The sequence below is a fragment of the Schistocerca gregaria genome, chromosome 5 (assembly GCF_023897955.1).
Source record: "Schistocerca gregaria isolate iqSchGreg1 chromosome 5, iqSchGreg1.2, whole genome shotgun sequence".
Classification (NCBI taxonomy): Eukaryota; Metazoa; Arthropoda; class Insecta; order Orthoptera; family Acrididae; genus Schistocerca; species Schistocerca gregaria.
In genome coordinates, this window is record NC_064924.1 from 608,207,302 (window position 1) to 608,495,659 (window position 288,358).

General features: G+C 42.9%; 1 protein-coding gene and 1 pseudogene across 1 annotated transcript; one reads left to right on the forward strand and one right to left on the reverse strand.

Annotated features, from left to right (window-relative positions):
- Positions 1–79,060: 79,060 nt before the first annotated feature.
- LOC126273043 (general odorant-binding protein 70) lies at positions 79,061–202,980 on the reverse strand. Its single transcript, XM_049976438.1, has 7 exons — positions 202,875–202,980; positions 128,545–128,632; positions 125,821–125,894; positions 116,305–116,352; positions 98,553–98,697; positions 88,198–88,262; positions 79,061–79,263 (listed from the first exon to the last, which is right to left on the reverse strand). Exons 1-7 carry the CDS (start codon positions 202,938–202,940, stop codon positions 79,240–79,242), a joined length of 510 nt encoding a protein of 169 aa, XP_049832395.1. The 5' UTR covers positions 202,941–202,980; the 3' UTR covers positions 79,061–79,239.
- LOC126274553 (5S ribosomal RNA) lies at positions 86,264–86,381 on the forward strand (annotated as a pseudogene).
- Positions 202,981–288,358: the final 85,378 nt, after the last annotated feature.

The following is a 288,358-nucleotide window of genomic DNA, read 5'->3' on the forward strand; positions in this document are numbered from 1 at the left end:
ATATTTTCGCATTCTAAGGAGAAAGTTGGTGATAAAAATTTCGTGATAACGTTCCACCGCAACGAAAAACACAGTTGTTTTAATAATGTCCACCCCCATTCCGGTATAACGTCGCGGACACTCTCCCCTATTTCACGATGATTCTTTGAACTTTCTTGATACACTGCGTTAATCCTCTGTGGTAAGGATCCCACACCACGGAGCAGTACTCGAAAAGAGGACGGACAAACGTAATGTAGGCAGCCTCTTTAGGAGGTCTGTTACATTTTCTAAGTGTTCTGCCACTGAAAAGCTGCCTTTGGTTTGCCTTCCCAACAACATTTTCTATGTGTTCTTTCCAATTTGAGTACTTCGTAATTATAATTTCTAAGTATTTAGTGGAACTTAAGACCTTAAAATTTAATTGATTTATCGTGTAACCGAAGTTTAACGGATTCGTTTCAGAACTCATGTGAACGACGTCACACTTTTTATCATTTAGGGTCAATTTCCAAATTTAGCGCCATACAGATGTTTTTCCTACATCGATTTTCAATTTGTTTTGACATTCTCATAATTTTACTAGACGATAAACGACAGCATAATCTGGAAACACCCTAAGACGGCTGCTCAGCTTGTGTGCTAAATCGTTTATATAGATAAGGAATGGCAGATGGCCTGTAACACTACCTTGGGGAACACCAGAAATTTTACTCGATGACTTTCCGTCAATTAATACGGACTGTGACCTCTCCGACAGGAAATCACAAATCCAGTAACGTAACTGAGACGATAATCCATAAGCCGACAATTTCGGTACAAGTCGCTTGCGTGATACAGTGTTCAAAGCCATCTACACTCCTGGAAATGGAAAAAAGAACTCATTGACACCGGTGTGTCAGACCCACCATACTTGCTCCGGACACTGCGAGAGGGCTGTACAAGCAATGATCACACGCACGGCACAGCGGACACACCAGGAACCGCGGTGTTGGCCGTCGAATGGCGCTAGCTGCACAGCATTTGTGCACCGCCACCGTCAGTGTCAGCCAGTTTGCCGTGGCATACGGAGCTCCATCGCAGTCTTTAACACTGGTAGCATGCCGCGACAGCGTGGACGTGAACCGTATGTGCAGTTGACGGACTTTGAGCGAGGGCGTATAGTGGGCATGCGGGAGGCCGGGTGGACGTACCACCGAATTGCTGAACACGTGGGGCGTGAGGTCTCCACAGTACATCGATGTTGTCGCCAGTGGTCGGCGGAAGGTGCACGTGCCCGTCGATCTGGAACCGGACCGCAACGACGCATGGATGCACGCCAAGACCGTAGGATCCTACGCAGTGCCGTAGGGGACCGCACGGCCACTTCCCAGCAAATTAGGGACACTGTTGCTCCTGGGGTATCGGCGAGGACCATTCGCAACCGTCTCCATGACGCTGGGCTACGGTCCCGCACACCGTTAGGCCGTTTTCCGCTCACGCCCCAACATCGTGCAGCCCGCCTCCAGTGGTGTCGCGACAGGCGTGAATGGAGGGACGAATGGAGACGTGTCGTCTTCAGCGATGAGAGTCGCTTCTGCCTTGGTGCTAATGATGGTCGTATGCGTGTTTGGCGCCGTGCAGGTGAGCGCCACAATCAGGACTGCATACGACCGAGGCACACAGGGCCAACACCCGGCATCATGGTGTGGGGAGCGATCTCCTACACTGGCCGTACACCTCTGGTGATCGTCGAGGGGACACTGAATAGTGCACGGTACATCCAAACCGTCATCGAACCCATCGTTCTACCATTCCTAGACCGGCAAGGGAACTTGCTGTTCCAACAGGACAATGCACGTCCGCATGTATCCCGTGCCACCCAACGTGCACTAGAAGGTGTAAGTCAACTACCCTGGCCAGCAAGATCTCCGGATCTGTCCCCCATTGAGCATGTTTGGGACTGGATGAAGCGTCGTCTCACGCGGTCTGCACGTCCATCACGAACGCTGGTCCAACTGAGGCGCCAGGTGGAAATGGCATGGCAAGCCGTTCCACAGGACTACATCCAGCATCTCTACGATCGTCTCCAAGGGAGAATAGCAGCCTGCATTGCTGCGAAAGGTGGATATACAATGTACTAGTGCCGACATTGTGCATGCTCTGTTGCCTGTGTCTATGTACCTGTGGTTCTGTCAGTGTGATCATTTGATGAATCAGACCCCAGGAATATGTCAATAAAGTTTCCCCTTCCTGGGACAATGAATTCACGGTGTTCTTATTTCAGTTTCCAGGAGTGTATATATACAGACACAATTTGAAATCGCTGGTCAATAGCGCGTGTAAGTAAAGAGATAGTTAAGCAGACGTTTTAAACCGACAGACAGTCGAGCGTTGCGGAGACTGTTTGTAAAAATCGCATGAAACCAGCGGAAGCAGTCACTCATTGAATTAAAAAGTGCTGCCATCAGTACGGCTAGCACAATGACCGTGCGTAGTAAACTAAAAGACTGGCTCTGATCGTCAATCAGCCCCTCACGCGCTCCACATCCCTCTATATCAAGCCAAGCTTGAGGTGGTATAAAGAGCGAAGCCACTGGACGGAGGATCACAGGAAACGAGTGATTTGTAATGATGAGTGACACCCTACCCCTTGGCAAACCGATGGATCGGTTCGGCTTTGGCGAATGCCTCGGGAACATTAGCTATAATGGAGGAAGTATGGAGGAGGTGGTGCTACGCTGTGAGAGTATTTTTCTTTGTTGGGTTGTGGTCCCCTTACAGCGCTTAAGGAAGCGCTAAATGCGGCAAGATACAAACACATTCTCCGGCTAGGTATTCTGCGTACAGTAGAAGAGTAGTTCTGAGACTGCTTGTACCAGCCTGACAACGAAGACTGCCGAAAAGCATGGTCTGTGGGCCAGTTGTTTGTGGAGAGTAATATTCGTGAAATGGATTGACCTGTCCATAGTATCGACCTGAAACCAATGGAACACCGTTGAGATTGGTTGGAAAGTCTGCTTCGCTCAAACCGCAGATACCAGCGCTCTTTATTGGGTTTGACTCTCGAAGGAGAACGGGCTACTAGTCCTTCATAGAGATTTAGACACCTCATCGATTGTGCCCCTACCACAGTTCAAACAGTCATAAAAGACAAGTGTGAACACACCCCACATTAATTTCCACTAATAAGCTTCTTGATACTTTGATCAGATTGTGTAGTGGAAGAAAGCCTCTCCGATTGGATGGCAGATCAACCCCTCGGGGTCTTCAAGCCTACAATGAAGTACGAAAATTTCTTTCGTTTATTGTTACATTTTTATCTGGTAACAATTTTTTAGCAAATGGCCATGTAACTTGTGAAGTATGAGATTAAAATTTTGAGGCGTTCTGAGCCGATATTCAGCGCTTTAGTTAGTAACTGAAACTTTATCGAACTGCAGTCGGCGAATTAAATGGGCTAAGGTAATTCACCATCCTTACCACGTACCAACCCAACGGGGTTGACGAGACTAGTACAAGACAGAGTACCTTGGAGAGCAGCATCAAAATAGCCTTTGGAATAAATCCCATAACAACAACAACAACAATTCAACTGAGAGCAGCGTCAAAATAGCCTTTCCGCTTATCAGTATCTTCTTATCCATAGTGAAGCCTTAGTTGTATTTTATGTGTGGCTTTACATCTTTATTTCGTAAAAGATCAGAGTATCAGCTCTCAGTATGTGTCCAGTGCTGCTGCAGCATTCGTGAGTAGGTAGTCACACAGTGACCCTATAACAGACTCGTAGTTCCGTGGTGCGTCCATTGAACAGACATAACGACGATATTTGCCCTGACATCACGGCGTCCTTTCCGCCTTTTTTCGTCAGCAACCGCTGTCACGCTAATGCCTGGTACGGCTGCTATAAATGTCTCGCTTTCCCTCTCTCGCGTGGAATTAACAGCTATAAAGAGACAAAAAACAAGAGTTTTCTGCAAAGCGTGGGAGGGTGGGAAGCAAAGCGGAGAGCAAAGCAGGCGGACGCCGGCCATTCATCAGGCACGCGCGAAGAACTTCCGAGGCGCGTGCAGCGCACGGAAACTGCGGTCCTCTCCACACGCAAGAACTGCCCTGCAGCAACTGCGTGGAGGGCGATACGAGAGCCATCTCTCAGCGGTCATCCAGGCATGGTACTGCATCGGTTAGCTCGGCTGACGCAACGTAAGACAATTACTCTCAGAGCAAGTGTAGGGCTGAAGAGACATTTAAAGTAGAGCAAGAGTACCTCTTCAGCTTCACATCTAGAGGAAATCGGTTTCTTAATGTTTTAATGTAGAGAGCAGTTTCACAAAACTGTATCTTCCACACGAACGATGATACAAGTTTACAGCAGATTTTAATTTATGGCTAGGACTACAAAAATATTATATTTTTAAAATAAACCACCAGACTTTACAGTTAGGTTACAAAAGCCATGGAACAGCGAAATGCACATATTCAGATGATGGTAGTATCGCGAACAGAAGGTATTATCATTCGTTATCAGGTGATTCACGTGAAGAAAGGTCCGATTTGACTATGGCCGCACGATGGGAATTAAGACTTCGGACGCGAAATGGTAGACACATGGGACATCCGATTTTGGAAATCGTTAGGGAATACAATACTCCGAGATCCACATTGTCAAAAGAATACTGACAACAACAAATTTCAGCCATTACCTGTAACTACAGACAACGCAGTGACCGGTGGTATTACACTACTAGCCATTAAGATGACTTGCTACAGACGTGAAATTTAACCGACAGGAAGAAGATGCTGTGATATTCTAATGATTAGCTTTTCAAAGCATTCACACAAGGTTGGCGCTGGTGGCGACACCTACAACGTTCTGACATGAGGAAAGTTTCCAACCGATTTCTCATACACAAACAGCAGTTGACCGGCGTTGACTGGTGAAACGTTGTGATGCCTCGTGTAAGGAGGAGAAATGCATACCATCACGTTTCCGACCACGTTTCCGACTTTGATAAACGTCGGATTGTAGCCTGTCGCGATTGCGTTTTATCGTATCGTGACATTGCTGCTCGCGTTGGTCGAGATTCAATGAATGTTAGCAGAATATTGAATCGGTGGGTTCAGGAGGGTAATACCGAACGCCATGCTGGATCCCAACGGCCTCGTATCACTAGCAGTCGAGATGACAGGCATCTTATCCGCATGGCTGTAACGGATTGTGCAGTCACGTTTCGATCCCTGAGTCAACAGATGGGGACGTTTGGAAGACAACAACCACCTGCACGAACATTTCGACGACGTTTGCACCAGCATGGACTATCAGCTCGGAGACCATGGCTGCGGTTACCCTTGACGCTGCATCACAGACAGGAGCACCTGCGATGGTGTACGAATGGCAAAACGTCATTTTTTCGGATGAATCCAGATTCTGTTTACAGCATCATGATGGTGGCATCCGTGTTTGGCGACATCGCAGTGAGCGCACATTGGAAGCGTGTATTCGTCGTCGCCATACTGGCGTATCACCCGGCGTGATGGTATGGGGTTCCATTGGTTACACGTCTCGGTCACCTCTTGTTCGCACTGACGACACTTTGAACAGTTGACGTTACGTTTCAGATGTGTTACAACCAGTGGCTCTACCCTTAATTCGATCCATGCGAAAACCTACATTTCAGCACGATAATGCACGACCGCATGTTGCAGGTCCTGTACGGGCCTTTCTGGATACAGAAAATGTTCGACTTCTGCCCTTGCCAGCACATTTTCCAGATCTCTCACCGATTGGAAACGTCTGTCAATCGTGGACGAGCAACTGGCTCGTAATAATACGCCAGTCACTACTCTTGATGAACTGTGGTATCGTGTTGAAGCTGCATGGGCATCTGTACCTGTATACGCCATCCAAGATCTGTTTGACTCAATTCCCAGGCGTATCAAGGCTGTTATTACGGGCAGAGGTGGTTGTTCTCGGTACTGATTTCTCAGGATCTATGCACCCAAATTGCGTGAAAATGTAATCAAATGTCATTTCTAGTATAATATATTTGTCCAATGAATACCCATTTATCATGTGCATTTCTTCTTGGTGTAGCAATTTTAATGGCCAGTAGTGTAGTTAACAACCGAAACCAGGGGCATTTGCGATGAGTTGTCAGTGAAAACAGACAAGCGACACTGTGTGAAATAACTGCAGAAATCAATGTGGGACGTACGATGAACGTATCCGTTAAGAATGTGCGGCAAAAATGGCAATAATATTCTATGGCTGGGGATGAGCGACGCGACTGCCTTTGCTAACAGCACGACGTGACCACACAGGCCGGACCCTAGACGGCTGGAAAACCGGAGCGCTGTCAGATGACTCCAGATTTCGTTTGGTAAGAGCTGACGGTAGTGTGAGAGCAGGGTGTAGATCCCACGAAGCCATAGACCGAATTAGTCAACAGAGTATTGTGGAAGCTGGTTGTGGCTTCGTAATGGTATGGACTGCGTTTGCATGGAATGGACTGTGTTCTCTGATCCAACTGAATGGATCTACATCTGCATCTACGTGATTACTCTGCTATTCACAACGAAGTGCCTGGAAGAGGTTTCAATGAACCATCTTCATGCTGTCTCTCTACCGTTCCACTCTCGAACGGCACGTGGGAAAAACGAGCATTTAAATTTTTCCATGCGAGTCCTGATTTCTCTTATTTTATCGTGATGATAATTTCTCCATACGTAGGTGGGTGCCAACAGAATGTTTTCGCAATCGCAGAAGAAAACTGGCAACTGAAATTTCATGAGAAGATCCCGTCACAACAAAAATGGCCTTTGTTTTAATGATTGCCACTTTAATTCACGTATCATGTCTGTGACACTATCTCCCCCATTTCGCGATAATACAAAACGAGCTGCCCTTCTTTGTATTTTTTCGATGTTATCCATCAGTCCCACCTGATGCGGATCCCACACCGCACAGCAATACTCCAGAATACAGCGGACAAGCGTAGTGTAAGCAGTCTCTTTGGTAGACCTGTTGCACCTTCTAAGTGTTCTGCCAATGAATCGCAGACTTTGGTTTGCTCTACCCACATTATTAACTATGTGATCGTTGCAGTTTAGGTTATTTGTAATCATAATCCCTAAGGATTTAGTTGAATTTACAGCCCTCATATTTCTGTGACTTATCGCGTAATCGAAATGTAGCTGATTTCTTTTAATACTCATGTGAATAACTTCACACTTTTCTTTATTCAGGGTAAACTGCCACTTTTCGCACCATACAGATATCTAAATCATTTTGCAAGTCGTTTTGATCATTTGATGACTTCACAAGACGGTAAATGACGGCATCATCTAAAAACAATCAAAGATGGCTACTCAGATTGTCTCCTATATCGTTAATATAGATCACGAACAACAGAGGGCCTATAACACTTCCTTGGGGTACGCCGGATATTACTTCTGTTTTACTCGATGAGTTTCCGCCTGTTAGTACGAACTGTGACCTTCCTTTAAAGAAATCACGAATCCAGTCGTCCAACTGAGGCGATATTCCATAGGCACGCAGTTTGGTTACAAGACGCTTGTGAGGAACGGTGTCGAAAGCATTGTGGAAATCACTGACTGGAAATCCTTATGTTCGGCGAGTGGGACACCATTTGCATCCATTTATGGACTTCATGTTGGCAAACACGACTGTTCGCGACTGATTTGAAGAACTCTCTGGACATTTCGGTCGAATGATTTGGCCGTCCAGATCGCCCTACGTGAATCTCATCGAACGTTTAGGTGACATAATCAAGAGGTCAGTTTGTGCACAAAACCCTGCACTGCCAACACTTTCGCAATTATGGACGGCTGTAGGGGCAGCATGGCTCAGTATTTTGGCAGGGGTCTCCCAACGTCCATGAAACGTGGAGTTGCTGCACTACGCCAGACAAAGGACCTCAGGCACGATATTAGGAGGTACTGACCTTCGACACATCAGTGTACAGGGGTATTTGTTTTGTACATGCGACCTTGCTCTGCTATTTTGAAGTTCGTTTAAGATCAATGTTTACATTCCCCTTAGGAAATGCTCAATGTTCCTTGTACCGGATGCGTGATGGACATCCAGACAGCAGCAAATTCGTCCCATGCATTTCCGAGCATCTGCCATTGGATATCGGTATGCCCCTTGCGGTGTAGATGTTGCAGCACATTACTCTCGGAAAAATTCACGGCTCACAGGTGCTGAAAAATCAGAACACAAAATGCCTTTACTTGCTGAACAACTCTAAGGGTAAGAACAGCAAGATCAGCACCAGTGCTTGCTCTTACACCAACAATATCATCTGCTGCAGATGCTACAGCACCGTCAGCTGCGCAGTATCACAGAGGCAGTGTTTATGTTAAACAGTCTTACGGGAATAAACTAACGGGAAATATTCCTGTTTTAAAAGAGCGGGGCTATTTGATAACAATGACCAGTAAGTGGAGGCAACGCAAAATATTGAGCAACAGCATCTCCTCAGTCCTCCTAAGTCCATTTCTAACACATTACACAAATTAACTAACTAGAGATATTTTTGCGTTTATGTCGAGAGTAGATGGAACAAAGCAGAATGACTTCTTCGGATATCAATTGGATAACAATAGCAAAAACTCAGTTCTAAATACGAAAAATGCTGTCATTAATATTCTTTCAGTTAACAGAATTCTTGTTAATGTAAAAGTGATGGGGCCTGAGGAGACGAACAAACTTGTGACGGAAAACAAATTTTCTACACAAAGATTTGGAAGCTTTCATAACTGGACAAGAGAGAAATAGTAGAGGTTACGAATAGCTACTAGGAAGTAACAGGAGTACAGCGATTTATGGCTCTGAGCACTATGGGCCTGAACTACTGTGGTCATCAGTCCCCTAGAACTTAGAACTACTTAAACCTAACCAACCTAAGGACATCACACACATCCATGCCCGAGGCAGGATTCGAACCTGCGACCGTAGCAGTCTCGCGGTTCCGGACTGCGCGCCTAGAACCGCTAGACCACCGCGGCCGGCCAGCGATTTATAACAACGACCATACTAGACGGTACTCGAAATTACACGGCACTATAAACCTGTCTGTTAATATTTGATTCACGACTGCTGCCTCCATTTGCATCCACCTATGGAATGCGATACGAAGTTCAGTCTTAGCCACCACCAGTAATATAAAGATACAGTACTGTTTATGTAAGCTCACACTACCAAGCAATACGACAGTCTTGTGTGTTGAAGAGTGTCGTCAGTCAGGAACTTGTGCAATGCAGTCACCGACAATTATCCATTGCCAAGGAAAACATTTATCTACCGACAAACAGTGTAGAACATTCATCAGAACACGTAAAGTGTGCTAATTTGCAATGTACAGTAACAAAATAATCACAAAGACGCAGTCACTAAAGGACTGTGGACGAGAATTAAACTCCTATTCTTAGTGTGATTCTGGAGACGTATCATGGATAGATCGCTTCCTAGATAAAATAGCTGTCACAATCCCTTCTCCGTAACTAGGATGTGGTAGATTAAAGATTACATTTCGTAATCCGGCTCCCATTCCGGCTGTCATTTAGTCAACATTTTTAAGAAATGCAATTTAAAACGATTACATTCATTTTGTTAAAACAGCGTACAACAGAGTCATAGATCCCTTGTTCGTGGAAAGTTATCTACTATAGGAGTTACATACGGCTTCAGTAATTTTCGCTTTCATAGAGCGATGTATTAACAACATCAAACATAACTAGAGCTGGGAGATACTTATATCCTACGTTCAGGTGGTCATCCCCTTCTTTCTTCACTTTTCAGAAATTAGTTTTAGGACAGCGTGTGTTACAGATAATTGAAATATTTAAGTGTTTATCTTAAGTGGAAGTTACTATAAATACAATACACTAATCAAAGAATTTCCTCATTTTGCGTGTGATGCTTAATTCAATTACCAAGCACTTGCTCTGTTGAGTAGTGTTAGCGCCTATGTCTCTGCAGAGTAGATACAGCATATGCACTAGTGTGGCAGCAGGGAAAAAATACCGTGCTCGAGTCACATCATAAGTTCACGAAATGCTAGGGTAGAAATTTATCTGGAATTAGTACATATCTTGTAATCGTCTCCTTGTCATTCTTGGGTGGAATTGCACGACGGTAACCATGAAATGTGTTCATTGTAGGCAGTGATGTGGGTTAAAATTATTCAAGGAACATCACCACATAACGGAAGAAAATTGTGTGTGCAGATGTGAATATGAACTTGGCGTCGGTTCCTGATGAGTTGGTATGCCACCGATCCAGGGTCCGATAAAGACTTCATGATCTGCTGAAAGATGTCCTTTACTTTCTATGCATCCCAGTAATTTAATTTAAATGTCTGGAAGTGGTGGGTGCAGACTTTTTTAAGTAACGGAAACATTTCACCCAGTTTTGTCACTATCATTTGTCATATGTCCTGAGGAGACCAATTCACAGTTAGCTGAGCAGTTGCTAACTGTATGACCGTAATTTTACTGTCCATAAATGTGTGTCATTGGTGCATGAATGTAGTTGATTCGGTTTGTAGGGTTGTTGAAAAGTAGTTAAAATTTTAGGTTGCGAGGACACAGTCATACCCTATCCCAGTCGATAGATTGATTTCAGAATTAAAAAAGAGAGACAACAGTTAATGTTAGGACTAAATAAATGATTATAATAAAGTTAGCTACATGTTTCTGATACGTCACAGACGTTTCACTTTGCGTGATATCTTAGTAAATCATATCGGAGCACTGGCGGGTCACGTAACTTGAGCTGAAGAAGCAGAACATGGAGTGTGAAGGTGTAATTAGGCCATCTGCCTCGCAGTACGCTTCTCCTGTCTTTTATGTGGCTAAAGTGAATGGGTCTTACTGTATGCTGGTGTGGGATTACTGTGCTTTACACGAGTATAATAAAATTATTTTAGAATCCTTTCCTCTCCCCAACTTGCATAGCTGTTTTCGGTGGTTCGCTGTGGCAGAGTACTTTACTGGGCCCGAGTTAAATCAGGCCTATTATCAGATACCTAAAACAAAAGAATCCAAAGCTATTACAGCATTTTTTACCAATTGGCACTTATATGAGTTTAATAGAGTGCCTTTTAGGATTACCTACCAGAGCCTTAGTTTTATTTAAGCTTCTGGATGCAGTGTTTGGGGACGTTAAATTCAAGTTTGTGCATAACTGCATTGGTGATGTAATAATTTACAGCAAGTCATTTTTTAAACACATCGAACATTTGAGGAAAGCCCTGATGAGACTGCCACACCGTCAAAAGTTAATTAGGTTCGCAAGCAGATTTCATTATTAGGCCATCTGGTCTCTGCCAGTAGCATCGAAGTTGATCGTTTATGTACCTGGGCTGTTCATAGTTTCCAACCACCTAGGACCAAGAAGGTTGTAGCTCATTTTGTCGGGATGATGAGCCTCTTTAGGAACTTTGTCTCTAAGTTTGCGGAACTTGCTGCTCCTCTAGAGTACGTGTGCAAGAAGGGCGAGCCATTTAGGTGGACGGACTGCCAACAAGCGCTTTTCGATGCCTTGAAGTCTGCGATGAGTAAAGCCCCTGTCTTCGCAGTTCCAGATTCTGAATGGCCATTTATTTTCCAAATGGATGCCTCCAATTTTGTTGCTACCGCCGTGCTGCGGCAGGGGCAGTACGGTAATCACCTCGTGGTGGCATGTGCAACGAGGTCCTGGAGTCCAGTGAATGCTTAGTATTTCGTTTATGAACTAGAGGTACTTGCTGTTCTCTGCGAGACTGAGAAGTTTAGGTTTTATTCAGAACACAGTCAGATTACGCTCTGAACCGACACTCAGGCACTTAGCTGGGTATTAACTCGTCCTCGCAAAGCCAGTCGGAGAGCCTGCTGGGTGGTGCGAATTTCGGAATACCACTTTTCTGTCAGGTACATTAGGGGTCACGAATATGTAGTGACGCTCTTGATAGAATGTTCGAAGAGGGAGGTAAAGAACCTGTACATTCTGGGGAGGCGGAGAAGGTTCGTGGAGTGTTTACCGAAATGGCTGAAATACCCTCTCTGTCCTGTGATTTGCATGAGCAGCATGATCCTGAATTAGGTCGTATTAAGCAGAGAGTGGTAGCAGGGGAGGAATTTCTGGGGTACGTTTTAAAATGGGATTGGTATGTTATCACACGTGAGGGGACTGAAGGACAATAATTTGTTTCCATTGAGACTTGGTTCCAGCTGTGTGTAAATACTTCCATGAGTCTGTAGTAGGGGCTATTTAGGGGTGAATAGAAATACTCATAATATTAAAGAGGTCTTTTCCAGGCTAGGTTTTGGTAAGGACGATTAGAGTTTGGTGAGGAAGAGCCAGGCTTTGCAATACAGCGAAACCTTATCCTAATTGGTGCAGCGTGTTTGTTCAATCCAACTGTGCTGAACACCCCACGGATAACTTATTTATTGATTACAGTTGACCACTGCCCAAGAGAGGCATCAGTACATTCTTGTGGCTGTGGACGACGTTACACATCTTATTTGATTGATGTACAATGGTGTGATAAAGGCAGGAGTATTCGTCCTTTAACTACAATTTTGCCCTTGTCTGGACCTTCCAAAGTGCTAATTAGCAATAACTCTCCGACGTTCCTGTTTCGGGAGTTCCACAAATTCTGCTTTCAGCGCGGCATCACTGATAGCACCACCGTGCCTTATTACCCTCAGCTGTCCTTCGCTGGGGGGTAATCGTGTCCTAATGGCCGTCTCGTTTATTTTTCACGCTGACACTCAGTCTATTTGGGACCGCTCGTCAACTTGATTTAAGTTAGCATTCAATAGCACGAATCACGAGACTCACTGGACAACTCCAGCTGCCCTAATGTTTTCTTACTGACATTCTATGAATTCGTCACTGTGCAATCTCTGGTCTCTCAACGATGTTCTGCTCTGCTGCTTGATCAGTGAATTTTATTGTTTTGCTCTACTAAAGTACATATTTTGGAGGTTATCTGTTGTGTAACTGCTTACAAATTCGGCTACTGCTCTGTTGGGTGACGTTTGGTTTTGTCAATGATTAAAATTGCTACATTAAGAGGTTTTACCTATGTGGCAGTTGTTTCTATTTTGGTGTTCCGTTTCCGCTATGCATAAATTCTTCAGGGGTTGTTATGTCTTTCTGATCTTGTTTTAGTATGTTATCTGAAAGGGGAGAGTTTAAAAACCTCGACGTCTTCAAAACATGTTACCTAGTGTTTAATTATGCTAATCTTATTTCTTGTTATTTACCTTGTGTTTAAGATCGTTAGATGTAATTGTCTTGGAGTAATTAACTTGTTCTTGATTGCTTATACCTCATTATTCCAAATGAAAATTTCGTTGTGCGAAAATTGTTTAGATGTTATCATTTCTAAAGGAACTGAACTTGCGCTTGAAGTGATAATTAACTGGCCGGGTAGACTCATGTTTCTGTGTTCATTTTAAAGTTTAATGTGTTGAGATTTGTTGTATTAGATACCAGTGTATATGTTTTAGAAGTATTCGGTGTTGGCGTTATCTTATCAGCGCTTGCTGTGTCACGTCCGTACTATTGGGAGACGATCAGGATTGAGTCCTGACCACGGCCGCTCTACCAGTCATGGGTGACAGCTTGATTATTTAGTATATGCTCTTGTACTATCAAACTTTTGCTTTTGTTGTTAATTCCACTCCAGCGAACAATAAATTATTTGAAACTTCCTGGCAGATTAAAACTGTGTGCCCGACCGAGACTCGAACTCGGGACCTTTGCTTTTCGCGGGCAAGTGCTCTACCAACTGAGCTACCGAAACACGACTCACGTCTAGTACTCACAGCTTTACTTCTGCCAGTACCTCGTCTCCTACCTTCCAAATTATTTGTCATGGTGACTGATTTTCAATTTTTTCTGGTCTAGCCTTTCCCTCTCCAAGCAACCACGAAAGGCTGGCTGCGTTTCTCTTACCCAGGCTGACTGTTGGTGATACGACTGCGAAATGGAAGTGCAAAGGAAAAATCACAGCTAAAACAAGATCAGGAAAACCTCATGTACACACGGACAGGGATAGTAGGATATTCAGGACGGTGGTGGTGAAACACTGCATGAAATCTGCGGAAGGAATCACTCAAGAACAGTGCCACCAGGAATCCAGCTGTTACAATCACAATGTGTATAGAGTTGAAAATAACGCGGCACAATGGTCGGGCGGCTCCTCATAAACCACACATACAGGGGATTGGTGAAATAATGTGAACAGTGGTAGTAACGGGATGATTGTGTTTGACTGTTAACAACGCAGGTAAGGCACGTGTCTCGCTGGTGGGCTGTGCGTGTTCAGTACGGACTAGACATCTGTGCAGGTTATTTACGAGTAGTACACACTTCGTATTTGCATTCAGAGGCTGAGGTCGACGTCCAATGAAAGACCTAACAGAATTCCAAAGAGGGCAGATTGTGGGGAGTCCGATTAGCTGGAGTATCAGTAACCAAGACGGACAACTTATTGAATGTTTCAACAGTAACTGTTTCAACAGTCATGACAGCCAACAGAGATCGTCGTACGCTAACACGAATTGTGTCAAAACAACACAAAACTACGGCTTCTAAAGTGACTGCAGAGCTCAACCGCCTGTTCGTGACCTCGTATCTATTGGCAATGTCCGCCGAGGTATCCATAAAGCGAATATTCATGGACGAGCTGCTTCACCGAAACCATTAGTGACGACAGCCAACGCAAAGAAATGTAAAACATGGCGTCAGGAGGATAAATCCTGGACGGCTGATCAGTGGAAACACAACATATGGTCTGACGAGTCAACGTTTTCGTTATTTCCAACATCGGGCAGGGTTTACATCTGGAGAACGCCAAAGGAAACCTACAATTCTCATTGCTTGATTCCAATGATTAAGCATGGGCTGGAAGGGTGATGGTCTGGATAGCCATACCATGGTGTACTGCTGGTCCGATCATTACTCTCAAAGTCCATGTTACATGTGAACACTTCAGATGATAGGTCCATCCCATGCTTCAAATGTTGTTCCCCAACAATGATGTCTTGTTTCAGGACGATAATGCACCCATTCACACAGCCAGGACGGTACGATACCCGTATGAGGAGCATGCAACTGAAATGCAGCGTCTTCCGTCGGCAACACAATACCCGACCTTTAACAGACTCCGGAATAGATTTCGGTCCACCTCGTCACTACAAGAGTCAGAATACTTTCTTATCGAAGAGTGGCATAACTTTCCAATCAAGGGTCTACAGTCATTTTATTCCAGTACTCCAAGAATTGTCGCAGCTGTATTACGGGCAAATGGGGATCCAACTGCTTGTTAATAAACCATTCCCAAGTACGTACAGATGTTCATATTATTTTGCTTATCCCCTGTATCTGTAGTCATTTATAAGCGGTGCCACTGGACAGTGAATCACTGGAACATAGTGATTTGTAGTGATTAATCACACTGCACACAGTGGATATTCGGTGGAAGGATTTAAAAACTTTTCATGCCATCATGGGTAATGCCAACACTAAAGTACGAAGTAGGTGGCGTAATGGTTTGAGAGTGGCTTTCATGGTTGGGGTGTGGTCCCTCTAATGCGATTAACAAACGCTAATGACGGAAGGAAATGAACACATTTTACAATATCGTGTAGTGCTGTAGAGTAGAAGTTCGGTTGGTTGGTTGTTTTGGGAAAGGAGACCAGACAGCGAGATCATCGGTCTCATCGGATTAGGAAAGGACGGGGAAGGAAGTCGGCCGTGCCCTACATCTACATCTACATGGCTACTCTGCAATTCACATTTAAGTGCTTGGCAGAGGGTTCATCGAACCACAATCATACTATCTCTCTACTATTCCACTCCCGAACAGCGAGCGGGAAAAACGAACACCTAAACCTTTCTGTTCGAGCTCTGATTTCTCTTATTTTATTTTGATGATCATTCCTACCTATGTAGGTTGGGCTCAACAAAATATTTTCGCATTCGGAAGAGAAAGTTGGTGACTGAAATTTCGTAAAAAGGTCTCGCCGCGACGAAAAACGTCTATGCTGTAATGACTTCCATCCCAACTCGTGTATCATATCTGCCACACTCTCTCCCCTATAACGCGATAATACAAAACGAGCTGCCCTTCTTTGCACCCTCTCGATGTCCTCCGTCAATCCCACCTGGTAAGGATCCCACACCGCGCAGCAATATTCTAACAGAGGACGAACGAGTGTAGTGTAAGCTGTCTCTTTAGTGGACTTGTTGCATCTTCTAAGTGTCCTGCCAATGAAACGCAACCTTTGGCTCGCCTTCCCGACAGTATTATCTATGTGGTCCTTCCAACTGAAGTTGTTTGTAATTTTAACACCCAGGTACTTAGTTGAATTGACAGCCTTGAGAATTGTACTATTTATCGAGTAATCGAATTCCAACGGATTTCTTTTGGAACTTATGTGGATCATCTCACACTTTTCGTTATTTAGCGTCAACTGCCACCTGACACACCATACAGCAATCTTTTCTAAATCGCTTTGCAGCTGATACTGGTCTTCGGATGACCTTACTAGACGGTAAATTACAGCATCATCTGCGAACAACCTAAGAGAACTGCTCAGATTGTCACCCAGGTCATTTATATAGATCAGGAACAGTAGAGGTCCCAGGACGCTTCCCTGGGGAACACCTGATATCACTTCAGTTTTACTCGATGATTTGCCGTCTATTACTACGAACTGCGACCTTCCTGACAGGAAATCACGAATCCAGTCGCACAACTGAGACGATACCCCATAGCTCCGCAGCTTGATTAGAAGTCGCTTGTGAGGAACGGTGTCAAAAGCTTTCCGGAAATCTAGAAATACGGAATCAACTTGAGATCCCCTGTCGATAGCGGCCATTACTTCGTGCGAATAAAGAGCTAGCTGCGTTGCACAAGAGCGATGTTTTCTGAAGCCATGCTGATTACGTGTCAATAGATCGTTCCCTTCGAGGTGATTCATAATGTTTGAATACAGTATATGCTCCAAAACCCTACTGCAAACCGACGTCAATGATATAGGTCTGTAGTTAAATGGATTACTCCTACCACCCTTCTTGAACACTGGTGCGACCTGCGCAATTTTCCAATCTGTAGGTACAGATCTATCGGTGAGCGAGCGGTTGTATATGAGTGCTAAGTAGGGAGCTATAGTATCAGCGTAATCTGAAAGGAACCTAATCGGTATACAATCTGGACCTGAAGACTTGCCCGTATCAAGCGATTTGAGTTGCTTCGCAACCCCTAAGGTATCTACTTCTAAGAAACTCATGCTAGCAGATGTTCGTGTTTCAAATTCTGGAATATTCCATTCGTCTTCCCTGGTGAAGGAATTTCGGAAAACTGCGTTCAATAACTCCGCTTTAGCGGCGCAGTCGTCGATAACAGTACCATCGGCACTGCGCAGCGAAGGTATTGACTGCGTCTTGCCGCTTGTGTACTTTACATACGACCAGAATTTCTTCGGATTTTCTACCAAATTTCGAGACAATGTTTCGTTGTGGAACCTATTAAAGGCATCTCGCATCGAAGTACGTGCCAAATTTCGCGCGTCTGTAAATTTTAGCCCATCTTCAGGATTTCGCGTTCTTCTGAACTTCGCATGCTTTTTCCGTTGCCTCTGCAACAGCGTTCGGACCTTTTTTGTGTACCACGGGGGATCCGTTCCATCTCTTACCAATTTATGAGGTATGAATATCTCAGTTGCTGTTGCTACTATATCTTTGAATTTGAGCCACATCTCGTCTACATTCGCATAGTCAGTTCGGAAGGAATGGAAATTGTCTTTTAGGAAGGCTTCTAGTGGTACTTTATCCGCTTTTTTAAATAAAATTATTTTGCGTTTGTTTCTGATGGATTTGGAAGAAATGGTATTGAGCCTAGCTACAATGACCTTGTGATCACTAATCCCTGTATCAGTCATGATGCTGTCTATCAGCTCTGGATTGTTTGTGGCCAAGAGGTCAAGTGTGTTTTCGCAACCATTTACAATTCGCGTGGGTTCGTGGACTAACTGCTCTAAATAATTTTCGGAGAATGCATTTAGGACAATCTCGGAAGACGTTTTGTGCCTACCACCGGTTTTGAACAAGTATTTTTGCCAACATACCGAGGGTAGGTTGAAGTCCCCACCAACTATAACCGTATGAGTGGGGTATTTATTTGTTACGAGACTCAAACTTTCTCTGAACTGTTCCGCAACTGTATCATCGGAGTCTGGGGGTCGGTAGAAGGAGCCAATTATTAACTTAATTCGGCTGTTAAGTATAACCTCCACCCACACCAATTCGCACAGAGTATCTACTTCGACTTCACTACAAGATAAACCACTACTGACAGACACCAACACTCCACCACCAATTCTGCCTAATCTATCTTTCCTGAACACCGTCTGAGACTTCGTAAAAATTTCTGCAGAACTTATTTCAGGCTTTAGCCAGCTTTCTGTACCTATAACGATATCAGCTTCTGTGCTTTCTATTAGCGCTTGAAGCTCAGGGACTTTTCCAGCGCAACTACAACAATTTACAACTATAATTCCGACTGTTCCTTGATCCAAGCACGTCCTGTAATTGCCAAGCACCCTTTGACATTGCAGCCCATCCCGCACTTTCCCGAGGCCTTCTAACCTAAAAAACCGCCCAGTCCACGCCACACAGCCTCCGCTACCCGTGTAGCCGCCAGCTGAGTGTAGTGAACTCCTGACCTATTCAGCGGAACCCGAAACCCCACCACCCTATGGCGCAAGTCAAGGAATCTGCAGCCAATACGGTCGCAAAACCGTCTGAGCCTCTGATTCAGACCCTCCACCCGGCTCTGCACCAAAGGTCCGCAGTCGGTTCTGTCAACGATGCTGCAGATGGTGAGCTCTGCCTTCATCTCGTAAGCAAGACCGGCAGCCTTCACCAAATCAGATAGCCGCTGGAATCCAGAGAGAATTTCCTCAGATCCAAAGCGACACACGTCATTAGTGCCGACATGTGCCACCACCTGCAGCTGGCTGCACCCTGTGCTCTTCATGGCATCCGGAAGGACCCTTTCGACATCAGGAATGACTCCTCCCGGAATGCACACGGAGTGCACACTGGATTTCTTCCCCTCCTTAGCCGCCATATCCCTAAGGGGCCCCATTACGCGCCTAACATTGGAGCTCCCAACTTTGATAGTAGAAGTTCGGAGATGATGACTATTTGTATCAGCAATGAAAATGAATACTATCATAAAGCATCATCTGGGAGGCAACGATCTGTGCTGAGTAACTTCCCGGAAATGGACTTTTTGATACTAGCGTCCGATATCACCACCTTCTCTGGTTTCGGCGCTTGAGGAAGAATGGACTGCCATTCCTCCACGGACATTCAGACACTTCATCAAACGTGCCCCCAGCCGATTTCAAGCCCTCCTAAAGGTAAAGGTAGACACACCCTATATTAATGCCCACTAAAAAGCTTCCAAATACAACATCAGATACTGCAGTGGATGTGAAGGGTTCTATCTTCGTCTGTTTGTCTTGCATCCGGTGGAGGGACCGTCGAACATTTGTGAAAGGTTAATGAGAACATAGACCCTAAACGTAAAATGAAGGACATTCCCTGAAGTGGTATGCGCATGCGTACAGAGAAGTACTCCTGTGACCTACGATGGTTGTTATGAAAACAAAAACTTGGTAACCCAAGTTGCTGTCTTCATCCACGTACAAGACAGATAGATATTCAGCGATCGCAGGCCCTGCAGACCACGCGCGGCTTCCACAGACTGCCTCCATTCCTCCCTGTTTTGTGCCCGGTTCCTCCAGGTGTCTTCAATTTCCAGAGCTGCTAGGTCATTCGCCAGGTCGTCCATCCAGCGGTGCCTTGGCCGTGCAATGGGGCGTTTGCTGTTTGCTTTCCGCGCTAGTGCCATCTTCGCCTGTCTTCCATCCGGCATACGGGCTACATGGCCAACCCATTGAATTCTTTTGCTCTTTATATCCTGTAGGATGGTTGGGTGTCGCATTAGAAGGTAGATTTCCTCCTCCATTCTCCGTTATCTAAAACATATCCCCATATCTTCCTCATTACTTTTCTTTCAAATATTAATAGTTTTGTCCTTTCTCGCTTAGTCATGCTCCATGTTTCTGAACCGTGCAAGATACAGACTTATAAAATCGGATGCACTTTTTTGATGCACTTTATAGCTAAAAAGCTAGAGTAGACAATATCTGGAATATTCAATATCTCAGCTCAGCGATCCGAACTTCGTCAGGACATGTTCGAGTACAATGACTTTTCTGAAGGTTAGAAATCTACTCTGTAGGAATCAGCATGGGTTTCGATAAGGACGATCGTGTGAAACCCAGCTCTCGCTATTCGTCCACGATAATCAGAGGGCCACAGTCGTTTAATGAACAAAGTAAGAGCATATCGACTATCAGACCAATTGTGTTCCTAGATAGCTTAACGCAGCATGTTATTCTCAATGGAGATACGCCTTGCGAAGTAAGAGTGATTTCAAGTGTGCCGCAGGGTAGTGTCATAGGACCGTTGCTATTCACAATATACATAAATGACCTGGTGGATGACAACGGAAGTTCGCTGACGCTTTTTGCAAATGATGCTGTAGTATATCGATAGGTTGTAACAACGGAAAATTGTACTGAAATGCAGGAGGCTTTGCAACGAATTGACTCATGATGCAGGGAATGGCAATTGAATCTCAATATAGACAAGATTAATGTGCTGCGAATACACAGGAAGAAAGATCCTTTATCATTTAGCTACAATATAGTAGGTCGGCAACAGGAATCAGTTAATTCCATAAATTACCTGGGAGTAGGCATTAGGAGTGATCTAAAATGTAATGACCATACAAAATTAATCGTCGGAATAGCAGATGTCAGACTGAGATTCATTTTCAGAATCCTAAGGAAATGCAATCCGAAAACACACTTGTTCGCCCACTGCCTGGATTCTGCTCACCGGTGTGGGATCCTTACCAGGTAGGGTTGATAGAAGAGATAGAGAAGATCCAACGGAGAGCAGCGCGCTTCGTTACAGGATCATTTAGTAATGTCTAAAGCGTTACGGAGATGATAGATAAACTCCAGTGGAAGACTCTGCAGGAAAGACGCTCAGTTGATCAGTACGGGCGTTTGTTGATGTTTCGAGAACATACCTTCACCGAAGAGTCAAGCAGTATATTGCTCCCACCTACGTATATCTCGCGAAGAGACCATGAGGATAAAATCAGAGAGATTAGAGCACACACAGAAGCATACCGACAATATTTCTTTCCTCGAACAATGCGAGACTGGAATAGAAGGGAGAACCCATAGAGGTACTCAGGGTACCCTCTGCCACACACCGTCAGGTGGCTTGCAGAGTATGGATGTAGATGTAGATGCCTTCAGTTCCCAGGGATGCTAGGTCCTTCGCCGGGTCGTCCATTCAGCGCTGCCTTGGTCGTTCAGTGGGGCGTTTGGTGTTTGGTTTCCCAACTAGTGTCATCTTTGCCTGTCTTCCTTCTGGCATACGGGCTACATGGCCCACCCATTGTATTATTTTGCTCTTTATCTTCTGTAGGGTAGTTGGTTGTCGCATCAGAAGGTAGATGTCTTGTTTTTTTCTCTTCCTCCATTCTCCGTTATTTAAAACTAGTCCATATCTTCCTCATTACTTTTCTTTCAAATATTAATAGTTTTCCCTTTCTCGCTTAGTCATGTTCCATATTTCTGAACCGTACAAGATACAGACTTATAAAATCGGAGCTAGAGAGCTAGAGTAGACAATATCTGGAATATTCAATATCTCAGCTCAGCGATCTGAACTTTGTCAGGACATGACTACTGTAGTGGAATAAAAGTTTGTACACGTCTTTTTGCAATGTCTGACAGCGGCTGTCAGTGGTCACAGCAAGCGTATTGTGTTTCGTCACTTGCTGCCGCGACTGAGAGATGCACTACCGCGCGATACGACCGTCATCAGATCAGAAGCGGCGCCGGGTGTCGGGTTCCGACAGCGATGCATCAGCGCCGCCGCCGCCAACGCAGGGGCGGGCCGCGCTTTCCGTGCTGCACGCAACCCTGCAAGGCGCGCACGCGTGGGGAGGCCGTGGGGATCGTCAGTCACGCGGAGGAACAAACTCCCCATATCACCTGCCGCCGACGATTCGTTGCTGGTCTCTGGTCTCACAACAGCCCTGTGCCGTAACGTCAGGCATAATAGCGCGGCGTTCCTAGACATCATTATCTCTATAGGAGACGAGAGATTCTTGAAGAAGTAGAGGAATTTTCCTAACTCGGATCTAGAATACAAAATAAAGCAAATGCGAATAAAACCACAAAGTAATTAGTCAATTATCTAAACCTATTTTATTTTCGACGCGTTTTCGATGCTTCCCTGCGTCATCATGAAACAATTACGACGTCAGGCTCAGGATCATTGTTTAGGCTGAGGAACATTGTTGAGGTAAACGTCAAATACTTTTAGGGTTTTCCATAAGGTTTGCAAACAGTGTATGTATAGAAATTTAGTGCAGCGCTCTCGAAGAAATTGCACAACAAAACTGCACAGAAGTGGATGTATATCCTTAATAGGTCGAAAAGCATTTCGTATTACTTCTTCACGTGAGGTAAACTCTAGAACTACCCCACGTCGGAGGAAATGCTCCGAAAAAAAGAAATAATAGTCGGTTACCACCGAGTTTCTTTCTTTACTTTTTAAAAGACAGTCACTGGAACAACCTACCAAACATGAGTATACGTGTAAAAATGAAATATGTGCAAAAATGCTAAGCGCTTTCTATAAAACTTAAAATGCTATAATGGTAAAAGATTACAGTCTGCTTGGTGGGAATCGTGGCAAAGGGACGCCAGATGAAAGATTACCGTTTTGTGGGAATCCAATAAACTTTCATACGCTACTGGATATTAAAATTGCTACGCAACGAAGATCACATGCTACAGACGCGAAACTTAACCGACTGGAAGAAGATGCTGTGATATGCAAATGATTAGTTTTTCAGAGCATTCACACAAGGTTGGCACCGGTGGCGACATCTACAACGCGCTCACATGAGGAAAGTTTCCAACCGAATTCTCATACGCAAACAGGAGTTAACCGGCTTTGCCTGGTGAAACATTGTTGTGATGCCTCGTGTAAGGAGGAGAAATGCGTACCATCACGTTTCCGACTTTGATAAAGGTCAGATTGTATCCGATCGCGATTGCGGTTTACCGTATCGCAACATTGCTGATTGCGTTGGTCGAGATCCAATGACTGTTAGCAAAATATGGAATCGGTGGGTTCATGATGGTAATACGGAACGCCGTGTTGGATCCCAACGGCCTCGTATCACTAGCAGTCGAGATGACCGGCATCTTATCCGCATGTCTGTAATGTATCGTGCAGCCACGTATCGATCCCTGAGTCAACAGATGGGGACGTTTGCAACACAACAACCACCTGCATGAACATTTCGACGACGTTTGCACCAGCATGGACTATCAGCTAGGAGACCATGCCTGCGGTTACCCTTGACGCTGCATCACAGATAGGAGCACTTGCGATGGTGTACGAATGGCAAAACATCATTTTTTCGGATGAATCCAGATTCTGTTTACAGCATCATGATCGTCGCATCGGTGTTTGGCGACATCGCGGTGAACGCACGTTGGAAGCGTGTATTCGTCATCGCCATACTGTCGTGTCACCCGGCGTGATGGTATAGGGTACCATTGGTTACACGTCTCGGTCACCTCTTGTTCGCGTTGACGGCACTTTGAACAGTGGACGTTACATTTCAGATGTGTTACCACCCGTGGCTCTACCCTTCATTCGATCCCTCCATAAACCTTCATTTCAGCAGGATAATGCACGACCGCATGTTGTAGGTCCTGTACGGGCCTTTCTGGATACAGAAAATTTTCGATTGCTGTCCTGGCCAGCAAATTCTCCAGATCTCTCACCAATTGGAAACGTTTGGTCAATGGTGACCGAGCAACTGGCTCGTCACAATACGCCAGTCACTCCTCTTGATGAACTGTGGTATCGTGTTGAAGCTACATGGGCAGTTGCACCTGTACACGCCATCCAAGCTCTGTTTGACTCAATGCCCAGGCGTATTGAGGCCGTTATTACGGCCAGAGGTGGTTGTTCTGGGTCTGATTTCTCAGGATCTATGCATCCAAACTGCGTGAAAATGTAATCACATGTCAGTTCTAGTATAATATATATGTCCAATGAGTACTCGTTTATCATCTGCATTTCTTCTTGGTGTAGCAGTTTTAATGGCGAGTAGTGTATTTTATTTACGACGCGTTTCGGATGCTTCTCTGCGTCATGATGGAACAATTATGACGTGAGGCTCAGGAACATTGTTCAGGCAACGTGACGCTGTGAAGCATTGCTGGGCCGAACGTCAAATACTTTTAGCGTCTTCGATAAGGTTTGCAAAAAGTGTATGTATAGAAATTTAGTGCGGCGCTCTCGAAGAAACTGCACAACGAAACCGCACAGAAGTGGATTAATCCCTTAATAGATCCAAAAGCATTTCGTATTACTTCTTTACGTGAGGTAAACTCTAGAACTGCCCCACATTGGACGACAGGCTCCGAAAAAAAAGAAATGATAGTCGGTTGCCACTGAATTTCTTTCTTTAGATTTTAATCACCCAGTCACAGAAACAATCTATCAAAGATGAGTATGCTTTTAAAAATGAAATATGTAGGAAAATACTAAGTGCTTTCTATAAAACTGCTATAATAATAATGAAATTTATATGAGGCAGGCTAAATACCCTCACACTTCAAGAAGAATACATTAATTCCAATCCCGAAGAAAGTGGGTGTTGACAGATGTGAAAATTATCCCTTTAAACTATCACTTTAACAAGCCATTGCTGCAAACTACTAACACGAATTCTTTATAGACGACTTGAAAAACTGGTAGAAGCCGACCTCGGCTAAGATCAGTTCGGATTTCGCAGAAATGTTGGAACACGTGAGGCAATAGTGACCCTAAGACTTATCTTAGAAAATAGATTAACGAAAGGCAAAGCTACATTTCTAGCATTTGTGGACTTAGGGAAAGCCTTTGACAATGTTTACTTGAATACTCTCTTTCAATTTCTGACGTTGGCAGCGGTAAAATACAGGGAGCGAAAGGCCATTTAAAATTTGTACAGAAAGCAAATGGCAGTTATAAGAGTCGAGGGACATGAAAGGGAGGCAGTGGTTGGGAAGGGAGCGAGACAGGGTTGCAGCCTATCTCCGATGTTACTCAATCTGTATATTGAGCAAGCAGTAAAGGAAACAAAAGAAAAACTTGGAGTAGGAATTAAAACCCACGGAGAAGAAGTAAAAACTTTGAGGTTCGCCGATGACATTGTGGTTCTGTCAGATACGGCAGGGGACCCGGAAGAGCACTTGAACGGAATGGACAGTGTCTTGAAAGGAGGATATAAGATGAACATCAACAAAAGCAAAACGAGAATAATGAAATGTAGTCGACTTAAATCGGGTGATGCTGAGGGAATTAGATTAGGAAATGAGACACTTAAAGTAGTAAATGAGTATTTGAGTATTGCTATTTGGGGAGCAAAATAGCTGATGATGGTCGAAGCAGAGAGGATATAATATGTAGACTGGCAATGGCAAGGAAAGCTTTTCTGAAGAAGAGACATTTCTTAACATCGAGTATAGATTTAAGTTCCAGGAAGTATTTTCTGAAAGTATTTGTATGGAGTGTAGCCATGTATGGAAGTGAAACGTGGACGATAAATAGTTTAGACAGGAAGAGAATAGAAGCTTTTGAAATGTCGTGCTACAGAATAATGCATAAGATTAGATGGGTAGATCACATAACTAATGAGGAGGTATTGAATAGAATTGGAGAGAAGAGAAATTTGTGGCACAACTTGACTAGAAGAAGGGATCGATTGGTAGCGCATCAAGGGATCACCAATTTAGTAATGGAGGACAGCGAGGGGGGTAAAAGTCAGAGATGGCGACCAAGAGATGAATGCACTAAACAGATTCAGAAGGATGTGTGTTGCAGTAGGTACTGGGAGATGAAGAAGCTTGCACAGGATAGAGTAGCATGGAGATCTGCATCAAACCAGTCTCTAGACTGAAGACACAACAACAACAACCGTCTGCTTCGTGGGAATCATGGCAAAAGGACGCCAGATGAAAGCTTACCGTTTTGTGGGAATCCAACAAACGTTCTTACAATAAACCTAGCAGAGGACGCCAGATGAAAGTTAACTGTGTTATTGTGGTGGAGAGAAGAGTATGCTTTTGCCTGTGCGTTCTTAAACCCCTCTGGTAACACTCGTATTTCTGCTTTACGCAGCCCTCGTGAGTTTTGTGGATTTTATTGATTCTATACTGGTTCACAACCAGGCGGTAACCGACACCTGACATCGTCATTAATAAAAGAGGTAGGCATTGCAACTAGCCCTGAATGGAAATGGCGTAACGGATAATTGGGGGAGCGTTACCTAGAGAACAGATGGTGTCCTATTTTGCACGTTACTAAACAACAGGCTGAAGGGCTCCACCCTGCGTGCTATATCTTTTTGTTATTTTCAAAAATCATTTCCTACTATAAATGAGTTGTCTTACATTGACTTCATGGTGATTTTAGTGTATGTTAAAGGTTAATGATGATTCATAACCTACTTATTTTAAACATAATCATTCGACTTCACAGCAATTTCATAAGTTATTCCACTTTACAGAGATTAAGTTTTTGCAACTTGGAGCTTGGCTATCTTGTATGCCGGTCTGCACGCACATTATTGTTTCACGGAGTATACGGAAGTGCGTTTGGCCAAATGTGTACCACCAAACTACCATTACTTTACATAGAACATCCACTATATGAGAGGAGGATAACGGACAATCTGGGGCCCAGACACATTGACACAGGGGTCGATGCAGTGTTTTGTCGCTATTTGAAACTCGTGCCCACCGGCAACGAACGATCGACCTCGTGGAACTATAGTACATCTAACTACAAAGGGAGTGGAAACGACATTTAATTTAACTATGCGATGAGGCGGCGAATTACGACGCAACCGTTCGATGTTATAATTTGGCTGTCCAACGATCACCCACGTTCACTATTACTAGCATGGGGCACACCACGTGTTCTAAGACCCCTTCGCACAAAGAATCATTTTTACAGTTCAATTTTTTTCAAAATATATCACTCGCGTTTGAATATACGCTACTGGTCATTAAAATTGCTACACCACCAAGATGACGTGCTACAGATGCGAAATTTAATCGACACGAAGAAGATGCTGTGATATGCAAATGAACAGCTTTTTCAGAGCATTCACACAAGGTTTGCACTGGTGGCGACACTTACAACGTGCTGACACGAGGAAAGTTTCCATCCGATTTCTTATAAGCAAACAGCAGTTCACCGACGTTGCCTGGTGAAACGTTCTTGTGATGCCTCCTATAAGGAGGAGAAATACGTACAATCACGCTTCCGACTTTGATAAAGATCGGATTGTAGCGTATCGCGACTACGGTTTATCGCATCGCGACATTGCTGCTTGCGTTGGTCGAGATCCAATTACTGTTAGCAGAATATGTAATCGGTGGGTTCTCGAGGGTAATACGGAACACCATGCTGGATCCCAATGGCTTCGGATCACTAGCAGTCGAGATGACAGGCATCTTATCCGCATGGCTGTAATGGATCGAGCAGAAACGTCTCGATCCCTGGGTCAACAGATGCGGACGTTTGCAAGACAACAATCATCTGCACGAACAGTTCGACGACGTTTCAAGCAGCATGGACTATCAGCTCGGAGACCATTGCTGCGGTTACCCCTGACGCTGCATCACAGACAGGAGCGCCTGCGATGGTGTACTCAACGACGAACCTGGGTGCACGAATGGCAAAATGTCATTTTTTTTCGGATGAATCCCGGTTCTGTTTAAAGCATCATGATAGTCGCATCGTGTTTGGCGACATCGCGGTGAACGCACTTTGGAAGCGTGTATTCGTCATCGCCATACTGGCGTATCACCCGAGGTGATGGTATGGTGTGCCATTGGTTACATGTTCGGTCACCTCTTGTTCGCATTGACGGCACTTTGAACAGTGGACGTTTCATTTCAGATGTGTTACCACCCGTGGCTCTGCCTTTCATTCGATCCCTGAGAAACCCTACGTTTCAGCAGGATAATGCACGACCGCATGTTGCAGGTCCTGTACAGGCCTTTCTGGATAAAGAAAATGTTCGACTGCCTCCCTGGCTAGCATACTCTCCAGACCTCCCACCAACTGAAAACGTCTGGTCAATGGTGGCCGAGCAACTGGCTCGTCACAATACGCCAGTCACTGCTCTTGATGAACTGTGGTGTCGTGTTGAAGCTGCATGGGCAGCTCTACCTGTACACGCCGTCCAAGCTGTTTTTGACTCAATGCCCAGGCGCATGAATGCCGTTATTACGGCAAGGGGTCGTTGTTCTGGGTACTGATTTCTGAGGATCTATGCTCCCAAATTGCGTGAAAATGTAATCACATGTCAGTTCTAGTACAATATATTCGCCCAATACCCGTAAATATCTTCATTTCTTCTTGGTGTAGCAATTTTAATGGCCAGTACTGTACTTCTTGGCACTCGATTTGCGCTATAGGATTTTTGCATTGGAACTATTCATGAGACTTTGTAGCTTACGACACCACGTGGCTTTGTACAAAGGAAGGGAGCCTACTCTGTTCCCACACAAAATTCCCGAAATAAATGGGAAAACAATCATTACGTATATTCATTCCCCTACATAATTTGAGGGTGAAAATAAAATAGAATTAGTTCAAATATTCAAATACCTTTTTTCCTGTAAAAACCGAGACAGACGGACTGAAGGCACATCTACCCACTTACCCGTCTTCTGTAGAGCTCCTAGAATATGGCGGGCATCCGGAGGTTTTCCTGGGCCCCGGTGGAGGGGATGGTCGAACCACATGACCGAGACCAACATCTCCACCCCATATCATATGATACTGGAACGTCTTTGACTTCGACCTGTCTGTGCTGTATCTCTGGCCCCTACCCAGGAGTAAGGTTGTCACTGCTATAGTACAGAACAACTTCTGCTGTTTCCAAACTAGTATTTGGCCACGCTTTATGGAAAGGTTGGGAGGAGGATTAGGAATGTTCACGTGGATGACTTGCAATCAAGTACTAGTAAATCATGATAGCAGACATTTTAAATATGTATAATGAAACATCACTAACTCTCCATCCGTCCACATGGGGTTCTTCTACACCCACAGCCGACGGGGTCGTGCAATAAATTGGCGGCGGAGCCGCCTCAGTTTGTATTCCTGGTGTGAGCGAGCAACGGAACCTGCTGCTTATGGAGCGGTAACTACTGTACCGTTTCATTAGGACGAGAAAATTGTGCAAAACAAGGAAAATGAGGAAGGTAAAAAGAAAATCATTAGAAGTCTCTGAAGGCCGTGGAAGGCATAATAAAAAAAATTATCAGGTCCTGTAACGAGACGACGAGAGAAAATACGTTTTAGCGAACGTAATGAATCGCGGAGCTACAACGGACGAAGAAATATTACTACAACAGTCTTTGCAGAATAATGTAACTCATTGGATGGTTGACGGAAATAATTGCTGGAGCAGGCCTGTACACCATTATTATTGGGGAACGTGAACTGTACTGACGAAACTTCAGAGGTTGTTCAGAGATATTTTCTCGGTGCTGTGATATAGCAGATCTGTGGTCTCTGCCGATTCGTTACAGAATAATAACCCAGTTATGATTTACTCCTTTTCGTTAGCTCATTTAATTCTGTTTCTGTGAAGATATGTTCATGACAGTGATGAATCGTATAGTACACAGTTACCACACTGTACCAAACAAAACACAGAGTAATGTAACAACATTGCCCGGAAAACAATCCGAGACGCAGAACCGAGCATTACTGATTGCAAGCTTGAGAACTAGACTTTGCTGTTACTAGCTGCAAGTGTCGTCAAGGAACAACTTTGTTACCAAGCAAAACACAGGCAATACCTTCTATATTTCTGCTGTTGTGTGGGCATTTTCAGTGCAATAGAGATGCAAAGATAACTCGGAGTAAGATATCATACGAAATACGATAACTCTAACAAGCCACAGGTGGCTATGGGTTCATTATCAATGTTAAGAAAGATACAGCTGAAAGCCCTTCCAGGTTGGTCTATAAAGATCCTTTTCAAGGACGAACTTCATGCGCTTATTAGCCATTGTTATCAGTACGTCCTTAAAAGAACCGAGTGCCTCGATCAATTTCCACTCATAGCTCATCGTCGTTTTCAGATGATACTGTACGATTGCCATGTGTTTGTTGCAGCGATGTTATCAGTCTTGCAGCCGTCAAGCACTTTGAAATACTGGGTGGTCACAGGTAAACTGACCTTCTTCCGAGTGTTGCAGTGCGCTCACGATACATCGCAGGACTCGAAAACCTCGTAGGTATATCCGTCAATCGGTGCAATCGTGAAGTTTGATGAACAATATAATTGTCCAGCTTTCAGCCACCAGGTGAAAATATGGTGCTGTAAACAGTAGGAACGTGAAATCATTCATGTTTTGATATCGGTGTGCTGTGTGTCGCTTAGCGACGCGTGCTGATTTCTTTTGTGAACTGACTGTTGGTGTATGATCTGCTTCGAGAATCCTTCGCTAACGGCTGCATCACCTCTATAAAATTTCAAAACGTGTTACCTACTAGATCCTCCAACAATCCTAGTGACTTCTGGTGGTGGGAATAGCTGAAATATCATGGTTGTGAGTGATGTATCCGGACTCTTCCTCATCTGAAGGATAGCATTGAAAGACATATCATACACCGGATGTGCTGGGAACATGTCGTGTTAGGGGTACAGCATATTGCTGATTTGGGAGACTGCACTGAACACATTAAATCTACTCGCAATCGCGAATATGGAGAATCATCAGCTGTAGAATTGAATGAGGACAATGGAAATTTGGTACCAGATTGGGACTCAGACCCGGATTTCCCTCTTAGCGCTATCCGTGCATTACTGATGGCCAGATCCAAGTTCCATACGTCCTGAAACATTAGTGTCGGCAACTTGTACAGCCAAAATGTATATTTCCGTACAGGCGAGACATTTTAAATGAAAGTATACTTATATGGATATGGTTTCTGTTCTTTCGGACATCCATATAAGTATATACTTCTCTCAGTACCGGTCATGACCTTCTTTTTCTGTGCGGATGCACACATATTACTCTAACTCTTATGGGACTTGGAAAGAATGTCTTCCAGAAGTAATGAGTGTGTGGGGCAGGGACACTACGAATGTAGGGTGTGGACATATAAGGTGAGAATGTGGGTCTCAAGGGAGGTGTGCGCGAGATAGTCCCTGCAGTCGCACTATCCTCTGCGTCCTCGGTGGCTCAGATGGATGGAGCGTTTGCCATGCAAGCAGGACATCCGGAGTTCAAGTGCCGGTTGGAGCACACATATTCACCTGTCCCCGTTGATATATATGAACGCTCGTCAGCGGATGAAGGTATTAATATATAATTCCAATTTCGTTTTAAATGAATGTCGTTCGTCCGAAGTCGGCTGATAAATACGATACTACATTTCCCAAGGAACTTTGCATCGTATTTGGAACAACACAGGCTCTGCACTACAACTGAACACGTCGTATAATTTGCGACCATATCCTAATAAACAAGGTAGACCTACCGTTATCGAATGTTTGATCGTTCTTTGCCTTTTCTAGCACCCACACCACATACTTACTGCTTACAGCACCATGTTGTCACCTTGTGGCGGAAAGTGGTTCTGTTACCTTCTTCAATATAATCCATCAGCGCTGCAATTAGTGGACATATCTAAGATTTTTCAGCGTCCTGTAATGTACACAGCTGTCAGTGCAACACTCAGAACACCGTCTGTTTAATTATAACCACCCGGTAGAAATCGAAAGACAAGCAGTTTCATTCCTTCGATGTTCTCTATAATGGACTGAATTTTGCAGGTACATATCGCTGAAAGGTTCTTCTTTCGTGCTGTTTGTAATATGCCTCACACGGATACTAGGCGGCAGAAACAATTTAGTACACCTGGAAGTATGACAATGATTTTGATCCGATGACGGCATGTGCACCTGCATGGGTGAGGGGGTGGGGGGGGGGGGGCGTATAGTAGATGTACTGGAAATAGCATGGAAATAGCACCAAGATCGTCCGGCAACAGATAGCGTAGTGGCATAGCTACCAGACCGCCATCTGTGTCTATCCTTGGGTAGGGAATGCTCACAGCCACAAGACTTACTGTGGTGCAAACGTACGAATCAAGCCGGCAACCATACCATGGAGAGATGAACTCGTGCGTCTTACAGCCAACTGAGCGAGTTTGACAGGTGTCAGATTGTGCCCTTCCGAGTGGCGGGATGGTACTTTCGGAAAATTGCCACACTAGTTGGAAGTGTTGCATCTATTGTGCATCAGTGCCGGTATCAGAGATCACTTGAACATTCTTACATCTGGAGACAAGCTTCTGGACGTCCATGCAGAACAGTCGCCCGCCAGGATTGTCGTCTGGTAATGGCAACAGTGCTAGACTCACAGCTATCACAGCTTAAATAGGAAGGCTTGTGAGGTCATATGTGTCAATACGAACTTTTGCGAAACTGTTATTATCAGTGGGTCCATGGGCACACACACATCTAGTCCGTCTTAAATTCACGCCACAGGGAGACATGCACAACTCGACTTGTGCCGTGAGAGGATGACTTTGAAGATCAAATGTCGCACGGCGGTCTTCAGCCATGAAAGCAGATTCTGCCTAAACGCAAGTGAAGGCAGTTTGCACGTTCGGCCTAGACCTCGCGAGCACTGTCTCGTAGAGTGCGTTTGTCCAAGACACAACGGCCACATCCAAGGCCTTATGGTCTATGGTGCAATAACCAACAACTCTCATTCACCTTTGGTGTTTCTGAAGAGGACACTAATCAGCCCTCGGTAGGTGCAGGATGTTGTTAGACTCGTTCTTTTGCCGTTCTTGAATAAGGAATGTGATGTGCTGTTCCATCAGAATAAAGCTTGCCCGCACAGTGCCCGTAAAACTCAATGTTTTCTGCAAGAATTGCTGCCACACTTCTGGCCAGCTCGATCTCAGGACGTGCCTCCACTCCATCACGTGTGGAATATGATGGGACGAGGAGTGACTGACGCAGCTCGTCAACCAAAAACTCTCACAGGACTATGTGAACATGTCGAGCAGGAGTGACGTATCTCAGGCCAGTATTCGCCATCTGTACGATCGACTAAATGCCAGAGTCAGAGCCTTCATTGCCGCCCGTGGAGGCTACATCTACATCTACACCTACATCCATACTCCGCAAGGCACCTCACCGTGTGTGGCAGAGGGTACCACGAGTACCTCTATCGGTTCTCCCTTCTATTCCAGTTTCATATTGTTCGTGGAAAGAAAGATTGTCGGTATGCCTCTGTGGGCTCCAATATCTCTCATTTTATCCTCATGGTGTTTTCGCGAGATATACGTAGGATGGAGCAATATACTGCTTCACTCCTCGGTGAAAGTATGTTCTCGAAACTTCAACAAAAGCCCGTACCGAGATACTGAGCGTCTCTCTTGCAGAGTCTTCCACTGGAGTTTGTCTGTCATCTCCGTAACGCTTTCGCGATTACCAAATTATCCTGTAACGAAGCGCGCTCCTCTCCGTTGCATCTTCTCCACCTCTTCTATCAACCCCATCTGGAACGAATCCCACACTGCTGAGCAGTTTTCAAGCAGTGGGGGAGCAAGTGTACTTTAACCTACTTCCTTTGTTTCGGACTGCATTTCCTTGGGATTCCCCCAATGAATATCAGTCTGGCATCTGCTTTACCGACGATTAATTTTATATGGTCATTCCATTTTAAATCACTCCTAATGCCTACTCCTTGATAATTTATGAAATTAAATTCTTCCAGTTGCTGACCTGTTATATTGTAGCTAAATAATAAAGGATCCTTCTTTCTATGTATTCACAGCACATTACACGTGTCTACATTGTGATTCAGTAGCCATTCCCTGCACCATGCGTCAATTCGTTGCAGATCTTCTTGCATTTCAGTACAATTTTCTACTGTTACAACCTATCGATATACTGCAGCATCATCCGCAAAAAACCTAATGAGCTTCCTATGTTATCCACAAGGTCAGTTATACATATTGCGAATAGCCCTGTGGCACACCTGAAATCACTCTTACTTCGGAAGACTTGTCTCCGTTGACAATGACATGCTGCTTTCTATTATCTAGGAACCCTTCAATCCAATCACTCAATTGGTCTGATAGTCTACATGCTCTTACTTTGTTCATTACATCACGTACTGATATGCCTGTTCCAGCATTGCTCGATACGCTGTACCTCCGAATCTGTTGTACTATTTATCTGTAAATTCATGTACTCTATATGCATTGTTGCAACAATAAATCTTGAGTGAAGATGGAAACCCCTGAAGGGGTATACTATTTTTTTCCGGCAGTGTATGTAATTCTGGGCACTGAAAAGCCAGAAATGTAACATGACAAAGAAATGTTACTCATTGTTAGTATTCAGTGTACTAGGCTAAAGCCATTGGAAAATCTGTAGACGTCTTCGGGGTGTACAGAGTACGAAATTTAGTACACAGTTTTCATCCCTGCAACAAAAATTACTCTAACCCAGATAACACATCGACCCTGAGTGTTAAAGTTTCCTGACCTGCCATAATGATGTGTAATTTACTTTTTGAAGTCGCGACAATACTAAATGTGGGAAAAACGTGAACAGTAACTGTTGGTAATGCTGCTTGCCGTTAATATGTTGTTGAATAGGCTCCTACAGTGGCAAAGTGAGGGAAGCAGATAATAGATTGGCTTTAGCATCGCAAAATCTAAGCATATGATAATCTTGAAAACATGAAGTTTATGGAGCTAATAGCTCGTCACTAACCTCTGTTATCTGATACAGACTCGACGAACTAGCAAAAACAGATGGGTATACAGTCATTAGGCTATCACGTTACCTGGTCCCACTACTGCTGATTTTGGCCCAAGTTATACGGTGGATTTCCCGGAATAATAAATAAACTACCCAGTGTGTAGGTGAAGAAGTCATCAACTAATCAGTTCGGGGAGTTGTCTCAGACATGGCTCTAACTCGAAGAGTAGGGTGCATGGTTTACAGGTGTTAGTAGCTGCCTAGGAAAATTATATTTGATTGAGTTTAGTCAGCTTAATAACGAGAACATCGCCAACAGCTGAACTCGGATGAAGTTATTGTCAGAAATTCATTCTTAACAAGAAAATGATACAAAAGAAATCTCTCTTACAGATTTATAACACAGTTGCTGCAGTAGTAAGGTTCTAGTTTGGTATTGCTATTCTTCTGACTCCCAATCCTATTGAAAGTATGAGTTTTCATTACCATTATCACGTATAAATATGATTGTTGTGTTTGAAATAAGATGGTTCATCATAAAACGTAATAAACGGTTCATTATATACCTACCGATTTGTTTCTCCATGAAGCGAAATGGGCGACATCTTAGCTCTTGTGTTTGAGATCTCTGATAGAGTTTTGCTTCGGAGCCTCAACTCAATATCAAAAACGTTTCCCGATTTTTCAGAATTTCGCGACTCGTTCAGAAAATGCATTTAAGTAAACTTTCAGCATTTCGCTTTAAAAATTTGCTGCCGTTAATAAAACTAACCTGAAACAGAATGCAGATCTTCTGGAATACGTTACTGCCGTTCCACAATCGCACAACAGAGTGTTTAAGAGTAAGACTCTGTTGAGAGAAATTTGAGATTTCGGACAAGTTCTGCCCAGGATGTGACAACTCTGTTCCACTCCTCCACCTGCCCTGCCCCCATGTCAGCCCTAATGTATTATTAAACAGAGTGAATACATACCTTACATTGAAAACCCCTGTAGCTCGGGCCTCCGAGGTGTTATCCAAGTCCGAAACAATGAAATGACGTAACTTTCTGAAATTTTATTGTATTAAAATGCTACTATTTATTACAGCATAACCTAAAATATTAATCTTAAAAGTTTAGGTGAAGATGATCCTCAACAGAGGAGAAACAGCTCCCAATCAGAAATTTATTCAATTCACTCCTTAATTCTCGCATTACCTCATTGACATATGGCAGGTTAAGTAAATGTACGCCAAAGCATATGACTCGTTTCTGAATTAATATTAAATATTTAATTTCTTTGTGGACGTTGGTTTTCGTCCTTGTATTATATATTTGTGCTCTGAAATACTGCAATGGCAATATACAAATACAATGTGAAATAGTAGAAAAGATTCTAGTTTCTGTAACGATTACCTACAAGATGCTCTCTAATACTACACTCCTGGAAATTGAAATAAGAACACCGTGAATTCATTGTCCTAGGAAGGGGAAACTTTATTGACACATTCCTGGGGTCTGATACATCACATGATCACACTGACAGAACCACAGGTACATAGACACAGGCAACAGAGCATGCACAATGTCGGCACTAGTACAGTGTATGTCCACCTTTCGCAGCAATGCAGGCTGCTGTTTTCCCATGGAGACGATCGTAGAGATGCTGGATGTAGTCCTGTGGAACGGCTTGCCATGCCATTTCCACCTGGCGCCTCAGTTGGACCAGCGTTCGTGCAGGACGTGCAGACCGCGTGAGACGACGCTTCATCCAGTCCCAAACATGCTCAATGGGGGACAGATCCGGAGATCTTGCTGGCCAGGATAGTTGATTTACACCTTCTAGAGCACGTTGGGTGGCACGGGATACATGAGGACGTGCATTGTCCTGTTGGAACAGCAAGTTCCCTTGCCGGTCTAGGAATGGTAGAACGATGGGTTCGATGACGGTTTGGATGTACCGTGCACTATTCAGTGTCCCCTCGACGATCACCAGAGGTGTACGGCCAGTGTAGGAGATCGCTCCCCACACCATGATGCCGGGTGATGGCCCTGTGTGCCTCGGTCGTATGCAGTCCTGATTGTGGCGCTCACCTGCACGGCGCCAAACACGCATACGACCATCATTGGCACCAAGGCAGAAGCGACTCTCATCGCTGAAGACGACACGTCTCCATTCGTCCCTCCATTCACGCCTGTCGCGACACCACTGGAGGCGGGCTGCACGATGTTGGGGCGTGAGCGGAAAACGGCCTAACGGTGTGCGGGACCGTAGCCCAGCTTCATGGAGACGGTTGCGAATGGTCCTCGCCGATACCCCAGGAGCAACAGTGTCCCTAATTTGCTGGGAAGTGGCGGTGCGGTCCCCTACGGCACTGCGTAGGATCCTACGGTCTTGGCGTGCATCCGTGCGTCGCTGCGGTCCGGTCCCAGGTCGACGGGCACGTGCACCTTCCGCCGACCACTGGCGACAACATCGATGTACTGTGGAACCTCACGCCCCACGTGTTGAGCAATTCGGCGGTACGTCCATCCGGCCTCCCGCATGCCCACTATACGCCCTCGCTCAAAGTCCGTCAGCTGCACATACGGTTCACGTCCACGCTATCGCGGCATGCTACCAGTGTTAAAGACTGCGATGGAGCTCAGTATACCACGGCAAACTGGCTGACACTGACGGCGGCGGTGCACAAATGCTGCGCAGCTAGCGCCATTCGACGGCCAACACCGCGGTTCCTGGTGTGTCCGCTGTGCCGTGCGTGTGATCATTGCTTGTACAGCCCTCTCGCAGTGTCCGGAGCAAGTATGGTGGGTCGGACACACCGGTGTCAATGTGTTCTTTTTTCCATTTCCAGGAGTGTAGATATAATTTCTACAATCCACTTCCGTATTTTGAATATACTATCACTGTAAACTGAGTTTTCACAAATAATTATACCATAAATTATACCATAACTCAATACTGTAGGAAAATATGGACATTAAACTAGTTTTTAAATTTTTTAAATCATGTATAGCAGTAAAAATTCACACTGGAAGTGTAGCTCAACCAGGTACTTCAATACTACCAAGATATCGTCTCCCAAATTCGTATTGTTATAGGCCACATGCATTCGAAGACGTTTAACAGCGGAAGAAATTTAAAAGTGCTTACTTCTCGGTTTCATTGTTCAAAGACGCTAGATTTATAGCTTATGGAGATCAATCATGAGAAGTGGAATGTATGTTCTGAGTCCCCTAAAAATTTAATGGTAACCAGTTTTACTTGAATCAAGTGTTAATGTTCCAGATTTTAACTGCCTTAACAGTAATCTTACAATGCAGTTATAGAAATGCAAGACGAAGCAGATGAAGAGGGGATGAGGGATGTGATACTACGAAAAGAATTTCACAGACCACTAAAAGACCTTGATCAAAACAAGAGTTGACAACATTCCGTCTTAACGGCTGGTAACCTATGGAGAGCCAGCCATGACAAAACTGTTCCATTTGGAGGGCGAGAAGTATGAGACAGGCGAAATATCCTTGGACTTCAAGAAGAACATAATAATTTCAAGTCCAAAGACTTGACAAGTAGCTGAAATATTTGAAAATTACCGAACTATGAGTTTAATAAGTGGTGGTAAGTTCATATGGGACCAAACTGCTGAGGTCATCGGTCCCTAGGCTTACACACTACTTAACCTAACATAAACGAACTTATGCTAAGGACAACACACACCCATGCCCGAGGGAGGACTCGAACCTCCGACGGCGAGAGCCGCGCAAACCGTGGAAAGGCGTCCTAAGCAGCGCGGTTACTCCGCGCGGCTGAGTTTAAGAGTTGGTCGCAAAATACTGATAGAAATTGCTTGCAGAAGGATGGAAAAAGTGGGAGAAGCCGACCTCGGGAAAGATCAGTTTGTATTTCAGTAAAATGTAGGAATACTCGAGGCAATACCGCCAATCTGACTTATCTTAAAAGATAGGTTTAGGAAAGGCAAACCTACGATTATAGCATTAGTAGACTAAAAGAAAGATTTTGACAATATTTAATGGAGCACACTCTTTCAAATTCTGAAGATAACGGCGCTGAAATGTAGGGAGCGAAAAGCTGTTTACAACTTGTACAGAAACCAGGCGCCAGTTATAAGACTCAAGGTGTATGGAAGAGAAGCTGTGGTTGAGAAAGTATAACACTACCATCTGCTACCGCTGTACCAGCTGGAAGCAGGTTGTGTGATAAAACTATTTTATTAAGCAATTATAGTACAACGCAACAGAGCAGTGTTACCGTCTGGGAGGAATTTTGTTATGTTCACCGCGTTGTACTTAACGGAGGTGGCTTATCGGAAATGAAAGTCAGAATTACGTAAATATTTGAGCAGTAACAAACAAAATTTTTGCCTATCTGCACTGTATGACGAATAAAGAAAACGGTAGGCAAGAAAATGATTAACATTCTCGTTCAAGAATATAGTTATTAGTAACTTTAATGGACAAACACAACCTATACTTTGTCACACGCGAGTGCAGTGAACTCTGACACATGTGTTTACGGTAAGATTGAAACTAACAGTTAGAGCAGCGCAAACTATTTGCAGAATTATAACAGGTACCGAAACACACTATTACTTTCAGGGCTTACACGAACTGAATGGTCTTTATAACGTTATTATTACTATTCACTACAGAATCATTAACTGGATATAGTTAAATACTTTACTATTTAAAATGGAAGGTAACTGGAATCCACTAACAGGTTGCTTCTCACTATCATTTGAATAAAGAAATAATGTTTTTCATAATTAGTGGTCTTCCCATTACTTGTTACCTAGCATTAACACAATCGGCAAACTGTGGACCCTGTTATATTATTAATATGCACTTCCAATACACAAGAGAGACAAACACTTAGCAAACATGAGTATATAACGTTACACACTGCAGTTTTCCACTTTTACTACATTGAGAGACAAAATTAACATGTATGTAAGATACTGACTCACCTTCTGCGATTTACAACAAGCAGTAATGTGATCATTTACTAAGCAAAACTTTATAAGCCTCAGTCTTAAGAACTCTTAATCTGAAGTTGGCAACAACACATTAATAAGCAGTTTTACTAGGAAAATTATTTTTAGCAAGCATCATTAACTTTATCTTTCTTTTTACTATGTTCAAGAGGCATTAATTAGCAAAAACACTGGTCTTTAATGTTATTTCTGTAGGGACTCTCGGTAATCACTTTAGGTCAAACGGAGAGGAACCTGAGAGGTGTTATGATAAGGAAAAAATCAAGATAGGTACACAAATTCAGTTATAACTTACCTTATATTTGTGCACACTAACACATCCGATGAGCTGATCCTTCACTGTACATTATTATAGCATTCCGATACAGTGATTGCGCAATGTGGTGGGAACTGCATGTTGGTAGATGGATTTGCAGGTAGAATTGCTGGACTCTTGTCATTTCTTGGTGGCGATGATAGATACAAATTCAAGAATAGTTCCAGCTATTTATCAATCCATCCGAGGCATTGGAAAGTAGCAGTAAAAGCCTCTCCCGGAACCAGCACAATATGCATCTTCTACATGTTTGGTAGCTCGTCCCCGACTGGTGGCTCGCCCCCGACTCGTTAGCTCGTCCCCGACTCGTAGCTCATCCCCGACTGTCTCTTGTTCCGCCTATTCTACCTAGGCCTACCACAATTTGCGCACGCTACACAGTTCCGTTCCCGAGGAGAACCACAACAACTTTTACGTACAGAATAACTAAGAACCCTAAGTGAGGATCAGCAGTTTACATAACAGTAAACAAATACATTAAATAAAACAGAGCATTTGCACATATTGACATTCCTACAAAAAATTATTCACACTAAAATTACAATTATATACAGTAAGTTTTGTTCCCTCCAAATGGGACAAAGAATTTAAATGACAGATACACTACATTGCATAGAATCATATCATGACATCGAAGTTCTTACAAAGAAAGGAGTATACAATTTTATGTTATCGATTCAAACAAACACATTTACAGAAGCTCAATGATGTAACATTAAATAAAACAAAAGCAAACTAAATCAGATTGCATTAGAGCTATGGTGCTACAAAAGGAGTGGGTCAGAGTTGTATTGTGTCACCGACTTTATTCAATATGTGCACTGAAAAAGCTGTAAGAGAAACCAAAGAAAACTTGGAGTAAAAATTAAAGCTCAGGGAGAATAAATAAAATCTCTGACGTTTTCCAATGACATTTTAATTCTGTCGAAGACAGCAAAGAAATTGGAAGAGCAGTTGGACGGATGGACAACATCAAGAAAGTAGGATGTAAGATGGACATCAATAAAGGCAAAAGAAGGATAATGGAATGTAGTCGAATTAAATGAGATGCTGCTGATAGAATTAGATTAGGAAACGGCACACTCAAAGCAGTATTTGAATTTTGCTATTTTGGCAGCAAAATAACTGGTAATGCCTGAAGTATGGAAAACAAAAATGTAGACGCACTGAAGGAGAGAAATTTTTAACGTCGAATATAGCTTTAATTATCAGGATATGTTTTCTGAAAGTACTTGTATGGAACGTAGCATGTATGGAATCGAAACATGGACGACAAACAGTTTAGGCAAGAAGGAAATAGAAGCTTTTGAAATGTAGTGCTACAGAAGAATGCTGAAGATTAGATGCGTAGATCACGCAACTAATGAGGCGGTACTGAATCGAACTGTGGTGAAAAAAAATGTCTATAAGATGGGACCGGTTCATACGACTCATTCTAAGACATCAATCGCTCGCCAGTTTAGTACTGGCAGGAAGTGTGGGGGGGGGGAGAGGGGGGGGGTACAAAACTTAGAGGGCGGCCAAGAAGTGAATACCATAAGTAGGTGTATGGATGTTAGTTGTTATAGTTACTGGGAGATGAAGAAACATGCGCAGAATATGGATTAGCACGGAGAGATGCATCAAACCAGTCTTTGGACAGAATAAAACAACAACAAGATACATGGAAGATAACTTTCGTACAACTAAACAACAAAAAATTGAAAATAGAACTTTGTGATACACCACAAATGATTTCTACGAATTATGAGTGCGTATTGGTATACGCTTGTTGTGGAACGTACATTTTGCTTTCAGTCATGCAGATCTACATCTACACGGGGATGTCAACCTCGTCCCGTCTGTCCCCAGATCGGTCTGCCGCTGTGGTTGCCCCGGTTGCTGCCCGCAGTGGGGCTGAGCCCTCGCCTGTGGTTGATTGGGAGGTCGTTCCAAGGCGTGGCAGGCAGCGAAAGGCATCCCCGGAGGCTGATCAGAAAGCCTCCCCCATGCGTCTGACAAACCGGTTTCAGGCACTGTCTCTGGCTGAGCCAGATGCAGCTGCCTGCCCTGTTTCAGAGGATCATTCTCAGCCTTCAAGGTCCGGGCAATCGCAGAGGGTGGGCTTACTGGTAGCTGGGAGCTCCAATGTTAGGCGCGTAATGGGGCCCCTTAGGGATACGGCGGCTAAGGAGGGGAAGAAATCCAGTGTGCACTCCGTGTGCATTCCGGGAGGAGTCATTCCTGATGTGGAAAGGGTCCTTCCGGATGCCATGAGGAGCACAGAGTGCAGCCAGCTGCAGGTGGTGGCACATGTCGGCACTAATGACGTGTGTCGCTTTGGATCTGAGGAAATTCTCTCTGGATTACAGCGGCTATCTGATTTGGTGAAGGCTGCCGGTCTTGCTTACGAGATGAAGGCAGAGCTCACTATCTGCAGCATCGTTGACAGAACCGACTGCGGACCTTTGGTGCAGAGCCGGGTGGAGGGTCTGAATCAGAGGCTCAGACGGTTTTGCGACCGTATTGGCTGCAGATTCCTTGACTTGCGCCATAGGGTGGTGGGGTTTCGGATTCCGCTGAATAGATCAGGAGTTCACTACACTCAGCTGGCGGCTACACGGGTAGCGGAGGCTGTGTGGCGTGGACTGGGCGGTTTTTTAGGTTAGAAGGCCTCGGGAAAGTGCGGGATAGGCTGCAATGTCAAAGGGTGCTTGGCAATTACAGGACGTGCTTGGATCAAGGAACAGTCGGAATTATAGTTGTAAATTGTTGTAGTTGCGCTGGAAATGTCCCTGAGCTTCAAGCGCTAATAGAAAGCACAGAATCTGATATCGTTATAGGTACAGAAAGCTGGCTAAAGCCTGAAATAAGTTCTGCAGAAATTTTTACGAAGTCTCAGACGGTGTTCAGGAAAGATAGATTAGGCAGAATTGGTGGTGGAGTGTTTGTGTCTGTCAGTAGTGGTTTATCTTGTAGTGAAGTCGAAGTAGATACTCCGTGCGAATTGGTGTGGGTGGAGGTTATACTTAACAGCCGAATTAAGTTAATAATTGGCTCCTTCTACCGACCCCCAGACTCCGATGATACAGTTGCGGAACAGTTCAGAGAAAGTTTGAGTCTCGTAACAAATAAATACCCCACTCATACGGTTATAGTTGGTGGGGACATCAACCAACCCTCGGTATGTTGGCAAAAATACTTGTTCAAAACCGTTGGTAGGCAGAAAACGTCTTCCGAAATTGTCCTAAATGCTTTCTCCGAAAATTATTTCGAGCTGTTAGTCCACGGACCCACGCGAATTGTAAATGGTTGCGAAAGCACACTTGACCTCTTAGCCACAAACAATCCAGAGCTGATAGACAGCATCATGACTGATACAGGGATTAGTGATCACAAGGCCATCAGAAACAAACGCAAAATAATTTTATTTAAAAAAGCGGATAAAGAGCCACTAGAAGCCTTCCTAAAAGACAATTTCCATTCCTTCCGAACTGACTATGCGAATGTACACGAGATGTGGCTCCAATTCAAAGATATAGTAGCAACAGCAATTGAGATATTCATACCTCATAAATTGGTAAGAGATGGAACGGACCCCCGTGGTACACAAAAAAGGTCCGAACGCTGTTGCAGAGGCAACGGAAAAAGCATGCGAAGTACAGAAGAACGCGAAATCCCGAAGATGGGCTAAAATTTACAGACGAGCGAAATTTGGCACGTACTTCGATGCGAGATGCCTTTAATAGGTTCCACAACGAAACATTGTCTCGAAATTTGGTAGAAAGTCCGGAGAAATTATGGTCGTATGTAAAGTACACAAGCGGCAAGACGCAGTCAATACCTTCGCTGCGCAGTGCCGATGGTACTGTTATCGACGACTGTGCCGCTAAAGCGGAGTTACTGAACGCAGTTTTCCGAAATTCCTTCACCAGGGAAGACGAATGGAATATTCCAGAATTTGAAACACGAACATCTGCTAGCATGAGTCTCTTAGAAGTAGATACCTTAGGGGTTGCGAAGCAACTCAAATCGCTTGATACGGGCAAGTCTTCAGGTCCAGGTTGTATACCGATTAGGTTCCTTTCAGATTACGCTGATACTATAGCTCCCTACTTAGCACTCATATACAACCGCTCGCTCACCGATAGATCTGTACCTACAGATTGGAAAATTGCGCAGGTCGCACCAGTGTTCAAGAAGGGTAGTAGGAGTAATCCATTTAACTACAGACCTATATCATTGACGTCGGTTTGCAGAAGGGTTTTAGAGCATATACTGTATTCAAACATTATGAATCACCTCGAAGGGAACGATCTATTGACACGTAATCAGCATGGCTTCAGAAAACATCGCTCTTGTGCAACGCAGCTAGCTCTTTATTCGCACGAAGTAATGGCCGCTATCGACAGGGGATCTCAAGTTGATTCCGTATTTCTAGATTTCCGGAAAGCTTTTGACACCGTTCCTCACAAGCGACTTCTAATCAATCTGCGGAGCTATGGGGTATCGTCTCAGTTGTGCGACTGGATTCGTGATTTCCTGTCAGGAAGGTCGCAGTTCGTAGTAATAGACGGCAAATCATCGAGTAAAACTGAACTGATATCAGGTGTTCCCCAGGGAAGCGTCCTGGGACCTCTACTGTTCCTGATCTATATAAATGACCTGGGTGACAATCTGAGCAGTTCTCTTAGACTGTTCGCAGATGATGCTGTAATTTACCGTCTAGTAAGGTCATCTGAAGACCAGTATCAGTTGCAAAGCGATTTAGAAAAGATTTCTGTATGGTGTGTCAGGTGGCAGTTGACGCTAAATAACGAAAAGTGTGAGATGATCCACATGAGTTCCAAAAGAAATCTGTTGGAATTCGATAACTCGATAAATAGTACAATTCTCAAGGCTGTCAATTCAACTAAGTACCTGGGTGTTAAAATTACGAACAACTTAAGTTGGAAGGACCACATAGATAATATTGTCGGGAAGGCGAGCCAAAGGTTGCGTTTCATTGGCAGGACACTTAGAAGATGCAACAAGTCCACTAAAGAGACAGCTTACACTACACTCGTTCGTCCTCTGTTAGAATATTGCTGCGCGGTGTGGGACCCTTACCAGGTGGGATTGACGGAGGACATCGAAAGGGTGCAAAAAAGGGCAACTCGTTTTCTATTATCACGTTATAGGGGAGAGAGTGTGGCAGATATGATACACGAGTTGGGATGGAAGTCATTACAGCATAGACGTTTTTCGTCGCGGCGAGACCTTTTTACGAAATTTCAGTCACCAACTTTCTCTTCCGAATGCGAAAATATTTTGTTGAGCCCAACCTACATAGGTAGGAATGATCATCAAAATAAAATAAGAGAAATCAGAGCTCGAACAGAAAGGTTTAGGTGTTCGTTTTTCCCGCTCGCTGTTCGGGAGTGGAATAGTAGAGAGATAGTATGATTGTGGTTCGATGAACCCTCTGCCAAGCACTTAAATGTGAATTGCAGAGTTGTCATGTAGATGTAGATGTACCGAGGAAACACTCTTGGTATCAACGGGAATCGAAGCTCTGTCTTCTACGTACTACTTACTCACGCTGACCACTTAGCTACGACGGGAACTTATTTCTGCTTGGTACATATAATATTACAAAGCGTCTTGTCCGCCTTTTTTTCCAACTTACTTTCTTTCGGGCCGTGTCCATTCAGACACCACAACAGCAATGTCAATTATGGCGATAAGAAAGTAAGGACAACACTACTTCCAGTCTCCGAGTGGAGAAAATCTCAGAGCCGGCCGGAAACCGCCGTGCTGACCGAGCAGCTATCGGGACGGACATTCGCGTATCTTAATGCATTATCACTATGTTCCTAAGGATGTCCACGCTTTCTTCCACTCTACACTGTGGGAGGTTTTCATTAGGTTTACAAATGATATGTACGTGTCCCCATTATTCTTTATTTTTCTCTAATTACTAATCGCAGGTCAAAATTAATTCTTCAGTACCTCTCTTCTCTCTTAACCCAAACTTAGGTTTATCCTGTATCCTTCGGCCTGACTTGCGTGCTTCATTTAACTCCACATTTGTACTCCGAAGCTATTTCAAGGGGTGTTGCAGAGGGTACATCATGCATCACAAATCATTTTCATCCCCTTAGTTTTCACATGAAACACATACGGAAGAATGTTTGTCGGTACACTTCCTTACAATGTAGGATTGGTTTGATTTTACCATAGAGATCATTTCTTGAAATCTGTGTGGCACGATGTGGTTTGCTGCTAGATGTAACAGTTGGTTTCTCCTCAGTATGCAGGGTGAATCACCTAAAACTTGCATCGCAAATATTTCTGAAATGTAAATTGCTGTTGAAGTGCGGTTTTCACAGAGTAGATTGTTAGTCAGGGACTCGTTTTTAGCCAATAAATATATTGTAATAATACTTAGAAAATTTATTCTTCGGGCAAACATGTACACTTTTCAATGGAACTATACCTATTGGCATTAATAAACTAAAAATACGGTAAATTAGAAGGGCAGTGTTGTTTTTTTTGGCAGGATTCTGGTGCTAGTCGTTTGACAGATATCGTATTTTCGTATTTTGGAATGTTTCCACTGTGACACTTGTTTGTGCCTTTCAACCTGCGCAGTTGCTTACGGTGTGCTTGTGTGTTCGTTGAGTGTACTGTGACTCCGACACTTGTTTGTGCCTTTCAACCTGCGCAGTTGCTTACGGTGTGCTTGTGTGTTCGTTGAGTGTACGGTGACTTGCTAGTCAACTAGTGTGGGACAGTCCAAGGAGCAGGCCGTGAGTGGACGATGAGATTTAGCACTGGGGAAAAACCCGACATACTCGTGGTGTATGGAGAGTGTAGCAACAACGCTGCTCACAATTGTACGGTGTACACAGCAGTGTATCCCATTGACGTCAAACATCGCCACAACTGTATGTCAATTTCTTCAACCAGTTACATCAAAATGATAGTGTAACACCAAGTGACGACAGAAGAGGGGGATATTAATGTTCCTGCTGCTGTTGCACCGTTTGCTACCGCTTATCGCATGAGGAATTGGCACGATTCAGGAAAGTCAAATGATAATCAAATCAAGACCCTACGCTGCCGACGGGCGTTGGCATACATCAACGAGGGCAATTGAAAAGTGTGTGCCCCGACCGGGACTCGAACCTGGGGTCTCCTGCTTACATGGGAGACGCTCTATCCATCTGAGCCACCGACTACAGGGACTTATCCCTTGCACGCTACCCGTGAGACCCATATTCCCAACTTAATGTCCACACACTACATTCGTAGTGCCCCTGCTCATTGCACTCATTACTTGCTGCATACAATCCCGTAAGAGTTCTGGCAATACGTGTGCATTCGCACAGAAGAAGGAGGTCAATGGCCGGTTAGCTTTAACAATATGAAGATGGTATCTGTTCTTTCGGACATGTCCTAAAGTATAGATACCATCTTCATATATTCAGGCAAGTGTACTATGCACTCTGCATCGGCGCGTATTCCATCCCTATCATATCTCTCTCGGACAAGATCTGCGTGGAAATTATCAGAATCGTGTTCACTACTGTACGTGGGCATTAAGACAAGATGCTTCAGATGTATCACGTATCTTGTTTAGTGACGAAGCTACATTTATCTATAGTGGCCACGTAAACCGCGGAAATGCATTATCGATCAGTTGACAGTCCTTGTACGCTTCGTCAAGTTAGACGCCAGGGCTCATGCGTTATAAACGTGTGGTGTGGCATAGTGAACCATCAGCTCATTAGCCCGATTTGCATAGCCGGAAAACTGAACGCGCACAAGTGTCGCAGCTCCTAACAGAGCATCTTCTACGGATGCTATAAGACGCTCTTCTGCAGACTAGGAGTAATCTGTTGTGCCAACATGCTGGCAGTCCAGCTCATAGTGCACCTGAAGTACGACAGCATGTCTTCACGAATTGTTTCCAAATCGTAGGACCGGACTCAGAGACCTGTACCTTGGCCAGCCTGTTTCCGAGATTTGCCTGTGGTCTTTTTTTCTGTGGTGAAGTGTGAAAGACACTGTCTGCAAGGGCATACCAACAACACACGATGATATGCAACGACATAGTACTGCATCCTGCTCGCTCATCTCCGCTGAAATGCTAGCACGTGTGCAGCAGTCGTTCCAGTCCAGACTGGAAGCGTGTATTCCTGCTGCCCGTGGTCATTTTGAACACAACCTATGTTGCTCAATTATCTCGTTAGTGGTGAGAATCCACATAACTACCGTATGCACTTGTCTTGTTCTGTAGTGTGGCCTACCATAGGTACTGTACAAGTGTCAATGTGGGTGACTACTATCCATTCTGCGAAAACCCCAAGTGAATAGCAATTTTCCATTGATGCAATATTTTCAGTTCAGATTATAGGTGATTCATCCCGTATAACATCTCTATTGTAGCGTCGGTCTCCGGAGTTAGTTAATAGACGGGCACATTCACAAGAGATGGAATAGCCGTCTACCCATTCGAAAAATTTTCTTAAAGTCAATAAAAATTATCATTGTCACAGAAAATGATGGCGTAGTGGAACATAGACGTATAAGAGTAATCTTATAATATCATGACTTAAAACTTCCGGGCTGATAGGCCGTGGTCGAAGTATGAAACCCTCCCCTGACGTTTCGTCTCCGATTGCGGGAGACATCCTTAGAGGTACAGCGGCGAACTGCTAAGAGAACTCGAGGAAGCACTGATTATATAGGCAGGGCAGAGGGCGCCACTGTCCATCACGTGGCGTCGGCTAGGAGATTATCTCTGGTAATGCCAAAATTCTCGATTGAAAGTAATCGATAGTCACGCTTGCGGTGCAACGCTGACACCCAAATTTTATCCAGTTTAACACCTCCGACTTTCCTCTTAAAATTATTACGGTGTTTATCAATCTCGATAGCCTCTCTATACATGCGTGCATAATAATGCAAGGTTTCTGATATGACGCTCGTCTCGCTGAATTTTATTTCATTATCACCTTCCTGGTAAACATATTCCGCTACAGCCGATTTATCCGTTTGTCCCAGGCGGCAATTCCTCTTAGTTCAACAAGACGGATGTTCACACTTCTCTTTGTGCTACCGATATAAACCTGTCCACAACTACAAGGAATTTTATATACCCCCGGTGTAGCCAAAGGGTGTCGTGCATCTTTTGCCGATCTTAAATATTCTTTTATTTTCCTGGTGGGTCTGAAAATAGTTTCCACTCCACACTTGCTTAAAACTTTCCCAATGCGATCTGTGACCTTACTAACGAACAGAAGAAAAACTTTGCCCTTGGGCTACTAATGTTCGTCGTTGCTCCTAATTCTCTGCTTAGAGCGAAGTGCTCGATCTACATCCTTGCTAGAGTAGCCATTCTTCACGAAAGTTGGCCGTAGACGTTCAATCTCATCTTTTAAACAAACAAGTCCACAATTTCAATCGAGAATATTGGCATTACCAGAGAGAATCTCATAGACGACGCCACGTGCTCGACAGTGGCGCCCTCTGTACTGCCTATATAATCAGCGCTTCCTCGAGTTCTCTTCGCAGTTCGCCGCTGTACCTCCGAGGATGTCTGCCGCAGTCGGAGACGAAACGTCAGGGGAGAGTTTTATACTTCGACCACGGCCTATCAGCCCGGAAGTTTTAAGTGAATACAATACCGGCCGTGAAAGCTTATATTGTATGATCAATCTTATAATATCAGTCCGAGAAGAGTAGGTTGCTACGAAATTGTTTAGCATTAGGTCTCTGTAAAGATCTGTTCTTACCTGTAGTGTATTGGACAAATGGTCTCGATGTGTTAAGTAGCTGGTGTATGGCACGATCTGTTATGGATTTATAATCCTGCACTATTATTTCTTAGTAACCACCTACAGCAATGTTCATACTACGGCCAGCACGTTCGGTATTCCTTCTACGTCTGACTCATGAGGCCTGATCCAATTCCTTCACGTACAAGACCGATAGGCAATTTTTCTGAGAAAGAGAGACGCATTGCCATCAATGCGTCACCAGGAAAACCACTTTGGTCAGACGTCGCCGCTCCCCCGTCCCTTCGTCAATCCTTTGAAACAAATAGCCGTCTGAAGAGGAAAATCCCGGTGTACAACGTTTCATGCCCTGATGAACTACAAGTAGATTGCTTTTCGCAGAAACCAACGATTCCAGGTTAGTAACTCAACAAATTATAAAACTCTTAACTAATCTAAATGAAACAAAAATGGTGTTGTTTACTTAGGCATTTTAATGATCTCGTCATATCTCTGTCTTTTCTTATAACATTATAACATACTGTGTCCTAATTTGTGTACTTTTTTAGACAGTGTACGCTGAAGAAGTGGAAGTTTGCTTCGAGGTAGTATGAGTTTAATACCCAAGTTTTCAATTAAATGTCGTATATTCCCTCCTGTTTTGAAACTGATACCTGTCTCCGTACTGCGTATCAGTGAACTATCTATGTTTTGAAGGTGTTTCGTAGTCAAAGATTATTTTAATAAATAACGGATATAATAATAATAAATAGTATGATAACATATAGAAGCTAAGGGCTATATTCAGACTGAGTTATGTTACCGAACAGTGGCAGTTAATTCTTTCATTTTTACCTCATTTTGTAGACTTGGCATTCATTTTAATATTTTATTTTTTAATTTTTTAATGTACACACACAAACAACACACGTGCAGCGCTTCCATACTTGTTGAGAAAATTTACCATAGGAAATCTTAGCATACAGTGACTTCGTTGATTGTTTCGTATTGTAAATCACTGTCCCTATACACAGCTTGGAAAAAACTATACGCACACAGTGGTTCTTCCTCGCTTACTGATCACATTTCCCTCTTAGGACGGCAGCTGTCCTGCCGCTGTGGCCGAGTGGTTCTAGGCGTTTCAGTTCGGAACCGCATTGCTGCTACAGTCGCAGGTTTGAATGCTGCCTTGGAAATGGATGTGTGTGATGTCCTTAGGTTAGTTAGTGTAAGTAGTTCTAAGTCCAGGGGACTGATGACCTCAGATGTTAAGTCCCATAGTGCTTAGAGCCATTTGAACCATTTTGATGGCAGCCGCAGTGGATAGGGTACTCCCACATTTACTTTATACAGTAATGGCTACCCGTCTTCTGACAGGCTGCACTGTCTTCATTTACATCAACGCCCATCCTCCGCAAACCAATCTGCCATGAGTGGTGGAGAGTGGGTACTTGTGGCACGATTATGATTATCTACGTTTCCAATCAGCCGAATCTAGTGGCAATTGTTGATGATAAATAGTGTACTTACATTTTCGCACTGATAGGGCTATTAATCAGAAGCGTTTATGTGGTGATCTTCAGTTACTTTCTGTTATTCATTAAGTAATGGCAAATTATTATGAAGAGTCATTTGATATACTTATGGAACTCGGGGAATTCTCTACTGGTAGAGCGGGTATTACGCAGATCGATGTTAAAATTGTCAGAAACGATGACGATATTTTTTTCAGCGATTGTAGGGAAGGGTTCGCAATAGCGACCAGGTGCAACCTATTCAAAACCCCAACAAGCAAGTGTGGCGTCGAGTTACACATTATAGAAGTGCGGGTAATGCTGCTCCAGTAATTGTTGTCTCCCATCTTTCTACTTGAGTGTCAGATTAGCAGAAACACAGTGTGAAGAATTCTACATGGTAGTTGTTAGCATCGGATTCATATCCGTATTTATTAGGGATTACCGCTGGGATTTCCTCACAAGAATCACATTCTGCAGCTGACTTCAAATAAAAATTGGACTTCACAGCTGTCATGCTATCACGCCATTAGGACGACAATCACGCTTGACGTGAGTTCATCCATTAGAAAGTTAGCGAAAATAATTTTTTTTATGAATAAGGAAATGGTGAGCGGTGTGCTTTATTTCTGCAACACGCACGCACGAGGTTGCCAGAAATGTTCCCCTAAAAACACTTCTTAATCTTGTTGCAGCAAGACGGGAACACAGCAGATTTGCCCTTCGAGGCCAGCCGTATCGTAAATCAAGAGGGTAAGTCATCATGGACATCAGGTTTAACTGCTCTCAATTATTTCTTTCGGGGACGCATCAAAGACACACTGCATGAACAGTGTTGCAAAATACGAGATTGCATGAAAAACAGAAAACGAAAATTAACAGTCGCGAATATATCAGTCTTTCCCAGATGGAGAATGTACACAAGTCGGAAACCCTTTAGACACTTATTGCAGGAAACCGAAACAGAGAGATTAATACAAGTCTTAAAACCCGCCAACAAAATTTATTCGAATTAAAACTATAAAGCCTGTCTTTCCTCACTGTAACACTGAAATCCACTTCATGAAAGCTGAATATATTTTTTTTTGTTCTTAAGAGTTATTCAGATCGTCAGCTTCAGGAAGAGTTTTAGATGATGTCGTCGGCGCAAAATAGAATTGATGTATACCTGACAAAAATTTTTTAGACAAAATTATTTTTTATGATAGCCATCTTAAGAGGCTGTTTCCGGCAGGTTGGACGTAATTCACCGAGCGATGTGGCGGAGTGGTCAGTGCACAGGATTTGCATTCGAGAGTGCGACGGTTCAAATCCGCTTCCGCTCATCCAGGTTTACATTTTCCGTGATTTCCCTCAATCACTGGAGCACACTGGACTCGCATTCGGGAGGACGACGGTTCAATCCCGTCTCCAGCCATCCTGATTTAGGTTTTCCGTGATTTCCCTAAATCGTTTCAGGCAAATGCCGGGATGGTTCCTTTGAAAGGGCACGGCCGATTTCCTTCTCAATCCTTCCCTAACCCGAGCTTGCGCTCCGTCTCTAATGACCTCGTTGTCGATGGGACGTTAAACACTAACCACCCCCACCACCACCACCACCACCACCACCACCTCAATCACTCCAGTCAAATGCCGGGATCGTTCCTTTGATGAGAGCAATACCGATCTCCTTCCCCATACCGCCCTAATACGAGCTCGTGCTCCGTCTGTCATGACCTCGACGTTGACGGGGACGTTGATTTATAATGTGCTTTCCTTTCTTCTTCTACGTAATTTAAAGTTCACCTTTCCGTATAGGATCGTCTAAAGCGCACTACACCAGAAGAAAGGAACGGACGTATCTCGCTTCAGGGTAAGAAACAGGGTCCATAAGGCACGTCTGAAACACCGTGTATAGTGAGTAGTACGTTCGTCGGAAGAGTGGATGCTTTGTGCGAGGCGACAAAGACACTTGTGGGAAGGGCGGTGAGGGCTGATACTGCCTAGAAGATACTATGGTAGCGCAGACAGGTGCGAGGAACAATCGGCGCCGGATGAAGTCCAGGCGCCGATGGGAAAACAAACAGGCTGTGTTGCAGAACGGCGGAACACCGGCGTATTTACTTCGCGTGTGGAAGGCAGTGTCTCTGGTCACAGACAGGTGGGGAGCGGCAGGAATGGAGGGCGATGCGGCGAAAATACTGGACTGCGCCTGGGGAGGCAGGAATAGATGCGGATGAGACGTAGACAGAGAGAGAGAGACAGAAAGAGAGAGAGAGAGAAAGGGGGGGTGGAGGGAAGAAGGGACGGAAAGAGAGAGTAAACGAGAGGGGGGAACGGGAGGGAAGGAGGGATAGAGGAGGTTGCGACACTGAGCCCCAGTCATAAACGGGGTTACATGTCGCCCGTTGGAACGATTCTGTTTCGGACTTACAGGGCCCTACCCTACTACACGCCGCAGAAAGCCATGTCGACGGGAAATCTAGTCTATGCAGAATATTGTTTAACAGAGTGGCAGTGATCCTGCGAAACTCGCTCCGCTCTATCCCATCGTCTTCCTGGCATGCATGCGGGTCAGCAGTTCTCCTCTTTACCATAATTCATCTCATAACGATACAGGTGTCTTGAAGCTGCGTCAGTGACTGAATTGAAACTACTTGACGCAATAATATACTGCGGTATAAATGCGTGCACGTCTGAGTAAGACACTCGGCCAATGATCTCAGTCATCTAAAACTAAAATATAACAAGCTGCAAGTCTCTAAATCTACGGTGCTTACGGATAATGTGGCAGTTATTAAGTTGAATCGCATGTATTGAAAATATAGACGTCAAAATTCGGTATTTTTGTGAGCACATCAAGGGAGTGTGACAGGGCCATTACTACGTGCTACATGCAGGGATTTCCATAGGTGTTAAAAGACATGGTGTAACCTTCAGCTGTCATTTATTATGCCCAATTCGCTACTAGTGAAAGACAATGTAATCTCAGAGATAAAAGGTACAGTACATGCTAGCCATTGCAGTATCAGTTTACTACAAGGCACGTTATAAACTTTGGTTCCAATTAACCCCTGTACATTAGTGAGCTAGATTTTGAAAGCCCATATTACAAACGAAATATATCAAGAAATGACGCATTACCTTTATATGTATGGGATCTCACGATCTACCTCACGTTCTAGCTCACTAATGTGCAGTGGTTACTTGAAACCAAATATTATAATGTACCTCGTAGTAAACTGATACTGAAATTGCTACTATGTGCTACATTTTTATCTTTGGCACGGCATTGCCTTTGACTGTACGCTTGACTGTTCGGCCTAGTTACATCCGTCACTGCGTTGCAAGGTGTCGATGTGGACTTCTTTCTTGACGAAAATTATCGTATACAGTCACTATTGTGAGAAACTGTTTACGTACTATGGTGGGCTTAAAAGAGCAAATTACTTTTGTTGAATTTATGGTATAACTTTCCTGCCGTTTATGGCAGTAAGTGAAATAATATTTTAACCTCATATTTGCCACTAAAGTGTATGAACTCTAATGGTTTGATTTAATCGTTAAAAGCTAAGCTTGATAACGGTCACTGACCGAAAGTAGTATCGAATTGTACATAATGAAAGACAGCTGAAGGTTTCACTATGAATTTTAACAATTATTTGGCTAACATACAAAGTTTTAATAAGTGGTTGCAGGATTTCAAGAAACTACTGCACGAAAACTAGAAGAGATAGAAGAAAATGACGCACACGAGTAGATAGGACTTCTCTAGTAGTTTCGATTCGTAATATGCCCCGTGGCGTGGTTGCAGAGCAAGCGCACCGCGAGAGGTTATGTGCGTCGGAATGTGCAAACAAATCATTGCCTCCATACTGCCGCACAGTATCGAAGTTGTCGAAGTGGACACTTAATGAACAGATGTCCAAAGTGGGCTGCTGTAATAACTGCGTCTTCGACTTGCATCAATTGGCACGCACTTGCTCTCCCACAAGTACTAAAGTTCGCAGCATAACAAACGATGTCCATATTGAGCGCCTTGTAACGTGAGTCAAAAGCTAGGAGATATGTTCCGCCCAGTGATGTGTGTCTATTCTGTGAACTTCATGCAGTTTCCATGCATGCGTCTCTCGATACACTAGAAGTAATCATGAGTAACTACGAATATTAACCATCTGATTTTGAAATCCCTTGTCAATGTGATACAGTTACACACCATAAACAATGCGAACTATAAAAGAAAAGTGCACCGAGACACATCTTCCTTCTGCAGCCCAACAAATATGCAGCCACTGAGCACAGCATATCTACAGGCCATTCGATGGATTATGGGAAAGTCGAGATACTGGCCACAGGGTCATCCTTTTGGGATCATTGGTCAATGAAGCAGTGACAACAGAATAATGAGAAAGAACTAGCCAAACGAGACGAGGGTTTTCAGTTCGAGAAACCGTGGAAACCCCTCAATTCACTTCTGTGTTGTCAGTAGAATAATTCTTGAAAGACATTGCTGCCTGGCACTCCAGTGCACGCCACCCATACATATTTTAATAATTAATTGAGTAATTCCTAGGTACTGTGGCTACTCTGACATGGTGCTTTCTATAGTTCATTTTTAGACATAAAGATTTAACTATGACTGACGCTCTCTAGTGCCGACTGTCTTCTCTCTGAAGCAGACACATTTCATCGACGGTATGTAATTTCGCCCAGTGGTTTCAGTTCAAGCACCAACTCATCTTGGAGATGACTATACGGTTATCAGCAAAAATATCGAATGAAAAAATTTTGCTATTCGGAACGCATCCCCGAGAGATGATGGAACACGCCATCTACCATGAAAACTTCAATAACCGCATTAGTTCGTCTGTTAGTCTAACAGGTCCAGATCTCCATATACAATGGCACAATGGCGCCCACGTTGATGCTGTGTCGCACCACTTCTCGAAAGCATTCGATACAGTTCCGTACTATTGTTTAGTGAACAAATTTTCAGTTTACCGAATACAGGATAAGAAATGTGATTGTGTTCAGAACATCCATGTTGATAGAACCAGACACATTTCCTAAAGGAACAAAATTGACAGATGTAAAAAAAAAAAATCTTTTAGAGTACACAAAATGTAAAAAAACTCCATATACAAAGTTTAACAGTGTCTTGCAGAGACAAAAAGAATCACTTTTATAAGTGACGAAAGCGTCACATGTGCACCTCTTCCCTGTTAGGGGCCCCATGAATCTTTAGACGTCAGGGATGTTCAGAGAGCGTGTTCAGCCAGCTTCGTGATATGTTGTTTTAGAAAAGATTCTGGAAATGTCGTTCCTTTGCATTAATGCATCTGTATGCTAATCACTGTCTAACACATTCGAAATAAACAGGTGTTTCTCAAATAATGACAGCACTTTTAGCCAAACGTTTCACCAGCTCCTCTGGAGTGTCTGTCGATGTCTCATGCATCAGTCGCTTCACTTCTCTGTTCCCCACACGCCACGCCACACATACATACACACACACTCACACACAATTCACAATAGTGAGAGCGGGAGAACGTGATGGCCATGGTACAGGCCCATCCTTCCCCATCCAACAAATGGAGAAACAATTTTCTTCGTGTCCTCTGACATTAACGACAATGAAACGTTCTGGCACATTAATATTGTGTGCCGAACGTATACTCTAACTCGGAATCTTTGCCTTTGGCGGGAAAGTGCTCTTGAGATGAGATACTGGTGGAGGTAAAACTGTGAGGAGAAAGAAAAATATAGTTTGAGTCTCAATACAGCACACAGTTGTAATCTGCCAGGAAGTTTCATATCGGTCCACACTCCACTGACAAGTGAAAAATCTCATTATATGGCAACGGAAATGTTTGGTTGGCCCCGTCATACGTCACAGAACGATATAATGATGCAGGTATATTCAGTGACACATTTAGATACTGTCTGCAAAGTGTGTTACAAACAAAGTTGGTAATAAAGAAGCAGTAAATGAAAACTACATGTATGATGCTCAAGCATGACTGCATGGACAGTGAAAATATAGAAACCGATAACTTTTTGCTTTCATTATTTTGTGTGTGTGTGTGTGTGTTGGGGAGGGTGGAATGTCAGCGACGAAATGTTTCATGAGTGTTTGGAAGTACTTGAAAAGCATGTTGAATGTCGCTAAATGATCTAATTCTCAAATACTGGGTGAGTATATTCCAATTATTTGCACACAATGAGCTACGGAAGTCAAGACAAACACTTTGTTTCTGTCTGTAATTCTTCTGCTATTGTATTAAACTTTAAGCGTAAGGTAGTACCTCGTAATGAGCATATTACGATGGAATTTTTTATTTTAAAACTTTGATGAATAATTACGCTAATTAAGCTAATTATGTAAGTGTAGACCAGATATGGCTCAAATTCAAAGATACAGTATCGAGAGCAATAGATAGATTCATACCGCATAAGTTAATAAGAGACGCGACTGATCCACCATGGTACACAAAACACGTCAGAACACTGTTGCAGAAGCAACGAAAAAAGCATGCCAAATTCAGAGGAAGGCAAAATCCCCAAGGCTGGCAAAGTTTCACGGAAGCTCGACATTTAGTGCGGACGTCAATGCGAGATCCTTTTAATAGTTTCCACAATGAAATATTATCTTAAAATATGGTAGAAAACCCAAAGAGAGTCTGGTCGTGTGTAAAGTACACCAGTGGCAAAAAAAGTCAATACTGTCACTGTGCGATAGCGATGGAAATGATACCGATGATGGTGCCACATTAGCGGAGTTACTAAATACAGTATTCCGTAATTCCTTCATGAGAGAAGCCGAAGTAAATATTCCAGAATTCGAAACCAGAACAGCTGTTAGCATGAGTGACATACAAGTAGATATCTTAGGTGTTTCGAAACAACTCAAATCACTTAAGAAAGGCAAGTCTTCCGGTCAAGATGGTATAGCAGTTAGGTTCCTCTCATAGTATGCAGACACAATAGCGCCTTTCTTAGCAGTCATATAGAACCCCTCACTTGACGAAAGGTCTGTTCCTAAAGACTTGAAAGTAGCACCGGACACACCAATATTCAAGAAGAGAAATACGAGTGTCCCACTGAATTACAGACCCATACCACTGACCTCAATTTGCAGTAGGTGTTTGGAGCATATACTGTACTCGAACATTATGAATCACCTAGAAGAAAATGACTTGTTGATACATGACCAACACAGATTCATGAAATATCATTCTTGTGCTACACAGCCAGCTCTATATTCCCATGAAGCAGTGAGTGCTGTCAGCAAGGCATCTCAGATCGATTCCATATTCCTAGATTTCCTGAATGCTTTTGATATGGTTCCTCACAAGTGAATACTATTCAAACTGCGTGCGTGTGGAGCATCGTCTCAGTTGTGTGACTGGCTTCGTGATTTTCTCTCAGAGAGGACACAGTTCGTAGTAATAGACGGTAAATCATCGATTAGAACAGAATGGTATCTGGCGTTCCGCAAGGTAGTGTCATGGGCCCTCTGCTGTTCCTGATTTATGTAAATGATCTAGGTGATAATCTGAGCAACCCCCTAGATTGTTTGCAGATGACACTGTAATTTACCGTCTAGTAAAATCAACAGGCGATCAATTCCAATTACAAAATGATCTAAAGAGAATTTCTATTTGGTGTGAAAAGTGGCAATTAGCACTAAACAAAGAAAAGTGCGAAGTCATCCACATGAGTACTAAAACAAATCCGATAAATTTTGAGTATACGATAAATCGCACAAATCTAAGGGTATCAATTCGACTAAATACATAGGAATTACAATTATGAGCAACTTAAATTGGGAAGACCACATAGATAATATTGTGGGGAAGGCGAAACAAAGACAGTCTACATTACACTTGTCCGTCCTCTACTGGAATATCGTTGCGCGTGGGGGGTCCTTACCAGGTAGGATTAGCGGAGGACATCGAAAAAGCGCAAAGAAGAGCAGCTCGTTTCGTGTTATCGCGCAGTACGGGTGAGAGGATCACTGATATGATACGCTAGTTGGGGTGGCAGTCACTGAAACAAAGGCGGTTTTCTTTGCGCCGAGATTTACTTACGAAATTTCAATCACCAACTTTCTCTTGCGATTGCGTAAATATTTTGTGGACACACACCTACGTAGGGAGAAATGATCATCATAATAAAATAAGAGAAATCAGAGCTCGAACGGAAAGATTTAGATGTTCCTTTTTCCAACGTGCCATTCGAGAGTGGAATGGTAGAACAGTGGTATGAAAATGGTTCGACTAACCCTCTGCCAGGCACTTAAGCGTGAATTGCAAAGTAACCATGTATATGTAGATGTTGAAAAGCAAATTTTCGTTCCCCTTCGCAGCCGTAGGATAGGCACTAGCAGCTGATAACTAGTTCCAGGATATCAGTTTAGGTAATATATTTGTACATAAGGAACACACGAACCATACCCAAGTTACGCTTATGCTCTCTTTTGGTGTGGCAATGCAGAAGTTTGAGGATATGTCTTCTCCTGATAGGTTTGCAACACTGTTATCATGTTATTGTTGAATCACATTTCACAAATGTTCTGTCACTGAAGTCCTCTTTGGTGGCTCTTTCCAGTGTCACAGAGAAATGCATAGAGTTCCATTCACAAAAATGTCGGTGTTATAAATAGGCAGACATAAATGTTAAAAATTACTTCCATACTTAAAGTCACCTTCATTTTCCTTCCTTTCTTTTTGAGTCCCAACCTTCTGACTGGTTCGATGCAGCCCGCCACAAATTCTTCTCCACTGCCAACCCTTTCATCTCAGAGTAGCTCTTGCAGACTACTTCCTGAATTACTTGCTGTATTCCATTCTCCGTCTTCCGACATAGTTTTTATCCTGTACAACTTAATGAGATTCGCAGATGGATATATACTTTAAGACAAAAACGAAAGACGCACCACGGAGGATTACCCGAATGGGAGGATATAGATAGATGTGACATACATTTACAGACAAACAAATCATTACAGTCTCACAAAAACTTGATGATTTACTTAAGATAAAAAGCTTCACAAATTAAGCAAATCAATAACTCGTTGATTCACCCTGCCCCTATGGAACCAGTTATATGGCTTGGTATTAATCGATAGAGTTTTCGTATGACCTCCACAGGGATATGGTGCAAAATTCTGTCCATCAGGCTCGTTACATCATAAAAAATTCCGAGCTGGTAGGAGGGCCCTGCCCACTATCCTCCGACGTTTCTCAGATAGTGAGAGATCCACCGAATTTGCTGGCCAAGGTGTAAGTAGGCTGTTTAGGTTTTCTTATTGGTAACGCCACATAGCGCTCTGTATTAAACATCACTGGCTCTGCTGTGCGCAGTCTGTGGCTAGTTTGCATTGTTGTCTGCCATTGTAGTGTCGGGCAGCGGCAGCTGGATGCTAACAGCGCGTAGCGTTGCGCAGTTGGAGGTGAGCCGCCAGCAGTGGTGGACGTGGGGAGAGAGATGGCGGAGTTCTGAAATTTGTAAGAATTGGTGTCATGAACTGATATATATATAATGACTATGAAGGTAAATACATTGTTTGATCCCTATTAAAATCTTTCATTTGCTAACTGTGCCTATCAGTAGTTAGTGACTTCCGTAGTTTGAATCTTTTAGTTAGCTGGCAGTAGTGGCGCTTGCTGTATTGCAGTAGTTAGAGTAACGAAGATTTTTGTGAGGTAAGTGATTTGTGAAACATATAGGTTAATGTTAGTCAGGGCCATTCTCTTGTAGGGATTATTGAAATTCAGATTGCGTTGCGCTAAAAACTATTGTGTGTCAGTTTAAGCACAGTCGTGTATAATTGTTCAAAGAGGGCGTTTTACATAGAACAGTCATGTATAATTTTTCAAAGGGGACGTTTCATATGTCGACCCTTAGCCGAGGATACCTCACTGGAATCTTCTGATTTTTTCCTTGTAATTTGTGTAATTAGTGTAGCTTTTGTTTATTGCTAGCGCGTAATCGTAGAGAGAATTTCCTTTGTAGTTGCAGTCTTTCATTGTTGTACAGTAAAATAGTTGTGGCATGCATGTAGTTTTGCACGAAGTATTTCGCAGCTGCGCTTGCAATTAACTAGATATTATTTTCAGTCATATGTTAATGTGTTCTCTTATTTTTGCTTTTCAAATTGTGCTTTTTTGTGTTGTTGTGTGAAATATAGTGACAATAGTGGCGAGTGAAAAACGTAATAGTAGGCTCCAAAGTAAACTGAGAAATGACAGTGAAGACGAAAGCAGTGTGTTAGCGCCACCATGTAATGAATTAACTAATGTTCAAAGTAGTAATTTGGTAATTGTGCAAAGGGAAATGGAGCGGGTTGCAAATAATGGTGTAAGCAGTCAAACAATTAGTGCACAGGGAAGCGTTATCGATCGATCGGTCGGCAACAGCTCGCCTCAGGATTTCGAAATGACAGGACACAATCTTGCAAATACTGTAGATTCAGGTTTTGCGTCCTCATCGTTTTCTCAAATAAGTCAAGACACATTTTCTGTTTTTCAAACTGCGAATATTGCCGGTGCAAATGCATTGCCGAATAGCACTAAGGAACATGTTTCAGACACCAGTGCATTGTTATTACAATTAATACAACAAATGGGACAAAAGTTTCAAAAGTTAGACACAATGGAACAAAATCTTCAAAAGTTGGACGCAATGGAACAACCCCAGAGACAAACACAGCAACAGTTAGACACAATGGAAGAACACCAGAGACAAACACAGCAACAGTTAGACACAATGGAAGAACACCAAAGACAAACACAGCAACAGTTAGACACAATGGAACAAAATCAGAGACAAACACAGCAAAAGCTTCAAAAGTTAGACACCACACTTGAGCAAACACGTGAAGATTTAACTACTGAGTTACATAACATTGAATCGAAATGCCAAAAAATCTGTAATGAAGTAAAAACACAAATTTGTGAGCATTTTCATCCTATTTTTTCCGGCATGAAAATGCATTACAGAATCATGAAGCAGCCATAAAAGAACTGCAAACTACTGTTCGTGAAAATCACGACACCTTGCAAGCTAAAATAGACTCAGTTGCATCCACCGATTCGGTTACGCAACTTGCAAGAACTCAGGAAAACTTAAAGGACACAGTAGATTCGATTTGAACACAAATGGACACTGAAACGTGGTTAAGAAAAACATACTGAGGAAATGTGTTCACTATCGGAGAAAGTAGCCGAACTTTCAGATCAGTTCATTAACTTATCTACAAAGGTAGATGATGATCTGAATGATACATAAGAGTGCGAACATATTAGGAAATTCAAACAAAATCAGAATCAAATTAATACACAACACCAAAGAGAAATCCGGGAAGTGCAAGATCAGCTGACACAGGTAATACAAGAATTACGTATTTCAGAGGACACTCGCGCTCCAACACGGGAAAAGGGACTTAGAAATACGAAAAAGCCACAAAATACACTCCTGGAAATTGAAATAAGAACACCGTGAATTCATTGTCCCAGGAAGGGGAAACTTTATTGACACATTCCTGAGGTCACATACATCACATGATCACACTGACAGAACCACAGGCACATAGACACAGGCAACAGAGCATGCACAATGTCGGCACTAGTACAGTGTATATCCACCTTTTGCAGCAATGCAGGCTGCTATTCTCCAATGGAGACGATCGTAGAGATGCTACATGTAGTCCTGTGAAAAGGCTTGCCATGCCATTTCCACCTGGCTCCTCAGTTGGACCAGCGTTCGTGCTGGACGTGCAGACCGCGTCAGACGACGCTTCATCCAGTCCCAAACATGCTCAATGGGGGACAGATCCGGAGATCTTGCTGGCCAGGGTAGTTGACTTACACCTTCTAGAGCACGTTGGGTGGCACGGGATACATGCGGACGTGCATTGTCCTGTTGGAACAGCAAGTTCCCTTGCCGGTCTAGGAATGGTAGAACGATGGGTGCGATGACGGTTTGGATGTACCGTGCACTATTCAATGTCCCCTAGACGATCACCAGAGGTGTACGGCCAGTGTAGGAGATCGCTCCCCACACCATGATGCCGGGTGTTGACCCTGTGTGCCTCGGTCGTATGCAGTCCTGATTGTGGCGCTCACCTGCACGGCGCCATGCACGTATACGACCATCATTGGCACCAAGGCAGAAGCGACTCTCATCGCTGAAGACGACACATCTCCATTCGTCCCTCCATTCACGCCTGTCGCGAGACCACTGGAGGCGGGCTGCACGATGTTGGGGCGTGAGTGGAAGACGGCCTAACGGTGTGCGGGACCGTAGCCCAGCTTCATGGAGACGGTTGCGAATGGTCCTCGCCGATACCCCAGGAGCCACAGTGTCCCTAATTTGCTGGGAAGTGGCGGGGCGGTCCGCTATGGCACTGCGTAGGATCCTAGGGTCTTGGCGTGCATCCGTGCGTCGCTGCGGTCCGGTCCCAGGTCGACGGGCACGTGCACCTTCCGCCGACCACTGGCGACAACATCGATGTACTGTGGAGACCTCACGCCCCACGTGTTGAGCAATACGTCCACCCCGCCTCCCGCATGCCCACTATACGCCCTCGCTAAAAGCCGTTAACTGCACATACGGTTCACGTCCACGCTGTCGCTGCATGCTACCAGTGTTAAAGACTGCGATGGAGCTCCATATGCCACAGCAAACTGGCTGACACTGACGGCGGCGGTGCACAAATGCTGCGCAGCTAGCGCCATTCGACGGCCAACACCGCGGTTCCTGGTGTGTCGGCTGTGTCGTGCGTGTGATCATTGCTTGTACAGCCCTCTCGCAGTGTCCGGAGCATGTATGGTGGGTCTGACACACCGGTGTCAATGTGTTCTTTTTTTCCATTTCCAGGAGTGTAATAACACAGGGCATTTCGGAAATTACGAAAGAAATTGGCAAGGTGCACCGAATTTTGAGATGGAACCGCCGACACGACGTAACAATCACCGATATGCTACCCGCCGAGACGATGATTTTGACTATTTGTTACACGTAAATTCAAAACATTTAAGAATTCTGGCAACTACATACATCCACAAGCGTGGCTCCATCAATTCTCTCATTGTTTTCCTCCCAACTGGTCATTAGAGCACAGATTACAATTTATGTGTGGCTACTTGAAGAATGAACCAGTTGTAAGAATGCAATCGGTCATTCACAATTGTCACAGTGAAGGAGAATTTTATCATGCCTTCCTCTCAGCATATTGGTCTCAAGCCATACAAGACCGAGTAAAACATGGCATCATAATGATGAAACATTTCGAACAATCTGAATTTTCCAGTCTTGTCAAATATTTTGAAAACATGTTACATAAGAATCAGTATCTTTCAAACCCATACAGCCCCTCAGAACTCATCCGCATTTGCTTAATCAAATTACCTTAACATTTACGACAGATTATTTTAGCAGGACAATGCAAAGGCGACATTGAAGCTTTTCAGGGACTGTTACAAGAACTGGAAATTGACACTGACAATCGCGGAACGCGAAAACAGGACCACAACAATTACAGGTCACACCTGTCACAATTCCGCGATGACAGAAATAATACACCACAAGGCAATTCATACAACGTAAATCGTGACCAAAACAGACACCACCCGTATGACAACCACTGGCAGAGTAATAGTTACAGAGAAAGATCGTATTTCCGTAGTAATGAACATGACAGAGACAATCATAGAAACAGACAACTTGGCAACCAGAACTACTATTATCACGGGATACAGAATAACTTCAGACGCAACGGTCCAGCGCGCAGTTACAATTCAGGGAGAAATTCTCCACAACGTGGCCAACAAGAAAGAAACTAGGGAATCTACCGACATGACGACACACGATATGATCGTAACGAAAGACCTGAATTGCATGAGAACTGGAGAGCTTCAAACAGGGCAGGGCCTCCTCGTCAAGGTGAATTTGTAGAAGTTAGGTCTCCTAATCCCAATAACGACGCGCACCAACAAAGAAACAGACAATGACTCGCACCGCAGGCAGCCACCTGCGCCTGCTGGCTCAGAGAAAAATAACAGAGACACTAACCTTGAGAAAAGATTTAGCATTCCTTACCGACGTATAAATCATGATAATTGCTTTTCAGTTGACAGTCTATGTACTAGGAAGAGTAAAGGATTGTACTACATTTCACATGTAAAACCGTTTATTGAAAGATAATCTGCTTTTTAACTTTGTCTTTTGCATAAAACATTTCACTTCACATTTCTAGTATGCTTTGTCACACTGAGACACTGTTAACATGCAACAATGTTTTGAAGTTAAATATCCAATCAAGAACCAAGAGAACTTATCTAAACAGATATTACGAATGCATTGTTGCAGCGAACAGACGACACAGTGTTATTGTGTGTGTACATTCTTGCTTGTTAGTTGTACGATTACGTAACGTCTATAAGGCTCACATACTTAGAGCATTTACCAGTACTGCTAATGAAATTTTAACGCAACCTTTTGGTTTACTTGAAAATACATTATGGATTTACAGTGCTTTCTGTGAGATACCAGATGACACAGTGGTTAGTTTATGTGACAGCTACACGATTATATCACGACGCTACTAATATGTGACATGATTTACATTGTTGCTTTTGCGGTGTATCTGTTTTATATCTGCACAGTTTTTCTGTATTATTCTGGAAAGTAAAACATGTTTTAGTAGTAACTTTTGTGGTATAGCTACAATGACACAGCCTTTATCGTAGCACAACAATACGTTACATTATAGTACTTTCTTGATCACGGTAAGGTACGTAATAACTACGATATCTACACGGAAAGTATTTCACTTTCGTTTATGATGAGGTAAGTACATTGACTTCAGCAGAACTTAGCTTTCGGAGGACGATAACTACGACACTTCCACAGAGATTATCTTACAGCAAAACGCACATTTAGCATTACAGGGCAAGCATTTGAGTGATTAATTTGGTACTTAAACCATTTATTTATCAAGATTGTTGAATTAAAAAGAAAGTTTTTCCTTATACATTTCATTCCATTGCTGTAATCTGTAACACCTGAGGGTATAATTACATTAATCCTCAGGGGGTACATGCTTACTTTGTGTACCATGTGTTTGGCAAGCACAAGGAGCCCTAGCTAATATGGTATTTGCTTATACAACTCTACACATTGGCACCATATTTATCTAACACTTAAATTACACAGCTATCTGATCATTTAACTGAGAGAAACAAACATTTATTATACTACATCAGTGACAGATGTTTACGTAATTACACAGTTGGATAACTTCACACTTACGAAATTGTATTTTTTTCTGTACTTTGTGAACTGTTCATATTTTTTTGGAACCATTGTGATACTATGAGAGCTTTGAATGACGTATTTGGTATGGGATCATGATTTTTAAAGTACGTTTGAGGTAGATGACACTTTTGACATGAGCAGAGAATTTTTTTGAGGTTTTGAAATTATTGGAGGAAGCTACGATGATTTTGAGAATTTAATTGAGGTGTTATGATGTTATTATTACGATGATTATGTGTATTATGCTGTTGTGGTATGTTTATGATCAATAAGCTGTTGTTGTATGAGTTATTTGATTATGCTACGTGTCTGGTATGATGAAATATTGAAGAAGTGTCTACGAATATGTATATGTGTAATAAAGCAAGGAATAATGAGTAATGGTTAGGGATTCTGATTTGTGAAAAAGGTTGTTGTAAACCTAGAATCGTACTTTAAGAGTTATGAAATGTATGTAAATGCGTGAATGTATTACAATGCCAACGAAAATTTTTTGGACACTGTTATATCAATAGGATTTTATTTCTACAGATGAATAACGCAAATTCTTGAAATTTTTATATGAGACTGCCACTGTAGCGGAAACTGGTGTCGTGAATATTTCGGTAAGAAAGTTAAGTGACCACGTGCACGTAATGCGTCGTGGGCACCCAGCTGCGCGACAGTTGCCTGGGAAAAAAGCCATTAGTGTGTGCCTTTCAGAGGCACAGGTAAAAAAAAGTACCATTATCCTCGCTATTGACATTTCTTTGAAGAAAGCGTCGCAAATACGACACGCTCAAACTTGAAAACATATGATTACACTTTGGAGTTCTTAATTTATGATATTTACTGAAAGGAAATGATGAGAAACATGTAATGTCTATTGTCTTGCTAGTTGGAAGATTGTTTACTGCATTATGAAATGACTTATGGCTAGCGAATGATGTTTCACGCCTTGCTTTGCCTATTTTGTTTAATATCCAGTTTCTAGCTGCACTGCAGCATTGGTTACAATAAAATTTAATGGATGTACTAATATAGATATTTTATGCCTACAGAACCAGTAAATAATTATGATGTACTTAAAAAAACGAAGGAGCACAAAAAGACTTCCCTTCACAGGAACTGCATACATAATTTTCTTTTCAAGTACTTGGTAATTTTTATGGTAGAATAAGTTGTGGTGCACCACTTTAATTATACAGACATTAAGATGTGAATCGACATCTCCCTTTTCTGCATTGTTGTCTTTACTATAATATTTTTTCTGCTTGAGCTTTGTCATGTTTAGTTATAAGCTGTTGCATTTGCTTCTACTATGTGCCAGGCATAATGCTACTGAATTTCACTTTGTATTACTCTGTTAAGCCAGTTTTACTACGGATTTATTTTTCTTGTTTGCTGTGCATTGCCTTATATTAGTTTTAATATTGCTGCTTCTTTGACAACTTCCATTTTATTTCATTGTTGTTTGTATAAATTGTTTTGCGCTGCTGCATTGCCTCGTCCCTTAGTTTAGCATCTGAGCTCAGTAGCTTTAAGTTAGCTTAAGAGGGGGTAGAATATATAAGAAACTAACTATGATGAATTGGAAGAAAAGCATTGAGAAGATATAAGAAAATGGTTTGGCCAAAAAAGTAGTGTACAATGGAGAAAAGCTATTTTTGAAAGAGAATGTGAACATAATACAGAAAGCAGGTTTAGATAGGACCTTTTGGGAATAATGATGAACTAAGGGAGATCTCTATGCAAAATACTGCAGTAAAACAAACCCTGTCCTTTCCTTTCGTATTATCCCTCTATGTGTTTATGTACCCTTGTGTATTTGTCTTTTTCCTGTCTTTATGTGTTTAGCTAATAAGATTTATGTTGTAGAATTTTTCAAATACTATGTTATTTTCTTTGTAAATATGTTCAGACATTGTTTATTGTGTTTTGTTTTAATGCTCATGTGTGAAGTTGATGTTTCAAAAGTTATTCTGATCTTTTATGTATGTAATGATGTCATCATTTTTGTAACAATGATGTATTTGCTATTTCGATTCTTTTGTAAAGCCTGTACTACTGCAAATGTTATCTGTATTGTTATGTTCTTTAAATATGTATTTTGTACCTTTGTTATTGCATTCTTACGTTATAAAATTGTAATTGACACCAGTTCATCAAATTAAGTAACTTGTAAATTACATTTCACTGCACACGTTTCTGTTGGTCATAGTATATGTACAATATGTGAGAAGTAGGGACTGATAGTGTTTGCACGTGTGTTAATAACTCAGTAAGGGACAGGATAACAGCATTGCTGGTTCTAAGGACATTTCAAAAACAATTTTTCTGAGTGCACAAGTGGTGGTTATGGACTTGTTATATTATCCGCAAGACTCTTCAATGGTGATTGTGCGCCTGCACAGTCAAACAGATGCCTGCTGGCCATCTCTACAAGGACTACAGTGGGTCTGCTCTGTGATGACCTACCTACCGATAGTCTTCAACGTCGACTGACTCTGTTGTGGCCCATTACCTGTCTGCATGTCAAGAGTCAGCACTGTCTTTCCCTTGGAAGGACAACACTACTTCTTCAACACTGCATGGAAATCCACTACTTCCGTGTCCATTTTCTTTTATTGCTCAGTCTTTGAGAAAAACACTACTATTTCACTGTGATTAATGATCAGGACTGTCTATATGGACTGTGAGAAAATTTTAGCTTTTGACCAACATTGTATCAATAAGTGTGTGCATTTGATATCTTTGTTATAGTAATTATGAAAAATTTTATCAAATCATTATTGGCCACTGCCCAAAACAATTTGTAAAAATTTTTTGTGGGGAGCATGGGGGCTATGTACGTAGGCTGTTTAGGTTTTCTTATTGGTAACGCCACATACCGCTCTGTATTAAAAATTACTGGCTGTGCTGTGCGCAGTCTGTGGCTAGTTTGCATTGTTGTCTGCCATTGTAGTGTCGGGCAGCGGCAGCTGGATGCTAACAGCGCGTAGCGTTGCGCAGTTGGAGGTGAGCCGCCAGCAGTGGTGGACGTGGGGAGAGAGATGGCGGAGTTTTGAAATTTGTAAGAATTGGTGTCATGAACTGATATATATATTATGACTATAAAGGTAAATACATTGTTTGATCCCTATTAAAATCTTTCATTTGCTAACTGTGGACGTTTCACATAGAACAGTCATGTATAATTCTTCTAAGGGGACGTTTCAAACGTACAGTGTGGTAAGCATGAAGGCAAACGGTAGAAATTCTCGCCGTCTGTCTGCGAATATTCTTTCCGGAGTTTAAACCCTGGATGTCTTGGGATGAAGGGCGACAAAACGGGGCGTAGGATATCGTTGACGTACCGCTGTCGACATACTACGAATGTCAACCAAAGAATTCTGGTGTGAAATGAAATGCACCCCTGTCCGAGACTCCTCGTTGTCGGGACCTGTGGTGGGCTAGAGTCAGGTAAAATACATAGAAACAAACGTTAACTGTAAAAGGAAATAATGATTATGATGGGCATACATGTCCCAATGAATATTGCATAGTTGTTCTTAACAACACAGGCACGCCAATATTGTAATTATCCGAGACTTCCAAATAAAATATCCTCCCTTGCACGGGAATTACACGATGTGTGTACGAGTACAGGTTGTGGTGGATGAAGGACGATATTTGTCACTTTGGGTCTGGTAGTGTGTCATGCACGGATAGCCGAAGCACCAGTTGGCAGTCGGCCTTTGGCTGTGGAGCGGTGCGGTACGTCCCGGCCGCTCCGTGTCGCGTTTCCGGGTGTGTTGTTGTTTACCGCGCCGGCGCGCTAGTGTTACGTATTGCCGTCACGTTCCTGACACACGATGGCTCTTTCGTATCGGAAAGCCACGATCAAGCTGCAGTTCGACACTACGTACTCTAGACCCAAGGCCCACGAAGTAGAGCGTTTTTTTACGCGATGTGGTACATGTTGATCCTAACGAGCTGATCGGTGTCCACTTATCTATTGTCTCCAGCGTCGTATATCTTAAGTTCACTGACGACGAAGCATCTGACAAACTTCTCAGACGCTCGACGGCAGGTTATCGGTTCTGCCACTCAGACGGAAACGTGGGTGTGGTGACGCTTGAACGTGCTGGATTGGGAATCCAAAATGTGCGCGTGTTTGAGCTCCCTTTTGAAGTTCCAGGGGATTTGGTCACCCTTGCTCTTCGACCCTATGGAACAGTTCTCGGCCACACGGCCGAAAAATGGGAGACCTTCGACACCTACCCTGTCCTTAACGGGGTGCGACAAGTCTGTATTGACCTGCATCGCCATATTCCTCCGTATCTCACGATCGCTGGTTGCAGGCAATAATTATTTACGACGGTCAGCCGAGAACCTGCTCCGGTTGTGGCCAGACGGGACACATGCGTACCGAATGCCTGCAACGCCGTCTCGTGCAGACACCCTCGACCGACCAGATTCGTCCGTCGACACCGACCTCTCTGCCGATTACGTATGTTGCGGCGGCGAGACGGGAGACGCCAGCTGTATATGACGACCCCACTGTATTGGTGCGAGCTTTGGAGGACCCTGCAGTAGCTTCCACGGAGCCCCAAGCGTCTTTCAGTGCTGATGCTACTGATGTCCTTTCGTCGGACCCAGGCGCACCGTCACAACGGCTCGCCGACGGTGCGATGGAAGTTGAAGCACAGGATGCAGCGTCCTCCCCTTGCCCTACGTCGGAAACAGAGGCGCGGCAGCGTAAGCAGAAATCACCCAAGCGTCATAAGAAGCGGCGCAAGACAACCGACGACGTAGAACAGCCCGAGGCGACACCGCTGGATGACGAGGTGCCTCAACCGCTCCACCGCGCCGACACAGGCGACCCTACCGTCTCACACGGTTCGACGTCTTCTCCCACTACCGCTGGGTCTGGACCACATGGGGATGCGGGAGATCACTGCAGCTCCGACATCGGGGATGCACCCTTGCCTCCGTCTACCTCTCGAGATCCAGTGGTGTCAACGTCCCTGGGCGACTGGGCGCAGGAGATGGAGTTGCAGGATGCGTTTCAGGACCAAGACGATGCACCGATGCCGATGGCAGCGTCTACGCGGCCGGCGACAGACGCCTAGGGCGGCATGAGCACCTCTCGTCGCTGCCTAGCACTTCGCAAGACCGGCGCTCCACGTCACGACTACTGCCCTCCTGTCATACCATGGTCACCTCCCGAGACTTGATGGACCAGGCATACCGCCTCGCCACGATCAACGTCAATGGCATTACATCTGATGTCAAGACCCGTATGCTGAAGGATACGTTACGCGCTGCAGATCTGGACGTTGTTTTCCTTCAAGAAGTCCGATCAGGACTCTGTCTCGATGCCTACGGATATGACGCCTACACTATGCCTGCAGATGTGGGCGGCGGAGGTACGGCGATTCTACTGCGGGAAGGGATAATGGCCACTGATGTCTCCTATTTACCGTCGGCCCGGGGGGTCGCACTCACGATTGGTACAGTACGTCTGGTGAACTTATATGCTCCTTCAGGCACCGGCAAAAGGAGAGAACGGCGTACCTTTTTTGCCGAAGATATAGCCCCGCTCTTCCAGGGCAATACCGACCACTTGGTAGTAGGCGGCGATTTTAATTGTGTGCTCCGCCCATCCGACCAGGAGCCACACTATACCACCTGCCCGGCACTCCAGGCACTTGTACAGGACTTGGCCTTGTTGGACACCTGGATCATCCAACACGGCGACCGTCGAGCACACACCTACTTTACTAGTCACTCCGCAAGCCGTTTAGGTCGAGTCTACGTCACCCGCGGCCTACGATCGGCCGTTGTCGACGCTGAGATGTGGCCGGCAGCGTTCACGGATCACCTCGCTTATGTGTGTACTCTCACCCTTCCCCGCCAGCGCGTCCGCCGAAGTAGGGGTCCGTGGCGCCTCAATGTGTCCCTTCTTGATGAGATAAATTGCAGACGCGCAGTCGAGTCCACATGGAGCAATTGCCACCGGCGTTTACCCGCCTACCGTTCTGTACTTCAATGGTGGTTACGGTGTGCAAAACCCGCACTTTGCCGAACATTAGTCAGCTATGGACGCGACCGAGCGCGCTGGTATACTGCGACTACTGATTTTTACTATACTGCGCTCCGCGAACTGGCTGTACAACCGGCGTCGCCAGAGCGACAATCAGCAGTACAACGCGTCAAGGTACAATTGCTTCGTATCAACGCCGTACGTCTTGCGGGTGTGCGTGTGCGAGCGAGGACGACTGATGATGTTCGTGGTGAACGACCTTCCCTCCACCATATCATTCAAGAACGCCGAAGACGCAAGAGGCAGCTCATTACCGAGGTTGAGACGGAGGATGGGCGACGCGTTGACGCACAAATGGATATCGTCCGAGCGTTCACACAGTCATATAAACTTCTTTACGAGAGGGAGTCCCACATGAATGTAGGGGTCAGGGAAGTCCTATCTGACCTACCAGTCTCTCGGAACCTGCAAGATGATGCTACACTCTTGTCGGCGATGACTTTGGAAGAACTGCGAGAGGCTCTGTTGCGTGGCTCTCCCAACAAAACGCCTGGCCCTGACGGCCTCCCTCTTGAATTTTACGAGCGGTTCTTTGATCTCATGGGCCCAATGTGGGTCAGGATGTACAGTGAACTCCTGGACGCCGATTTTCAGGTACCATCTGACTTTACTGAGGGTCTCTTGATCCCTGTGCCCAAACCCGGCGGAGGCCGTCGCCCTCTTGATTTTCGCCCGTTGACAATGCTAAACACTGACTATAAGCTGTTGACACGCATGCTCCGTGAGAGGCTCAAACCTACGGTAATGGCGGCCATTCACACTGATCAAACCTGCCTCGGGGGCGACACTAATGTGTTTACGACTTTAAGCACCTATAGAGACGTGGTGGCGCTCATGCAAACTTGCCGCCTCCTAGGCGCTATTGTTGCGCTGGACTTCGACCATGCTTTCGACCGCGTTAGCCATGGTTTCCTGCGTGCTGTTATGGAACACATCGGTGTCCCGCGTCTGACGACGTCTGTTGTGCTTCGATTGATCCATGGGGCTCTCACGAGGATTATGATCAACGGCTGTCGGTCCGCCCCCGTCCGTGTCAACAGGTCCGTCCGGCAGGGTTGTCCTCTTTCTGCCATGCTCTTCGCCGTTGCCCTCGAACCAGCTCTTCACGGACTACGGCGACGCTTAGAAGGACTTACCCTCCGTTCCGTAACCTTTCGATGTGGTGCATACGCCGACGATGTGATGTTCTTAGCACGGTCTGGTGACGAAATACACGCGGCGTTTTCCTGGCTCCACCAGTATGGGGCGGTGGCAGGCAGTGTGCTCAACCTTCGGAAATCACGCTACATGGAGGTAGGACGAGGAATGCCTGCAGGTCTGGCCGTACCTCTGACAAAGGTCCCGATGCTCAAGTGTTTAGGGATATCACTCCATCGACAAATACAACGCGTGGCGGCCTTTACGTATCGTATGGTCTTACGACGACTCCGTTTAGAGGCTCGTCTCAATAAATTCAGATCATTGAACATTTTGCAACGCGCCCAATACGTCAATGTGTACATGGCTTCTCACCTTAACCATTACGCCCATATACTGCCGATAACGGACACGATGGCTTCCAGGATACAGGCAGTGTTTGGACACGTGGTGAACGATGGTGCTGTTTTCAAGATCCGTTTTGTTACGCTTACTTTACCCTTCGACAAAGGCGGTGTCGGACTCACTCACGTCAAGCACAGAGCGCTGGCACTGTATCTCCGTTCCATGAGGCGACTCTGGCTTTCAAGAACAGCCAGTCTCCCCGGCCTACTGATTGAAGAAGTGGCCCCACGTACGCTGTACCCACCGGTACCAGTTGGACAGTTATCGCCCTCGCTGTCACATATTAGAACGTTTTTCGTAGAGCATAGCTATGTGTTGCGGGTTATATCGGAGACACGGAATCCGACAGCGAAGACTTATTATAGTGCTCTCCAGCACTGGACTCCGGATAACGACATTGTACGGCGCCACCCTACGGTCGACTGGCCACGGGTATGGCGAGCCATCCACGCGCCATTCCTGTCTACTTTCGTGCGGTCGACGTGGTATGTGGTCGTTAACGAGAAACTTCCAACCCGACAACGGCTGCATGCCATTCACCTAATTGACGACCCTGTGTGCCCCCGTTGCACGACGTTAGACACGGACGAACATAGACTGAACTGCGGCCCCGCGCGTGAGTGCTGGAAACTGATCCGCCAGATCCTGGCTTTCCTGCTCCGCCGCCCCTACGTTTCGATTTTACCCCAAGAACTCTTTCATCCCGACGCTGTCTATTTCCCTATGACCCGGATGAATGCGGTTAATTGGGTACGAGGAATGGCGATACACTACATATACCGCGATGGAGACAAAGACGTCCTCGATTTATGGTACTATATGATCGACGAGTTTCTGGTCTTAACGAACAGACAGGATTACCGGAACCTTTTTGCGAACTATTTGGGTTCGTCATTCATGGACCCACCACCCAGCTGGGGTGTGCCGGGTGTGAGAAGACATTAACTTGTAGATGTGATCTTTCCACGATTCCCCTATGCTAACAGAAACAGTCTCTGACTGTGTGCAGCGGCCCCGGGCGCTCCAACGATTGGTGGCTGGTGATGTCCAATGTAATGACGACCGCCCGTTCCTGGCCGCCCGCCTAGCAATGTCACCGCGGCGAGCAAGATGGCCCTTTTTAGTTCACTTTATTGGCAACTTTTTGCGCATGGCTGCCTTGTTTTTTTATGCATTCTCAAAAAAAAAAAAAGAGCGAGCAGGGTTCAAAATTCCCCCTACTTTTTAATTTTTTTTTCACAGTATTATAAATTGTCCGCCCAGTGATTGAAATGTCGTTTCTCTTTCTGTAGTCTTGACAGTTGCCATAAAAAAAAAAGTTGGTAGAGCACTTGCCCACGAAAGGCAAAGGTCCCGAGTTCGAGTAAAAAAAAAAAACAAAAAAAAAAAGCAGTTAAGGCGACCTCTCGCGGGAAGACGAAAATCTGGGTTCGAGTCCCTGTCCAGCACAAATTTACACTGTCGTCATTCCTTTATACAGCTGATGGTTTTTCGTATTCGCAACTGCGAATACATCTGGGATATTTGATAACGGCTGTAATCGACGCAGTGTCTCATCCTTCAGATATGCACGCACGTCCGAAGGAGCGTTGCATCGTTCTTAACGAAAGAAACAGTGCAGTATCGCAATCAGGCTGATATCCTACCACTGTCTGGGGCGTCTGTACAAGCATCTTCGGCCGCAATTTCATTAGCTTTGGTAGAGTTGTCTTCCGTGATGAACCTCGCTTCTACATCTACATATATACTCCGCTAGCCACCAAGGGGTGTGTGGCGGAGGGCACAAGTCGCACCAAAGTCATATTCCCCCCCCCTCCCCCTCTGTTCAACTCGCGGATCGAATGAGGGAAAAACGACTGTCTGAACGCCTCAGCACAAGCTCTAGTTTCCTTTATCTCTGAATGGTGATCATTGCGCGATTTGAAAGTTGGTGGTAATAATATATGTTCTACATCCTCGGTGATGATCGGATTTCGGAATATAGCGAGCAGCCCCTTCCGTTAAGCGCGCCGTCTATCTGCAACTGTGTCCTTCTTCAAACTTTCTATGAGATCTGTAACGCTCTCGCGATGGCTAAATGTAACAGTCACGAATCTTGCCGCTCTTCTTTGGATCTTCTCAATCTCTTGAATCAGACCCAACTGGTAAAGGTCCCGTACAGACGAACAATACTCTAAGACTGGACGAACTAACGTATTGTAAGCTATTTCCTTTGATGAAGGACTGCATCACTTCAGGATTCTGCCAATAAACCGCAATCTAGAGTTCGCCTTACCTGTCACTTGTGTAATTTGATCGTTCCATTTGAGATCATTTCGAATAGTCACACCCAGATACTTGACGGATGTTACCGCCTCCAAAGACTGGACATTTATTTTGGACTCGTACATTAATGGGGAATTTCACCTTGTTATACGCAGTAGGTTACATTTACTAATATTAAGAGCTAACTTCCACTCATTAAACCACGCATTTATTTTCATCAAAGCGTCATTGAATTGTTGACAACTTTCGTGTGATACTACTTTTTAGTAGACTACAGCATCATCGGCAAACAGTCTAATGCCGCTTTCAATACCATCAACCAGATCGTTTATATAAATCGTAAAAAGCAGCGGTCTTATTACGCTGCCCTTTGGCACACCTGAAGAAACGCTTGTTGCTGTTGATGTCACCCCGTTCAGGACGACATACTGCTCCTTGTCTGTTAAAAAACTTTCTATCCAACCGCATATGTCATCGGATAGACCGTAAGCGCGCACGTTTTGGAGCTAGCGACAGCTTGGAACTGAGTCGAACGCCTTACGAAAGTCGAAAAATTTGGCATTAACCTGGGAGACGGTATCAAGAGCTTGCCATATATCATGCACAAAGAGGGCCAGCTGTGTCTCGCATGACCTCTGTTTCCTAAAACCGTGCTGGTTTTTGCAGATGATCTTCTCAGAGTCTAGAAACTTCATTATATCTGAACACAAAATATGTTCCATGATTCTACAACAAATCGATGTCAGTGAAATTGGCCGGTAATTATGTGCATCCGACTTTCTACTCTTCTTATAGATTGCTACGACCTGGGCCTTCTTCCAGTCCCGTGGAACTTTCTGCTCTTCCAATGATTTCTGACAGATGATGAATAAGAATGGTGCTATATTTGTAGCATAGTCAATATATATAATCTTACAGGGATACCGTCTGGGACAGATGCCTTCCTGGTGTCTAGGGATCTTAACTGTTTTAGAATCCCAGGTACACTAAACAGTATGTCAGCCATCCTTGCATTTGTTCGATTATTAAAAGTGTGAATGGTGCTGCAGTCCTCTACCGTAAAAGAGTTTTTGAAAGCTAGGTTTAAAATTTCGGCCTTCTGTTTATCATCATCAATTACAATACCCGAACTGAGCCCCAGTGATCAGCAGAGACGTGTCTGGGAGCGTCAAGTGCAATGGTGGGATACCAACGTAACTATCGCCTACCTCCGACAACGATTTATTCCATTTGTTTTTGCCGCAGAACACCTTTGGTTTTCATTCGTGTCACCATAATAGCACGTTATCTTGCCCTCTACGCCATGCAATCCTGGGCTTATATTTCGGTAAGATAATACCCGCCCGCACACTCTGAGAGTTTAAGAGTTTCTACTGCCTGTCTTTGTACTTGCCAAACTGTACTTCCACAGGTAAGATAGCCGGATCTCGCCCCAACTGAGAACGTTCGGAGCATTATGGGCAGGGGCCTACAACTACCTCGGTACTTTGACTATCTAGCGCGCCATTTGGACAAAATATGGCACGATATCACACAGGAGAGAACCGAACCAACTCTACCAACTAATGCCAAGTCGAATAAGTGCTTGCCTATGAACAGGGTGGACCAACGCGTTATTGGATTTCTAAATTAAAAAAAAAATGCACTGAGCGCTATGGGACTTAATGCCTGAGGTCATCAGTCCCCTAGAACTTACAACTGCTTAAACCTAACTAAACTAAGGACATAACACACATCCATGCCCGAGGCAGGATTCGAACCTGCCGGATGGCTTGCTCAAATTGTGAAGCTATTTATCTTGAATAAATCATCGAATTCTTTTGAAACTGTAATTATTTGTTGGTCTGTACATGTACATCACATCTTTCGAGTTCCGTTCCAGACTGATAATTTCTTCTGGTGCGTCACTTTTCTTTTTTTTACGATTGGAATGTATTTACTCTTTCTTTACGTACATTGGTGTCCCCAGTTAGTTGCCACGTGTAGTATGCATTATGGAATACCACGGCAATGCCAGTTTCGTAAAGTAATACAGTGTACCATATATATAGTTTAATAAGGGACGTTTCTAAAATGAATTGTAATGTAAATACCTAGCTGCAGTGTTCTCAAAAGATTAATATTGTTTGAAGCCACTTTGTGGCAAATGCTCCATCTCCAGTCTCCTTGATTGAGGCGGTAGGTTCCATACTATTCACTCTCACACGCTTATACATTTGTACTGATTGGAGTACTCACCTTAGAGAAATCACAAAAATTTTATACGTGTAGGTGGGAGACGGTATATCTTTAGTGTCACAGACTATACACTGTGGAAGTAATAAGAAACTATGTAAAACACTCGTTTGGTGTTATGAGAATATGTATTTTTGAACTTGTACAAAATATATTTGTGAAAACAAAAATAAATACATCTCTGTGGCAATGCAGTGCAGGATTTCTGAACAGTCTGCGTGAATCCCGCAAGGAGCGGGAGTAGATGTCCGGTGACGGCAGAAGCGGCGCCCGGAAGCAGTTCCCCGCTCACTCCTTCTGCCACTGACAGTACTGAAACACGACAAACAGCAAGGTGGATTAGCCACTCAGATGCCAAGGACGCTCTCAGCACAGCTGCCGGTGAAACAGTTAACTCGCGTATCAGGGCGTTGGTTACCTGGGGCACTATTACGCGGTGTTCAAAGCCATTCATCGAATAGTGCCATAAATAAAAGGAAAATGGAAATGTGACAAGACTAGCTATTGGCTGATGCTCGATCTGTCTACGTCGGGACAAACTTGTTGCTAAAAGCTACTTTAGCTGTCAGAAATTTATGGTTCTTTGTCCCTCTTTTCAATGAACTACTCATTGTTTCCACTATTTTTTGCATTCTTAACATTTGAAACTTTTGTGACAAATAATCAATTACGAATTGCACTTTGAGAAGCCGGTCGGCACTATCCAGTTGCTGTCGTAAAAATGTAAAAATGATAATATTTGTCTGAATCGGTTGCGGGACATCGTTTTCGGAAATAATCACTGATCTTTGGTTTTCCTAAAATTCCCATAAGAATAGCAAGCCAAACCATTTCCTAAGTTCTGGTCCCGCTACGTCGACAAATTTGTTATTTTTTTAATACAGTTTCCTTCTACTGCAATTTTGACTGCAGTACTTTTTGGTTTCGTTGCTAATACATTCAAAAAGATTGTTCCTAATATATAATTGTGCGATATCCTCGACGCTCTGTGTATCTTCGGGAAATATGTTTGGATCCGGGGATCTTTCAGATTTGTTAATGATCCTCGGTAAATCAAAGTCTGACAACTGTGCACTGTGTTCTTCGTTTCATTCAGCCGAATCAGTTGGCAATCATAGCGTTCGCCAAATTCTTCTTGGACGTATTTCACTATCTTCCTACGATTCTGCATCACTTTCATTTTTCTGATATCCAATGTCTTCCTTCCCAATTGGCCAAGTCGTACGGAACATCACACAAGACGTCCGCGCATTCTACGTAAATAATCCTGTTGTCTCTTTCGTCCGCCATGATGAAAGGGCACAAGTACTTATCAAACCAAAAACTTGTTGACGTGTGTAACTTATTGTTACCTAAACAAAACACCAACAGAATGCAAAAGATACTAACGTGCTGCCGCCGGCCACTGCGCGATACAATGCTCCAGACACCACTCTTGTGTCGTCGGCCACCACGCGATACTATGCAGACAACACCACTGTGGTGTCGCCAGACGTTGACCGCTACTTCTTTCAGGACACCACTGTGGTGTCGCCGGACGGGATAGTGTTAAGTCGATCTGTGTTCTAAATTCAGGAAGAAGATGTCTTATTTCCTACGTATTTGTTACGGTAGACACAAACATGGATCATAGTTAGCAGTGTCCGCATCGACAGCGCTTGAACCTGCCGTAAACTTTTTCTGTGCACAGCTTACTCAGTGTTCACCTGCACAGAGTAAGGCGGTGCAGTTGCAAAAGAGGCGTTCAAAAAGAAAGGAGCCGGAGGCATATTTACAGAAGCCATTATCTATATGTTAGAAGTATTGACCCTGGCTGTTGAGACACTTGTCCCACTGTGACACAAGGCGGTGAATGGCTGTCTCATGAAATTCCCGGGGCTCTGGTGTTAAGCAGTTCCACATGTACAGCAGGACGTCGCCGTCCGAGGTGAATCGTATGCCCCTCAGATCGTTTGACCAAGATGGCCCCCTTCTGATTCACTTCCTGCAGCACCGGACAACAGTGAATGCCCAGGGTTACTCGCTTACTGACCACCCTTCGCCAAACAATCAAATTAAAACGACTAGCAATCTCACCCATGGGATCATTCTGTTCCACAACAATGCCAAGCCTCATACGGGCAACAAAGTCGCGGCACTCCTGCAGGTATTAAAATGGGAGGTTCTCTGCCACCCTCTACACAGTCCGGACCTCTATCCCTGTAATTGCGCCATTTTTGATCCCCACAGAAACGCTTTGAGTGGCAAACGATTCACCTCGGGCGACGACGTCCAGTTTTACGTGTGGAACTGGTTAACAACATAACCCTGGGAATTTTATGAGACAGGCATTTACCGCTTTGTGTCCAGTGGGGCAAGTGTCTCAACAGCAAGGGTCAATCTAACATTCTGCTTCTAGTTTCTGTAATTATGACTAAGGCTCGTTTCTTTTTGAACGCCCATTATATTTCTGTACATTGTTGTTATGATCTTCAGTCCTGAGACTGGTTTGATGCAGCTCTCCATGCTACTCTATCCTGTGCAAGCTGCTTCTACTCCCAGTACGTACTGCAGCCTACATCCTTCTGAATCTGCTTAGTGTATTCCTCTCTTGGCCTCCCTCAACGATTTTTACCCTCCACGCAGCCCTCCAATACTAAATTGATGATCCCTTGATGCCTCAGAACATGTCTTACCAACCGATCCCTTCTTCTGTTCAATACCTCCTCCTTTGTTTTGTGTTCTACCCACCTAAACATCAGCGTTCTTCTGTAGCACCACATTTATTTCTGTACATACATTTTTAGTAATTCGACATATATCTTTGTTGATGGTATACTTATTCACGTAGACTCAAACTGATAGTTCAAATGGCTCTGAGCACTATGGGACTCAACTGCTGTGGTCATCAGTCCCCTAGAACTTAGAACTACTTAAACCTAACTAACCTAAGGACATCACACACATCTATGGCCGAGGCAGGATTCGAACCTGCGACTGTAGCAGTCGCACGGTTCCGGACTGCGCGCCTAGAACCGCGAGACCACCGCGGCCGGCAGACTCAAACTGATATCTCTTTGCTGTGGACTTCAGCATGATGGACGAACCTTTCGATACTAGTCTATCCTGAGCAAGTCTCGTCATGGCTGCATGACTACCTCAGCCTATATCTATTTAAACCCGCTCAATGTATTCAAACGTCGGTTTCGCCCTACATTATTTGCCCCTCACGCTGCTCTCTATTACCAAACTGACAGTTGACTCAGGACATGTCACGTCACCGATTTCTGATGATGATGTAGATGATGCTTGGTTTGTGGGGTGCTCAACGACGCGATTATCAATGCCCCTAAAAATTCCCAATCTTTACTCTATCCAGACGTTTGCCATACGCCATAGATCAAATGAGGTTGACAGAAAGTGCCAAACGGCTAAGCAGGAATCGCGGAAGGACAAATGCAAGGCTGCAGAAGCATACAAGCTAGGAGAAAGGTGGATGCTACCTGTGGAAAACTGAAGAGGTTCTTTAGAGAAAAGGGAAGTCACTGTATGAGTAGCAAGATCTCAGAGGGTAATATGGTACTGATCAAAGCATGGAAAGCAGAAAGGTCGAAGGAATGTAACGGAGGGTCTACACAGGGAACAGGCCTGAGAACAATGTCATAGAAAGAGAAGTGGAAGTAGGTTAGGATGGAATGAGGCATATAATACAGCGGCATCAATTTGAAAGAGTACTAAAAGTCCTGAATGGGAGCAACGCATCTGAAATAGACGCGATTCCCTCAGAAGAATTGAATTCCATAGGGATGAGAGCCAGTCATGACAAAATTATTGCACCCTGCATGTAGGTTATATCAGACAGGCAATTTACTATAAGACTTCAGGCAGAATGTAATAGCTCCAATTTCAAAGAAGGCAGTTGTTGACAGGTTTGAATACTACCGAACCATCAGTTTAAGAAGTCTTGGCAGCAAAATATTGACAAAAATTACGTATGGAAGACTTGAATAGCTGGCTCACGTTGGAGAAGGTTGCTCTGGATTCTGGAGAAATGCGGGAACGTAAAAGGCAATACTGACTTTACGACTTATGTTGTAAGATAGGTTAAGGAAAGGCAAATCTACGTTTATAGCGTTTGTAGGCCTAGGACAAGCTTTTGGCAGTGTGCACAGGAATAAACTGCTTGAAATTTAGGAGGTAACAGGGATGTAATACAGTGACCGAAAGATTATTTGCATCTTGTACAGAAACCAGACTCCATTTACAAGAGTTCGAAGAACATGAAAAGAATCCACCGTTGAGAAGAGAGTGAGACTGTTAGCCCATCCAACAAGTTATTCAGTCTCTGACTAAGGAAGTTGTAAAGGAAATCAAGGAGACATTGGAAAATTGAATTAAAGTTCAGGGAGAAGAAAAAGTTTCCTTGCAGTTTGAAGATAACACTGTAATTCTGTCAGAGGCAACTAAGGGCGTGGAAGAGCAGGTGAACGGAATGGGGACTGTCTTGAAAGAACATTATAAGATGAACATCAAAGAAATGAAAAAATTAATGAGATTTAGTTAGCTGAATATAATCAGGTGATGCTGAGAGAATGCGACTTGAGAATGGGACAATAAAAGGAGTAGACGAGCTATTTATTATTTGGGCAGCAAAATAACTAATAATGGACGAAGAAGGGAAGACATTAAATTTAAACTGGAAAAAGCAAGGAAAGCATTTCTGAAAATGAGGAATTTGTTAATATCTAATACAAATTTGAGTGTTAGGAAGATTTCTTCTGAAGGTGTATGTTAAGACTGTAACGTGAAACGTGGACGATAGTCAGTCGACGTAAGAAGAGAATAGTAGCTTTTGAGATGTGACTCTACAAAAGAGTGTCCGCAGCTCGTGGTCGTGCGGTAGCGTTCTCCTTCCCGTGGCCGGGTTCCCGGGTTCGATTCCCGGCGGTCTCATGGATTTTCTCTGCTTCGTGATGACTGGGTGTTGTGTGCTGTCCTTAGGTTAGTTAGGTTTAAGTAGTTCTAAGTTATTGGGGACTGATGACCGTAGGTGTTCCTTTTCGCCTGCTTCATTTTCTTCATTTACATATTTTCTACTTTCGTCAGGTAAACTCACTATCTCCTGAATTACCCATGGATCTCTACTAGGCCATGTCTTTTTATGTCCATAAATCGATCTGACATATGCCAGCGACACCGGGTCTCCTCCATGTATAAAATCTTCTTTCATGGATCTTAAACCAATTGTCATCTACGATTAAATTGTGTTCTGTGTGATATTCTGTGAGGTAGCTTCCTCGCTCGTCCTTTTCCCCCCACTCCATACTCACGTACTAATTTTCCTTCTCTTCCTTTTCCTGCTACCGAATTCCAGTCACCGGTAACATCTAAATTTTCTCATTTTTTATTTCATCATTCATTCCTTTAATTTGTTCATCAGTTGTGGGGTTAGATAGTATATAAGATTATGCAATTGTGGTAGGTGCTGTCTCCCAGTTTGTTTTGGCTACTGTAATACTTTCACTATGCTGTTCGTAGTACATTACCCGCATTCCTATTTTCTTACTTATTAATAGGTGTGCTCCTACATACCGGCTATCAAATTGTGTGTTACTCGCCATGTAATCATCTGACTAGGAGTTCTGTTCTTCCTGCCAATACACTTCACTACCATTTCTCTTCCTCAATTCCCTAACCAACATACCCGATTAGGGGCTCTAACATTCCATGCACCGACCCATAGATTGACACTGTTGTTTTTCGTGATGACGACGTTTTCCTAAATAGCCTCCCCCATAGATCCGAATAGTGGCTATTTTACCCCAGGAATATATTATCAAACAGAATTCCATCTACATAATGCCATAAAGCAGATACACATGCCTTATGGGATGAAATTACGGCTGTTGCTTTCAGCCGTTGAATGAATCTGTACAGAAAGGCCATGTTGGTTAATGTTACAAGGATAGATCAGTCAGAGATTCAGACTGTGGCTTCTGCAACGACTGAATAGGCTGCTAGCCCTCCTCTGGTACCACCAGTTGGTTTGTCCTCTCCACAGTCACTCCTCTGCAGTGGTTGCACCCACTGTACGAGGAACTGTATCGTTGATGCACGCAAACCACCCTACGTCGACAAGATTTATGGTTCATGGGAGGGAGGGGGGGCATTTTGATTTATATTCATTTTAATTTACTAAGACTAAAGGTAACCATTAGTTTCAGCCTTTGCTTTCCACTTATTTTCGTCACGTACATAACGCGCCTTCGTGATGATTTATAGGTAAATCTCCGAGTTTTTGAGTAGTTTCCATATTCAGTGCGAACAGATGATAAACCAAAGTCATTTCAAAATCTGAAGATATTTTTGTTCAATGAAATAAAAGGGTCTGGAGCAAATAAAGAATCTCACAAATCAAAATCATGTCAAGAAAATATTAAATATTTAGTAGCAAATCTGAAAGCCAACTAACCTACAGCACTAATTCATAATCGTTCCATAGATTTAAAATGCCAATATCGTATAATACTTCCGTGAATCACTTGCCTAAAAAAGTATAGGTAGCTCACATCACCAACAACACTTAGGTGCTGCGCTTGTCACTGGGTACTGCGAGCATCGAAATTGTGAATAGGGACGAGTGCCTCACATACAAGGGCTGTTAGGAAAGTAACGTCCGATCGGTCGTGAAATGAAAACCATAGTGAAAATATTTTTTTTTATTCGCAACAGTTACCCACACCTTCCAGCTACCTCTCTAAATAGGCACCGCTCCAACTTATTCATTTGTCGTGGCGTTGTACAAACTTTCCTTTGCCCTCGTCACAGAAAGCAGTCGTCTCTGCTTTCCGCTAATTCTCTACGCTGGTCTGCCTTTCGTTGTTTGTGCCAGAATGTCATCTTCGTATCCAGCAGTTCAAGTGGGCAGAGATGAACAATGGAGGTAGCCAATTAAGGACTGTATTGTGGATGATCAAACACTTCCCATCGAAAACGCTGTAGGAGCATCTTCATTGCCCCACGGTTGAAAACTGTATTGAAAGAAACGCATGATATTTGTCTTATGTGGGCTGCATAGCTTCAGGTGAAATCTCTCACAGACCCACATACTTGGCAGGAGACACTGTTCTCCTAGGAACTGCTACGTGATCGCTTTTCGCTCTGAACTGAAAAGAGTGACGTGCAGCAATCGACAGGCACTCTAAAGTCACTGCCCAACACATCTGCGCAATGTTCCATCTGATTTTCAAAGTGGTTTCCATTTCGCACCTAATCGCACCTTCCTTTCCGAATACGCCTCGTATTAATATTACAACACTGCTACTGCACAAAAGCCAACGGTCTTACCGCAGTGGTACCACCGGTTCCCGTCAGATCGCCGAAGTTAAGCGCTGTCGGGCTGGCCTAGCACTTGGATGGGGCACCATCCAGTGTGCCGAGCGCTGTTAGCAGGCGGGGTACACTCAGCCCTTGTGAGGAAAATTGAGGAGCTACTTGATTGAGAAGTAGCGGCTCCGGTCTCAGAAACTGACATACGGCCGGGAGAGTAATGTACTGACCACATTCCCCCCCCCCCCCCCCATATTCACATCAAGTGATGCCTACGGGCTGATGATGACGCGGCGGTCGGTCGGTACCATTGGGCCTTCATAGCCTGTTCGGGAGGAGTTTATTTTACTGCACAGAAGCCCTTACACTAACTGTGATAGGCTTGAATATACGCCATTTCATCAAAAGTATCGGGACACCTATTATTACTGAACATTAACTTGGGATTTCCCTCCCTTGACTTTCATGATGACTTGACCTCATCTGGGGGCACTTTCAGTGAGGTGTCTGAATGTCTTTACAGGAATGGCAGTCCATTCTTCGTCAACAGCTGAAACCAGAGCAGGTGTTGATGTTGGATGCTGTAGTCTGGAGCGAAGTCGACGAGTCGACGTTCTAAATAACGCCAAAAGTGTTTCATTCTGTTCAGAGTGGAACTCTGAGCAAGTCAGTCCATTTCAGAAATATTATTGTCCACAAACCATTGTCTCACAGATGCTACTTGGGGCAGGGCGCATTGTCATGCTGATGCAAGCAGTCATCGTCTGCGAATTGATGTACCAAGCACACAGTGATATAACACGTGTTAATATCCTTCTTAACTAACGCCGAATAACACCCTAATACCGCATTACCAGCTATACCATACTTCACTATTTTTACTATATGTGGTGTCAGGTAATGTTATCCATGCATTCGCCAAACCTAAACCCTCCTACGGTATTGCCACAGCGTGATTCGTAAGTTCAAATCACTAGTCTCCGGTCAACCTGTGTCTAGTGGCGCCTCTCTTTAACCACAACAAGTGTCGCGTACCACTCCCTACATAAATGTGTGGCTTATGAGGAGCTGCTCGACCTCTGTACCACGTTATTTTAACTCGCTACGCGCAGCCTTGCACTAGCTGGACTGCTAACGGAACTATGAACCTCATGAGTGAATCCTACCACTGTATTCATGCGGTTTGTTACAGCCACCCTCCGAACTGCTGGATGTGGTTGTTCCTTCGCGTTCCCACGCCATTGTCACATTATCAACAGTCCATTTGCGCAGCTGCAGAAGGATTAATACGTCCCTGATGATATAGCTACTCAGTTGACTTCCAGTGACTAGTCCACGATCGAAGGCAGTGAGCTCCCTTGACCGTCCCAGTCTGATTTTACTGCATCTCTACTGACAACACAGTATCCTTCTACACTGGCTTGTACGGCTCACGTGACATGTAGTGGTCAACTCAACATTAGATAGTGATTCCAGGGACCTTTGACCAGATGTTTCACCTCTCAATGAGGAACTAAGGTTAATCTAAAAGCAGCTTCAGCACAGCAGTCCTTTCACACCGGCTTGTTTGCCTCACATGAGATGTAGTGGTCAACTGCACATTAGATAGTGATTCCGCGTACCTTTGATCGGATAGTTCACCCCTAGATGAGAAACTACGGTTAATCTAATAGAAAATTCAGTAAAACACAATACTTTTTCTGTCTCCGTATCCCACGCCACTCATGCATAACTGCTACACATCTCAACCTATATATAATTTTAACGATAAACGCATAAGTATTTGTTGTTACGTCACCAACACGGGTGCATTCCAAATTCTTTCTGCGTCGAAGATAGATGTAAGAAAACTCATCAATTTGATACAATCAGAGCATCTGTCAAAACCAGTTGGCCCAATCTAAGACTATTGTTTCAACTTCTCTGAATCATACGTACCTCGGTAATCTGGTCGCTGACGCACTCGAACATAAAGAATCCCAGTTCGCACTCATGACGTGGCCCTGCAATGGAAGAATGAGACAACATGTCAACAAAGTAATTGCTCGAAACTAACCGAATAATTTCATTGAAAACATCAATTCAGAAGTCGCTGCTGTGTACTTTAGGATTACAAACGTTTTCATACAGTCTTTAACTAAGGAAGGCCACATCAGAGAAAATTCAGAAAATAAAAGTCGTGTGTTCCGGAGCTTTGGAGGTTTGTTTTTAGGCTAATAAAGCTCTCGCAGGGTGTGCTGGTGGCCAGCTGTCTGGATCAGCGAACGATGCGAAAAGCTTTTGTTTTAAAAACATAGGAGAGATAGTGGCATCTATCGAAATTTAACCGCTCTACGTGAAAGATTTCAGTTTACAGAACTCCTCATGGAAAGCAGATTACTGTCTGATATTACAAAATCAACAGTCGGTCGATTCTGTCACCTGACTTAGCAGCGAGCAGTTGCGTTAACATGATTGTAGATTCCAGCATGGTCTATAGGTAAGCGGTTCACGTTTCTTGGTTTTCATTGCCTCACCTTTGCAAGTCTTCTCGTGTTACTAGCTTCTAAATAAATATACTTTTGCACGGAATACCTTCACCGTCTACAGCAATTCAAAATTTCCTTAAAGCGATAACAGAAATTTTCAACTGCGTAACGAAACAGCGGAAAGAATGACAATTGTTAAGATTCTGTATACCATTTCAAAGCGCCTCTTAGACATTGTACAACCGGTCTGTAATAGGCTACTCACGTTTTCTTCCAATACTGTCTCTGTCGATTCTTCCACTAATTCGTATCTAATTTAGAACTACGTTTTTAATAACCTCGACGTCAGTTATATTTCATAATTTGTGTTTCTCCAATTCCAGGGTGAATGTAGGTGAACTGAAGACCTCTCGTAAAAAGAACCACAATATCGTTTTGCGTTGCTTGGTTTTGAGAAGCACACAGCTTCACGTTTTTGAACAGTCAAAGCTAGTTAACAATCACGATATCACTTCGAAATGTTTTCAGTTTATAAGTGAAAATTCATGCAAGTCTTTTCAGACATAACTTGACTATAGAGAATTAAATCATCCGTAAGAAGTCTGAGGCTACTATTAACATTGCCGTTGATGTACAACATGAACAGCATAGGTCCCAGCACATTTCCCTGGTCACATCTGAAGTTACTTATACATCTAACGAGGAATCTCTCTCGAAGAAAGCATGCTGCGATGTGCCTTTAGTCCAGTCGCAAATTTTATTCGTTACCCCACATGACTGTACTCTCGTTAGTAAGTGTTAGTGTAGTACTAAGCGAAAACCTTTTAGGAACTCAAGATCTGCGTTGATTTATAGCTTTCAGAATTCCAGGTGAAGAAATCGCGTCACTAAAGATTCTCAGGTTGTGCTGTCTTTCGCGAGGCATGCCATACTGTTCTAGCTGCTTCTTTGCTTTTAAGTTCAGACTGAACAACAGATGGATCGAGAGCATTGGGATAGTATTTTTGCGAATCAGTTGCGCATCTGTTCTTGCAGACGAGTATCACCAGTTTTTGTTCTGAATTATGGGTCAAAGTTCTTTGTTAGAAACATTTACAGCAAACGGAGCTCAAGAGGACATAGTCACGAAGAAACTTTAAAGAAAAGTGTTAAAATGGGCAACTTTGAGGTACACTTTCTGAAGAAACTAGTGGAGATAAAGACCTGAAACTCTTACAGTGTACAGATGAAACATCATCCGCAAATCAGAAAAATATTTGTAAATGTTCTTTATAGACTTTATGAGTAATGAATTTTTGTTCCAAAAGAGAAAAAGTTATAACTTTTATACATACCTTGGAGATTTTAAATTTGTTTTTATTGTCATTACAGGTCCCATGTTTTATCTGATTAGTCGTTTTATTAAGAAGAGATTCTGAAAATCTGATGTCTTCATCAATATTAGTTTTGGGGAAAATGTGCCAGGAGATCAAAAAATGTAGTTTTGAGAAAACTGTATTAAACTTTTAAATACAAGAAACTAGTGTACATTACCATACACAGACACTACTGAAACATTCGAGGACTACACTGTGACTCAACTTCTACCTTTTTACTTTCTTTTCTTTTTTTCTTTGGTCTTATGTCTATACTGGCCTCCTTGGTACCAATTTCTTGCAGAAATTTCAGTGTAACGCATACGGCTCATGTCGTAGCTTTTCAGTTCTTTTGCAGTATTGATGTCGCACTGTGTTCCCAAGAGTCTTAACATATCAGCCTTCTTTGACACACCAGCATCAAAGCACATCACTGTATCATAAACAGCAAAGTTTAATGTTTCTTTTCTAACAAAAACAGTTTTTAGTACCCTTGTCCAAATGACAGAATCAAACTTTCAATCGGTTCTGAGTTTACCATGGAGACAGCTTTCTGAGAGATCTTGTTAACTAATGATTCTGAAAATGAGCTTCACAGCAAGCTGGATATTTTTTGGAATTGAATGTTTGTGCTTATAACTCGAGGCTGTAGCAGGGTTGTTGAATTTGCACCAGCCGTCAGGTCCCTGTCGGCAAAATTCATATTGTTGTTTCTCATTCTTTGGAATTTTGTGAAAGAATATGGCTCAGATAGATCTTCGCATTGCTTCTACATTGCAGTTATTCCTAATTCTCATACCATAATAATTCTGGATCCTGTCTATTTCATCTTTTGTCAGGGCACCTTTACCACTTGGCTTCAGAAGTCGTGATCCCATTCTTTTCTGTACATGCTCATTACACTCAAGTTTATTAATTTTCACTGTAGACCCGTAAGTTTTACTTATTGTTACTTTCTGATTAAGCCTTACGTCCCCTCCCCCAGATAATCTGTATACAGGACACGTCTCGACTGCATAGACCTTTCGAAGATGTTAGCAACACAGCCTCCAATAGAACCATCATAGTCTTTTTTGCACACCTGTGGTGCAGTGGGATTTTTCCTACAGATGCCACAGTTTATTTCAGTAACCAGAACCTTTCTGGTATCAAAAGCAGTGGTTGACACAACGCTACTTATGGATTTACGCCCACGGAATAATACAGAATTGTGAAGGTGGTTCTGTGAACCCTCTGCCAGGCACTTAATTGTGATTTGCAGAGTATCTATGTAGATGTAGATGTAGATGTTTCTCCAACTGCCATCAAAACCAGCACCAATATGCCTTGGATCAGATTTCATATCATACAAGTTAAGTACTTCTTTTGCTGCTTTCAACGTTGTAGATTCACTCACATCATATACAAGTTCACCAATGGTCTTGTTCCAAACATCAAACTTCCTGGGAGGTGGGGGAATGTTCATCAATGCGCAAAGAACTGCACCTGAACTTCATCCTTTCCCAACAGGTCTAAGTGCATACTCTAATCTTACATTGTCTTCATACAGTCTGCTTCTGGTTACGTGAGACGACGTTGTATTGGCAGTAAATTTAATGTCAAACATTTTAAAACTAAATTATAAACAATCCCCTTCGTGTCCTCCACATCTTCGTGCAAAGTTACGTTTCCTCCACAGTTTTCACAACTGTGTTTTTCCATGACCTCATGGAAATCAGAATGTTTGTGTCAGCCGAAGCAGAAACGCTATTCACACGATATATTTCACTGTCACCTGTTTGAGTGGGACTTGCAAAACCGTCGTCCCCTCTCTGTTCATAAGTAGCAGTTTATTAGTTTATTTTTACATATTTATTTCCAATAAATTAGGGCTTATATCCAAACTTACTTATTCTAAAGCGTTGCACAATTTCTTATTTACAAAAGCATTACATTTCTATCGTCAAAACGTACAAAACAACAAAGATGAAAAGTTGACAAACGACAGTCTATAATGCAGACATGCAGGCAAGCAACAAAACAACAACCGTCTATTCCAATCCAAATGAGTATATCTCTGACCATAAATGTTTGCTGTACTGTAGACAATGCTCAGCAAGACAGAGAAAAAATGGGCGTGGCACAGGTTACCACACATACGAAAAAAGTAATAACTCCGAAGCGAATCGTCAAATAAGCGCGAAGCAAATGTCGTTTTGTAGCCAAATAATTGGTTCATTGAACAAGAGTAAAAAGATCGATTTTTTTATTATGTTTGCGATTAAATCCTCTTAAAGCAGATGACAACTCTGACAATAATTTTCGGCGTTCCATCGGCCGAGGAGCTTCGGATATTTGTGCAGTTTGTGTTACTACTATTTCGTTCAGTACGATAACCTGTCTATGCGAAGCAAGAGATGCCTTTCTGTGCAAAAGTAAAATAATTTTGACTCTCAGAGATTCGCATCCCACATTCGTATAAACTACTTTAAGTCTACGATCTAATGGGCATTGAGTCGCTTTTGTTTGGAAAAAAAGAAGAACATAAATTTTAATAACGTGATTTTCAATGGAAAAAATAATTCTGATAACACAGGTGAGCTCTACTGCACTTATGTCTTTAGAAGATAGTAAATGAGACAGAATGCTGTTGCACTCATGAGAAAATATAAACGAAGTCCAAACAAATAGGGAAATTTAAATTTGGGAGAAAGCAAGAGAAGTGGCTCTTGAAGCTACTGTGAGGCACGATGAAGTTAACTGTAATTGTCTTTCGTCTTGGTTTAGTTTATTCCACTTAGTTACTTAAATGCCCCATGGCTCGTCGTTATCGTCATCATAGGTAAACATTTGACAGCCACTGGTATCAGTCCTGCTCGGCATTTTTCTACACATTACGATCTTGTGCTGTATACATCCATATAACTCCTTCATCTCACCACTCCACCTATCATTAAGTTATCACCTCCGACTTTTCTTATTTCTTGGTGTCCACAAAAGAGCTTCCAGCAACTCCCCTGGCTACCATTCTGCTCCCATTCCGTCCCATTCCTTTTCGGATACTCAGACGCTTACTTTCAGATGCTTGCGTTGGAAAACTCTACTGAGTTTACGAACAGCAATTAGGCCGCAGGTAGTCGGTGTGACATACAGCGTGTCCCAGAACGAAAGCTCAGTATGCATGGACATTACAGAAACGATCATTCGAAGCAAAAAATTACAGTAAACATGGCCTCTAAAAGACATGCCTTGAGCTATAAGCATTGGTAAAGCGGAAGAGATATGTTTCACAGGACCGAAGTGAGCACAGCACTTACGGCATGGACTTCAGGGCCTATGTTCACTTGTCACTTTTTTTCCTTGTTTTGGTCTATAGTACAAGCTCCCGAAACATTGAAAGCAAAGAGCTTTGAGTAGATGGGTTTCTTTCACATTGTCGAAGATTAGGTGCTTATTTCTCTTAAAGTATGCATTTTAGAGTCCATCTTTGCGCAGACCTCTTTGCTTCGAATCTTTGTTGCTGTCTTATCCCTGGATATGGCTATATCTCCTGGGACACCCTTTATTAAAATGACACGAAAGAGTCAGTTTTGGTGTTGTTTAACAGAATTCCTTTATAAGTTGGCACGCTGACCATCAAGAAGTGATTTCTATAAAATAAAATGACCCACGTGATAACACCGTGTCCATTGCCTTCTGGTCCACGTTTCTCCTTCAGTGAGACAGAGAATCTGCAATACGGACAACTCGGTGCAGTTTTAACGAGGTCGACATGCAGCTTATTCTCTTATGATATACTCTCTAAAACTAAAATGGAACTTTGGTTATTGTGAGGATACAGAAACCAATGGCGAAATTCACCGCTTCACTCGTAATATACGTATAGTGAGCTACTCGTAAAGCGTAACGCAGAGCCCACTAGTGTGCGAGACAAGATGGCGAACCAGCTCCGGATCGAATGTGCGTGTCATATTAACGACCATGGCCTGATACACCGGCCGGCTGAGTGCGGGTTTTACTCGGTGTCCCAAGCTCGTTTAGGCAAACGCTGGGCTCGACCACAAATTCCACCTCAGAGTCAGGGAACGGAAACCTGCCACAAAGATAAATAATGAAATAAAGTTTTGCAAATCTGCGAGAAAACGGATCCCACACAAAAAGGGGATAAAACCTAGGAAAAAGAAAGATACGAAAAAGTTCTTGTAGGCATGTAAATTTGACAAATTAATGTAGTCGACACATTAATATATTCGTTAAAACCACTGCAAATTAAATGATGAAAGAAAGTAATCACAAACTGGGGAGCGCGGGCCATTATTAGAAAGTATTTTTAATTGCTGGCGAGTCGCTTTGTAGTAGATATAGAAGAGACATGCAATACTTTTGTTTAAATAAGTGGTACCAAATTTCAGTTTGCTATGTTGGATGTCTGAAGAAACATAAAGTAATAATTTCTCCGTCTAGTGGCAGCACTTCAGACCTACGCCTTCAACTGTTTGTGCGGTGTCTTCCAATCTTTGTCGTCCCTAGCAGTTTTTAACCTGTACACCTCCGTCTACTGCCATGGAAATTACCCTCTGATGTCCTACCACGTGTCCTATCATGGTGTTCCTTCTTATCGTCAATGTTTGCCTTAAAGTTCTTCCATGTCACTTCTGAGGAAAATCACCTCATTTGATATGTTACCAGTACCTCTCACCATTAGCGTCCTTCTTTAACGACACTTCTCAGACGCTCCAGTCTGTTCTTTTCCAATTTTTGAGCAGATCATGATTCACTTCCACACAACCATGTGTGCTCTAAGCGACTCTGAAACTTTTCTTCAAATTAACGTTTATGTTTCATTCAGGAAGAGTTCTCTTAAGAACAGAAGTACACTTTGTTTTTTCTGTTGTTCTCCTTATGAACTCCTTGCACAGTCCATTATGCTTAATTTGGCTGCCAATGTGGGGTCTTATTCTTCGTATAGTTCGTACCCCCCCCCCCCCCCCCAACCCCACCTATTTCAACTTTATTTTGCCTGCATACTGGCCTGGTAATATCACTTAACAACTTCGGTTACTTTTCATGAAGAGTTTATTACAAATCTGTCACACAAGCTGCGACATAGTCACGAAAAAACACAGTGACCCGTATATGTAATAATTTTCCTTTAATTTACGTCTGTGGTCACAACCTTTCCTGTTTAACAGATTACCGGTTTCGGTATTTAATGACCTTCATCAAATCTGCTGCAAAAGTGGGACAAATGTAAATACACTCGCAAACTATATACAGCTTAAGAACAATACATAGAGCATATTGAAAAGTAGTACTGACAAAATTTATGTTTGTGAGCTTTAAATGTGAAGAGGCATACCTCTCTCATAAAATCAAATTCCTAATCCAATGTTATGGACCTTTTATCATTCTTTGCTTGCAACGAAGTACCGCAGGGTACAAGGGGCCCTCTACCGGTCACGTTCCTCCAACTACTTCCCACCTGAGTCAGCGCTAACAGAGGGCGCTGATTATGTGAACTGCTATATTTCCTTTCATTTGTGGCTTCTTTAGCGATTTATTTTATGTTGTATATATTACCCGGTGCAATATCAGCGGTGTTTAATATTTATGTTATTGCCCAGAATATTAGCACTAGAGCACATGTCAACCACTGGTCTTTAACTCTTCGTCTTTTTAACAATATTACTTTTGTCGTGTTTTTTATTGCTTTTTACTGCTGTAACACTTTATACACTTTATAAGCTTATTACGGGTTTTAACTATTGTATCCCCCTTTTATTTTCGCTGTTTCAACTAATTATTGAAAAAATAGTGTATGCTGACATTAGCGACATCTGGTCAACTTACGGCACAAACATCTTGTGGCTACTGTACGGCAGCTAGTTTTAAACAGTAGTTTTACTGACAACATGACTCGTGCATGTAATGTGATTTATATGTATTTGACGATGCTGGTCCTGATTCCGCATTTAACAGTTGACTATGCCACTATGGCTGCAGTGAATTAGGAATTTGATTTTATGAGACAGATATGCCTCTTCACATTTAAAGCTCACAAATGTAAATTTTGTCAGTACTACTTTTCAATATGCTCCATGTATTGTTCTTAAGCTGTATACAGTTTGCGAGTGTATTTATATTTGCAGCAGATCTGATTGATGGTCATTAAAGACCAAAACCGGTAATCTGTTAAAGAGAAAGGATTGTGACAATAGACATAAATTAAAGGAAACTTATTAAATCATAGTTGCAGTACTTGTATTACTGCGGCTAGTTTCGAACCTACTGGTTCAGTCTGAAGCTTGACATACTGAAGCTGCACTGAAAGTGTCTGATCTTAATGACAAACATCTGAATTTGGCAAATACAGATGCTCCACCTCTCTGAGTGTCCGCTTTGTTTGAGGCGCCATGTCACGGATCGCACGGTCCCTCCCGCCGGGGGCTCGAGTCCTCCCTCGGGCATGGGTATGTGTTTTGTTATTAGCATAAGTTAGTTTAAGTTAGTCTAAGTAGAGTGTAAGTCTAGGGACCGATGACCTCAGCAGTTTTTATCTCTTAGCCCGTTTGAACATTTTTGAACTCACTATACAAGTTAGAATCCAACAGTTTCATTCTGACTTGTAATGTGAGCATATGTATGTTGTGACATTTTCTACCGTCACTGTGTGATATATATATTCACCACATTTAGATGGTTGTCATTAAGGTAAGGCACTTTCAGTGCAGACTCAATATGTCAGGCTTGAGACTGAACCAGCCGGTTTGAAATTAGTCTCCAAAATATACATAGGTACTGCAACTATGATAGGTTTACAATACACCTTACATGAAATAACGTTGAAACTGCGTAATCAGTTTTTTTTGTCTTTTTTTAGCAGTATTCCTTCATTTTCTCGCCATATAGGCTTTTGCCGTGAAAGCCTCGTAAATTTAGTATTTTATTCTTAGAGAGTCTTTCTCGTGTTAATTCCGAGTCTCTAATGTTCTTTATCTGTAGTTATTTTCTTATTTACCTATGACATTTTCCCTGTATTTTCGTAGATCTCTTAGTTATTTACTATTTTACTTGCGCCTGTTATTTTTCTAATAGTCTTTCATTCAGCTACTTGTATTCTGTCCATTTCATAGCTTATGGTTAAGCATTCAGATGCGTATAAACAATCTGGTGTTACCACTGTGCTGTAGTGTTTTAATTCTTTTTTTAAGTTTGCATTTCGTCGTCTAGATTTTTTTTGTCTGGCCGTATCGTTCTTCCATTTTAAGAAAAACTCACATCTCTTGCTAATTCTTCTAATACATTGTGCTGCATGGTTTCTCCAAGATATTTAAATTTCCTAAAAATAAATGTTTGTGAGTTCTTAAGGGACCAAACTGCTAAGAACAACACACACACCCATGCCCGAGGGAGGACTCGAACCTCCGGCGGGAGGGGCCGCGCAGACAATCACATGGCGCCTTTAGCCGCGCGACCACTCCGCCCGGCTAAATTTCCTTCCTCGGTCTGTCTTACCTGTTGTGTTACTACGTATGTAGTTGTTGCATTGTTTATATTTTTCATGACACCTACCTTTTGAATAGAAATTCTGTTATCATTTCTAAGCGCTGTTATTTTCAGGAGATTTGTTTGAGTAACTGCATCTGTAAGAGTTTGTGAAAGTATTACAAAATGGCATGAAAAGACAGGCAGTCTATTCTGATGTTATTCGAATTTCTTCTTAGTATTAGTGGTGATAAGCCTCCCCCCCATTCTCTAACACCATTTCAGTTTCAAGTGGCTGAGATACTTCTCCCGCCAACTGTCGCTAGACTCTCTTGTATTGCTCCTCGTTACTTTCGTCCTTATGTGGTTTACGCTCGATCCATATTCTATGCTCATTACGCCATTCATTCCATTGTAAAGGTCCTGCAGTTTTTCGTTACTTTCACCGAGTGTAGCCGTACCATCAGCGAATCTCTACCCAGCGAGGTGACGCAGTGATTGGGACACTGTACGCGTATTCTGGAGGACGACGGCTGAAACCTACTTCTGACCATCCAAATTTAGGATTGCCGTGATTTTCCTAAACTGCTCCAGGCAAGCGCCGTGATTGTTCCTTTAAAAGTAGACGACTTATATCCTTCCCCATCGTTGACAGGATCCGAGCTTGTGCCCCGTCTCTAATGACCTCGACGTCGACGGAACGACGTTAAGGCGAATCATCCTTCCTTCAGCGAATCTAATCGTTTTGGATATTTCTTGCATGAAATTTAATGCTGTTCCTGAACCTGTATTTTACTTCCAAATTTCCACACATACTATTCAGTCTGTGTAAAGACTGTATACCGGTGTTGTAAAACTTTCTAATTGGAGAGTTGGCGTGACTATCGTAAATTTTGGAAGTTTTATTTGGAGGCAGAGGGGAGGGTGGTCTGAGAGAGAGAGAGAGAGAGAGGGGGGGGGGAGAGGGAGGGAGCGAGAGAGGTAGGGAGGGAGACGGCAGACTTACCGCCATTGTCGGGCAGCAGCGACCTGCTGGCGGCCGAGCAGCGCCTCACAGCGTCCGCCGTGGCGTTCAGGTACCGGGCGTCTTTGGCGTCGTCAGAGAACAGCCGCATCGCGCCCAGCTCCGCCAGCGCCAGCTTGCTGCCCGTCTGCAAACAACAACAGCTACAGTAACAACAGGTAGTCTCGCCACCGCGTCGTACTGTCCAGCACACAGTGCCGCAACAACAGGAAAACGTTTCGTAACAACCAACACCAGAAATATACATCATCTGACCAAAAGTAACCAGACTAAGGACATTAGTGTGCGATGTATCCATCCTTCGCTTCATGACGGCTTGAGATCTGTTAGGGACTTCTTCAGTGAGGTGTCTGAGTGTCTGTATGAACCGTAGCCTACGCTTCACCAAGAGTCGTAAATACACTACTGGCCATTAAAATTGCTACACCAATAAGAAATGCAGATGATAAACAGGTATTCATTGGACAAATATATTATACTACAACTAACATGTGATAACATTTTCACATAATTTGGGTGCATAGATCCTGAGGAATCAGTACCCAGAACAATCACCTCTGGCCGTAATAAAGGCCTTGACACGCCTGGGTATTGAGTCCAACAGAGCTTGGATGGCGTGTACAGCTACAGCTACCCATGTAGCTTCAACACGATACCACAGTTCATCAAGAATAGTGACTGACGTATTTCGACATGCCAGTTGCTCGGCCACCAGAGACCAGACGTTGTCAATTGGTGACAGATCTGGAGAATGTGCTGGCCAGGGCACCAGTCGAACATTTTCTATAAAGGCCCGTACAGGACCTGCAATATGCGGTCGTGCATTATCCTGCTGAAATGTAACACATGTAAAATCTAACGTCCACTGTTCAAAGTGCCATCAATGCCAACAAGAGGTGACCGAAACGTGTAACCAATGGCACCCCATACCATCACGTCGAGTGATACGCTACTATGGCGATGGCGAATACACGCTTCCAATGTGCGTTCACCGCAATGTCGCCAAACACGGATGCAACCATAATGATGCTGTAAACAGAAACTGGATTCATCCGAAAAAATGGCGTTTTGCTATTCATAAACCCAGATTCGTCGTTGAGTACACCATCGCAGGCGTTCCTGTCTGTGATGCAGCGTCAAGGGTAACCGCAGCCATGGCCTCCGAGCTGATAGTCCATGCTGCTGCAAACGTCGTCGAACTGTTCGTGCAAATGGTTGTTGTCTTGTAAACGTCCCCGTCTGTTGACTCAGGGATCGAGACGTGGCTGCACGATCCGTTACAGCCATGCGGATAAGACGCCTATCATTTCGACTGCTAGTGATACGAGGTCGTTGGGATCCAACACGGCGATCCATATTACCCTCCTGAACCCACCGATTTCATATTCTGCTGTCAGTCATTGGATTTCGACCTACGCGAGCAGCAGTGTCGCGATACGATAAACCGCAATCACGATGGGCTACAATCAAACTTTTATCAAAGTCGGAAACGTGATGGTACGCATTTCTCCTCCTTATATGAGGCATCACAACAACGTTTCACCAGGCAACGCCGATCAACTGTTGTTTGTGTATGAGAAATCGCTTGGAAACTTTTCTCATGTCAGAACGTTGTAGGTGTCGCCACCGGCGCCAAACTTGTGTGAATGCTCTGAAAAGCTAATCATTTGCATATCAAAGCATCTTCTTCCCGTCTGTTTAATTTGGCGTCACTAGCACGACATCTTCGTGGTGTAGCAATTTTAATGGCCAGTAGTGTAGACAAGGTGGTGACAGTGGAAGCTGCGGTCTGAAGTGAGATCCTGGCTCTAGTTCATCCCGTAAGTGTTCCACTGAGTTCATGTCTGGACCGTGGGCACGGCAGTACATTTCAGAAATGTTATTGTCAACAAACATTTCCCTCAAATATGCTCCTTTACGACAGGGTGCGTAGTCACATTGATACAAACAGTTATCATGTCCGAAATGTTCCTCTGATCTACGCAGTACACAACCATGTAAAATGTGTTCATATACTTCAGTCCCCAGCGTTTTCCTGGGCGCACTTAAGAGATCACAACCTAATACGAAAATCGCCACCATACCTTAGCACCACCTGCTCTGTCCTACGTCGTTGCCACTACACTTGATGGGAGGTCATGTTCTCCAGACACTTGATAAGCCGAAGCAGTTCCATCGGACTGCCACAAGGAATGACGTGATTCATCACTCCAGATCACTCGTTTTCAGTCCAGTAGCATCATACTTTACTCCACCTCGAGCATCGCTTACCACTTGACTACAGAGATGTGTTGCTTCTGAGGAGCTCCTCTATCGTTATATCCATTTTTTCAAACTCTTTGCACATAATCTTTGTGCTAGCTAGCCTTTTAGAAGTACTCTAAAAAGCAGTAACGATTCCCACCACTGATGTCATGAAAATTTTTACTACCACCCTCCGCAATGCTGGAAGGACCCTATCCATCAGAATACGTCAGTTTCGCCTTGGTTCAGCTGTGGTTTTCCCTTCGCGTTTCCACCATTTCAAGTTCACATAATTATTAGTTACCTTGGATCGATTTATCGGGACTGGAATGTCTCTCACGTACCTGTTACATCCAGCGCATTCCAACGACTAGTCCACATTAGAGATCACGGTACATTCAACTGTTCTTTTGCTTTACTGGCAGCACACTACTCCCCTCCTTTTATGCTTAAGGAGCGGCCTCTCTTGACATGCTTTTATCAGTTCTGCAGTACTTACAGCTGTGGGGATACTTTTAATCAGTTGCTATAAGTACCTAGATTTCCGGTGCCAAAATCACTTAACATATATAATTTCTGATTGTGGAACTACGTCTCATGCTACGAGCGTTACTCAACAAGTAGTTACCCTGTTCTTTCTTTTCTTTCGCGCAGTTCAAATTTGATTTTTTTCTACTTTTACGTTAGAAGGAAGAGCTGTAGTGAATGATAAAAGCAGCGTCTATGCAACCAACGTGCTTTAATTGATGTTTGGTTGCGGGAATAGAAAGTATGCTCAATATCCATAAAAGTTTGTGCAGTGCTTGGTGGTGAAACAATCCATAGGAGTAGTGCTGGTAAAGCGCTTTACAGAGTCAGGAGGTGCAGAAAACTCAGCTCTATGATCCACCTTGATCGGGAGATGCAGCACCAAGAATACTTCCAGCGTGGTGATCCGCACGGATGCCATTATTTGTCCAGACCAGCACATCGCAACTCGACAGTTGGCCCTACCACTATCGGTCAGCATCGGAAAACCGTGCGCAATAATTCAAACTAATGGATATTCGAAGGTATGCAGAAGATGGATTCCACGAAACCGCACAACAGAGCCCAATCGTGAGACTTTTCCATCATGGATCGTTGTATGTATTGAAACTTGGGTGCATCTCTTTCCACGGAAAACAAAATGACTGTCAATGGTGCGGCACCGACCGCAATCACCAAAAAAGGCAGCTGTATCTGTTCGAAAAGTGATGGTGAAAATTTTTTGGGATATTGATGGTGTCATTCTGCTGGATGTGTTGTCAAAAGGGTCAGAGCAAACTGAAAAAAAAGAAACATTTCTCGTTGATCTGTCTGAAAAGGATTGAAAAGAAATCTTGCTCCAATACGGCAATGCACTACCAGACACATTTCTCAGGAACGGGGAACACATCGCCAAACTGGATTGGACTTCGTTGTCTTATCAACCTAGTGACCGAGACCTGTAGAACTAAGAAACAGCTCTAGGACCAAACAAATCAAAATTGCGAAATAATTATCAAACTGGACTGTGCAAGGAAGCAAGACCCATGACATCTGAAAAAGAGAAAAAAAAGATTCTGCAGCAAATGTATGAGGCAAGTACCAATTAGCCGTTCAATGCGTAATTTTAAAGTTTAGAAACAAAAGAGTAAAGTAAGTGAAGATATATTAGGGACTGTAAAAATAGGTCACATTTCTAAGTAGACAAGCAACATTTTGTGTCTCAAACGGTAATGTATAAGTGATTGAATCCCAGGTAAAGTTTTGATAGAAATGCGTAATAACGTACAAAGGCATGGGGTAAATATAGATCTTTAGCTATTTTGTGAATTTTTGTTGGAGTCTCATTAGTGATTAAACGATTCCCTCCCGCTGCCCTGCGGTAATATTTCTACCGCTACAATAGCGTTAAAATGAGTAATAAACATGTTCCGAGAAAGAACTATTCCAGAGGTACGACAAATGTTGTAAGTAACTCTAATATCAAAACAAATATTCGTAATAACCGTGTCATTAGCAGAACGATTCGTGTCTTGCAAACATTTGCATATGATACAGATATAAATATTAGGCTAAACGTAGTGTAGAGGAGTTTGGTAGGTAAGCAACTACTTTGTTTAGAAAAACAAAATAAAAAAACCTAACAGTAACTGAATCTTGTTTTCAAGATGTATTACGCAACTATATACTACACTGAAGCGCCAAAGAAACTGGTACAGCATGCGTATTCAGATACGGAGTACAGAGATTCGTAAACAGGCATAATACGACACTACTTTCGGCAACGCCTGTATAAGACAATAAGGGCATGGTGCCGTTGTTAGATCGCTTACTGTTGCTACAATGGCGGATTATCAAGATTTGAGTGAGTTTGAACGTGATGTTACAGTGGGTGCACGAGCGATGGGACACAGCATCTCCGAGTTAGTGATGAAGTGGGGACTTTCCCGTAGCACAATTTAATGAGTGCTCCGTGAATATCTTTAATCCGGTAAAACATCAAGTCTCCGACATCCATGCGGCCGGAAAAAGATTCTGCAAGAACAGAACCAACGACGACTGAAGAGAATCGTTCAACGTGACAGAAGTGCAACCCTTCCATAAATTGCTGCAGATTTCAGTGCTGGGTTATCAACAAGAGTCATCGTACGAACCATTCAACAAAACATCATCGATATGGACTTTCGGAGCCGAAAGCTCACTCGTGTACTCTTGATGACTGCACGACACATAGCTTATTACACTTCACCTGGGCCCGTCAACAACGACACTGGATTGTTGATAACTGGAAAGATGTTGCCTGGTCTGACGAGTCTCGTTTCAAATTGTGCAAAGTGGATGGACGTGTACGGGTTTGGAGATAACCTCATGAATCCATGGACCCTGCATGTCAGCTGGTGGAGTCTCTTTAACGGTATGGGGCGCGTACACTTCGAGTGATATGGGACTCCTCATACGTCTAGATGCTACTCTGTCAGGTGATACGTGCGTAAGCATCCTGTCTGATACCTCGTCCTTTCATGTGCATTGTGCATTTCGACAGACTTGGACATTTCCAGCAGGACAATGCCACACCCCACACGTCCAGTATTGCTACAGAGTAGCTCCATGAACACTATTCTTAGTTTAAACACTTCCACTGACAGCCGAACTCCCCAGACATGAACATTATTGAGCATATCTGGGATGCCTTGCAACGTGCTGTTCAGAAGAGATGTCCACCTCCTCGTTTCCTTACGGATTTATGGACAGCCCTGCAGGATTAATGGTGTCAGTTCTGTCCAGAACTACTTCACACGTTAGTCGAGTCTAGGCCTCATCGTGTTGTGGCACTTGTATGTGTGCGCGGGGGGCCTACACAATATTAGGCAGGTGTACCGGTTTCTTTGGCTCTTCAGTGTATGCAGCCTATGATGTGAGGCAGAAAATGTATTGAGTTAACAGTTATTACTTTACAACCGTATGTCACGCCTGAATGAAAGAAATGTTTCTTGCCAAACGCTTTTTGCCTTTGTTATCTGCGAGGAATGTACAATGTCCTGGAATGTGTACATATTTATGTTTAAACTATTTTGCTTTAGGTTTAGGGCACTTTACATGGTGGCCAGAAGCAATTTGGAAAGCCTATTGACGTCAGCTAACCAGGTCGTCGCCTGCGCAGAATCACGCACCCTGCCAGAGATAGCGTCGCCTTACGTGTTCGTTTTGTTTCCACATTTCCACAAATTGATAAAAATATAATTTTGCTCACCTACCTTAAATATATTACTTCCGAGAAAGGCACATTTTAACTGGTGATGAACATTCGAATAAATGGTAACTCACAGACGGCTGCATTACCGCATTTTAGCGGGTGGAAGTGCATCATTTGCACGCGAGTCATCATGATTAGGTAACTTCAGTGCTATATAACTCGGAAACGGCGCAAGGTATCAGATCCTTATTAATCATTGTTCCTCAGGCACGTGATGGTTGTATTCTGCAGTGCTGTGTTGATTTGAGATTGTTCAAAAAATGGCTCTGAGCACTATGGGACTCAACATATGAGGTCATCAGTCCCCTAGAACTTAGAACTACTTAAACCTAACTAACCTAAGGACATTACACGCATCTATGCCCGAGGCAGGATTCGAACCTGCGACCATACCGCCGCGCGGTTCCAGACTGAAGTGCCCAGAACCGCTCGGCCACACCGGCCGGCCACTTGTGATTGTATCTGTTAGATGAAGACAGATTGATTGTAAAGGACAGCAAGGAGGGATAAGATGCATATATTAGAAAGCGAAGGGAATACAAATTTTGAATAATGTTATTATTTATTTAAGAGAAGATGTTTGAGGTAAGAGTGCAGGATTCCTCAGCTAGTGTGTCGGAGTGATCATTGTCAGCTAATTAACTTGCTCAGTGTTGAAAGAAATACCACCTCACTTCCCAGAGCCATGCGTTAACATATTAACTGATGAAGCTGATTGACTTTTACAGAAAATCTGTGTTAACGTTGTACCCTCTTTAAATCATAGTTCACGTTGTTAAGCATAGTATTTCTCAGGCCTACATTATGCGTGAAGATCGCGCAAAGATTTACTTTGTCTTTTTGAATGCATACTTCATTCTAATATCGTTGTCTTGGAATATCATTTCATAGGAATGGTTACGGACCCCATCCCATTGTTTATCCGTACGCATTACCACATTGTACCTTGTGGTATGACACAGTTTGAGTATAGTTTTGAAATTTTGTCAGGAATAGAAACCTAGCTTAGTCGCTGCCTGCTTGCTGCTTGCTGTTTGCTGTTGTGCTTTCGATAAATCTGCAACAATGTTGTCTAGATGCGAGGTAAATGGAAATTTTGATAAGGGCCTGGTAACAGTGTTACTTCAGTTGCGCATTAAATATAACGACAAGTTGCATTGAGATCAGTGACAGTTCAGTTCAAATAAGATTGTGTTTAGTAAAAGATTAGCATACTAGTTTAAGTTGGATAGTAGTTTGTGGGTACATGGTTTTGGTAATACGTAGACTTTTATAGAACGGGAGGTGAAGTTGGGCTAAATTTCAGACAGAAGTAAATATAGTTGGGAGGTTACACAGTATTCATTATTTTTTCTCGGAAACTATGCAACTGGCAGCTTTGACTTTCATTTAAAAATGACGAGGACAGTCAAGAACGCCCTCCGACTTCCTAGAACATCAGACGTCGGACAGGGATTAAAGTTTTGCTGAAGGATAAAAATGTGCCGTCGGCTGTTCTAGTATTAAAAACAGTCCGAACCGCAGTACGTGCAACTCCCGTGGCAGCAGCCGGAGGTAAACAAACATCAGGCGATGAAGAAAGCGAGAGCGCTCCAGGCTGGGCGGTCGCCTTCGCGTGGCGGCCTTGAGATGCTCACACCGTGAAGGATGCTAGCGACCCGGTCTCGCAGTCACGCAGCAGACACACTCACCGCCCCTCCCCACGTCCTGGCACAGGCGACCAGCGAAACACCACAACTTGCAACTTCTGATTTCTGCTTCTCGTGCCCCTCTCATCATCTCCGACAGATAACATATCTGTAGGGAGCTCCTCGTGCTTCTTCCGTACTGTTTCCGAAACTGCAAGTACGACCACAGCCATTGTTTTGAACTAACAAAACACTTCTCTCTGTTGCTGATGCGCTGGGGCGTCCAGGGCGAGATTGGTCATTGGCATCCTCTCGACCATGTTGGAGGAGCATGTCCATCTGTAAACTTATTTTTTTTTCTTAGAGCAGACTCAGCGCATGCCACTGTCAACATTTCAAGTGTTTTAGACCATTTGATTCAAATTTTCACACAAAATTTTGATGCAAATTCTTTGCTCCATTTTTTATAATAAACGAAAATAGTCGACCGCACTAAAACACGTCTAACATTTCTATCTGTCAAAAACAAACGAAACGTGCTGTACACTTGAAACTGTGAACATATGTTAGGAACATGTGTACCAACTGCGTAAGTAGCTTGAATAAAAGGTCGCTATGTGTAAGAAGCGTGAAGCGCACTTTGAATGTATCATGATGGCTAAAAGAGCCACGCACACTTTGAATAAGAATTTGCTATTTGACATTGAAATCAACGGAAAAGATTGGCTCGCCACCAACTCTAGCCACGCGACAAATAAGAGGTTGCGCAGAGTCGGAAAATTATTTAATTTATTCATAAGAAAAACTCAAAAATGAACAATCATTGTACAGTCACTGGTACAGAATTGTATGTAATTATTAATATGATCCAGGCATTATTCACGTGAATCAAATATTGAATAAAGTAAAGAGTGCGTGAACACTGTGCATAAGTGCAGCTTGCAGCAACATTCCTGGAAACAAGATGTATTCCAAAGCATTTGTTTTAAATAAAGAAGGGACACTAATTATTGTACCTGTGCGCATGGAGACACTATGGGTGGGCTAACATGGCGTAGGTAACGGAGACGTAACATCGGTCCACTGGATAAGATTGGAGGCAAAATTATTTATTCCTTAAAACATTGATGTAATGCATCTATAGACTGCTGTTGCCTGGTAACTAAGTGCGATTGCTTGTGAAACGCTATACGTTTCACAACAGACTCGTGTGCCCACATGATTCGCGGAGACACAACTTCTACGTACCGTGGCCAAATTTTAGTAACATCAAACCACGCAGAATCGGTGAATTAACATTTTACAAAGGACACATTTGAATACACAAAGAATAATGGCAGATTGCTAACAAACTCTAATATTAAAACATGTGTATGGTTTCCACCGGACGTAGAGTGATGAGACAAAGAAAATTCACAAAGAAGCCAAAATTACCAAGATTCGGAAAAGATTAGAATGGATACACACGCAGTTGCAGGTACACAAACATTCACACTGAACCGAGAGCGCTTCAACATGCGCAACACCTTTGTGCTAAGTTCTTCTTACACATCAAAGTAAAGTCTGCACTAGGTATCAAACCGAAAGTCTGCAAAACTCTTGAATTCCTTGCTGCGACTCAGCACATCAATCTTTATAAGATGAAACGCGAGACAAAAAGATAAAAGCTCCCCTCTTGCTATGAGACAACGCGCCACATGGTTAAGTTAACTCACTCTTCTTCGAAGAGACTTCGACTGCAGACCATCGACGAGCTGGAAGCAGACTGCCCGTCTCACACACTCCAACGTCTCCCACGCAACCCCGTGGCCAGGAAAACTCAGAGATGAGGTTTCCGCCGCCAACCTAACACCGGTACCTTTCACACAAGGGAAGGAAACCTCTTTTCCTCCCTCCAAACTACAAGGGTTGACCATTCTGTATAACTACCGCTGATTCTCTGCAGGGGACTAAACCGCTGAAAGGCAAAGTGAAACACAACAAACATTCTTTCACTCACGCATACCAGAGAGATATGTATCATTGGAAAGCAAATAAAATGATAATGAAAGGGGCTACAGGATCCCTTTCACAACACAACAGAAAAAACATCGCTAATGGAATGTACGTCGCCCGTGAAATTTGAAAAGTTACCTTATTTTTGAACAGCCCTCGTATAAACGAGGCGGGGAGTATCGTGTTGTCAGCAGAGAAGCAGTAAAAGCAGGGTGGGTCGCTGAAGAGGGCTCACTGGACTAGTCACCGGAAGTCATCTGATTGAGAAATTCTTCTGTAACATTTGAATCCTTTTAAAGCTACCGTAGTGGACTATTGGTGACGACGTTGTGGATACTCCGAAGGAGCAATCACAGGCGCAGGGTAATTGTAAAATATGTTATGAAAATCAGCGTAAGGTTTAAATGGCTCTGAGCACTATGGAACTTAACATCAGAGGTCATCAGTCCCCTAGAACTTAGAACTACTTAAACCTAACTAGCCTAAGGACATCACACACATCCATTCCCGACGCAGGATTCGAACCGGCGACCGTAACGGTCGCGCGGTTCCAGACTGAAGCGCCCAGAACCGCTCGGCCACCGTGGCTGGCTCAGCGTAAGAAATCAGTCGTGAGTTCCTAACTGTTTCTAGCACTCCACGAAGCACAATAACTGTGAATAAAAAGATAAACACAGCCTTTCGAAATTCCTTCACCAAAGATGCCGAAGTAAATTTCCAGAATCCGAATAAGTAATAGCTGCCAACATGAGTAACTTACAAGAAGATATTCTCGGAGTAGTGAAGCAACTTACATCACTTAACAAAAGCAAGTCTTCTGGTCCAGAGTGTATACCAATTAGGTTCCTTTCAGAGTATGCTCATGCTATACCTCCATGATTAACAATCACATACAACCGTTCGCTCGTCGAAAGATCCTTAACCGAAGACTGGAAAGTTGGTCAGGTTGCACCAATATTCAAAAAAAGTAGTAGAAGTAATGCACTAAATTACGTGCCCACATCATTAAAGTCGATATGTAGCTGAATTTTCCAACATGTATTGTGTTTCAATATTACGAATTACCTCAAGGAAAATGGTCTATTGAAGCACAGTCAACATGTATTTATAAAACATCGCTTCTGTTAAACACAGCTAGCTCTTTACTCACACAAATAGTTCAATGTTATCGACAAGAGGTTTCTAACTGATTCTGTATTTATAAATTTCCGGAAGACTTTTGCCCTCAGAAGCAGCTTGTAATCAAATGGCGTTCTTATCAATATAGTCTGAGATATGCGACTGCATTCGTGGTTTCCTGTCAGAGAATTCACTGTTCGTAGTAACTGAGGGAAAATAATCGAGTAAAGCAGAAGTGACTAGTGGCATTCCCCAATGTAGTGTTACGTGCCCTCAGCTTTTCCTTATCTATATGAACGGTTTAGGAGAAAACCTGAGCAGCTGTCTTAGGTTGTTTGCAAATGATGCTGTCGTTTATCGTGTAGTAAATTCACCAGAAGATCAAAACCAATTAGAAAACGATTTAGAAAAGATATCTGAATGGTGCGAAAACTGGCAAGTAACCCTAAATAATGGAAAGTATGAGGACATCCAAATGAGTGCTAAAAGAAATAGCAACATTTGTGAAGCAATAATTTGTGGAAAATAACGTTCCTGAAATAGACCAAGCTGCTCATGGTCCCGATTTGTACTCAATGGAACGCCTGTATGGTAATGAGTACGTCCAGGAACCCAGCGACCAACATTACAACCTTCTCGGTTTTTGGATCTCGAGGAAGAATAGTCTGGCGTGCTATTTGTTTATTTATTTACATGTCAAGTTCCGTAGGGCCACATTGAGGAGCAAATCTCCAAGGTCATGGAACGTGTCAGTACATGAAACTACAATATAAAAGTAATCACAGATGAGAATAAAATGTTTATGATCCAGAAAACGTCAGTCCATAAGTTAAATTAATCGCAGCCAAGGAACTCCTAGACAGAATAGGAGTGACCCATGAGGAATCTCTTCAGTTTAGATTTGAAAGCGTGTGGATTACTGCTAAGATTTTTGAATTTTTGTGGTAGCTTATTCAAAATGGATGCAGCAGTATACCACACACCTTTTTGGACAAGAGTTAAGGAAGTCCGATCCAAATACAGGCTGGACATCTGCCGAGTATTAACTGAGTGAAAGCTGCTTATTCTTGGAAATATGCCAATATTGTTAACAAGAAATGACAGTAAAGAATATATATATTGCGAGGCCAGTGTCAAAACACACAGACTCGTGAACAGGGGTCGACAAGAGGTTCGGAATTTACACTGCTGATTGCACTAAAACGCCCGTTTCTGAGCCAAAAATATCCTTTTAGAATGGGAAGAGTTACACCAAAATGTAATACCATACTACATAAGCGAATGAAAATAACCACAGTAGACTAATTTTCGTATCGAGCTATGACTTACTTCAGATGCCGTTCGAATAGTAAAAATGGCACCATTAAGTCTTTGAACAAAATCTTGAACGTGGGCTTTCCACGACAATTTACTACCTAACTCAACACCAGAAATTTTAACTGTTCCGTTTCACTAATCATATGAACAATCTCTGAAATTAAAACATCACGTTTTGGTGATTCGTGAGTTAGAAACAGTAAAAACTGATTGTTACTGTGATTTAGTGTTAGTTAATTTTCTAGAATCGATGAACTTATGTCATGAGCTGCACTATTTGAAATGGAGCCAATGTTGCATACAACATCCTTTACTATCAAGCTAGTATCTTCAGAAAACAGAAAAATTTTGTAGCTACCTGCGACACGAGAAGACATATCATTTATATAAATAAGAACCATTAGTGGCCCCAACACTGATCCCCCATTTGAACATATGCCACTCAGATACCACATCAGAGCCATTATCAGCATTGTGGAGATTGACCTTTTGCTAACTGTCGTTAAAGTAAGAGATGAACCAATTGTGAGATATTCCCCATATTCCGTAATGGTCCAACTTCTGGAGCAATATTTTGTGATCAACTCAATAAATCAGAAAATATGCCTAGCGTTCGAAACCTTTTCTTTAACACACCCAGTACCTCACAGAGAAAAGAGAATATAGCAGTTTCAGTTGTGAAGCGACTTCTAAAGCCGAACTGTACATTTCATAGCAAATCGTGTGATATAAAATGATCAACTTTCCTTACATACACAACCTTTTCAATAACTTTAGTGAAGGCTGAAGGCATAGAAATGGGCCTAAAACTGTCTAACTGTCTACATTGCCCCTTTCTTCCTTCTTATAAATTGACTTTACTGCTGAGTACTTCAATCGTGCAGGATACTGACCATACCGAAAGGAATAATTACAAAATTGGCTAAGTACAGGGCTAACATGTGCGGCACAGTACTTTAATATTGCGCTAGGCACTGCAAAATATTCATTGCACATACATTCGGACACCTCATTGAAAGCGTCCCCAGCAGAGTTCAAGCCACAATAAACGCAGAGGGAAGAGAGAGATCCCATATTAATGATCATTAATATGTGTCCCAGTGCATTTGGTCAGGTAATGTGAATAAGGAACTACATCGTCGGACTTCCCCTGTATCTCATACCTGGATTACCGCACTTAACGTATGGACAGGTGTGGCGGCAGCGTGGTTACGTACACTCAGTCGCAAAAGTATTCCGACAGTGGGAAGTTTCGTAATGAGAACTCGAGAAACACTGACTATGTAACCCAAACATACACTCCTGGAAATGGAAAAAAGAACACATTGACACCGGTGTGTCAGACCCACCATACTTGCTCCGGACACTGCGAGAGGGCTGTACAAGCAATGATCACACGCACGGCACAGCGGACACACCAGGAACCGCGGTGTTGGCCGTCGAATGGCGCTAGCTGCGCAGCATTTGGGCATCGCCGCCGTCAGTGTCAGCCAGTTTGCCGTGGCATACGGAGCTCCATCGCAGTCTTTAACACTGGTAGCATGCCGCGACAGCGTGGACCTGAACCGTATGTGCAGTTGACGGACTTTGAGCGAGGGCGAATAGTGGGCATGCAAGAGGCCGGGTGGACGTACCGCCGAATTGCTCTACACGTGGGGCGTGAGGTCTCCACAGTACATCGATGTTGTCGCCAGTGGTCGGCGGAAGGTGCACGTGCCCGTCGACCTGGGACCGGACCGCAGCGACGCACGGATGCACGCCAAGACCGTAGGATCCTACGCAGTGCCGTAGGGGACCGCACCGCCACTTCCCAGCAAATTAGGGACACTGTTGCTCCTGGGGTATCGGCGAGGACCATTCGCAACCGTCTCCATGAAGCTGGGCTACGGTCCCGCACACCGTTAGGCCGTCTTCCGCTCACGCCCCAACATCGTGCAGCCCGCCTCCAGTGGTGTCGCGACAGGCGTGAATGGAGGGACGAATGGAGACGTGTCGTCTTCAGCGATGAGAGTCGCTTCTGACTTGGTGCCAATGATGGTCGTATGCGTGTTTGGCACCGTGCAGGTGAGCGCCACAATCAGGAACGCATACGACCGAGGCACACAGGGCCAACACCCGGCATCATGGTGTGGGGAGCGATCTCCTACACTGGCCGTACACCTCTGGTGATCGTCGAGGGGACACTGAATAGTGCACGGTACATCCAAACCGTCATCGAACCCATCGTTCTACCATTCCTAGACCGGCAATGGAACTTGCTGTTCCAACAGGACAATGCACGTCCGCATGTATCCCGTGCCATCCAACGTGCTCTAGAAGGTGTAAGTCAACTACCCTGGCCAGCAAGATCTCCGGATCTGTCCCCCACTGAGCATGTTTGGGACTGGATGAAGCGTCGTCTCACGCGGTCTGCACGTCCAGCACGAACGCTGGTCCAACTGAGGCGCCAGGTGGAAATGGCATGGCAAGCCGTTCCACAGGACTACATCCAGCATCTCTACGATCGTCTCCATGGGAGAATAGCAGCCTGCATTGCTGCGAAAGGTGGATATACACTGTACTAGTGCCGACATTGTGCATGCTGTTGCCTGTGTCTATGTGCCTGTGGTTCTGTCAGTGTCATCATGTGATGTATCTGACCCCAGGAATGTGTCAATAAAGTTTCCCCTTCCTGGGACAATGAATTCACGGTGTTCTTATTTCAATTTCCAGGAGTGTATTTATTAGCAATATATGTGCGTAACAACATTAATTGCAAAAGAATTATTGTATTATTTCGTTTCCAAAAAATAAATAACAGAAAAATTAACAACAAAAATGAAACATCCTGCACACCGTGCTGCTACAAAACTATTCGGACACTGTCCAATAAATGTTCAGAAGTTGTACGACGAAAATGTCAATACCTTGTGGGTCCACCTTTCATTTTCAATACCTCCTCCAATCTACTAGGCATACTTTCCACGAGTTTGTTGGTGAAATCTGGGCCTATATTTGCCCATTCTTGGCGCAGTTTCTTTTTCAAGGTCTCCTTCGTATAGATGTTGTCCGCGCGGAGGGTTCGTTTCAATTTATCCCACAAATGTTCGATTGGGTTAAGGTCTGTTGATTGGGGAGGTGGATGCAATACTTTCGGGCAATTGAAGAGCAACGACATTTGTACAATATGCGCGGTATGCTTGGGATCATTATCCTGATAAAAATGAAAGTTGTTCGCAATACCTAGATGTCGTGCACTCTGCTTCAAATGTCCTCGCAGTATATTCAAATACGCTTCCTTGTTCATCGTATCATCAATGAACACTAAATCACCCACACCATTGCCGGGCATGCATCCCCACACCATGATGCTCCCACCTCCAAACTTTACTGTTGGTTTGAGCTTCCTGGGATTGAGCTCTTCATTGGTCTTTCGCCACACGTTTACCTTTCCGTCGCTTTGCCATAATGTAAATTTACATTCGTCGCAAAATATCACCCAATTCCAGCAAGCCTGATCGTATTCGGCGTATTCCCTCGCAAACTGCATACATTTCTTCTGCTTTACTGCATTTAAGAATGGCTTTCGACGTGCCACTCGACCATGGTACTGCGATCGTCGTAGCACTCTCCGCACGGTTTCGGGATGAACTTTTATACCAAGGTCTCCCTCCACCTCACTTGCAATTCGTGTGGCAGATATTTTCGGATTCTGTTGTACCTTTCGCACAATCACACGTTCATCTCTCTGTGAAAATGTCCGTGGCCGTCCTGTACAGTAACGGAATTCCAATCGGTCTTCTTTCTCGAACCGTTTGACAAAATCGTGAACTGTACTTTTCTTCATGTTCACTAATGCGGCAATTTCCCTGCAGGTTTACCCCTTCGCGTGATGATAAACGACAAAGTGCCTTTGCTCGAACGTAGAAAACGTCCCTCTGCGTCCCATCGTCAACCGGCACAGGCTCGCGATATGTGTTTACTAATCATCGCTCTCGTCTCGCGGAAATGTCGGGCACACTGCAGTCGCTTCACCCTCTGTGCGTCTAGGAACGAAGTATTCTCTCACGTTGTCCGCCTTTGTCCGAATACTGTTGTTGCACCTTCCCATGCCGTTTCCTGGAAACATTACGTAACAGACACATGTCCAACAACAATTTTTCGTATTTGACACGTGTTTCACGTTGCGACATCGTACCCAGAGTCCCAAATACATTACAAAGTGCAATTTCTGTATTTGTTCATGCAGCAAACTTCAAAATTATGCGCCGTTACGTGCTGTCCGAATACTTTTGCGACTGAGTGTATATGAAAGAGAACATTGACCCTGCCCTAATTGCTGGAACAAGATTTGGCGCTTCCTCTGTGGAAGCCATCAGATTTTGTCTCGACCTCGAGAGAATGAAATCGTATACAATCTGAATGCACGGGAAATATGTGTTGCATGTTTTTATTCTTCTTACGCCTTCTCGATGTCTTCCTCCTCTTGGGTGTAAGGAATTAAAAATTTTAGATAACTAACTTATGATATCAATTAAAAGTTACCTTTACTATTAGAGGTGGCCAATTTTGTGATTGACTGTATACAATAACGTTGTTTGGTACATTAACTTTTGATAAATATTTTTGATTACACGGAACTGATTGTCTAATGGAATGCAAATGTCTGAAAAAGGAATAATTCGATATCAAAAATTTAATTTTACATTAACAAATTTATATAATAGGAAAAAAGAAACTGCGAAACAGAGTTTCTTAGTCTCTCTCTCCATGGAAAAAATAATGTGTGATATTATCTTGACAATCTAGAATAATGAATTGTGTGTCAGAAACTTTAAATAGTATTCACATTACAAATTAAAAGATGTTTACTCGGAACTGTCCAGCCAACAGCAGCTCAGCTACAGCTATTTAAAAATGAAAATATAGTCACAACAGCAAGAAAGATTTTTTTGTGAGCTTACCGGTTTCGGTATGTTGTAGACCATCTTCAGATCTCACATCATTTTCGTAGATAGGAGCCGTTGACGGAGTAGGCACAACGACTCGACGAATCTGAATGCTGAGCAGCAGTTAGCGTTCGTGGAGTCGTAGGGACTGCCCCTTTCAAGACCACCATTTACCATTATGATGTGAGGTCTGAAGATGCTCTACAACAGACCGAAACCGCTAACCTCACAAAACGTCACGACTTTTCACTTACATTTTTAAGTAATAATGAAACCGCTGTGTCCAAGAGATATGTTCTCAAAAATTAATTATTTAAAAGTTGATCACGAGAGAAGGTTTATGTGGATGGACAACTCAACTGCTGCATGTATAACACGCCGGCCAGTAGCCTTTAAGCAGCAGCAGCTGGCTGAGGACACTGGAGACAGACGGCATCGGATTGAGGCCGCCTCTGGCGACACCGTTATTAGTCTGTCCAGGTTACCGGGTCCGCGGCCGTCACACAGTTGTCCACTCACCAAGGGCTCTGCAAGAAAAGGCTCGCCGCAGGCATCGCGCACGCGGTCCCGTGGCCCAGTTGCCTCTGGTTGCAGACTTGCGGCGACTTTTCGCCGCGTCCACGGCTGCGCAACTCGCCCGCAGGCGGCGCCATTGCGCAACCGGGGACAGCAGCCCACCGACCCGTCCTGCTTGCGCCCGCCTCCCTGTGTTTACCTACAGTGTCTACGCTTTCTCTGCTTACCTGCAGGCGGCCGTGGGGTCCCTTGCGGAAGAGGCAGCTCACCATGCACTGCAACAAAAGAAAGACATGAGTTTCAGAAACATACATAATCTCCACAACAGACGACCAGAGCAGCGGCTCAACTGGGTTTTTCACTTAACAGGTAACAAGTTAAAGATTTTCCCAACGCAATAAGAGCATCTTCTGGTAATCCCATCAACGTTAATCGAAATACAGGGTGTTACAAAAAGGTACGGCCAAACTTTCAGGAAACATTCCTCACACACAAAGAAAGAAAATATGGTAAGTGGACATGTGTCCGGAAACGCTTACTTTCCATGTTAGAGCTCATTTTATTACTTCTCTTCAAATCACATTAATCATCGAATGGAAACACACAGCAACAGAACGTACCAGCGTGACTTCAAACACTTTGTTACAGGGAATGTTCAAAATGTCCTTCGTTAGCGAGGATACATGCATCTACCCTCCGTCGCATGGAATCCCTGATGCGCTGCAAAACCACGTTCGTGATGAACACTAACTTGTTGATGCTACGTACTGATGTGCTTGATGCTAGTACTGTAGAGCAATGAGTCGCATGTCAACACAAGCACCGAAGTCAACATTACCTTCCTTCAATTGGGCCATCTGGCGGTGAATCGAGGAAGTAGAGTACATACTGACGAAACTAAAATGAGCTCTGACGTGGAAATTAAGCTTATCTGGACACAAGTCCACATAACATCTTTTCTTTCTTTGTGTGTGAGGAATGTTTCCTGAAAGTTTGGCTGTACCTTATTGTAACACCCTGTATACCTGCAACAGTATGCATACCAATATGTACAACAACGCCTTGCATAGAAACGGGACTTTTCGGCCGCCACATCTCCTGTTTTATTAATGATAGAAAGTTAGGGTCCAGTGTTTTGGATAGCGCATGGGTTAGGGACCATTTATATGCCCAACAGCAAATGGAGCTAATCGGTTGATTCTTTTTGCATTTGATGCCTTCTACTGTGTGCTTGATAGGACTGACGGAGGCACCATTAGTTCAAATAGCCCGAAATTAAGCCCATAGAACGTTTATGTGGCATAGTGGAAAGATCCGTTCGTGCCCAAACTCCTGCACCGGCAACACATTCGCTGTTATGGATGGCTATAGAGGCAGCACGGCTCAGTATTTCTGCAGGGGACTTCCAGCGACTTGTTGAGGCCATACGACGTCGAGCTGCTGTACTACGCCGGGTAAAACGAGGTCCGACATGATACTACGAGGTGTCTGATGACTTATGCCATCTCAGTGTATGTTGTCCCCGTGACAATATTATGGTCGTTGTTGTACCCTGAACTACTCACTGCATCTCCTGTTACTGATCAACCATCGTAAGGACAAGTGGTGTGAGGTGTATTGGTCTGTTTACAACTCCATTGCATATTGCTATGCTGGGGACCAATTACTAATCTTTGCATTAAGAAATGATGGTCTTCATTTTATATTTTGTATGTAAAATCCGTAATCCTAGTCTACCAGAGGACCAAATAGCAGATTTTGTTACCTACGAAATCAGCAGTACATCAGTGTACCTCTCCCGACATCACGTAAGCACACATTTTATTTACAATCCGCCTTTAGAAAATGCGCCGAAGGATTTCATAGAGTCCATAATAATTATGTGAATGGCAACCCCGTATTATCTAGATCTCGAGTATATCTCTCGAACAAGAACATATGTGTAAATCTGAATGGGGGGCTCCATCTGGTTCCCAAGTTGTGCAGCGACCGTAAACCATAAAATTAGCAAATAAGCAGCAACCAGTCGCATGATCATGTTTTCTGTATTTAATTTTGCATATCGATTTCAACTGATTAACAGCTATCATCGGTGCTTTCAACGTGCATGTTCCCTGAGCAATAACACTGTCTTAAACAGACGTCAAACATGGAGTCCATTCCATGTTTGACGTCTGTTTAAGACAGTGTTATTACTCAGGGAAGATGCTCGTTGAAAGCACCGATGATGGCTGTTGATCAGTTGAAATCGATATGCAAAATTAAATAAAGAAAACAGGATTTAGCGACTGGTTGCTGATTATTTGGTAATTATATGTGTAAAATATGATGACAAGTACACAGAAAAAGTTGATCTGCTTAACTTCTTAATATATTCGGTTAGGGGAGAGATACAACAGAACTGCTGAAACGGCTAGACAAATCTTCATTTGCATTTCGGTTCCTATCAGACTTAGGTGATATAAACAGAATGAAAGCCAACATACGTCGCTTACTTTCGTTCAATAGCGTCATACTGGACCATTATTTGACGGTAATTCATCAAGGTAAGCTTGTAATACGAACCATTTTCTTAGTAGCCTCCAGAACGTCGAGCAGAGGATCATTAATGGAGGTGTGGATACTAACTACAGCTTCCTATATTAATTTTGTCATAAATAATATGTCTCCTCTTCAAATCAATAGGTTAGTCCATGTAATCAATACTAAAAAGAAAAAGTCACTTAATTTTTTCCACAAATACGTATGATATTCAGGAACACAAATATTCAATAACTTGGTAGCAGCAGAGAAAAGTGTAGTTACTATTAAGTTTCAGTGCCAGAGGAACAAAAAGGTTTTACTGGTGGTCAGCTCCTTTTACACCAATCAAGAATCTCTTAATAGTATTACTTGATGTACTTCATTCACGTAAGTATTATCCAAAATCTTTTAGCACATCTTCAGTGCAGTAGTGTGACAATGGAAGTACGTGTTATAAACTGAGTTTCTGTGTAATGATGTGAGGCTGAAGTAGACTACACTTCAGTATATTCCATATTTACGTGTATTGTGGCTAGTTTCCTATTGCCAGTTAAATGAAAAAAAAATTGATATAATTTTGTCATCCATTTAACTTTGAGTATTTATAATAAACATTATTATATCTCCTATCTGGTATATATCCAATAAAAAAAATAATAAAATAAAACCACCACCGAGGAACTGTCAGAATAGAAGGAAATTCGGTAGACATGACGTACATATATAAAACAAAGAAATGATTAATACTTCGGAAGAATGGGATGATTTATGCATGAGGAAGAGCTTCACAAACTGAGCAAGTCAATAACGCGATGGTCTCCCTCTGGTCCTTGATGTTATTGTAGTGGTCTTCAGTCAGAATCGTGGTTTGATGCTGGTGTCCATGTTATCCTGTCCTATGCAATCCTTGTCAACTCGTAGTGCAACCTACACCCTTCTGAATCTGCTTAGTCTATTCATCCCTTGGTCTCCCTCTACTATTTTTAACCTCCGTGCATCGTTCCAATACTAAATTAGTGATCCCTTGAAGCCTCAGAAAGTGTCCTACTAACCGATCCCATGTTAGTCAAGTTGTGCGACAAATTCCTCTTCTCGCCAATTCTATTCCATACCTCCACATTAGTTACGTGATCTACCCATTTAATTTTCAGAATTTCTCCCCAATTCTGTTCCGTGCCTCCACATTAGTTACGTGATCTACCTACCTAAACTTTAGCATTCTTCTGTAGCACCACATTTCGAAAGCTTCCATCCTCTTCTTCTCCAAACTATTTATCATCCACGTTTCACTTCCATACATGGTTACACTTTATACTAATACTTTCAGAAAAGATTTCCTGACACTAAAATCTATATTCGATGTCAACAAATTTCTCTTCTTCAGAAATGCTTTTCAGGCCATTGCCATCTATATTTTATATACTCTCCACTTCGACCATCATCAGTTATTTTTCTGCCCAAATAGCAAAACTCATCTACTACTTAAAGTGTATTATTTCCTAATCTAATTCCATCAGCATTACGTGATATAACACTACTACATTCCACCATACTCTTTTGTTGGTGTTCATCTTACGAGTATATCCCCCTTTTAAGACACTATCCATTCCGTTCAACTGCTCTCCGAAGTCCTTTGCTGTCACTGACAGACTTACATTGCCATCGGCAAATCTCGAAGTTTTTATTTCGTCGCTCTGGACTTTAATTACTACTTCAATTTCTACTGTTTCCTTTACTGCTTGCTAAATATACAGATTGAGCAGCATCGAGGATAGGCTATAACCCTGTTTCACTCCCTTCTCTACAGCTGCCTCCCTTTCATGCCTTTCTACTCTTACAACTGAAATCTGCTTTCTGTACAAATCGTAAATAGTCTTTCGCTCCCGCTATTTGATCCCTGCCTCCCGTAGAATTTGAAAGAGAGAAACGTTGGTTTGCTTTTCCTTAACCTATCTTCTATGAGAAGTGGAAGTGGCAGTGTTGCCTTACGTGTACCTGTATTTCTCAGGAATCCAAACTGATAATCACCAAAGTCATCTTCTACCAGGTTTTCCCTTCTTCAGTAAAGAATTAATGTTAGTTTTTTGCAGTCGTAACTTACTAAACTGAAAGTTCGGCAATTTTCAAACCTGTCAGCACCTTCTTTCTTTCGAATTGGAATTATTATATTTTTCTTCAAGTATGAGGGTAATTCGCTTGTGTCATACATCTTGTATTGATTTATCTATTTACACGTCTAGTTCCGTAGGGCCAAATTGAGAAGAAAATCTCCGAGGTCATTTAAGGTGTTAGTTCATGAAATTACAAAATAAAAGTAATAACACATAAAATGAAATGTTTATCTACCAAAAGAAAAGTCAAGCCATAAGTTTATGTAAACTCAATCAACAATATGACATAGGAATCAGCTTAATTTTTCTAGAGACTCCTCAACAGAACAGAAGGAGAGACCCATGAGTGAACTCTTCAGTTTCGATATGAAAGCCCTTGGAGTACTGCTAAGATATTTTAACCCTTGTGGTAGCTATTGAAAATGGATGCAGTAGTATACAGCACACCTTTCTGTACAAGAGTTAAGGAACTTCAATCCAAATGCAGATTGTATTTCTGCCTCGTATTAAAAGAGTAAAAACTGCTAATTCTTTAAAATAACAGATATTGTTAACAGTAAAATATATATGTATTGAGAGGCCAATGTCAGAATACCTGGACTAATGAACAGAGGTAGACAAGAAGTTCGCGAACTTACGCCACTTATTGCCCGAACAGCCCATTTCTGAGCCAAAAGTGTCTTTTGAGAATGGGAAGAGTTACCCCAAAATATAATACCATACTGCATAAGCGAATGAAAGTAAGCAAAACAGACTAATTTCCGTGTTTAACGATGATTTACTTGAGATACCGTTCCAATAGTAAAAGTGGTAGCATTAAGTCTTTGAACAAGATTCTGAACATGGACTTTCCACGACCGTTTATTATCTATCTAAACACCTAGAAATTTTTAATGGTTGAGTTTCACTAATCATATGCCCATTCTGCGAAATTAAAACGTCGGATTTCGTTGAATTGTGTGTTGGAAACTGTAAAAACTGAGTGTCACTGTGATTTAGTGCTGCACTATTTGAAACAGAGCCAATTTTGGACACTACATCCTTTACTACCAAGCTAATGTCATCAGCAAACAGAAATATTTTAGAATTACCTGCAGCACGAGAGGGCATATGATTTATATAAATAAGAAAGAGCAGTGGCCCCAACACTGATCCCTGTGGCCCTCCTCATTTGACCGTACTCCACTCAGACCAGTAGCGAAGCTGACAAAAGAGTTTTGTCATCGATGGCTCTCCCAAGGCTTTCGGTAGGTATAACGGAATTGGTCCTTATGCAAGCAGTTATCCGACTCGGGGTTGATTTACAGACTTGCTGGATGTCCTTCAGAGTGATATCGTACCAGGTTCAAATGGTTCAAATGTCTCTGAGCACTATGAGACTTAACATCTATGGTCATCAGTCCCCTAGAACTTAAAAATAGTTAAACCTAACTAACCTAAGGAGACCACACAACACCCAGTGATCACGAGGCAGAGAAAATCTCTGACCCCGACGGGAATCGTACCCAGGAACCCGGGCGCGGGAAGCGAGAATGCTACCGCACGACCACGAGCAGCGGTCATTAGGTTCTCTCTGTCTCCTGACCGGTCTGTGCTGCTCATCAGAACAGTTCAATGTGTGAATCACTCAAGACAGTTCTACTCTAATCAATGCGATTCTTGACCGGAGACATGCCTGGAGACGCCAAGACGGCGCTGGGACACCAGTCTGACCGTCGCTGACCATACCGCCGGACAGTCAGAAGTGACTGTCTGCCGGGCCATTTCATTTCATAGAAGGATCCGTTCGATCGTTATCCACGTTACAGCTCGGTGCATCGATGATATTCTACACCCTGTTTTGCTGCCTCTCACGGAAAATCATGTGGGCTTGCATTTCAGCGAGATAATGCCCCACTACACAGGGCAAGAATTTCGACTGATTTTCGTCGTCGTTGCTAAACCCTACCTTGGCCGACAAGGTCACCAGCTCTCTCCCCAATTGAGAACGTTTGGAGCGCTAAGAGCAGGGACCTCCTACCATCTTTGAATCTTGAGGATCTATCGTATCAGCTGGAGAGAATTTAGCACTACATACCTCAGGAGGACAAGGAAGAACTCTGTCAATCAATGACAAGCCGAATAACTGCTTGCTCAAGTGGTAGAAGTGGACCAGTGCGATGTTGACCATTTTACTTTATGGAGCTCTTGCTCTTGAATAAGTCTTTCAGTTTTTCTGAATTTGTAATCATTTGTTTGTCTGTACATTTACATCACGTCTGTCGATTTCCCTTCGATTTGAATAATTCCTTCTTGGCGCGTTTCTTCTTCTCTTCTTAGGATGTATATTATGAATTCTTGAGGATCTCCTCAACTTCGACCTATAGCACAATATAATCGAATGGAAAGGGAAAGCTAAGCTTTATATTGCCGATGCCACTTTTTCTTTTCTTTCTTGTTTTTCTTTTTCAAATGCTGAAATTAGCTATCACATACAAACACAAACTGTGTACTTTTCTACTTCCGTCGTGCAGGAAGTTGTACTCGAAACTTTCTTCCCCTTGTTTCATAGAGAAAATTGTTTCCTTTTAAAAGGTAATTGCAATTAGTTATAAAAGAATGTGTTGTATTCAAAGTTTCTTAGATATTTTATTTATACACCCTTGTTTCTGAATCACGTAAATACGAGCTCTAAGTATTTACGTAGCTACAGTGTAATACACACACCTACTGATAGCCGTAGGTGGCCTTACAGAGAAGCTAAAATAAATTGCATTAAATAAATGAAAAGAACGATTTTATTAGAAAAGAGTTGCTTGTATTCATTTAGAACACCTTATATTTATATGAGTGTCCTTCATACTGACGCTTACGTTGCATTATGGAGTGTGGTAAGACTGTGTTCCCTTTTGAGCTCATTCGCAGTCATATAGCCTTTCAGAATTTCCCAGTAGGTACTCCACCTAATCACGGAGAGTTATATGTTCATTATATTTTAGCTTGCAGAGAAGCGCTGTATTTCGTCGAAAAACGGGAGGTTAAGTAGCAGACAAATGCCAGCAATTAACGACGCCATTAAGTTACTTGAAGCAGGTAGCAGAGTCAAGTTTTACCGTTAGACTGAAACTTTCGATGAAGTTTAATCCGCTTTGGATTTTCCTGCAGCCTCACCGTAAATTTGCGAGTAATGAGCACAGAAGAAGGTCGTAAGCTAGAGAGATGGGGGCATTCCAGTTTCGCAAACCATTTGCGGATTACAGCTCCGATGTGAAAGACTTGAGCAGCTTTGAACTTAGGCTTTCGCCACAAATATAGTGACGTTTGGATAGTGTCTCACGATGAACAGTACCTAAATGAGAAGCTGTTAACTCGAGTAAGAGAGACAGAAAAAAATCACATAAACTCTACACACCAGTGTATGATAGCAATCACTTTCTCCTTCTTGAAAACTGTGCAAGAAATAAATCTCATAAAATCGCTGCAGGTCGATAAATGACTTCAGTGGCTTTTAGATTCAAATTGATCGACTTACTGCCCTTAGATTCAGTTATAATCTTTAATATCACGTAACTGTAACTAAGGACGGTATTTTGTCGCAGGAGAAGCAAGTCTTACTGTTTTATTATTTTATGATGAAAACATTTTAGATAATGTTTTATGTAACTGTCATGACCAGTTTCAGCTGGATCAGGGCATCTTCAGATTTACAACTAAAATACTGGACAGGTGATACCCTCGCTGTCAGGTGTGTGCATCGCAACAGCTCAGAAGACCCAAAATGCTCCGCAATTATAACAGTATGGCAGAGACTTGGCTTTACCGTTACAATAAAATGGCAGCGCCATATCATATTTTAATTTATGTGTTCTTTTATTTACTAGTGTCGTGATCGCATCTGGTATACAGTGTGAGTAAGCCGTCCCTATAAATGGGTTTTATGCAACCTGCAACGCCTTCAAAACCGCTCGCTATATTTTCCTTCTCTCGGTCACTATGTGCAAACTACTAGACCTTAAAAAAAAAGAAGAAGAACGGGACGTCTCTGTACAACATTTCCAGATACTCAAGAGAAACTCATTTGAAGGTCACTTTTTTTACATTTTTTTTGAATAATTTGAAAAGTATGGCCTCTAGAGAAAACGTATCCGAGTTCGAAACTCAAATACATTACATTTCTCTACAAAAACTAGCTGTTCGTTCCATCTGAAGAACTAACAGCATGTAGCGAGTGAGAGGGAATGAAAACCTTGCTCGTGATATATGAATGCGTTGTGGGTTGCATAAAACCCATAGGTAGGGGCAGCTGAATCATTTCCGGGATATAGCAAGTGTGATATTACATTTTCAGTTGGCTACACTGCTAAGATGGAGACGATCTCGCACTGTCTACCGCTTGTGATCGGTACCACATAGTATCCCACTGAGTCCAAAATGGAACTGGCAAGTGCAGGGGCGTAATGAGTCAGAGGATTAGTTCTGTCATGTGTACGACGTTGGAGCTGTCCGACGCGCAATGCTCCTTCAACGAGAGTGCCATTTCCGTGTTCCACAAAGAAGACCAATGTCCAGTAGGGTAAAACAGTGGCGTGGGACGGATTCTGCAAACTGTGTGAAGCACAAGGGTCCTGAAATGACTGTTAGAATGCCGGAAAATATCCCATGAGTTGGAGCAGTTCTGCAACGAAGCCCATAGCGATCTGTCGGACGCCATTCCAGAACACTATCAAACCCGCGCACCCCTCTGCAGAGTATATTATTGTGAAAAAGTATTTAAAATTTCAGCCTTATAAGCTGCAACTGGCTCACCAGTTACGGCCGGGAGGCAAACGGCAGTAGGGGCTATTTCTGTAGAACATTGCTGGACGGAATTGACTAGGATGACGCTTTCCTCAAAAATTATTTGCTCTCTTATGAAGCAAACTTCCGTCGTAATGGGTATATATATATATATATATATATATATATATATATATATATATATATATATATATATATACGGTGCTATGCACGACAAATGACGTAAAGATATGGCCATAGCATAAGGAAAATGATTCTGTACACTTAATTTATCTGTGTGAACTACAGGTCACATTTTGGTTTTTGATATAGCGTAGATCGTTTTCAACTCACCCCAACCAGCAGACGGTCTTCGTCTGACATTTCTGCACTCCTCGTGCGCCTGGCTGCTACTGACTTGGCGTATTCTGCAACACAGCACGTGTACGACCTGTAAGTACTCAAGGAGTAAACGACGGGTAATACAGGATAATACATCAGATGTTAAATGTACATCACATTCTTGCAAAGCTTTATTGTTCAAATCGTAAGATACTATTTTCCATTGAAAAAATATGGATTCTATTGTGGAATATCGGGGAAAACTCCCGCTTGAGCCCCTATAGTTTTATGAAGTTCCGATAGGCGGCGGCAGTATATGCAGCCTGCAGAATCTCTTCCATCACGGAGATGCGTTCCAAACAGAGAGCTGTAACTGATTTTCTTTTGTCGGGAAACCAGAGCATCACAGATATTCATAGGCGCTTGCAGAATGTCAACGGGGATGGCAGTTATCAAAAGCTGGGCGAGCCGTTGGGTGAGGTGTCTGTCATCACTCCAACAACATGGCAGAAACCTTTTCGATCTCCCACGCGCCAGCCGTGCTGACTAAACTGCAACTCGTTAAGTGCTGGAACGTGCAGACGCTCTCCTTCGGAGTGACTGCCGGATCAGAATCAAAAACCTCAGTGTTGAACTGTCTGTCTCTGCTAGAAGTTATGACATACTGGTCCACACTCAAAGGTTTGTACCCTGTGGGTTCGTTGCGGTTTAACAGAAGAGCATAAAGAGAAACGAAGGACAATCTGTACTGAATTGCTTGCGCGTTACAGGCCTAGTTGTGACAATTTTTTGTCGAACGTCGTAACTAACAATGAAACATGGGTTCATCGCTTCGAACCGGAAACAAAACGGCAGTCCATAGAGTGGCGCCACATCGCCTCTCCTCCAAAGAAGAAGTACGAAGCCACACCATGAGCCAGTAAAGTTATGGCGACGGTCTTAAGGGACTTCGAAGGTGACATTCCGTTTGTTGTCTTCCCTGATGATGCAACGATCGATTCTGAAGTATATTGCATTATCTTCGGTAAATCGAAGAACGACTTCAGCGTGTCAATCGCCACATAAATGCAAACGAACTTCTCCTTCTCTGTGGCAAGACAAAGCCTCACATAAGTTTTTGCACCTGAGAGGAGCTCACAAAACTGCAATAGATCGTTCTTCCGCATCCAACTCGCAGCTTGGATTTCGCACCTTCCGACTTCCATGTGTTTCGTCCAATGAATGAAGTACTGCGCGAGAAACAATATGTGGATGATGGGGGGGGGGGGGGGGGGGGGTTGATACACCAGGCTGCTTGTTCCGACGTATACCATCGGTGTGTTACTATGCAGGTATACATGCCCTTCTAATAAGGTGGTGTAAGTTCAACGCATTGAATGGAGATTGTGTTGAGAAAACGAGTTTTAGTGCCAGAAGACCGGGGAATATGATGTATTGGAATCCTGAATAAATCCAATCTATTTCCAGAAAATATTGTGTTATATTAGTTGTAGAACTCTCTTCGAACTACGAATTGTTACATCCACGCATTTACATGTGTTAACTGATTACATTGCCTGATGGGATACAAATTTCCTGCCTTTGGAGAAGCGCACAATTTTATACATCTGGACACTTGAAACAAGTTGTCTACTATCCGCCATTTTCATACCATGTCAAGATCGGACTGAAAAATACTTATAATTAAATTCCTACTTAGATTACGAAATTATAAAGTAATAGAAAATAATGGGAGATAGATCAGACCCGTGAAGAAACACGAAAATGGACGAGAGGTTAGTAGGCATTTAGCAATAAAACTGAGAATAGTTTACTCCGGACTGTGAGCATCGGTTGAGACGAAAAATGGTACAGGGTAACAAACATCGTAAACTACGAGGTGAACACCAGCTGCACTGGCAGAATTTTAGGAGGTTGTTCATGGATGTTTTCTGGGAGTTTTGATACAGATGAAACTTGGTCTCTGGTGGCTCATTGCAGAATACTCCGTTTCGTTTGATTTCTAATCCTCATCTATCTTTGTATCCTCATCGTGTCCCAGAAGGAATAGTAAACATACTGGGATGTGACATGAAAAATGTCTGAAGTAAAATCTTCATATTGTCGGATGCCATATTCCGAATGGTTCCATTCACGGCCGACACTTGCTATGGACAGCAATAATATCCGCTTTACTCTCCGCCCTGGAGCATGCATTCAGCACTGTCCGGCACTTCCTGGGTTACGTCTATCCAGCCGTGTTAGTAGTTCACTAACAGTGACACAACACAGCAATATGGACAGTGTTATTGACAAAGAGGTTGTCGGTATGCAACTCGTGTATGGGTTTCAGTGAATGCAGTGGAGGCGTACCACAACGATGCTGTGCTGAGCCCGGTTCTCGCACCGGCGGCAGCCACAGCACATTACTTCTGGATCTGAGTGTTGCCACTTTACTCCGTGTTTAATCTCGTTCATTTTGGAGACTGCATATAACAGTCCTTTTCTTTGATAAGACGCTATTTTCACGAAAAGAAATGTTGCGTCGGGTAACAAACTGAATAAATGATAAAAGCGGAATTATTTACAACGAGCCAGCATAGACGACGGGTCAACTCTACGAACATATTCGTGAACAACATTTGAATTTTTACCGGTGGCGTTCTGGTTTACCGCGTCTGCGACAGATAAATGTAGACGATGGTCGTGCGTAACGAGCACGGAGGGATGCCAGCTGCCGCTAGAATGCCGACTCACCCCTGAGGATGGCGTCCTTCAGTTCCTCGGCGCAGAGTCCCATGTCGTCCTGCACACTGCTCGACGCCGTCGTGGGGCACCACGGCGCCTGAGAAGGGAAAACCAAAACTCTGAAACACTTGGTCGCCGAAACCGAGGACATGATGCGTAGGCAGTAGTTCAGATTTCTGTGTCAGTATGCTACGTATTACACTCTACTTTGCAGCGTAGTTCAGTTCCACATGCTGTCTACCTAACGTTTATTGGCAAGTTTCTCTTATTGTGTGTAAACACCGTTTAAAAATTTTAGCTTTCCATACCCTCTTATTGTTGGGGTCACGTGGCGTCCCTTAAGACTGAGTGTGTTTCGATTGCATGTTGCCAATGAATGAATTAAACGAAGTAGAATTTGTAGAAAATTTTCCTTTATTTATCAGTGTTATCTAGACAAATTACACGTTTGGCATAAATCTTGTCTTTACCTGTAACTCATACTGACGTCCCACCTTAATCTGAGGCTTTATCTTTTCAACAGGTGGCCCGCGACGTGATTTTTAAAGCTACTGACGACATTACCCTTAATATAAGTAATGTTTTGATTATTGTTAAACCACACTGTACTCAATATCTGATTTAGTATTTCGTATTATCAAAGGAGGACAGTGGATTTCTGTACGCATGTAGGTTCAGATTAATAATGTATTAACTAATCTTCGTATACACGAAAATACCAGTGCTAATAACTTAGAAATCAAACTTGTCCAAATTCATACTAAAATGAAAATTGAACAACATTTTATGTTCTTGCGTATCAAATTGCAATATTTGATTTAAGAAATATGAATTTGACATTAAATGTTCAGTTGACAAGTACGGTAGTAACTAATATCTAAAATAATTAATATTAACTAAAATATAGTGGAAAGGTATCTGCATTGAGATGTTTTTGCTTCTTGCTTGAATAAAGTTACATCAGTGAGAAGAACAATGTTTTGAAAACATGTGTAAGATCGAGTCGTACAATTCATATCAGGCATTTGGTAGAATTTGACCATGGATGTGTCCTACAAAATCTATTATGTCACTACGAATAAAAGCTGATGCCCATTGCCAGGAAAAGTTTCAAAAATTAAGCGTATTCTTTTCTGAAAATGAGAGACAAAAGCTGCAAATCTGTGCCATATAGTGTGAACGGACTGAGCAAACATATACCGACAATCCAATAAGTTTCGAGAATGCCTGGTTAAAAAATAAAGAAAAGTTATGATTTTGGTTTCAGGGCTCCAAGCGTTCGCCATAGTCTCCTGCCAATTGAGTACAAAACACACAACGTTCTTGCGGCCACGTGAAAGTATTACAAAAGTTCTTCGTTGGGATACTGTTCAACACACCCGTCACATTAACGTGAATGCTGCCTACAACGTGAAAGCCTTCTCCGTTCTTATGAATTTCTGCACTTTGTTGTTTTGTGGTAGGTTTGTGTCGATAACACCAAGTTCCGTCACTCGTCTTAATTTTTCCCAGAAAGAATTGCCCTCCTGTCGAATAGCACCAGCAGGCGTCGACGCGTTGTCGTTGTTGCTAGGAAGCCGAAATGTACAAGACAAAGTGTTCACACACCTTTATCTTTTTCAAAACATGCTACAGAATGTCGTGAAGACTTCGTCTATAGACGTTCCTCATTGCGATTTGTGACACAACAGTTCTGACACACTACGGCCCAACGTCCACTACCTGTCACTAGCTCCTCACAGCCGACTGGTCCAATCCCCGTATCTTGTTGACAATTGTCAGGTAAAGCTGTCACCGTAGATACTGCGATGAAATTTGCTAAACAAAGTTCATTGTTGGGTGGGACTCTGAAACTAAGGTGTGAGTGTTAAGCTCGCCGAATAACGTTACAACTGCCCTGATTTAATCGCTGAGGCGCTTCTGCCCTTGTACGAATCTGTGACCCTCGACAGTGATTGATTCCAGCAGCACGTTGCTGTTCACGACAGCTGATTCCGGTAGTGGGTAATTTTTCCTGAATCGAGATACACTTGGTACATGGTGGATCAAGAGAAGCCAAGCCATATAGAAGACATCTAGCAGGCTCTCCACGATTGAGGGCTATGGGAAGAATGGAAGGAGTACAGTCGCGATCTGATGTTGCCCTATGGTTTAATGTGAATCGTTCTGCTGTTTTTCGGATGTGGCGACAGTTTATAGAGATCGAAACTGTATCCCGAAGACAGAGCGGGGCCGCCTACGTGTAACATCAGAAAAAGAGAATAGTTATTTGGATGTAAGGGCACAACGGTAAAGCCTCAGTACTGCACGTCAACTGGTATCTGATCTCACAGCATCCACTGGACGTCTTGTAACGCGGCAAACGGGTTGCAGAAGGCTTGAGCACAGTCGCCTGTATTGTCACAGATCCTCCTGTATGTGTACTTCTGGCATGTCTTCACAGAAGGGGTCGTCTGGAATGGTGCCGTCAACATGCCACGTGGGTCGAACAGTGGGCCATGTTGTTTTTACAAATGAGTCCAGATTTGGTCTGAACAGTGATTCTCGACGGATTCGCATCTGGAGGGAAGGTGGAGCATGATTTCGGCACCCAACCGCTGTAGTAAGAGACCGATATCGAGGAGGACCCATAATGGTGTCGGCAGGGATCACTCGAACATCTCTTCATGAAACTGTAAGGCCAAATCGGCCACGTTTAGCTGCTGTCAGGTATCGTGACAAGATGTTGGGATATCATGTGCGGTTGTTACGATTTTCTGTGGGTCCAGACTTTGTATTGCCGGGCGCCAATGCTCGACCTCAAAGACCACGCGTTGGTTCAAATGGTTCAAATGGCTCTGAGCACTATGGGACTTAACATCTGTGGTCATCAGTCCCCTAGAACTTAGAACAACTTAAACCTAACTAACCTAAGGACATCACACACATCCATGCCCGAGGCAGGATTCAAACCTGCGACCGTAGCAGTCGCACGGTTCCGGACTGCGCGCCTAGAACCACGAGACCACCGCGGGCGGCAGCACGCGTTGTTTTGTTTTCTTGGAAACAGATGATACTGCGCGCATGGCGTAGCCTGCCCGCTCTCCCGATTATAATCCCATAGAGTACGTCTGGGATCCACTAGGGAAACGGGTTGCTTCACGTCAGCAACCGCCAACCGCTCTCCAAGACTTACGAGCAACGCTGCAAGAAGAATGGGAGTTGTTGGCTCAACAAGAGATTGATGTCTTCATTCACAGCATGTCCCGTCGCTTGTCAGGCTTGTATTGCTGCCAGAACGTACAGCGTATTAACCAGTTGTCGGAATGTGTGTGTAAATCCGTAACGTTAGAAAAAACGAAGATCGTTTTGTCTACCGTTATGCCTGTTGCAGTTTTTATGTTATGTATTTTTTCTATTGTTTCTAGTTTACTATCACCTGATTATACTGATTTCTGACAAAATAAACATAACCTTGGAAAGTTTCCGTTTGTTTCTTTACTTTTGGACAGCAGTGTAGTTACATGACGCGCGGAAATGTTCTGCTCGCCGTGGTGACAGGACCGGTCTCTCTCTCTTTTTCTCTCTCTTTCTCTCTCTCTCTGGCGACGATGTATTTGTTAAATGTGTTATGAAGACTGATTGTGGCTAGAAATAAGTTCGTATATTACCGAAAAGTTTCGTGTATTTCGCCAGAAGCAGCAAATATATTAAATTTTACATTTAGAGCAGAAAACGTATTGTAAACCATATAACGGTTTTCTGAGCCCAAACAGTACTAGTATGTATTATATTTATCTATCAGAATGATTGGTATTTGTCAGAAACCTAGGACTAGTACTTTAGTCCGCGAAGGTCTGAACCATCTTAAAAGGAAAAACTGGCATTGTGAAAGATTTTCAGTGAAAGTAGCTTCCCTGCAAAGCATAATGGGAATACAATTGTAGCAGGGGCTATACAAGTACGTGTAGAAAAAAGTTCCTGAAACAGCGTTTGATAAAGTAAAGAGTACGGTGTTCGAAAGCCTTAGACGAATGAAAAGAAAATACAGAGACTCATAAAACGTCTTTGAACTAATAAAAGTAGAAGATCCAGAAAAACTAATGAAGAATGGATTGGAGCACGACTGCAGATCTTGCCACTGGCGTTCAACTTTTAGGTGTAGAAGCTTCTGACTTCTTGTTATTTGTATCAGCATTACTCGATATTAGTCCAGAGCATAGCGAGGCTAATAGGCTTGACATTTGGTGAAAGCAGATCCTCCCTTGTCCAGATTTGTCCTGCTATTGTATCTATGTGATCCGTTGTTAGGCATTATACCATTCTGCACTGGGCTGAGTCACAGGGAGTGTCCAAGACAGTACCAGATGTTTAGGGCCTTACTTGTCGTGTAACCCGTGATTCTCCCCAGAACGGACTCACCGTCCGGTTGATACATTGTTGCGCAACTCGAATGTGTACATTATTTTCGCTGATCATTTAAGCTTCTAGTAGTTCTCATCGTAAAAATCGTCATTGGGCAGTCATGGCGCTGTCGTCATATGAATAAACTACCTTGTCAATCAACTAACATTTGCGTATGTTTTAAGTAAGACTGAAACAGAAGCACTGTATGGAAAATTTCGTGCTTCTTTAATTTCCATTTGCTGATTTTTCCAACGAGTCTGACACAGAATTCTGGGGCTATAAAGTAACAGGTCACGTGCAAGTGTAAGATGTAAATTTACTGTCAACTGAGAAAACTTCCATTGTGGTTTATTGTGTTTCATTGTATAAAAGGCAGCCGATAGTTCAGTAAAACGAGAACCAGCAGTCTCTACTCTATCATCTACATTCAAGATCAGGCGGTAGTAAGACTTCACAGCCCTATAGTAACTTGTTCTAGGATGTATTTCAGCAGGAGCTCTGAGTCCATGGTTCCCATAATCTCAGTTAACTGACAGACTAGAGCAACTTCAAAATTATTAAGGTCTCGGCTTCCTGTTCTCACATTAGTAGTCTTTTCCGTAGTTTAAGGACTTCTTTTGCTGCGTAGTAATCACTCGACGTAATTATCACCACATGTGTTATGGGACTTTCGTTATTCATTTTCCCTGTTCCATTGTAACTGAAACAGGTGTCTGAGTTTGGTTAAGGGTTGAACATTGCATGTAGAAATTTCACTATTTGAAAGTAAAACACATTCTAATGTTCAGCAAAATTACATATATTCCTACAAGAACCGGCTTTCGGATTCTCAGGCCATCTTCAGAAAACTACTGAAGGTCGTAAACACAGATAAAAAGTGAGATCTGCACAGAAGATACAAAAATGACTGAGTACTTACATAGGAGTTCATTACTTTTTGTCATACAGAATTAAGTACATTAACTAACATATATATCTGTAAGTCACACATCATGTTTATCTGTGTATCAACATAGAGTTGTCACCTGAAAACGGCATGAAAAGCCAAAGGCCGGTTGATTAATAAATAAATATAATTTTGCAGCAAATTAGAAAGTGACTTCCTTTAGAATATTATTATCATGTTCTGCCAAGCACCGACGAAAAATTCATTTAATGTTCTATAAGCTTCATTAGCGTGTACAGGTTTTTAAAGCAGAAGGCTTACAGTACGAACAAAAATTGTCGTTTCCTGCTCTCAACATTAGCCTGTCCTTTATTAAGATGTTAGGGGATGTATTATTTGAAGTAAGTCATTAAAGAAAAGAATTTTCTCTTTAGAACTCATCACGATTCAGCCCTTGCTTCGTTGCATTCCTACCTCTTCATCAGCGATAGCTGAGTCACACTCTTATTATTTGTATGTTAATCACATTAAAACGTATGGAAGTGATTGTCCTAAGAATTGCACTACAGCCATTTCAGTCATTAACGATGATGGTTGTTTTGTGTTAAGATACGTATACGGTCTGCACGTCAAACTAATTTCATAGACTTTACAGGTAATCGTAATATCTAACGAAATGTCAGTTAACATTTCCTTCGATTGAATCCTGTTACCGTATCAAACAGTAATGTATCTCGCTATAATCTAGGACTGGTCAGAACAGACTGTTAACTATGCCAGAGATCCTTCACTTTCTCACATGCAATTAAAATTTTGAAAAAAATATTTCTGCCTAAAACGAAACTAAAATAAGTCTAATCACCTGTTCAATCGAACGTTTACTACTGTGAACTAACTGAAGACTTACAACGTACTGAAGCCAGTAGACCACTCGAGGTAACCGTGGATGCTTGCATTCATCGTATGTTTTGGCCAGATGAGTCTTCCTTATGGACAACTGTTGTGGATACGACGGGATAAGTTGAGCGGTTTCTACAAGCGCTGTGTTGAAACTTCCTGTTCAAAAATGGTTCAAATGGCTCTGAGCACTATGGGACTTAACATCTGTGGTCATCAGTCCCCTAGAACTTAGAACTACTTAAACCTAACTAACCTAAGGACATCACACACATCCATGCCCGAGGCAGGATTCGAACCTGCGACCGTAGCAGTCACGCGGTTCCGGACTGAGCGCCTTAACCGCGAGACCACCGCGGCCGGCAAACTTCCTGTGCAGATTAAAACTGTAGAGCACTTGCCCGCGAAAGGCAAAGGTCCCGAGTTCGAGTCTCGGTCGGGCACACAGTTTTAATCTGTCAGGAAGTTTCATATCAGCGCACACTCCGCTGCAGAGTGAAAATCTCATTCTGGAAGCGCTGTGTTATTTATCAGTTTCATAGTTCAAATGGCTCTTAGCATTATGGGACTCAACTTCTGAGGTCATTAGTCCCCTAGAACTTACAACTAGTTAAACCTAACTCACCTAAGGACATCACAAACATCCATGCCGGAGGCAGGATTCGAACCTGCGACCGTAGCGGTCTCGCGGTTCCAGACTGCAGCACCTAGAACCACAGGGCCACTTCGGCCGGCTCAGTTTCATAGTTACTGGACTGTTAGCTCGAGTGGTCTGACGGTTTCATTATGTTTGCCACTTTCAATTACTTCATAGTAGGGAAAATTCTGCTGCACAAATGATTGTACTACTTCTCGTTTTATTTTAGGTAAAAATATTTTCCTAAACTTTTAACTCCCTGCAGGTCAGTAAAGGATTTCCCTTCGTATTAGGTACGACAGAACATACCATACTTGTTCGGGTATGTTCATAACTTTACATATCCTCTTTCCATTTTCGCCATACATCTGTGGAACGAATATCTCTGTGTCTGACCGAAATCACACTGCGCTCAAAAGAAACTGTTGTTATTATAGGTTCAGTTTTCCTAAATGCTGCTTCAACGTTCTCCCAACACTCATTCTCTATATTTCCTTCAGTTTATTATCGCTTCTCTACTGATTGTTCTTTGTCTCACCTGCTAACAATTTTATTTAATAACCTCTCTTCCCTTGGCCAGTTTCTTTCTTTTCTAGATATGATTATTTCCGCACTGTTGCCTTCTCTTTCTTTTCCTATACCATTAACTTATTTTTCCAAGAGCGATACATTTGCCAGTTACAGATGAGAGCGATCTGCTGGGGCGCATCCCACCTTGCACTTTGAATGAGATATCCACCTTCTGTGATTTAAAGTCAGTTATGATTGATTTCCATCAGTGAGCAGGTGCAGAAACAATTTCAGCCATTCTCATAAGTAGCTCATTTAACAGAATTTAGGTGGACAGTTTTATGCTCCTCTTAAGGGGTCAAGGAGCAAGGAAACCAGGTCTTATTGAAAAATAACAGTTTTTCATTCGTTTGAAGTAATGTTCTGGTGACCTAATTTCATCGCAAGTCAAGCGCCCCTTCCAGCAAGATGGCCTCGTTGTCTCTTTCGAACTATGGAAAAAGTATTCAGCAGAACTATTGCTCAGTGCGGTCATTTTTCAAGCCCGACAGCAGTTCGTCAAGATTCATTACCGGCGGCATGCTCCACGGACGACACATCACTTACTAACAGCGGAGACACGCCTCTTGCAGACTCGCTGGCTCCAACCCTAGAAGACAACCCAGGAACTTGTAAGAGTTTTTCCAGTCAGCCTATGATACATGAGCCAATACTCGTTTCTTCCCATACCATCAACACCAAGACTAGAGTCGTCGTTGACCACTAATATATGACGCGGACATTTCTGGGATTCGTAAGACGAGAGGTGGGAAGTCGTAAAGAAAATTTCCCTGTTGCGATAGGCAAAACAAATAAGGAGAAGCCCTGGCTGAATAACACGGGTTTTGGAGGGATTGTTTTTGTTGAGGCACCACAGTTAGAGAAACGAAAGACTAGAGAAGATTTTTGATTTTGGAGAGCGGGGCAGAGATAATTCTCTTCTGGAAGGTGATAGAGATTAGATTCCGTTTCGAAGAGCATCGGAGAAGAGAAGCTTTCTGGTTATGCGGTTGATGGATAGCAGCTGGTCGTTACTTAGAGATCCGAGGTGGCAGGTAGAAAGGTGAGTATTTTCACTACAGTGCTAGAACTTAATTGAAGTTAGCATCGAATGAAGTTTTGGAGACATTTGATCATCTCACATTCGTTTCACGTCAGTAGTCATGTTTCTTTATGTTTCATTTAAATTCCTTCGAGATTCGGGACTCATTTTTTGTTACAGTAAATTTTGATTTGCCATTAACATGCTCGTTAAGTAGCAAGGTGTACGGATTAATTCTGGTGCAAGTCTAACTTCTGTTTAATACCATGGGTATTACAATTATTTCTGCCACTCCATTAAATTCGTGTCAGTCGATTTCTCTGGTAGCGGCGTGTCTTGCAAAATGTGTTTCCCAGAATGCTCCAGACCACCAAACGAGCATTACTTGTGACTGAGACAGTTTAATACTTCACGTGTTTCTCGTTATTTTAGAATGAAGACGTCCGTTACGTTAAGTTTCTTTTACTTTCCAAGTTTTGGGAAAATAAATGAACACTAATCGAATTCCTCTGAATTTCATCTCGGTAATTGGTTAACCCCATAGCACTTGAAATATACTCGTAGATTAATCAAACCTGTCAGCCGAACATATTTGTGAAGGACCTCGTTTATCATAACAATCCCATGGTGCAAATCTTCTTTTAAATCAAGTAGATTTCTGTCAGTCTACAAGCCAGAGGATAAAGTCCTTTATATTTACATTGACCATTGGTGTGACGCTTATGTTATATCATTAGCAGCATCAATGACAACAGCTTACCATCACTTACTTTCTCCCCACATAATAGTAGAAAGGTTTCATTCAGCTCACACTGCCATAATATCCGCACGTTTCTTAATATTGGGTTTCCTTCAGAGTAAATGCGTAAATAAATAAACGAAACAAATTATGCATGTCGTTTGATAAACGAGGATAAGAAATGAAAAGATTACAAGCTGCACATGGAAAAAGCTGACTGACTGCAAAGTGGAGTTGAATAAGAGTATAACAAAATCCCCACTTAATGAATTGTTGGCAATAGCCTATTTCGCTAATAGCTCTACTTATTCATTTCAATATAAAGTTTTCACAGAATTTTGTACCCCAGATTTCTTAGTAGCATAAGAATAAGTTAAAAAGAACTAATGTGGAAAGCCACAGCGATTCCTTTGCAGAGGATTCAATTTGATCTCCATGCTTCTCCCAAATGTGTTCTTCATTCAACCACCAAAGTCTTCTGTTAGTAGTCCATCCATCCTTATAAATGTTTCCCCCGGGCTTCCTGGAGTTCCGTTATTTACTTCAGGCTAATAATGGATGGTTCCCTTAGAAATGCTGTTATCTCTACTTCACTAATAGTTTCCAGCCGATTATGCTGCCCGATTTTGAAGTTAAAGTGCGATCATGATTCCGTCTGTGGTCTAGAAGATCATCGAACACAGGGAACCATGTCAACTTATGCTTCGTCCAGTCAGACTTGCTAAATTAATAATGACAACAACACACGATTACCTGATACGGCATTCGACGACTTTCTGATTCTCATGTTGTTACGGGAGCTATGCAGATAACTGTGTAGTGAAACAAAGACAAAATAAGTACTTAATTTTTGTCATATTGTTGTTATTCACTTGTGTTGCTCATTAACTTTGATTAATGCCAGTAAATATGCATATTTTGATGTTTTGTTCACGCTGCATATTCTGTCATTGTGGATCATGCCTGACACATCATAACTTCTTTGTTATACTATGATAGTGTCGTTGAAATTTAAACTGTTGCCAAATGACGTAATGGGAGAAGTAGCAGGAATGTTTGCAGAGACACTTCTTTAAATTTATTTTTGTTTCCATAACGTGAATAGCGAATGTAATCTAAATTTAATTCTGGTCGGCAACATATAACATATTATTTCCTAATTTATGGGATCGCTTATTTTTAAATATAGGCCGCACCGTCAATTGATCAGTTAGAGCAAAAATTTCGGTAGAACAACTGCACAACATTTGGTACTGAGTCACTCTTACGCTCTTTCTGTAAGGTTGCTTTACTGATATCCAAACACTTGTGGAGTTAGTGCTACACATTTCGGTTAGTTTTTGCCTCATGTTCTGTGTTTCCCTCGTAGAACAACTGCACAACATTTGGTACTGAGTCACTCTTACGCTCTTTCTGTAAGGTTGCTTTACTGATATCCAAACACTTGTGGAGTTAGTGCTACACATTTCGGTTAGTTTTTGCCTCATGTTCTGTGTTTCCCTCCCAGTCTTACTACAATCGGACACTTAATATATTCAATCATACTGCCCATTTTACCGATAACGATTTGTCTAGCATTTCTTACTTTGCGCATTTGTCTGATAGTCCACTTCCTCCGTTACCTGAACAGCAAACACGTTGTGAATACTTTTATCATTTTCAATGCGTTTTACGAACAGTTTTATTTTAAATGATGTTATGGCAGGTGTGGCAAAGTACTCTGGCAAACAATTTTAAAAATGTGAGGAGCTCTTGTACGTCGAGGATTCCACACGAACTTAATTATGTATACAGAACATTCATCCATTCTAAGAATGGAATGGAAGATTTCGATGATTTTTTCTATTATAGATGTAGATGCTGGCAAGCAGTTGATCCAGGGAAATCACAGAGTTTCGAGTATGACAAAAAAAATCACAAAGTAACAGTTTTGGAACTTTTCTTTCCTTGTGCTGTGAAAACTTGCTTCTTGCCAAATTTCCAGGTGCTAGGTAGAATGGAAGTACCCACTAGGATCTGATGAGTTGGTTTGCAAGTGTAAAAGTACGTGACGTATCTTTTGACTGAACTTGCTTAGAAGCTTCACTTTCATACACCACCAAGGGATGAAGATCAGCATGTCTATGAAATAATTTTCAACTCCAGACATCTAGCGGTTCCTGAGAAAATGGGTTTTTAGCAGTCGCACGGACAGGCAGACAAACAGCAAACTGCTCCTGTAAGGATCCCGGTTTTTCCGATGGACTTACGGAACCGTAAAAATGATCATGTGGTCTAAAATATTATTATAACCTAATGACCATGTTATTCTTACCTATTCATAATACCATCAGAATTTACAACATAAATGCTGCAAAACTTAGCGACAGATTTCAAGGTGAAGAAATTGCTAAGAGTTCGTACTTTCAAGCGAAGGACCATTTGAGAACTAAGCTAAACATAAATGATAAAAATGGTCACCGAAAAGATCAGTCAATAGGAAATTAAACATTGTCGATAAGTGATTTTTAACACTTGCAGGCTAGGCACTCTTGGATAAAATGACTGGGAAGGAACCGAACGTTTACAATATAGCTGACAGAAAACAGGACAGGAAACTGAAATGAAAATAATATTCAAATGGATAATACGAGGTTTCCAGTGTTCTTACGGCTGTGCAAAGCTAATGGATGAAGAAATGCATAAGAGCCCTCACTATATGGGAAGAAGAGTTTTCCTTAAAGATGGAATAGGCCCACAAACATTTAATGATGATGATACTAATGACGACTTAAGAAAACCTCGCCAACAGCAGTGAATTTGTTGTGTTTGAATTATGACACACAAGAGAACATTTCATGTAAAACTTGTATGAAGGAGACACTTCGTGATTACAGAAGCAGCACTTGGTTCCCACAGTTGAGGAAAGCGAAACTTTCCTACAGCAGATAAGCGTCTCTGCTACTTCAACGTTACAAGCACTAGCCCAACAAGTGTTAGTCACAACTCTCCAGCTTTATGAGATGTACAAGAGTACCAAGGGAAGAAGGTTCACTTCAGTACTTGTTTCAGAAGTGCCATCACGAGATGCTTCCGACGAGTCTATTCACGAGAGCCCAAGACGTTCGTTCGTTTTTATTTTTCCGGCTGCGGCATCACCTTCAGAGGAGTGACTTCTGGCGAGCGTCGTTTAACTACCTCTAACGTTTACTGGAAAAGGGCCACTTGTTGCGCAATGAGCACACAGTCCGTGGAAAGGCGCGGCTCAAAACCACAGCACCAGCAACAGCGCTGCCAGTCGCCTCGGCCTAGAGACAGCCGCAGAATGCTGTGATGCTCGCTGTTCCGTATCTGCTAATCACACCTATATGCGGGACGAATTTACTGAGAAAAACACGTCAATTTTATCGAGGTATTTCCTCCCGACTGCGAGTCTCGCTGTAAGACATCAACACTTTTCCAGGCAGCTTTGTCAAAGAAGATCATTTTAACAAGAGCAACTTTGAAACATGTGAATTAGAATAGAACGTACAAAAAGTAAGAGAAATGTTGAGTTAAGAGACGGATGAAATATTAGACAAAGACCAAATTGGTATTTCGGAGGTTATCAGAGACACATTTCTTGTGGCTGCAAGATGCCCTCGCTCCTAAAACTGTTGTTACTCAGCTTAGCCGGAGTCCGTAGAGAGTGGTATATGTGACGTACAGTATGACTACTTAGCATTTCCACCCGGAATTTGCGAGTGTAAGTCGGACGAACTTGATCCGCCTTGGTGGCTCGAGTCGTCGAATTTCATCCTACCTGTGCGCGGTGCAGCTCTCTTAAATGTCGTCCCGTGCAGTTTCTTCATTGGCGCATTGGATGTCTCTGTCGGTGGAAGCTAATTATCTGAAATTGCTGTCGGTGAACTCTGGGTATCTATTTACTCGAAATTAACATTCAGAATGCCGTAATAACACTTTTATTCCTATCAGATCAATAATGAAACACTCATGTCACAAACTAGTTGTAACCGAGAGCATGGTTACCATCGAACAAGAGAGGAAGAGCTCTTAACGCCGACTGCCGACTTTGGCGAGCAGTCCCTATCTCTTACTAGTTTCGTCACAGTTTGTGGATTTCCGATGAAGTTCGTACTTACTAATATATGCATTTGTTAATGAACGAGTGTGAATTTTAACGAGGCAAAATTATGATAAATAGTTTTAAACATCCTGAGGCTCCTCCTAGTATTCATGTTGCCATAAATGACTTTAATTATTAAATATAAATAAACAAAATGGGTGACTTTAGCGCCAAGATGGCGGTACTTCCCGTCATGTATATTTACCAGGCTAACGCTTGTTGCTACGGTCCAGCGCCGAGCCCCACCCCACTACGCGCGAGATATGGTCACTTCGTAACCTAGCCAGCCAGCGTGGGAAATACTCTCCGATTCATGGCCGGCTACGGACTACAGCACTTCCTAACTATCGCGAATACATCAATGAGAGACAATAATTTATTAAAACTGATAAAAATGTCTTCCTCACGTAAGAGGCACCTTACATCTCCCATCCATTGGTGGAGAACGCAAATGAAGTGAAATTGAGATTACCTTAAAGACAGTCCTGCGTCCTGCAAAATTTTCAAATAAAGTATTCTTGAATAATATGTGCAGTATCATAAACGGGGTACGTATTACTCACAGAAGAGTGTTTTAATGTGTCAGCAGGTGGTCATAATAAAATCAGATAATATAAGATCTTGGTGATAAGCATTATATTTCATTGTTGGGTTGATAATTGAATAATGACATGAAATAAAAGAGAAAATGTTGAAAAGGATAGGAAAACAAGTTTTAATGATTTTGTACAGTGATTATTTTTTTTTAAATACGCGCTATGATGAGATAAAAACGAAGCACCAAAGACGAATTATCCGAATGCGACGGAAGACGATAGATGTGATGTACATGTGTTGACAAACAAATGATTACAATCTCACAAAAACTGGATGATTTATTCAAATGGAAGAAAAATTCACAAATCGAGCAAGTCAGTATGGCAGTGGTTCAGCTGTGCCCTTATGCAAACAATTATTCGGCTTGAAATTTATTGATAAAATTCCAGGATTTCTTCCTGAGGCATTTGAAGACAAATTCTCTCCATTTGGCGCGCTGGACCGTGAAATCCCGAGATGGTATGGAGTGGAGCCTGCCCATAATGCTTCAGACGTTCTCATTTCGGGAGATACACGGCGACTTTGCTGGCCAAGATAGACCAGACAAGAAATAGAAACTCTCGTCGTGTGGGGACGAGCATTAGCTTGCTGACATGCAAGCCCAGGATAGCTTGCCGTGAAGGGCTACAAAACGGGGGGTACAAAGTCGTCGACAAACCACTGAGCTGTAAGGGGCTGCGGATGAAAACCAAAGGGGTCCTGCTGTGAAAAGAAATGTCAGCCCAGCCTCGTTATCAGGCCGTACGACGATGGCGCCCCGCACCTGTCCGATGTGTCTCCAGACGCGTCTTCGGTCTGGAATTTCATTGACTCGTGTAAAAATGTCTTCAGTGTTGAGTCCAGTTTCCCACTGAGCCCCAATGACCGTACATAACTGCCTTCTGCAGTTACCATCTAAAACAGACATGCAATTATAGATACTGGATGCTATGCGGTCTTCAGTGCGAAGGCTCGTTTGATGCAGGTAGTACGAGGGTTGGAACTTTAATAGTGGCAACTATTTTTTACAGCTCGTACAAAGTAGATACGTATTTCAATGTTTCACAGACTTTCAAAGTAGTCACCAGCATTGTGTATAACCCCTTGACAGCGATGTGGAAGTCGTAGGATACTCTTAGCAGTCTCAGTAGGTGGTATAGCTCTTAGCAGCCCCATTAGCCAAACAAATCAGTAACAGCTTGCACTTGTACGTGCTTGAGCGTTGTCCTGCAAACTGATGGTCAGGTCCTGCAGAAAGTGTCATCACCTCTGTCTCAAAGCTGGTCGTAGTTCGAGTTGCACAAAAGAGCAGCACAGAGAGAGAAGTGATGACACTTTCTACAGGACATGACCATCATTTTGCAGGACAATACTCAAGCACGTATAGTACAAGCTGATACTGATTTGTTTGAGCGATGGGGCTGCTAAGTGCTATACCACCTCCTGCACTCCCATGAGTTAAGCCCTCGTAAGATCAACTCGATTTCTACACTGAAGGAAACACTACACGGCATTTGCTACAAATTCTTCGGGCAATAGACCGCGCCATTCGAACTGTCAACACAAATGGCATTGCTAAGAGTATCCTACGACTTTCACAAACCTGGCAACGGTTTACACACGATACTGGTGACTTCTTTGAAGGTCAGTAAATCTTTGAAATACACGTCTATTTTGTACGAGCTGTAAATAAATAGTTTGCCACTATTAAAGTTCCAACCCTCGTACACGTACATCCTCTTCTTTGGAGTCTCGGAGATGTGCGATACTATCAGTGACAGGCGTGCACTAACTTCTGCTAACTCTTAGATTCTACTTTATCTCCGGAATCCTTGACTTTCATTGTCTTATCATTGTTGTTGTTTGGCACTTTAGTGCTACTGCTGTTATTATAATTAAATAATAATGTTACACATCGTAATCACACGCACATCAACACAATTTTATAAAAATTATTTCAAGGCTAAAAAATTATGAGACGTACGTAAGTAAAGTAACCGACGTGGGCACTCTGAAATGCCCAGGCGAAGGTCAAAGCAGAAGGTGTAAAATAAATGCACCTGGAGGTGATATTTCGAAGACGTTGCAAGCATTTTTTTCTTGAATTACGAACACAGCTTTGTGTTCTCTCTTCTATTGTCTGTTGCCCTACAGAATCACGACGGATCTAATCTTATAGCTGTATACCTGCTAATGAATAAAAGTAATAGCACCTTAGTTACAGTTCAGAAAATCTGCTGTCGCCGTTTTTGTCAACGTTGCGATCTTCAGTGTGAAGGTTTCTTTGATGCAGCTCCACAAGCCATTACATCCTGCGCAAGTCCTTCTCAGTTCTCTTTCAACCTACATCCACTTGAATTTTCTTACTGCAGTCAAGGCGCAGGGTCCCGCTACGCTTTTCACTACTTAAACAATCGGACCATTGAAACTTCCTGGCAGATTAAAACTGTGTATCGGACGGAGACTCTAACTCGGGACTTTCGCCTTTCGCTGGCAAGTGCTCCATCATCTGAGCTATCCAAGCGCGACTCGCGACCCGTCATCACAGCTTCAGTTCTGGCAGTACCTCGTCTCCTACCTTCCAAACTTCGCAGAAGTCTGTCGTAATGCTATCGGACTGAAACATCCTGTTACATCCCCACGCTGCCAATCCGTCGGAGGCTGCACTAAAGCGTTTTGGTTGGTAAACACTGCAACATCCTCAGTACAGCCCAGATCTTTCACCGTGTGACTTTCACATCTTTGGCGACCTGAAGAAACACATGCAAGGACGTCGATTTGAGTCGAACGATCGAACGAGGAAATGCAAATGGGGATGCCGTTGCGGATCTGTCAGTGGACAATCGCATTCGACGAAATAGAAGTTGATCGTCTGATCTGCAAGTGTGGTAAATGTCTTAACGCGTATGGTGATTAATTTTGAACGGAACCATTCCATGGTCCGATTGTGGAAGGTGTTCGATTTTGCCATGACAACCCCACATATTTAAGCTATACGGGGTGGAGAAAAATTGTGTCATGAAATTTTGACCCTCGATAGCTGATGCCAGTAGGAACCAAACTTCCTAATGTTGTGTAGGTCGACACCGCACAAGTTTTAAACTACGCGCTGCGGTCGCAGGTTCGAATCATGCATCGGGCATGGATATGTGTGATGTCCATAGGTTAGTTAGGTTTAAGTAGTTCAAAGTTCTAGGGGACTGATGACCTCAGAAGTTAATTCCCATAGTGCTCAGAGCCATTTGAACCATTTAAACTACGGAAACGTGGCGCCACGCGCTCCGATTGGCCGCGGGATTGCCCTGTTGCCGGAAGTTCTGGGCAACGCTTGACCGCGAATGCTTTGCCTGGCGGAGATCGCGATGCATCCAAAGCGGCCAGCACTATATTTGGTAGCGCGCCAGCCTTCCACTCTGGGGGACTGAGTGCGAATCCGCTGGGGTCTCGCCACATCCATTACAGTTTCATGATAAGATGTACCGGGAACCAACCTGTCAAAAGATGTTACTTCACGTACAGGAAGTCTTTCACAAATTGTGTCGACCCTGAAAAAGTTTTTTTTCGTAGTTATGACATTGTTTACTTATCGTAGGTGCTCGAACTGGCGACCCTATGACGCGACACCAGCTTACTTACGTCGATGGCTGCTCTGCCGAACTGTTTCAAAGATTCCTGGCATTGTCCAGATATCATTGGCGGTAACTTGAATGCCATCCATTAATTCCTCTTAGTTTCTAGGTGGTTCGTGTCTGGGTGGGTAAACTAGAACCTTGAAGAATCCCCACAGGAAAACGTCCGCTGGCGTGAGGTCTGGTGATCGCGGAGGCCACGTCCAATTACCCGGCCGTCGAAGAGTTCATTGAAATATTCGCTCACAGCGCGACTGTTATGAGCGGGCGGCCCTTGCTGCTGCAACCACGTGCCTAGCCATATGCCCAGGGGAACATCTTTCAGCAGGCTGGCTAGAGTTTCTTGCAAAAAGTGAAGATAATTTGCCCCGGTGAGTCGAGGAGGTAGACTAACCGGACCAGTCAGATGGTCACCCACAGTCCCTGCAGAAATGTTGGAGTGGACGTACGTGAACTGAGGATTTCCCCTTGCACAGTAATGAACGTTTCGAGTGTTTTATAGGCCATCCCAATGGACGGTGCACTCGTCGGTAAACAACACAATGCAACACGCCGCAGAAACCACTGGCAAAACCCTAGCCTGTGTTCATAGTCCACCACAGGATTTAGGTCTTGAATACGGTGTAAACTAAATGGACGCTGGCCCTCATCCATCAAAACCTCCCAGAGTAACCGACCAGTGACACTCACGTCGTGTCCAATCGCTCGATTACTTGTCATAGGTGCTTCCTCGTAACACTCGAGAACAATCTCTTCAAATGCAGTATCCTGTCGTGTTCGAGGTCTTCCAGCATCACCATGATATCCTGCCAACGAGCCTGTTTCTCCATGTCACCGGTGAACTGCTGTAAACGTTTGCCAGTTGGGTAGCGTATGCCGGGTACCGTTCGTCATACAACGGTGTCGACCTTCATGCGCATTACCGTCGGCTAGTCCATTAACAAAAACCATATTTCGTTGTTTTTCAAACGAGTACCGTACCGCCATACTTACTGTATGACTAAATCGCACGTGACATGTGTGTGCTCCGAAGAGAAGCTTACGTGTGAATGCCTCTGACACGAGGTGGAGACAAACAGGAAGACCAGTGCATATCACGTTGGGGCAGTCACGGTGAGAGGCACGTTTGTATGTGTGAACCGACAACCATAGCGCTGCCCGCCAACCGATGAATAGCAACACAGCAATCCCATGGCCAATCGGAGCGCGTGTCGCCAAATTTCCGTATTGTAGTAATGGTGCTTTATCTACCTACACAACATAAGTAATTTTGGTTCCTACTGGCTTCTGCTATCCAGGATTAAAATTTCGTGACAATTTTTCTCCATCCTGTGTACGTAGATTTGCTTTTTTTCAGTCTATGTTCTATGGAGAATTATTTAATCCTTGTTAGTATTTTGCAACCATAATTTATTGAATTTATGGTTCAGTGATACGATTAACCACACCAGTCAATACATCCCTTGATTCGTGTTAGGTCTTTCAGTAGACCGTCTAATTTTTTTCTTAATGTCACATTAACCAACTGATTCACGTCTATTTCCTTTTCTCTTTCCAGTATATTGACCCCAAATCTGTTTTCTCTGCATAGTGTTTCCATATATTCTTTCATCCTTGCAGTCTCCCTTTCTTTGTTTAATACTTGCTTAACACCTCAGCTGTTGACAAGAATACAGCTACCTGTGTTTTCTCCAATCACTGTGTAATGTTTAAGTACGATACATCTTCTTTTCCTTAATCATGCTTCGACAGCGTTCCATTTCTTTTCTAGTAATTTCTGCGTTGCCACTCCTGTCTGTCTCATCTTTTACACGTCTGCTTTCTTATATGCCTGATTAGTGTTATTCTCTCATTTTGTCATTTAATTTATATTTATGTTATGCAACTATTTCTAGGAGTAACTGTCTTTTTTCTCTTCCATTCTAATTCATCTTCATCATTTCATCTCTAGCAGCTACTCATTCATCTTAAATTGAACTCCTCTCCACAGTTCCATTCAGTTTTGAAACACGCTCCCTCTGAAACTGTAAACATTCTTCTTATTCAGCTCCTATGGCCTTAATTTCATGTTCAGTGATTGGTTTACCTCTGGTAGCAGTACAATCGGATACTAGAGTGCTGATCATATACGACTGTTCTACCGCGAAAGGGGAACACGACCAAACGGTTCACTATTGTGCAAATAATGTTCGACTCGCGAGCAGTTATGGCGAAAAGTTTCGCTGCCAAATAAACGTGCACGCTCAGGCGGCATTAATCGACGTGGCTCTGGGAACGGCACCTATTAGCCAGGTGCGTGTGCTGCTGTCAAAGCGGTAGACACGTTTGTGGAGGACGCGCTCTCCGGGCGATTGCGCCACAACTGTGCCGCTTCCAGGATCCGCCGTTTCCTCCAGCGTACGCACGCTCGGCGAAGCATTGTTCGACGCAGACAGGGCGTACCGCCTGCAAACCTTACGCAATGGCCGCGGCTTTCGTCCGCTAATTAGCGAACTGTGCTCTCTCCCAAGCCAGCACTAGCCGAGCATGTGGATAGCGGTGCTTTTGTTTCTCTGAAAAGAACACGCGGCCGGCAGCCGCACGTCCGTACAGCGAGCGGAATGGGGGAGGGGGTCAGGGGTCAGTGGCTCCAGTCTCCGCTCACCGCCATCAGCGACAGGTAATTAGCGCTCTCTGCGGCGACTGCTCCTGACACGCTCTCCAGGTGAACTGGGCGCTTGGAACTGAGAAAAGGAAAGTTTCCACGTGTCTCTTCTCAGTGGTCATTTTGTTCGCCTGCAGATTTTATAGTTCATGTGCCTGTACTTCTCTGTGCACAAAAAGTTCAGAATTTATTTGCAAATTACACGTTAATGTTGTTCTCCAGCTGTGACTCGCAGTGATGAAGCATCACGTATTCAACTTAAGTTTAATAGTACAAACGGAGAAAGAGATTTATCTATAATAAGGACAGAAGAAAAATAAATTGTAATCACTTGCAACTTCGACGAGTGAACAATGTACGGAGGAGTAATCAGTGCCACCTATGCACTTGCCTTCAGACAGAACTGTTCACTATTTTTAAAGACTAATTAATTATTGATTCTCTTACAGAATATTACATAATAATACGAAATACGGTGTTATTCACAAGTATATATATGTTGTGCTTGTCCTTTCGCTCATGTTCGAACCGAGCGAGGTGGCGCAGTGGTTAGACACTGGACTCGCATTCGGGAGGACGACGGTTCAATCCCGTGTCCGGCCATGCTGATTTAGGTTTTCCGTGATTTCACTAAATCACTCCAGGCAAATGCCGGGATGGTTCCTCTGAAAGGGCACCGCCGACTTCCTTCCCCATCCTTCCCTACTCCGATGAGACAGATGACCACGCTGACTGGTCTCCTTCCCGAAACAACCAAGCAACCAACCGTGTTCGAAAGAACAGACACCACATATAATATATTTATGTATTTCATTAACAGTATAGAGTAATCCAGCGACTTTGTATGGAATTTAGGACGTATGCTTACAAATCTGACCACAGAGACTTCTTTTTGTTACAATCTTATTGGTAAGCAGTTGTTGATGCTAGTTTAAATAATATAAAGAACATATTATACAAAAATTTCTCTAAGGTTACAGAGAACTGGATTCTTAAAGATAAATACTGTGTATTAATTAAGAAAAGGATGACCAATGATCCCTTCAGCGCGGATGCACACCAACTCTTACGGAAATTGGCGAGATGCCTCGAGTAATAACGAACAGGGCCACTACATCAGTAGTGTATAGTGTAAGTTGGGAATTTGAGTCTGACGGGAGGCGAGCTACAATAGTCCGTACAGTTGCAGTGGCCATGTATCTGGATGGTGTAGTGGTCAGTGCGTGTGCGTAGTAAGCAAGCCGGCACGGTAACTCAGCGTGTTCGGTCAGAGGGTTAGCTGCCCTCTGTAATAAAAATGCTGTGTTAATGGCTCAACAACGAACTGAAACGGGTGTCTTGCGACGTCCGCCCAGAGCAGATACAACAAACTAAAACGAACAAAATGATTATGTAACAAAAGTAAGCACGAGACCCGTGTTCGAATCCTGGTAATGCACAAATTATTAACTTTCCCAATTATTTAAATGAACGCCCACTGGCGGCTAATGTTTTCAATTACTTTTTGTCTTCATTCGCAGTACACGCTGTAGTGTAACTGCAGAGCACTCACAAGGGGGCAGGCGTGTCACGACGGACAGAAAAATCCTGATGAGCGAGAGTGTGACTCGCCCACCGTGGTTCCCGTTCAAACTTAATCAAGTGTACAGATAGTTCACACATGCCAGGAACCATAATTTCGACGATCTATGCCCGTTATAGATAATGATAAAGGCAAGTTATCAAAAAAATGTCACATAAATAGCCGTATCTTTTGATTAAATTGAGGTAGAATCTTAAATTTTTATACCGCCAAGCGAACATAGTTTTAGAAAGCAACATAAATTTCAACTTGCCATATCTACTCATTTTTGGGACTCTGATAACAAATGACAAAAAATTCGTGTGATATAATTACAAATTAACATTTATATGATTTTTTTGCTTTGGTTGTAGTGTGAAAGCTTACTCTTGCCAAATTTCATGATTCTAGATAAACGTTAACTACCCTATATATATAAGTGTCAGGAAGTCGTTTCTGAAAGTATCTGTATGGAGTGTAGCCATGTATGGAAGTGAAACATGGACGATAAATAGTTTAGGCAAGAAGAGAATAGAAGCTTTCGAAATGTGGTGCTACAGAAGAATGCTGAAGATTAGATGGGTATATCACGTAACTAATGAGGAGGTGTTGAACAGGATTGGGGAGAAGTTTGTGGCACAACTTGACTAGAAGAAGGGATCGGTTGGTAGGACATGTTCTGAGGCATCAAGGGATCACCAATTTAGTATTGGAGGATAGCGTGGAGGGTAAAAATCATAGAGGGAGGCCAAGAGATGAATACACCAAGCAGATTCAGTAGGATGTAGGCTGCAGTAGGTACTGGGAGATGAAGAAGCTTGCACAGGATAGAGTAGTATGGAGAGCTGCATCGAACCAATCTCAGAACTGAAGACCACAACAAAAACAACAACAACAACAACCCTATATCTTTTGATGAGTGAGTGTGCGAATATCAAAATATGTGACTTAAATCGCCGAATATTTTGGTTACATTGACTGATAAGCTAATGTGTATTGGGCCGCCGAGGAACCAAAGACATTAGTGGCTGACATAAATTTCAACTTTAAACGTGTAACCTTTCCTGACAAAAGCGGTTTTTAACAGTCGGTCAGAAAGACAGATAGACAGACGGTCAATAAAGTGATCCTATAAGGGCTCAATTTTTACTGACAGAAGTACAGAACTTTAAAAATTATCCGGTCCATAGTGACGGATCGAACTAGCTCTCTTCCAGTTTAGCAGATTGAAAAAGCCGGCCGTGGGTCATTGCACCTTCCTCAGACGGCAGTAACAGCACAACTGGCGTTATATTCAGCGAGTACGGAACTTCGCCGCGTCACACATGGTGCCCACACTCAGCACCTGTAATGGCCGTCAAAAACTTGAACAGAATCTCTACCTGTCAGTGTGTGTGTGTGTGTGTGTGTGTGTGTGTGTGTGTGTGTGTGTGTGTGTATGTATGTATGTATGTTTTGTGTGTCTTCTCGTTTTGCAGCAGTTGTCTTCTAAAGCCCCAGGAGTACTTACGAATAATCTTGTACAAGATATCTGCTGTATATCATGCCAACGTACGAGATACTTCGTCTCACGATGAGAAACGCACTATATTTAGGTGGCAGTTGGGTCTACCAGCGGATCAGATTTCACTAGGTGTGGCCTGCACTTCAATATGTATGGGAAAGGGAGGCTGGCAAAGCTTATAGGTGACAGTGTAGTGGGCGGTGGTGGGATCACTCACGGAGAAATTCCTGTAGTAGTTGGTGTTAGAAGTGCACCTTTTTTAGATTGAAGTCAGCTGATACGTATCGCTTCTTAAAGGAAGTCCCTGTTACTAAGGGATCACCTACAGAGAATGTCATATTTCCAAATAGAGAAGGAATTATGATATTTCATAAAAATATAAGAGGTATTCGAGATAAAATTAGTGAACTGCATACAGATGTTGATTCTGAACTTATTGGTATGACTTAAATAATATGACAATGCAGAGCCTTCCTTTACCAGGATTCAGATTAGCTGGCTGTTTTTCAAGGAGTTCCTTGCGGGGTGGGGGAGTGGATACGTACTTAAGGAAGAAAAAAAAACAGTATTCCATTTGAGTCCATACACCTATCACGACACTGCACTGAACAGATATTTGAATGTTGTGCATAAGCAGTTGAATTCAGTGAAACTAAACTTCTAATTGTTGTTGTTTACAGGTCCACTAACTCTGACTTCAGAGTATTTCTGCTCAAGCTAGGGAGAGCTCTTGATTCACTTTGTAGGAAGTACCATAAATTAGTTACATGTGGTGACATCAATATAAATTTTGTGTTTTATGGTACAAGAAAAAGGATGTTGGTAATTCTCCTACATTAATATGGTCTGATGCAAACTGTTTTTCTTCCAGTAAGGGTACAGGGGAACAGTAGCACAGCCATAGACAAAATTTTTACTCATTACTTATTACTGGATGAGCATTCTGTTAGTAAAAGCGTGAATGGCCTTTCAGACAATGATGCACGAATTTTAACACTAGAAGGCTTTTGTACTCAAACAAATGTCACATGTAATTACAAACTATGTAGGAAAGTTAATCCAACAGCAATGGAGAGTTTTTTAAACCTTGTCAAGGAACGAGAGTGGCATGATGTTTATAGGGATTAATATAATGCTTTCCTTAGCACATTTCTTATGCTCTTTGAGATTTGCTTTCCATTAGAACGTTCTAAACAGGGTACTAGCAGTAATAGGCAGCCCTGGTGGCTGATTATTGGGATAAGGGTATCATGTAGAACAAAGATGACACTACATTTTAACCCTTCTTTCCTAGAGATAGCACTTACGTTACTGTCTCAGTTTAAAACGTAAACAAAGTCTGTTCACATTATTGTAAAACAAACTACCCTTATATCACTATACTGCCGGAAAATATGCAACATCCTCAAAGATAAGGACTTTTTGTTGACAAGTGAGATGAAATATACTTCATCATTGTAGAATTACATGATAACAGTTTCGGACCAAATGAAACCTGCAGGTCACAGTAAAGGCTGCCCAGACAGTCCCATCAATACACGGTGTATCCCGCTCCCCCCCCCCCCCCCCCCCTCCTCTGGCCGAAATGAAACATAGTATGCCCGAGTGTAGACTACCACAAAGCAGCCGATAGACTGCCGCATGCATATTGAGCTCATTTTGTTCCAATTCGACAATGGTTCTTACAGGCCCCAGACAACGACTAAGTTCCCTCTTCATTACGTCCCATACGTGTTCAATTTTAAAGCGATCTCCTGATCGTTTGTCAATGGCAGCTGTTGTACATACTGAAGAGCACGTTTCCTCGAAACAGCTGTTTGTGAAGGTGGATTATCCTGCTCAAAAAGCACTTCAATTTCCTGCCGAAGAAATAGCAATATAGTTGTAACTGATGTTCCCCCACACCATGAAGCCTGGGATCGGACCTGTTTGTCGTGGGCGAATACACTCTGGAATGGACATCTCAGCATTCCTGAACCATACACGCGTACGTCCATCACTCGCACACAGAGAGATCCTAATCTGGTCAATGAAGACACCAGAGCACCCTCATAGTCTCCAGTCAACTCTCTTACCACGCTTGACGGTGTCGTGGTATCATTGGTATGGTGCAGAGGCACAAATAATATTAATCCTACTGCTTCCCAATCGTGCCTGGACCTGACCCGTGGATGGTGTTCGGCTGACCACTGCTGCTCGCACAATGCGTCCATTTTGACTTGTGTCTGTACTACCCGCACTTTCAGGACCTGGTCTATAGGCATGGGAATATTAGAAAGACACACCACCGATACAATATGACCAACATGTGTAGCAGTCCGTCGATACTTCCACCCAGCTTCCCGCAGACCCGCATTTTGACCCCGTTCACATGGCTGAAACTGTCCAACTGAAGATCGTACTCGTAGGTAGTTCAGGGTTGTAAGCAGGAGCGTGTGTTGTGAAAGCTTCAGTGGACTGGAAGCAACTGCTAACCAGTTGAAAAATACAGGTTTATTAAAATTTGGACATGGATTCAACAGTTTTAAAACTGTTTTCTTCAGACACTATTGTACATAGAATCATGTCGTTGTTGTGGTCTTCTGTACAGAGACTAGTTTGATGCAGCTCTTCATGCTACTCTAGCCTGTGCAAGCTTCTTCATCTCCCAGTACCTACTTCAACCTACATACTTCTGAATCTGTTTAGTGTATTCATCTCTTGGTCTCCCTCTACGATTTTTACCCTCCACACTGCCTTCTAATACTAAATTGGTGATCCCTTGATGCCAACAATATGTCCTACCAATCGATGTCTTCCCCTAGTCAATTTGTGCCACAAACTCCTCTTCTTCCCAATTCTATTCAATACCTCCTCATTAGTTATGTGATCCACCCATTTAATCTTCCGCATTCTTCTGTAGCACCACATTTCAAAAGCTTCTATTCTCTTCTTGTCCAAACTATTTATCGTCCATGTTTCACTTCCATACATGGCTACACTCCATACAAATACTTTCAGAAACGACTTCCTGACACTTAAATCTATACTCGATGTTAACAAATTTCTCTTCTTCAGAAACGCTTTCCTTGCCATTGCCAGTCTATATTTTATATCCTCTCTACTTCGACCATCATCAATTAGTTTGCTCCCAAAATAGCAAAGCTCCTTTACTACTTTAAGTGTCTCATTTCCTAATCTAATTCACTCACCATCGCCCGATTTAATTCGACTACAATCCATTACCCTCGTTTTGCTTTTGTCGATGTTCATCTAATATCCTCCTTTGAAGACACTGTCCATTCTGTAGAATCATATATTATCTGTACCTGATGTGGACGTCGTTGGCTCTGTTTAGTACATGTGCGTGTCATCCACTTAATCACCGTCTAATATATATGATTTAAAAGGTGTACCTGTCTTTTGTAGGGCTTTGTCTTATAACTTTTTAAAATACCATACATGTGTAATGTGCCACATGAAAGATTTGTACATGTATGGCATTTAAATATAAAACGTGGCATCGAATCCTAAAGAGCGTAAGTATATATTTAATTGTCACACACACACAACACACACACACACATACACACACATGCAGTCGAAACGATGCTCAAGCTTTAATAAACCTGTATTTTGTTACTGGTTGCATGTTATTTTCAGTCCATTGAAGCTCTTGTAGGCACAGCTGCTGAAACGCAAACATGTTTGAAATCGTATGTTTTAAACACTGTGCACCTCTAAACTCAGCGCTTTTACTCTGTGCGGAGGCAAAACAGAGGGTGCACAGACCCCATTCCTCATCGCCATTATTTGATCGCCGACGACCGTGACAAACCCGTTAGTATGCACATACTCTGGTGCCACTGGACAGAGTTCTTGAGGGCGTTGCAAATCTTTTTTCCAAAAACTGACAGTGTCTAGTTTGTCAGTTTGATACTGAATAGTTTTCTAAATTATATTTGCCTGATGTTCAAGGATAATCCATACATGTTCAGTGACAAGTTGTTGTAGTAACTCAGCGAAGACAATTTTATTGGTGTCCTATTAAAATTGTGATCAACTGACTATATTAATCTATTGATAATTTTGTTTTTGTTGATTAGGACCAAAAACTATGGTTTACATATATCACCGCGGCACGCTTGTGAGGTATTAAAACTTTTGTGGTAAATGGATTTCCCTCTTGTGAGCTGCTATGTGTTACCATTACACGTAAAAAAAACAATGAACAGAGTTTTTGTTTTCATTTTATATATTCTTTTACTTAATTTAAAAAAAAGTAATTGTTACCGATATTTAAGTTGATTTACCGCAGTGTATAAACAATCCTTGAAACTAGAACACTTAGTAAATGTATGAGCTGATACAGATCACACTAATGTATACTGCAGAAGCGAAGCAACATGTTCCCACAAAGTAGTGATCCAACGACAAATAGAAGCTGACTTCATAAACCTGGTGCCGTGTACTACCACAAGGCATCAGGCGCAGATATAGATGGTAAAACATATTCCCAACAGCTTTGGGATACCCGAAGTTGGTGGTAAATGTGCTTTCCAAGGACCAAAAATGACAGATTAGGTTTGTAGTAAGTATATTTCACAAGCCCCTGCCAGAAACTACTTTGGTGATAACCACAGTTCCCAATAGCCATTAAAATACCGTTGTTTGGTGGGATGTATCCTTCACACAGTCCTGAAGGCTCACAACAAACAGAAACTGCAGCAGGTGCAGCTGACTGCAACTAGATGCCAGGAGCGTACAGAGGTGGTAACATATATTCCCTTAAACTCGGTAATGAAATTTATTTAGTGGGAAGTACACTATGTGATCAAAAGAAACCAGACAGCTGGCTGAAAATGACTTACAAGTTCGTGGCGTCCTCCATCGGTAATGCTGGAATTCAATATGATGTTGGTCTACCCTTATCCTTGTGACAGCTTCCACTCTCGCAAGCACACGTTCAATCAGGTGCTGGTAGGTTTCTTGGGGAATGACAGCCCATTCTTCACGGAGTGCTGCACTGAGAAGAGGTATCGATGACTGTCGGTGAGACCTGGCACGAAGTCGGCGTTCCAAAACACCCCAAAAGTGCTCTATAGGTTTAAGGTCATGGCTCTGTTAGCCACCCCATTACAGGGATGTTACTGTAGTATAGCCACTTCGCCACAGGCCATGCATTATGAACAGATGCTCGATCGTGTTGAAAGATCCAATCGCCATCCCCCAATGACTCTTCAACAGTGGGAAGCAAGACGGTGCTTAAAACATCAATGTCGGAATGTGCTGTGATAGAGCCACGCAAAACAACAAGGGGTGCATGTCCCCTCTATTAAAAACACGACCACACCATAACACCGCCACCGAATTTTACTGTTGGCACTCTACACGATGGCAGATGACGTTCACCGGACATTAGCGATACCCACAAACTACCATCGAATCACCACATTGTGTACCGTGATTCGTCACTAGACACAACGTTTTTCGCTGTTCAATCATCCAGTGCTTACTTTCATTACACCAAGCGAGGCGACGTTTGGCATTTACCGGCGATCTCTGTCAGTCAACGGACGAGGTCGGCCTGTACGCTTTTGTGCTGTAATTGTCTCTTCATGTTTCCACTTCATTATCACATCAGAAACTGTGGTCCTAGGGATGTTTAGGTCCGTGGAAATCTTGCGTACATACTTTGACACAAGTGACACCCAATCACCTGATCACGTTCGAAGTCCGTGAGATACGCGGAGCGCCCCATTCTGTTTCCTCACGATGTATAGTGAATACCGAGGTCGCTGATATGGAGTATCTGGTAGCAGTTGGCATCACACTGCACCTTTTACGAAAAATGTTTGTTTTTGGGGGTGCCCGGATACTTTTGATCACATAGTGTAAATCCCCAGAGGACCGCGACAGGGTAAATTAAACTTAATTGTGCTGCAAGCACCAGTAACTTCCACGTGCCTGGGTAATAACTAAGATTAAGGACGTATGAGACGTCAGTGTCAAACAGTCCTGATGTATGTATGCCAGTGCGTACTACCTACCCCACAAGGTTACCTTATTTCTCAAAAAAAAAAAACCCGTAGTATTTCAGTAGAGTTCAAACATAGCCATTGGCAATGAAATTGGTCAATTACTGAATATAACTGTTACCATTTAATTCTCGGCCAGTATCTTCAGACATTACTTACTCAGCGAGCATCTCTGTTTCCTTGCTGATCGTTGAGCGTATTGCAAGCTGCCACATATCGACGTTCCCGCTGGAAAAGAATCTTCTCTAAAAAGAGGGGTTATGTTCTGTCAAGTAAGTCTTCGGAAGTAAAGCTCGTATTTCTCACATACTTATAGTACACAGTATGGTACAGATGGTGGCGGGTATTCAAAAGATATGAAAGTAACATCAGATTGTTTCGTAGTAAAGTTGTATACTACAAGCAAGTTCTTCAACAGAAACGAACGATTCATCTTGTCTGGTCACTTCCACTGAGAATACTGTTTCCTAAAGAAAATAATTACCGTAAGGTAGTTGAAAAGATGAAGTATGAAGAGCTGCATCAAACTAGTTTACGGACTGAAGACAACAAAACAGCAAGAGTTGAAAAGAAATGTATTTCCACATGGTGGACTGAATGACAGCTTTACTTAAACTTGGGTAAATGCAAGACAATACCAATAACAATAAGACTTCAGTTGTTTGTGAAGGTGACAAACACCTGTCTCGAACTTCTGAATGGCTTTTTTAACAGACGCCTCTTTGATACCCTGAATGTCACATGTTGCAAGTGCTAATTTCCCGTGTAGGTCACTCTGCATATGAGGGTTTAGCGTCCTGCCGTCTTTGTGTTGTGGATGACTGATTAAAGGACAGTGTGCAACGTGGTGCTGGCACATAAATTACTGACCTTAAATAACATCAAAGGGCTCGGCGAGCTTTACATCTCGTTTACAAGAAAGAATCGCCTTTAACAGTGTCACAATTCCTGAGTCAATGAGGCACTGCAGAGACATCTGGAATTCAATCTGCCTGGCGGATATAACACAGGGCTGATGCGACGCCCCGAATCCCGGAAGCAGTGTGCTTACGAACGCGGCTACCCTGGAGGGTCTTTAGTGACCTACGTTGTCGAGGAGTATCGTAATATCCAATGTTAAAGTTGACATGACCGTAGACATCTAGCAATTCAGAAGGATGGTCACATATTAGTACGGCCTGCAATAGAGGGAAAGGAACTTCAAAGAGAATCTTTGACAGAAATGCACGTCGTCTCGCGAACGTCTGTTGAATATACTTTGAAGAATTGGTATTCATAGAAGGCTGTGCGGCATTTATACTGTCTCATCTATATATCTTACGTGGTGACCGTTACTACAGGGAGGAAAGATCGTGAAGTCTAACGAGGCATATATACCGTCGTTTACCTCACCCAGTACGAGAATGACATAGGATGTGACATCATTAATATTGGTACGAAGTGCTTTCGCAAAGGACTATATATTTGATCGCGGCATTTGTATATACATGCTAATGGAAGTCGGGCGCATCATTTCGTAAAATATATCCAGAAGCCCCGCTCAGCTTGTAGCAACACTTGACCACAGACCTTTCAAAAGTTGTATCGCGGTTTAATCTGAACACAGCACCATGCGGCATTTAAATTCTCGAACGAATGTGAATCGATTGCCAAGAAATCCGTTCATTGTACTTCATGGTAAATGGAATTTTTAAGGTTCACTAGGACAGAGAAGTTCTGAAGTAACAAATAAACACCTCGTACTTGAAATTCTGCTTTAAGAGTCGGAGGGATGCAGTTAGCTTTGAAGTGTACATTCGGAAACGCATGCAGATGGAAGAGCGTATAACACTTCCACCAGTTACAGCCATGTTGAAGATCGAGTATCATCCACGGACAGAGGAATCGGAAAATATTAAAACTGTAAGAATACAGGCAGCTGCACGGGCTCTAAGGCATCCCAAGTCAAAGAAAGAACAAAAAGTGTTTGAACTACTGGAACGATGATACAGACAGTTTGCGGAAAAGAAAAACGGAGGCATATTTGAAATGGTTATAGAGTAGGGAAACTAAAGATGGAGAGAAATGCTTGTATAAAATACTATCTAATGAAGCTAAGGAACCATGTTACATAATTGATCAAGAAAGCTGGGATAAATTCATTTAGAAAGTGGAAGACCTTGTCCATAGGTTACTGGCATTTTCTTATAAAACGACGAAGGAGATCATTAAAAATATAAAAGACAGTGTAAGAATAGAAGTGATTAGATGCAAGAACAGAAGTGATTAGTAAGACACATTGCCTATACTACTGTAAGAATCTTTGGGCAACAAGAGACGATGAAATAAAAACTTCGATGAAAAGGGTACGCACGAAAAAATGGTAGAGTGTGAAGGAACTAGAAGCTTCAGCGCGTAAAATGAAAACTAGGAAAAAATCATGCAGTGACGCGATTAATACAGAACTCTTTAAACATGCATCACACACACTGAAATCCAGATTTCTCAAACAAAGGGTGAAAGTTATTTAAACCGACAAACTCTCGGAGGGTGCGTGGAACACCAAAACAAATATTTTTCTCTAATGCCATATTTTTCTGTGAGGACTTTTCAAATCGGTTGCGGGAGTTTTAGCTGGACGATAAATAATTTGTCCGCCGCTCGTGGTCTCGTGGTAGCGTTCTCGCTTCCCTAGCACGGAGTCCCGTGTTCGATTCCCTGCAGAGTCAATGATTTTCACCTGCCTCGAGATGACTGGGTGCTGCTGTGTCGTCTTCATCGATCATCATCGTCATTCATCCCCATTACGGTCGGGGAAGGCAACGGCAAACCACCTCCTTTAGGACCTTGCCTAGCACTGCGATGCGGGTCTCCCGCATCGTTCACCTACGCTCTGTCAAGAAGCATGGGACTTCATCATCACAATTAATTTAACTAACAAACGCTGGGAGGTTGGATGGAATAATGAAAATATTTTTTCTAATGTATTTTCCTGTGAGGATAAAAAGTAACACAAACAAATTTTAATTCTTTATTACCAAGAGACAACGGCATTAACACAACGCAATTACTTCAATTACGGTAGAGGTTCTAAAATGCCTCCATTTACGCGTAAACAGGAGTTACACCGGTGAGTCACGTTCTGCTCGACACGATCTAAGAGTGCAAGAGAGTATTTGTAAAATTAAGTCCTAACAAAATGTCAATTTTGTTTTCAGAAGGCCTTTCAACAGAAATTCATCATTAAGAGAAAACGTATTCCTGTACAAAAGCGTGTAATCAGAATAATTGCTGGAGCCCACCCAAGATCATCTTACAATCATTTGGTGAAGAAACTCGGGAAATTCACAGCACCTTTGCAATACATATATTCACTTATTAAATTTGTTACTAATAACCCACCCCTTTCAGAAATAACTGTAAAGTGCATAGCTACAATAGTAGAAGAAAGGATGATCTTCAGTATTCTGACTTTGGTACAGAAAAGGGTAAATTTTGCTGCCACAAAAATATTTGATCATTTGCCAAATAGCATTACAAGTCTGACAGATAGCCAACCATCATCTAAAAACAAATTAAAAGAATTTCCGAATGACAACTCCTGTTACTCAACAGAAGAATTGAAGTAGTACCTGTATTAAAAAAATAATTATTTTGTATAAGGAAACTTACGTTAAAGTGAAACGTTCCACGTAATTACGAAATGTCGTTTTCAGTATCTATGGAACAAGTATTAATGTACGTATCTATCTATGTCCTTAATTCCTACTGTTGGTGCTACTGACGAGGCAATCAGATCCTCATCTGATTCAACAGAGGTTTCGTAAATAAGGTCGCACATCTCTCCACACCCAAAAATCAAATCAGGCCACGGTACACGACCACCACCACTAGAAACTGTCGGTTCAAAAATCGACGCACGGGATGATTGCAATGTGCTGGCGCCCAGTCTTGCTGGGGACACGTACGTTGTTTTGTAGCGAGTGACATGTCATCCAGCATTTCTGCCTAAGCTCTGGCGATGAAACTCATAAAATATCTATGCAACGTAGAAAATGTAATTTTCTCGAGGCTTCAGTTAGTTAAACAGCGAGAAGTTATGGGAGATAATGAAGAAAGAGGGACTACCGGTGCATATAATAAAGGTAGTTGGAATCAAGTACCAAGGATCAGAAACCACCACTATAGGAAATGGTATTTCTAAGCTCAGCACAAATGTATGAGTACGTCAAGGTTGTAGTATGTCCATCACTCTCTCAGCAGTTGGTGTAACTTGTCAGCCAATGACTGCCAACTATTTCCTTTGTCGAAAGAATATGTCGCACTTAAGCGACGGTGGCGAGGTGAAAGAAGAGGCGGAAAACTTCCTCAGCGACATGCTGGCGATCTGGTTGCATAATTATAGCAGCGCCTACGAAAATATATTGACATAAATGGCGTTTACGCGGAAAAATAAAGGCTCTTGCAAGCTTTAAACTAACGTATCAGTAACTGAAACGGCGGAGAGGGTTGTGACGTGAAAAGGTACTGGGACCACAAAATGAAATATGTTACAACAGCAATTTATTAGCAAAAAAATTAAACATTGTAAATGAGAAAATACGCAGTTAAATAAAATCTATGAAATGGGTGAGAGTTAGACGATAGTTAAGAGAAAACAAGAAAGGTCGCCCACGTCACAGGCCAAAATGATATTATCAAATAAATCACTCACTACATAGTTGTTAAGAAATTACTAGTCCCCCCTCGGCGTTGCTCTTTAACAGATAATTCGAGAGCAATGACTCATTACACTAAGCAACTGTACAATAAGATTAAGGCCCAATGACGAGTTTCTTCCACTGCGAAGCCAAAACAGTTCAAAGTAAAAAGCTTTTACAGTAAAAGTCTTTAATAGAGAAATGTTTCAAAAAACTCATGAAACTGAACTGCATTAACTGGATTTTAAAATAAAATCCACTTAATGCAGTTCAGTGGCATGACTTTTGTGAAACAAATATCGACTGCTTAAAATTGCCTGGAGAAAACCTTTGATAACAGTGAATTGCCAGTCAAGTACAAGCAAATAGTTATTCTTACCTATTGCACAAACACCTTAAGGCCCAATGATATATTTCTACCGCGGCGAAGCCAAAATACGTTTAAAAGTATGGAGCAGTTGCACTACAAGTGGTTAACAAAAAATTACGGATCAATACCAGGAAAATAATTATTCAATTCTTTCCATGCCAAAACAGTAGACGCCACTCTTAATGATACTTGTCGTATCATCACACGGTGCCTGAAGCCTACTCCTCTGGATAAACTGTACAGCCTCGTGGGAATTGCACCCTCGACATCCGCCGAGAGGTAGTAGCAAAAAGTGAGAAGGAAAAATCTGAAACATCTGAAGCTCACCCCCTATATGGCTATCAACCAGCAAACCCACGACTAAAATCCAGAAAGAGCTTCTTCAGACCTACCGAGGCTCTAGTTGGGGCACCACAGCAATGCCGAATCGAACTACGGCGTACAAGGCTTACCAGTACTGTGGGATGGATTACACCAAGCGAAAGACTACCACCCGGCTACACAGAGAATTGGAGTACATGGAGATCCCTCAACAGACTAGGTTCCGGTGTCACTAAATGTAAGAGCAGTCTGACTAAAAGGGGTTTCCTAGAGGAGCCGCCAGTCTGTGAGTTTGGAGCAACCTCAGATGTTATATCCCATAGTGTTTAGAGCCATTTTAACCATTTTTATACACACGACATGTACGTTATATTATACATCGTAAATGCTTCTGACACGAATAAAGAAATAAATAATTACTCTTAACAACTGCACAAACATCTTAAGGCCCAATGATAAGTGTCAACCAAGGTAAAGCTACTTCAATTTTACACAACATTTTCATTAAAGAAGACGATTACTCGCCAATGAAGATTGCTTTACGGAAATAGCGACCAACCTTGAGGGAAAATAATTACACCAAACGAAACTTCATAGGATTTACGGCAGATACAGGCAAACAAATTTTACGTTTGTGGAGGCGCTGAAGGATTTACCGAAATCAGTTACTGTTCTGAAGGACCTAAAACACTGACACAGAGAGATTTACGGGGCCATGGACGCCTAAAACATGAGATTAAACTTACACTAAAAGCCACATCTAGATGGTGTTGCCTAGATTTACTTAATTGGGGGTCAGAGAAATCAGCTGCATTGCATTATACACATTGGGAATATAGGAAACGAAAGCAAGCCAAACGCTTAGTTTCAGAGGTTACATGAAAGCAAATTGCGGCAATAGCCGACCAAATATACAGGGCGAGTAGCCAAGCCCTGTGGGCAGAAACGACGAATAAACAAATCACAAGATGATTATTGATCAGGCAGCTAGTTCGGAAAATATTAAACGACAAATAATGTGGACTGACTATATCAGTTTGCTAGGTCTCTCACCAAAATGAACACCTTCTCTACAGATGTATGAATAATTTACAAAATGATTCTAGACTGTCTTGGTTTGTCCCTGATAAAGAATTAAATAATGGCTAATCTGTTTATGATTACACTGACGGTGTTTGAAGTGCTTAAACATCGTAGATACGTTCATTAATGGTTGCCCTCGTGGAATTTGGTGAAAAAATATAGTTCCGCTTTCTGCCACCATGTGAACTCATGGCACTGTAAGGAATCAGAATGTGAAGTGTTTCACGTTTGATGCCAATATGCTATTTTCATAATGGCTGATGATGATGATGATGATGATGATGATGACGTTTGGTTTGTGGGGCGCTCAACCGCGTAGGTATCAGCGCCCGTACAAATGCCCAAACTTTGCACTGTCCAACCTCGCGACTTTCATGAATGATAATGAAATGATGAGGACAACACAAACACCCAGTTATCTCGAAGCAGTTGAAAATCTCCTAATGGCGTCACGTGTTTATATCTTTTGTGAAGTGACTATTGGGGTAAGAGTTTAAGAAGATCGAAGTGTTCCGAAAGAAACTCAGTGGCTGTTGAGAAGAAATAGAGGCCGTGCGCTGCTGGTAAGGTTATTGTATCAGAACTTCAGCAATAGCAAGGTTGCATTGTGGGAATGCCGTAGACAGAAACAGTTGTGAAGAGGCCGTATGTCGCAATTCAGCTAAGGAATTTGATCACGAATTTTAAAGAGAGACGTGAACTAGATTGTGCAGCGGGGAGTGGTAGGCCTCACATTGTCACAGCAATTGTAGATAATGTTGCTGCAGGTACAGCATCAAATTCTGGAGCCAGTGCTCGAGCTTTGTCTCTCCCCTGGATAACTGTTCAAAAGATTTTGCGGACCGTTTTACGCTGGTGTCCCTACAAGACGCAGACTGTGCACCAAATAGAGCCCAAGATAGGCTACAATGCCGTAACTGTTCCGTTCGTTTTCAGGCGTGCATGAAAATGGATGACATGCGGTCAGGAATATACATTGGACGGCCCAAGCTCATTATGTTCTGGATGATGCAGTGAATGCACAGAACTGTCGCGTATGGGGCTCCACTCTGCCGTGTGGTGCTTCAAGAGCACCCTCTACATCAGATTACGTGACTTTGAGATGTGGTTCACAAGCTCGTTCATGATCGGTCAGATTTTTTTTCGATGAGATGACACCACGCCCGTGTTTTCTTCGGTAACAACCGCATCATCTCTAGGCATTTTCAAGACATGCGGCCTTCCAAATCCCCCGAGCTAAATCCTTGTGACTTCAGGTCGTGGGGATGTCTGAAAGATCGTATCTATCAGCGATGTATCCGGACTCCTACTGATCTGAAGGATAGCATACGACGACAGATCACTCTGCTTGCACTGGATGTGCAGCGAGCAACTGTTGACCATGCAGTATCACGGATACAGTATATTGTAGGGTCAGGGGGTCATACTAAACACCTGTTGTAACTCGTGACCATGTCCTAATAAACGTGCCAGAACTACAGTTATTATGTGTAAGATCGTTCCTCCCCTTTTTCTGCACTCACACCAAAGTATTGGTGCTCACTTTTACGTGGAATCAGAAAGTAGAACAGTTATTTTTTTTCAGCATACACAACGAAGGCGCCGATTAGTTAACATCCTGCGGTGTGCACAACCCCGCAATACAGCACTCGGAACATCGTCGGTTTAATTACAACCACCTGGTATTAAACACAAATGCATGGAACAAGTTCGACATGCACTGGGATCTTTAAACAGTATTCTAATTAAATACAGAACGTCAATGAATTGAGCCAATTGGACAAGAACTAAGCATTAAACACTCTTCAAATAAAATGCCAAAAAAAACCAGTGAATAGAAAAAAAAGGCTCGCAGGTAGTAAGTAGATAACGTGCCTGGCGGATAGCTTACAGTTAACCTTCACTGTAAATATGTGGAACACTACTTTAATAAAATACAAGATGTTGTGGCTGTGCTCTCTTCTAATGTTTTCTGGTTCCTAGGTAGATGAGGAGAGCGTGGTATGATAGGTGGGTGGCCGGTTTTCTCTCACTACAAAACAAAATGCACTCTTTGTTAAAACACATTTTGCTACAGGAACCAATTGAGCACTTCACTTCAGAGACGTCAAATCTGAAGTTATGTGGTTAACAACAATCAAATATCATGTACTAATTCTCTAATCATATCCTTGTCCATATCACAACTATACACAATGCCTAATGTTTCCTCACAGCTAGCTTAAGTGCGAGGCGCCGACTATCACTACGGAAGACTGGAGCACAGTGCGACGTACTGAGGAGCAATGCGAACTGAGTCCCGTTGCGATGTATCGAGGTACTGAGGGAGAGATTGAGACAGCTTGGTCGGCGACGACGGCCTATATGCACGCTGCTTATGGGGCGTTATCGGCGCGTAGCCTGGGGGCCTCTCGTGGTATTCTCTTGTCATAGGTGCGCGAAGTTCAGCGCCTGCTATACAATGTTTCGTAGTGCCAACCGGTGTGCTGGCGGAGGCGTAAGCCACCACAGAAGGCAGTGAGTTAAAGAAATCTGGCGAGCACGGGATAAGCCAAGCAGGCAACTTACTGAATGATTGGACAGAAAGCACGCCTTGCACTCACAAACAAGTCAGTAACAGGGCGAGTAGACAACAAAACCGACATCTAGCAAACCTTAGCCACAAACCCAAGATATATGTCTGGAATATCGGCCAGACAGCCTAGTACCAAAAGACAAATGAGCGCCTTTGGCTCATAACAGTGGACCGGAGGGACGACACAAATACCAGTTAGACCCAAAAGGAACCAGGATGCAGAGGCGCACACAGATTGGGAACAAAAAGTACCGCTCATTACAAAAGGCATGGCCATAATAAGGACATGTAAGGTGCTCCCCGAGCAGGCTCACTTCCTTAATCAGTCGAGGAGCTGTCTCTTACATAAACCAACTGGTAGGATGCGCCAGTAACACTCCACATACCAGGCCGGCGCCTTCATTCCACACCTCCAACTGCCCCCTGCTGCAGCAAGTCACTTTCCCTTAGCTAGGCGAGCATACCTTTCTACCGCCGTCCGCTGCTGCTAAAATGCCTGCTTGCGGCCCGGCGTCTTCTGGTCTCCCAGAACGTGCCAGAGACGATCACAGGCCAGTTGTAATCGATAGCAGGCCACCAGGGATGTCGTGTGCACACATCACAGTTCCTTATACAGTTTCTTTCTGTATTTCACAAAATACGCTTTAGATTTGGGGTCATGATAAGATATCGTATGATTAACTGACCGTGAGCGTTACTGAAAATTTTCCAATAATTTTGCTTGTGCAAGGGTGTTGTGTTTTTTCTCATCACAATTATATATTACCTCGCCCAATAGCAGTGAAAAGCTTTTTCATTTATTCGTATCCCCCTTTGTGAGGATGGGCTGACAACCTCCAAGTAGGCACTCATCAGCTATTTCCATAGATGATTACCAATCGTAATTTTTTATGGCAATATGATGGTGCTACGGAGTACATTTTTTTGGAGCTTTTCTTGCGTTATTGTCTACAGCTGTTTAATAATAAGGAAAAAGTACATTTGTGCCCTCAGCTGTACAATTTTAAATTTTTCTCTGCTGTTTTCAATTATTACAATCATTTTTAAGGAGAAAAACATCATATTTCAAGGGATCATCTATATACTTTCATTGTATTTGAGGCAGGAAAAAATGGAAAACATAAGCTAGATTTCTATGACAATTATATATATTCTTTATCTGTACGTCTCATATAAATGAAAATGTGTGGTTGATCCATTCATGTGCAGTGTTTTTCTCCATGAAGATCACTGTAATAATCGAAACTGATAGAGAATAGGCATAAAATTGTACAGCTAACGGCACAAATATGCTTTTTGCTGAATATATCCTTTTCGATGTGCAGATGATATGATGGAGGCCCCTGGTTACTGTTGGATGGTGTTGAAACGTGGATGGTACTGGCGATAATGTTATACGGGAAAGAATATAGATTCATGAGTCACTACACTTTTACCACTGCCAACAGCGAGACAGAACATCGCAACGCGTCGCCGTGAGGAAAGTACGTAAGAAGAGCAGAGATGAATGTGGAACCAGTCTAACGGCGATATGCACCGTCAGCTGACGACACACATTGACGTCAGTGAGTTTGAAAAAGGGGCAGATTGTTATAGGTTGTGACCATACATGTTAGTAAAAGTTCAGAATGACGGTTCAGCAAGTAAAGGGTGAGTTTGGTCCTCATGTTGAATGGATGGAGTTCACTGCCTTGCGAAAGAGCTTGCAAGGGCTAATTGCACCAATCTCCAGCCAAAACCAACTTTGAATACAAAGTTGTTAAGCACGATGAGTGACGTAATGAAAGGGCAATTAGTTAAAATGACGAAAATTTTATGCTTCATTCTACATTATACTTTCTTCCTCCCACCACACACGGACAAACGCTTTGCACAGTAATTGGAAGGCTTGTGTATTTGTTATTGTAAACTTAGCTCCTTTCGTGGCCATTTTGAGGAGTAAAAATGAGACTCTTTACTATTTTCTCGGAAAATGGTGACGTTTGCTGCAATACTCATTCTGGTAGGTATATGTTTCCTGGTTCTAATAATTCTTTGTGTACATACAACTTCCTCTGGATCCCCATGTCTTTAGTGTCTTGTATTTAACCCAATGCCGGCCGCGGTGGTCTAGCGGTTCTAGGCGCTCAGTCCGGAACCGCGCGAATGCTACGGTCGCAGGTTCCAATCTTGCCTCGGGCATGGATGTGTGTGATGTCCTTAGGTTACTTAGGTTTAAGTAGTTCTAAGTTTTAGGGGACTGATGACCATAAATGTTAAGTCCCATAGTGCTCAGAGCCATTTGAAACATTTAACCCAATATTGATTTTGTAACTGGAAGAAATTCCTATGTTCATAGTGGCCTTTCTCCAAATGTGTAAGACACAATATATGTACCTCATATGTCTACGAATAGTGTAACAAAATGTTCTGCATATTTCATATATATTAACAGAGCTTGTATTTTAGTTCTGCAACTACGAACTGGAGCTGCTTCCAGCTTTGTGGGTATACTAGAGCAGTGGTCTCGGTAAGGAACACGCGAATTCGATTAAAATTATAGTACGTTAGCATTCTAAACGTTATGTTGTATAAGCAGGTTCGACGCCTGGAGCAGTAGTCAGAAAGCCTTGATTCCATTCAGTGAATTTCATTAGGAGTAGAGTGACGTTATCATTCGCCGCTCAGGTGTAATGTAGCGCGAAACAAAGGGAGCCAGAGCATTTCGTTTACTCATCTTATTTGTAAGGATCACACCCATCTCTATACTCTCAACGATTCCTAGGAAATGAGCTTAATGCGTGGCATTTTTCCATCTGTCTAGCTGCCGAAGAAAGCACTGCTACCTTTGAGTGAGTCACGGCATTCTTAGAATATTTTGCCTCATAGTTCTCAGTTGTTGGTGTCCAGATTGAAAAGAAATTTTTGCTCTGTTCACAGCATCGCGACAGTCCACAGCATTAACATATGTTTCAGTAACCTCTTTTACAGAATGACGATACGAAACTGAAATATGCCAGGTATTCAGACGTGATCAAAAAATAGTAAGTCCTCCACTGGTGTCCGAGCAATAAAATATAAGTAAACTACTCAAGCGTCGTAGCGTCTTCTAGTACAAACTTCGCAAATTTAAGGAAGATTTAATTTAGCTAATAAGGGGAGAGCGGGTGCAGGGTGAGGGTTAAGGTGAAGATTATACGAAGAGAGCAATGCTGGAGAGCAGGTGCATATGGGTGTGGGCTGTAGTACTTATGAAGAGATGTAAATACTTACAAAGGGTATACTTGTGTGGAGAACTGCATCGAAACAGTCCTTGGACTGAAGGCAACAAAAACAACCACTTGGTAAATACGAGATAAGTAGGAGATTGACTACAACCTGTGTGGCATATGTAAGTTTGGTAACATGCGATGCAGTATGTAACATTGTTGTGTCCTCTGGTTTATCACTCTTAATGCCGTTCAGAGCATAGGTCTGCTGGGATGGAAGGTTAACATTCCTCCACAGGCGAAGTGATGTGGAGCAGAATTCTAGATCAGTTGGGATTTGTGAGGGATGAGTCACATCAGTACTTGTCTTACATTTTTTAAAGGGAACAAGGGAGATTTAAATCAAGGTACAGGAAAGAGGAGTTGAAATCCGTACCTTCTTAGGGTCAGTCCAGTGTCTAAAGTCCGGTGTGCTGCTTGACCATATGACTGAAGGAGGTTAGGTGTGGACACACCATCTAATATCCAGCTGGTGGAAGACTGATGCAAATGACGGATTGGCTAACTATAAACTGAGGGGATAGATCATGGTACGATTAGAGTTAACCAACTTGTATGCAGATGAAGTACTATTGCTATTTGGAATGTAAGGTCCGAGAGGTCGCGAATGGAAACGACAGGGTAAAATCCGATGAAGCTCTGCACAGATGTGTTGGACATTGTCTCTAGTATGCCTGTCGATCGCCTGACGTCGCTCTTTCTAGTTCTGAGTGCATTGTGAGCACATAAAGATGACTACACCAACAGAGTCTCCCGCCAAGTGTGGTGCCGGCCGAGATATTTCGCCTGATTTCATGCAACCAAACATCACATAACTGTAATACATTTCCTTCTTCATGACAATTCTCGACGGCACACTGTAGGGTCTTTTAGGACGCCTCTGCAGCGTTTCCTTGGCAAGTCTTTCATCACCCACCTTACCGTCAGTACTTGGCTCCACCTGATGTTCAATTCTGCTCACATGGTCCGCTGGCTATGAAGTTTTGCCACAGACAATGAAATGCAGGAAAGCATGGAGAAGTAGTGGAAGGCGACTGCCTTCTGTGACGACGGTATTGGATTTTGGCACAACGCTACGACAAATGTCTAGGTCGGAGTGGCTACTGTGTATGGAAGTGGAAAAGTGGCTAGAAGTTATAGAAAACTGTTGCAAATAGAAATGTTTTGATTTTCACTTGGTTTCCATTTAGCGATCAATCTGACTTTACATTCCTAAAAGCTCTGGTATAAACTACTTCGAACAGTGTACAGCAGCCGTAACTACCCCTCATACTCTGCACGAGGAACCATTGAATGTTATAATTAGAGAGTCGATATTAGCAAATCAGACTAAACCAACGTAGAGCTCGCCGTAGGGATTCAGAAGGAACATTAATCAGACTTCGTTCGAAAAAAGACAAAGCTGGTATACCGTACTCAGTCAGTTAAATTCAGAGAATCCTGACCTCGCAGAACCTCCACCGTCTATTCCGTATAAGGGCCATTCAGGTAACAAGCTGTGATTAAGCATCAAAGTAACATTTTATCATCGACTAATGCACGAATGGAACGGGTCATGTAACGGTGCAAGCTACTTACGGTAGCTGTTTCTGTAATTTGCGTTTCCACTGAAAATCGTCTATGTCAATCCCAAATTTATTTATATTAAATAAAGAGAGCGCGAAAGGAGCCAACTCGTTTTCATCTGAACTGTTTTCTAAATGCATATGCTGATGAGAGGTCAATAGGAGGTGTGCACGATAAATGTAAAATACTGGTGTGAGTAAACAGGGTCTCCAGCTAGTATTTGAAATACAGATGGTAAGACACATGCTGGAAATAAATAGATGGAATGAGAAACAACAAAAACTTTGTAAGATAAAACTGTGAGTGGATGTTGTGATAGTTACTGTCACGAAAATCAAGTGGAGGAAGAGTGAATATATACACTGAAGTGCCAAAGAAACTGGTATAGGCATGAGTATTGAAATACAGAGATATGTAAACGAGCAGAATACGGCGCCGCGTTCCGCAACGCCTGTAGGAGACAAGTGTCTGGCGCAGTTGTTAGATGGATTACTCCTGCTACAAAGGCAGGTTATCAAGATTTAAGTGAGTTTGAACATGGTGTTACAGTCGGCGTGCGATGTATAGGACACAGCATGTTAGAGATGGCGGTGAAGTGGGGATACTCCTGTGCGACCATTTCACGAGTGTACCGTGAATCCGGTAAAATATCAAATCTCCGAAATCGCTGCGGCCGGAAAACGATCTTGCAAGGACAGGACCAAAACGACTGAAGAGAATCATACAACGTGACAGAAATGCAACCCTCTGGTAGATTGCTGCAGATTTCAATGCTGGGGCATCAGCAAGTTTAAGTGTGTGAAACATCATCGATATGGGCTTTCGGAGCCGAAGGCCCACTCGTGTACCCTTGATGACTGCACGACACAAAGAATTTATGCCTCGAATGAGTCCATCAGCATCGACATTAGACTGTTAATGACTGAAAACCTGTTGTCTGGTCGGACGAGTATCGTTTCAAACTGTATCGAGTGGATGGACGTGTGCGGGTATGTAGAGAACCTGATGAATCCATGGACCCCGCATGTCAGTAGGGGACTGTTCAAGCTGGTGGAGGCTGTTTAATGGTGTGGGGTGTGTGCAGTTGGAGTGATACGAGACCCCTGATACCTCTAGATATGACTGACAGGTGACACGTACGTAATCATCCTGTCTGATGAACTGCATTCATTCACGTCCATTGTGCATTCCGACGGACTTGGGCAATTCCAGCAGGACAATGCGACACTCCACACGTCCAGAATTGCTTCAGAGTGACTCCAGGAACAGACTTTTGATTTTAAACACCTCCACTGGTCACCAAACTCCCCAGACAACAATATTATTTAGCATATCTGGGATGCCTTGCAACGTGCTCTTCAGAAGAGATCTCCACCCCCTCGTACTCTTACGGATTTATGGACAGCACTGCAGGATTCATGGTATCAGTTCCCTCCAGCACTACTTCGTACACTAATCGAGTCGATGCAACGTCGTGTTGCGCCACTTCTGTGCTCGCGTGTCCCTACACGTTATTAGCCAGGAGTGCCAGTTTCTTTTGCTCTTCAGTGTAGGTACCGGTGAACAACTGATGAAAGGACTAATGAATTTCTTTAATGCATTCCTCATAATTTGAAATATACAGCTCAGCCTAATAGAAAGTGAATGTACGAATCAAAAAAAGAAGCAGATAAACGTTGTTGCCTAAGGGTGAAGGTCGTAAAGAGCGACGAAGTGGGGAGAACGCCTGAATCCAATAGCGAAAGCGAGCGACGCACACAACGCACCCGACCCCACCCTGTCACGTGTAGCGGCTGCATTAGCATTCCACGGCCGCTCACTGACAGAGAGCGGGTCGTGTGAGACAGCGGGCTGTCATTAGGAGCGGGTCCCCTTTCCCACCGGGTGCCGCAGTTGTCTGTGACGTAACGGTCGCTTTCTCCGGCGGCGCCAGCAGACCTGGAGACGGGCCAGCTACAGCACTGTAGCCCGGTGTCTGGTCGCTTCCTCACGGCGCACCGGTCGCTAGGCAACCGGCCGACACTCTCGCTTTCACTTCCGACCAGTCCGGCCCCCTGCCCCAGTTCACTCGTCCTGTCTGCGCTCCCTTCGTCCAGTACCCTGATCGTATCATGCCGGCTGGTCCCACCGCAGGTTCGAGCCCTTTCCCGGGCATGGGTGTGTGTGTTTGTCCTTAGGATAATTTAGGTTAAGTAGTGTGTAAGCTTAGGGACTGATGACCTTAGCGGTTAAATTTCACACTCCTTTGAACACTTTTTTCGTATCATACGCTCTTTTTTTTGGTCATCAGTCTACTGACTCGTTTGATGCGGCCCGCCATGAATTCCTTTCCTGTGCTAACCTCTTCATCTCAGAGTAGCACGTGCAACCTACGTCCTCAATTATTTGCTTGACGTATTCCAATCTCTGTCTTCCTCTACAGTTTTTGCCCTCTACAGCTCCCTCTAGTACCATGGAAGTCATTCCCTCATGTCTTAGCAGAAGTCCTATCATCCTGCCCCTTCTCCTTATCAGTGTTTTCCACATATTCCTTTCCTCTCCGATTCTGCGTAGAACCTCCTCATTCCTTACCTTATCAGTCCACCTAATTTTCAACATTCGTCTATAGCACCACATCTGAAATGCTTCGATTCTCTTCTGTTCCGGTTTTCCCACAGTACATGTTTCACTACCATACAATGCTGTACTCCAGACGTACATCCTCAGAAATTTCTTCCTTAAATTAAGGCCGGTATTTGATATTAGTAGACTTCCCTTGGCCAGAAATGCTTTTCTTGCCATAGCGAATCTGCTTTTGATGTCCTCCTTGCTCCGTCCGTCATTGGTTATTTTATTGCCTAGGTAGCAGAATTCCTTAACTTCATTGACTTCGTGACCATCAATCCTGATGTTAAGTTTCTCGCTATTCTCATTTCTACTACTTCTCATTACCTTCGTCTTTCTCCGATTTACTCTCAAACCATACTGTGTACTCATTAGACTGTTCATTCCGTTCAGCAGATCATTTAATTCTTCTTCACTTTCACTCAGGATAGCAATGTCATCAGCGAATCGTATCATTGATATCCTTCCACATTGTATTTTAAATCCACTCCTGAACCTTTCTTTTATTTCCATCATTGCTTCCTCGATGTACAGATTGAAGAGTAGGGGCGAAAGGCTACAGCCTTGTCTTACTCCCTTCTTAATACGAGCACTTCGTTCTTGATCGTCCACTCTTATTATTCCCTCTTGGTTGTTGTACAAATTGTATATGACCCGTCTCTCCCTTCAGCTTACCCCTACTTTTTTCAGAATCTTGAACAGCTTGCACCATTTTATATTGTCGACCGCTTTTTCCAGGTCGACAAATCGTATGAACGTGTCTTGATTTCTCTTTAGCCTTGCTTCCATTATTAGCCGTAACGTCAGAATTGCCTCTCTCGTGCCTTTACTTTTCCTAAAGCCGAACTGATCGTCACCATGCGCTTTCTCAATTTTCTTTTCCATTCTTCTGTATATTATTCTTGTAAGCATATTCGATGCATGACCTGTTAAGCTGATTGTGCGGTAATTCTCGCTCTTGCCGTCTTCGGAATTGTGTGGATGATGCTTTTCCGAAAGTCAGATGGTATGTCTCCAGACTCGTATATTCTACACGTTTATAAAACGTATTTGACCGCACGTGTCACGAGACGCGGACCCCGTCAATATGAAAAGAAGCGGGAAGTAGTATGACGTCATTATCTCGTCGTCGACTGCGAGTGTTCAGCAGAATCAAGAAGTGTCTCTGTGCATATAAACAATTTGGTGGACAGCGTGAGCAGCAATCTCTGGTTATTTGCTGATAATGCTGTTAAGACTGTAATAGGATGCGAGATGACTTGGACAAAAGTTCTGGTTAGAGTCATGAATGACAGCTAGTTCTAAGTGTAGAAAAATATAAGTTAATGCGGGTGACTACGAAAAACTAACCCGTAATGTTCGGATACTCCTGTTAAGTATCTGGACGCTAAATTGCCATACGATACGAAATTGAACGAGAATGCGAGGACTGTGGAAGGGGTGGTGAATGGTCGACTTCGGTTTGTGACAGAGTTTTAGGAAAGCTAGGTTCATCTGCAAAGGAGACCGCATAAAGGAGAGTAGTGCGACCCATTGTTGTGTAAATGACAATTAATTGAAACCCTCAGCTGCCGACAGGTGTTGTTGGTATACCTCGATGGGGACAGCTGAAAATGTGTGCCCTGACCGTGACTCGAACACGGGAACTCTTGCATACATGGCAGACATTCTATCCATCTGAGCCACCGAGGACACAGATAAATTGCGCGACTGCACGCCTCCCGTAAGACACACATTCCCAACTGTCCACAATCTACATACATTTCAGCTGTCCCCATCGAGGAATATCAACAACACCTGTCGGCAGCTGAGGGTTTCAATTAGTTATCATTTATTCTAGAGAATCTCCACGCTCATCAATGGCATCTGTTCTTTCCAGAAGAGTTACTGTCTTCATATACCATCGTTGAGTACTTCTCAAGTGACTGGGATCTGTAGCAGACATCGAAGCAATCCAAAGGCGGGCTGCTAGTTTTGTTCCCGGTAGGTTCGAGCAACCCACGAGTGTTGCGGAAATGCCTCAGGAAGTCAAATGGGAATCCTAAAGAGAAGTAGAGTTTCTTTTATAGGAACACTATTGAGACAGTTTAGAGAAACGGCACTTGAAGCCGACTGTTGAACAATTCTACAGCCGCGAACATACATTGCGCGTAAGAACTGCGACGGTAAGATGCAATTAGGGTTCATACGTAGGTATGCGGACAATCGCTTTTTTCCTCGATCCATTTGCGAGTCGAACAGAAAAGGAAATGACTACCAGTGGTACAGGTTGGACTCCATCAAATGCCTTACGGCTGATGTAGAGATGCAGTAACAGAAAAATGCATCAGTCAGGGTAGCTCAGTGGCTTCGAACGCGGAATAGCTGTTGTCTGTCACTTGTGTAACAAATTCATGATGGACATACAGTAGTTCTAAAGCTGCCCGAGCCTGTTATAGACCTGACTGTGAAATAGAAACGCAGAGAAAGAACCCCAACTCTACCATTACCAGGCAGGCCTCAAGCACTGACAACCGTATATAAATCGAGAGCAGGGAAGCCTCACGTATTGCTGGACAGGGACCGTCGAGCATTGCTGACGGTGTATGTAAAAAAAAAACAGCATGGAATTAGTGGAAGGATTCACTCGTGATTTCCGAAGTGCTCCCAGCATTCCAGCTGACGTAATGACTCTCCGTACATAGTTATAAACAATAGAGTAGAAAGGTCGAGCCAGTTCTTGTAACGCAAAAAATTTCTATAGTCACCGAGTGGGTTGGCTTAGCGGTTAGAATTTCGTCCGGCCATCCAAGGTTTTATGTAACTTCCGTATATCGCTCCAGGCAGATACAGGGATGTGTCCGTCAACATCATCATGGCCGATTTTCTTCCCCATCATTCCCTAATCCGAGCTTGTGCTCCACGGGAAGCTAACACTGATCTTCCTTTCTTTTCTGCACTCAGTGTTAAGAGATGATTGAGGAGGTGCAAAGAGCGAATGGTGGATGAGTGGAAACAAGTGGTTTGGAGTGATGAGCCACGCCATATCCTATGGGAATCCAATGAAAGAATTTAGCGAATAACTAGAGATCCTCACTTGCCGACATGTGTAGTGCCAATAGGCGAAGTTCTCAGGAGGAAGTGTATCGGTACGGAGGTGTTTTCGTGGCCACGTTACGGCCCCCTTACTGTGCTTAAGGAAAAGTTGAATGCAGACGGGTGTTGTCTCATTTTGCAGCATTTTGTACGGCGTTCGGAAACGATAATTGTGTCAGCGTGACAATGCACTCCGTCAATGATGCAATGCCGTATGGGCAATAATCTTCGTGGAATCGACTGGTCTTCCCAGAGTCTCGACCTGAACCCAATGGAACGTCGACTTCGCTCTACTTTCCAGTGCCCTATATCACCAGCTTCCCCGAATCCGGCTCTTGAGGAAGAATGGACTACTATTCTTCCACAGAGATTCAGAAACCTCATCGGTATTGTCCATAGAACTGTGACGTCAGCAGAGAATCAGTAACAGCAGGATGTACACACTCCATATTAGTGTCTGCATCTACATCTACACCTATGTAGATACTCCGCAGGCTAGCGTACGGTGCGTGCGGAGGGTAGCACACACCACTACTAGACATTCCCTCCGCTGTTTCACACGCAAATAGAGCGAGTTTAAAAACCACTGTCTGTATGAATCCGTTTGAGCGCTAACTTCTAGTATATCTTCGCGGTCCTCACGCTCAGTGTATGTTGGTGGCAGTATAATCGTTCGGTAGTCAGCTTGAAATGCCGGTGGTCAAAATTTTCTCAATAGTGTTTCCTGAAAAGAACATCACCTTCTCTCCAGGGATTCCCACTTGAGTTCCTCAAGCATCTCCGTAGCACTTACGTGTTGTTCGAACTAACCGGTAACAAATCTAACAGCCCACCACTGAATTTTTTCGATGCCTTCCTTCAATTTGACCTGATACCGGTTCCAAACACTCGAACAGTACTTACGAATATCTCGCACCATCGTCCCCTTTACATGTGAACCACACTTTCCTAAAATCTCGGGATAAACCGAAGTCGCCCATTTGCCTCCCCTACCGCTGTTCTCACATGTTCTTTCCATTTAATATCGTTTTGCAACGTTACGCCCAGGTATTTAAACGACTTGACGTGATACTACCAATACTGTACCCTAACAATACAGGTTTGATCTTCCTACTCATCCACATTAATTACGTTTTTCCACATTCGGGGGTAGCTGTTATTCACCGCAACAACTGAAAATTCTGTATAAGTCTTGCATCTTCCTACAGTAACTGAATTTCGACACTACCGTACACCACACTATCATCGGGAAACAACCGCACATTGTAGTCCAACCTGTCTACCAAATCATTTATATATATAGTGAACAACAGCGGTCCTATTCACTTCCCTGGGGCACACCTGAAATCACCCCTGTCTCCGATGAACATTTACTGTCGGGGACAACATACTGGGTTCAATTACTTAGGAAGTCTTTGAGCCAGTCACACATTTGGGAGCCTATTCCTTATGCACGTTCCTTCATGTGCAGTGAGGTACCGTGTCGGATGCTATTCGTAAATCTAGAAATATGGGAGCTGTATCCAGATGGTATGGGTCAGTAGTGAAGCTGGGACAAAAGTGACTCGACTTCATCGGTTTCACCGCGTTAAAGACTACCTCGACAGTTGTGCTGTTAAAACACTTCCGATTTACTTATTACTTCAATAAGTCTTTTGAGATTATGGTCTGTGCTACTTCCGATCAAGATTGCAGTGATTTCAGATAAGTAATTACCGTATATGCTTTTCAAAGCCTCACTTTTTTATATCTTCACCCACTTTAGTTACATGCGTCGGCAGCAAAGGATAGACGGTCGGTGGTATTATGTATAATGCGCCTACAACGAGGAAGAGCAGGTGAAGGCTGATATGGGAGAAACAGACACGCAGGTAATGCATCCGAATTTCATACAAAATTAAGTCGATGCTATACACTCTTAAATTAAGGGAGATTTGTAGGAATTGGAAGTTTATTTCATCTTGCGTCAAAAAATAAGTCAACCAGGAGAGTTATAATAAGATTTCTAGAAACGTCACATTATTGGAAAACACACGAAAGAATACGACAATTACTCACGCTTTTAAGGTACACACGGGGATAATAGAAAAACAGGAAGTTTTGAAAATTACTACATAAAGACCATTTTTGGTCCAGGAAAGCGGAAGACACCGAAAATTCGATAGAAAAAGAATTTCAGAATGGGCATGTTAACGGACGTGGTGCAAATAAAGAGGACACGTAAGTGCTCAATAAAATGTTCGTTGTCATTAGCACGATAAAGGAAGTGCAGATAAACGTATAGAAAGTAATTGACAAGAGAGTTGAGAAATCAAAATTCGGAAACACACTGGAATTTAAATTTTACTTAATGCACACTACGCCAGAGGTACAAAGCTAATATACTGGAGCAGACGAAGAATTCCAAAAGAGCTTCACTGGAATAGAATGCTGAAAAGGGATTTAAATACATTTTCCTGGAACCGTACATCGGGAGAAAATAATTGTGTGGAAGGGGAACACAGTATATACAAGACCAAATGGCAATTGAACAATTTGATTGCGTTGGTGTACCGGGATGTAAAACTTCAGCGACGGAAAAGTTTCGTACTGACGACGACCTACAAAGAACAAACGAGAAACATCTTTAATGAAAAATCGTACCTCGAGAGAAGAAAAAGGTCTGTTGCACAAGCTCCAAGAAATATAAAATTAAAACTCGGAGGAGGAGGAGAAGGAGAGGTGACAGAGCACAGGAACGAACAAAAATTATAAAATGAAGAACATGTTGCTGGCAATACTGAATATAGCTGAGCGAAGGCTGCAAACAAGGTATGGCCTCTATCAGGTACACTAAATGATTCCTACTGTGAACTACTGTACTCTTTGAATACATAGCTTAGTATTTTTATGATCAACATTCCTACTTTAACTAAAGCCGTATCAAATATTGTTATGCAAATCATATCAGACATCACTGTTACGCACAGCATATTTTTTCGTCTCTTCTGATTTAGTATTTCATGAAACCAGTTCCATGTAATCATACACTGATGGCCAGGCCTCAGGCGCAGGTGTATTTAATTAACAAGGTAATCAAACATTCAATGAAGTTGCAAAATGGGTCACATGGCTCTGAGCACTATGGGACTAAACATCTGAGGTCATCAGTCCTCTAGAACTGAGAACTCCTTAAACCTAACTAACCTAAGGACGTCACACACATCCATGTCCGAGGCAGGATTCGAACCTGCGACGGTAGCGGTCGCGCGGTTCTGGACTGAAGCGCCTAGAACCGCTCGGCCACATTGGCCGGCTAATGAAGTTGCAGTAGTTCACATTGGACGCTAAGGTGACCAGTCATGGGGTAGCAGTATGAACATATACAGTTGGCGGTAGCAACGCTCACTCAGGACAGGGCATTGTCATTTGTTCTCAGGTGATTCATGTGAAAAGGTTTCCGATGTTATTACGGTCGCACGACGGAACAGACTTGTAAATGGGAACCATAGTTGGAGCTACATGTGTGGGACATTCCATTTCAGAAATCATTAGGGAATTCAGTTTCCCGATATCCACAGTATCTATAGTGTGGCCAGGATACCAATTTTCACCTGTTACCTATCTTCGCTGACAACGCTGTGGCCGACGGCCTTCACGTATTGTTGCCTAGAATTGTCAGTGCTAACAAACAAGCAACACGGCTTGAAATAACCACATAAATCAATGTGAGACGTAGACGATAGTATCCTTTAGGACACTGCGGCGAAATTTTGCGTCAATGGGCTAAGCCAGCAGACGACCGACGCGAGTGCCTTTGCTAACAGCTCAAAATGTCCTGCAGCGCCTCGCCTGGACTCGTGACCGTATCTGTTGGACCCCAGAAGATTAGAAATTGTGGCCTGGTCAGATGAATCCCAATTTCAGTTAGTAAGAGATGACGGTAGGGTTCGAGTGTGGCGCAGACCCCATGCAACCATCGACCCAAGTTGTCAACAAAGCACTGTGCAAGTTGGTGGTGGCCCCACTGTGTAGGCCGTGTTCCCGTGGAGTGGACTGGGTCTTTTGCCAATGTTCGGCTACTTGGAGTCCATTAGCAGAGTCTCGAGGACTTCATTTTCCAAAAGTACGATATAATTTTTGTGGAAGACAATGTGCTTTGTCACCTGGTCACACTTGTTCACGATTGATTTGAGGACTATCCTGGACAAATCCAGTGTATGATTTTGCCACCCAGACCTCCCGACATGAATCACATCGAACATCAATGGGACATTATCAAGAGGTCAGTTCACGCGGTGCAAGCTGCATCAGCAACACTTCGGCAATTGTGGGGGGCTACAGATACTGCATGGCTCAATATTTCTTCAGTCGACTTCCACCGACTTGTTGTGTTCCTTCCACGTCGAGCTTGCGCACTGCGCCAGACAAAAGGAGGTTTAACGTGACTTCAGGAGGTATCTCACGACTTTTGTCACCTCAGTGCACTAGACACATAGCAACAAATACGCGAATGTTAAGTTACATGAACTACAGCAATAGAGACTCAACGGGATTGGGAAATTCAGTCATGGTGTGAATTTACAGCGAGTGTTGTCTGTATTTGCTGCTGTCATGGACTTTCGTTCCCCATTTTCTGGCTCTCTTTGTTCAGCAGGTCTCCGTCACGGAAGCCTCTGATCGTTGTTGCCTCATGACCATTGTCCTTCAGTATGCTTGGTAGGCGTCATCTCTATGTTCTCACTTCTAGAGTCCGTTTCTAAACTCATTTTGGCCACACCCTTTCAAGATGGCCAAACCCAAATAGCTGTATTTTGTTTGCCCTGATTATCGTCTTTCTTTCAACAATATTATCTCTTATTTTATTAGCGGAATGGGAATGATACTAGCACAGCACAACAAAGGCGAATATGTTCTTGGAAGACTTAGCGATGTAAAATCTTTTTGACTTAACTGCCAGCTTGAAAGACATTTAAATCAAAACAGCTCTCATATTCCGCATTTTGCTCCTTTTTAATTAGTTCCAGTGTCATGTAATACAACGCATAGAGTCAAGTAAACTAACATGATATATGATGTCACGTGGTTTTGGGAAAGAAATGGTCCTTTCTGCGAGAAAAATCAATTCTCCTGCACCCAGAAATAAAAAAGAATGTTTTACAATCTCCCCAGGAAAGTGAACCACTGTCTATTTTATCCACCCTGAGAAAAGTGTTTGCTATTGCATGTATGCTCCTCAACGATATGATTTAGTATACTGGCGAATCTTTAGGATTTTTGGCACAGGGTTAGGAAGTTAGGGCTGTACGTTGCAAGATGCAGGTGTGCCAACACCTTGCAGCTAAGACAGGTTACTGAGCTAGAGAACTCGTAAAAAAGAGCGAATATATCACTAAGTTCTTGATCTAAATTTCTTTCACGTTGCCACGAAAAGCTAGCCACCTTGTCTTACATACCTACCTCTGCTTAGGATATATTCAGCTTTTTTGATAGGAGTGGTTTTCATTTCGTCCCAACGTTTACTCTACCATAATTCTGACATTAGACCAACATAGCTTTCAAGTCGATATGGATTTTTGTCGAACTGGGCGAAGATTGTTTCGGTATAGGATTTCTTATTGGCTTTCGAACAATGTTACTAATGTGGAGAAAACCAAAAAGCTTTCACACAATAATAGGATGACCATTAATCGTATGACTTACTCTTATTGCAAAATTTCGTTAGCGTCTGAAATATAGAAATGGCGTGCTTCAAAAATCTCTCAAAAACGTGTTTTTTGCACCTAAATTTCAAACGAAGTAAGATTTTGCCTTACGGTTAAAAATTACCTTAAGACTAAAGACCGATTCACCGGTGAACAAATTTGTACCACCAGTCTCGTTGTAGTCCGAAGTTATTTAATGGTGACTCTTTTTGCACGTAAAATCCATACGAGGGTAGGTGCTTTGGACGTAAAATCCGAACCACACATACAAATAGTGCCAGCAGCTGAACATTAATTTCAGACCAACCAGAATCCTTCACAAAGGGAATTAATGAAGTCGGAATATCTCTCTTGGCGCCAGTTCCGGTTCGTCTTTCAAACCTTGCTTAACATTCCGAAACACAGCTACTGTACGACAGATGTTAGAATGGTAGAATGGCTGTACAAACGGCCTATAGACTGGACGAAACCGAAAACTCCTAGCTTAGACAGAAACCGAGCACCAAGACCACACCAAACCCCAAATATGCCAGCGGTGAAGTACACGATTCAGTGTCGAACTGAAAAAAATTATGCTCCAAAAGTTATGAATGTGGGCGTACTTTTTTGTATTGCTCTCACAGACAGTTGAGTTACGTTATTGCCTTTTCCTTTCGATCTATTTTTTATATCAACTTTGGTGCTGCTGGCTGACAGCGATTTTCCCATGTATATGAAATTGTTATATTTCTCAATTTTAGTATGTTTGATGCCTAAATCTCCAACATTTCTTTCACCTACTGTCAGACATTCTTCTTTACATGTTGCCATTTCTCATCGTCCGAATTCTTCCATCATCTTTCGTAGCATGTACAGGATGACAATTATTGAACTATATGAAATAAAATCGTCGTAACGTCTGAACGGTTTGCGTTGCGACGTTCAAACCGCACGGTTAGCCACGGGGCATGATCAGTATTAGTATCCTACAAACGGTGCATGAAGGTTTTGGAAGATAATTTCATACCCATTACCTGAAAAGACCCTGATTTCGAAAAGATGTGGTTGATGCAAGACGGAGCTCGACCGCGTCGCAGCAGGAGAGTGTCTGATATCCTGGAGGAGCACTTTGGGGATAGCATTCTGGCTCTGGGATACCCAGAGGCCGCTTGCATGGGCCTGGATTGGCCGCCATCTTCTCCGGATTTTGTTGGTCTTTATTAAAGACAAGGTGTACAGCAACACCCTCAAAACCATTTCTGAGCTGAAAACAGCCGTTCAAGACGTCATCGACAGCATCGATGTTCCGACACTTCAGCGGGTCATGCGGAATTTCTGTATTCGTCTGCGCCACAACATTGCCAATGATACCACGAATATATAACATGTCATAACCTGAATCAGAATATCTGTAGTGAGGTTTACATGTTGAATAAAGTGTGTACACTCCGTAGTCTGTAACTAATTTACGTTCTCTTTTGTTATATAGGTCAGTAACTTTTACCCTGTAAGATAGTCCTCATTTCCAGCTACATTAATCCGATCATTAGCGAAGAGAAGGCTATAGACTAAAGAGTTTATCTTAGTGGATGATCCTACTCCGTAGAACGTTACCCTCCATTTCTTAAGAGCGTCCTCTAAGTAGATTTTATATATGATTGGGGTCATATGGCATCCTTGTCGAAGTTCGCAGTACTTCGGAGACGTGAAATGGCTGGATATGACATTTTTGTTTCTCAGAAATTTCTGCCCCTTGCAATTTGTCACTGTAGTTGTGCACTCTGTTGCCCATGCCTAGATACGGGTATGTCTGAATCCCTGTAGTCACTATCTAGGACAAGCAGCAATCGCATGGTAATCCATGCGAAAATGTGGAAGAGGTACCTGGAAATGAATGTGCAGGTGTGTAAGTGGCACAGCGCCAGATGGCTGCCCTAATGAGCGCCATACGTAAACGGTCAGCACTGGCAGTGCAAAGCGCAGGTTTCTTTGAACAGTTCCGCGACTGAGCGGCGGCAGTCTCCACTTGCGTAAAGCGCCTCTAGGGCGACCTCTTCTCCGTGACCTCCACTACCTGCTGCAGCGAGGTTGCGGCCACAGCGGCGTCGTATCGCCAGTCGACACAAATCTCTCCAGATCCCGTTGCTCGTTTACCGACGTCTTTACTCTGATATCTGCGATGCTCTCAAAATGAAACAAGTTAGTAGCTCGAATAATTTTCTGGGGTACGTGTCTGTTGGTACAGACGATTACTTCCTTCAAAAATCTTACTTTCTGGAGGACTGCAATATCAACATGTTTGTGCCCTATCCCCTACGTTACTTAATCTGCGCTATAATGGAAATCTAAGAGAAATTTGGGAAGGGAATTCCATTTCAGGAGAAACTGATAAAAGTTTCCGTGCCAGCTGATGTTACTGTAATTCTATCAGAGACTGCAAAAGACATGGAAGATGAGAAGGGAGGAGTGAATAGTGTTTTGAAAAGTGTTATAAGATAAGTATAAGCAAAAGTAAAAAGTGTTCAAATGTGTGTGAAATCTTGTGGAACCTAACTGCTGAGGTCATCAGTCCCTAAGCTTACACACTACTTAACCTAAATTATCCTAAGGACAAACACACACACCCATGCCCGAGGCAGGACTCGAACCTCCGCCGGGACCAGCCGCACAGAAATAAAAGTAAACCACGGATTATCTAATATAGTCAAATCATACACAGCGATGCCGAGAGAATCAGATTATGAATCGAGACATTAAATATGGACGTAACTGAGAAGAAGAAAGGACTGAAAGGCAGACCAAAAATTGCAAGGAAAGCATTAAAGATAAACAGAAATTTGCTAACGTTGACAGTAAATTTAAGCGTCAACAATTTTCTATAGGTATTTTATTTTCATTTGTTTTGGGGGTTGGGAGTGAGGGTTGGCGTTACCTCAAAGGGAAGTGAAACGTGGGAGGTAACTAGTTCAGACAGAAAGATACCATACGATATTTTCTTTCAACTGGTACAAGTTTACCTGAAAATTGTTTTAGTTACCTCGTAGGCCCTAATTGTTACATTGACTCACAACGAGCTTGTTTCGGAGGTACTGCCATTTTCCAGTTTTCCTGCTTTTACGTTACAATTTTTGTAGCATATGCACCTTACCTCAATACATTTTCTCTGTAGCATTACACTGTGCTGTACTTATGTCTAGGTGAAACCACCTCTATGATGCATCCTGGTGCCAGTTTTCGGTCTGGTAATATGTCGTTACTATAAATCACGCAGTTCCTTTTGTATTAGACTTGCAGTAACTTTATATAGCACTTTTTGACAGTTTTCGCTGCAGTGATACTTTATGTTTACAGATGATATTATATCACGGAAGTTCAGGAGTGTTTCTTGAGTTTCAGAAATTGTAAATTTGTAGTTATGTGAAACTTAATGATATTTATTGCTTTATTTTCCGTGTAATGTTACTTTCATCCTTTTCTGTTTTTTTCAAAAAAGTTTGCTACGTAGTCCTTATGTTTCAGATCTGTTTGTTCGTTAACGATGTCATACAGATATTTTTTCGTATCTGTATAAATTTTCGATTGTTCTAAAATGTTCATAGTCTGACCATTAGGTATTTTATGTAAAACTTTTAAAGCATTTTCGATTTCCTTAACACTATATATAATCACTAAACGTCTAATAGAAAAAGTACTACGTGATTTATAATAACGACATATTACCAGACAGAAAACGTGTTCAAGGATGCGTTATGGAGTTCATTCCATCTGGCCGTAAATACAATGTGACGTAATATTTCATTGTTGAGAATGACAGAGCATCCGTAGCGACCTCGTTGTAAATCAAGATAATCTTCACGAGTTAAATGAAACAAATATCAGAAGATATCTTCTTTGTGACAATTATATCACTATATTTAACCTAGGCCATTAGAATGCACACTGAAAGAAATTTATATTCCAATCTGTCGAAAGGTGGCAAGTTTAACAAGTGGCGCATTGAGTGGCGAAGAATGGAAATTGGTGAAGGAGGAACAGGGGATTTAATGAGGGAGCAAGTGAGCGATCTCATGATGAGGGGACGAGAGAGCGGTGTTAGTTGATTAGTCTAGCTGTGACAGGTTTCAATCTGGTTTCCACTTTCGGGTGGTTAATTATGATCGGAAGCCACGACAAACAACTTGGCTATGTACGAGACGTCTCTGATAGTGGGAATCCGTTACGGTATATTACATTAGATTCGCGGTTTGATTCATGAGAAATGTTTTATTAAATAAGTTGCATCCTTTGAGTTGTGATCTGTAAATTGCACTTATGTAGTTTTACCGTCCTTTTATTAGTCGTTACTAGCATAAGATGATACAGGTAGTTATGGGATTGACGTACAGTAAGTGGTATAAGTATTACTAGTATATAACAGCATCTAATCAAACGTCTTATGTTCAGTATGAAGTCTTCAGTATATGGCTACATTATTTTACTACATTTGTTTCATGGGCGTTTATCCATGCATAACATGAAACATAGACCTCCGTTTAGTAGATTAATTTTTCACAATTATATGACGTAAATACTTTGCTCACTAGTTTAAGATAATATGGTGTGCACTGTTATCTTACTTTATTCCTTACTTTGTCTGTAACTACATGTAACTTCTTGTACTGGTTGGTATTGTTATTGTTATGTTATTACTTATTACCACTGTGTACCAGTGCATAAGACTTGCACCACGCCCCGTTTTTGGTAATCTATTTCATACTGGTAGCACTGTAGACTGTACACAAGGCGTCAAGATGGCGTAGCAAAACGCTGAAACTGGTTGCCAAATTAAATAAGGTTGGAAGTTTGTCAGCTGAAAAGTGTTTAATTTGATATCCTCTATTTACGAGATTGTTCGTGGTATCGACTGTCAGCATGATTCTGGTTTTGAAATCTGAAATGCTTTACTAGTCACAAAATTACGTCGAACACAGATTCATTGAAATATTTGGCCTATAAGTAAAACCGCCGAGAAAACGGCGAGGACCGAGAGAAACAGAGAATTGTCCGCTACCTGTAATAGAAGAGAATCGACATTTGCACCTGGCTCCAGATCGATTCCGCCGCCGCCAATGTACATCTCGCGTAGAGACTGCGAGGGCATGATATACTAGGGCTCATACCGAGTCATATAGACTATCGTTTTCCCCTCACTCCCTCTGCGGGTGGAACAGGACAGGAAATGACTAATAATGGCACAAGGTGTCCTCAGGCATGCATCATACGGTGGCTTGCAGAGTGTGTATGTAGATGTATACGTTAATGTGGAGGATCCTACACAATATGAAACCAGAAGTATGCTTTCCTTTCAACCTGCTACTATACATTTTCGCTTCTGTTACAATGGAAGGGCAGTAGGTTGCTTGAACCTTTTGTGCTCCATCCGGCGTTTCCAGTTTGAACCCTTGCAACAAAACTAAATACACTTTGTAATGGGTGGCGACTATTGATTAAACAGCTATTTAATGAACCATGAAAAATAGTTGATTTAAAATAATCACCTAGTTACAGTTTCCTACAAATCACTTCGTTGATGCTCTTTGGTTTGTCAGGTGGTGTGATTATCACAAATACACATGTACATAAAAACTTAATAGCTTAGCAGCTGAACCAAAAATCTGAGTACTTCAAAATGTCCCGTTATTGTACTGGCGCTTCGCTAGTAAAGAGCGATAGGTTTAAAGAACTGCATGTCTTTACCTAAATGGCAAGACTTGTGTCCTTTGCTTGTGTGCCACTTACAGCCTGTGCCAGTCACCTTCTGAACCGTCAGAGGTTCTGCTTCTTGCATCACGCACAAAACGAGTGATGCGTGGTTCTACTTATTTGTATTGAGTAGGCTGTCTGAACATTTGACATGTTCCGTCACGCAAAGTCGTGTCACGGAGTCAAACTGGTTTGGGAGACTAGAAAATCGGTCCACCTGCACACTGGAATCCACCGGGATTTCAGAGGCTCATTTGGGAAGTACCTGCGTTCCGAATTAGCCGAACGCATACTTCCGGGGGCGCTCTTTTAATAACAGATTATCGCTGCCAATGACTGCAGTCTCCCAGGGCATAGTGGTGTGCCACCCTGACCAGCAGTAGGGTAAAGCATCCGCTGCTACGGCGTAGGGCTACAATATATGCTTCTCAGCACCATGTTCTTTGAAAACGTATTTTTCTTTATGGAGTAGTAGAGCATAGATGCTTGATAGTAGCGTAGTTTTTGGGCCATGCCATGAATTCACATGTATGGAGTCAGGTAAAGCAATTAGTTCTTGTTAGAGTCGTGTGTTGATCCCCAGCTGATCACTTTGTTCACCTAAGACCCCAGATTATTGAACGGGTTTGTCAAAAAAAATGTTTGTGTGGCGTTTCTTTAGCCATCTTTTGTCACGTGATGTTAAGAATGAATAAATGAATTGTTATTTAGATCACAACTCCGAGCAGTGATCAGATTAAGATTAATTTTTCCATTTTATTAAAGTCTTGATTATAATCGATACAGCAGAACCTTGCAAGGTAAAGCTCTAAATTTTTTAAGTGAAAACTTAAAAATTTTCTGGTAGAATGAACGTTGCTAACATTCTACATCTGTATCGTTTATGTCTACGTATCTGTAGCGCTCTGCTAGCATGTAATAAGGCGACTATGCCGGTGCGTGAGAAGCAACTTGCTGTAATTGAGTTTAGAATTCGAAGAGTTCGTTCACACACGGAGCACTATCCCTTTCAGCAGTACAATGCTGCCATACCTGTAAAAATCGGATGCCTTCAGTTCTCTGATTTTTATCTGGTTTCAAAATTTTAAGAACACCTTCGGGGACTGCATTTTGATAGTGATGAATCGGTGCTGAGGTTAGGTTGCGCCTCCATTAACGGAGGTAAACATTCTCCAGTGATGGTATCGAAAAACTTGTCTCTCATTGGAAGTAATGTGTTCGAAGTATGGTGACTAATTTGAGAAATAATTACATAGGAGTGAAGAACAACTATGTAGACTGTTAATAATGTTTCTTTGATTTAAAAAGCTTTAAGAGTTTTCTCATGACAACTCTTCACCATGCCCTCGTATTTTTAAAATTATAATAAATTCTCATTTTGTTTGATATGACTCTGGGTGAATTTTGTTTGTGACACAGCTACAGATCCCAAGTCAATCTATATATGGTGACTAATTTGATAAATAATTACATAGGAGTGAAGAACAACTATGTAGTCTGTTAATAATGTTTCTTTGATGTGTTCGAAGTATGGTGACTAATTTGAGAAATAATTACATAGGAGTGAATAACAACTATGTAGACTGTTAATAATGTTTCTTTTATTTAAAAAGCTTTAAGAGTTTTCTCATGACAACTTTTCACCATGCCCGCGTATTTTTAAAATTATAAAAAATTCTCATGTTGTTTGATATGACTCAGGGTGAATTTTGTTTGTGACACAGCTACAGATCCCAAGTCAATCTATATCCTTCTCAGCCTTTAAAAACTGGTACCAAATACATAACTGGCCACTAAAATTGCTACACCAAGAAGAGATGCAGATGATAAACGGGTATTTATTGGACAAATATACTAGAACTGACATTTAATTACATTTTCATGCAGTTTGGGTGCATAGATCCTGAGAAATCATTACCCAGAACAATGAACATTGGCCTTAGTAACGGCCTTGATACGCCTGGGCATTGAATCAAACAGAGCTTGGATGGCGTGTACAGGTACAGCTGCCCATGCAGCTTCAACCAGATACCACAGTTCATCAAGAGTAGTCACTGGCGTATTGCGACGAGCCAGTTGCGTTTTCAATTGCTGAGAGATCTGGAGAATGTGCTGGCCAGTGCACCAGACGAGCATTTTCAGTACCCAGAAAGGCTCATACAGGACCTGCAACATGCGGTCGTGCATTATCCTGCTGAATTGTAGGGTTTCGCAGGGATCGAATGAAGGGTAGAGCAACGGGTCGTAACACATCTGAAGTGTAACGTTCACTGTTCAAAGTGCCGTCAATGCGAACAAGAGGTGACCGAGACATGTAACCAATGGCACCCCTTACCAACACGCCGGGTGATACGCCACAACGGCGATGACGAATACACTCTTCCTATGTGCGTTCACCTCGATGTCGCCAAACACGGATGCGAGCATCATGATGCTGTAAAGAGAACCTGGATTCATCAGAAAAAATGACATTTTGCCATTTGTGCACCCAGGTTTGCCGTTGAATACACCATCGCAGGCGCCCCTGTCTGTGATGCAGCGTCAAGGGTAACCGTAGCCATGGCCTCCGAGCTGATAATCCATGCTGCTGCAAACGTCGTTGAACTGTTGGTGCAGATGGTTGTTGTCTTGCAAACTTCCCCATCTGTTGACTCAGGGATCGAGACGTGGCTGCACGATCCGTTACAGCCGTGCGGATAAGATGCCTGTCATCTTGACTGCTAGTAATACGAGGCCGTCGGGGTCCAGCACGGCGTTCCGTACTACCCTCCTGAACCCACCGATTCCATATTCTGCTAACAGTCATTGGACCTCGACCAATGCGAATAGCAATGTCGCGATATGACACCCCTCAATCGCGATAGGCTACAATCCGACCTTTATCAAAGTCGGAAACGTGATGCTGCGCATTTTTTCTCCTAACATGAGGCATCACAACAACGTTTCATCAGGCAACGCCGGTCAATTGCTGTTTGTGTGTCAGAAATCGGTTTGAAACTTTCCACATGTCAGCACGTTGTAGGTGTAGCCACAGGCGCCAACCTTATGTGAATGCCGTGAAAAGCTAATCATTTGCATATTACAGAATCTTGTTCCTGTCGGTTAAATTTAGCGTCTGTAGCACGTCATCTTCGTGGTGTAGAAATTTGAATGGCCAGTAGTGTATATTTTCAGTAGTGCATTGCTTAAAAAGATGTACAGTTAACAAGTTAATTAAGATAGACTGATAAACAGATGAACCGATTTTGGACATCATAGAAACGCGATGATGTGCGGTAGAGAATGTGTCTTTGGAAACACTAACATTTAATAAGGATAGAACACAGGTATCTGAATTTTAGTGGAAAATGGAAGGAGCCTCACGATCGAACATAGGAACAGAAATTTTCAGAATGAAGCGTAGTGGAGTGAATATCAGAGTTTATCCCACATTCCAGAATCACAAATTTTCAGAATGAAGCCTATTGGAGTGAATATGAAAATTTATTTTATATGCCAAAAGGTTAGTTGACTTAAATAACTCCAACAGCATAAGGGTCATTGAGGCATGTTGATTCTCAGAGACTACAATAAATAAGAGAGATGAATTTTTACACATGGCCAGAGCTAATAAGAGTTTTTTAGAGAACCCGATACCGCAAAATGAAAGGAATCTATACAGCGTGTCCCTGGAAGGCTGGCCAGTATTCAAGTATACGTCAGGACCGATCATTCGAAGCCAAATGCCTAGGATATACAGACACTAAAATGCCTGCCTTAGGTGTTATTAGCAGTTCTTCGTTTTCGATACTGCGAAACCAATCTCTTCTGAAGCCAGCTCTTTGCTTTTCGTATTACGACCCAAAACAATAAAAAAATTTCTAGCAGACATGGCCTCTAAAATTCATTCCTTAAGAAATATGAGCACTTGTTCATTGGAAGAGTTGTGCTTCAAAGTAACGAAGATGAACATGGGCTCATGCTTTTAAGGAATGAACCTCAGAGCCCATTTTTGTTTTGATGTGTACTACCACCACTCAATATATGGAAAGCAAAATGCTTGTAGTAGAAGAGATTCGTTTCACACTATAGAAAGTGAAGTATGCTCATAGGTCTTAACATATGTGTTTTAGAACCTATGTTTACTAGACTTCTGCTTCGAATGATCGTTCGTGTCACATACCGGAATGCTGATCATTGCTCCTGAGACACCATATATAACATCCACGAAAGACAATAAACATCATTAAGCCAATTTTTCAATAAATACTGATAAGACGGGAATGCTGTAATAATATGTTCTAGTACTAAGTGAGATTGGTTACCAGCACTCACACACCAGGAACTCCATAATAAAATAAATATAATAAAAAAGAAGCAATAAATATTAAAACATCAAAAATTTACTATGTGTGTACAATTCATTCGATTGATCTTCAATGATATCACACAGTACAGTCGAAGAAGGCTCTTCTTGTCATGATGTTTGGAATGCAAAGAAAACTGTGTCACGTTCTCTCTCAAGCGGGCGGCTAGGTTCAAGGAGAAAAATAAACACATGGTCATATAGTTACGTGTTATGCAAGAAACAGCAGTGAAGTATACGTCGCCAGTATGTCCATGACACCTTTTGCGTAACCGAGAAACCCGCTGCTGTAACGGTTACAGCTTCCTCGAGAGTTTTCCCAGAGGGACAATTTTCTGCACTCACGAACTGTATTCGTTGCCTTCGAGGTATTTTTAAAAAGAAGCGTATGAGAAATGTGATCCATGAGTTTGTTCCCTGGTTTCATACCCTATGTAAATAAACCAATCAGGGGGGAATATATCAATGATACGATACACCGGCTATATTGTTGTAGTCTGTGTAAATTAGGAAGAACTGCAGGACACGTTTAATTGAAATAACATTTTTGAACATAAAGTGTCAATGGAGAGACAAGCAAAGAAAAATACGCAGCAAAAGTGAGTTTAACGGTAAACTTAAAACTCACGAGAGCCAATTTTCTGCACTCGTTAATTATGTTCGTTGCTTTCGCCGTGTTTCTAAGAAGAAGACTAAGAGATATCTGATTTATCTATTTGCACGGTAGTTACATATCCTTTGCAGTTAAACAAATAAGGGGGAAATATGTCAATGATAAGATATGCCCGTTGTATTACCGTAGTCTGTGAGAATTAGGAAGAATTACAAAATACTTCTAATAGAACGAACAGTTTTTAAACAGAGAATATGAATGAAGAGAAAAGGGAAGAGAGATGAGAAGCAAAAGTGAGATTAACGAAAAACTTAACATCAAAAGAGAGGACAATGTAGTGCACAAAGTGGCGGCATTCTGCTATCTTGAAATGAAAATAACTGACGGTCGGAGACATGAGCGCATAAGAAGCAGAATAGGTAAGGTGCACAGTGAGTGGGTGCACACTAGGAGTGCCTCATTTTGTACTTGCACTACTACTACTGCTATTCGATGAGGTTAAGTCTTAGATCACTCTATGTAAACCACTGAATTTCTGGCATGCAGCCGTGCAAATATTACTTCTTCCACTCATATTTCGGCCGCATACCGTAGTAGTATACATTTGGAGTAGGTATTAAAATTCATGGAGACGAAGTAAAAACTTTGAGGTTCGCTGATGACATTGTAATTCTGTCAGAGACGGCAAAGGACTTGGAAGAGCAGTTGAACGGAATGGACAGTGTCTTGAAAGGAGGATATAAGATGAACATCAACAAAAGCAAAACGAGGATAATGGAATGTAGTCAAATTAAATCGGGTGATGCTGAGGGAATTAGATTAGGAAATGAGACACTTCAAGTAGTAAAGGAGTTTTGCTATTTAGGAAGTAAAATAACTGATGATGGTCGAAGTAGAGAGGATATAAAATGTAGACTGGCAATGGCAAGGAAAGCGTTTCTGAAGAAGAGAAATTTGTTAACATCGAATATAGATTTATGTATCAGGAAGTCGTTTCTGAAAGTATTTGTTTGGAGTGTAGCCATGTACGGAAGTGAAACATGGACGATTACTAGTTTAGACAAGAAGAGAATAGAAGCTTTCGAAATGTGGTGCTACAGAAGAATTCTGAAGATAAGGTGGATAGATCACGTAACTAATGAGGAGGTATTGAATAGGATTGGGGAGAAGAGAAGTTTGTGGCACAACTTGACTAGAAGAAGGGATCGGTTGGTAGAACATGTTTTGAGGCATCAAGGGATCACAAATTTAGCGTTGGAGGGCAGCGTGGAGGGTAAAAATCGTAGAGGGAGACCGAGAGATGAGTACACTAAGCAGATTCAGAAGGATGTAGGTTGCAGTAGGTACTGGGAGATGAAGCAGCTTGCACAGGATAGAGTAGCATGGAGAGCTGCATCAAACCAGTCTCAGGAATGAAGACAACAACAACAACAACTACAACCGTCCGGCCATCCTCAGACTGAGTCCGAAAGCCACCTTACGACGTGTAGGGGAGATTACCTCGCCTATAACTACAATTTCGCCGTTTCGTTTCCCCTGAATGATACGTGTAAAGAACGACTAGCCACAAAGATCCGCATGAGTGCTAATGTCTCCCACTGTCTCGCCACGGTCATTTCTCGAGACGTGTTTGCTAGAATGTAATGTGTTACCCGGCCTTTTCGTGGAACGTCAGCACTCGGAATATCAGCATTAAATCTCTTCTTGATGCATAATGCCTCTCTCGCAGCGCTACCAACACAGTGTCTTGAGCACTTCACTAACGCCCGCCCTTACTAAACAATGTTTGACGAAGTATATCGCTCTCCGAAGCAGCTTATCACTTCTATTGATGCAACTTGGTTCGGGTTCCCAGCAGATGAGCTGTTGTCAAAGCTCGGTTTTAAAAATCTCATGTAAACTACTTCTTTTGTGGATAAGCTAAATTTCATTTCGACTCTCCCTTTGAATTTCAGGCTGGCATCAGATTTTCATAGAAATAGTTTTAGGAAATCTTTCTTCTTCAGTTCATTTCGGACGCATGCTTACAGTATTGTACGGTTGTTACTGTTTCCATTGATTTATCGACAATAGCGAAACAGAACGGTCATGGATCCCTTCGAGTATTTACACGCATCACGTCACATTTATTGGAGTTGAGCGTCAACTGACAATCGCTACTTCGTTCGCGTAATCACACAGGTCTGCCTGCTTCTGGCTATATTCTTTTAGTGCTCCAGCATTCGTATGGACAACTGCATCGCCCGCGTCCGTTCGACGCATTGACTGCGAGCTCAGTTTTCAAGGTAGGTATTCATTTGAGGGAGAGTTGAACGTCAAATAGGCTGATTAGCAGCAAGAGAAGCACCACAGGACATTTCAATTTCCACTGTCTATCCTTTAAAAACAAATTCCTGAAACTTTGTCAGTATGACGAGGAAGGATTCAGAATTTACAGAATTTACACTTGTAGCAGTGGAAGTTCAAAAACATAACAACATTTTACGTACATGTGAAATTTCATCATTTTTTCACTTAATGTTGGCTGCATTTGTCGCTGTAGGTACACGTTTCTTCACAAGTAAGACAAATTCTTCAATGAATTTTGCACACCATACAAACCATACATACAGGTGTATGAAACTCTATAATTTTCTAAATCTCTTAACAACTATTGTAAAAATTGATATAATAAACTATAAAATTTGAGTTCTTCTAAACATGAATTTTAAAATATAACAGTTCATTCATTTTTTCATAAATTACATAAATTCTGGAGTTTCATACGCCTATAACTATGGTTTGTATTATGTGTAAAAGTCATCGAAAAATGTCTCTTACTTATGGAAAAATGTGTACTTATAGCAGCCAGTAATAAGTGTAAAATTGATGAAATCTCACACGTAAAAGAAAAGTATTTTCTTATCTTTTTGAACTCCCACTGCTATGAATGTGAATCCTGAATCCTTCCTAGTTATGCTGAGAATTAATTTACTTGTAAAAGAGTAGACAGTGGAAATTAAAATGTCCTGTGGTGCCTCTCCTGCTTCACATCGGCTCGTTTGACGTCCTATCCCACCTTAAGGACATGCTGTTTGGCATGAGCACTAGTTATTTAAATATGTTTCCCTAAGGAAACGAGAGCTTTCTTTTCTTTTATCTAATAAGACGGTACGTTCCTTTCTTGCTCGGCGACTGTCCGTTTCTTTCAGACACAATTCGAACCCAGTCATCCGCCTAACAAACGAAAGCAGTCCGTTCGGTCACCCGCAGAGCAATTGTCAATGCAGTCGTTCAAATACTCTCGAGTGCGTGACGATGTGGTTGCACTGTCATGCTCGCCAGCGTGCATCCACAGAAAAACATCACTACTTGGAAATCTGACTGTCGTAAACGCTGAGATTAGGTCACCGCAGTCTACGACTGTTGTTCAAATTATGATTGTGGGAAACAAGAAGAGGATACAAATTACACACCGAGTACAGCCGACCGTAAAGTGGGACAGTCGTTAAGGAAGAGAGATGTAACACAAGGAGAAACAAGTTTTTGTTACTCCTCGAGAGTGAGCTGTTTTGACATTCGCGGCAGGTAATTACGGAGCGGTTGTCTGTGTTGGACAGTACCTATTGTTCTCTCAAGCGCTCTTTTCTTTCGTAACATTTGTTTGTAAACCGCAAAGTGAACTATTGCGATTAGTTTTGAGTTTTTCAAGTACTAGTTATGCACTTTCACTATCGTTTTGGTGTTTGAAGAGAGTATGTATTAACAGTTTATCTGATCTCGGTTCGAACGTTCTCTATAAAAGCACAGTATGTTTCTCATCAGGTTTATTCCATAGCAGTCAACGTCAACTTTGAAGAAATCACTCGTTTCGAGAGGGAGCTTTAGAGAAAACTAACTGGTCACGGAGCTAAAACGGAATATGTATTCCGTAGTTGTGGTTTCTGAGACCGAGTAAGACAGAGCGTATGAAAATGTTATGGAATCATTAATAGTAGATTTAGTTATTTTCTCACACTTACACACATTTCAAGCTAGCCTTCTTTGGGACGCTGTAGAAAAATGCAAGTGCTTACCGATTCACAAACCCAAGGATTAGAAATTGTTTCGCCTTTGCCTCTCTCAGGTACACTGTGCGTTTAACGATCTCATTTGTTTGGCTATCGGAAGGAGAGTTGCTGAAATAGAGACTGAGAGACAATGTTATCACAGTCGATTGTTCTCAGTCATTCATAGGTCTTCACTGATAAATTGTGTGTCTGACTTAACTGTACCATTTTTTGCGCTCTTTTGCGAAAATTAGCCGGAATAATTGTAACTCTGTTCCTGCCACTGGACTTCAGATTCTTCAGCTTGAGTTCCTTCACTGAATGTTCATTCTGAAGTAACAAAAATGATAACGATTAATTGACGGCAGTTCAAGAAACTGATAAGTTTGCCGTGATTTTAGAAGCTAGATGTGGCATCTGACGTAATGTTAAGTGCAACAATAATCTGCTGGCAAATCGCAGTATTCCTCAGCTTTAGCAAAAATTGTTTTGAGCTACCATACTTTTATTATTTGGTGCTCTGCAGCCGGTAACCAACTTCTGATAAAACCTCCCAGTTTCTTTTACATTGGCAGCTGTTATAGTGTTCTCTCTGATTAGTGAACACTTCCGACTTACTGATAGCCATGGGCATCTAGTTCAGTAGAGGGACTGCCGCTCGAGACATACGATATCCCTAATGAATGTAATTCTGCTGTTCATTGATAATGCCGGGAGCGTATTCAAGCATTCAAACGTCAGAAACAAAATTACGTGCCTGTCAGGAAGCTTAGATGTTCTCTGAGTCGGTTACAGAGCTGCGTTTCGTGATGCACTAAGTTATCGCGTAATGATGTTATCTCGACATTTGTCTAATTCGTGAACGCTACCATGAAAGTGAATACAGCGTGACTCGCTACCCGCTCAGTCAAGACAGACGATGATATCTCGGTCATTCAGCAATTCGCCGTTAGCTGAGTTCATCGCTTTAAACACTTTCTTCCTCAGAAAGAAAACTGCGTGGTGAGGATTATGATTATTCTACCAGAATGAAGTCCGCGGCTCGTGGTCTTGCGGTAGCGATCTCGCTTCCCACGCACGGGGTCCCGGGTTCTATTCCGGGCAGGGTCAGGGATTTTCTCTGCCTCGAGATGATTGGTTGTTGTGTGTCTTTCACAATCATTTCAACCTCATTCACTCGGAAATCGCCATAGTGGCGTTAAAGGACTTGTGGAGCGGCGGCCGAACCGCCCCGCGAAGGGCCTTTCGGCCACCAATGCCATACGCTCATCATCATCGTCATCACCGGAACGAAATGGAGCGAAAATTCAGTTAGATATGGAAAGTGTGGACAGAGCTGGAGAGAATGTCGAGGTGAACGGCGACAATACCAACAGACAGAGAGGGTCATGCGCTCCGAGAGTAACCGGTTCGTGGCCCGTTTAGCACACACTCGGCAGCTTCTTACTGGGTCAGTGCTAACCAGGCTTACGACAAGGGGTTTCAGCGGAAGTGCAGAGTCCCATTACTCCTTACAGACAGGTAGTCTGCACACAGAATGTCTTTCTTGAACGGGAGCTTTCAGAATCACTGCGAACCAAAGAAATATTTCTCCGTTTGCACTACACTTGTTTCCAGTATTATAATCGGCATTCGGGAGACTGTTCTGGGTGTGGTTTCAGTGAAACGAATGGTCCTAATCGGACAGATACAAAGTGTGCAATACAGATTTTTTTTAAAATGTGATAGTATTGGTGGAAATCTGGCTATAGAATTGTGATCATGTGTACAACTAGTATGAATTTAAGAAACTGTAAGCAATCTCTGTTTAATCTGTAATGATTTTCCATACCACACATACCAGATTGTAAGATTTATTATTTGGAAAGAGTTACATTAAGAAAGCATTGCCCGTACGAAACGAACGTGGAAAGTAGTAAATGGTACAGAAGTCAGTTGTAGAAGATTTTTATCGCGTATCTCGTTTTCTGTCAGTGTGCAGTTCAGTAAATGTGAGTTAAAATCTGAAAATCACTTTTATATGCACGTAGTTCCGACTAGACAGAGATGGTAAACTCAAGTTCCGACTGGATTATTCATGGAAGAGGTTGAGTTGGTGAACTCAACCGCAGACATGAATGGTCCAGTTGGGAGTATGTGGCACAACTGTTTCCTTGTGGAATCAAACCTTATAAGAATGTCGAAGGTCCAAAACCAAAACTGATACGAAGCGATGAAAGTATGGCATTCAAGAGGTTTTTTTTTTAATTAATGGCAATGCGGACATTTATTTCTGACAGGAAAAAGGCCAGTAAAAATTTGGATTACGTTAACACAACACTATGTAAGTCTGGTTACACACAAGAAGGTTAACATAAATATTTTAAGTTTTTAACAGTAATTAGTGGGGTAAGTTACGTCTCGGATCGGTTTCAGTGATACAACGGTAGAATAACACTAAGATTCTTGATGATTATGCACACAAATGAAAAATTGGTGGTGCTAAACTGTTATGGGACAGTCATTTTTATTGATTGAACTGTTCCGTTAGCTTTGAAAAGAATGTTTCGTATTAACCTATATTTTCATGTTTCCATTGACTTCAGATCGTCCAAACTGTTACTGAATTTCAATTCCTCTTTTCAGCCAACAGCTCGTTTGGCTTTAGCCAAGAGTGATTGAGAAAGAATGTAGATTTTGTCGTGTCAGCTTGCGCGGTTGAACAATTTCGCTATATGTTCTTATTATTTAACCGTTCTCAGTTCTTCCTTTAGGAAAGATCTATTAAAATAGAATTCTAATGTAAGAACCTTTTAATTGGTACATTTATACTGAATAATTTGGTGCTAAAGGGAAATCTGAAACAAAAATTTTCCCTATTCTAGAGGTACCTGTGCAGCTTTTCGAAAGCTCGAAAGCGAAATCTGAATGTTTTTCCAGATGTGAACGTTTTTGTGGTGAAATTTTCACGGGTTATTGGCCAAGTAGCAGCATGTATGGAATCAAAATTTTAACGAGTTTCTTACTCGCCCTTAAACAAAGGCGAGAGTGAAACATGTAGAAATGTTAATTCAAGTCAAAGTTACTACTTCACCGATAAACGTAGATTTCACCAATGAAATTCGCCGTTATTGTCGAATGAAAATATTTTGTTATAATGGAAAGAACTTGAGAAAATACACCCATCTCGTGATTGCAATTCCTACGATGGATGTTTTTTTATAAATATTCCAGTTAACTCGTTCTCGTACTGTTTGCTTTGTCACAAAATGTGTAAGCATGAATTTATTTTAGAACAGTTTTGTGCAGGCGACCGAGTTTTCCCTTTAGTCTTTTTGACGAGAATTTCTGATCACAGCACTGAAGCAGACGGAGGCAGAATGGATGAGATATGACTGTACACTGAAAAGTACGCCGATTCATTTTCTGTTGATCCTAACCATTTTCTGGTACGTATTGCAGATTCCATACCTGACAGTAGGTTTTAATTGTCAAAAAAGGGATGTTGGGCCCGACTTAGACTTCGCGTTCTGGACAACTATGTATATATATTATTTCTAACAAGAGTTTGCTTGTATGAGCACTATGATGTTCCAAACAACGCTAGCCATGGCTGCTACATCTATAAACATTCAAATGTGCAACGAAAAATAGTGCTAATAATTTGAATATTCCTCAAATAGAGGGTGCGGCAAATGAAAGTGGCCCAGAGAAATACAGCAGTGGAAAGGAGATACAGTGCTAACATGACAACAGCAGAGGTTGAAAGTGACCACCATTCATCTCTTGGCAGTTTTGGGCCCTGGTAAGAAAGTTACTGAAGGCGGATCGAAACTGGGCTCGAATTGCTGCAGGATTCGTTCGAAATGTTCTGTCGCAGTTCATGAAGACTATGAGGGTTGTTTAGATACATCCTCCAGCTGAGGGGTTCCCACACAGAGTAATCGCACACAGTCGGGCGACCTTAGTGGCCAGCTAGGACCGCGATCAGACTGTTACAACTCTGTCAGGAGTGAAGATTGCATAAATGTGCTCCAAGGTTCGGCCGGCTGTGTGCGCAGTTGCTCCACCATGTTGGATGTACCTGTAAGTCTTTTCCTCCTCGGTTAATGCCACGCCAATTTCTTGTTCACTCGTATACCACTCGTACAGGCCACTTTTATTTGCCCCGCCCTGCATAAAATGTGAAATACCTGATATTCTTGAATGTGTATGAAAAACCATTCAAACCAAGGTTCAGAATGGCTGACAGTTATTTCTGCGTGACATTCATAATACTCTGATGAACATGTTGGTGGTCGTTTTCTTAATATGTGTCTTTCCTTGTACAAATAAATAATTAGAGACTCTACCCTCTTTCCCGTAACTGGGAAACGATGTGTCTGTACTCTTGATAGTAAATATCCGATTTGGCATTGTTCTGAAATAGTTTAGAAGAAACTATCAGAACCTATTGAATTGTATTGTATTGTATTGTAATCGGGGACCTAGAAAAGACGGATAGTCTCCGTCCCCGCCACAGCCGTAGTGGTCCACAACCTCACGACTACTACCACGGTAGCGTTCTCGCTTCCCACTCCCGGGTTCTCGGGTTCGATTCCCGGCGGGGTCACCGATTTTGTCTACCTCGTGATGACTGGGTGTTGTGTGATGTCCTTAGGTTAGTTAGGTTTAAGTGGTTCTAAGTTCTACGGGACTGATGACCATAGATGTTAAGTCCCATAGTGCTCAGACCCATTTTGACTACTACCGCAGTCCACTTCAGCAATCCGCCGCCCCACACCGAACCCAGTGCTATTGTGCAGTTTGGTCCCCGGTGGCCCCCCCAGGGAATGTCTCACACCAGACGAGTGTAACCCCTATGTTTGCGTGGTAGAGTAATGGTGGTGTACACGTACGTGGAGAACTTGTTTGCGCAGTAATCGCCGACACAGTGTAACTGAGGCGGAATAAGGGGAACCAGCCCGCATTCGCCGAGGCAGACGGAAAACCGCCTAAAAACCATCCACAGACTGGCGGGTTCACCGGGCCTCGACACAAATCCGCCGGGCGGATTCGTGCACGGGACCGGCGCTCCTCCCCTCCCGGAAAGCCGTGCGTTAGACCGCACGGCCAACCGGGCGGGCATCAGAACCTGAGATCGATATCATTGCAAATTTTACAAGTGCTGCATCAGGTCACGAAAGACGAGTTACTTCAGTTTTACTGTTCGCGAACAGAACATTCGGCGCAGCTAAGGCGGTGAATGCCCTCCGCGGTGAGTGGTGGCACCTTACCTGCAGCACCGCGACGGCAGAGGCGAGGCAGAGCGCCAAGACGAAGACGAGCTGCGGGGCCTGCATGCTGCACCGGACTGTGGCGCGAACGGCTGTGGCTGCAGCGGAGCGAACCAGCAAGTAGGCCAGTGGCTGGAGGGGAGCCGCGCTGGAGGGGCAGCCAGACTCTGGAGACATAGCTGCGTAACAAGGCAAGCAGCTGTCCGCCGGCTCCCTCCCACTTAGCACTCGGTTACACTACACACTCTGTAACTTGCTGGGCAAACCAGTCCTCCGTAGGTTACAGAAGCACGTGCTCTCTGCAGTCCCCCAGGGGTCAGTCTTCGGTTCATTGCTTTTTCTCTGTATCAGTTATGTCATTCCCTTCACATTCTATCTAGCACTTATATGTTGACGACATCGAGTCCTATCTAAGCCCATACATCAGTTCATCGCATCTAGTATGAACAACGACAAATACGGGTTATAACGACGGGCACAAAAACTGGCTCTTGAACTAAACCCCAAAACTCAGAATATTCATCTTTTTAGGGATGGTTGCTGTACTCGGCTGCTCCATACAGGATGTTAAATGAAACACCTTGCAGCCGTCTAGTTTCATCATACACTCCTGGAAATTGAAATAAGAACACCGTGAATTCATTGTCCCAGGAAGGGGAAACTTTATTGACACATTCCAGGGGTCAGATACATCACATGATCACACTGACAGAACCACAGGCACATAGACACAGGCAACAGAGCATGCACAATGTCGGCACTAGTACAGTGTATATCCACCTTTCGCAGCAATGCAGGCTGCTATTCTCCCATGGAGACGATCGTAGAGATGCTGGATGTAGTCCTGTGGAACGGCTTGCCATGCCAATTCCAGCTAGCGCCTCTGTTCGACCAGCGTTCGTGCTGGACGTGCAGACCGCGTGAGACGACGCTTCATCCAGTCCCAAACATGCTCAATGGGGGACAGATCCGGAGATCTTGCTGGCCTGGGTAGTTGACTTACACCTTCTAGAGCACGTTGGGTGGCAGGGGATACATTCGGACGTGCATTGTCCTGTTGGAACAGCAAGTTCCCTTGCCGGTCTAGGAATGGTAGAACGATGGGTTCGATGACGGTTTGGATGTACCGTGCACTATTCACTGTCCCCTCGACGATCACCACAGGTGTACGGCCAGTGTAGGAGATCGCTCCCCACACCATGATGCCGGGTGTTGGCCCTGTGTGGCTCGGTCGTATGCAGTCCTGATTGTGGCGCTCACCTGCACGGCGCCAAACACACATACGACCATCATTGGCACCAAGGCAGAAGCGACTCTCATCGCTGAAGACGACACGTCTCCATTCGTCCCTCCATTCACGCCTGTCGCGACACCACTGGAGGCGGGCTGCACGATGTTGGGGCGTGAGCGGAAAACGGCCTAACGGTGTGCGGGACCGTAGCCCAGCTTCATGGAGATGGTTGCGAATGGTCCTCGCCGATACCCCAGGAGCAACAGTGTCCCTAATTTGCCGGGAAGTGGCGGTGCGGTCCCCTACGGCACTGCGTAGGATCCTACGGTCTTGGCGTGCATCCGTGCGTCGCTGCGGTCCGGTCCCAGTCGACGGGCACGTGCACCTTCCGCCGACCACTGGCGACAACATCGATGTACTGTGGAGACCTCACGCCCCACGTGTTGAGCAATTCGGCGGTACGTCCACCCGGCCTCCCGCATGCCCACTATACGCCCTCGCTCAAAGTCCGTCACCTGCACATACGTTTCACGTCCACGCTGTCGCGGCATGCTACCAGTGTTAAGGACTGCGATGGAGCTCCGTATGCCACGGCAAACTGGCTGACACTGACGGCGGCGGTGCACAAATGCTGCGCAGCTAGCGCCATTCGACGGCCAACACCGCGGTTCCAGGTGTGCCCGCTGTGCCGTGCGTGTGATCATTGCTTGTACAGCCCTCTCGCAGTGTCCGGAGCAAGTATGGTGGGTCTGACACACCAGGGTCAATGTGTTCCTTTTTCCATTTCCAGGAGTGTATTTTATTTAACAATCAGTTTCAGCGTTTTACTACGCCGTCACTAATAAATAGGAATATCAAAAAAGGGAGGAAGGTTTACCTGTTTAGCAAGAGTAATAGGAGGCAGATTTCAGACTACCAAACAAATCAAAACGAAAATCTCTGTTCCGACAATGACAATCTTGAATGTTTATGGAAAAAGTTCAAGGCAATTTTAAAATGCGTTTTAGATAGGTATGTGCCGAGTGAAACTGTGAGGGACAGGATAAAACCCATCGCTGTTCAACAACAAAAAAGTTAGGAAATTACTGCGAAAGCAAAGAGAGCTTCACTGCAAGTTTAAACGCAGCCAAAACCTCTCAGACAAACACAAGCTAAACGATGTTAAAGTTGGCGTAAGGAGGGCGTTAAGTGAATTCGATAGTAAAATTCTATGTACCGATTTGACAGAAAATCCTAGGAAGTTCTGGTCTTTCGTTAAATGAGTAAGGGTATCGAAACAGCATATCCAGACACTCTGGGATGATAATGGCATTGAAACAGAGGATGACACAGGTAAAGCTGAAATACTAAACACCTATTTCCTAATCTGTTTCACAGAGGAAGACCGCATTGCAGTTCCTTCTCTAAATCCTCGCACGAACGAAAAAATGGCTGACATCGAAATAAGTGTCCAGGGAATAGAAAAGCAACTGAAATCAATCAACAGAGGAAAGTCCACTAGGCCTGACTGGATGCCAATTCGATTCTACAGAGAGTAGTCGAAAGAACTTGCCCTCTTCTAACAGCCGTGTACCGCAAGTCTCTCGAGGAACGGAAGGTTCCAAATGACTGGAAAAGAGCACAGGTAGTCCCAATCTTCAAAAAGGGTCGTCGAGCACATGCACAAAACTATAGACCTATATCTCTGACATCGATCTGTTCTAGAATTGTAGAACACGTTTTTATCTCACGTATCACGTCATTTCTGGAAACCCAGAAACTACTCTGTAGGAATCAACATGGATTCCGGAAACAGCGATCGTGTGAGACCGAACTAGCTTTATTTGTTCATTATACCCAGAAAATATTAGATACAAGCTCCCACATAGATGCCGTTTTCCTTGACTTCCGGAAGGCGTTCGATGCAGTTCCGCACTGTCGCCTGATAAACAATGTAAGAGCCTACGGAATATCAGACCAGCTGTGTGGCTGGATTGAAGAGTTTTTAGCAAACAGAACACGGCATGTTGTTCTCAATGGAGAGACGTCTACAGACGTTCAAGTAACCCCTGCCGTGCCACAGGGGAGTGTTATGGGACCTTTGCTTTTCACAATGTATATAAATGACCTAGTAGATAGTGTGGGATGTTCCATACGGCTTTTCGCGGATGATGCTGTAGTATACAGAGAAGTTGTAGCATTAGAAAATTGCAGCAAACTGCAGGAAGATCTGAAGTGGAATTGTCATATAAAATTAGTTGTTGGTAAGGCGGGTGCCAGGTAGCGATTCATTGGGAGAGTCCTTAGAAAATGTAGTCCATCAACAAAGAAGGTGGATTACAAGACATTCGGTCCACCTATAGTTGAGTATTGCTCATCAGTGTGGGATCTGTATCAGGTCGGGTCGACAGAGGAGGTGGACAAGATCCAAAGGAGAGCGGTGCGTTTCGTCACAGGATTATTTGGCAAGTGTAAGCGTCACAGCGTTACGGAGATGTTTAGCAAACTCAAGTGGCAGACTCTGCAAGAGAGGCGTTTCTGCATCGCGGTATAGCTTGCTGTTCAGGTTTCGAGAGGGTGTGTCTCTAGATGAGGTATGGAATATATTGCTTCCCCATACTTATACCTTGCGAGGAAATCACGAATGTAAAATTAGAGAGATTCAAGCGCGCACGGAGGCTTTCCGGCTGTCATTCTTCCCGCGAACCATACGCGACTGGAACAGGAAAGGGAGGTAATGACAGTGGTACGTAAAGCGCCCTCCGCCACACACAGTTGGGTAGCTTGAGGAATATAAATGTAGATGTAGATCTTCAGGTCCCTGACCGACGAGTAGGAAGCCTCTACTTCAGTGATGATGTTTGAAGTATCGCTACAGCAAAAATCTGGTAATACAGTATTTCTGATCCCTGTTTTAATCAGAAGAGAGGTAGAACCTTCCTACACGTCCGTCAGGGGCCTGAAGATGGCGTAGTAACACGCTAAAACAGGTTGCCAAATAATATAAAGTTGGAAACTGGACTGCTGGAAGGCGTTTCATTTGATATCCTAAGCCCCAAGAAGTCAAAGGTAGATCAGTATTTTTGTGAAACCGTTTGTCCAAAACTGCTTAATTCTCCATTAAAAATCAGTGGAGAATATCAGTATAATATTGCACGAGCGTAAGGATAAGACAGAGCAAACTGGTACATCATTAAGAAAATATCTCTTGCGTTTAGGCAAGGAAATTTTTTGAAAATATTCACTGGTGAATCAAACCCTTATGAGAACCTGGTTAACGGAGTGCTGGTACAGCGATTCTCCGTGACGTGAATTCGGAAAATTCTTGGTATATTTTTAGAGATCAGAGACACCAAATATCTACGCACAGGCCATTCATTTTCCATAAGTTACGGGCAGGTAGGCCGTTGGGACGGAGCTGGCGCCAGATAGTGTGCCACATGGTCACTTCCCGAATGTAAGGTCACTACCGCCCTTCTCAAACCCCTGTAGCGCGGTTCTGCCCTTGTGAAACTGACAGTTGCCCTACTGGTAGATGCAATCGTCAAGGATTCGTGCATGAACGGGTGTAGGTGGTCCACATTAATGTTCACATAGCGAGCAGCACTTGCTGTGTCCTCGATTAATATCACAGGTCCCATGAATGTCCGAGTGAATAAACCTCATAGTATAATACTGCTTCCTTTCCCTGCGTCTGAGACACAGCGTCTATTTTCGGGCATCCGTTCGCCTGGGTCACGGGTCATTCGGATATGAGAACTGACCTGTTTTAAAAGGTAACAGTATTCAATTCAGTGGACCAGGCGAGGCGTAACCGCTAAGCAACTATCCAATCTCCTTGATCCCGTGTTCACTTAAGTAGCAACTGATAATATCGTCGGGTCTGCACGTGAACATTCAGGGGTCGTCTGTTATGGAGTTCCAGGTGTAACAATATGCACTGGACCATGTGCTTCGAAACATTCGCTCCTGCGCCAACACTGTATTGTGTCGTCAGATCTGCCACACATCTCCACCTACCCTGCTTCACAGCACGGCCATCCCTCCATACCCCACGTTTTGTGCTGCGGGAGTGGACGTCCAACACCTTGTCGCCTACTAGTCATTTCCATATCCTCCAACCACTTACCTTACATAATTACGACACTAGCACGCGAAGCACCGACCAGCTTTGTCGTTTCCTAGACGCTCGTTCCCACGCACCAGACCATAACACTATGCCTTCCGTTAAAGTCGTTTACGTCAGTGGATTTCCCCATTTACGTCCCACATAGTTGCTAGAATGATCCCCTATTCGTCTCTGCTCTGCTTGCGTACTTCCCTTAGTGCATCACGTGGTAACAACGCTATCAGTTGGAATTCCCTGCCGCGGTCGACGGTGGTCGTCGGTGTACTTGCGCCTCAAATAAAACAAAGGGCAGTCTCTAGTCCGACTAAATCTGGACTACTGTGATATTGTTCGACATACCCCAAGTTCGAAAACTGCACACCACTCGATCGAGCCACATATGATTACGTACGATATGTGTGTAACAATAGCCTATTTCATGACGTCAGCCCCGTTCTACGTCTGTATCTACGTATTCAGCAAGCCACCTTAGGGTGTGTTTCGGATGGTACTTTGTGCACCACTGTCAGTTCCCTCTTTTCCTGTTCCGGTCGCGAATATTTTGCGCAAAGGACAATTGCTGACAAGCCTAGGTGTTAAATCGAAACACAATATGTGTGTAACAATAGCCTATTTCATGACGTCAGCCCCGTTCTACGTCTGTATCTACGTATTCAGCAAGCCACCTTAGGGTGTGTTTCGGAGGGTACTTTGTGCACCACTGTCAGTTCCCTCTTTTCCTGTTCCGGTCGCGAATATTTTGCGCAAAGGACAATTGCTGACAAGCCTAGGTGTTAAATCGAAACCCTTCAGTTTTAATATTATGGTCTTTTAGCGAGATACACGTAGGACTCTTTCAGGAACGCACGCTTTCGGACTCAGCAGACTGCTCTGTGATTCACGAGGCCTCTCTCGCAGGGTTTCCACTGAAACTAACTGAGGACCTCCTTGACGCTTCCGCGTTTAATACATGAAACTGTAACGAAATGCACTGCTCTTCTTTAGATTTTCTCTGTTCCCTACATCAGTTCTGTTTGGCACAGGTTGGAGACTGGAGATGAATGTTCAAATATTGGTCCAACAAGTGTTTTACAGGTTACCTCCTCTGTGGATTGGCTACGTTTTCTGGGGATTTTTCCAATGAATCAATGTGCCTTACCTCCGATTACTTTCATGCAGACGTTCCACTTCATATCGTTCCGCGGACCTACTCGTAGAATAGTTTATGGAAGTAACTTATTCCAGTGATTGTTCTGCAATTGCGTATTCATATAGTAATTTATCTATCTGGTTATTTACGAGCAATGTGTTACAGTGATAAATGTTGAAGGTCAACTGCCAGTCCTTACATCAAGTAACGATTCTCTTCGTTTCATTACTATTTTGTAGTGTTATGGCATCTCTGTATATAGCTGCATCACTCTCTAAGACCTTAATAGAACTTATGAGGTTACCCATTACGTCACTTATAAATAATGCGAGAAGTAATGGAAAGATGGCACTTCCTTGGGATTAACCTAAAGTTACTTTTACGTATCAAGATTTTTGCCCGTTGAGAATGAAGTGTTGTGTTCTGTTAGCAAGAAATTCTTCAGTTCGATTATATACCTAGTCAGATATACCGTGCACACGTATTTTGTTCCTTACCCCTCGAGCCGGAGCACTGGGCTATAGAGTACCCCGCAATTAGATTTTTGCTAGTGGCAACATTGCTTTCTATCAGAGATTACTCGCACATGACATTCCTCTATTGTTGTCTCGGGTACCGACTGTTCTCGTTAGTTTCACTCTGTCGCTCTCTGTGTACCTGTGGAGCCGTGAATCTGTTGGCAGAACGCTACTGGTGTACAAAGTACCCCGCACGCCACTTTTATAAGTGAATATATATATTTGGTATGTACGTGCAAACGTGCCATAGATATTTGCGCCAGATTTGTAGCTTGAAAAAAAAACTAATTAGTTTGTTACCTACTGAGGGAAATGACGCCAGAAGAAATGGCCAAAATTCAGCAGGAGCTGTCGGATGTGTCAGATGAGCCAGATCACAAACTATGCAGCAATTGCATGGGGAATCGGACAAGGAGGTAAAAGTAATTCAAGGAAATTAGCATGGCAGTCATTCTGAACAAGACTTGATGTCTGTTACTGAAGGTGACAATAGCGATTCGAGTGAAAAAGGAAATGCGGAGTTTTTTATTGGCAGAGAGAACGTTACAAAGTGGAGAAAAATTGAATACTTGAACCAGAGTAAAGTTAGAAATAAGAATATAGTGAAAGTGTTTCGTGGTCCTAGACACAGTGCAGACGACCTGAGTAACGAAGTTACTGCTTTCCATAAAATAATAGACAACAGTATGGTAGATAATATCGTCACTCATACAAATTTATATATATTGAAGAAAAGTGATTCATCACAATTTTCTCGTGACAGAGGTGCAAAGGAGACATTATTAACTGAAATACTGCTTTACTGGGATGTTTATGTCTGATTCGAATAAAGGAAGGACATCACATTAACGCACTAGAACTATGGAACTCTGACAGTAAATGAATGCAATTTCTAAGAGCATGTATAAGTTACAAGAGATTTTTGTTCTTACTTCGATGTATGTGATTTGATGACAAGGACATAAGAGCAGAAAGACAAAAACAGACAAACCATTCGTCCTTTCTTGCTGCCGTTCGCTCTCAGCTGTAGAAATTCGTACAGCCTCAGGCCTTGTGTTACTACGGATGATAATCTATGGGCTTTCCGCCGGCGCTAAAGTTTCATACAATACATTCCCAGTAAACCTGTAAAATATGAAATCCAGACCTTTGCTATGTCCAACTCAAAAACGTTTTATACAAATGATTTGGATGCATACTATGGAAAACAAAAGCATGCCTCATATCAGACCTTAAACAAGCCAAGCAACATAGTGATGCACCTAATTCCTAACATCAAAGATAGCAATAACTTAATGAACTAGTTTAATAACTGGGATACCAGTTACCCTTTGGCGACATCTCTCCCAAAGAAGCACTTCACTTGTCTTGGAATGCTGAAGAAGGACAAAAGAGAAATGGCTCTTAAATCTCAGGACAGAAAAAATAGAAAATTTGCGACTTCAATTTTTGGATTTAAATAAGGCATCACTCTCCCATCATACAAAAAAAAAATAACCAATGATATTGAAGGAGGACAAGTTACTCTCTCAACTAATTTTCATTTACGCACTATTAGTAAAGATTTTGTTACATACTGATGCACCTGGAGCGGGACTCTGGAAAGTTAACGGCCTGGTAGGGCGCTAAAAGCAAGAGGCATTTTTATGGTTATTAGCTCGGAAAACGCCATGTTGGGAGTTGAAAGCAATTGGCGGCGAGCCCATCCCTCAGTAAAACTTACTGCCGTACAGGGCAGACAGAGCAGCCCCTCACCATGACATATCTCCAGCAGAACAATGCTGTGGCAGCTGCACTAGCGCCAGCCAAAGCGTGGGCTGGAGCTAACAGACTAAAGGAATGCATTTACACAGTGGAGTCGTAAATCTGCTATTGTGTGCAGAGCCACAAGTAATAAATTTCAGCTGTTTTTGTGTTCGTCGATTCTGCAAATAGGCCTGTGAACGACTTCCAATAGCGGCCTCGGTTGTATAAGAAACTCTGGCATCTGGGAAACGTTTGGATGTAGAATCTTTTTGTTAAACCTTATAGCTAGGACTATCAAGCTCGAAGGCACAAGCGATTTTCATAAAGATCATTGAGATTGTATCTGTTCACTTTTTGACGTTGTAAGAGACACGACTGCAGATTAAACCATCGTCCCCCTCCGCGAAAACATAAAAAACCAGTTATTGGCGGTTCCAGAAACACAGCTTTCATAACTCTTGCGCTGGTTCAACATCAGTTTGTACTGTCGTGTGGGAGGGGCATTCAAAAATGGTTCAAATGGCTCTGAGCACTATGGGACTTAACAGCTATGGTCATCAGTCTCCTAGAACTACTTAAACCTAACTAACCTAAGGACATCACACAACACCCAGTCATCACGAGGCAGAGAAAATCCCTGACCCCGCCGAGAATCGAACCCGGGAATCCGGGCGCGGGAAGCGAGAACGCTACTGCACGACCACGAGATGCGGACTGGGAGGAGCGTTTTAGCTCCTCTAGAGCCCTGGGATTCGCTCAAGACGGCATGAAGGTGGTGTCGTTCGGACACTTTGTGGGAAAAAGGATTTTTTTCTGAGTAGGTGCCAGGTATTCGGGCGCTGGTCTTTGGTCTGGTAAGAACACATCTGTTCGATGCTCTGGCATCTGTGGTTGGTGCTTTGGTTCTGTCTTAAGACTGACTTCACTTGCGAGTAATTAGGATTGGGGAGCCTAAGGTGAAGCTTTTACTGTACTGACAGTGTGACTTCAAACGTATCGGACTACTCATTTGCCGAGGGTACGCTAATTCGATTTTGGTTTACCAGTCTTGACGTTTGGTATCCTTGTGTGCTCCGTCCTGTAAGTGAGTATTGGTCCTTGGTAACTTTTGTGGCCCTGATCGATTCACCTCACGTCTCACCTCCGCCGCACACATCTCGCCAGCTGCGAGTTACTTCGCCACACGAAGCAATCAGGGTAACGTGCTGCCACTCCGGCCTTGTCAGGGACTACAGATCTCAATCGCCACTTGCTCTCAGCTGCACCTGCATACAGAAAAGTCTGTGGATTTGAACAATCGAAGTCTGCTCAGTGTCAGATCGGTTCAGATAACGTTATCGACATTTTTAGGGCCAAAGTACTTGACTCGCTTCTGCAAACCAGGATCCTTGTCCCTTCTGGACTTAAATCACCTGTTAGTTGTTTACGGTATTCGATCAATAACTTGTTTATCATAATTTATGTCTTTTTTTCTTTTCAAAAATAATTGTCGTTAGAACTCTAATAAATTTTGATTCCTTCCCTAATCATTTTTGTAGCCTCCAGAGCGTTAACTTTCAATATTGCTATCAACGATACATGAACTACCGAAATTTGATGATAAAACAAACAAGATTGAAATTATGGTGGACTATAATATGATAAAATGGGGAGGTGACACGCTGCATCAATTATGCAATGCGTACACTGTCTCGTGCATATTGAGGTGATGGCCAATGTGTGTCTTGACTCTCTCATGACTGCAACAGGGATCAGTACACAGATCCTGTTTTCCACAAATTCAAAGAACCCACATTATACAAGAAGAATTCTTTCGAAGAATTTAGCAATGGCACTGATGAAGACCCATCTGACTGAAAGATCCAAAGTAATGTGTCTGACTGATGACATTTCGGCATTCTTAACTAAATATCTAGAACTCCTGTGAAAGAAAGACCTATATCCATCTACTTCTCAAGAATCAGTAAACAAGAAACTTTGGATGTGTGTAATTTGTGGACGAACAAAAGATGCGGCGAGAATCATTGTATGTGATACATCCAAAATGTTTGTTTCGGAAGACACTTGCTACAACTGTAACGACTAAGACGTTGTTTCAACTACGGCTTACATTGTAGGGGACATGTACACAACTGAAAATAAAGTAAGTAAACCTCAAGCGAAACACTTTGCACTAATTTTCCATGACATATTTAAATTTCACCCTAAATAAGTACCGATAATGAAGCAGGTTCACAAAAAAATATAGAATTAAAATGGTCAGCAACAGTATTCAAGAAATAAACCTCATTATCCTAACGTGTGATACTGTGATATGTAAATCATCTGCTGCGGTATAAAATACCCCTGCTCGACGGTTAGGTGGCGGTGCGGGTTATATTGAACGCCTTCTGGAAGGCGGGGAACTTTGTCTTATATTGTGACTCTCGTGGACGAACGGAGTGAGCTGAGGTAAAGACGATCGTTGTTTTCTGGGCCCGTGTTCATTCCTACTGAGGAGATTTTCAGTCTCCAGAAATGTCGTAATACGCGAGCATGCTGAGACTAAGAGAATGTGACGGGGCAGGCTACTTGATTTCCTAACGATCTGTTTCCTTCGTAAGTTTCTTTTTTATCAGCTACTCTCCTCACGTATCAAACACCTATCGATACGGCCAGCATCTTGGCTGTACCTTTAAACAGTACTAAATATTTTTCTGGGTAATTCTCCATTTCAGCTAACTGCTCTGGGACAAACTCGTCTGTATCCCGCGTGTTACGCAAATTCGCTCTGCATTCAAGAGTGGATTAAAATTTTATCTGTCGGAATATCCGAGCTGTTTCTTTTTTGTCCGACGATGTACCAGTATGTGTGCCACAATCTCAACACTATCCAAGCACTTCTCGTGCCTGTTTCTCTTTTCTGCCTTCTATCTCATGTGCTAAATTGCACTTTTATTTTTAGCTCTTTCTCTGAGTAGTCAACGTTATCTCCACGTTTGATTCTTTCCGTACTGATTTCTTACATTTCTTTTACGTGACATTACTCACATTTAGCACGGTCATAATGAGGTAATTGTTTAACTCATTATCAAACTCCATATATTTCTATACCTGTTACCATTATTATTTTTTATTATTAGTGATACTGCTACATCTAATATTATTTTCATTATGTACTACTTATGAAGTACGTAAATTTTAATGGTGAGCTACTACGAATGTCTGGTTAGATTAAGAGAAGGCCTACCAGTACTAATCTTGGCAGGTTAAAATAAAAAAAGCATAATTAAATCAGTTCTAACAGCGAAAGAAGGCTATTGAACTTCCCTTACGTTAGGAGCACTATGGTGTTCAAATGAACCTTCCATGGGAAGACCAATTTCCTCAGTCACACACTATGTATAAATCTGTACCTGTTGCTGCCAGTGCGCAACGAAATATTAATCAGTTTTTTCTTTTTCTGTGTACATGAACTGACTGAATGATTTGTAACTCTCTGACCTTATTGGCAGATGACAACGGTGTGTGCAGAAGAGACACATAGGCAATAGGTAGTTACGAAGTAAAGGACGACTATCTTGCATATCAACAGGACTTGACGCAAAGACTGTCAACTGGCCCTGAACATAAAAGAATGTAATATTTTTCGTGCAAATAGAAGAAGAGACGTGATACCGTTTGACGACATAATCGGTAGTCATACTTAGGAATTAGCCATATCGATAAACGGACAGTGAATAAATTTTGCAAGTGCCAGGATTACTAAAATCCTTTATTCCAATAGGTTACCGGTTTCGGCAAAACACTAAAGACTGTTTCATTACGTAAACATTGATCTGAAGATGGCAAGAGATAATTTACGGAAACGATCATCTGTATGAGTGACGGGTTTAAGCGATATTGGCAGCTGAATATTTATATAGTGTTCATACTAAGCTTACTACAGATCGCCCCCGCAGTTACCATGTCAGAAATACATATCGATAAATATTTCAAACGGTACGATTGTAGCGGCCGTTCAGTTATTCTAAAAATCTGTTTAATGTTGAGTATCGAACCACTACGCAATAATTCACCCCGCGAGGATAGAAAAGTACCAGAATGAAGGAGGCATGAGGCCTGAACAATAAATCCGTAGGCATGCGGTGTACAGAAGCAGTTGTTGATTAAAAACAAAGTACTATTACGTTGTAGAGCGTCAGTGATCGGTGTATTCGCAAGACTGATGTCAGTCTCCTTTTGCTTCAGGACAGACTGCTTAATATTGATTATAAACTTAAAATTCTTTGTCTTACGTGAAGCATAGTTAGGAATCACGTTGTTGTTGTTGTGGTCTTCAGTCCTGAGACTAGTTTCATGCAGCTCTCCATGCTACTCTATCGTGTGCAAGCTTCATCATCTCCCAGTACCCACTGCAGCGTACATCCTTCTGAATCTACTTAGTGTATTCATCTCTTGGTCTCCCTCTACGATTTGTACCCTCCACACTCCCCTCCAATACTAAATTGGTGATCCCTTAATGCCTCAGAACATTTCCTGCCAACCGATCCCTTCTTCTTGTCAAGTTATGCCACGTACTCCTCTTCTCCCCAATTCTATTCAATACTTCATCATTAGCTATGTGATCTACCCATCTAATCTTCAGCATTCTTCTGAAGCACCACATTTCAAAAGCTTCTATTCTCTTCTTACCTAAACTATTTATCGTCCACGTTTCACTTCCATAAATGGCTACACTCCATACAACTACTTTCAGAAACATCTTCCTGACATTTAAATCTGTACTCGATGTTAACAAATTTATCTTCTTCAGAAACTTCCTTGCCATTGCCAGTCTACATTTTATATCCTCTCTACTTATACCATCATCAGTTATTTTGCTCCCCAAATAGCAAAACTCCTTTACTACTTTAAGTGTCTCATTTCCTAATCTAATTCCCTCAGCATCACCCGACTTCATTCGACTACATTCCATTATCCTCTTTTTGCTTTTGTTGATGTTCATCTTATACCCTCCTTTCAAGACACTGTCCAGTCCGTTCAACTGTTCTTCCAAGTCCTGACAGAATTACAATGTCACTGGCGAACCTCAAAGTTTTATTTCTTCTCCTTGGATTTTAATACCTACTCCGAACTTTTCTTTTGTTTCCTTTACTTCTTGCTCAATATACAGATTGAATAACATCGGGGATAGGCTACAACTCTGTCCCACCCCCTTCCCAACCACTGCTTCCCTTTCATACCCCTCGACTCTTATAACTGCCATCTGGTTTCTGTACAAATTGTAAATAGCCTTTCGCTCCCTGTATTTTACCCCTGCCACCTTCAGAATTTGAAAGAGGGTATTCCAGTCAACATTGTCAAAAGCTTTTTCTAAGTCTAAAAAGGCTAGAAAGGTAGGTTTACCTTTCCTTAATCTTTCTTCTAAGGTAAGTCGTAGGGTCAGTATTGCCTCACGTGTTCCAACATTTCTACGAAATCCAAACTGATCTTCCCCGAGATCCACTTTTATCAGTTTTTCCATTCGTCTGTAAAGAATTCGAGTTGGTCTTTTGCAGCTGTGACTTATTAAACTGATAGTTCGGTAATTTTCACATCTGTCAACACCTGCTTTCTTTCGGATTGGAATTATTATATTTTTCTTGAAGTCTGAGGGTATTTCGCCTGTCTCATACGTCTTGCACACTAGATGGCACTTTTTTAGGAACCACAAGAGGCAGTAAATGTATACAGTGGTTTCAGAAAATATCTGAAAAATTAATAATCAGGGTTCTACTGCTTTTCTGGGACATAACATGAGGACTGAGCAACTGTGTGAAGAAGTCATTTCGAATCTATTACAATACACTGAAGTTTGCTTTCCATTTAAGGCTTGAGATTCATTGTAGGGATGGATAATTATTCTTTGCAAATAGTACTTTCATTTGACTGGAGAGTTGTAACTTATGCTATTGTAGGAATTACGTCTCCTTAGGCAGCCAAATGTGAATTTTGGGCTCCAGTAAGACTGCAAGTACTGGATGCGTTTCCCATAGTCGGTGATTGTTAGGTTCCTTACCGTGAACGGTTCACCACAGTTAGGGTATTAGAACTGTTCTCTGAATATAGGACTTACATGAGTGAAAGCCAATCATGCAGGTCATTTAATACGAAAGCCGCACACATTTTAGAGCGCCTGACCATAGAGACCTTATAAATTAGAGAGACGTGTTTGCCCATAATGACCACGTCGTAAAAATTGGAGGAGTTCGGATGTACACAACGCAAAGAAAAAAAAATCTTTCTGTTGACATACCATCCGCCATCTGAACTTTAAGTAAAGAAATGCCGATGCGACTGCACTCTTAATGCTGTCAACTATGATGTTTGGTTTGTTGGGCTCTCAACTGCGCGGTTATCAGCGCCCGTACAAATTCACAACCTTTTCTCAGTCCAGTTTAGCCACTTTCATGAATGATAATGAAGTGATGAGGACAACACAAACACCCAGTCATCTTGAGGCAGGCGAAAATCTCTGACCCCGCCTGGAATCAAATCCGGGACCCCGTGCTCGGGAAGCAAGAACGGGACCGATACTGTCTACTATACAGCAGATCTTCACATTCGTCCTTATGCAGTGAGATACTGCACCCGAACATAACATCGTCTACCTCACTCGATAGAATATTCCAGCCTTTCTCTGAATAGCGTCTGATCATACACGGACGTGTTCATCTGATATTTCCCTTGTCAAAAACTGGATCGACAGACATAAGACTTTTAAGGTGTACCCAAAATCACAATTTGAAGATACTGCTTTTCTTAGACATAACATGAGGACTGAGCAACTGTGTGAAGAAGTCATTTCGAATCTATTACAATACAATACAATTTTGAGTATTGCTTCATTGAGCAATTGTCTGGTGTTGCTCATGAGGCAGGCATATAAAGTGTCTCACATCAGTGGAACATCCTAATACGTAACAGACAGAGTGAGCCTCAGGAATTCCTGATGAATTTCTAGTTTATGGCGCCCCGGACGACAAACAGTTGTCAATATAGTGTACGTCATTTCTATAGACGCTGAACTATTCCTTGTGTGACAATTCTGCAAAGCCAGTCATACACTATGTAATCAGAAGTATACAGACAGCTATTTGTGGACATTAATAAGGGGTTTATCCACCCTTCGCCTTATGACGCCATGAGTTTTGCTGAGGACACTTTCGGTGAGGTGTCTCACCGTCTGTGGAGGAATGGCAGTCGACTCTTCGTGAAGAGCAGAAACCAGATAAAGTAATGATGTTCCACGTTGGGTTCTGAAGTGATGTTGAGCTGTAACTGAAACCCAGAAGTACTACATTCTCTTGAGATCTGGACTCTGAGCAGGCCAGTACATTTCAGGAACGTTATTGTTCACAAATCATTGCGTCGCAGATACTGTTTTATAAAAGGGTGCATTGTCATGCTGATACGAGCACCGCCTTCGAACCGTTCATCTGATACACGAAGTCCACAGTTGTGTAAAATGTGTTCACATCCTTCCGCGTTTAGCGTTTCCTTAAGCGTAATAATAGGACCTCAACCTTACCACGTACAACACCTCCCTACCTTAGCAGCACCTGCTCCGTACTTAGCTGTTGGCACTGCACCTAACAGGAATTTGCCAAACCCAAACCCTTCCACTGGATTGCCACAGGGTTTAGCGCGATTCATTACTCTAAATCTCTTACTTACATCGTGACACGCTGTTACAGCAACCGGTTTAAAAGCTTTTCGGAACAAAAACGGCCTCGGTTGCGAAATTATTTTTTAATGTCAATGAGACATTTCACTTTTTCGGGGAATCATCAGATTGCTCACAAATAAGAAGAAAGCAATGAATTAGATACAAATGAAGGAAAAGGGCATGGTCCTACCATGCACGGCTACGCAGAGGACGTGAACTAAAAGTAATAAAAACTTGCGTAAAAGTAGCTGGATACGTGACCCCTCAGTCACAAAACCACTTGTGATATAACGTAATCATTAAAGTAGCCGGATACATAGTCCATATGTCATGAAACATCTAAACCATGAAATGCAAGTAGTGAAAAGACAGACACATCCAAAGTAATACAGAGAAAGTAGAAATATGTGCCGAAAAAATTTACCACGTTTAACGTACGTTATCTTGAGTACACCAGTCCGCTCCGCCGTCGCAGTACACTATAGGGCCACGCTTAGAAAACCGCGGTACAAACCGCACACGGATCCTTGCCTGTACTGGCGCCCACACAAACATTACTATGAAAAGTTGCGATACAGGCGTCGCATATAATAAGGAAAGAAGAATAGAAGAAACCAGGTAGTGCGCGTGACCTGCTTAATGCACATAAAAAAAACCAGAAGTGTATGCGTAAACTAGTAAATTAAAATACATACAAGCCAACCAATACAGACACATAAAATTCGAGAACAAACTAAAATAAAGGTACCCGCATATGAAGAATAGGTATAACGATTACATGAATACCAATCAAAAAATGTCATTAAAACTCCGTCGCAGAGAGTAAAACAGTTGATTCAGATGGATCTAAGCACTATGAGACTTAACATCTGAGGTCATCAGTTCCCTAGACGTAGAAGTACTTAAACCTAACTAACTTAAGGACATCACACACATCCATGCCTGAGACAGGATTCGAACCTGCCTCGGTAGCAGCAGCACGGTTCCAAACTGAAGCGCCCAGAAACGCTCGGCTACAGCGGCCGGCAAGACAGCCGAATTTTGGAGTACATTCATAGCATATACATTTGGAATCGATAAAACTTCAAGATAATAGGATCGGTGGCAATATTAAGGTATCGCAAACAAGAGCTAGAAATATTCTGTCGTTTAAATAAAGAAACATAAGCTATTAAACGTAAAGAGGTGATGCCATCTACTACAAAAAGTCATTAAAAAATCTTCTTTAAAATATTGTTACCCCAATATCCCACACAAAAACCAACAAACTGAGAGTGATACTGTCGACATAAAATAATCATTTCAGCAACATTCGGAACACTGGTAACATTGTATCACAATGTATTTGCATACTGAAAATCTGTTAATCGTTCAGCAACCTGCCTTTGTCAACATGAAGATGTTTAACAATTTCCAGCTCCTTTAGTAGATAAGGTTTCTTCCCCTTCTGACCAAGGTATTGTGTCATCAGGTTTTGTAGTGTAGGGGACTGATTCCGTTGGACTTTAGATGCTCAGAAAATCCAGAATTTTGTTTAATCTGACCTTTCTTAATTAAAATATGGTTCAAATGGCTCTGAGCACTATAGGACGTAACATATAAGCTCATCAGTCTCCTAGCACTTAGAACTACTTAAACCTAACTAACCTAAGGACATCACACACATCCATGCCCGAGGTAGGATTCGAACCTGCGACCGTAGCGGTCCCGCGATTCCAGACTGAAGCGCCTAGAACCGCTCGGCCACACTGGCCGGCTTTCTTAATTAAAAAGTGCTTCCTGAAACGCGTCTTGATCCCGTGTTGTTTGGTGTCAACAACGCTTTTGACACGGTTCCACACCGTCTTTTAGCAAATGATATACGTGATTACCTTCCATCATACCAGATTTGTGATTGGATTGAGGACTTCCTTGCAGACAGAACTTAAAGTGTTGGTCTTAAGGGAAAAATCTCCGGAATATATAGGACTGATACAGTTTACAATACATAAACTGAAGAGGCCAAAGAAACTGGTACACCTGCCCAATATCGTGTAGGACATCTGTGAACACGCAGAAGTGCTGCAACACGACGTGGTATGGACTCGACTAATGCCTGAAGTAGTGCTGGAGGGAATCCCCAATATTAATCCTGCAGTTCTGGCCAAAAATCCGTACGAGTACGATGGCGTGGAGATCTTTTCTGAACAGCACTTTGCAAGGCATCCCATATATGTTCATGTGTGAGGAGTCTGGTTGGCAGGGGAAGTGTTTAAACTCAGAAGAGTGTTCCTGGAGCCACTCTTTTCTGTCTTGCTGGAATTGCCCAAGTTCATCGGAATGTACAATGAATGGATGCAGGTGAGAAGTCAGGACGCTTACGTGCGTATCACCTGTCAGAGGCGTATCGAGATGTATCAGAGTCCCATATCACTCCACGTGCACACGTCCGACAGCTTTACGGAGCCTCCACCAGCTTGAACAATCCCCTGCTGACATGCAGTTTCCCTGAATTCATGAGGTTGTCTCCATACCAGTACACGTCGGCCGCTCGATACAATTTGAGAAGAGACTCGTGCGACCAGGCAACGTGTTTCCAGTCATTAACAGCCCATCTCGGTGTTGACGGGCAAGGCAAGGGGCAAAAGGTTGTGTCGTGCAGTCATCAAGGGCACACGAGCGGGCCCTCGGCTCCGAAAGTCCGTATCGATGAGTCAAGAATTAAATTTTCTTTTTCCAGAGGAGAGTGCGCTGATATGAAACGTCCTGTCACATTGAAACTCTGTGCCGGACCGAGCCTGTTATTGGCGGGAAAGTGCTCTACCGTCAGAGATACACAATCACGACTCACGAACCTGCCTCACAGCTTTAATTCCGCCAGTATCTCGTCTCCTACCTTCCAAACTTTACAGAAGCTCTCCTGGGAACCTTGCAGAAATAGCACTCCTGGAAGAAAGGATACTGCGGAGACATGGCTTAGCCACAGCCTAGGGGACGTTCCCAGAATCAAAATTTTACTCTGCAGTGGAGTGTGTGTTGATATGAAGCTTCCTGGCAGATTAAAACTGTGTACCGGACCGATACTCGAGGCTTCTGCCTTTCTCGGGCAGTCTACCAACTGAGCTACCCAAGCACGACCCGGTCTCACAGGTAGCTGGTAGAGCACTTGCCTGCGACAGGCATTAGTCCCGTCTACGAGTATCGGTCCAGCATACAGTTTTAATCAGGCAGGAAGTATCATATCGATGATGTTTCGTTGAATGGTACTCACGCTGACAGTTGTTGATGGTCCAGCATTGAAATCTGCAGAAATTTGCGGAAAGGTTGCGCTTCTGCCATGTTAAACGATCCTCTTCAGTCGTCGTTGGTCCCGTTCTTGCAGGATCTTATTACGGCCGCACCGACGTCGGAAATTTGCTATGTCCTACCGCATTACTGATACTCACGATACACTCGTGAAATGGTCGAACGGAAAAATCCCCACTTCATCTCTATCTGGGACATGCTGCATCCTATCACTCGCTCACCTACAGTAACACCACGTTCAAACTCACTTAAATCTTGATAACCTAACTTTGTAGAAGCACTAACCGATCTATCAAATGCTCCAAACACTTTTTCTCTTATATATTTGTTGCCGACTGCAGCTGCTTTATTCTGCATGTTTATGTATCTCTGTATTTTTATACACATGTCTATACCAGCTTCTTTGGCGCTTAAGTGTATAAATGGTGTTCGAATAAAGTCGGATGCCCCATGATGCTGTTCGCTGTTGATGCAGTTGACTATAAGGTGGTAGCAACGCCAGAATATTAGAACGAGCTACAAGAAGACCTACAGAGGGTCAATGATTAGTGTACGAAATGGCAGTTGACTCTAAACGCGAATAAGTGTAACGTAGCACACATAAACAGGCGGAGAGTTCTACTATTCTACGATTACATTACCACAGAAACCTGTAAATACCGTAAGATATTTAGGAGTAACTTTCCGGAGTTATCTACTGTGTAATGAAGAACGGACGTAGAACAAATGTGTAGAACTATAGACCTATATCTCTAACGTCGATCAGTTGTAGAATTTTGAACACGTATTATGTTCTAGTATAATGAGTTTTCTGGAGACTAGAAATCTACTCTGTAGGAATCAGCATGGGTTTCGAAAAAAACGATCGTGTGAAACCCAACTTACGCTATTCGTCCACGAGACTCAGAGGGCCATAGACATGGGTTCCCAGATAGATGCCGTGTTTCTTGACTTCCGCAAGGCGTTTGAAACAGTTCCCAACAGTCGTTTAATGAACAAAGTAAGAGCTTATGGACTATCAGACCAATTGTGTGATTGGATTGAAGAGTTCCTAGATAACAGAACGCAACATGTCATTCTCAATGGAGACAAGTTTTCCGACTTAAGAGTGATTTCAGGTGCGCTGCAGGGGAGTGTCGTAGGACCATTGCTATTCACAATATATATAAATGACCTTTTGGATAACATCAGAAGTTCACTGAGGCTTTTTGTGGTTGATGCTTTAGTATATCGAGAGGTTGTCACAATGGAAAATTGTACTGAAATGCAGGAGGATCTGCAACGAATTGACGGACGTTGCAGGGAATAGCAATTGAATCTCAACGTATACAATTGTAATGTGCTGCGAATACATAGGAAGAAAGATACCTTATCATTTAGCTACAAAACTGGAAGCAGTTAATTACATAAATTATCTGGGAGTAGGCATTAGGAGTGATTTGGAATGGAATGACCATACAAAATTAATCGTCGGTAAAGCAGATTCCAGACTGAGATTCATTGGAAGAATCTTAAGGAAAGGCAGTGCGAAAACAAAGGAAGTAGGTTATAGCACACTTGTTCATCCACTGCTTGAATACTGCTCATCGGTGTGGGATCCGTACCAGATAGGGTTGATAGAAGAGAGAGAGAAGATCCAACGGAGAGCAGTGCGCTTCGTTACGGGATCATTTAGTAATCGCGAAAGCATTACGTAGATGATAGATAAACTCCAGAGAAAGACTCTGCAAGAGAGACGCTCAGTAGCTCGGTACGGGCTTTTGTTGAAGTTTCGAGAACATACCTTCACCGAGGAACCAAGCAGTATATTGCTCCCTCCTACGTATATCTCGCGAAGAGACCATGAGGATGAAATCAGAGAGATTAGAGCCCACTCAGAGGCATACCGACCAATCTTTCGTTCCACGAACAATACGAGACTAGAACAGAAGGGAGAACCGATAGAGGTCCTCAGGGTACCCTCCGCCGCACACCGTCAGGTGGCTTGCGGAGTATGGAGGTAGGTAGATGATCACATAATAGAAATTGTAGCAAACGCGGACACCAGGCTGAGATTCAGTGGACGAGTGTGAATGAAACGTAATTCACCCACGAAACGAGTGGCTTACATAACACTTGTCTGACCGAATCATCAACATTGCTGAAAGGTCCGTGGCTCTTAACCTTAACAGACTGGATTGATGAAAGAGATAAAGAAGACCCAACAAAGAGTGAGGCGTTTCGTACGAGATCGTTTAGTCACCATGAGAGCATTATGGAAGTGCTGAGGCTCCAGTGGCAGTCGCTATCGCTACAACAGAGGCGCTGTGCTTCAAGGAAAGATTTACCATGGAAATGATCGTAACAAGAAAATCCAAGAAATAAAATCTAGTAGAGAGGCTGGCCGACAGTAATTCTTCACTTACGCTATTTGTAAATGGCTCAGGAAAGAGGGGAAAAGATTGTGAGTGCTACACGCCGTAAAATGGATTTTGGAGTCTATAGATGTAGATCCATTGAAGGGTCATCGACTTTCCATCCAAACAGCAGGAGAGCTGATGGTCTGGAATATACGCAATGAGGAGGGGATGGGGAAAGTGGGTTTCAGCTCCGGCATCTGCCTCACAACCAATCGATACCTATCGAAAATTTTGGCCAGAACCGGGTAATGGAAACTACTTTTAATTTCTTTCTGGGTCAGTACATCCCAGACAACGAAACTGTGATATTCTATTACAAGAGTAAAGTAGACGACATGTACAGGGTACCTATGTCACATGTACGCTTTCAATAGCCTGCGAGCCGCACAGCCGCACCCCTTACACGCAGACAACCGTCGCGTGTTGTCCACGAGAGGCGACGATAGCGCCACTTACGGCAGTCTCTGGAAGCTCGTATTGGCGTCGCCGTCAGCACATCGCAATTACTTGCGAGCTCCACAACGCTGTTCGGCAGGGATACCGAAGGTTCTTGGGTTTACGGCAGATTACCATCGGTAGGTTGCATGCTGTAGTAGGCTCGCTATCATTCTTCAACATACTTTATTTTTCTAGCGTGCTGTTACTCATCTTTCACGTTCTGTTCTTCCGTCACATAATCCCGACTCAAATAGCTGCAGAAGTTCTGCAATGGAGAAATTTCTATGGAAGATATTTCTCGATATTTAAATGTCGTTTCCCAGTCTTTTTCATTTCTGGACTGTACGCGAATAACTGCTCAGTATTTTCCATTTATGATTCCCATCATTATGTCACCACGACATTTATATCTCAGAGCGGCTAAATTCACTAAAAACTAAGCAAGGTGGAAAAAGTAACCAATGCTACGTTGTATAAAATATTTGTAACCAGATTTCAAAACGTACCTCGATGATTAATATCAATTTTTTGTACCATCTCAAACCAGTTCCCAGTTTTCCTTCGAAAGGTTCTGTTACTCTAGTCATCTGCCTTCACATTAAAGTACCGCACTGAGCAGTGAATGTTCGTGTCCCTTAAGCTCCACCGATGAAAACTCCGCCAGTGACGTGACTTGAGTATGAGTCAGATCACGCAGAAACTTCTGGAAAGTTTAATTAGCATAGATTATGATTTTAGGGTTTTGAAAAATACATTTTGATAACGCTTCTACTGCTAATTAATAACTTATTTTACTTGTATGTAAGGGACACACTGCTTCTGAAATAGCTATCTTCACTGTGTCATCCATTAGAAAACAATAGATTACATTGCGTCTGATTGCAGCAAATGATTTCCCTCAGGTTTCGACTCAAGATAAACAAACTTAAGTGACTTCTCCTCCTTAACTGACTGTATTGAGAACGTATGGGAATGTGTTGTCGTTGAGTGATTATAGGTGGATACGAAACGCCTCTGACGGAATTTCTATTTGCACTGATTATGGCAGCTAGCTCTAAATGTAGAGAAAAGATAATTAATGCAAATTTGTAGGAAAAACTGACCCGTGATATGTGGATACAGCATTAATAGTATTGTGCGTTACACAATGCAACTTTGCAAAGCGATATGAAATGGAACGAGCATGTGAGGATAGTGAAAGCGAAGACGAATCGTTCACTTCGGTTTGTTTTCAGAGCTTCAGGAGGGTGTGGTTCATCTGTAAAGGAAGGAAGGCGAATTTCTTTTCGTGGAACAGAGTTGAGAACATTTAGAAAACAGGCATTTGAAGTAGACTGCAGAGCGATTCTACTGCTGTCAACATACGTTTCGCATAAAGACGACGAAGATATGGTACAAGAAATTGGAACTCTTACGGAGGCGTACAGATTGTCGTTTTTTCCCTCGCTCTATCCGGAACAGGAAGGCACATGGTACCACCCTCCACGCACCATACGGTGGCTAGCATTGTATATATGTATATGTAGATGTACTGACAGAAACAGCAGAACGGGCTAGCTGACTCTTAAACAAAACACAGCGTAAAGAAGCAGGATCTGGTAGGTTTCCTCCATAAAGTTTACCGTACAAGGTGTTTCCGTAAGAGGTGCAAAAATGTAACAGGACATAGAGGATCTGAGGTAGAGAAGCTGGAGTCGGAGAAGCCAGCTTAAGGAGATATGGAAGTAAACCTATCTATTGCATTGTCTAGATTACTGTTTTCCAGCTTATTTGAAACTAATATGCTAACAGGTTTACACGTATTGTGTTGTTTGTTTGCATGTACATTATTTATTTCCTGCGAGGAAACTGGGAGGACGAGCCTGATTATCGGGAAGTGATGATTCAGTTTTTGTTTACTTTACTTGTACATAAGGACTTGGAAGATCAGTTGAACGGAATGGACAGTGTCTTGAAAGGAGGATATAAGATGAACATCAACAAAAGCAAAACGAGGATAATGGAATGTAGTCAAATTAAATCGGGTGATGCTGAAGGAGTTAGATTAGGAAATGAGACACTTCAAGTAGTAAAGGAGTTTTGCTATTTAGGAAGTAAAATAACTGATGATGGTCGAAGTAGAGAGGATATAAAATGTAGACTGGCAATGGCAAGGAAAGCGTTTCTGAAGAAGAGAAATTTGTTAACATCGAATATAGATTTATGTATCAGGAAGTCGTTTCTGAAAGTATTTGTTTGGAGTGTAGCCATGTATGTAAGTGAAACATGGACGATTACTAGTTTGGACAAGAAGAGAATAGAAGCTTTCGAAATGTGGTGCTACAGAAGAATACTGAAGATAAGGTGGATAGATCACGTAACTAATGAGGAGGTATGGAATAGGATTGGGGAGAAGAGAAGTTTGTGGCACAACTTGACTAGAAGAAGGGATCGGTTGGTAGGACATGTTTTGAGGCATCAAGGGATCACAAATTTAACGTTGGAGGGCAGCGTGGAGGGTAAAAATTGTAGAGGGAGACCGAGAGATGAGTACACTAAGCAGATTCAGAAGGATGTAGGTTGCAGTAGGTACTGGGAGATGAAGCAGCTTGCACAGGATAGAGTAGCATGGAGAGCTGCAGCAAACCAGTCTCAGGACTGAAGACAACAACAACAACAACAAGGTTGTTCTGTTGTATCGTATTTACTTTGCCCCATGGCACAACGTGCTATGAATCAACGACAGGCCCAATCATTACTCTGTGCGAAGGAGCAGTACTGCTACAGTTCCGGAAAACTCACTGGCATGCAACTTGCGTGTGGAGAAGTACGTTGCAATGCTCTCGTTGCTGAAAAGCTGACCTGAATCCCCTTTATTATTTCCTATGTGGATGTATAAAATTGCAGGGTGACTGCTATTGACCTATATGAGGAAAAAAAAAAGTTACAAAATACCGTCTTCACGCACTTTATTCGACATATAAATGTCACTACAGATATTCGGATTTCGGTTATGACATGTTCGATATGCCTGCCATCATTGGTGATGGCCGGCCGGAGTGGCCGTGCGGTTCTAGCCGCTACAGTCTGGAGCCGCGTGACCGCTACAGTCGCAGGCTCGAATCCTGCCTCGGGCATGGATGTGTGTGATGTCCTTAGGTTAGTTAGGTTTAAGTAGTTCTAAGTTATAGGGGACTGATGACCTCAGAAGTTAAGTCCCACAGTGCCCAGAGCCATTGATGATGATTGGCGCAGACGAATAGCGAAATTCTGCATGAGCCGCTGAAGTGTCGGAACATCGATGCTGCCGATGGCCTCTTCAACGGCTGTTTTCAGCTCAGCAATGGTTTTGGGGCTATTGCTGTGGTGTACACCTTGTCTTTAATATAGGATCACCAGAATAAGTCGCATGTGCTCAGATCCGGAGAATATAGGGGCCAATGGAGGCCCATGCCAGTGGCCGCCGAATACTCCAGATACAGAATGTGGTCCCCAAATTGCTGCTCCAACATATCAAACACTCTCCTGCTTCGATGGGGTCGAGCTCGGTCTTGCATGCATTACATCTTGTCAAAATCTGAGTCACTTTGAATAATGGGCTTGAAATCATCTTCCAAAACCTTCACATACCGTTCGGTAGTCACGGTGCCATCCGTATCAAACCGATTATTCCGTAACTGGACGTAGCACACGACACAGTCACCAGTCGAGTGTGAAGAAACATCTCGATAGCCAAATGCGGATTCTCAGTCCCCCAGATGCGCCAATTTTTCTTATTGACGAATCCATCCAAGTGAAAGAGGGCTTCTTTGGAAAGCTACTAATTTCCATCATTCCCTGCGGAAAACCGTGCAGTTTGAACATACACTCCTGGAAATGGAAAAAAGAACACATTGACACCGGTGTGTCAGACCCACCATACTTGCTCCGGACACTGCGAGAGGGCTGTACAAGCAATGATCCCACGCACGGCACAGCCGACACACCAGGAACCGCGGTGTAGGCCGTCGAATGGCGCTAGCTGCGCAGCATTTGTGCACCGCCGCCGTCAGTGTCAGCCAGTTTGCCGTGGCATACGGAGCTCCATCGCAGTCTTTAACACTGGTAGCATGCCGCGACAGCGTGGACGTGAACCGTATGTGCAGTTGACGGACTTTGAGCGAGGGCGTATAGTGGGCATGCGGGAGGCCGGGTGGACGTACCGCCGAATTGCTCAACACGTGGGGCGTGAGGTCTCCACAGTACATCGATGTTGTCGCCAGTGGTCGACGGAAGGTGCACGTGCCCGTCGACCTGGGACCGGACCGCAGCGATGCACGGATGCACGCCAAGACCGTAGGATCCTACGCAGTGCTGTAGGGGACCGCACCGCCACTTCCCAGCAAATTAGGGACACTGTTGCTCCTGGGGTTTCGGCGAGGACCATTCGCAACCGTCTCCATGAAGCTGGGCTACGGTCCCGCACACCGTTAGGCCGTCTTCCGCTCAAGCCCCAACATCGTGCAGCCCGCCTCCAGTGGTGTCGCGACAGGCGTGAATGGAGGGACGAATGGAGACGTGTCGTCTTCAGCGATGAGAGTTGCTTCTGCCTTGGTGCCAATGATGGTCGTATGCGTGTTTGGCGCCGTGCAGGTGAGCGCCACAATCAGGACTGCATACGACCGAGGCACACAGGGCCAACACCCGGCATCATGGTGTGGGGAGCGATCTCCTACACTGGCCTTACACCTCTGGTGATCGTCGAGGAGACACTGAATAGTGCACGGTACATCCAAACCGTCATCGAACCCATCGTTCTACCATTCCTAGACCGGCAAGGGAACTTGCTGTTCCAACAGGACAATGCACGTCCGCATGTATCCCGTGCCACCGAACGTGCTCTAGAAGGTGTAAGTCAACTACCCTGGCCAGCAAGATCTCCGGATCTGTCCCTCATTGAGCATGTTTGGGACTGGATGAAGCGTCATGTCTGGCGGTCTGCACGTCCAGGACGAACGCTGGTCCAACTGAGGCGCCAGGTGGAAATGGCATGGCAAGCCGTTCCACAGGACGACATCCAGTATCTCTACGATCGTCTCCATGGGAGAAAAGCAGCCTGCATTGCTGCGAAAGGTGGATATACACTGTACTAGTGCCGACATTGTGCATGCTCTGTTGCCTGTGTCTATGTGCCTCTGGTTCTGTCAGTGTGATCATGTGATGTATCTGACCCCAGGAATGTGTCAATGAAGTTTCCCCTTCCTGGGACAATGAATTCACGGTGTTCTTATTTCAATTTCCAGGAGTGTATTAACGCAAACCGTTCAGACGCAATGACGATTTTATTTCATATAGCTCAATAATTGTCACCCTGCAATTACGTATGAAACCCCAGTGGATACGGAGGTGGAATTAGTTGGCAGAATTGTATATGCCTGTGATGTGATTCGAAACACGCAGGGTTATCTGACAGGGTGCGTCAGAATCTTGTTGGCCGATGTCATGTATGCAATGGGGTTGATGGTCGTTAGTTTCAGCACATTTTGTAAGATACGGTACAAATAGTACGTTTATTGAGTCAATGATGGTATTTGCAGTTAACTGTAACTAATGTAAATAGAAAAATAGACAGCAATGTCATTTTATTTCTTTTATCTCCTTAAGCTGGCTTCTCTGACGCCAGGTTCCGTACCTCAAATTTTTCAGTGGAGTATTCTCTATGTCCTATTAAATTTTTGCACGCTCTTAAGAAAATACCCTGTATAAATAGAGTAAATGAAATTTCGCCGACGCGTATTTATGCACGTATACGGAAGCTATTGTCAAGAACCACTGTAGTGAATTTGATAAAGTTTTCGCTAACAGACAGACCGATTCGTAAGGAAGGCTTGTGTAAGTCACCGCCCGGCCGTAGATACAGACTGATACGCGTGCGAAGTCAGGCGGATCGCCAGTACTGCATTAAAGTCTATAGGGCACAAATAAAACATTGCGAGAGAATGGAGCTGATGCTTAAGGAACTAGCTAAGATTCAGAGTTACAGAACCTAATTACAGCTTGATTAACAGCTTCTCCTTCAACTGGTACAGTCAGAAACAACAGTTCCTTCCGTCACTACATTGAATCAAACTTATGTCTAATGCATTTGTTAGGTTAGGCTCACAGATAGTGAACTTCTCATTTACGACTGTGTCAAGGATATAGGAAGAACACCTAGATCCGTGGGAAGCAAAAGATGGGAGGAGTGAGAGGGAGGACAAAGTTAATATTATGTTAACTGAAAACTTAGGAATGCAGAGTCGTCGAAATAATTGATGTCAAACTTTCAATCTATAATCATATCGCGTAGTACAGTCACAAATTTATTATCTGATAATTCCGTTTTCTGTTTTGGCTGTGTTGTGATAAGACATTTATTTTCACGCTAAATAATTGACTATGATGATAATGCTGTCAAGAGGGAAATCTGAATTGTCTTTTACAAGCATCCAGTTTTACTTAGGAGGAAATAACTGACAGACTCTAGAGAAATCTTAGAAAATTGTCGTAAGTAAATGGCATATCTAAACAGTTCTTTTGAATTTCATTCATCTGAATGGCAAGGTGAATATGGAAAACGAAATTAATCGAGCTTGATCAAAAGAAATGCTGCCTGTTCAACAAAATGCGTTAATAATTCTGTAGTAGCAATAAGGTTGCTGATCGCATCTAGTGGAAAGTTTTCGAAACCCGAAAAACTTTCTTGTTTCAAGAAGGCTATCTTCTGAAGGCTAGTGGGTTTACAGTTTTCTTGTTTCCTCATTCTTCGTCTGTGGACTTTTATAACTACTGGGGCTCGTCAGAAAGCAAACTAACAAATAAGTGTTGAAGTTCTTACAGCTCTTCTGGATAACGAACAAGAAAAAGTCTCGATACTCTTGATGGAACGTACTGCCCATTACAGTTACGTAACGTAGGTACAGACGTAATAACCTGAACTAAAAAAAAAAAAACAGCTTCGCTGGAAATGGAAATGAGCGTATTGCGTCAGTGGCTGGGAGTTCCCTGGCGGCAAGTTCGGACGCCATGTGAAAGTGTTATTGAGTCCGACCCAACATTGGGCGACTTACGTGTCTACAATGGGAATGAAATGATGATGAGGACACCCAGTGCCTCAGGGGAGAATATCTTCCATCCCAGCTGGGAATCGAACCCGGGCCCCCGTGCAGACCGTTCAGCTAATGGGCGGACACAGCTACGCTACAGATGGCCTAACATGAACTGCTGACTTAACGTACAGAAATTATGGTATTTAAGACACATGAAAAAGTACAGACGTGAAATTGCTCTATGCAGCTATTAAAAACAAGAACTTACAAGCTGACAGAACCTGACGATTGATGATATGCATGTAATTAGGTAATGGGAGGGAACTAAATGACGCAGTTACTTACATAGGTTTTTTCAAGAGACTTAAGTCCCGGTTTACGGGTACATCTTGCTATTTAAACGACTATATAGTGCTAATAGTGTGCTACATGACTGCGTTGCATCCAGTGACAGATGTAAGAATACTCGTGAAATGTACACGTACCCTTGTAGGTGTTGTCGTCAATTAAGACACAGGCGTGCCTACCTCGAAAGTGAGTAACCAAAAATTCATGGAACTTAGAACGTTGAATTTCTGGTTACAAGAGAGTTGCTGATAGTCAGAAAGAATATTGAACAACACCACGCAACACATTGCAGTAAAAGGCTTTGGAGATTACAGCAGTATTGCTACCTCTCAACTTACATGTGGCATCTAAAGGGCATCAGTGAACGACGTAATGAAATTTCATGAAACTCGGGTAGTTACTTAATAACCATCGATACCGATAAGGGTTGCGTGACGAGAAGAGATCATACTTTGAATCATTAAAATTATGGTTCAGGTGCCAGTCCACTCATCTAGATTCGTAGCGATCCAGATTGATGTTTACCGGTGTTTCCCCAAATCTCTTAAGAGAAATGGCGGAATGGTTCTTTTGAAAAGGACTCCGCTGATATCCTTCCAGCTTCTCGAAAACCCGATCTTTTCCTCCGTCACTAATGCTCATGTCATCGACGGGACGTTTTGTTTCGTTACCATGAGATTCGAATTTTTAATTATGAATTTTTGCTTTTAATTATTTTTGGCAGAATATTGCCGGACATCACACAAAAGTACGTCAACAAAGGCTACTATTCATAAGAGACAAACTGACACCAGTTTCTCAGAACCCTGCAGGTTGGAACTAGCGCTACAACATGTTCCTGGTTCTCGCCACCCACCTGGCCTTAATTTTTGTTAACTTCTTCGTCTCAGTATTTCTTGATACTAACTACTCCGTTTAAGTTTTCTACATCTTCCATTTTCTTACCTCTCCATTTGTTGCCGTCCACCTCACACCTCTGTTACGTGGAATTCACTTAGCTAATCACTCTTATTAACTCTTACACGATGTTTTAGCAGTAATCTCTGTTTTCTATATTTACCTGTCTTCCATCTTTAAGCTCTCAGGTTTTCGTATCTCGTCCGGTGAAGTCCCCAGTAATCAGTCTTTCCTTCTCATCCCGTATTGTAAGACTCTCCAGACCCGCGGTTCTGGGTGACTTTCCCGAAATCTACCCCTTGTCCCAGCCCTCTCCAGTCCTTTTCCTTCACCCCTCTTCCTTCCCTTTCAACCCTTCTATCTGAAGAAGCAGCCACTGGTTTCGAAAGCTTGCCTAATTTTAACTTTCTTTTATGTGTGTTTTCTGCCGCCGCTTGGTGAGCAGTTTCTTAAATATCGCATTACGTTATATTGTCAGAAATAAATGTAACCTTTTTTTCGTTTCTTGAATTCTCTTGTGAAGTAAGAAATTGAAAAGTACAGCAAGGAATGAGCGAGCAGAGGGTTTTTGTAAAAGTCTTGCTATAATAAGGGCTGACACGTGCAAGGGTTACAGATCAACTTGCAAGTTTCTTTATTACTAAATTTCACACGTTTCTTCATTTTAAAAAAAGCACATCAGTAAAATCTAGTTCGATGTTAGCCTCTTGGATTTTGTCTTGTGCTTTTCCGTAGTATCTCTCCACAACATCCAACACTAAACTGCATTCATTGAATTATTCCATTGTCCTTGATATCTCCTCTTCATTTCTCAAACAACCAGGGTGGAACTTCTCTCGTTGTCCCTCACTGACTGTCCCCAGCCTACCGGTAAATACGTCCAAATCTCAAAATAGAAAATGCTATTTTCAGACTCAAGTTGCACCAAAGTGTCCTCAACTTCCAATACACTCAGGGTGTTATTTTTTCCCCCAGAACATTGCCCATAGTTTCTTTAAACGCATTTCAATGATTTTTTTCTTTATAAGTTATAGTAACTTCAACGTTTCTGTTTTTAACCAGAGCTCTGATCTGAGGACCTACGAAGATTCTTTCTGGAATTTTGGCTTCCGAAACAGCACGAAACTTGTCACTGACATATCTTCAGCTATCAGCATCTTGATCAAGAGCTTTCAGAAACTGTTTCATTACACAAAGTTTTGTATGGAGAGGTTTCAAAGGAATTTTCTTATGATCTACTAGGCTACGTCTTATTGTGCTGTTAGTACCTGGTGTTAACCATTCGCTTTCGGGTCACTGTCTTTGTTTCATATGTCTGACTCTTGCGCTAACAGCCTGCTCGCACAAATAACATGGACACTTTGTGAATACGACTTATCTTCAGCATATTTAATTTTCTCCTAAACTGTCGTAATTCTCCTTCAGCCGTACTAAGTATGCTGATGGAACACAAGACACAGCATTAACACTGTCTGGTCGCACACATTTAAGAGATCTTTTACACACATCGATGAATAGTATACAATTATTTGGGTCATATTTACAGAAAACGTAAGTCGTTTATTAATCTGGAAAGTTTTTACTGTAAACTAGACTTTCTGCATCGCTGAAGTACTGCAAGAGACTTTTTTCTCTGTTCCTGTAGAAAGACGCTGACGTATCACCGGCATCTAATATGTTTCCTGTAGTCTCGAACCTAACAGCTCTGCTGCATTTAATATTTCAGGAACGAACTTGTCGGACACGAGTGACGACGATAACTGTTAATGGCTGTGTCTGCAGTTCACTAATGTTTGCGGCTGGCTTTGCTATGGGGATACCAGGGCCATGTGCCAGTGGTCTCATAGCGGATGGCAAGTTTGGGTATATAATTCCTTTCTTTGTTCTTGCATTAAACCCCTTCATACTGCATGGACAGAAGTAACAGTCAGTAATGTGATTTTGAGATTTACACCACATCATTGACATTCTAAAGCTTAGTAATGGTTTCTTTCACTTTGTCCAATTTCGTAATTTTTTAACATAAGCATTGCGCACAGTATGAGGAGCTCAAATAACTAATCGAATCCGAAATAAACCTTGTGAGCTTTTGTTACAAATAACGTTGTATGGTTTCTCAGCTTCCTCACAATAAAACTGCCATAAACATAGCAAGATGATATCGATTATTTACACAACACCTTCTTTGATTTATTCTGAACAGAATTACACACGATAAAGCCAAAAAATTGATAGTATTATATATTAAGTTCTTCCTTTGTAGAATAACTGTTGCGGCCAATATACATAAATTCTCAATACAAAATGGTGTAAACAGCTAAGGATGTGCTGCCATCTGTCTTAAAACAGCCAAATTATGCCTTTAGGTAGATTTATTCCAACAGATGGCGATGTTGCCGGGGTGTAATTTTCATTCTCACATAAAAGACAGTAAAATAAATATAAATTTATTGTATTAATTTTTAGAGAAATTATGTTCGGTACTATTATATGGGCTACATTTTTGGAATCAGGGTACGTAAATTTCTATAAAAATACGTCATGATCTAAAACAGCAAAATCACTATTGACCTGCGTTACGCAATCGATGTCTGCTGCCATTTTGTCTGCAGCTGAGCCTACATCATCATTCCGTTTCATATCATTAGCTATTGTCACACCTAGGTATTTGTATCAGCTAACTAATTCCAGCTGGGACTAATTAAAATGGTAGTCAAAAAATCTTCCCTCCATGAACCATGGAGCTTGCCGTTGGTGGGGAGGCTTACGTGCCTCAACGATACAGATAGCCGTAACGTAGGTGCAACCACAACGGAGGGGTATCTGTTTAGAGGCCAGACAAACGTGTGGTTCCTGAAGAGGGGCAGCAGCCTTTCAGTAGTTGACGAAGAAATGGAAGAAATGTATGATGAGATAAAAGAAATTATTCAGGTAATGAAGGGTGACGAAAATTTAATAGTCATGGGTGGCTGGAATTCGGTAGTAGGAAAAGGGAGAGAAGGAAACGTAGTAGGGGAATATGGATTGGGGCTAAGAAATGAAAGAGGAAGCTTCCTGGTAGAATTTTGCACAGAGCGGAAATTAATCATAGCTAATACTTGGCTTAAGAATCCTGAAAGAAGGTTGTATACATGGAAGAAACCTGCAGATAATAAAAGGTATTAGATAGATTATAAAATGGTAGGACAGAGATTTAGGAACAAGGTTTTAAATTGTAAGATATTTCCAGGGGCAGAAGTGGACTCTGACCACAATCTATTGGTTATGACCTGTAGATTAAAACTGAAGAAACTGCAAAAAGGTGGGAATTTAAGGAGATGGGACCTGGATAAACTGAAAGAACCAGAGGTTGTACATAGTTTCAGGGAGAGTATAAGGGAACAATTGACAGGAATGGGGGAAAGAAATACAGTAGAAGAAGAATCGGTAGCTTTGAGGGATGAAGTGGTGAAGGCAGCAAAAAATCAAGTAGGTAAAAAGACTAGGGATAGTAGAAATCCTTGAGTAACAGACGAAATATTGAATTTAATTGATAGAAGGAGAAAATATAAAAATGCAGTAAAGGAATACAAACGTCTCAAAAATGAGATCCACAGAATGTGCAAAATGGCTATGCAGGGATGGCTAGAGGAAAAGTGTAAGGATGTAGAGGCTTATCTCACTAGGGTTAAGATAGATACAGCCCACAGGAAAATTAAAGAGACCATTGGAGATAAGAGAACCACTTGTATGAACATCAAGAGCTCAGATGGAAACCACGTTTTAAGCAAAGAAGTGAAAGCAGAAAGATGGAAGGAGTATACAGAGATCTATACAAGGGCGATGTGCTTGAGGACAATATTATGGAAATGGAAGAGGATGTAGATGAAGATGAAATAGCAGATACGATACTGCGTGAAGAGTTTGATAGAGCACTGAAAGACCTGAGTCGAAACAAGACTCCCGGAGTAGACAACATTCCATTGGAACTACTGACGGCCTTGGGAGAGCCAGTCCTCACAAAACTCTACCATCTGGTAAGCAAGATGTATGAAACAGGCGAAAGACCCTCAGACGTCAAGAAGAATATAATAATTCCAATCCCAAAGAAAGTAGGTGTTGACAGATGTGAAAATTACCGAACTATCAGTCTAATAAGCCACAGCTAACACAAATTCAATACACGCGAATGGAAAAACTAGTAGAAGCTGACCTTGGGGAAGATCAGCTTGGATTCCGTAGAAATGCTGAACACGTGACGCAATACTGACTTTACGACTTATCTTAGAAGGAAGAGTAAGGAAAGGGAAACCTACGTTTCTAGCATTTGTAAACTTAGAGAAAGCTTTTGACAATGTTGACTGGAATACTTTCTTCCAAATTCTAAAGGTGGCAGGAGTAAAATACAGGGATCGAAAGGCTATTTACAATTTGTACAGAAACCAGATGGCAGTTATAAGAGTCTAGGGACATGAGAGGAAATCAGTTGTTGTGAAGGGAGTGAGACAGGTGGACAAGAAGAGAATAGAAGCTTTCGAAATGTGGTGCTACAGAATAATGCTGAAGATCAGATGGGTAGATCACATAACTAATGAGGAAGTATTGTATAAGGTTGGGGAGAAGAGAAGTTTGTGGCACAAGAAGAAGGGATCGATTGGTAGGACATGTTCTGAGGCATCAAGGGATCACCAATTTAGTATTGGAGGGCAGCGTGGAGGGTAAAAATCGTAGAGGGAGACCGAGAGATGAATACACTAAGCAGATTCAGAAGGATGTAGGTTGCAGTAGGTACTGGGAGATGAAGAAGCTTGCACAGAATAGAGTAGCGTGGAGAGCTGCATCAAACCAGTCTCAGGACTGAAGACTACAACAACAACATGGCAAAATAAATGCAGCCTTGCAAAATTTCCATTTGTTCCTTTAATTTTGGAGCCCATTATACTCGAGACTGATATCTGAGACAAAATCACCAGTCAACAAAGTTAAGTGACGGAGTCTATCACTATGCAACACAGTGTTTTTAATATCCTTGTGTCAAATATTGGACAATTTCTCTCTATTTGAAAGACAAAATGCCGTCACCATCCCGAACAACACTGTAGCAATGTTCCTGAAACGTTTCGAGCACCGCCGGTGTAGGTCTTGGTTCTTCAGAGCCATAGAGCTTCAAAGCTCTGGCGACAGATGGCTATCGAGTTCAGCGATTAACGGTGGACCACGCTGCGTGGACAGACCCGTCCACAGAGAAGGCTGCGCTGCATCAGTCTTCGTGTGGAGCTCCACACGTGATCCACGCTCTGTACTGTCTGCAAATAGTGCGGTGGTAGCACCGCATAGCAACTTGTCATTAAGACGGAATTTCCGATTTGCCTCAGATACCTGAAGAAGGATGTGTGGTTATATTTTAAACTAATTTCGTTTACTGTGTAATAACCGCTCGTTTCTGCAGTCTGCAGGTAGAGCTATACAGAATTACATTAAATCAGTGGAACATAACTGACAGAGTGTACAAATCAAAATTCCTGCAGGTGCTTATTTCAATAGATACGTTTTAACCAGTTTTCTTCGACATTAAACCCTCTTGAAATCTGTGTATGAAACTCGACATATACATCTACATCTACATGGTTACTCTGCATTTCACACTTAAGTCCATGGCAGAGGGTTCATTGAACTATTTTCATGTTACTACTCTACCATTCCACTCTCGAATGGCACATGGGAAAAAGGAACACCTAAATCATTTCGTTCGAGTTCTGATTTCTCTTATTTTATTATGATGATCTTTTCTCCCTACGTAGGTGGATATCAACAAAATATTTACGCTTTCGGAAGAGAAAGTTGGTGATTGAAGTTTCGTAAATAGATCTCGCAGCAAATTAAACCGCCTTTGTTTCAGTGACTGCCACCTCAACTCGCGTATCATATCAGTGGCAATGTTACCCCTATTGCGCGATAATATGAAACGAGCTGCACTTCTTTGCACTCCTTCATCAATCCTGCCTGGTAAAGATCCCATACTACGCAGATATATTCCAACAGAGGACGGACGAGTGTAATGTAGGCTGTCGCTTTAGTGGATCTGTCGCATCTTCTAAGTGTTCTGCCAACAAAGCAAAGTCTTTGTTTCGCTTTCCTCACAGTATTATCTGTGGTCTTTCCAATTTAAGTTTCTCTTAATTGTAATTCCAAGGTATTTAGTCGAATTGACAGCCCTTAGATTTGTGCGATTTATCGTATACCCAAAATTTATCGGATTTCTTTGAGTACGCTATTACTCTAGTAAATATACTGCAATAATTTCTATCAAACGAATATCTCAATTCCAAATTAATTTCTGGGACAAAAGGATAAGACAGTGAAAAATGTTTTACTTCACCAGAGATTACGTTTAATCACAGTACTGATTGCTTAATACTTCCAAACATGTCGTTTGGTGACAAAGAACGCGTATTCCACATGCCTTGTCGCGTTGCAGCTATTAAGGTGGGTAATACAGTTAGGTCTACACGTTGCAGGGTTTCAAAGTGCAACATATAACATTAGGTATAGGGTGACAGTTATTGAACTATATGGAATAAAATCGTCATAACTACTGAACGATTTGCGTTCAAAGTACACAGTTGGTCGCGGCTCATGATGGGAATTAGCATTCGGATGAATGCCTTGTTTTAGCTACGAAGCTCACTTTCGTTTGGATGGATTCGTCAATAAGCAAAATTGGCTCATTTGGGAGACTTTGAATCAGCATTTCGCGATCTACCAGTCTCATCACCCTCAACGGGTGCCTCTGTGGGATGCAGCGTCCAGTCGCCGAACAATCGGTGCGCTATACCGCGGATTTTAGGTAAAAACCTATTTTGTTCCTGAGTTCCTATTCGCGTAAAGATTTGTACTTATGCGTTTCATGACTATTTACACTTAATAGCGTTAATTCTAAAGGACCTAAAAAAGCCTATTTCGACGTTAGTGCCTATTTTGGCTTTAATATCCAGAAAAGTGCCTATTTCTTCATGTAAGACAGTGGCTTCAAGTTTTTCCACACCATACGACAGATGGAAAAAAATATTTTCTGCCCAGCGTGCAGCAAGGTGGCTAGGATACGCGCTCATGCTTCGTATTTGCCTAACACTTCGGTCTTTTTTTATTTTTTAGATCGCTATCCTTGTTAATACAAAATACTCTTTATAGGTGTTTTATTAATCATATGTAAAAAATAGATCACGGATCTTTAAGTTAAAACCTTTTCTTTCCTAAGCTCCAATTTTCATATAAGTTGGTACTTATGCGTTTCATGACTAAACTGAATACCGTCAGTTCTATCTACATCTACATCTACATGACTACTCTGCAATTCACATTTAAGTGCTTGGCAGAGGGTTCATCGAACCACAATCATACTATCACTCTACTATTCCACTCCCGAACAGCGAGCGGGAAAAACGAACACCTAAACCTTTCTGTTCGAGCTCTGATTTCTCTTATTTTATTTTGATGATCATTCCTACCTATGTAGGTTGGGCTCAACAAAATATTTTCGCATTCGGAAGAGAAAGTTGGTGACTGAAATTTCGTAAGAAGGTCTCGCCGCGACGAAAAACGTCTATGCTGTAATGACTTCCATCCCAACTCGCTTACCATATCTGCCACACTCTCTCCCCTATAACGCGATAATACAAAACGAGCTGCCCTTTTTTGCACCCTTTCCATGTCCTCCGTCAATCCCACCTGGTAAGGATCCCACACCGCGCAGCAATATTCTAACAGAGGACGAACGAGTGTAGTGTAAGCTGTCTCTTTAGTGGACTTGTTGCATCTGCTAAGTGTCCTGCCAATGAAACGCAACCTTTGGCTCGCCTTCCCGACAATATTATCTATGTGGTCCTTCCAACTGAAGTTGTTCGTAATTTTAACACCCAGGTACTTAGTTGAATTGACAGCCTTGAGAATTGTACTATTTATCGAGTAATCGAATTCCAACGGATTTCTTTTGGAACTCATGTGGATCATCTCACACTTTTCGTTATTTAGCGTCAACTGCCACCTGACACACCATACAGCAATCTTTTCTAAATCGCTTTGCAGCTGATACTGGTCTTCGGATGACCTTACTAGACGGTAAATTACAGCATCATCTGCGAACAGTCTAAGAGAACTGCTCAGATTGTCACCCAGGTCATTTATATAGATCAGGAACAGTAGAGGTCCCAGGACGCTTCCCTGGGGAACACCTGATATCAGTTCAGTTTTACTCGATGATTTGCCGTCTATTACTACGAACTGCGACCTTCCTGACAGGAAATCACGAATCCAGGGCCTAAAATTCCGTATTTCTACGTTGACGCCTAATTTAGCCTGTTTCGGCATCAAAATCCTAAAAAGTACCTATTTCGTTAATCCGACATAGGATTCTTGTGTTTTCAAAGATTAGAAAAAGGAAGTAAACTTAGGGGTTTACGTCTCGTCGAAGGCGAAGGTCGTTAGAGACTGTTTACACTTCCTTTGCTTGCCTTACTGCCAACCGCACTCGCCACGGTTGAATGGTCATCCATCCAAGTACGCGCCGAGCTCGACGGTGCTTAACTTCGGTGAGCGAATGGAAACCGGTCAAAGATTTCAAGTTACATATTAGAATCGAACGTGGGAGTACTAAATGTTATATTTGAAAATATTTCGTTCGTAGAATTCTGGCCAACTGTATATTTTCGCAGAGAAACAGTTTCACAGGCCGTAAGCTGAGCACGGATTAAAAAAATCTGTGCTCTGTAACTGTGTAAATATGCATTCCCATTGTTTGTCATAATAAATGTTCATATTGTCAACACTGTGTGTTTTAATTTATTTTGATTTTCTCTGCATCATTTGTATGAGAGCCTATTTTAGGTTTTATATAGCCTAATTGAACTACTGAAGGAGCCTATTTTAGGTGCCTGAAACACACTTTTTTACGATCTAAAAATCCGTAGTCTAGTGATGACACAGTGACTACCGAAGTTTCTGAAGATGATTTCATCCCTATTGTTCAAAGTGACCCTAATTTCGACAAGATGTGGTTCATGGAACATGGAGCTCGACCCAATCGGAGCAGGAGAGTGTTTGATGTCTTGGAGGAGCACATCGGTACGGTATTCTTGCTCTGTGTTATCCAGAGGCCACTGCATGGATCTCGACTGACCGCTATATTCTCCGGATCTGAACAGATGCCACTCCTTTCTGTGTTCCTGTATTAAAGACAAGGTGTACATCGAAACCACTGCTGGGCTGAAAGCAGCCACGAGGTACCGACAGCATCGATGCTGCTACACTTTATGCGGGTCATGCAGAATTTCGCTATTCGTCTGCTCCACATCATCGTCAGTGATGGCAGGCATATCGAACGTGGCGTAAAATAAATTCGAATATCTGTGTGGACGCCGTTGTTTGTAACTATTTACGTTTTTTGTTCATAGAGTTTAATAATTGTCACCCAGTACGATCGTAATAGGTGCACAAAAGGCAGTCTAGCTGTGTTGTGACTCGTAACACGGTAAAAGATAGGACGTGTACCTCAAAACCATTCAAGAGCAATCGGTATACTCGTGGGAAGGAGCACATAGATAATATTGTCGGGAAGGCGAGCCAAAGGTTGCGTTTCATTGGCAGGACACTTAGAAGATGCAACAAGTCCACTAAAGAGACAGCTTACACTACACTCGTTCGTCCTCTGTTAGAATATTGCTGCGCGGTGTGGGATCCTTACCAGGTGGGATTGACGGAGGACATGGAAAGGGTGCAAAAAAGGGCAGCTCGTTTTGTATTATCGCGTTATAGGGGAGAGAGTGTGGCAGATATGATACACGAGTTGGGATGGAAGTCATTACAGCATAGACGTTTTTCGTCGCGGCGAGACCTTTTTACGAAATTTCGGTCACCAACTTTCTCTTCCGAATGCGAAAATATTTTGTTGTGCCCAACCTACATAGGTAGGAATGATCATGAAAATAAAATAAGAGAAATCAGAGCTCGAACAGAAAGGTTTAGGTGTTCGTTTTTCCCGCTCGCTGTTCGGGAGTGGAATAGTAGAGAGATAGTATGATTGTGGTTCGATGAACCCTCTGCCAAGCACTTAAATGTGAATTGCAGAGTAGTCATGTAAATGTAGATGTAGATGTAGAGTATTTAGTCTCCTTCTACTCATATTGTCAACATACAATATGACGCCATTGTGCTGCAACGCAGGGTGAACACTGGTGTTCACCGTTGTGTGGGCGATATCGGCATGTGTTTCAAGGGGTAGTACTTCGCACCAACCAACAAGCTCCGTCCTGCGATCAACAGCTGTTTATTGGTGCAGGAGTTTGAGTAATTTTTCAGCTTGGAGCATGCCGTGTACAAGAGGTCTGTCCATCTCTAGCGCTCCTGCCGCTAATCGTAATTATCTGACGCAAAACCAAACACAACTGAAGTGAGATACACAGAATGTATGCACATGTTGTGCTAGTACAAACAGTGCTACTCGTATTACTACGACACAGCAAACAAGTAATCCAGGCAATCTAGAAAATATGCAGAGCGACAGTTATTGAACTATACGAAAAACACCTTAATTAGTTACAAACTACAGCGTGCACATACGTTATTCAACAAGCAAACGTCACTACAGATATTCGGATTTAGGTAATGGCATGTTCGATATGCCTGCTACTATTGGCACTGATGCGGCGCAGACAAATAGCGAAATTCTGTATGACCCGCTGAAGTGTCGGATCATCGATGCAGTCGATGACCTCCTGAACGGCTGTTGTCAGCTCAGCAATGGTTGCCTTTAATATAGCCCCACAAAAAGGAGTCGCATGTGCTCAGATCCGGGAACGTGGCGGCCAATCGAAACCCAAGCCAGTGGCCTCTGGGTAACCCAGAACCAGAATGCAGTCCCCAAAGTGATCCTGTAGGACATCACACTCTCTTCTCCTTCGATGGGGTCGAGCTCCCTCTTGCATGAGCCACATCACGTCGAAATCAGAGTCACTTTGCATAATGGGGATGAAATCACCTTCCAAAACCTTCAAAAAATCTTCACGTACAGTTCTGTAGTCACCATGCCATCAAGGAATACCGCCCCGATTATTCCGTGACCACACAACGCACAGCACACAATCACCCGTTGAGGGGGAAGAGACACCTCGTCAGTGAAAAGCGGATTCTCAGTCCCCCAGATGCGGCAGTTTTGCTTATTGACGAACGCATCCAATGAATGTCTGCTTCGTCGCTAATTTCCAGCACCGCAGTCAGACGTGCAGTTTGAACATCCTAAATCAAACCGATCAGAAACCATGACGATTTTATTTCACGTAGTTCAATAAAAGTCACCCTGCATGTAGAGATCATAACTTGGAACAACAGTTGAAAGAAGTGGATAGTGTCTTGAAAAGTGGTTACAGGATGAATATCAACAACATTAAAACATGGGTCATAGAATGTAACAGAGTTAAATGAGGTGTTGCTAAGGGAACTAGATCAGTAAATGAGATATGAAATGTGATCGACAGGTATTAGTATTTGGTCAAAAAAGAATATAAAATCCAAAATGACAATAGCAAGGAAAGCTTTTTTGATAAAGAGGAATGTGTTAGCATGTAATATAAGTGTTAGGAAGTCCTCTCTGGATTTTTTTCTCTGGATGGTAACCTTGTAAGGTGTCAGGCAAATCCATCACCTTGTATGAAAACACTGACATGATAAGCAAATCCAGTAGTATCTCACATAGCTCCGAATAAATGGTGACATTAAATTAACCAAAGTAATACGAGTAACGAGTGAGCAAATGGAATACCACAGACTAACACAAGAATGCCTAAATGCATGTCATACATTCCCACCGTGAGACAGACGCAGTTCCGAGGGAAGAAACGAGAACAGAAGCCGAGAGCAGAACCGTGTTAAGCTAGAAGGCCCTACGATAAGGGACGGACACCCACGTCGCCATCTAATCACCAGGACCACCCCCAGCACATGTTAAAAGCTAGGGACCTCCAGAAGAACAGTATAGATCTTACGATAACGCTAAAAGGGCCACACCAGCTTCAAGTTTTAGCGTGAGACTTTTTCGCGTCACTGTTACGTTGCAAACATTAAAAACAGCGTCCGCCACGAAAAGTATAACGTTTCTCATTGGACAGACAGAATATTTGTAGGTAGAGCTTAAGGTTAACATTGAGACCCTGATTGGTCACATGAAAACACAGCCAGATTTTTTTTTTTTTTTTTTTTTTTGTAATCAACTAAGCAGAAGTTAGGGGAGAGTTGCTTCTGAGACAGCAAGATGTGAGGAGCTGCGCTGCCCTGACGCTGCCTGAACACCGACAAGATAATGAACACACGCGATGCCCCATTTTGAGCGCATAAGGCTTCACTGAGACCTGCAGAAGTCTCATCTGTTACATCCCCTTTTTACGTAATACTAGTGTCGATGAGAGGATGTCGTTATCAGGAGAAAGAAAACTGGCAATCTACGGATCGGAGCGTGGAATGTCAGATCCCTTAATCGGGCAGGTAGGTTAGAAATTTTAAAAAGGGAAATGGATAGGCTAAAGTTAGATATAGTGAGAATTAGTGAAGTTCGGTGGCAGGAGCAACAAGACTTCTGCTCAGGTGACTACAGGGTTATAAACACAAAATCAAATAGGGGTAATGCAGGAGTAGTTTTAATAATGAATAGGCAAATAGGAATGAGGGAAAGCTACTACAAACAGCATAGTGAACGCATTATTGTGGCAAAGATAGATACAAAGCCCAGGCCTACTACAGTAGTACAAGTCTATATGCGAACTAGCTCTGCAGATGGCGAAGAAATTGAAGAAATATATGATGAAATAAAAGTAATTATTCATATAGTGAAGGGTGACGAAAATTTCATAGTCATGGGTGACTGGAATTCTGTAATAGGAAAAGGGAGACAAGGAAAAGTAGTAGATGAATATGGATTGGAGCTAATAAATGAAAGACGAAGCTGCCTGGTAGAATTTTGCACAGAGTATAAGTTAATCATAGCTAACACTTGGTTCAAGAATCATAAAAGAAGGTTGTATACGTGGAAGAATCCTGGGATACTAAAAGGTATCAGATAGATTATATAATGGTAAGACAGAGATTTACGAGCCAGGTATTAAATTGCAAGACATTTCCAGGAGCAGATATGGACTCTGACCACAATCTATTGGTTATGATCTGTAGATAAAAACTGAAGAAACTGCAAAAAGTTGGGAATTTAAAGAGATGGTAACTGGATAAACTGACTAAACCAGAGGTTCTACAAGGTTTCAGGGAGGGCATAAGGGAACAATTGACAGGAATGGGGGAAAGAAATACAGTCGAAGAAGAATGGGTGGAAGGAGTATATAGAGGGTTTACACAAGGGCGATGTTCTTGAGGACAATATTATGGAAATGGAAGAGGATGTAGATGAAGATGAAATGGGAAATACGATACTGCGTGAAGCCTCTGATAGAGCACTGAAAGACCTGAGTCGAAACAAGGCCCCCGGAGTAGACAACATTCCGTTAGAACTACTGACGGCCTTGGGAGAGCCAGTCCTGACAAAGCTCTACCATCTGGTGAGCAAGATGTATGAAACAGGAGAAATACCCTAAGACTTCAATAAGAATATAATAATTCCAATCCCAAAGAAAGCAGGTGTTGACAAATGTGAAAATTACCGAACTATCAGTTTAATAAGTCACAGATGCAAAATACTGACGCGAATTCTTTACAGACGAATGAAAAAACTAGTAGAAGCCGACCTCGGGGAAGATCAGCTTGGATTCCGCAGAAATGTTGGAACACGTGAGGCAATACTGCCCCTACGACTTATCTTAGTAGCTAGATTAAGGAAGGGCAAACCTATGTTTCTAGCATTTGTAGACTTAGAGAAAGCTTTTGACAATGTTGACGGGAATACTCTCTTTCAAATTCTGAAGGTGGCAGGGGTAAAATACAGGAAGCGAAAGGCTATTTACAATTTGTACACAAACCAGATGGCAGTTATGAGTCGAGGGACATGAAAGGAAAGCAGTGGTTGGGAAGGGAGTGAGATAGGGTTGTAGCCTCTCCCCGATGTTATGCAATCTGTGTATTGCGCAAGCAGTGACGGAAACAAAAGGAAAATAAGGGGTAGGTATTAAAATCAATGGAGAAGAAATGAAAACTTTGAGGTTCGCCGATGACATTGTAATTCTGTCAGAGACAGCAAAGGACTTGGAAGAGCAGTTGAACGGAACGGATAGTGTCTTGAAAGGAGGATATAAGATGAACATAACAAAAGCAAAACGTCGATAATGGAATGTAGCCGAATTAAGTCGGGTGATGCTGAGGGAATTAGATTAGGAAATGAGACACTTAAAGTAGTAAAGGAGTTTTGCTATTTGGGGAGCAAAATAACTGATGATGGTCGATGTAGAGAGGATATAAATTGTATAAGAGAAATTTGTTAACATCGAGTATAGATTTAAGTGTCAGGAAGTCATTTCTGAGAGTATTTGTATGGAGTGTAGCCATGTATGGAAGTGTAACATGGACGATAAATAGTTTGGACAAGAAGAGAATAGAAGCTTTTGAAATGTGGTTCTACAGAAGAATGCTGAAGATTAGATGGGTAGATCACATAACTAATGAGGAAGTATTGAATAGGATTGGGGAGAAGAGAAGTTTGTGGCACAACTTGACTAGAAGAAGGGATCGGTTGGTAGGACATGTTTTGAGGCATCGAGGGGTCACCAATTTAGTATTGGAGCGCAGCGTGCAGAGTAAAAATCGTAGAGGGAGGCCAAGAGATGAATACACGAAGCAGATTCAGATGGATATAGGTTGCGGTAGGTACTGGGAGATGAAGAAGCTTGCACGGGATAGAGTAGCATGGAGAGCTGCATCAAACAAGTCTCAGGACTGAAGCCCAGAACCACAACAATCTCTATCGTCAGTTCAAGCTCATAGTGTTCACATTTGCTACGTAATTTCAAATCTGAAACGCGATGTTTTTTCTATTATATAATTATTGAGAAGCCACATCAGCCACTGTAATTCACGACAAGTTAGACAAATATTTAAAGATAATTGAGGGTAACTCTAGACGATTTTGATAGTTTTCTTTTTTGTGAAACTTAATTTAAACCTAGATTATAGATGTGATATGGCATAGGTCATCCCTCGATCCAATGTAGAACTTGGAAACCCATTCAGGGAATATTCTTTCACATTTTTGTTGAACGCAGTTGGTTTTTATCATCCTGTGTTAAAACATTTCCTTTTATCAATAGTGAAATTTTTAAACAATGTTTTGTGAGTAGAATAAAATTTCTAATGGTAAACTTAACTGCTTTTTTGACGTTATTTTACCAGCTAACTAAAAATAGGAAAGCCTTGAACCCCTTCCACTAAATTTAGTTAGTATTAAGATTCTTTTACAGGGAGTGCAGTGGAACTGACGCTGAGATCATTTAGTATTTGGTTATATCATCGCTAGTCTCACTGAACTCTTCTGAACTCTACATGTCATGTGTGATCTGTCGTCTCCTTACCAGCAACAGGTCCCAGGTTCAAACTAGTCAATTCCCTAAAATACACGCTCAGAGCGTCGTTGCACGAAAGTGGTAGGGAGACACGACGTAGAACAACAGACACCACGCAGAATGTTAGCACCTTGTACGTGAGTGATATGAGGACGATAAGCAGCTCAGACGAGAAGAAAACGGAAAGTTTTGAAATGTGGTACTACAGAATAATGGTGAAGGTTAGATGGGTTAGATCAAGAGGTAAGGAATCTCTTTTGTAGACAAACTGCAGTATTCTACGAACAATCCGGAATTTACGAACTGTCTTATCTATGATTGAGCTTGTGTAACCATTCAGTCCCAAGTGCCTACAAATTGTTGTTCCCAGGTAGCCCAAGTTTTGGTATGAGTTTAGCGATTTAATTTGTCTCACTGGTATTACAGTTATGAGGAAGCACGTCTTTGCCTTTTGTGAAGTGTCCAACTTAGAGTTTATGAACGTTAAATGCCGATTTCCAATTTTTGCACCACTCTAAAACCTTATCAGAGTCTAACTGCGTTTTTGTGCAGCTTTTTCAGATAGTTCTTCGTTACAGGCAACTGCATCATCTGTGAGAAGTCTGAGGTTACTCTTGGTATGGTCTGCCAGAAGATTAACCCTTGTTCCCTGTTTGGAATCATTTCTGAGCCAGTGTAATTGTGTTCATAAAATCTGCGTGTTAGGTATATTTCGTACTGGAAACTTCTGAAGTCGTGTAAATAAGCATATTCATTCCAAATATAGAAACTGAGTCTACACATATGATTTATTGAGATTTCATCATAGAATACGCCTTAGAGGAATTATATTTTTACTTCTTAATGTATAATACTTTACCGGTTCTGCTGTTATTTTTGGCAATAACGTTGCATTCATATTTCCAAATAGGATACAGCGTGCATTGTTGATGACATTCAGTTTCTGTACTTGCTCCTTACAACAATGTCTGTTAGATGCCGTCAGGGCTATAGCGAGAAACAATTTCGAGAAGATGTAGAAAGAGAAGATGAGGAATTAAGAGAATGTCACCTCACTGGAATACACCAAGAAGTCTCATGGTATTCGCACTGAAACCAACTGCGAGGCTTGGAAATTTTAGACGCACCACTTAGCAAGAAAAATGGTGAAATAATATACGTACCTTCAGCCAGAAGCTAAGAAACGGTGGTCCAGAAATATCCTTATTCAGAGTGCGTCAGTGCCTCGAAGAATAAAAGAAATATTCACATCAACAAAATATTCTTTTTTATGTTTTATTACTGAGGAAAGGCACCAATTTCATATGATAATAACAAAAACACGGAGAACAACAGAAATCAAAATATTCTTATTGTGAAAGATGGCAAGGGATAGATGACACTCAGTTGGTAGCATTTCTGGGCCATACGATTATGCACGGTGTAGAGAAAGGCATGGTAAGTCTCTTCACGAGTATAGAATTCCGTTGTTCCGAAGAACCATGGGTAGAATTAGGGTTGACGATTTACTATGATGTCTGGTATTTGATAATAATGCTACACGCGATACGAGAAATGAAATCTCGCAAAATGAAAGAGAAGCTGTAGGAGCTGTATTTGAGATGTTCGTTGAAACTTGTATTTCATGCTGCATAGTAGGTGATAATTTAACAGTGGACGAGCATCTGTGCACATTTAGCGTAAGGTGCGGCTTAAAAGTGCATATACCACTTAAACCAGGAAACGTAAAAAACTATGAGCTTCTGTAGACTCTGAGGCAAAGTACGTAGTAAATGGATAAATGTATAGAGGGGAGTAGGCAGCGTCAGAGAGACCCAGCCGGGCAGGACAGTTGTTCAGACGTGATAAATCTCTCGAAGAAGTGAAGCAATGGCAGTTCATACATTCCTCACTAGCTATGAACTTGCTCAAGAGCTGGAGAGGGGGAACGTAGCCCTTTTGAGACAGCTCTGCTCTAATCGTTGGTACATACGAAACGAAATGCTGCCATACTACGTTTAGTATAATGCAAGCAAACTGCTGGGTTGCTTAGAAAAAGAATGAGGTTCTTTATAACAATGCACACGAGGGAGACAGTGGTAATATTCCTAGCAGTCTAAGTAATTTCTGACGTGATGCTCTTGGAATTACTTAACATATGAACTTTTTTGACCAATGAAAATTTGTTGAGCAAGAGAGGAGTTACCACAGACGATAACTCCATATGATAGCATAGAGTGCACATACATAGACAAAATAAGCTGCATTTATGGTTGTTTATACAAGAGAGCATTCTTAATGAAAAAGCTGCTGGGCTTAATCTCTTCACAGTTTGATGAATGTGATATTCCGAGCTTAGTTTCCAGTCTATGTAAACATCCAAGGAACTTGGCAATGTTCATTTGGTTATTGAGTATAGTTAAGGGTTTTTGTAACTTCATATAAAACAGATAAAATATGTCTTGCCTATACTGAAAGGGAGTTAACATTAAACTAGTTTAAGATTGTTTATAAAATGTCATTTATAACTATGTTTGAGAGATTTTACCTTGCTGGTGTTATCTGCAAAAGTGGTAAATTTGCACTCAATATGATCCACAGCTGCAAGCACGTCATTAACATAAATCTGAAACAGTAAAGAATTCATCGTAGAACTTTCCAGTAAGTGACGAATAATGCCCTGGTCTGACTTAACAGCTAATCCTGATTCGTAATCAACAACTTTTTCCTGTCATAATTTCCGGGTATGCAGCCGGATCCCGTCGACATTCTGCCACGATATTTCGGCCCAGAGACGCCCGGCCATCATCGGGTGAGTACACAACTACTGAAGAGCCCAGGTGCAGTCGCGGTATTTATGCCGAATCTAGCGCATGCGAAATGTACTGGCATCCTACAGCGCATGCGTCACGTGTTGACATGCGCGGCATAGCCGAGTTGTACGTGCTGTCCTCAGTGGTGAAAGTAAAAGATCATCTAGTCATTGAGTATCGAATGACGCTGTCTATACCGCTGTAATTGTATAATTTTAATAACAGGATTCCAATTTTTATCCAGCTGAAAGCCGTTGTCACGATTTATAAGATTATCGGCAAGACGTATTTCCACTGATTCCTTGATTACGGAATCCCAAAATCCGGAAACCGGAGCTAAAATTTTTGTTCCATTGTATTCCATTGAATGTCCCAATGAAATACAGCGCTCTGCTATTGCCGATTTTGATGGTTGCCGCCGACGGGTGTATCTTTCATGTTCTGCACATCGTTCATGGACAATTCTTGTCGTCTGGCCAATATATGCAGAGCCACATTCACAGGGAATTTTGTAGACTCTTGCTTTCTTCAGTTGTAAATCGTCTTTAACGGATCCAACTAGGGCCCGGTTCTTTGCTGGTGGACGGAAGATAACCTTGATTTTATTTTTCTACAGTAATCGGCCTATTTTCGACGACACATTCCCGGGGTATGGAAGAAACGCAGTAGATTTAAAGTCGTCATCAGCGTCCTCAGTGCGCTGCTTCTTGTTATGACAGTTGCGCATGGCCTTTCTTATTTGGCGTGAAGTGTAGCCATTCTCTTTAAAAACCTTCTGCAAGTGTTCTAATTCTGCGTGGAGGTTTCCATCATCCGATATTACATACGCTTGATGTATTAAGGTACTGAGAACACCAGCTGTTTGTGCTGGGTGGTGGCAGCTTGACGCCTGGAGATACAGATCTGTGTGAGTCGGTTTCCTGTACACAGAATGTCCTAATGACCCATCATTTTTACGGCGTACTAGCACGTCTAGAAATGGTAAAGTGCCATCTTTTTCAATCTCCATCGTGAATTGGATGTTCTCATGTAAAGAGTTTAAATGCTGAAGGAATTTCTCCAGTTCCTCTCTGCCATGAGGCCATACAACAAAAGTATCATCTACGTACCGCCAGAAGACTGTAGGATTTAAGACAGCAGACTCAAGTGCTTTCTCCCCAAAGTCCTTTGTGTGGATGAATCAAAAATTTTTAGGAGGTTGACAAATATTATACCTATCAATTTGCGTTGTACAAAGACTTCCGGGATGAGATGTTGGAAAGAGAACTGAGATTTCGACCCGCTGCTGTGTTAGAAATTCATTCTGCTCGTCATTATGATCGAGTTTCCGCATCATTACGAGTGAGTTCACAGTATTTTCTGAGACACTAAAACTTATGGATCCCAGTGATACTAGGCAGTGGATTCGTAGGCCATGCTGCCACTTTTCTGATGAGACCATTACAGTACATAATGTACCAAAGAGAAGTTAAATCAGTTAGCACAAACACACACACACGTACATACAGGACTTCGCTAAAAGTATGGAAACACAGCGACAGATGTGTGGTTGAAGGTAAATGTAGATGCTGGCCACGTCTGCTGGCTGCGTTGTTCTATTTTATCACGAACGCACCTTTGCAATGTCCTCAATACGCTGCAAGGGTCAGTGGTGGTCGGAACAGTGTTTTTGGTAGTTGTCTAAACATTCATGGTGGTGTCTGATTGTTCTATATCGTGTCTCCCTACCACTTTCGCGCAACGACGCTCTGAGCGTGTTTTTTAGGGAATTGACTAGTTTGAACCTGGGACCAGTTGCTGGTAAGGAGACGCCAGACCACACATGACATGTAGAATTCAGAAAAGTTCAGTGAGACTAGCGATGATATAACCAAATACTTAATGATTTCAGCGTAAGCTCCACTGCACTCCCTGTAAAAGAATCTTAATACTAACTAAATATAGTGGAAAGGGTTCAAGGCTTTCCTATTTTTAGTTAGCTGCTAAAATAACGTCGAAAAAGCAGTTAAGTTTACCATTGGAAATTTTATTCTAATCACAAAACATCATTTATAAATTGCACTATTGATAAAAGGAAATGTTTTAATACAGGACGGTAAAAATCAACTGCGTTCAACAAAAATGTAAACGAATATTCCCTGAATGGGTTTCCAAGTTCTACAATCGATCGAAGGATGACCTATGCCATATCACATCTATAATCTAGGTTTAATTTAAGTTTCACAAAAGAGAAAACTATCAAAATAGTGTACAGTGACGCTCAATTATCTTTAATTACTTATCTAACTTGTCGTAAATTACAGTGGCTGATGTGGCTTCTCAATAACTGTATAAAAGAAAAATCATCACGTTTCAGATTTGTTCTTCAAGTGGCAAATGTGAACACCATGAGTTTTAATTAACGATCTACACTAGTATCACGCAAAAAGGGGTGTAACAGATGAGTCTTCCGCAGTTCTGAGTGAATCCTTATGCGCTCAAAAATGCGGCATCGCGTGCGTTCATTACCTTGTCGGTGTTTAGGCAGCGTCAGGGCGACAGCGGCCGGCGCACCAGCCATCCAGCTCGCCGTCTCGGAACCAACTCTCTCCTAACTTCTCCTTACTACAATTTACCGATGTTAGTTTAAAAAAACTATTTGGCTATGTTTTCATCTGACCAATCAGGGTCTCAATGTTAACCTTAAGCTCCGCCTACAAAAATTCTGTCTATCCAATGGGCAATGTTTTTAAAGTTTGCAACGTAACAGAGACGCTAAAAAGTCTCACGCTAAAATGTGCGGGTGGTGTGGTCCTTTTAGCGTTATCGTAAGATCTATACTGTTCTTCTGGAGAGCTCTATCTTTTAACATGGGCTGGGGGGTGGTCCTAATGTAACAGACACGCGAAAAAGTCTCACGCTAAAACTTGCGGGTGGTAGTGCCCCTTTTTGTGTTATCGTAAGATCTATACTGTTTTACTGGAGGGCTCCAGCTTTTAACATGGGCTGGGGGGTGGTCCTTGACTTCACAGGGACGCGAAAAAGTCTCGCGCTAAAACTTGCGGGTGGTAGACTTAGAGGTAGGCTAGCGACGTGGGTGTCCACTCCGTCCGTTATCGTAGGGCTTTCTAGCTTAACACGGTTCTGCTCTCGGCTTCTGTCCTCGTTTCTCCCCTCGGAACTGCATCTGCCTCACAGTGGGAAGGTACGACATGCATTTAGGTATTCTTGTGTTAGTCTGTGATATTCCATTTGCTCACTCGTTACCCGTATTACTTTGGTTAATTTAATGTCACGATTTATTCGGAGCTATATGACATACTACTGGATTTGCTTATCATGTCGGAGTTTTCATGGAAGGTGTTGGATTTGCCTGACACCTTACAGTTGTGAGTGCGTTATGTTGGAGCCAAGTGAATTCGAAAGCGGGAATATTGTTGGTGCTCGTGTGGCCGATGCTCCCGTGTCCACGTTCACCGAAGTGTTTGGTGTTTCAAGAGGCATCGTATTGATAGTTCACACTGCATAGAGGGAAAGCGTGAAAACATCATCTACAACGTCGTAATTGGGACGAAGATGTGTGTTGTATGATAGTGGCGGACGATCATTGAAGAGAACTGTGATGAAAAATAAAGAGGACAACGGCCCAAAAATTACTGCAGAACTGAATGTTGCACTCGCGAAACCTGTCAATACCAGAAAAAGACCAAGACAGCTCCAAAAGCAGGGAACTGCAGGGCGAACTTAAGTTCCAAAGCCTCACATTGGTGATGCAAATGCATGTAACAAGAAAACGCGATGACGAAGCCATGAAAAAACACTGTGCTCCAAAAGCTCATTCTCAGAAATTTCTGTTACTTATAATCCGTCTTGATTGCAAAAATGTTTATTCGCATGACCGGTTTCGGTACCTCTCTGATGCGGCATGTGAAGCTTTCTGTGTGTGAACGGGTTACTCCTTAAGCAAAACAGCAGATCTGAAGGTCGTTTTAGAGGAAAAATAAACATTTTTGCAATCAAGACGGATTATAAGTAACATTGTATAACCAGTGATTGTGGTATCCCATCAGACATTATGTCTGTTTTTGTTCAGAAATTTCTTCCTCATATTCAGGCTATGTTTCATACCAGTAGACTTCCCTTGGCCAGGAATGCACTCTTTGTCCACGCTGGTCTGCTTTTTGTGCCCTTCTTGTTTCGTTCGTCACGGGCTACTTTATTTTCCAAGGCAACAGAGTTTCTGAGCGCGAATTTAGATATCAAGCTTCTCGGTTTTCTCATGTCGGGTACTTCTCGTTAGTTTTGTCTTTCCCTGTTTTGTTGTCAGTCCATAATCTATACTCACACTGTTCATTCCATTCAATAGATCCTGTAATTCTTCTAACGTTTCACTGAGAGTAGGAATGTCATCATCGAATCTTATCGTTGATATCCTTTCACCCTGAATTTTAATCCCAGTTTCTCTCATTTCCTTTATTGCTTTTTCGACATATGGCTTGAACAGCATCTCTGTCTTACACCCTTTTTTATCCTACCACTTCTTTTTGGTCTTCCAATCTTATTGTTCCGTCTTGCTTCTTGCACATATTGTGTATTACCCGTCTTCCCTGTAGCTTACTCCTGTTTTCCTGAGAAGTTCGAACATCTTGAACCATTTTATACTGTCGAACGCTTTTTCTAGATGGAAAAATCCTATGAGCATATCTTGATTTTTCTTCAGCCCTGCATCCGCTATCGAGCGCACTGAGAACTGATTTTGTGGTGCCCTTTCCTAAACTAATCTTCATATTGCACATTCTCAATTTTCTTTCCCATTCTTTAGTATATTATTCTTGACAGTTGCTTGGGTGCGTGGCATGTTACATTGAGTGTGCCCTTGCTATCTTTGGAACTGTGCGGATCATATTCTTTTTGCGGGACGGGGTTTAATAATAAGGGATAGGTTATTGGAAATATTGTTCGCCGTTTTCTACAAGGCCCTGAAAATTACTTCCTTGGTCAGCCAGAAAGCGATGGAGAACATACTGACCATATTTTCCAGTAAGCATGTCGCCATAATTGACCTGCCACTGAAAGAAATATTTCTATTCTCTTTTTACTCAGTGGATCAGGAACTATTATTATAAATGAATATTTAGAGTTTTAATTGATAGATATATTTGATAAACATTCACACATGCAACATAGTAATATTCCTGATGATAACAGTAATAAAAAAATATGTCTCTATCATAAACAGCACTAGGAGCAGTTCCGAGGCGACCTCTACAGTAATTTATTTATTTATTTATTTCATTAACAGTACAGAGTAACCCACTGCTTTGAAATGTAAGGTGGGTCGAATGCTTCAGCATCTAATAGCGAAGATTTCTCATTGTTGCAGTCAACAGCGGTTAATGCTTTTTTAAAAAAAACTTAATACAAAGAACATAATATATAAAGATTTTTCTGAGGTTACAGCGAATTGAATGCTTAACAATTGTTGAAATGGTTCCATACACACACTCACGCCTCACAGGCGGTATTTACATATGGGCGCAGCGGACGGCCAGGGGACCACCTGCTGTCATCCGCTCTATGGCCCCGGTAGTACCCTCTACATGACAGCATTCTCGGACACATAATGTTATATAACACCGTCATAAATCAATTTTGAATCTTTTTAATTTTTGTGTGAATCGTGATAAGTAGGCTTTAATCACAGAAAAAAGTTTTATCTCGGCTGCATTTAAACTTTGCTGTCTAGAATTTTTATAACGGAACTGACAGTAGAACATAACCTCTGAACTTCAACTTTAAGAGACCTTATACTGATTGTTATTTACATCAAAGTCTTGAAACTTGTTACAGGTCTAGTGTATAATGGATTTTATCAGGTACTGCAATCAAAACATTCTATCATTAATATAAATGATACTTAAACTACTAAAAATAAGGACGTTTTGTTCCAAATTTAGTTTTTATTAAATTACTTGAAAACTATTATGAGTATCTTAGTGGCTCACAAAGTTACTGTTTTTATATGAAAGTGAAGCTTCACACAAATATTCTTATTTCTAAGTTTAATATTTACCGCCTTCAATTTTTCCTAAAAACGTGGATTTTCACTAAAGTTTTGTTCCGATCAAGTTGAGAACTGTACCAGTTAATATGGACATACATTTGCACATTCCGATCAATTTTTGGCTTTCTAGCTTTATTATGTAGCGCCACTTACTTTTTCTTAAAACGATATATTTAGCGAGAAATATGCACTTGAGCACTCTGCGATTTGACAATTTAAACATTAACATACTGAATCACACGTTGATAAACTTTGGGAAAGCTTCTTTAATTTTAATTTCATTCTTAAATTATGGCGCACTACTTGTATGCTACTCAGAGTGGCGTTATGATGACGTGGCCCTAGTAGCAGAGAACTGGGGTACGTCTCGCCACACTAGCTCGCCTCTGTATCTGAAATGATACAGCGCTTGTTTCGCCACATTCTGGCTGTCTAGTGATATACTGACAGTCTCATAGAGTCTACACATCATCTTCAATATTCGTTCGGTTGTCATTTCCACCGATGACATTAGAAATTTCGACGAAATGTCGTCTACCACTTCTGCTTTTTTTAATATCTCAAATCTTTCAGAGCTCTTTTAATTTCTAAGTCTAATATGGGATCCCCTGTGTCTTTCTTAATGACTCCAATTTATTCTTCTATCAAGTCATCAGACAAGTTCCTCATAGTGGCCTTTAGTTACTCTTTCCACATATCCGCTCTTTCCTCTGCGGTTAACAGTGAAATTCCTACTGAACTCTTAACGTCATCAACCTTGCTTTCACTTTGACCAAAGTTACTGGACGTTTCACACTATTCTCTGCCCTACTTTCATATTCATTACGAATCCCACTCTCTTTTTAACATTTTCTACCGCCGTTGATAGTACTCTATAGTTCCCTGACTAGAAATCCTTTATCTTCTTTTTATTTCGCTTCATTTACCGCCAATACATCTAGCTGAAGCCTTTACTTTTCCCTTTTCACATTTTCTAGTTTTCCTGCAACGAAATTCCATGTCCCTATTCGTAGAATGTTATTCCTCCGTCTGTCGTAGGTTACAGGGGGACAAGTATGTATCAGATTTCCGAATGAAATAGGAAAATGATATCCTGTGCTCTCCTTTCTTATGCTACCGAAGCATTACGATGAAATGTTAAGCGGTCTTAGGAAATGATTCGGAGAGTTTTTAATGTGCTTCCTCTAGCTAATATCCTAATCTCTCATCCGAACAATGTGCCTAGTAGGACAAAACTTAAAATACAGAAAATCCAAATAAAGGCTTTAAACGAAAAACTGTTCACACCATTATCATCTCTCACAGGTTATTTGTGTCCTCAGACATTGACTCTTTCTTTTTTCTGAAATAAGATCATATGTTGTCGTTCGCTTAGTATTAACCGTGTAAGATAAGTTTAACATTCGAAGTTATAAATAAAGAATGAGAAATGAGAGCATGATTCGAGGTAATGATGTCGAAAATTCAGCGTAGCTTCGAACTACGACGGATATCGAAAGATGAGGAAGTGAGGTCTGAGTCGCGTAACACTCTAGTAAACTAGCACAAGCTCTGGAGATGAGCTATTGAGATGTTGATGAATGAGCAATGATCATCTAGCGGAATGAGCCTGCAGCGTTTAGTACGAGCGCTGCAAATTAAATTTCAGTCCTAGGACCGCGCGTAAACTACGTTAGGGTTATCCTTGTTAAGCAAAGTTTTGAGAGGAGAGTAAACTCTGATCCAGTTTTGTAGCGCATCGTAAACCATGGGGCGCTCGCTACAGCGGCAACAGCTGTACCCTCACTGGTTTATTAAATCTAAAATTGGTTACACTGAAGAGTCTAGAACAACGGCTTTTTTGTCTTCCACGTGAGCGTCTGTTGGTGAGAGGTTTCTTAGGTATGTCTTGACTTCCATTAAGATTTCGTTACAGTTCCGCATGTACCCTAATGCAAAAATACGTATATACGGCATGTACGAAGAAGTATTGTATTACACTAAAAAAGTGTTACCAAACAAAACTCACTATGTTGTTTTTAAACGAGAGGATTCGTCAGCAGCAAAGTTATCAGGTCTGACTACGTATTATTTGTTGAACTACCTTTCTACATATTGCCTTAACAAAAAAACTCTTAAACATTGTTAGCAAAGGTAAGGATCTGTATCTGTCTACATCATCTCTTTCTGTTTCTAGAATCATTGTGTATAATTTTGCCCCATCCTGCTGTGAGCAGTCAGTCCAGGCATTTCACTGTAATATATATATATATATAGGTTTTCAGTGATTTAAGTGCAATAACTGAGCAACAGGAAGCAATAATTCTGTAGTAAACAACACTGTACAGTCGTTGATACGTGATTCCTTAATCGTACTACATTTACACACCATATCTTAAATACTATGAAAGAGGAAGCTGGAGGGAATCATGGTTGGTAGTCACACTGTATAATGAAAACAATTTATTGACATTACGCCTTTAAAAAAACTGAGAATTATAGATATTGGACGAGCCACTACATAAAACTTTGCAAACACAGTTAGAAACCCACAGTACTCAAACAGTCCCTTACTAAGAAAACAGAATTACTGACAAACTTCAGAAATTCAAACTGTGATATAGGATTACCCTAAAGGCACATATAATAAAACAATTACAAGTAAAGGGTGACTCAATGACACTTGAACACTAGTGCAAAGCTAAGATCCAATTACATAACACGATAGAACCACTTAAATAAAAAACTCTACATCAGAAACACTGATCTTTAAAACTAAACGTTCACATGCTCAGACATGTTAATAGAAAAAAAATTACTATAAAAGACTGCACGAGGAACTCAGCAGATGCTATGCAGCTTAAGGTTTAGCCAGTTGCCAGTTACTAATATTTAAGGAAACAAATTCGGATACAAACAGGTTACATACAATATTATTTATATATCCACCAGCTTAAACCACCTTCGTGGGAGGAAGATAAATACTAAACTTTGGAAGGCGATATGTGAACAACTCTCGGTAGTGGCCAGGTTCTTAAACACTGCCAAGCCTAGACCTCGGATGACATTTCACTCCTCGCCAAGGCGCTGGCACAATCAAAAGTTTCTGCCCGAATCACAAAGACATTCCAATAACTCTGAAACATAGAAACACTCGGAAGAACCTTTGAATTACATGAGGAATTGTATTAATAGAGTGCAGGCTTTAAAAACGGCAACATAAAATCATTTGTTTGCAAGAGACACAAAGCACTTATGAGAAAACTTTCAAATAACGGCCACCATTTAATTAGGCCAACTGAACTCTTCCATCATGTCTTAAGGTTCGACTATGAAAGTATCACCATAATAATAAAATTTAAATGGCTCTGAGCGCGTCGGTGATCAAATACAATTACGACGATTTGCTTCAAATTAGGTACACAATACGAGGTAGCGTGCTCCACAGCTTCACCGCTTCCCTTCACATTTTGTTCCCAGCGAAGTCACAGAACTTGTATCTCCAAGCTGCCCATGTCGGCAAAACGGCCAACCAATTTTACACCGCAACGTGTAACAGTCATCACGCTCGTTCGTCAGCTGTTTACACTCGTCTCCCGCGAATGTCACGAGATCTCGAGGGTTGACGGTCGAAGGCTGACAACCAACTTGCTTCGCCAGCCAACGTTAGCATCAATGTTTATTTTCCGTAATGAGATTTATTTTCTGGATTTTTTTCCACACAGAATTGCCGGTGGCTGTTTTTACGGTGGTGCCTGAAAATACGATTCTCCGAATCTGACGTTTGTTCCTGACTAACAATTACTACAATAAGGTGTATAAGAAGTCACTGAAAATTCAAAGCAGGATAATCTCCTCAACGGGAGGGGAAACGGCTTCAAAGTACACAAGTTTTGTTATTTGATATAAGCACAGAAAACAAATATTATGCGTCCTTCAAATTAATTCAAGCGTTGTCTTTCAATAGTATTCAGATAATGGTATGATACGACACACGACGAACATTAATAGCCGGCTCGAGTGGCTGAGCGGTTCTAGGCGGTACAGTCTGGAACCAATCGACCGCTACGGTCGCAGTTTCGAATCCTGCCTCAGGCATGGATGATTGTGATGTCCTTAGGTTAGTTAGGTTTAAGTAGTTCTAAGTTCTAGTGGACTGATGACCAGATCAGTTAAGTCTCATAGTTCTCAGAGCCATTTGAACCATTTTTTTGAACATTAATAGTCTCAGTCACTGACTAAAATAAAGAAAACCTTAAAGATTTATTAGACCCTAATGTCTCACACAATAATAATTCTTACGTCGTTTAGAATTCTGTGGCGCATTTAGAGATATTAAAAGGGGCGATGAAAAAGTTTATATTCGAATTCCGTACGGTCCAGAATCGGTATGCCAATCAGGCTAAATTTCCGGAAGCATAGAGACAACCATCACGCCGACACATCCCGCTGAAGATACGTGTTTGGTAGAAAACGATGTCCATCTGCATGAAGAAGTCCGTACTGCCTGCTGCTTGTACTCGTCAGACAGGAATCGTCGACCGTTAAAGACCTCCTTTATGGGGCTGAAGGGGTGACAATCGCATGGTGGAAGATCAGGACTATAGGGCGGGTTCTCGGGTGTCTCCCACCTGGCTTGTCGTAACTCCAGCTTCACGAAATTTGGATTGTCAGCAATCACGCCTTGTCGCGCACGGTTCACAACTGTTTTTGACAAACATGCTGCTCCATATACATTCTCCATTCTCCGATGCATGTCTACTGGTGTCTGTCCTTCGACAGCTGAGAAAATAATAATAGGATGTTGGTTCTGTTTGGACGCATTTGGTAATGACCTCAACACAGTTCTCGTTTCGGCGTTTACCGCACGCCCGTTGGAAAGAAGCTAATGTAATCGCTTCCGTACTTGTCAGTGCTCATATACCCGCATCTGAATTGAGCACACACGCTGCACAACATCCTGTAATGCGGACCTTTTGATCGCCCTTTATATATTCGGAGACTGCAATTAATTAGTGGTACAGGCTCCGCAAGGTGTGTTCTTTGTGCGATCCCCACAATCAGGAAATATATAAAGGACACAAGGTCCGTTGGTTACGGATCACACGCGATGAAGCCTTCAGAATCTTTTAACAGTATGAGTGAAAACCAATCTTCGGTCCGAGAAAAGATGTGTTATAGCTGCACGATTATATTCGCCATTGATGAACATGACTGTCCCAACCAACCTCATTACTCAGTACGGGGTCGGAGATTTACGGCTAGATAGCATTGATGTGTGAATTCGGCAGTACGTACTCCGGCCAAGAGCGATGAGTAATGCACCAGATGGCTAGCGCGGGCTGCAGGTGTTACAGCGAAAAATAAACAGGGTTTAACGTCCAGTCGAAGACGTCATTAGTGACGGTGTATGCTCGGATTGGAGGAGGATTGGGTAGAAGCTGCCCCGTCAGTTGCCTTACGGAATTTGAATAATGTCTTGACGGAATGTGAGCTGGGCTGTCCTACGGACTGGGAGATCAATTTCTTTCGCTACTGCGCCACCTCAATCCTTGCAGATCACCGCGGGAAATACACTGCTTGCTCTGACGAGAAGCCAACGACAGAAGGACCACGTCCAGAACCTGAGTGTTCATTGTGGTTACTTAGCATGCGTTATGTAAAATATTGTAGAAAGACGATGTCTGCAAGGTCATCATTAGCCTTTGTCTTGTGAGAGTAATTTAGTTTTTTTCCAGTTGTCCTGCTTCGGAGCGAGCTTTGTTTGGTGATGTGTTTTTCATGAGACAGGGCATGTCATCATTCACAGTGTTCGTGTTTAAACTTGACTACAAAAGTGTTCATGATGTTCAACTTTGGATAAAAACGGCATCAATAATGGTTGGCATGACAAACAGTAATTTTATGAGGAGCAGCCAAATGAAAACCAAACAGCCGCCACAACGGGACCATGGAATGATTCCACTCAAAGGTAATCATCAGGCACATTAAGACATTTATCCGACTGGGAGAAGAGGCTATCAGTTTGTGTTTTGTAAAGCACTGTCGGTCGCTGACGGATACACAACAGCACTGTCTCTGCCACTTCCTCATCCAGCTGAAACGGACGACCATGCATGTCCATCTTCAGCCGCCAAAGATATGAAAATCATGTGGTGGAAGATTTGGGCTGCACCGAGGAAACTGCAGTGCTTCCCATCCAAATCGATGAATCGTATCCTTCGTTCGATTGGCACCGTGGGGGCAGGCGTTATCGTGCAACAGGATGAATCTGTTCGACCGCATTCCGACAGCCCGAGAGGAAAGTGCAAAGCCAAAAGTAGAAACATCCCACGCCTCTCCCGCCAAATACATCTAAAGCTGTTCAGATAAGATTCAGTAAATCCTGATGACCTCCTTCTTCGACTGCAGCGGGCCTCTGTTGGTCGAGTTCCTCCAGCTTGGAACTACAATCAGTGTGCAGCGCCATGAAGACACTTTAGGGAAACGACTGCTGTCGGTCAGAATCATCCTGTTCCACTATAACGCCCACCTCCCAACTAACAACCGGACAAAGGATACGCTTCATGTGTTTGGTTGGGAAACACTGCAACATTTTCCGTACAACCAGGATTCATCTCCATGTGATTTTCATATCTTTAACGACCTGAAGAAAGACATTCGTGGAGTTTGTTTTCAGTCGAATGTGGAAGTTCAAGAGTAGGTGCGGTTGTGATCCTTGAACGGCCGACCGTGGTGTAAGAAACCGTAACTGATCATATCGTCTCTCAGCGGGTTAAATGTCTTAACGCGTATGGCGTTTGGTTTTGGATGGTACCATTCCACGCTCCCGCCCGAGCGGGTGTTCCGTATTTATTTTCTCATTATTTGCTACTTTTACCTGTTACAGTGCTTGTGATACATTTGACGAAATGTAAACTATATGTCATCTATGCTGTTTTCTCAGGTAATGTTTTTCTGGACATATACAGAGGAGGACTTGTGTACATCTTTTGTGCTTTCTTCAGAATTAGTACGTTGAGCAAGTTCTTCAACGTTTTTGATTTGTCCGTTCAAGTGCTGTTAATATTACGATAATGAGTTTTAGGTTAGGACCGCCGGTACGCAATTGAATAAAGGCAGAACGTTTTCTATTAGACGCGTTTCGCCTCAGTTTATTACGGCTTAATCAGGGGCCTGAAGTACTCACAAATTTTCTGCTATTGTAAATGTAAGTTAGAAACAGTTCTTTCGAGGCACATTTTGCCCAATGTATGTCTTATTACTGACTGTGGGTGTTGATATTGTTCTACATGTGCACACACTACACTGCTGGTGAAGCTGTTATTCAGCCTACAGTACTGAAAACATTTTTCAGCGCTAGACACAAACAGTATACTGTCTTCTCCATCTTGATTTGCTTATGTTACGTTGTGTTTCCAACTATGAAATGTAGCTTGTGATTTGTGTAGTTAAATGTTATATTTATGTTTTGAAAATGAAGAAACCACAGAACAGTTGTTTCATTTTTCGAAATGGACTTGTATAGTTGCTGCTGCCCCACAAGAAGGAATCTTATGTTTGTGTGTGTGTGTGTGTGTGTGTGTGTGTGTGTGTGTGTGTGTGTGTGTGTGTGTGTGACCGCGCGCGCGCTCGTGGGCGTGTGTTTGTCAACTCTTTGGTCATGCTCGGTAATGAGTCGAATTCTTTTATCTTGGCTGCTCGCGTGGGAGATTGCTGGCGTTGCCAGTTGCAAACGACGCATGCGCCAAGAGAAGCAGCGCCATAGTATAGTATAGTTCGCAAACTTATGTTTGGGAGGGAGAGCGCAGTTTATGAAGTAAAGCCACCACGGCCGCATTAACCCTTTCGCTGCTACAGAGACATGCTCCCCGCATTCAGCACGATTTTGTCATCACTGCACTGCTCGCCTGTGCTGACACATGGTGTAGCGACTGCTTTGACACACTTATCATTCGATTTCACAAAAACTATTTGGCCTAAAAATTTGATTTTTACACATCTTCTTGACTGATACCTTCCCCCCATAGACGACTTAATTTTGTTTCGATGTTCAACGGAGTTACCGTGCAGCATCAAATGTAGCAAACCATTGCACGAAAATTTGAAGAGTTTGCAGAGTTAAAATTCCATAGCGTATACTTTCCGTGTGGTCGATTTTAGATGCCACAATGTTGAGAATGAAATGTGGACAATATACCTAAATTTCATATTAAATTTACTGTATAACAGTATCTCATTTAATTTAAGTAAGAGTTAGGTGTCGTGTGTAATATTGAGAAATATTCCGTCTTTCGTGACTGTAATAAAAGTTTTATTTATACCAGAGTCATTTAGCTTCTTTCTAAGAAGTTCTGATTAAAATTGGTGAAGTACACAAAACTGAATTGTGGACGTAATAAAACATAGAAACTAAAATATATTGTCACTGAGGTGCAAGGTGCAAAAAAATTGTGTTTGTCACAACGGTCAGCAAATACTTGCCAAAACATAGATCAGTTGACGAAAACGTTGAATATGATGATGTTGCCAAAGCAGCGAAGCAAAGAATTGCGTGAGACAATCAAGTAGCTCGGCAACGTACGAGCCGAAATTCTACTCTAAATAATACTTTTAACACTGTCGCAAAGAATATATTTCAATATGAATATTAAAACAGCGACTGCGGAAGAGAAGATACACAAACACAACAAATAAATGAATATAGTATGTGTGCCTTTTCATTGTTATTAATTGCTCTGAAAAGAAGTATTGGAGGACAAAATTAGAAAAACCGAAAACTTATTATGATTATAATGAAGAGACAAAGAATTAGAAATTTCCAAAAATTACATTCAAACGAATAAAATTCGTGAAGTAAGACACTTCGATACTGTTTTTAAATAAACGAAATATTGAACACCGAACAAGGTTTGAATTCAGAACCGTTCGTTTAACAGTCAAACACTTTAACCATTACGCTAACGCAGCTTGCCATTCAAATAAACTCCTCGAGGACTGTTAAACACCACGCAAAATACCGACAAACACTGTTGGCATGATTATGAATTATTCACGTTTCGTCGAAGTACAACAGGAAATAAACAATTACCGCTGTTCTTTATTGCGAAAAAGGGGTTCGTGAGAATTATACAAACACCTTTCCTTGGTATCGCCTGAATAAGGAGGCTTATTGCTTGTTTGGTGTAATTAATTAATAGAATATGAAGCAACTGGTATAAAGTATGCTATTTCCAAACTTTCTATAAAAGAAAGACTGCTCTCAAGACATTGCTTTTGTTCAATTACTCTATTTATGACTGAACGTTTCTAAGACTGAAGCCACTTGTCCAGGGTCTGCACTGAAGTCAAGTTCTGGCAATGTCTTTCTCTGTTCATTGGCTGACTGTGTTTTGTGACGTCAGATGCGCAGAACGAACCTAAACTCGTCGTCCATCGTAAATGACGGGCACTTTAGTTGACATACAGCCGACAGTTGGCAACACTACATAACACAGAAAAGTTAACATGATGCAATAATTTGTCTGCAGTTTGTGTCTTGTGCTCAAAACTGTATTTAGTGTTGCAGGCAGAATAACATCTTCACCAACAATATAAACACAGCACATGTAGAACGATATCAGCACAAACTGTAAGTAATAAAACATATACTGAGCAAAATGAGCTTGAGTCAGAACTGCGATTTTGCAACATACCTCTGTAAGAGGAGAATATGTAAGTTGAAAGTACTACATGCAGCCCTCTCTGCTGTATACGCAAGTATTTCAGGTTATTGAGGATTCTTTAGTAAATTGAGCCACAACAAGTTTGGGAAAACAGATATTGCCCATATTTAGTTCCACACAGACGGCACTAACCTGAAAGTGATAAAAAATGTAACAATAAGAATCAAGTGGCATGCCAGTGATTGTATTATTTTATATCACTGTCAAGCTAGTGTCTAGTTACCGACTTAGCTCTCTTGTGCAAGCCAAGGACACACAGACTTTCATTTCGAAGACAGGACAGCATCTGTAGAAAACTGCTTCCTTGCTGATACTGAGCCGTGGCGACTGCCGGTAGTTGTACTCCAGTTGCGTAGCTGATATCGACACTCGTCTGCTCTTGTATATCTGACTGTTCCGCCTTTGGTTGTCCGGCTTGGCGTGTGGCCGGGCTCCGTCGCTGGTCAGCGTTCAACGAGGCAACATGTTTTGAAGGCAGGCCCTCGTCTCGAGCCACTATGCCTGGGCCTCGCCTTTTTTGCCGCGCGCCGGGTGTCCGGTGCTGATTAGTCGACGCTTTTGTGTGCGAAACGGTGGCGGGTCCGTCACTTCATGCTGGACATTTTCTCATCGCGCAACAGGAAGCATGAAGTTACGTATGATTCATATTTTGCTGTTAACCTGTGAAGATTTGTGAAACTTAAGGTGGTATGCTGTATCTACAAGAAATCAGTTAAGGACGGTTCTGAATAAGAGAGAGTTATATGAATCTTACGAAGACTAAGGCTTCGAAGAGTTCTTTCCGCGGAGCGGAGTCTAATTATTTCGCAAATGCAAAAGGGAATAGAGATTTACTGCTTATTTAAAAGGTTCCTTGCAGTGTTCATTTAATGGTACTACACTCCTGGAAATTGAAATAAGAACACCGTGAATTCATTGTCCCAGGAAGGGGAAACTTTATTGACACATTCCTGGGGTCAGATACATCACATGATCACACTGACAGAACCACAGGCACATAGACACAGGCAACAGAGCATGCACAATGTCGGCACTAGTAATATGTATATCCACCTTTCGCACCAATGCAGGCTGCTATTCTCCCATGGAGACGATCGTAGAGATACTGGATGTAGTCCTGTGGAACGGCTTGCCATGCCATTTCCACCTGGCGCCTCAGTTGGACCAGCGTTCCTGCTGGACGTGCAGACCGCGTGAGACGACGCTTCATCCAGTCCCAAACATGCTCAATGTGGGACAGATCCGGAGATCGTGCTGGCCAGGGTAGTTGACTTACACCTTCTAGAGCACGTTGGGTGGCACGGGATACATGCGGACGTGCATTGTCCTGTTGGAACAGCAAGTTCCCTTGCCGCTCTAGGAATGGTAGAACGATGAGTTCGATGACGGTTTGGATGTACCGTGCACTATTCAGTGTCTCCTCGACGATCACCAGAGGTGTACGGCCAGTGTAGGAGATCGCTCCCCACACCATGATGCCGGGTGTTGGCCCTGTGTGCCTCGGTCGTATGCAGTCCTGATTGTGGCGCTCACCTGCACGGCGCCAAACACGCATACGACCATCATTGGCACCAAGGCAGAAGCGACTCTCATCGCTGAAGACGACACGTCTCCATTCGTCCCTCCATTCACGCCTGTCGCGACACCACTGGAGGCGGGCTGCACGATGTTGGGGCGTGAGCGGAAGACGGCCTAACGGTGTGCGGGACCGTAGCCCAGCTTTATGGAGACTGTTGCTAATGGTCCTCGCCGATACCCCAGGAGCAACAGTGTCCCTAATTTGCTGGGAAGTGGCGGTGCCGTCCCCTACGGCACTGCGTAGGACCCTACGGTCTTGGCGTGCATCCGTGCGTCGCTGCGGTCCGGTCCCAGGTCGACGGGCACGTGCACCTTCCGCCGACCACTGGCGACAACATCGATGTACTGTGGAGACCTCACGCCCCACGTGTTGAGCAATTTGGCGGTACGTCCACCTGGCCTCCCGCATGCCCACTATACGCCCTCGCTCAAAGTCCGTCAACTGCACATATGGTTCACGTCCACGCTATCGCAGCATGCTACCAGTGTTAAAGACTGCGATGGAGCTCCGTATGTCACGGCAAACTGGCTGACACTGACGGCGGCGGTGCACAAATGCTGCGCAGCTAGCACCTTTCGACGGCCAACACCGCGGTTCCTGGTGTGTCCACTGTGCCGTGCGTGTGATCATTGCTTGTACAGCCCTCTCGCAGTGTATGGAGCAAGTATAGTGGGTCTGACACACCGGTGTCAATGTGTTCTTTTTTCCATTACCAGGAGTGTATGTTAATTAGTGTGCTCTTCACCCAGTTTTGGTTTTAAACTTTCTTTTAATATGAAGGGCAGAGCTTTTTTTAATTCAATTTAATTTTAATTGTACTTTTGTTTTGTAAGTGTCTCCGTTTGGTTTTCAGGCACGTTACAGATAGTCACGTAGTTAGTATACCTTGCATGGTCTTGGTAAAGATGAATCACTGGTTGAATTTGTCTGCCGCGTGAATTATTTGGCGTTGCATAAATGGCCTGCTATATGGGGCAGATGGGGTTTGTCCCGCCTTGGCGGGTAGGCTGAGATCGTGTGTGAGTTCGGCGTGTTTCTTGCCCTGGTTTGCAACCTGATCATCTTCGAAATTGCTTGGCAGTTGCTTTCTACTTGTTTGTTCCTAGTACCGTAGTGTGTAAACCGCTCTTCCATCCTTTAGTTAAATACCCGGCCTGTCCGCCGGGACGGACGAGATCTTTTCACTCAAGGTGAATCAAGTAGTGTTGTGTAAATTTTGGTCACGTAAGCAATTAATTTAATAGTGTGCTTATTATGGTGACTGTCTGTGATTCTTTTGCAATTATATCTAATTATTATCTTTAAAATACTATTTGATATATTGATTCATGATCTAATGACATAGTTTTTCTAAGTTTGGCGAAGGACAAGAGTCCGAAATTTAAAGACTTACTCATTGGTAATTCCACCTGAATCTATTTTTTAAAGAAAATGAAAGGAAAGGGGGGCAGATGTTAAAGTGAGTAGTATATTTCCTTAAGAGGACAAAGGTCCGAATTAAATGTTTAGATTGTTACTCTGACTCTGTAATAATGAAAATTGTCCTTTAGTTAAAGTTACGTAAGCATACCCTATTAGCGGTCTACGCACGGCATTCCGGAGTGTGAAGGAGCGCCTGGTTCCCGGTAATAATCCGCCCGGCGGACTTGTGTCGAGGTCCGGTGCACCGGCTAGTCTGTGGATGGTTTTTAGGCAGTTTTCCATCTGCCTCGATGAATGCGGGCTGGTTCCCCTTATTCCGCCTCAGCTACACTATGTCGGCGAAAACAAGCTCTCCACATACTCGTACACCACCATTACTCTACCATGCAAACATAGGGGTTAGACTCATCTGGTGTGAGATGTTCCCTTGGGGGGGGAGGTCCACCGGGGGCCGAACCTGGGTTCGGTGTGGGGCGGCGTAGGGGTGAAGTGGACTGCATTAGGCAAATTGTTCAAATGGCTCTGAGCCACTATGGGACTTAACATCTGAGGTCATCAGTCCCCTAGAACTTAGAACTAGTTAAACCTAACTAATTTAAGGACATCACACAGATGCATGACCGAGGCAGGATTCGAACCTGCAATCGTAGCAGTGGCACGGTTCCCGACTGAAGCGCCGAGAACCGCTCGGCAACTCCGGCCGGCCTCCAGTAGTCGTCGAGTGGTTGTGGACGACTGCGACTGCAGCGGCGATGGAGCCTCTCCGTCGTTTCTAGGTCCCCGGTTAACATACAATACAATACCGTACAAACTTATGAACCAACCACATAATTGTCCATCAGCAAAGATCCCTAGCTTCCTATCTACTTTGAGTAGCTGTGGTTAAATTGAAATTTTGGTTTCTCTAGCACGTAACTTGAGCAGTAATACAGCTCAGATACAGTTCGTAGAGTTTGGAGTCATATTAGAAAAGTGCTCGTGCCTCTGTATTATGCTGCTTATAGACCGCAGTTTGGGTTACCTTCCAGTGCTTGTCGGTATAAGACTGAGTCAGAAGGAAACTGTGGTATCCTTCCCATTCGTCTCTTACAGGGTACCTGGGAAGCCGTTTTCTCGGATAGCTAGACAACATACAAGCAAATCATATTGAAACGTCCCCTTAGAACAATTTATTACACGACTGTGCTTAAACTGAAACACAATATTTTTGGCGCAACGCAATCTGACTTCCAAAAAGCACTACGAAAGAATGGCCCTGACTAACATTAACCTATACGTTTCACAAATCACTTACCTCACAAAAATCTTCGTTACTCGAACTACTGCAATACAGCGAGCGCCACTACTGCCAGCTAACTAAAAGATTCAAACTACTGAAGGCACTAACTACTGATAGGCATAGTTAGCAAATGAAAGATTTTAATACAGAACAAACAATGTATTTACCTTTATAGTCGTAATATATATATTCTTACAAATTTCAAAACTCCGCCATCTCCCTCCCCACGTCCACCAGTGCTGGCGGCTCACCTCCAACTGCGCAACGCTACGCGCTGTTAGCATCCAGATGCCGCTGCCCAACACTACAATGGCAGACAACAATGCAAACCAGCCACAGACTGCACACGACACAGCCAGTGATTTTCATACAGAGCGCTACGTGGCGGCGGCGTTACCAATAAAAAAAACTAAACAGCCTACTTACATAGCCCCCATGCTCCCCACAAATTGTTTTGGGCAGTGGCCAATACAGATTTGAAATTTTTTTTCTTAATTACAATGACAAAGAAATGAAATGCACACACTTATCGATACAATGTTGGTCAAAAGCTAAAATTTTCTCACAGTCCATAAAGACAGTCCTGATCGTTCATCACAGTAAAATTGCAGTGTTTTTTTCAAAGTCTGAGCAATAAAAGAAATTGCACTTGGAAGTAGTGGATTTCTAAGCAGTCTTGAAGAAGTAGTGTTGTCCTTCCAACGAAAGACAGTGCTGACTCTTGACATGCAGACAGGTAATGAGCCACAACAGAGCAAACCCACAGCAGAGTCAGTCGAAGTTTTAAAGAATATTGGTAGGTAGGTCGTCACAGAGTAGACCCATTGTAGTCCTGGTAGAGATTACGGTATTGGTGGGCCACCAGAGGTGCAGACCCACTGCAGTCCTTGTAGAAATAATGGTATTGGTGAGTCATCAAAGGTGTAGACCCACTGTAGTCCTTGTAGAGATGGCCAGCAGCCATCTGTTTGACTGTGCAGGCGCACAATCACCATTGAAGAGTCTTGCGGATAATATAGCAAGTCTATAACCACCACTTGTGCACTCATAAAAATTGTTTTTGAAATGTCCTAAGAACCAGCAATGCTGTTATCCAGTCCCTTACTGAATTATTAACACATTTGCAAACACTATCAGTCCCTACTTCTCACATATTGTCCATATACTATGACCAACAGAAACGTGTGCAGTGAAATGGAATTTACAAGTTACTTAATTTGATGAACTGGTGTCAATTACAATTTTATAACATAAGAATACAATAACAAAGGTACAAAACATATCATTAAAGAACATAACAAGCCTACTTACAATATTAATGGAGTTTATTACAGTAACTAAATTGACAATACTTAATTTTGTATTTACAATAAGATGTCGCAAGCAACTGGCGACATGCAAATAATCAAGTCCTTCGCTGTATATATTGCCCATGCAAATTAATGACACAAGTTCATATGATCCATAAGTCTCGGCTCTTCTAGTGCTCTACTCTAGTGCCGGTCTAATGTGCGCGTCTTCCACTCTGGGTCTACTAGTGCGCCAGAGGATAGGCGGCGCGTCGCTTTTATTCTCTTCTTATAGATGCCTCTCGAGTCGTGGTGACTTCCTAGTCAGCGTGCTGTTAGCTGACATCTTCTCGCAGCCCTCTCTGCTGTGTTGTTCTTGATCTTCATGCCGGCTCTTGTCGTTACGCCGGAACATTCTTCCAATCCAAAGCGACAGACCGTCGTCATATAACGAGCGCGACAACGGCGAGGGAGGCAGGAGTGTGGGCATAGTGCTGCACCGGAAGCAGTGGCTGCAGGGGACGTCAGGCTTCCGGTAGTACCCCGCCATCCAGCCTTTGCTCTGGCGGTAACGTCCCCTGATAAATGACGAGAAGGGTACCCGTTTCCCCCCTGATGCCACGAACCAGATGAAGGCAGCGACTGCTGCGGTGTGGGCTGGTTCAGCGGTCCAACTCCATCGGTAGGTTGAGAGGAGGCGGGGGAGGCAAAGTCTCCGTCTGCATGCGGGCGTCCTTCTTCGTCGTGCTGACACCCTCTGGAGGCTGCTGTGGCCGCGCTGTCCTCGGGATCCGTGACTCTAGGGGAAGAGACACTGAAACATCATCGAGCACATGATAGAGGTAAAGCTGATTTTGATGGCGGCGCTACAAGCCATATGGACCTGATAGAAGTCGACGGACGATCTCACCCCGCCCACCGTCTTCTGCAGCTAAAAACCCTGTAAGAGTCAATATCATGCTGAACGAAGAGATACTTGTGGCCTTCCTTCTGCGTCGGATGCAGAGTAGGGTGCAGCAGGTAGAGCAGTGTCCGATGGCGGCGGTCTTGAAGGAATTCCGTTGGCGATGGTCCATCTCTTGTTTGCGAACGACAGGAGGCGTGAAACAGTTACAATGCTTGATCCCCGGTGTGTGAAGAGCCACATTTGGCCCTCTTCTGCTGGAACGGTTTGACAAAACGTTCCCCTTCGCCGTTTGACTGCAGATGGAACGGTGCACTAGTTAGATGCTGTATGCTATTGCGGCCACAGAATGTTTCAAATTCACTTGACGTGCACTGAGGTCCGTTTTCTGACACTACAGGTCAACCTTCAAGCCAAAAAATAGAGGACAACACCTGAATTGCGCTTCGTGATAATGTCGAGTTCTTTGGCACTGCAAAAAGGAACCTGCTACACGAATCTACCTATACGAGTCTACCACAATCAACCAACGAGTGTTCAAAAGAGGTCCCGCACATGTTGCCAGGATGCCTGCGACTTAAGCCAAGCAGAGACTTTTTGTTGCGGAGCAGACTGATTTTCCGCATATGCCGGACTCTGTGGCGTCATTTGTTCTATTTGGGTGTCCATGCCCTTCCAGGTACAGTGCCAACGTTCTGACTGTTTCGTACGAACAACCCCTAGTATCCTTGGTAAAGTAACTGCAACACTTCTTTCTGCAAATCTTTAGGAATCAACACACATGGCTGTCCACTCTTATTCTGAACTAGAATCACACCTTTCTGTATAGCGAGGTTATGCCGACGTGCAGAGTATCGGCCCACTACAGAGGTCTTTGTGCTGTGCGAGGAACGAGGCCAAGATGTGCGAATATGTGTTAGTAAAATGTTGAAACCTGAATCAGCTTCCATGGCCTGTGATACTTTCCTGTAGTTCAGCGGAAAAGATTGAAGCAATTCAGAATCCTGAGCATCGATGTGACAACAAGATACAGCAGAAGCGTCAAAGTGTGTGTCAGGGCCAATCGTAAAACACGGAAGCCATCCGCACTACCATGTTGAGCTTTCCGAAGTAAAATGATCTCGTACTGGTATTAAGGCAATAACAAGACCCATCTTTGCAGAATTTGGAGAGATCGTACAGGAACCGGTTTCGTCGGATGAAACAAGAACTACAAAGGCTTTTGATCCGTTGCTAAGTAGAATTTTCTGCCATACATATAGTGGTGGAATTTGGTGACACCATACACAATAGCCAAAGTATCTTCCTCAGCGTGTGAATAGTTATATAGAGCTGTGGACAACATTTTAGTGTAAAACAAAAGGCCTGCCTTTATCACCAGTTCTGCGTGACTGAACTGCACCGATTCCGTAATAGGAAGCGTCAACCTGCAATGCAACTGTTTAGTCATGATCAAAGTGAACTAAGAATCGATAACTGAGCAATGCATCTTCAAGTTTTTCGAAAGCTACTTGGCTCTCATCTGTCCAATCAAAGGGGACAATCTTGCGACGCAAGCGATGCAATGAATCTGTGATTTGTGTAGCCTTCGGTATGAACCGAATATTTTATATTCCCTAAGAGTGACTGCAATTCTACATCTACATTAGCTCCCATACTCCGCAAGCCACCTGACGGTGTGTGGCGGAGGGTACCTTCAGTACCTCTATCGGTTCTCCCTTCTATTCCAGTGTCGTATTGTTCGTGGAAAGAAGGATTGTCGGTATGCTTTTGTGTGGGCTGTAATCTCTCTGATTTTATCCTCAAGGTCTGTTCGGGAGATATACGTAGGAGGGAGCAATATCCTGCTTGACTCTTCGGTGAAGGTATGTTCTCTAAACGTCAACAAAAGCCCCTACCGAGCTACTGAGCGTCTCTCCTGCAGAGTCTTCCACTGGAGTTTATCTATCATCTCCCTAACGCTTTCGCGATTGCTAAATGATCCTGTAACGAAGCACGCTGCTCTCCGTTGGATCTCCTCTATCCCTTCTATCAACCCTATCTGGTACGGATCCCACACTGCTGGGCAGTATTCAAGCAGTGGGCGAACAAGCGTACTGTAACCTACTTCCTTTGTTTTCGGATTGCGTTTCCTTAGGATTCTTCCAATGAATCTCAGTATGGAATCTGCTTTACCAACGATCAACTATATAATAATTCCATTTTAAATCACTCCTAATGCGTACTCTCAGATAATTTATGGAATTAAGTGCTTCCAGTTGCTGACCTGCTGTTTTGTAGCTAAATGTTAAGGGATCTATCGTTCTATGTATTCGCCGAACATTATACTTGTCTACAATGAGATTCAATTGCCATTCCCTGCATCATTTGTCAATTCCCTGCAGATCCTCCTGCATTTCAGTACAATTTTCCATTGTTACAAACTCTCGATATACCACAGCATCATCCGCAAAAAGCCTCAGTGAACTTCCGATTTTATCCACATGGTCATTTATGTATATTGTGAATAGCAACGGTCCTACGACACTCCCCTGCGGCACACCTGAAATCACTCTTACTTCGGAGGACTTTTCTCCATTGAGAATGACATGCTGTGTTCTGTTATCACACAATTGGTCTGATAGTCCATATGCTCTTACTTTGTTCATTAAATGACTGTGGGGAACTGTATCGAACGCCTTGCGGAAGTCAAGAAACACGGCATTTACCTGGGAACCTATGTGTATGGCCCTCTGAGTCTCGTGGACGAACCGCGCGAGCTGGGTTTCACACGATCGTCTTTTTCGAAACCCATGCTGATTCCTAAAGAGTAGAATTCCAGAAAAGTCATTATACGCTCTAAACATTCACGGTGGTGTCTGATTGTTCTATATCGTGTCTCCCTACCACTTTCGCGCAAAGACGCTCTGAGCGTGTTTTTTAGGGAATTAACTAGTTTGAACCTGGGACCTGTTGCTGGTAAGGAGACGCCAGACCACACATGACATGTAGAATTCAGAAGAGTTCAGTGAGACTAGCGATGATATAACCAAATACTAAATGATCTCAGCGTCAGTTCCACTGCACTCCCTGTAAAAGAATCTTAATACTAACTAAATATAGTGAAAAGGGTTCAAGGCTTTCCTATTTTTATTTAGCTGGTAAAATAACGAAGAAAAAGCAGTTAAGTTTACCATTGGAAATTTTATTCTACTCACAAAATATCGTTTATAAATTGCACTATTGATAAAAGGAAATGTTTTAATACAGGATGGTAAAAACCAACATGCGTTCAACAAAAATGTGAACGAATATTCCCTAAATGGGTTTCAAAGTTCTACAATCTATCGAAGGATGACCTATGCCATATCACATCTATGATCTAGGTTTAATTTAAGTTTCACAAAAGAAAAAACTAACAAAATGGTCTACAGTGACCCTCAATTATCTTTAATTACTTATCTAACTTGTCGTAAATTACAGTGGCTGATGTGGCTTTTCAATAACTGTATAAAAGAAAAATCATCGCATTTCAGATCTGTTCTTCAAGTGTCAAATGTGAACACCATGAGTTTTAATTAACGATCGACACTAGTATTACGCAAAAAAATGGTGTAACAGATGAGTCTTCTGCAGTTCTGAGTGAAGCCTTATGCGCTCAAAAATGCGGCATCGCCTGCGTTCATTACCATGTCGGTGTTTAGGCAGCGTCAGGGCGACAGCGGCCGGCGCACCAGCCATCCAGCTCGCCGTCTCGGAACTAACTCTCATCTGACTTCTCCTTACTACAATTTACCGAAGTTAGTTTAGAAAAACTATCTGGCTATGTTTTCATCTGACCAATCAGGGTCTCAATGTTAACCTTAAGCTCCGCCTACAATAATTCTGTCTATACAATGAGAAACGTTATACTTTTCGTGGTGGGGCAATGTTTTTAAAGCTTGCAACGTAACAGAGACGCGAAAAAGTCTCACGCTAAAACTTGCGGGTGGTAGTGGCCCTTTTTATGTTATCGTAAGATCTATACTGTTTTTCTGGAGGTCTCTAGCTTTTAACATGAGCTGGGGGGTGGTCCTTGACGTACCTGAGACGCTTTACCTCACGCTAAAACGTGCGGGTTGTAGACTTAGCGGTAGGCTAGCGACGTGGGTGTATACTCCGTCCGTTATCGTAGGGCCTTCTAGCTTAACATGGTTATGCTCTCGGCTTCTGTCCTCGTTTCTTCCCTCAGAACTGCGTCTGCCTCACAGTGGGAAGGTACGACATGCATTTAGGTATTCTTGTGTTAGTCTGTGGCATTCCATTTGCTCACTCGTTACTTGTATTACTTTGGTTAATTTAATGTCACGATTTATTCGGAGCCATGTGACATACTAGTAGATTTGCTTATTTTGTCAGGGTTTTCATGGAAGGTGTTGGATTTACCTGACACCTTACAACGCCAACATAATAGTTGTTCCAAAATTTTACAGCTGATCGACGTTAGAGATACAGGTCTATAGTTCTGCACATCTGTTCGACGTCCCTTCTTGAAAACTGGGATGACCTGTGCCCTTTTCCGATCCTTTGGAACGCTACGCCCTTTTAGAGACCTATGGTACACCGCTGCAAGATGGGGGGCAAGTTCCTTCGTGTACTCTGTGGAAAATGGAACTGGTATCCCATCAGGTCCAGCGGCCTTTCCTCTTTTGAGCGATTTTAATTGTTTCTCTATCCCTCTGTCGTCTATTTCGATATCTACCATTTTATCATCTATGCGACATTCTAGAGAAATAACTGCAGTGCAGTCTTCATCTGTGATACAGCTTTGGAAAAAGACATTTAGTATTTCGGCCTTTAGTCTGTCATCGTCTGTTTCAGTACCATTGCGATGAACTGACATATCTCGTACTGTTAACAAATGCGACTGGAGAGGATGTACATCTTGACTGTTTATGACATGACCAAGATACTGCAACTCAGGTTTAAAAAAATCACACTTGTCCACTCTACACTTAAGTCCCGCATCAGATAATACAAGGAGCAAAGCACATAAATATTAAATACGTTCTTTAGGTGTACAACCTGCTACAGCACTATCGTTAGAACAGTTTGGTACTTGCTGTCCAAATACCGTTGGAATATGACGGGTGCGGATGCACTGCCAAAAGGCAAACGCAAATATTTTAACTAGCTCAAATGAGTTTTCACTACACACATTTTTTGAGATTCTTCATCGAACGATATTTGATGACACGCGTCGCGCAGATCAGTTTTTGAAAAGTAGTGTCCAGCGCCAAATTTGTCCATGAGATCCTCTGGGCGTGGCATCAGTCACAGTTTGTGGGTTGACTGTATAGTTAAATTCAACACAGAGGCGAATGCGACCTGAAGGTTTGGGGAGCAAAACGAATAGACCCACCCAATGGCTAGCTTGTATGGGTGCAATAGCCCCGCTATCTTGCAATTCTTTAATTTCAGCAGCGACGTTGTCCCGTAATGCAATGGTAACTGTTCTGGCACGGCAAAATCTCAACTGAGCATCGTCTTTCAGAGTAATGTGTGCAACAAAACAGTTTGCCTTCCCTAAACCTTCAGAAAAGAGTTTTGCGAATTCCTTTAACAAGCTAACTACACTGTCTTTTGCGTGGGATGCAGACTCTGAATACTAAAAGCCAAACAAATCAAGTGAATCATGATCAAATACGTTCTCACCATCGCGTGACTGTAGCACCGTTAAGGTCACTATTCGCATATGCGAGAGATACATCGCAGGCTAAGTACATTTTCTGAGAACGGGAATGTTTTCTCCGTTATAAGACATAAGTTACGTGCTTGTTTTAGACAGACGCGGGAAACGTAACTGTTTATAGGTGCGACAATTTAGCAACGTGACAGAGACATCTGAGTCCAATTGAAATTTCACACGTTTCCCTCAAAGAGGTAAATGAAAAAAAAGTTTGCTTGTCTGGTGTATCACTGAAGAAACTTCACGCTTGCTAGCTTTGCTAATGCCCGTTGCAGACTTTGAATGTACGGCATTAATGACATGGCCTTGTGACTAGATTTTTTTGTGTGGGGTGAATTCTTGTGTTCGTTCCGTTGCGAACATATGGATTGTATATGTCCTTTCCTACCACAAGCATAACACTGAGCTTGTCGTGAGGGGCTGTATTGGCGTTTGAGAAGCGAATAGCACCGAGGGCATGACTTCATTCTGTTCGTCTTTGTAGCTGCCTACTTAGCGAGCTGCTTACGGGGCATGGAGGGTTGTTTGCTCAGCATGGCGCGCCCAAGCCACCGACAAATAGTTGGCTGCTCAAATTTATCGGCTGACAGGGAACCGGAATCGTACTGATCTAGTATTTGCACTACCTCATGAGCTGATGGATGGGATTGTTTCAAAATCTGTCCTCTGAGATTGAAATCAGGTACACTGTACGCGATCGCATCACGGAACTTTACATCAGAATATAAAGCACAGCAAGCACATTTGAATTTGCATTTCCTTGTCATAGCCTGCAAATCTGTAACCTACTCACAATACGTTTAGTCTGACCGTTTTTTGCAATTAAAGAATTGACACGTAGCTGCTACCACATTCTCTTGTTGCTCATAATAGTTAGTTGGCGAAGCGACCACGTGGTCAAAAGAAAGTTAACACTGAGTGGCGTAGGAAACGTTTGTTGATGAGGCGGAACCCTGTACTTCCTACTGTGGGTAATAGATAGTTTCACAGTGCTTGGTACATTGTGAGCAATTATGTGCGCCTCGAATTGTTCCACCCATTCGGGTCATTCCTCTTCTTGTTCACGAAGCTGTCGAAAAGGCGGTATAGCAGTAGGGGTTGCTGTAGGTGGTGCTTGTTCCGTCGGACATAGAGCTTTGGTTGGTAGCTGCTGCACCGTGTTCAGCAGAGCTGAGATTTATTGCCTCTGGAAATGAAACATCTGCATTATCTACGTTGCGTCTAACGCTTGCGGCTGTGGTGACTGAGCGGGGGACGCGATAGGTGGGATGGAGATGTTGGAAGAGACAAAATGCAAGAATCTCACAAGGCAAGCAAGAATAATAAGGAGAAAAACAAAGAAAATTTCTGCAACTCCCACCTGACAGAAAGATTAGAAAATGAGACTGTTAAAGCAAGTAAATGCCTTCGAGGTAAAGAAAAGGGCGAATTAAGGCGCCAGCAAAACAAAAAAATTTCCGTGGCCACCAGGAACTGGGTTCTTCTGATAACTCATCGCCAGTGTGGTATCCTCCCCACTCGTCTCTTATAGGGAGCTTGGGAAGATGTTTTCTCTTATACCTAGACAACATACAAATGAATCATATTAATGGAGATTATTACAATAATTGAACTGACAAAACTTAACTTTGTATTTACAATGGGTAGTCGCAGCATTTGTCGACTTGCCTTCGCTGTATACAATGTCCATGCAAATTACTTGCACAAGTTCATATGGATTACAAGTCATAGCTCTTCTAGTGCCGGGTCTACTAGGGCTGGTCTACTAGTGCATCTATTCTACTGTATGTGTCCTCCACTCCAGGTCTACATGTCCGCCCTAGGTCAGGCTGTGCGTCGCTTTTATTCTCTTCTTATAGATGCTGCTTCAGTCGTGGTGACGTCCTAGTCAGCTTGCTATTGGCTCCTGTCGTCTCACAGCCCTCATATTGTTCTTTATCTTCACATCGGTGCTTGTCGTTAGGCTGGAACAGAAACTTTTGCAGGTGTAGGAATAGTAGTCTCTATTGTGAGATTCAGAAATGCGAGGTTCTATCCAAAATTCTGCGGGACTGGTGCTGCCATCTGTTGAAGACCTTACCTTTGGACTAATGTTCACCATCACCCCTGAAGTAGTTCCCATCCGCATGTACACAGCAGTCCCAGCGCTTCTGCCAATGGTCAAACGCTTTCTGGAAGTCCTGTTCTTTGAGGGTGTTTATCATCGCCAGCGATGCATCTTGAATCCTCTCTAGAGTGTCGAACCGACGGCCTTTCAACTTGAGTTTCAGTTTTGGGAATAGCACGAAGTCGCAAGGTGCCAAATCTGGTGAGTACGGTGGTTGGGGTACAACCCCATGTTGTTTTTTGCCAAAATGGTCCTGGTGAGCAAGGACGGGTGGCAGGGCGCATCGTCGTGCTGCAGTAGCCAGTTCCCTTGACGCCAAAGTTCGGCCGTCGTCGCTGCACTTTTTCACGGAGCCGTCGGAAAACGTCACAGTAGTACGCGGAATTAACTGTTTGGTTTGGTGGGACGAATTCTTTGTGCACAGATCCCTTGGTAACAAAGAAAACGATGATCATGCTCTTCACTTTGCTCTTCATCTGTCTCGCTTTTTTGGGTCTTGGAGAGCCTGGGCTTTTCCACTGGGACGATTGTTGCTTTGTCTCTGGGTCATAACCGTAAATCCAGCTCTCGTTACCGCTGATAGCCCATGACAAGAAGGTTGGATCATCTGATGCGGTCTGACGCAGGTCCGTGCACAGTTCGACACACTGTGGCTTCTGATCGGCAGTCAAGATCCTCGGCACAAATTTTGAGGCTGCACGATGCATGCCCAATTCATCAGTCAACATTCGTTGACAAGTCCCATAACCAAGACCCACTTCATCCGCAAGGTCTTGAATGGTTCAACGTTGATCCGCACGAACCAATTGTCGAAGTTTGGCAACACTGTCTGGCGTTGTGCAGCTAATGGGTCTTCCAGTGGGAGCATCACCTTTAGTACGGCCAGCCCTGAACCGAGCATGCAACTCAAACACACGCTTGTGGCTCATGCTCTGTTCCCCAAACACTTGTTGAGTCATTGCAAGGGTCTCTGTAGCACTTTTCCCGAGATTCGCACAGAATTTCATACACACGCACTGTTCTGTTCGCGGATCCATCGTAAAATCGCCACACACCAAACATAGAGTATTGCAGAAATCACTGTGGACACGCAACACGTCCTCCCAGCTGAAAGCCATTCCGCACACTGACTCATCAGATATGCAGCTCTCACAACCTAGCGGTGTAAAGACCTGCTACTCCTACTTTCTAGATTTCAGCACCAGTCCCGAAAATTTGGATTCCACCTCTTAATCACAAGTGGCACTTCTCCCATTATTCTGTTTCCAGCTACAAAATATTATATTCTTTGATGAACCTGTGTCTTGAGTGGGAAGTATACTTAACCATTTTATGTTAGGACTGTGAAGAATGTGCAGTATAATTTGCAATAATAATTATAATAATAATAATAAAATCGGTAATGAGGACAGTAGCTCATACGTAAAGCTGTATTCAAATACCCTCTGAATCTGCTTGATATTGCTTCAGTTTATTACAAAATCTGTGACAAACACATTACGATGTATATTTCTACTCTGCTTAAAGCCTGACTACAAACAGTGGAATCTCTATCGATCGTAATTTTAAAGAGTAGTTTGTAACAGCAATAACACATTACCTCATTGTATTAAAGGTATCGTGGTCTATGGATCAGACTCCCACTAACATATAATGTTTCGGCACACTCTGGTTACACAGTACAACATTTTTAGACCGTAGATTAGGAGTACAGCTGTATTGTAATAAACAGTTAATCCATTAGATTAAACGTCATCTGACACTGCACGTGGGCAGAGCAAACTGTTGTAGTTAAAAAATGCTAAATGTGTCACGTTAAAGGGGACTAAAAGACGTTTCCTGGGATATGCGCACATGCTTTAGAGATGAAAAGTGTTAGAAAGTGCAGCGTTCAGAGGATTTATTTTAGAAACAACAGTAAACAATTAATAAGTGTTACAGTTTTAAAGGTACATAAGAGAACGATTTATTAATTAGTAACACCAGCCGATACCCATTGTCTGAACTACCATGTTTCACCACTTAATTAATTAAACTGTGGAGGCATTTGAATTGAAATTTTGAGAAAATCCGCGTAATTTTTAATCTAAGACAGGTACATTAATAATAAGGCAGTATCTATTGGAAGACGTAGATACAAACAATTGACAACATTTAGTTTGAGTGATTAATTTTTTAATTCCAATTTTTATTATTGCTTATTAATTTGCTTTGTTTTGCCCATAATTCAAGAATGAATTCTGATTGCAGTAGTGGAAACAACAGGACAATTCCTATGAGACAAACGCGTCACATTTATCTGTAGAGTGTTTACTGAAGACTTAGAGATCATGAAATGAATTTGAACGCTTCAATAAAAATTGACATTTGTTTTGAGCATTTGTGAGCAGACTGCTGCATGTTGAAACAAGAATGACATATCAGTTATGTCTACAGTTTTAGAGTGCATTTAATAGGGCATTGGGACTAATGGTTGAATTTTTATATAAAAAATTGTAAGAGTTTGGTGATAGCTTCAGGTCATTTAGTGATGTAGAGGCAAGGATTTTCTGGGATTCACCGAAGGGATAGAATGGCTGGGACCATCTGGCTCGTTCGCCCTGTTCCAGAAGGGGTTGGAGAGACAAGACCTATGTTGGTTTGGGTAACGGTTTTGCCACAAAAACAGACACCTGGGGTTTAGAGTTATCTTCAGTGAGTCAGAATTTAACACAGCCTACTAGTGAGGACTTTGATTTTCTTTCGTCACTGATTGGCACTTGTCATAACTACACCTTTGAGTTACAATAAATTTAGTTTCGAAGAACGTAGCTGTGAACACTGCTGGCATTCTTCAAGCTATATTAATCTTATATATTGGCGTCTACAGCCATTTTCGACTCACTTAATTATGTAGCAGAGATTATCTTCAGAGTACAAGTTTTATGCAATATAAGAACAATAAACACCGCTTATTAAATACTAACCATCTCTTTAATGAGAATGTTAATTGCTTCCAAGAAATGTTAGACAGCCATATGAATCTTGATTTGTAAGAAACACTAAATGGTCATTGTTTGATAAAAGTAAACTTTTTTAAACCATACTTGAGGATGGTCGCTGCTTTAATTATAAACCTTATAACATTTCAGCCACAGTTCTCAAAATGTCAATTTTCGACAAAATAGTGAAACTCTTAACCATCTGTAATTGGAGTATGTTATTTAAATTTATTATAACGATGATAAATCCAACGTTCTTTCAACTTTGTTTAGGACTTTAGAGACAGTTCCAGTATTTTATATAGTTGTTGTTAAAGGGACTGTACCTGAATAGTGTAAATTCGCGTAGTCGATTGTCTTCTGTTTTTGTTTTGAACTGGCCAGTGTCAGTTGGTCACAGCCAGTGTGCTCCCTGCCGCCGTCGGATAAGCAGCTGCATCAGCAAGTTGTATACTCTTAGGTCACTTATTTCTTACATAGTTTAATTCTTAATTTCTTTGCGTGTTTTTGGTACTTGCATTGTTTAATTCATAAATTTCGGGCGTATTATAGTATTTGAGAGTTGTAGCATCGCGTTTTAGTACCTGAATAGCGTAAAATCGTGTAGTCTCCTTCCGCCGCCGAGCAGTGTGTCAGCAGTGCGCAAGAAACATCATTATTGCATTTACTAGGCAATCTTGTATTTTAATAACCATTTAACTTTTGCGTCGTATTGTTTGTGTTCTCGGTAGATTAGTTCAGACGTTCTTTGCACAACAGTTTTTAGCATGGATACGGACTGCCACTGCTGTGTTCGGATGCAGGCTGAGTTGGCATCCCTTCGCTCCCAGCTTCAGGCTGTGTTGGCTTCGGTCACACAGCTTGAGGCTGTTGCCAATGGGCATAACTTTGGGGGTCCGGATGGGGGCTAAAGACATTCCGGAGGGCTGAACGGAAGGCCTCTCCAGTTTATCTGACGAACCGCTGTCTCAGGCTGATACTGATCTTCGGCCAGACATGGCTGCTTGTCCTGTTCCAGAGCTTGCCCCTCAGTCTACTAGATCCTGGCGGTCGCATAGGGTGGGCTTACTGGTAGTTGGGAGCTCCAACGTCAGGCGCGTAATGGGGCCCCTTAGGGAGATGGCAGCAAGAGAGGGGAGGAAAACCAATGTGCGCTCCGTGTGCATGCCGGGGGGAGTCATTCCAGATGTGGAAAGGGTCCTTCCGGATCCCATGAAGGCTACAGGGTGCCCCCATCTGCAGGTGGTCGCTCATGTCGGCACCAATGATGTGTGTCGCTATGGATCGGAGGAAATCCTCACTGGCTTCCGGCGGCTATCTGATTTGATGACGACTGCCAGTCTCGCTAGCGGGATGAAAGCAGAGCTCACCTTCTGCAGCATTTTCGCCAGGACTGACTGCGGACCTTTAGTACAGAGCCGAGTGGAGGGTCTGAATCAGAGGCTGAGACGGTTCTGCGACCGTGTGGGCTTCAGATTCCTCGACTTGCGCCATAGAGTGGTTGGGTTTCGGGTTCCGCTGCCCAGGTCAGGAGTCCACTACACGCAACAAGCAGCTTTACGGGTAGCAGGGGTTGTGTGGCGTGGACTGGGCGGTTTTTTGGGTTAGATGACCTGGGGCAAGTACAGAAAGGGCAACAGCCTGAAAGGGTGTGGGGCAAAGTCAGGACATGCGGGGACCAAGCTGCAATCGGTATTGTAATTACACTCCTGGAAATTGAAATAAGAACACTGTGAATTCATTGTCCCAGGAAGGGCAAACTTTATTGACACATTCCTGGGGTCAGATACATCACATGATCAAACTGACAGAACCACAGGCACATAGACACAGGCAACAGAGCATGCACAATGTCGGCACTATTACAGTCTATATCCACCTTCAGCAGCAATGCAGGCTGCTTTTCTCCCATGGAGACGATCGTAGAGATGCTGGATGTAGTCCTGTGGAACGGCTTGCCATGCCATTTCCACCTGGCGCCTCAGTTGGACCAGCGTTCGTGCTGGACGTGCAGACCGCGTGAGACGACGCTTCATCCAGTCCCGAACATGCTCAATGGGGGACAGATCCGGAGATGTTGCTGGCCAGGGTAGTTGACTTACACCTTCTAGAGCACGTTGGGTGGCACGGGATACATGCGGACGTGCATTGTCCTGTTGGAACAGCAAGTTCCCTTCCCGGTCTAGGAATGGTAGAACGATGGGTTCGATGACAGTTTGGATGTACCGTGCACTATTCAGTGTCCCCTCGACGATCACCAGAGGTGTACGGCCAGTGTAGGAGATCGCTCCCCACACCATGATGCCGGGTGTTGGCCCTGTGTGCCTCGGTCGTATGCAGTCCTGATTGTGGCGCTTACCTGCACGGCGCCAAACACGCATACGACCATCATTGGCACCAAGGCAGAAGCGACTCTCATCGCTGAAGACGACACGTCTCCATTCGTCCCTCCATTCACGCCTGTCGCGACACCACTGGAGGCGGGATACATGATGTTGGGGCGTGAGCGGAAGACGGCCTAACGGTGTGCGTGACCGTAGCCCAGCTTCATGGAGACGGTTGCGAATGGTCCTCGCCGATACCCCAGGAGCAACAGTGTCCCTAATTTTCTGGGAAGTGGCGGTGCGGTCCCCTACGGCACTGCGTAGGATCCTACGGTCTTGGCGTGCATCCGTGCGTCGCTCCGGTCCGGTCCCAGGTCGACGGGCACGGGCACCTTCCGCCGACCACTGGCGACAACATCTATGTACTGTGGAGACCTCACGCCCCACGTGTTGAGCAATTCGGCGGTACGTCCACCCGGCCTCCCGCATGCCCACTATACGCCCTCGCTCAAAGTCCGTCAGCTGCACATACGTTTCACGTCCACGCTGTCGCGGCATGCTACCAGTGTTAAAGACTGCGATGGAGCTCCGTATGCCACGGCAAACTGGCTGACACTGACGGTGGCGGTGCACAAATGCTGCGCAGCTAGCGCCATTCGACGGCCAACACTTCGGTTCCTGTTGTTTCCGCTGTGCCGTGCGTGTGATCATTGCTTGTACAGCCCTCTCGCAGTGTCCGGAGCAAGTATGGTGGGTCTGACACACCGGTGTCAATGTGTTCTTTTTTCCATTTCCAGTAGTGTATAAACTGTCAAAGCTGCACTGGCAAAGTACCGGAACTTCAAGCGCTGATAGAGAGCACCGAAGCTGAAATCGTTATAGGTACAGAAAGATGGCTGAAGCCAGAGATAAATTCTGCCGAAATTTTTTCAAAGGCGCAGACGGTGTTTACAAAGGATAGATTGCATGCAACCGTTGGTGGCGTGTTTGTTTCTGT

What these genes read in the sequence shown, in the direction of transcription:
- LOC126273043 (XM_049976438.1), bottom strand. Translation starts at nt 202,940, where the DNA reads ATGCAGGCCCCGCAGCTCGTCTTCGTCTTGGCGCTCTGCCTCGCCTCT. An exon ending in CTGCCGTCGCGGTGCTGCAG is followed by an intron (nt 128,633 to 202,874) that starts GTAAGGTGCCAC and finishes TTCCCTTCTCAG; the next exon opens with GCGCCGTGGTGCCCCACGAC. An exon ending in AAGACCGTCTGCTGGTTGGG is followed by an intron (nt 116,353 to 125,820) that starts GTGAGTTGAAAA and finishes CTTTTGTTGCAG; the next exon opens with TGCATGGTGAGCTGCCTCTT.